The sequence below is a fragment of the Micrasema longulum genome, unplaced genomic scaffold, assembly GCF_059751315.1.
Source record: "Micrasema longulum isolate JH-2025_06_02 unplaced genomic scaffold, ASM5975131v1 h1tg001559l, whole genome shotgun sequence".
Lineage (NCBI taxonomy): Eukaryota > Metazoa > Arthropoda > Insecta > Trichoptera > Brachycentridae > Micrasema > Micrasema longulum.
In genome coordinates this window covers 1-202,741 of record NW_028278742.1, presented here as the reverse complement: position 1 = coordinate 202,741, position 202,741 = coordinate 1, and the positions used below count along the sequence as shown (strand labels likewise).

At 31.8% G+C, this 202,741-nt stretch overlaps 3 protein-coding genes across 4 annotated transcripts; all 3 read right to left on the bottom strand.

The window, feature by feature from the left end:
* Window positions 1–5,911: 5,911 nt before the first annotated feature.
* Window positions 5,912–147,017, bottom strand: LOC148274894 (serine/threonine-protein kinase SIK2-like). Of its 2 annotated transcripts, none has more exons than XM_088236470.1 (4): window positions 146,268–147,017; window positions 95,746–95,862; window positions 38,680–38,743; window positions 5,912–6,775 (listed from the first exon to the last, which is right to left on the bottom strand). In XM_088236470.1, exons 1-4 carry the CDS (start codon window positions 146,388–146,390, stop codon window positions 6,609–6,611), a joined length of 471 nt encoding a protein of 156 aa, XP_088092596.1. In that variant the 5' UTR covers window positions 146,391–147,017; the 3' UTR covers window positions 5,912–6,608. The 2 variants fall into 2 exon arrangements, 1 of the variants encoding a protein (XP_088092596.1); XR_015824173.1 differs by lacking the exon at window positions 5,912–6,775 and adding an exon at window positions 35,935–36,574 and having other exon boundaries at window positions 38,179–38,743; window positions 146,268–147,002.
* Window positions 147,018–149,200: 2,183 nt separating this feature from the next.
* LOC148274893 (N-alpha-acetyltransferase 30-like) lies at window positions 149,201–157,779 on the bottom strand. Its single transcript, XM_088236469.1, has 2 exons — window positions 156,651–157,779; window positions 149,201–151,816 (listed from the first exon to the last, which is right to left on the bottom strand). Exons 1-2 carry the CDS (start codon window positions 157,380–157,382, stop codon window positions 151,652–151,654), a joined length of 897 nt encoding a protein of 298 aa, XP_088092595.1. The 5' UTR covers window positions 157,383–157,779; the 3' UTR covers window positions 149,201–151,651.
* Window positions 157,780–158,930: 1,151 nt separating this feature from the next.
* LOC148274892 (uncharacterized) lies at window positions 158,931–165,622 on the bottom strand. Its single transcript, XM_088236471.1, has 4 exons — window positions 164,626–165,622; window positions 163,501–163,618; window positions 162,310–162,478; window positions 158,931–159,206 (listed from the first exon to the last, which is right to left on the bottom strand). Exons 1-4 carry the CDS (start codon window positions 165,115–165,117, stop codon window positions 159,101–159,103), a joined length of 885 nt encoding a protein of 294 aa, XP_088092597.1. The 5' UTR covers window positions 165,118–165,622; the 3' UTR covers window positions 158,931–159,100.
* Window positions 165,623–202,741: the final 37,119 nt, after the last annotated feature.

Sequence of the window (202,741 nt, the reverse complement as noted above, 5' to 3'; positions counted from 1 at the left end):
TGTAACGCGCGGATGTTTTTAGGACAAAGAGGGAAAAGTTATCTTCGACTGTCTATAAAGTAGAATGAAAATTAATGTACACAATGGTATATATTTGCACGAATTTTTTTAATATATTCATCGGTAACATGTAATTAAACATGTTATGGAAAAAAATATTTGCACATTCTATTTTTCACATAGGAAACTTAATTTTACTTTTATTGATTTAAAATTAAACACTTTGAAATTTTTACCACATAAGAGTTTAATATATTATAACACAACTAGTTTCAGGTATTCTGAATTACATCGTCAGGTGTAAATATAAACTAATATATTTTTAAATGATCTAGAAGATAAGTTATTAAATTCTAGTCATCCTCTTATAAAAGCATGTGTATAGCATATAAAAATGGTACAGATTTGTTGATGACATATTTTGTGTTTTCTTGGGAAATGATAGGCAGTTAGATTTCTTCCTTAACCATATTAATACACTTTACAAAAACATCAATAATAAATTGGTTTTTAGTATTTACCGAAAACCTACACACACGGACACTGTAATTCCTGCCAATTCCTTTCATCCAATTGCACATAAAATGGCCAGTTTTCACTCCTTGTTAAACAGATCAATTAATATTCCCTTTAGTAAAACCAATTATAATCGCGAATTGATTAGTAATAGCTAATAACAATGGATATGATTGTAAAAAAATGTTAAAGAATGAAAATAAAACTAAATTCATCGAAAAATACTTGTATTCTGCAAATAAAAATATAAAAACTGAAAATAAATCCCGGAAGCAAATTCTATTCACTGGTTCCATATCTTTAAATATTAGTAAATTCTTACCCCCCAATGTCCAACCCGCGTTCTATACAAACAACAATTTAGGGAAAATACTTGATAACTCCAAATGGAAATAGAACTTTTAGAAAAAAGCGGTGTGTATGAAATTACGTGTGGGGATTGCAACAGTAAATATATCGGCCAAACTGCTAGAAATTTGAAAATTAAAATTAACGGACACCGCCGTAGACTCTCTAGCACTAGTTTTTCTGAATTTGCAAACCATACTATTTATTTATTTATTTTACATAAACGGCATAAATTGCCTTTAACATATATTGAACATAAATATGAAAAAAAAATACATATTAAAAACATTAAAAAAATATAAAATTGCATAACTATAACAATAGTAACAAGTAGGTAAAATATTAACGAAATAAATACATAAATATGAAAAAAAAAATATGGAAAAACATTTTTAAATATAAAGAAAAGTTTAAGAATAATATTGCGACAAAAAAAAAGAAATCAGACTCGTTTTATAACTATCGAGTCCAGAACCAAATATATCAGCCTTTTCCTCGTACTGATTGCCATATCTATGGAGCCTAGGGATAGGATAGTGCATGTGATAGTTGGTTCTAGAACTTGCAGAATAAAAAGGAGATCTGTGGCGGGTATGTCGACCAGGTACACGGAAACACACCAACTCCAGCAAATCAGGACAGTCAATTAATGAATTGATCACCTTAAAAAGTAATATTAGGTCAGTTAGGATTCTTCTATCAGAAAGTCTTAAAAGATTTACTGAAGACAACAATTGATTATAATTAAATAAAGCACCTGGAATATGAAGTTTAAAATTAATATATTTATGGATACAAACCGTTCGTTTCATTACCATAAAATTGAACTACTACATTCTGTCACTAATAAAGGTATAATAATAAATAACTCAAAAAATATTGAAATACAAAAAATTTAAATTCTGAGAAAACTTGAATTAATTATATTAAATTCCAAAATTTATCACCCCTGCTATCAATATTCCCCATAATTAGGAGAACCCCACCCCCTCCACCCCCTCCACCCCACATAGCCTTGCCCCTTCCACCCAACCTTATACGTACCTAAATACTAATATGTGTATGTATTAAAGTTTAGTTTATATTTACACCTGATGATGGGTAATTCAGAATACCTGAAACTAGTTGTGTTATAATAAATTAAACTCTTATGTGGTAAAAATTACACAGTGTTTCATTTTAAACAAATTCAAAATGTTTTTCCACAAAGTAAATGCTGAAATTATGAATAGAATATATTATACTTTGTAGATAAAATAGAAGATAACTGTTCATTTCCCGCTGTAATCGGGGTCCTAGCTTGATTCGAGTGCCGTGTGACATCTAGGAATATGAATATTTTTTGTAGGCCTAGTAAATGAAAGAGAAACGAAGAAAGCTCTTCCAAAGTGTAACATTGAATTCCATACGCCTGGTTTAGATTCGTGAAGTTGAATAAATTTAATAACGGTTCCGTGATCAAAACATGGCGACGACGCGGAGCTAGCCATGGTCGTCCAGATTAACTGGAAATCTCTTTATCTTCGCAAGCCGGGTTCGTTAGGTGCGCGTGCAGCGAAAGTATACGCGCAGCCACAAGTACGGATTCGCACATTTGTACTCGGCTTGACGCGCGTGTGACAGGCTACTTACCGCTGGTCTAAACGGTATCATCAAACACCCGCAGAGGAAAATCACAATGGCTAATAATCGAGTTCGCCTTATCATGCACCACGAACGACCGATACGAACTGCTTGACCGTGGAGAAAAACATCACACGACTTGAATTAGTTCGCCAAACTAGTTCGACTGTAAAATTTATATTTGAAGCACCAACTTTGCGGTTATTTATTATAATTAAAATTAAAATAAAACAAGAGTGTTTTTTATCAATTATTTTATATTTTATTACCGTCGTCAGTCAAAAAAATAAAAGTGGTTGAAAAGAAATTTGTTTTATTTTACTTTGAATCAATTCGACTATTTCAATCATTTTAGAGCAGTAATTTGTCTGACCACGTGAACGTGAAATTGGGGATGAAACTCAGCCACAAGTCAATAAAGCAAAGATGCCAGAAGTAGTTCGCTCTCCTTCCCCTGTGATTCCAAACCAAAACACCTTATCCATAAGTAATCTCGTCAGTGTAATACATTTTTATGCTTATTCTAATAAAAAAAGTTTGAGAGTCAAAATACAGGTTTAAAAATGTTAAATAAATATATGTTGAAAAAAAACTGCTTTCTTGTGATTTGCCTTCAATTTCGGAGCCATTGTTTGGGATCAATGGGAAACTAGTTGTGGTAGAGTGGAGTTCGACCTCAAACCTCCTGATCCGGAGTCCACGACACTACTCACGAAACGATGATATACTTAACTTCTGTACTATCTCTATCTAACTCGGTATGTTCTACCGACATGTGATCTCGACATCATATGATCGAATCCAAACAATCAATGACCCCGAAAATTTAGTCCGCGTTCCTTACCTCATTCGAATTTAAAATAGTTCTGGTTTATATTTTAAATAGGCTTCTGTGATAAGAAAATGCCCACTTCAAAGCGACTATAAACTCCAACAAATCCCAATTCAAGCAAAAAATGCTCGTTTGAACACGGATTTTGATATGACTTTTGACAATTACGAATACGGTACGCTTAACGATCGTCTGTATTTATCTACCGAGCGATTACAAAGCCAGTTCCTTAAACGTCTCGATACTTACTCTCAAGAAGATAGTAAAACAGATAAAATATACAATAACTAAATTCTTATTTTATAGTGGCAACATTTTACGGCTAGATGCTCTTATATGTTAATAGCCAACATCTAGCCAGTCTAGCCACTGCATTTAGCCGTTCGTTTTTAAAACTGACAGTTATGTCAGAATTTAATTCGTCTTCTAAATTTACTTATTTCTCTCTCACATTTTTAATAGGCTTTTAAGAAAAAAGGGCCAACCTCAGAACGATTTAAAATTTAAATTAATCGTAATTTAAGGAAAAATTGCTCGGTGAAACAAATTTTTTGATACTTAATATGTGTATTATACCAGACTCATCGGTACAAACCGATGTACGCTCGAGAGAATTTATCTTCAACTATGACGTCACAATGAAGCTATGTCACTTTAGTGCGTAGATATGAGTACCGTGACGTACGCTGTCTCTTGTTACATATCATATCGGTGTTCCTGACCAAAACTTGAAGGTGGGGTGTCGGTAGTGTATCTTCGTAATCACTCGAGAGAATTTTTCAACTATACCGTCATTGTGAAGGTATGACGTCCTTAGCTTTCCACCATGATCGCGGCCCTGGTAGGCGGAAAACCCCACTACTCCCCGAATTCGTTTGATTGATCATTTATGCATGGGACGTACACGAATACAGGAATCTACGGGACGGTACGCGGCGCTTGCAAAGAAACTTTTAAGCTATTTATAGCTTTTTCTACTCTGTAGAATAGAAAAGACATTGATTTAAATATAACTGAAAAGAAAGTAAGATTGTAGTCCCTCAATAGTTCGCGGACGACGGATCAAAGAGCCGAAGTCCCAAAGTTTTCGAAGATTCCCATTTTTGAGAATAACAAGAAAAAAGAACTAAAATATTTTTTGTACCTTAGATTCTAAGGAAATACCTACCTCTGATACCCGTATTCAGAGACAATACTTAAGGTGAGGAAAGTACATTGTACATATTGTCTTCACCTTCGGGTAATTCTCTGCATATGAGATTAGAATGTACTTTCCTCACCTCAAGTATTGTCTCTGAATACGGGTATAAGGCTTAGATGATAAAACACAGCAGTCCACTCTTTGCCGTTTTAAAGTCAAAAAAGGCAGAAATTATCGCAATAAGCTATCTTATACGTGAATAAAAGTCCACTTTGTCATTAAATGCTTATTTTAATTGAAATAAAATCTAAAGTTCATTTTGTTTTATTGCGAAAAACACCAGTAGTCCCAGATATGCTAATTTGATGTATTGTAATTATCAAAATAATAATTATTTAACATTGATTCTTCTTTATAGATTGACATTATCTCTAAATGTTATTAAATATTTGTATGTAACCACTTACCGAGTTTTCTGTTTGCCGGTTTCGAGACGTACCCGTCTGTTCGTCAGAATACCAATTAAACCAGCATGCAAAACCCACTATACACCTTCACCATAGTTGTACAAAAATATAAACCCAAAATTCCATGCATTTTAATAAGCAACCCTTACATGCATTTTTTGTGTTTATTTATTTATTTTTCCATACATATATTAACATAAAATAAAATTAAACTATAACATGATTTGAAAAAAATGCCCACTAAGACTTTAGCGTCTGAGGGTGGGGCATTCCTTTTTTAATGATTTATAGCATATAAATATGGTATGACATAACCATGAAAAAAAAAAACAAACAAGATTAATTAATAAGGCGATGAAAATATTTTATGTCGTGGAAGAAATAGTTAGGGATAAAGAGACGGGCGTAGGTATAGGGTGACTATTACAATAGAACATCGTATAATGGGCTATATAGAAAGGTTATTTGATTATTGATTAAAGAAACATGAGGTTTTAAAGGTTTCCTAATGTGAAATATTTGCTTTATCCCCTCTGTCTCTTTTTTCAACTATTTTTTTTGAGCCAATCAACAGACTTAAGTAAGCCCTAATAGATTGGCATCAATGAGTTATACTTAATTTAAACATGATTAAAATCTACTGAAATTAACAAAGTGTATAATTAACAAAATGTTTGTATATAGCATAATCTAGGCGGAAATGAGAGAAAATACCGCTTGTATCTTAAATGCCTGCCCTTGCTGTAGGAACACATCGACAGAACCGTTTAGTGAGATTTTGTTCACTGTTCTGAGGATCCTTGGCAGAGGGGAAAAGAATCCGATGTTAGTTTTATAATTTCCCACAGCAAAGACAGGATTGGAACGCAAGTTACGGCGAGTTATTTTTCGGCGGTTATTTCTCCCACAACATAATATATTTTTTATAACCTAATCAGTGCATGAAAGGATTGCTTATTAAATGCATAGCATGTTGGTTTCATATTTTTGTAGAACAACCATGGTGAAGGTGTTCGGTGGGTTTTGGATGTTGGTTTAATTGGTGTCCTGACGAAGAGACGCGTACGTCTTGAAAGCGGTAAGAAAAGTCGCAAAGTGTTTACATACAAATATTCAATAACATATAATAAAATGTTCGACCACAAAGATAATGCTTGAAAAATTAATCATTGATATTATCGATTACCGGAAACACTGCTCGACCGGGTCAAAAATGTCTTTGTACGGGAAATGTGCGAAACCGAAGATAAAGTGCACTGAAGCAGATCCCGTAGAAGATTCTGGAGAGACAACATAACTAGAATGCGCTGAGATAGACTGGTGGCCATAGCAGACAAATAATTGCCTTCCGGACGGCGCGGCGCCCACCTGGAAAACCCCCTAAGAGATGGAAGGATAGGCCTCATCACGGGAGACTGAGTAGTCTAAGTAGAACAGATCATCTGATCTACAAGAAGACAAAGAAGAAGAAATCATCCCATTTAGTTCAAATGGTTATCATATTTTGAAAATTGCAATCACAAAATCTTATTTCTTGTGTCTAAATAAATCTCCCGTGGTTTATCCGTTAAGACACTGTTTTTTTTTTATTTTGTTTTTGGTACCATTGCTTTAATTTATTATTGTTGTCTTTTAATTCATAATTTACATCAAGGTCTAAATACCTCTTTCAACGTTCTTTTCACAGTTTGCAGACACTTATCAATATGATCGTAAATTGGACAGTACTAACCTTAAGATCTCTATGTACTATTCTTCTATCATGGCAGTATTCAACGGCAGATAAGATCTGCCAGAATTTCCGTCTAGCTGCTTGTTCCGCCATTCTTCCGTACCTCGCTATGTAATCTGAAACAAAAGATAACGAAATAGGTATTAAATAAACATAAGAAAAACTAAAGCAACAATATTTTGAGTATGTTCAAATGTACGTAGACAAGGCTGGATTTACTCTGTTCGAACCAACACTTAACCTAATCTTTACCTACCTACCCGTAGTTTCCATTTCCTAGCGCACTCCATGTAACAATAATTCTACGTGTTTGTGCCAGAATAAACATTATATTATCAGTACACAAATAACATTATATGAGTGAAGTGCGTTTTCTTTCATCAAGCGAGCTGTGCCAGCGTCTCACGACCGCCAGCTTCACCAGCCAGGTTCCAGCACTCATCAAGCCTCATCATCAGCAGGGTAGTGGACGCAACTTTCCTTCCCTAACAATACATTCCAACCACTAAATTTTCCTCCTCCTTGGACGAGGTATTATTCATACCTCGTCCACACCTCAACATGCTTCCTATGCAATCTTAACAACTCCCTAGGGCGTAGGGACTTGTTAAGATTAAAATTTATTGCAACAGAGAGAAAAAACATTTTTGAAAAGGTGAATTGGTTCAGCCTGATGAATCTCACCTACATAATAAAGCTTTTCCACAAAAGCCAACAGATGGAAGAGTTGAGGAAATGTGGATGTTCAAATATGGGAAGATGCAGCAAACTTCCGTCATCATCACGAAAGTACTTTTGAAACGACCCAAATTTTTACCGGACACGGAGCTATGAGGAGTTATCTGTATTGTTTTAAATTAAGGAATGATGACTATTGTCCATGCGATGATATTTTTTCACAGAATATCGAACATCTGTTATTTCAGTGCCCATTTTTCAGTTTGCAACGCCATAATCTTGAAGCAGAATGCAGGAAAGATAGAATATCCTTGACAGATATCCACACTGTAGTTAAAAGTAGTTATCACGCGCCATTGTTCTTGAATTTTGCAACGATGGTGATTGGACTCATAAAGTTAATAAACCAAAATCAGTGATCGAACATCCCATTTCCAAGACAAACAAAAATGATTTTTCCGAGTACCTTAGCCTTGTACATGACACGTAAGGCTACTAAATACAGGGGTCCGAATATATATAAATTTAAAAAATATATTAAAAAATGTGAAGAATGGTGAATGTTACAGTGTGTAAAGTGGCCACTTAAACCAGCCAATGACAGGTCATAAGCCCTATGAATGCCAAGACTTCCATATTCCCTTCTCGAAAATGTTTTCCCTCCCTATTGTAACAAATTTAAATATGTAATATATCTCACTGTCTTATGCGTTGACTGTACGTTATTTTAATTTGAATTAAATACTTATTTTGTTGGGTGAAGAAAAATACTTCTCAAACTGCGCTAGACTAGACTCGAGTTCTTCAAGAAGCGAAAAAGGTCGAACGGCAAACAAAAGTTGGCATCGAGTGTTTACTTTTCTCAACTGAAGAACGCCAACACATTTACAATTTGTTGAGTAAAACTTTTGATACATAATTAATGAAATCGCTTATTTATTCCTTAACGAAAAGGGTTTCGTGAAATGAAAATGGGAAAACATAATGATGAAGTAAATGAAAAAAACAAACGTTACGTTGATTTAGTAATGTTATTCTTATAGTTACAAATTCCCCGTATAACGTGTGATCGATCCCATTATTAAATTAATACAATTAATATCAGACCTAAAAATGCATAAAAATTATTACAATATTTGAGTTTGTCCAAATGTTCAAAGACAAAAGACTAGATTTCACCCCCTCGGAGGTCATTAAGATTAACAAATTACAACAGGGATGGAGAATACCTTAAATAAGGGAATATGGAAGTCAAGGCATTTACAGGGCTTATGATCTGTCATTGGCTGGTTTAAGTGGCCACTTTACACACTGTGTAACATTGAACAACACAATTGCACACAATTGAAAAATTGTTTTCAGGCGTTGCCTAGTATGTGAAATATTTCAGTCGGATGAATATCTTCACAACAATAAAGGTTTCAGCTCTTTAACTTCACTAAAATCAACAGATGGAAGAATTGAAGAAATATGGACGTTCAAACATAGGCAAAATGGTGAATGTTACACAGTGTGTAAAGTTGCCACTTAAACCAGCCAATGACAGGTCATAAACCCTGTAAATGCCTTGACTTCCATATTCCCTTCTTTAAGGTATTCTCCATCCCTGTTGTAATTGACACATAAATTACTCTATCAAAAGTTGCGAGATTTAAAAAAGTGTAGTACGTAATTTATTTTTTAATGGAATAAATATTGGCATAAAAACAGATGGAAAAGTACATTTTAAACACTTAATTTGGGTACTATTAAAAAAATTAATTAAAGTGATATAAATAGCAGTTTGAAAATTATTTCTGACCTTACTTAATGGTAGGTAATTCAAAGAGAACGAAAGGTCGTGAAAACAAAATTCTTAAAAATTGATAGGAATCGAAAGGCGTGGGTATTAACATTAATACAGGCTCACTTGAACAACAGTTATTGGGAACTTTTAAGCTCAAATAACGCGGATGGAAGAGTTTTCCATAAAGAAAACGATAAATCTTATAAGCTTTTCTTTTAGACATTTCTAAAATATATAAAAACTCCTGGCTTAAAATAAAAGACTTTTTATCCTACACATTTAGGTCATTTTATAATAAATATTCTAAGAAAAAACAACCATGACCAAAGCAACAGCGAGATATCTCCGGGCCCCGATTACATTGGGAAGTTAACAGAGTTATCTTCGTCTGTATATAAAGAAAAACCGATATTTGTGTACGAAAATGAGTAATTTGCATGAACATTTAAAGTATCTTCATCGGTAACCTATGATTGAACATGCATATTCTGCTTTTCATACAGAAAACTTCACTTTACTTTGTAGATAAAATTTAAGATAAATGTTAACTTCCGATTTTACCGGGTTTCGCGGAACATATGAGATAATCGGACTTCGAGGTGTGCAAAGGGCCTGAGCGAATTAAATTATTTGAAGTAAATTATGAATACAATATTTTCACATAGGTTATACGCGTATATCTAACTTTATAACATTAATATATTTAATGTATTAGCATATCTGCATGTGTATTTCAAAATTGGCAATTTCTGGTTCATTTCACTGTCGCTTTCGGCCAGCGATATACGGACAATTGACCAGCTTCAAAAACTAATTATATAATTTAAAAAATAGCATCGTAAGTGTTTAAAAAAACGGTTCAACATAACATGTAGTTGATTCCGTATATAAAAACTTTTGGGTAGTAATTTAGAAGTAAATTAGTCTAATGTGATAAAAAATGTATGAACCGATAGTACATTAACGTTATATTCTATTTAAAATCGAAATAGATTTAAAGGATTTCGAGGACTAAAAAAATTAACAAACACTCTACGTTAGTTTGGCTTAATGTTTCTGTTTACACTATATTTTTTTAACTAATATACATAATATTCGTAATTTTAAATTCACGACAAGTCATATTATTTTGATGAGCAAACATAAGAGTAAAACTGCAAAAGTGTAACTTTTTAGGAGAGTAAACAAACCATATTATGAACCTAATTATTTAGCTACTGAACTAATGTTTTAGGGTTCACAGATCATTTCATCTGTGTAATGACATTCGAGTAGTTTGTACAAATAACATAAATATTCAACATTTACAACTTGAACCATTAAAGATGGGTCAGAAATGAGTCACCTAATACTACTAGAACTTATACTATTTGTACCACTCGAATAATAGAAATAAGTCAACTTATATTAATAAGACTATCTTGTACTATTTGTGCCACTGAAAATATGGCACAAATGCGCATACACATTTTATTAAAACCATTTTTTTCATAAAAAGTTGTTTATTCATGTTTTAATTAGTCATTTAAGTGTGTTGTTAATACCATTGATGCAGGCACACACAAGGAACATTTTCTCAAATAAATCGCAAAATGAATGAAGATTTGTTGATAATAATGGTTTATTCACAAAAATTACAAATTCTTTATCTACTACATGCACAAAAAGCTAGCAACCCGCCTAGGAATAGCTGGAGCAACTTTTAACATGATGCGTATTGTCTGGCACTCTAGTCTATACTTGGACAAAACGAAATGCCGATTATTCAATTCTCGTATAATGCCAGTACTCCTATATGGGTGCGAATCTTGGCACCTTACCAAAGCTCACAACACCAAACTTCTGACTTTTTAAAGTAAGTGCTTGAAGAGAAAAATATGCATAAGGTGGTTCGATATTATAACAAACATTGAAGTCCGATAACGGACGCAGCAGCCTCCTATAACGAGCGTCTTGAGGATACAGCGGTGGACCTGGCTTGGACACGTGCTACGTAACCTAAACACAAGTAGCCCGTTCTTTAAACCTGCGGGCTCACGCCGCGCCGTCCAGAAGTCGATGACGATCTTTTGACTTTATTCGGTGGAACTAAGGGGCGCTGGATTGACGTGGAAGGAGACGAGAATGCTGGCTGGTGATAGGGTCTCCTGGAGGCAACTGGTGATGTCCACTATCTACACTTAGGAGCGGATGTAGAAAAGAAGAAAAAATGTTGATAACTCTCCTTTTTAAAAATATTATTGAACTCATCAATTTATGATCCTTTTTTGCATCTTTCCACTTAATTTAAAATACAAACAAAACAACCTAAAATAGTTTCCGCTTATGACGACAGCGTACCACGAGCTTTTATACATAAAATAGTTGTAAATAACTTATCATAGTTTCTGTTTACGTTTGAGAACCATGAAAATTTAGCCTTAATTACCATAGACAGCGCACTGAACAAATCAATGTTCCATAAATACTTTTATTTCGAGTTGAAGTGTTTGCGCAGCTTCGCTGCCTCAACTTTAATCAGATACGAGAGGTTATTTCCTTTATGCAAAGTGTCCCTAAACCAAAATACACCGAAATTGGGGCCTTAGGGGGAAAGGGAGCTCAAACAATCAATCATTTAACCGCTAGCACAGACGTCATCGTGACGTCAGGACCGAACTACCATTCTCGGCCCTACGTCACATACTTCTACCACGTGTGAGTCTTACTGTCTCTTGAAAAAGAATTACCACAAAAGAAATTTAAAATGGTTTTAGAGACATTGATTTCTCCGAAAATTAAATGTACGTAAATAATAATTTTAAATGTTTTCATGCGTTTTTTATCAAGCCAGTAAAAAAACGCTTATCAGATGTGGATGTTAGTATTTAGAAGTCTAGTCTCATGCGTTTAGTTTTGTTATTAATTTATCTCCTACATAAAATATGCATTTATAATTTATTGTGCATATGCTTAAAAATCGTAACCCTAATTTGAATACAATGTAAGTAATTTTCATTTTTATGTATTTGAGATGATGATTGAATATTTTTACCGTGCGAAAAAAGCATCTATTTGCCAATTGAAAGAAGAAATCGTTGATAATAACGAGTATCTCAAATAAGACGTATATGGTGGTCAGTAGTACAGCAGTTTACATTTGGTTGTACAAAACATTTAAAAATCACGTAGACCATAAAAACAAAACAAAAAAGATTTAAAAAATTAGTAAAGCTTTAAACAAAATTAGTGATATAAAATACAGTAAAACTCTATTTATCCGGATTGGATTAATAAGTGCCAGACGTTATCTTGATTTGGAGAATTCCGGATGATTGAATTAACCATTACATTAAGGAAATTGCAATGTTTTGAAAGAAAACGCAAAATTTACTCTAAGATCACTTTTTTTTTTGCTTTTGTGTGATTTGGAACAGTGATTTGGAATCACATTAAAAATTTACTTCAACATGTCTAGCAACGTTAATTATTTGATGAAAATTGTTACACATTTCTTTTATTTTTTATTTCCTGATAACAATCTGGATATTTGGCAATCCGGATGACTGAGTTCAGATAAACAGAGTTCTACTGCATATGTTTACTATTTTTTCCTCAGAGTAATAATGCTCTACCGCTATAGAGCCGCTAATACGGACACCACCATTCTAGGATTATCAATAACAAAGTCAGCTTCAGTTTGCAGCAAAACAATGAAACCAAAAATTTGCCACGCTTTTGTTTTATCCAATAGAGCGAAATAGCTTCTATATAATTGGGCCGCGCATTCATTACAATGTGATTTTTCACTGTATTTTTCCACTGGAATTAATTTAATTAATAAAACATTATGAAAAATGACCACAATTCAACGGTCAATAAATAAATAAATCGAGTTGAGTAATTGAAAATAAACAAAGAGAAAATATTATTGAAGCAACCGCAAAAATATTGAAAATTAACAAGACAATGTTTTTAAAGCACTTATTACTATGGTGAATTGTTTTGCGGTTTATAAAAATTAATAAATAATAGATATTATTTTGTCACAGAACATTATACGTAATATTTATTTAAAAAAATATTTTTAGACAAGAATATTTCTGACACTGAAGCGTAAGACTGATTACATTACCTTCTTATAAGATAAATTGATAGGAAATTGTTTGTTTGGTATACCAATTACCAATGCATTGCTTTCTGAGCCGTTAAGTGCGGAAATGGAACAATGAATGAATTAATTAATACAATTTAATAAATATATTTATACAACTTTTAGATTGATTTCTAAAGAAAACTTACATTCAAAGTACCTTCTTCATTTTTGAGTATTTTTTTATGAACAAATTGTATTTAAAATGGATGAAATGGGGTACAATATTAGACTCAAAATTAACTTTGAATGCAAACTTTCAGCAATGTTAAAAAAATAATCCTTCTAGGTGGATTGAGGAGTTAATTATATAGAAATACTGCAGAAGTCATACATAAAACTTTAATTATTCCACATAAAGATCTACGGTTTTATTTTTAGACAATGGCGGAAGTTTGAATAAATTAAAAGTACTTCAAAATAGAGCTATGATAATAGTGCTAAAGAAAGGTAGATTTAATAAAATAGAAAAAATGCGAGAAGAACTCAATTGGATACCAATAAAAAAAGAGACTGACATAATATGCTTGGCATATAATTTTTAAACAATCGAATGCCCAAATACTTCATTAATATGATAGTGTTTAACAAATACTCTTATAAATAATATATAACTAGAAAAAAGGATGAAATCCATAAATCAATTTATTCGGCGTTGGCGTTGATTTTATTATTTTTTTGCAGTTAAATGCATATTAGATATCTGCGAGTTACTATCCGATATCCGGCCGGATAGTAAATTTAGGCCGGATACCGGATAGGGAGGGACAGGATATACGTCTCATCTGTAAATCTGTAAAAAGTTTTACAGAAATCAAATATAAAAATAAATACGTAGTGTTTAAAACTGTCGTAACATTTTGGAATTTCTCTTAGTATATTAAGTCTCCTTTGTATATTCTTACATGTAAAAAAAATATTAAAATAGTATATCGTTAAGTGTCCTCGGCACGGATAACCCCAGTGAGTTCAAATTATTTCAATTATTATTTATAATGTAAAAAAGAAATATATATATATATTTTTTTTAATTGTCAATTATATGGTGAAAGATTTAATGAAACTTTGAAAAAAAGCAATATGAAGATATTAAAATACAAAATAATAAAAATAATAACGAATAGATAATTTTATGTATACCAACGTAGTGTCCTATGAGGTATTATGTGAGGGTAAATGTGTGGTAGTGATGATGAAACAATCTATTAAAATATTGATATTTTGAACATGAACCGCTTACGGAAGGGTTGAATATTTCACCCAAGAATATTGTAAGATTAAAATCTTAGTCAAAGGAATACCATAACAAAACATTATATCACTGAAGTTCGAACTATCAAAGTTTAACTAAGGGATACCCTTACTTGATAAGGGAACAAATACCTTGCTAATTCTCCAAAACACCAAAAGGGAGGGAAATTATTATGCTATAAAACTTATATCATAAATTTATGCGGAGAGTTGTTATTTAAATGCAATGTAAATATTTTGAAAGGAAGCTAAAATATAATATAGTTTTTTTCTGTTATTATCTCGCAGATGCCTCTCCAAATACTGTGAAAAAGACAACTGCACGTCGGACTGATTACGCCTAGTGAAATCGACAAAATCAAGGTCTCGTATTCCCGTTTTCCGAACCCCAAAACTGAACCGATTTTGTATTTTGTTTATGAGAAAAAGTATCATAATGAAATTATCTATGTCGATACTTTTTCCATTTTCCAACATTGATTATCATATTTGTATACAGTACGTCAGATTAAGCTGGGGGCTTTTTGGGTTTTTGGATGGCCCTAGTTTCCATAAGAAACAATTTATCAAAAAAACAAAAGGCTAAAGACATACATATGGTAAATATCCATATTGCGTAATAAAAACCCTACTGTAGTGCCATAATCCAGGGAGAAAATACGGGAATACGTTTGAATGAAAAAAAAAAAAAAAAAAAGACAGACCGCGTATATTGCCGAAGATACTGCAGTACATTACGAAAGCAACCAATACTATCATCATTATTTCTCAATCCGCACCCAGTGGTGCATAGGGCCAGCACACTCTGTTTTGGCACTTCAATCGAAGTTATTTTTTATTTTTTCGACCACTAAATACCATAAAATATTTACTGTGGTTCTACAAATGGTACTAAAAATTACAGGAGTAAATATAAAATTACGAGGAAGTAATATTTTCTTAGTGGTCGAATGATTCATTTAAAAAAAATACTACTTGATTATCGACGGGGAAAAATATGACAGAGTGGTGTGGCGCTCTATCTTCTCTGCCTACTCCTACAGAGAAATAATGTGGTGGATAATTGGTGTAATATTTTATTGAATCAATAACAATCATAGTTAACGTGACGCTTGCTTTTATAATTTTGCTTCATTAAATTTATGTTTTTTTTCAAATGCTTTTAACCATCTAAATAATTTTGCGACTGCATCACTAGCATCGCGAATTCAGGACCATAATTAATATTCTATACCTAGATACCATATTAAATACAAATTATTTTATGCAAATCTTAGCATCTGCCTCGCCTAAGATAAACCCGTTTGAAGAAAATATCAAATTCGCATAACATGTTGAATTTTATTACAATATTATAAAAAGTCATTAATATGCTTTGCTATGCTAATGAATATAATAGTGTATTTAAATCATACATTTTATTGCACGTTTTTTTTCCATTTACTTGACAATATATTCATTGCTACTAAAACGTCGCTGACATAATATGGTCTGCGCAATTTTTCGTTCTTATTGTCTTTTAAATTTATATTTACACTATTAAAAGCGTTCGAATGTTTAAAAAGCCTGTGTTAGTGTGTTAGCACTTGTCGGGGAGCTAAGTTAACATACAAATTTCGTTTGTACATATTTAATTTTAAAAAGGGTGTAAAGATATCAGATGGCTATATTTTAAATCAATGGCGGCTCCTGACCGAAAACATTGGTAGTGTATTTCTTTACATTTTGTCAACTTGTATATTATTAAGTTCAATAATATTATAATAATATGATAGGTCTGACGTAATAAAAAAGCAATAGTATGACAGCCCGCGCATCGGAACCAGAAACGCTAAATGCTCCCAACATAATACGCACGTTATAGGTAACAAAATTCGTACTAATATCATGTCATTACGCATGTTCAAAGTGGACATTACAAACAAACTTCAAATCGGCGCATGCGTTGGCAATGCTCGGAATATATATATTATCTTTCCCTCTAACGCACAATTCATCGGTATGAAGCATTGTCTGTCTCGCTCAAATGACGATTTTAGGAGATTTGATATATTTCTTACAAATTCAGGGTAAAGGATTGTGCAAAACAGAATATGCACTGGGACGATTGCGCATGCGTAGACAAGATGAGAAAATCGTCCGCTAGAGTCGATTTCGCTAGATCTTTTGGCGCTAGTATTGAATATTATGATGTTTACGTGTATAATATTGCAACGAATCCCTGTTTTTTTTCTACCTTCTTATAACATATTTTTACTATCAATTAAATTACTAATTTATTTACACAAATTTTTACTTGGTAGTCCACTGCACTTATGCACACACTAAGCAACCGCCTCTGATTTAAATGCTCTACTTAGCGTGCGTATGTAATCTAATCGAGTACGCCTCCTGCATTTGGTCTCCACAAAACATTATTCACAGAAAGATTTATAAAAATCCAATTGACATTTCTTTGGAGAGATGCAAATTCACTCACGTCTTCTTGTAAAACATATATTTTAAGTAGTCTGATTCTGGATATGGGAGTTCTTCACCATAATATTCTGGACCTCTTCTTCATACAAACGTATTACCATATTATCTCCCTGGATTATGTCACTAAATCAGTGTTTTTACACACTATGGATATTTACCGTTGCCATATCCCTATCTTTAATTTCTGTTGATAAAGTTTATTATGGGAAATAGGATCCAAAAACACTTAAAAGCGCCCAGATCTATCTACCGTCTTGAAACGTATAATATACAAATACGATAATTATTTTTAAAACAAAGAAAAACGTACCGACACAGAAAATTTCATTCTTTCTTTTAAAAAAAAAAACAGCAAAATTGGTTCAGCTTTGAGTTGCGGAAAAGGGGACAACAAAACGTTGATTTTGTCGGTTTTAGTTAAGCAAAATTAGTCCGTCGTGCAGTTGCCTATTTCGCACAATATCGGGGAGGCATTTGCGAGAGAGTGACAGAAAAAAAAAGTGAAAAAGGCTATTCGTGGAATTTCTCAGCCACGGCCTTTCCTCTAAATAATCCCGTACTATTCACACACCAAGCAGTTTATTCCATGTACCATCCGTTCGTACAAACTAAGCCCAGAACTCTCCACTTGTATGCTTTGCTCGAATAAGAATATGATTGTAAATTCAAAGTTTCATTGTATCGACCCTTTTGATTGTATTAAAATTACATTCAAAATGCGAGCTCTAAAATCATACTAAATGGTAATATTTCATTTTGATGAAATTATTTCAACTTGTGTATATTCGTTTCACACACACATTCACATATACAGACACACACACTTACCCTATATTTCTTTATGTTTACTGTGTATTTGAAAATATGTTATTAGTTTAATTTGATGTCTTTTTTCCTTTACACTATTTTATATTAATGTTGTTATCCTTAATTTATAAAATTAAAATTAAACATCCAGTCACGCACACACAAGCAAACTTTATTAAATATTAGAAATTTCTGTGTTTTTTAAAAAAATGTCCCACAGTCTACACACCGGCGATCGAAATCCGGGCAACGGCTAAAAAAAGCTTATCCGTAACTACGGTGCCGAAACAAGCCACATACAACTGTTGTGAACCTTTGTACACGAATATGAGGCACGTGTCACGTGCTGTTATCAGCTTTTACTTCGATCAAGTTTTAGTATTCTTCTCTGTTCCAAAATGGCGCCTAGACGTCTGGCGGGAAAATGAGATATTTTATGGCTAAAGGCGTAACCGGCCAACGTATTAGGTTAGGTGAGGTTAGGTTAGGTTAAGTGACTTCTAACAAAACACTTTAAAGATGTATACTAGTCAAATAAGTATCTACCTGATCTGAAATCTAAAATGTTTTAATCGTTTTGGCTTAGAAATATCTTGATTTAAACATTTTACAGTCCCTGGACTGGCGCCTGAAGCGTAAGATCAAACAATTACTTACCGATGAACCATTTGGTGAGGATAAGAGGATGATGATGGTGATGATGACCCATCCAGAAATAGTATAACAAGTATACATAATATACTGGTGGATTTTTATAAGCTGGCGCGTGCGCTATACTTACACATACGCATTGTGTAGTATCAGTGAATAAGCCCGTGGTATGCCATCGCACAGCATACGCATTATGAAAATAATATCTTTCTCTCTCACGCTCAGACGCGCTTATGAGCGTGGCATATACAACTATTGCTTTATTAGTTGCTAATGATATGGTAAGTAGGTGAAATGGTACAGACGGATGAATTTCACCTACATGATAAAGGTTTCGGCTCTTTGACTTCACAAAAGTTGAAGGAAGATTTGAGAAAATGTGGATGTTGAAACATGAGCAGAATAGTGAATGTTACACAGTGTGTAAAGTGGCGAATTAAACCAGCTAATCACAGGTCATAAGCCCTGACTGCCTAGACTTCCCTATTCCCTTCTCAAAAATGTTTTCCCTCTCTGTTACAACGAATTTGGATCTAAATTACTTCCTGGGGAGGAAATCTAGCCAGTCTGCAAACATTTGGATATACTCAAAACATTGTTGAATTAATTTCAACAGTTATATGAAGAAACGTACAAGAAACTGAACAAAAGAACATAAAACTATTTAGCAAAGACAAACAAGGGCAATAAAATATTCATAAACACGTTAAACGTATAAGACTTCGAGCTAAACCATGCCAATCCATCATCGGCCCACACCGTCAAAGTGGCAAAGAGATCTACAAAAAGCCGGAAGATCTATCTTAAAGAATTCCAAATTGTGAGACGAACTAACTAATCTACATACATATTCTGGATATTGAGGCATACAAACAGAAATTGCTCTCAGAAGATTAGATAAATTGATTTTAACTTCTGGTGGCACGGTTAGGAACATGAAAAATATAACAGAGATGGGACATCACTTAAAGCATTAAGTATTTTGAAAATGCATACAAGGTCCATCTCAGATCTAAGTTTCTTCAATGATGACAGATTAAGAGATTACTCAATATCTAAATAGGAATTATTGCTTCTTTGCGATCCGAGCAACGATGCCACATTTCTTAGAAACCGGTGCATTTTTTTAATAAACATATATATTTTATACAATGTATTCGTGATTTAATGTTAATTTTTCATTTGACTTTATTATTTGCTATGACATAGCTTTTTATGTACAATATAGTTATATTCACTTTTTCTCTTCCTTGAAATATTTATGAGCACTTTTGATTACTGGGGAATTCGACGCATAGATAGTGGTAAAATGACGTAAATTTTGAACTTCCGTTTATCACCTCTAAATTAATAATAACATGGCGAAGCGTATTTTTTTCATCGTGTCATGTCATGTCATGGGTGATTAGAGGTCGGATAAACGAAGTTCTACTGTCAACAATGTTTTGAGTGCATCCAAATGTTTTAAGACAGGCTGGATTTCCTCCCTAGGGAATTTATATCACTAAATTTGTTGCAACAGAAAGGGAAAACATTTTGAGAAGGTAATATGTAAGTCTAGGTATTTAGGGCTTATGACTTGTAATCGGCTGGTTTAAGAAGCCACTTTACACAATGTGTAACATTAACCATTTTGCCTATTTTTCAACATCTTTATTGCCTCAACACTTCCATCTGTTGACTTTTGTAAAGAAAAAGAGCTGAAACCTTTAACATGTGGGTGAAGTTCATCCGGCTGATCCAAAAGCCCTGTAAATGCCTAGACTAACATACTCCGTTCTCAAAATGATTTCCTTCTCTGTTGCTACTAATTTTGGGAGTTCGACTGTGTTTATTTTTGTATGCAATTCAACGAGTGGTTGAGATGACAACACTGAACAAAAACAGGATGAAACTTCTGTCCATAATAAACGATATCTGCTACAAATCAGATAGGCAATAATGAAATATTTTTTTTTAAACATTCTTAAAGTAGGTAATAAAGGTCTATGAAATGCTATCCAGTGAAAAAATGTATCGCTAATTATTAGTAGCATAAAGGATATTTTAAAATTAGTAATTATGAATTTCCGCAAAAACAGTCATTGTATTGGACACACGCCTCATACGTCGCGATTCATGTTCATTTGTTATTGATCATTGAAATTTGTTTAGAATATTTATTTGTTTATACATTAACGGTTTAAAGAACCATTTACACATTTTTTTTTTAAAGAAATAATCACAGCAGAAACGAATCACGAATTATTATCATGAATCTTGACGTCACAACAACATTGGTCTCGCGTTTTTCTAGCAACGTATTTTTATTTTAAAAAAAAATTACATTTATGTATGAAAACATTTCTTTACAATATGTATATTGATTTTAAAAATACAATTAATTATTCAAAATCCATTTCATATATTTTTATCGGTATTCGTAGTATGTGATATTTCGCTATTCTGTTAAATCGCGCGGTAGCGCGGAAATTATTCATTGGATAGAGAAACATGAGAACTGAGTTGTATTGGGACGTAATCTGAGATGCATTCTTCCCTAGAATCGCAAGCTGAATACAGAATAACCCGTAGTTGCCTTGCAAACCTATGGGGATATTATACCTAGATGCACGTTGTATGTCGCGGTCTATTCTTGAACCAAGTGAACAACATTTTTAGAAGTAGATCGGGTAAAATTATTTTTGTTATATATTATTATCATCGTTGGCCTCGTGGTGCTATGATCAGAACGTTTGCCTGCTAAGCAAAAGGTCTCGGGTTCCATTCCCATCACGGTTGATACGAAATATTTATTTAAAGGGGTGTTTTCACATTAGAATATTTCATTTATCGGGTTGTGGTCCCGTGGCTAGTGTCTCGGACTCACGGGCCAGAGGTCCGTGGTTCGAATTCCACTCTACCCCAACTTGATTCCATTTTCTCATAGTGAGTTATATACAACGCGTTAAAAACGGCCCTCAAAATTAAATATTTGGGTAAATCGTAAGAGCGCAAATATTTCTTTTGAAAAAAAAGTAGTCCCTGGACTGGTACCTGAAACGTAAGACCGATCACCTTAACTTCGTGTAATAAAATTACATGATCAAGATACTCTGTGATTGGTGTACTGATGCAGTGCCCTATGCACCATTAGGTACGGAAAGGTAATTTAAAAAAAAAGTTATAATTATAATTGATTTCAGCATTTAAAAAAAAAAATATTTTTCATTATTCCATGTTCGCTCCCTAGTTGGAGCAAACGGTATCCAAAAAGATCCTTCAAGCATCTCTTTCGGCTGCCAACTCATGTGCATCCTCCCAAGTCAGGTTCACGTCCCATTCTTCTGACACGAACTGCCGACGAACAGCCAGCAGTGGACGTCCAGAACGTCGAGAACCTGATGACTTGTAAAGTACGCAAGCTGAGGTTCTCAGGAGGCATCCGCAGAACATGACCAAGCCCACTTTATCGCCTTTGCTTGATGACAGTTGTCACCGGAGTTTGCTGCGTCTGTTCTCTTATAAATTCATTCCTTACAAAGTCAAACCACCGCACACCCAAGATTCTTCTGAGACACCTAATCTCAAAACTCAGAATTGTGCTGTTTTGGGCCCTAGTGAGGTGCCACTATTCGTATCCGTAGAAGAGAATAGGTGTTGGGCAGGCGTTATATAGGCGGCATTTGGTTTTCACCGGGTAAATATCCCATCTCAAATATCCGATGTAAATATCCGATAAAAACAATAATAAGTTATAAAACCAATGTGACCTCAATGGGGTTACCCATGCCAAGGTCACTTAACGATAAGGCTCCGGATCCGATTCCCGGTGAGAACACAAAAAAAAAAATGTTAAATATACATATAAAAATATATACTCCAAACAAAAGTTATACGCAGATTATGTATCTACGTCATAGCAATGTTATGCTGAGCATAATAAAGATTCTGACTAGTTTTTTCGTGACAGAAACAGTTTTATTTCGTTTTGTAAAACCGTTTCAGCAGCTGGTTGTACCAACATTTTTGCCCGGGCTGAAATGGGTGCGGGTGGCCAGCTATTTCAGGGAGGTCGAGTATTAAAAAAGTTGAAAAACACTGCTGTAAGGGATAGCGTGATACAGAAAAGGAAAGAAAATATAAATCACATTTGTTTCAAATTTATATGTCTACGCATTAATACTAATAATTATTGTTTCACACATAAATCTTTATTTTTTTCATATTTATTTTATTTAGTACTATAATAAACATAGTTTGATCTTTATATAAATAATTCCTCTGCACGTGTGATGTCGCCGAACTCCTCCTAAACAGCTTAACCGATTTACGTGCGGTTTTCAGAGAAATATAGATCTTTGCGCTGTTCGTAGATATTAAAATCTTCAATCTAATATGTAAAAGAGAAGTAAGGAGCATAAATGTGTTATTCATAGATCTACCGGGGTTGCATTCGAGGAGAATGCATTTACAATGCAAAAAAAATGGAAAGATGTTGTTTTTTTGTGTAAATTTTTTTTTGTTTTTGAATGTTTACAAACAGCATTTATTTTTTGTGGATCTCGATCAGATTCTTTTCTTAAATTCGTTAAAATTTCTACCCATTTATTTATTTTTGCTGGATTTTCGGTAACTATATTAAATATTTGAGTTCTTATGATTTACCCAAGTATTTTATTTTGAGGGCCATTTTCAAGGAGTTGTAAATAACTCACTATTAGAAAATAGGGATCGAGTTGGGGTAGAGTGGGATTCGAATCACGGACCTTTGGTCCGTGAGACACTAGTCACAGGACCACAACCCGATTAAATGTTTGACCACAAAGTTAGAGCCATAATTTTTTTTATAGTTTTTATTTTTACTATGTTTTCTGGTATACATTTACATGTGATTTATTTTGCTTCGTCTTGTACTATGTTTCTTGCGATGTATTTTGTTTTTATTACGTATTTACTCGGTTTTAAAACATGTTTTTTCTTTTTACTATGTTTCTTACTGCCGGCCTCGTAGTGTAATGGTCAATGCGTTTGCCTACCATGCAAGAGATCTCGGGTTCGATTCCCGACATGTTCAATATGAAATATTTATTTAAAAGGGTGTTCTCACACTAGAATATTTCATAGTCCTTGGACTGGTACCTGAAGCGTAAGACTGATCACCTTACTTTCATGCAATAAAATTTATCGAGATATGCTGCAATTGGTGTACCAATCCAGTGCCCTATGCACCATTCGATGCGGAAAGGGAATGATGATCATGATTTTTCTAAGTATGTATTTTCTTTTTACTATCTATTTTACAGGATTTTTAAATACTTTTTTTCCAATATTTTTTACTACATTTTTTAACAACATATTTTACTACTTTTTTCACTATGTCTTAAAACTATATTTTTATTCTGCTTAATTACATACATTTTTTACTGGCTTAGAATGGGGAAAATAACCCTTGTTAAATAAGTCAAAGCAACGTTGTATAAATGTATAATTTTATGTTTATAACACGATAACAATAGTAATAATAATAAATAAATATTAATAATACAATTTATTAATTCCCAGTCAAGTGAGTTATTATTACCTTAAATACGACCTCGCCGTTGTCAGAATGTGGCTTGTTATTTCCTTTACGGTCGAGACGAAAGTTCGCCACATTTATTTACATTACTCAAGAATGGAGGCTTTTGTGATGTATATGACATGTAATATTTCAGGGTCTGAAATATTCTGAAAACGTTAATACGTTACTTCTTCGGTTGGATAGAAAATGAAAAAAACGGCTTCACTTAACCAGAAAGTGTTATGGAGAAAATTTGAAAGGTGAAAAGGGTTTTCTTAGCGATAGAGTGAATATACCTATAATGTATTAACAAGCTTTTGTGTTCTAATATTAGCGCTTATTATTTTTTTAATTATTTATAGTAGCTTTTAGCGACTTTACTCACGTGATATTAGGGAGAAATTATTCAAGCAATTTATTAGTTGTGTCTTTTATCAATAAGAGTTTTCGTTTATCGTTGAGAGTACCTTGGTCTTACTATCGCTATGCAAGAAATACTAGGGTCAAAGCACCAGTAAATGACTACCCCCCAGTAAATGACCATTTGTGGATAAAACACAATATAATAAGAATTGCTACATGTGTCCAGTCAAACATGTGTACACTCTGGCGAGCGCCGTGGCGTAGTTGGTTAGACGGCCGACTGTGAAACTGGCGTCGCGGGTTCGATTCCCGCCAGTTGCAAGAAAAAAATCCAAGAAAGATGTTTTTCCTCAATTGGTCTGGGTGTTGTGGTGTATTTTTCATTACTTCCTTCCAAATCCTCTATACTACCTGCTGACAAGCCGCAAAATAGAGGCTTAGCGGGTTATTCCTTAAAAAAAAAAAAAAAACTTTTAACACTAGAAACTATGACAAAAGCAGTAGGCGGACACATCTTTTGGTAAGAAACAAATCTATCAGTTTTGAACTGTGAGTTGTCAAAAGGTAATGTGCGTCTCCCCGTTATTGTTTTGAGATTGATAGTGTTTTTGTAAGGAAAGGTGTGGTTAGTATTTTATTTGATGGTATTTCTTATGCAATTATTTGAATATATCCATATTCTAATGTGTTAGGGTGTTTTATAATTTTTTTATGTAACTAAATCTTAGTATTATTTTTACTGGGGTAGTGGTGGTCATTTACTTGTAATTCTGCTATTTTTTAGAGTAATATTAATTATAATTGTAATACTCGTATTTCAATAAAAAAATAAAAGTACTTAGAAATATTAATGTGTTTTTTGTTGTTTTCTTTTATTTTATACGCCTAAACAATGAAATGTATAACTTTAATGTGGATTTCACTACAAGCTGAACCGTAAACGGTCATTCATTGGTGCTTTGACCCTATGATCCGTTAGTTTACCGCGACGAAGCTTTGATATTCTGTTTACATATCCAAAATCCTACTGCAAAACCAAAACGAAAAGAAAACCGAACTTACCATGGATAAAGCAAGTCAATTATAGACATTTAAAGAATTCATTTCAAATTGATTCTTTTTGACGCATAAGTACTCGTTTTCAAATAATATTGATCATAGTTGATTTATCATATATTTTTTCATTGTACATTTTTTAGTTTGGGATGAAAAATAATTATCAAATTTTACTTCTCACCTCTCCGACTATCCCTGTGCAAAAAAATACAAGTCAATCGGTCGCGCCGATGAGACGTGAAGTAAACACAAACAAACACACTTTCGCATTAAAAATATTATTATGTATCTATCGTGTTCTTCCAGTAAGCCCTAATTGAAATTTATTTGAAATTTAATTGAAATTTAATCAAATTAAATTTATTTAAAATAAATTATCACTTAAAATAACTTTTTTAAACAATTTAGATATGTCTTCAAAGAAATGTATTGGATTTTCGACATTTTCAAATTGTTGTTGAATGCAATTTTAAAAACGAAGAAGTTAATGCATTTTACACCGGCGTAAGTGAAACGGATGAATCTAAATTTAGACAGTTTATAAGCTATGCAAATAACATTCATATTCTCTTTAAGACGAATTTCGTCATATCTCTTGAGATGTGCATATATTTTATTTTAATATTTGCTACAAAGCATGCACACAACGCAATGTGATTTGTAAATTTTTAATTAGTTTACTTTATTGATGGTGAACGCCAGTGTTCATGTGTGGTTTTGAAATAGGTTAATTTTAATTGAACATGGCCAATATTTAATTTGCAAAATTCAGCTCTTTGACTTCACAAACATCAACAGGTGAAAGAATTGAAGGAATATAGATGATTAAATATAGGCAGAATGGTGAATGTTACACAGTGTGTAAAGTGGCCACTTAAACCAGCCATTGACAGGTCATAAGCCCTGTAGATTCCTAGACTTCTATATTACCTTTTCTTAAATGTTCTTCATCTCTGTTGTAATATGTTAATATGAACAGCTCCCCAGGGAGTTTAATCCAGTCCTTGTCTACAAAAATTTGGACAAACTCAAAATATTGTTGATAAATTACCTGGTCCATGAAGAAGTATAGAAATTGAAAAAATAACATTTTCAGGCGTTGCCTAGTATGTAGGTGAAATAATTCAATTAGATGAATCTCACCCGCATAAATAAAGGTTTCAGCTCTTTAACTTCACAAATATCAACAGGTGAAATAATTTAAGGAATATAGATGTTCAAATATAGGCAGAATGGTGAATGTTACACAGTGTGTAAAGTGGCCACTTAAACCAGCCATTGACAGGTCATAAGCCCTGTAGATGCCTAGACTTCTATATTACTTTTTCTTAAATGTTCTGCATCTCTGTTGTAATATGTTAAAATACAGTTTGTTTGCAAAATATTAGTTTTCTTTTCCACCTCAAATAATGTTATATTAACGCATATCGCACATCCAATAAAATAGAGTCGTAACTCAAAAAAACATATTTCAGAGGGGATATTTATTGAGTTTGCAGATAATCGGTAGAATTCCATATTGAAATTAGCTAAGGTATCCAAAATAAAATACTTATACTGAATTAAATTCTACTTTAATTTTTTAAATATACAAGTGTTTAATGGGTAGCGTTTCGTCTTAATAGTTTTATAATGTCCTAATACGATGAAACGCGTCACACATTATACACTGTTGTATAGTAAAAAAAATAAAAGTAAAATCAAATCCAATAAAAGTTTTTTTATTTTGGATACCTTACCAAATTTCCAAGGGAGCCGAAAAATTCATTGACACGTCTTAAAACCGTGTATTTTGTTTTTCTTTTCATCCCATTAATTTTTTCTAAAGAAATGCTATAACATTTTTTAAAGAATATCTCGATTTGCAGAAAGAAAATACGATATTGTTTTGTCCCAGGACTCGACCGTTGTCCAAGTGCTAGCGATAATTCGAGGGACAAAAAACTGTCCCGAGATATCGCCACCGAGATACACGGGCAGCAGGCGCGTGCGGTGAATATTATCAGTAGGGGTGCGGCAGATACACACAGGTAAATATCAAATCAATATCAGTGTAGCATAAAATCACTTATAAATAAATGATACTATATAAGTTTTCTATAAGTACCTAAAACTCAAGATGATCTTGAATTCTGTCCAAATTTTAATAATACGCTATTGAAATATTTATGCTATTTGTTTTCAGAGTAGTTTTTTCTTTGCATCACACAAGTTGGATGCTCTTATCTCTGAGTATTGTAGAACAATATGACAACATTATGAACCTTAATGCGCGTGCGTAGAAATCCGATCATTTGTAAAAGGACTGGACTGAAAATGAAGAGTAGTATCCAGATTCCAGCGCATCTAAGGAATACTATCAAGCCGAGGTACCTTGATATTCAGTGCGTTAATATAAAAAATACGCATACGTAGGTAGGAACGAGAAAATATTAGAAATAATTTTAGATTTTTATAATTATTAATAAAAAAACAGATATTATTATTTTCAACTATTCAAGGTATGCGCCGCATCCACAGTACGTACGGGTGGAACGCGCCTGGCGGGCAGGCTATCTTCGTGAAACAATGATTACTGACATCACAGCGCGCGTCCGCATTGTCCTCGTGTGAACACGCACAGACGGAACCTTGTGACAATAGTGATTTGCTCAACGTGAACGTATCGCTGCCGTATATTTTTCTGCCGAAAATGGAGCCAAAAAAAAATATTTTTACTATGTAGTTCATTCTTTGACAATTCCAATACTCCTTAGCATAAAATCAAGAGTATTTATCGGAAACTCGCTTGTACTAAACACCATCAAGTATCGTGATTGCCACTGGGCGAATCGTCTATATTAGCGATTATGGGCAACTTACCATTATATTTGAATATCCATAATAATGTTTTACGGTTACTTTATTTACAGAAAAACAAAATAATAATTATTATTTCTTATTAATCGTTTCCATCGTTTGCAATTATCTCCAAATATTAATAAAACGCGCCCAGCAGTCAGCCATGGAACTAGCCGATGTGGCTGAAGTCATATATTGTCCAAGCATTCTGTCCCGCGCAGTCGAGGCTATTCACGGAGCTGGGACAAGACAATATTTCCATATCTATTGTATTGTCCATATGTAAACTGCCCTTTGGAATGTCATTCAGCTATCAAGATGGTAAATCGTAAAGCTAGAATGCTGTCAATTTTTTAGCATACGAGAGTTTTTTTCAATAATTTATTCTACGCACTTATATAAAAATATTTTTTTTAGATACGACCTTATTTTATTAGTTGTGCGGTATGGAGAAGCTCGCATTTTGATAAATGTCGGATTGAATATTTCATCACCAAATATCGCACGACGGACGCACCTGTCGCTTTTCATGACACGATAAATATTTTTGTGTTTATCACCTCCCCCCCCACCCCCTTCGACACACCATCTCTCCTGTGACGTCATCAACGCAAGAAACCTTCGTAGGTAGGAAGTCACATCAGCCAAATTAATCAATATTGGGCCTACGCCTAAAATATTAATTTGATTTAACATTAATACTTTGGGAAGTCTGTTAACTCTTAAAAGACTGTGGTTAATAATTCCTGTGCGGTAATGTAACATCGTGTTACCAATAGTAAAAGACGGAATATTTTAAAGTTACGACATTTACAAAAAAATTAAAAACATGGAGACATACTGCTTAATAATTTCTTTTCCATAACTAATGCGAATAAACATACAATTTAGCCCTGTTATGGCAAAATATATTAAAAATCACAAATACGCCGCTCATGTTACGAGCGTGCGTCCCCCATCATTGTCATCAACCGACTGAAGACTAAATTTTTTTTAGACGACACCCGTCGCAGAACAGCGTCTCTGTCTTCCTGGTTATGACTTATATCTTCGTGCTCGTATAAGGTATCTGAATAGATGTGTTGCTAAATTAGCGGACTCATTCTTTGCGTAGCATGGATAAATATTTTTCGTATTAACATTTAGCATAGTTATACAAATTATACTTTGCAAATCGGGTGTGAAAATGTCCATTTTAAGATTACAGAAAATACAAATTCATTATTCAAAAAAATGAGAGAGATATATCAAGTCGACTAGTGTGACATCACAGCCACACAAGAGTTAAACGAGTATTATTTATTTATTTATTTAGAAAACAGATAATACATAATTTCATATGCATAAAATTCACAAGGAGCTTTTGGAAAAACTCAGTAAGAGACAAGCATAACACAGAGTTAACTCGTATACGTATTTACACTTTAAACTATTATTTACAAAACCAAAAGAAGAAAAAAAGATACATTGTATATTAACAACTTAGAATGAATATACACGTCCTGTTTTATTTTGAAATTGGTACTCTAAATAGTACTTGCTGCAGTTAATTAAACTGTTTAAAATTTATGCATTTGTATAATTTGAATTATAAATGAAATTTGAGAACCTTAAATGTTATGTTAAATTTAATATAGGTAACTAAGCGGTGTTTATAAACATCACTCATTATCATGTTATAATATTTAAAAAAACATTTAATGATAATATTTCAATGCGAAAGCTTGAATCTTTTCCATTTCCTTATTTATATTTTCTTTACCAATCTTTTCCAATAATGATGTCAAAGAATACGTAATGTGTGCTATGCTGACGATGCCAGTCTGCCGATGGGTGAAGGAACTGCTGAAACAGTACACATTGACATAGGGTCCTCCAAAGATGGTTCCAGAACAGGTTTGAATATTTATAAATAAAATCGATTAAATTCACTGTCCATGCGTAACTACGAAGCTTCAAAATGTTTGTTTGTTTAAAAAGAAATATATATTAGTTATTTACATTCTAGAATGTATGTGCAAAACGAGCATATTTCTTGATATCTTGGCAGTATACAGTAGACCCTCAACTTTCGCACATAATTGGTTTCTGAAAATGTGTGTGAATGTTGAAAAGTTGAGGGATGTAAAAAACATCACCGAAAGTTGTATTTTGAAATATGTATTTATCAATAATTAATTTAAAATATTTATTAATTTACATTGAGTACAAGTACTTTCAGGTGGTTTCTTTATAAAATTGACAACAGTTAGTTGAATATCAGCCTTTTTTTCCTTTTCTTGATGAAGAGTTCTATAACACGCTGTCTTTCTCAATCGCCCCGCATTCTTAAGACATACATTCTCCATTGGGATCACATTCTTCCTTGATACTAAAAAATGTGTTGTCAATCCATGATGAAAAATATCTTTCCATGTCATCTATCACTATACCGTGTCTTTTGGAAACAATCTACGAAGAAATAATAAAAAATGTGTTGTCAATCCATGATGACAAAGATCTTTCCATGTCATCTATCACTATACCGTGTCTTTTGGAAACAATCTTCGAAGAAATAATAAAAAATGTGTCGTCAATCCATGATGACAAAGATCTCCATGTCATCTATCACTATACCGTGTCTTTTGGAAACAATCTTCGAAGAAATAATAAAAAATGTGTCGTCAATCCATGATGACAAAGATCTCCATGTCATCTATCACTATCCGTGTCTTTTGGAAACAATCTTCGAAGAAATAATAAAAAATGTGTCGTCAATCCATGATGACAAAGATCTCCATGTCATCTATCACTATCCGTGTCTTTTGGAAACAATCTTCGAAGAAATAATAAAAAATGTGTCGTCAATCCATGATGACAAAGATCTCCATGTCATCTATCACTATACCGTGTCTTTCGGAAACAATCTTAGAAGAAATAAAAAATAAATTGTGTTGTCAATACATGATGACAATAATTTTTCCATTTCATTTATCACTACACCTGTATTTTGTTTAATAAATTTTAAAGCAAATTTATGAAATTAAAAAAAAACTATTTTTTTGTCCAAGGACATCATAGTATATCAAATTAACTGAACTTTGAAGTTTATTCAACACATTTAAATATATAAAAAACTGATATTTTTTTTTAAAATGTGTAACATGGATGTTTTCTTTCATTAGTTTTATAGTATATTAATCAAGTTAATAAAAAAAAAATTCTGTGTGAACAAAAACATGAAAAATTTATGTAGTTTATTTTGTTTACTGAATTTTATAGTGTTAAAGAGTTCTTAGTTAAAAAATATTTGAATCAAAAAAATATATATTTTATGTTCTGAATTCTAAAATTCTCAAATAACACACATAAATTTAAACATATAAGGACACAGGCCAGTTGGGATTTGACCTTAAATAATGGAAATAATAATGGAAAGAATCTGGTGCTCTAACGAGAGTCAAATTGTCAAAATTTAAATGTCATTTCATGCGGAATTACGGATTGCAACCTAGCGGACAAAAATAGCGGACGCCATAAAAACTTTAAAATATTTAAATTTTTGACTTTAAATACAGTTCGTTGAAGCTTTTGCCTATGAATGTTCCATTTTCCAGACTTCAAGGCCCTCACTTTTGGATGTGTATTTCCTTAGAGTATATACATTATACTCTAAGTGTATTTCCGACACAGCACCGAAACGCATGTATTTTTTTAGCACAGTAAGAGAAGGGTTATATATTTATTTTTAATATTCGTTAATAGACTGTTAAACTACGCAAAAAAAAAATGTATCTCGTATTATCAGCACTATGATTTTTTAAAGTTTTGTATTTCTGAAAATAACTCCGCGTGTGACGTCAGATGTTCTCTTTCACTTATTCTCTGTCAGTGCTGCCGATTGGTCCTTTCATGGTAAGCAAACAGAATATCTTTCACAGCTCTATTATCACTGCTTGATTCATATGAACCAGTGACGTCGTTCAAAGAGGTTCGTTTTTATTAAAATATTTTTTAGTACTGCCGTACTATTTAAAGTTCTAATTTTTGCCACGCTTTTTGTATCCAATTTCCCGTAGGGCTGAAGTTCCTCATTAATGGGTGGTTTAACACTGACATAATTGTTACTTGCATTTTAGAATGTAATCATTACATCTAAATCTAAGGAAATTTTTTGAACACGTGTAAAAACAACATTAAATTTGAGTTAGTATGAATGTATTATTGTTTTATGTTTTTTCTTTATTTATCATATGTTTTTTTTTTTTCTCATAAACTCGTATTTAAAATTATATAAACTCCTATAAATAAACAACTAAAACAGAATAAGTCACTCTCCAAGCACAAGAGTTAGTCTCTTTTTTTGGAGAGTTACAGTGATAATATTCACTAGATGTATAAAAGTAGATATGTTTAGAATTTCACAAAAACATGTACTTTTTACGAAATTTATTAATAAAAATAAATCATCTAACACTCACGCTCCTTTTACTATACCTATGACATACATCATATAAAAAAGAAAAAGGTCCGGCAGTTTTTTAACGGAAAAATGGCAGGTTGATCAGCCCACATGAAAATATTTGCACTCGTATGTACCCTGAACGTGACGTGTACCGGCTGCTGCCGAGGGTGAGGGGGAAAGAGAGACGTCACGGCTTCCCTTCGGTATGTCTCGTGACGTCACTACTACAGGGTTGGGAGTTGGGGCTCGCTAAGTCTCGCGTTGGTGGGCGGCGGGGAAGGGTAGAAGGGGGAAAGGATCTTTGATTAAATGGATTCGTACAATATAAGGCCCAAAGGATTAATTTACGTATTATATTTCCGAGATTTGGGTATCTTTCGGTTTTCATTTAGTTACAAATAGTTTGATTTGCGTTCACAAATTGACTGGAGGCCAGAAGCGAGACTTCATCATTTAAAAAACCGTTTACGAGATTCGCTTGGTGATTCGATTAGTGTAGTGTTTAGCGTACTTAGCTACTGTGCAGGTTGTTACAGACACGCCTTTCTTACAATAATTAATAGGCACAGTAACAAAATTTACGCATCAGTCTGACCATCTTTAGGTACCGGCTAGGGTAGGGTTTCTTAATTCCGGGGTTTTTATGATTCCGGGACCCGGAAAAAAACGATATATCCGAGTTTCTAGGGAATCTACGAAAAATGCATTATTACCATTAAAAGAAGCGACGCGGACGAGCAAAAGGTCGTACGGATGGACAAAATTAAAAAATCAACGTTATGATAAACATATTCTTTTTGTCACTTCAAACACACAAAAACTCAAAAAAGTCTACGAAATCGTTTTTATTAAAATTAAAATAAAAAACACATTATTCATCATTTATAAAATGATCCCGATAAGTTTGTGTTAAAAACTCATTTGGGGACATGCAGATAACAAAATTTATTTACAGACGTTTTTACATTGCTAACTATAACATTATTTACAAAAGCAGAATAAAAATTCTGATACACTAGAAATTAAAAGGATAAGAAAAAATTTCAAGAAATTACAAAATAAACATAATGCAAGATGTGGAAATTAATTTAAAATGATATATATATTATACAATCTAAAGAAAAAAAAAAATATATATAAAAAGTTTAAAAAATACATGTATGTATATATACAAGCTGAACGAGTATGAGAGTGCAAATGTTTTAAAAATTACACGAATGAAAAAGTTTTTAAAATTGACAGTAAATATGTCGAAAAGCATCAAAAGCGAATTAAAATTTAATAAACATAATACAAGCTAAAAAGTATGAAAAAGCATAAAAATCATTTCAAAAGTATTAAAACGCCGTATCGGAAAGCCGACTTATAATATTTCAGTAGCCAAATATCCTGCCACTGGAAAAACTCTCACACCCTGTGGAAGTTAATTTCACAGATAATAGACTTTTGTAAAGCAACTCCAAATTCGGTGTTCATTTTTTTGAAGTCTCAAATAATTTTAAATTATTATTTAATTTTAATAAACTTCGCGTTTTTGGAACTTTCTTATGAGCTTTACTTATGGCTTCCTTTAATTCATTATCAAAAGTTTTGTTTTTGACATTTCAGCAAATTCCACTAAATTAATATCGTTTTCGGAACTGTCGGAATCGGATTCTGTCTGCAACGGAAATAACCGTAAGAATGGTGACTCCGCTTGGTTGATTGTGTCAGTTTTTGATGCGTCAATGTTTTTTACCGTAGGTCGGGAATACCGACTAAAATTTCCCGGGATCGGGATCGACAATTTTCTGGGGATCTCGAATGCGGAAAGAAACCCTACGGTAGACACATAACACATAACAAATATTTATTGAACATATAAGAGGTCTTCTATACATAAAATACTTACATTGATACAAAATGTAACATTTGTCAATTCCATTTTCATTGGTTAACCCTTAACGGATTAGGGTTAGTTCGGAATACTCCGTAAAGCTCAAAGGCTTAAGCGGAAATGGGAGCTTATTTCCTTAATTTCAGTAAACGTAAGTACTTCCTCCCGTCTAGAAAAACACTACCTTCAATATACTTCCTTTAGCGGAAATGAATATTTTATTGGGTATCAGAAAAAAACTACCGGGAAAATATTAGATTTCACTCCGGTTTTATTAAAGGTAAAAATATTATTTATTTTCTGAATGTTAAAATGAAGTAGATATATTCTAACATGAGCATCTGTAAATGTTTGTAGACAAGGCTGGATTCCATCTCGCAGGGAGTTATTAAGATTGACATTTGTTAGTCAGGATCCCCGTAGTTAGCCAACTACAAAAACTGAAGATGTTAGTTCCTCTCTCTACGCTAACATTAGTATAATTTAATTTTAATTTTTAATTTTAACTTTTAATTTAAACTTTTAACTTAATTTTAATTTAAACTTTTCATTTTAATTTTTACTTTTACTTTTAATTTTAAACATTTGATTTCAACTCTTTATTTATACTTACCTACATCTACTACCTGCATCGAATAATATATTGTTGGTTGTGATTTTTTACAATTAAATTGAAATGTTCATGGAAACAGAGAGAGAGGGAGGAAAGTAGAGTAGCTTTACAATGTCTTCTCCTTTTTATGTAATATTTTTATTTATACTTTTATAGAATTAAATTATTTTTCCCCTCTCCTCCTGCATTCATTAGTGTGAAATCTGTTATTGGTCTTACTTTTTTTAATTGTTCTTTTGTACCTTGTTTTATATAAAGACAGTATGATTTCATTAATAAATAAATAAATAACTGTCTCTGGCCGAATCCATAATAAAATACAAGATCACCGCCTGGGGACATTTTTGTGCAACAAACATTAAATATGTACAAAATGTTTAAAATGCACTTGTCAAATTGATTGCACCAACTTATGTATACAATCAGAGACATAATACTCTATTCATGTGTAAAAAAAAATATTTTAATGGTTAAAAGTGTAGCAAAATATTTTTCTAACAGATGTTTAGCTCAATGCATAAAAAAAATCAGCTGTACCAAAATGTTAAATAAATAAGGACAGCGTTCGTTAAATTATATTGTTTCAAAAATAATTGATATGCTGCCAAATTATTTAAAAACATGTCTTTATAAAAATAAAATTCTGTTTTTATTATGAAAGTAGTTAAAATACTGTTTCATTACTGATTTATTATTCATGTAAAACCTTTATTTAAGAAACTTAATACTTTTGCCTCTCGTTTATACTATTTTGATGTTTTTTTTTTAATCTTTTCTGTCTTTTATATTTTGTTGACATATTTTAGATATGAATTTTAACAGATGGGTTCAATTTTGTTTTGTAGATATAAATTAAAATTTTGGATTTCTTTTGTTTTAATTTTTTTTTTTTATCTTATTATGGTTACATTTATGTACACCACGATTTTTTTTCTCAAGTTGCAAACATATTCAAGTCCGTGTTTATTCTCAAACTGAATTGTACTAACAATATTTTGAATTTGTCCAAGTTTTTGTAGACAAGGACTGGATTCAACTCCCTGGGGAGCTGTTTATATTACATATTACAACAGAGATGAAGAACATTTCAGATAAGGTAATAAAGAAATCTAGGCACCTACAGGGCTTATGACCTGTCAATGGCTGGTTTAAGTGGCCATTTTACACACTGTGAAACATCCAAAATTCTGCCTATATTTCAGTTTCAGTTTCAGTGCTGCAGAGCAGCGTTTATTTTATAATTAAAAAATACATACAAGAATTTGTTACCCACTAAGTCTAAAGACTTTTCGGTGGAGCACATTTTTTTTGAACATCTCTATACCCTTAATTCTTTCATATGTTGATGTTTGTGAAGTTAAAGAGCTAAAACCTTTATTTATGCGGGTGATATTCATCTAATTGAATTATTTTACCTACATACTAGGTAACGCCTGAAAATATTAATTTTTCAATTTCTATACTTCTTCATGGACCGGGTGGATTTATCAACAATGTTTTAAATTTGTCCAAATTTTTGTAGACAAGGACTGAATGAACTGAAATAATTGTTTTATTTTTTTCTCTTTTTTTCTATCAAAAAATATTTTAAACCATGTTATTAGGTTTTGTTGAGTTTTCATTTCTTCTAAATACTACTTTTAATTTTTTGAAAGCATAAAAAAAACATATCCGTTGATTATTTTATGGGTACAATATTATGTCTGTACTCTTTTATTTAAATCTTAATTTAAACTAATGTCTGAGAACCCAATGACAAACAATGATTTAATATAACATTTATGCTGAAGGCACTAACTTTGTGGTTGTTCAACAAATTACTACAGGGATGGAGAATACCTTAAATAAGGGAATACGGATATTCCTTTATTTAAGGTATTCTCCATCCCTGTTGTAATTTGTTGATCTTAATGACTTCCGAGGGGGTGAAATCCAGTCTTTTGTCTACGAACATTTGGACAAAATCAAGTATTGTTTGTGGTTGTTAATTACAAAAAACGAATGTTCAAACATAGGCATAATGGTAAATGTTAGTATTTAACAGTATCTAGGGTCCCCCAGGTAGCATATTTTTTCAATATCTTTTGCGTCATCCAACCCCAAAATGTTAAGAATGTATGAACATTTAAAAAATATTTTTATGTAAATTTTTTTCAAATTTATCTTTACTTTTCTCCCATGCAAACAGTAAACATTACAATTCGTCACTGTACAGTTTAACAATCTTTGATATATCGGTCAGTTTGCACATGTGCTTTTTGCTATTAGGTCGCTTTTTTACAGCCATAACAAAAAAATATATTTCGCGCTTTACATTTCACATGCATTCCCCCTCCCAACTCCCCGCTGTACCCCTTCGCTTACGTGTAGTTAGAATTAAGATCAGTGCTGTTCAACGTGTCACAGTGAGGGTAGCGCGATATCATATGGCTTCCTCTCGCAACAGCATTTTATCATAAAATGTATGAATTTCGCTATGACCATGACCATTCTAACGACATTCTGATTGAATTTTTTAAAGTCGTATTTATAGCAGTTTAGCTGGGGTATTCCAGGGCCACGATTATAAAGGCTATCTTCATCGGTTCATACCGAGACGGTATATTTACTTTCTGTACTATCTCTATCTACCTCGGTATGTTCTACCGACTTGTCATATCGATATCATATGATCGAATCTAACCAATGAATGACCCCGGAAATTAAGTTCACGTTCATTACCTAATTAAAATTTTCAATAGTTCTTATTTATATTTTAAATAGGCTTCTGTGATAAAAATAAGCCACATAAAAGGGATTATAAACTTCAATAAATCCCAATTCAAACAGAAAATGATCGATTGAACATGATTTTTGTATGACTTTTGACAATCACCAAAACGGTATGCTTAACGATCGTCCTTAGCTTCCCATCATAATCGTTGCCTTGGTAGCCCCCTAACGAACTCCTTTTTCACGTTCAGGCTCGGAAAGGTTTAAGTTATCAAGAGAGATGAATAACATTTTAGAGAAGGTTATATAGAAGTCTAGGCATCTACAGGGCTAATGACCTGTCATTGACTGATTCTGTAAAATAACTTCTCTAAAATGTTCTTCATCTCTGATGTAATATGTTAATATTAACAGCTCTCCAGATAATTGAATCCAGTCAAATTCGGACAAACTCAAAATATTGTTGAAGTGATCACTTAAACCAGACAATGATAAGAGAGGTCATAAGCTCTACGAATGTCTAAAATTCCATATTCGCTTTTCAATATTTTCCTCCCCTGTTCCAATAAATGGCAATCTGGATAATAAAACACAAACGGATGAAAAAAGTTAAACAAAGAAATTTGATAAATTAAAAAAAATTAAACACAGTATTTAATCTGAATTATGGTCATGGGACAGTCATTAAAATAAACGGGTTAAGTATGGTATAAAAATCACAAGGAAAAATAAAAGTGAAAAGGGTTTGGACAAGGTTTAGAGAATAAGAAAATGAAACATTTCAACTTACCAAATATTTCTCCTTGACTCGCGTATTCTGATACGATGTAGATCATGTTTTTAGTTTCCATGACCTGTAAAAAATAAACATAAATTCATGAAATCATTATTTATCTAATAAATTACAAAAAAACGTAACACGTATTTTCATTCAAATGGCTAGTATTTTCACTCTTAAAGGAAAGATCAAGGTGAAATACTACAGGACCAAGGGAACAATAAAATTGCAATCGAAAGTTAACGGTTATCAATATTTATGTACAAAATGTGTATATTTGTACTAAAATTTAAGGTATCTTCGTTGGTAACCTGTAATTGAAAATGTTTAGAAAAATAATGCAAATTTATTTATTTTATTTGTTTAAACACTTTTTGTAAATATATATAGTTCACATACATATGCATAAGGGCGGGCAAATTGCCTTAAGACAATATCTTCGTACCTAACCAAACCGTTCAATTTAGGAAAATCAGTGGTATATGAACATTGTGTTGGTTTATAATTAATATCTGATATATTTAGTGTAGGGTATTGTTCCCATAGAACAAACCTTTTGAACTTTTTTAAAGATGGTGAATGGTAATTATATTTATTTATTCATGCATTTCAAATACAGTTTTTTGTTCACTTTGCCTAGCTGTGTGAAACAGTACTTATGATTTTCTTGTTGTTTTACTGTAGAATGTTTTATTATTTAAACTTTCTACTGAATATGCTGTATAGTTTTTAGCTTATTTTTTTTAATATAAATCTTATATAATTTTTGGTTTGATTTTTTTTTTATAAATCTTGTTTTTGAAAAAAAAGGAAAAAAATATTAAGCCAAATATGTTAATATTATAAGTGTTTGTAAAAGGCAGATTTGCCGTTTATGTTAATAAAATAAAAATAAAATAAAATATCATTAAAATATTGATAAACATTTATATATTTTAAGAAGCAAAAATTGACTAAATATCTACATTATACTATGAAGAGATAAGGTGGTAAAGGGGGAAGGAAAGAGCGAGGAAAAAGGAAAAATGACATATTTAGAAAGTGAGATTTCATACGTGATTTAAATACTAGTAAAAAAGAGTGCGGTATCTGACATAAGCGTTATCATATTCTATTTTTAAGACAGAAAACTTAATTTAACTTTATTTTTATTTTGTTTATTTCTTAAGTGAGCTTTAATTACAATAATTATTATGTAAACTTTTATTAACACTTACTTTAATTACATAACTTTTTTTTTATAAGAATGAAAGCCTTTTTTTGTAGTAACTGAGAGAAAAATGTTTTTATCTTAAAGTAAAAAATTGTTTTAAACTAATAGATTTAAATTCTAATTCTAAGCTAATAGATCGAATGGTAAAATTATTTATCAATGATCGCAACATGTTTAGGTCCTACGGGGTACGATTATGAATCGCCTCTATCCCCTAAAGAGTGATTCATTTGAAGTCGTGAAGAATAACCACACTGATGATTAAATATCCCACCTGCTGACAAGCCTCAAAATAGAGGCTTAGCATTGAAAAAAAAAGTCTAATAATGTGTACATTTTTGAACCTTTAAGCATAATGCAATTTCGGGATTCCATTTTTCTTTTATATGGCACCCAAGTAATATACTGATGAATTTTTTTTTGAAAGTTTTGGAATTCAACCATAAACAAGTACCTACTTAAATTCAATATTTTTTTAATATTGACAATTTTTAGTTTTGAAATTATTTAATCACAAACAAGTACCTAGGTACCTACTTATCAAAAAAAGTATTTTTCCAAGGCAAGCCAACGTTCGGGCAGGACAACGTCTGTCGGGTCAGCTAGTTACATATAAGTTACATACAATAATAACAAACCAAAAAGAGCAAAAAAAAAACAAATTTACTAATTAAATTTATGCCTTTTATTTCATTGCGTACTTAACTCAACACTTGTTTTCATGAGCTTGTAAGTTTTGAAAATAAAAACGCCTAATTTTGGGCGTTTTGAAGTGACTTATTTCAATAAGTATAATAAATTACAACAGGGATGGAGGATACCTTCAAGAAGGGAATATGGAACTCTAGGCATTTACAGGGCTTATGACCTGTCATTGGCTGGTTTAAGTGGACACATTATTTATTAATTAATTTATTTATTTATATACGGCATTTCTGCCATTTACATATGTGGTATAAAGAGTGCTTAAAAAAAAATATTAAAAAAAAAATCGAGTATGAAATATTAATATACTCGTACTGTACACATTATTAATTACTTAAAATACATATATATTTTAAAGAAATTATACAATAACAAAATACATTAATCAATCAAATTATAACTGTTCCAACCCAATCTTCTGAAGATGATTTGCTCTTTTTGATTAAAATATGTTGGTCATTTTATTTTTTAAGTTAGGCAGAGATAAACTAAATATATCAAAATGTGATGCATAATTATTCCCGGTATTCTGTAATCTAACAATAGGTGAGTTATATTGAGCTACCATTCGAGAATTTTGACAATAAAATATTGTAGATGTTCTGCTTAATCTAGGTGGTACATATAATGAAATCAATTTCAGTAGATCAGGGGTATCAAACATTGGTTTGATTATTTTATATAAAGTCGTAAGATCGGTCGATGTTCTTCGTTCTTGCAATTTACTTAATTTAAGAGAGTCTAAATTTTTGTTATAATTTAATTGATTAGTAGAAAAACCCTTCTTAAAATTAATATATCTAAGAAATTTATTCTGAATTCTCTCAATAGAATCTGAGAAAGTGATTTGATAAGGTGACCATATTGGAGAATTATAATCTAGTTGGCTTCTAACTAGAGATGTGTAAAGATATTTTACCAAAATATTTCCAATAAATATCAGAACTGGCGAAGAATTTTGTACATTAATTCATTTTCTAGTAATATAGCACAAATTTTACCTAACAATATTAGGCCAGCTTTTTATACTAATAATAACATAGGTAAAATATTAAAAAATTGTAAAGATAAGGATGATAAATTAAATCATTCGGAAATTTAAAAATTTGATTGTTTAAATTGCCCAAATTTCTATATTGGAAAAACTTCACGTAAATTTAAAGTTAGAATCAAAGAACATATAAGATGTCTGAGTAATAATAATTTTTCAGAATTCGCAAATCATCTTATATCCGAAAACCATGAATTTAATCAAGAAACGGGTGTAGAAATTTTGCATGTCAATAAAAATGGTTTTCGTTTAGATAATTTAGAACGATTAGAAATTAGTAAAGCATTAATCAAAAAATTCAAATAATAAATTTAACTTCGAGTCCTCTTTTAAAACTATTCCCGTTATGATTTATTTTATCTTCTTTCTCTCTCTTTCTTTAAATTTTCTGTCTCTTTCATACAATATTTTATTATATAAATAGCAACGCGTGTAATTATAAGTTAGTTAAATTCCTGACGATGAGTTAGTAACCTCGAAACCGGTAAAAGTGTAATTAAAAAAATTAAGTGGTTTATAGAAATTTATAAACAAATAAGTGTAAAATGTCATACCACAAAGTGAAAAATGTTTTTGATAACAATAATATATTTTAATGTGTTTATATTATTAAACTTTACACACAATGTAGTGTAACATTCACCATTTTTCCTATGTTCGAACGTCCATATTTCTTTAATTCTACCATTTGTTGATTTTAGTAAAGTTAAAGAGCTGAAACTTTATTGTTGTGAAGAGATTCGTTAATCTGTTAATTTTTCGGTAATTCGTTAATCTTAATGACTCCCGAGGAGGTGAAATAAAGTTTTTTGTCTACAAACTCGAATATTGTAAATAAGCATCAGTTTCGGTTACGGTTCGGTCGGTCACTACAACTAAGTACCTATTTAAAAGTTTGAAAGTCATTTAAATTGACTTAAAATACAGCGAAATCACAAAAAAAACTGTTTTGCTTATGAACAATAAAATTCGTTATAAAAACTTGGTGTATTCATATTAATCACAGAAAATTAGAATACAAAATACTCCTAAACTTTTAGCAACTTGCCAACATGTGGAAAGGATTTTAAATGTACACATTATAGGAAATTCTTCTAGCATTGAGAGCTGGGGTAAAATTTATGTGTTTTTTCAAACTTGTAAAGCGATGTAATAACATAAAGTAATATCCTTCTAGCTCGTCAAAGGGAAGAGGAACAATACAAAGTTAGACACTTTGGTAAGGTCGAGATAAGAAAGAACTGTTCGAAAGTTAGGCGGGATGAAAAATCGCGTCATAAAGTAATCAGAGGAAGAAAAAACTGTCACAAAAAGTAAACGGGGTGGAAAATACTTCGTCATGAAATTAGTCGTCTTGCAATCAATATTAAAAAAGTGTTTTCTTTACCGGCGTGATTGATTGCGCAAGTTTGTACAACATCATTTCAAGTTGAATGTATTACAATCATCCATAACTAATTTGAACAGTGACACAACACACAACACCCAGAAAGGAGGAGTTGTTTTGGACTATAAACTGACATACAACGAGCATATAGATAATACAGTAAATAAATCACTGAAGTTACTTGGCTTCATTAACAGAATATCCTCTGATTTAACAAATGTCCGTACGATCAAAACTCTATATTGCTCAACTGTTTACCCTCTTCTAGAATATGCCTCCGTGGTTTGGTCTCCATTCTATGCAAATCGCATAAATGACATTGAATCAGTCCAACATCGCTTGCTTCGAAAAGTAGCGTAGATGCTTGGACTAGAGAGAGGTAATTATTCTTATGCTGATATAGAGTCAATCTTAAATATTTCTAGTTTACAAAAACGTAGAACTAATATTGATTCCATATATGTGCTCGGCATATTAAATGGTATAATCGATGTTTCATCATAACTGGTAGAAGTAAAATTCCATATTTCGACTCGTAAGTTGAGAAACCATAAAGTACTGTTCATCAATCAGCATAGGACAAACTATGGCCTTAATTCTCCAATGTTTTTGTCGTATTGTTAACTTAAGACAAGATCTAGACTTTTTTGGTTTAAGTTTACAGAAATTTAAACGAGCATGAAATAGATAGTTCAGATCTTGTCTTGATATCCCTTATGTTTATCAATGTTTCTTTTCTTTTTTTAAATGTTTTTAAATATTCTTTTATTGTAATATTAAAACCTTATAAGTTGTATAAATGGATCCGTTAATAAATTAATAAAGCATAGAATGCAAAAAAACTATTTTAATAAACTACGCTTCATCCAAATTATTGGTGAATATTATTTTGCATAACTACGATTATTCACGTCTAACATGTTATCTCGCATAATTATATATGTTAATTTTCCATATCCTTTTTGGGGTTGTGGAATTGACTTCCTTAAGATAAACTCCATGAGGATTATAAAAAGGAACGGCGCAAGGACGCAACCTTGACGAACTCCTGTGGTGACCTCAAACCAAACTGTTAAAACATCGTTGATTCTGATTCGGCATTCGCTACTTGAGTGAAGGGCTTTGATAAGTTCGACTAGTTCTATAGGCACCCCATATGATTCTAGTATTTCCCAGAAGGTAGGAGTCGAGGAATATCCATCTCCTCCCAAAAATTCCGCGACCTAGAGAGTGCCGATGATACGGTTATAATTGACAATTCAGTCACGGGTCTTCAGGCCACTGTAGATAGCCTAAATAGGTACTCCGCATGCATGAGTTTTAAAATAAATATTTTTAAAAACCCGTATACTGTGTAAAAATGGCGTTATCTGCCGGTCTAAAAGTAATTATATTTTAGTTACATAAAACTTTTAAGTATATTTTTTAACAGAAATACCTTTAAAAAATAGTGTTTTTATCTATTTTTTTTATTTATTATTGCGCGATTAAAAAAAACATTCGTTTTAAAATGGCAAAATCGTATGATTTCCTAATTTTGCGTGCGTTTTACCAGACTATAGCCTTAAAAATATTTTTTATTTCTCTTTATAGTTCGACCAGAACTTATATGTTTGGTACAACACGGGGGGTCCTTTAGGGGGTCTTAGTACGTCCAACCACTTCACTATCAATTTTTATATTTGTGCACCGCAGCTATCGATAGGTTTTTTTGCAGTATTACTGCCTAAAATAATAAATTTTATGATCTTTAATCTACTTTCATCCTTGCCGAGAAAATATTCTGAAATTCAAATTGTCTGTGGGACGGATTAGAGTTTGAACTTGGTATGAAATTAGATCTATAACGGCGTTAACTAGGGACTCGTGGACCAACACACAATATTATACAAGCATATTTAATGGAGATTGGATCTCTTTACTGCAATTTTAATATAAATAACGATCAAGTAGTATTAATACGAATGTTATTGGGTTCAATGTATGCCTTCCGCATATAAATAGGCAATTACATGTCATGCCGTGGGATAAATTCGACGTTATTCTGCAATAATTTAAAGGACTATATACTTAAAATTAAATTCTAAATTAGTGGCATCAATGGTTTTGAAAAACGCATATTAATTTGATAAAACTTAGTCAGATTTTAAAAAAAAACTGTTTTGATATATTTTTATTTATAATAAGTTAATTAATTTTCAAACGACATTCTTCGCTAAAGTTTTTGTAGTAAAGGGACGACAATAAGGAAAACGAGGAGTGATTTATTTTACTGTCAGACTAAGCCTAATTCAAAGAGCGTTTAAACGAATTTTTACAATAAATATAAAGCATGGATATTAAATACACGATACACTATTTTCGTTTACTTATTTGTCTTTCCATTCAACTTAATAATAATTCAACTTAGCATAAGCGGGATTGTTTCCAAATAGCAATTTCCTACAACCAACCATAAAATAAACGTGTATTTTAGTTTCAATAATAAAAAAAAACAAATAGAAACTTACATATACCTATAAAGAACAACAACATAAACAAACCATCACACCGTTTCTCTATAAGGGTAGGCAGAGAGGATAGAACGCCACATAACTATGTCTTTGCATAAATACCTCGCTTCCTCCACATTCATACACATTCTCATGCACGCGCGCCGACTATGCCGACTTTTGACACGTCCATCTTCGAGAATTTGTTGGATTTTGTCATGCCATATCCTTCTCGGTCTTCCTCTATTTCTGCATCCATCAACATTCGCATCATAAATATTTTTAGCCGTTCTTTCGCTGTCCATTCGCTATACATGTCCAAACCAACGCAACGCAGAGTTCCTTTCTTGATTTTGTCGATAGTGCTTATCTCAGCCTTACATAATGTACGGATCTCGACAAGTGTGCATCTACCGTACATACCTATAAATATGCCTACATTTATGTAAATTATTCGATAAAAGTCTTTAATAGATAAGAGGAAATAAAATGAGATAAATCGGGGAGTGTTTTAGGAGAGATGAAAAGTTTAGCGTTTCTTCAGACGGATAGATGATTACCAACATTTACTTCTTTTAAATGTTTGGCAAAGAAATTTTAGAAATAAAAAATTTAAATTTGAATTTGAATTTACAAGCCTGGAAGCCATAATTAGTTGTTAAAGCGTGTTGATTAAGTAACATCATTTTATTATTTCTCAGCCAACAAGAGGAGACACGTATTAAAAGGAATTCGTTAGTGAATTGCAATAGCTTAGTTATCCAGATGCTAACTATGAATTGCTTGATAAGTTGGAACGATTGCAAAATGTTTGTTTGCGTTATATTTTTAATATTTGCAAATTCAACCACATCACCGAATATCGCACGCAACTACACTGGCTCAGTATCAGGCATAGAAGAAACATTCACAATTATATGACTTCTTCACAATATTTAAAAAAATCACACTTCGCCGGTTTATCTGAGAGAGCTCTTCCAACCTCTATCACAACAAGGACCATCTCTTTGTTCTAGTAGCGAAAGAACCCTTTTAAAACCCTTTCACCGCTCTAATTTAATTTAATCTTGCCTCCTCTTTCACAGTAGTAGCCGCTCGGTTAGGGAATTATCTACCCACTAATATTAGAGACGCCCGCGCCCGCTCCTTCTTTATTTACAGTTAAATCAAGATTGAAATGGCACTATCTAAATATTTGAATTGTTCCTTTCTCCTTCTTTCCTTCCCATCTCCTCTCCTCTCTTCATAGTATACAGTTAATTTTTGTTTTTAATTTTGTCTAAAATTATTAGATAAAGTATAATTCTTTAGAATATGTATTTGTAATTTTCTCAAACTAAAAGGTTTTTAATTTTTATTATTTTTTTGAAAATTTTATTCAGAAAACATACAGTACGGTTACATAGTTTTATATTTTACACAGTTAGACTTTGCGTTTTTGTTTTAGATTTAATATTTTATCAATTAAGTTCTCACTATATCCATTATTATTAGCAATCTGTTTTATTGTATTAAGTTTTTTAAAATTAGTATCATCAAGAGGAACGTTAATTAACCTATGTATCATTGAATGGAATGCGGAATGTTTATGGGCAATTGGATGATTTGAAGAATCATGAATAATTGTGTCTGTATATGTTTACGGTAAATAAAAAAACAAAAACTTATAAACAAATATTTATATTCGACCCCCACAGTAATTAAAGCAAACCCACGTAAACAATGGAGGCGGATTCTTTTTATAAATGACATTTTTTCAAAACAATTATCAAATTCCCTACCATCAAACATTAAACCGGCTTTCTACACAACTAATAATATAGGAACATTGTTAAAAAATCACAAAGACAAAGTCCATAAATATAATAAATCTGGAATATACCAATTAAATTGTAATGATTGCGATTCAATCTACATTGGAAAAACTAAAAGAAACTTTAATATTAGAGTAAAAGAACACTTAAGATGCTTAAATAATAATTATTTTTCTGAATTCGCAAATCATCTGATAGAAAATAATCATAACTTCAATAAAGACACTGGATTAAAAGTACTTCATGGTGAAAATAAAATATTAAAATTAGACAACTTAGAAATCTTAGAAATTAAAAAAGCGATTCATAATAAGAAAACAATCATTAACAACCAAATAAACAATATTTCTTTTAGTCCTCTCCTGTCTTACTTCTAAAATAATGATATCAGATTACCACCCGTGTAAGAGAAAAAAAAACACTTGATTTATTGGGTCCACGTGTAGTATTAAGTGAACATGATAGAAATAAAATAAAAAGGAATCAATTTATTAGTTACGTAAACCTTGACAAAGAAGCTCGTTTGCTTTGAAACCGGTCGGTGAAAAATAAAAATTAGTGGTTAAAAACAAAGTTGTTTTATTTTTTTTATTATAATGAATTACCACAAACTTAGTGCTTCAAATATAAACTTTATGTTAAAAAAAGTTATTTAAAAATTTGAAGTTAGTATGAAGAAATTTCCTTAAAGCAATATGCCCGCTTTTATATGTATATTTATCGTATATGTTTGTAAAGTGTAAAATAAATAAATAATAAATAAATAGCAAAAAAACAAATTTGAATTCTGATAATACGGGTCAAATATTAACATCAATATCTTGAAGTTATGATTTATTTAAGACGTGGAAAAGCATTTGGAAAATACGTATTAAGTACTATTTATCAGATAATTCGGCAGACTTATTTATCAGATAATTCGGCAACTCTTGCAAAGGCAGAAATGGTATCTTTTCTTAATACTAAAGCCATGAGAAAACAAATATTTCAACATAATAAAATAATGTCTGCACAAAAGTTAGATGATTATTATTGTACATACAATGGTTTAAGTTAAACAATAGGCACGTTTAAAAATGAATGCATTGCAAATATCCGTTCATCTATTGTTTAAATTTACAATTCTAGGTCACATCTTTTGCGTCATTTTTTTTTAAATAGCTATCTATCAAGTATTCCCCGGTTTTTTGTGAAACAATAGTTACTTTTAACACAAATCACCTCGTCCAGCTAACGTATGATTTATTAGAAAAAATCAAGGATAAATCAGTCAAGGCTTTCAAGGCGTCATTTTAATTCGATGCGAAATTCAACAGGAAAAAATGAAAACAGTAAATACACTCATAACATTTTACATATTGTCTATGTAAGTTCAATAAATAAATTGCTGAAATTACTTGGCTTCATTAACAGAATATCCTCTGATTTTACTAATGTCTGTACAATCAAAACTCTTTAATGCTCAACTGATCGCCCTCTTCTAGAATATGCCTCCGTGGTCTGGTCTCCATTCTATGTCAATCGCATAAACCGCATTGAATCAGTCCAACCTCGCTTGCTTCGAAAAGAAGCATGGATGCTTGGACTAGAGAGAGGTAATTTTTCTTATGCTGATATAGAGTCAATCTTAAATATTTCTAGTCTACAAATACGTAGAACTAATATTGACTCCATATATATGTTCGGCATACTAAATGGTATAATCGATCTTCCATCATTACTGGGACAAGTAAAATTCAATGTTCCAACTCGTAGGTTGAGAAACAATAGAGTACTGTTCATCGATCAGCATAGAACAAACTATGGCCTTAATTCTCCAATGACCCGTCTTTGTCGTATTGTTAACTCAAGGCAAGATCTGGACTTTTTTGGTTTTAGTTCACAACGATTTAAACGAGCATTAAATAAATAGTCTAGATCTAGTCTTGATGTCCCTTATGTTTGTCAATGCTTCTTTTCATTTTTTTAAATGTTTTGAACTATTCTTTTATGTTCTTGTTATATTTAAACCCTATAAATTGTATACATGGACAATCTCCGTCAATAAATAAATACCGAATATGAGTAAAAAAATTGATATTTCCCTGTTGTGACAATCTTTATCACCAAATCCATAACATTCAAAATTTCTTCAGGAAATGACTTCGCACAAAGCGCTTTTTGATGAATGATGCAATGGTAAACAAGTATCTCGTGAATAATTTTCGTCAACAATTTTATCGACTTTAATACGATGCTTCTCCAAGCATTTAATGGTAGCATTTGATATATCCTTGATAATCCAAAAAGCAATAGTTTAAGGAGTTCTTCTTTAGGACCCGTCGACGAAACAAATTGAACAAAAAGTAAAACTTGCGCCGAGTGAGCAGTACTGTGAAGGAAAAGAGCTGAAACCTTTATCATGTGGGTGAGATTCAGCCGGCTGAACCATTTTACCTAATGGGTAACGCTGAAAACAATGTTTGTACTTCTTATACCAGTTAGTTTAATCAACTATGTTTTCAGCATGTCCAAATGGTCGTAGACAGGCCGAACTTCCTCTATAGGGAGTTATTATGATCTTAATGTGTTGCAACAGGGAGGTTAGGTTGTGAAACCAGCCAATGACAGGTCAAGAGCCCTGTTGATGCCTAGACTTTTTTATTTATTAAACCATACAAACAAACTTATTTTGGGACAGAATAATATTTAAGTACGGTAATAATAATAATATAATATAGTAACAAGTAATAATATGTATATAAAACTGAAATAAGATACCAAGCAAATATATGATACAAAGAAATTTAAACAATCCATAATAAAAATAAAAATTAAATATTTACATATTGTAAGAAAGAAATATCCGAGGAAAAAGAAGAAATTAAAACTAAATTTCGCCTTCCACGAACCTCCTCAAGTAGTAATTTTTTAAATGAATACAGTCATTTTTTGACGTTCTATAGGACTCCGGTAGCCTGTTGTACTCACTACAAGCGAGGTACAGCAGAGACCTTAGACCATACCTTGTCGTGCGTGATCCAGGTACGTGGATATTTTGACTCTGTCGCGTATTATACTGATGGACGTCACGATTAAAGGTATAGCCAATATTAGTGAGAGAGTCTTTATTTACACCTTGAAGCACTGTTTTTGCAATCTCATAATACGCTATGACCAACAATGGGAGAATGTCAGTAAGTTTGTTAATGTCTTTGACATGCGTTTCCATTGGTAAACTGTATATGTTTCTTATAGCTCTATTTTGTATTACTTGTATTTCTGATATACACATTTTTGTGGCAAATCCCCAGGTGCACGACAAGTACACCATGTGAGAGTGTATCATTGAAAAGGACACTGCTCGGCGAAGTGAGATCGAAAGAATTCCCATAAACCTATGCATTATACCAGTGATTGAATAGATATTAGATTTTACATAATCAAAAACTTCCATACTTCCTTCTCAAAAATGTTATCCCTCATTGTTGCAACAAATTCAGATCTTCATAGGGAGCTCGTTTACAAGCATTTGAACATGCTCAAAATATTGTTGATTATACTATTTCTTGTATATGATTTATTATTATTGACTGAATTTTTTGTTGAATGAATTGACGAATGTAATTTTATCACGTTACATGAGTTGTTAAAAAAATTATCCAACCGGCATTAAACTTACCTAATATAATATGTTAGATTGTATTTGAAATACACTTGAATGCGTTGAAAGAAAAAAACACAAAGCACAATATTGTTTGATATGTAAATTATCAGACAAAACAAAGCAATTCTTGTCTCAAACTCGTCGTATATTAATTTTCTATTCATGTTTCAAAAAGTTTAGCAAACACGACAAATCAAATCAAGGATATGAATAAATATTACAATACAAGAGAAATTTTAGAGCGCGGAATTCAGCAACATACACGGTGTTTCTGGGCCATACCGCAAAACTACAAAAGGAACATTCACCATGGTAAAATTTATTTTTAAATTTTTTTCAAAACTCTTTTTTTATTGATTTAAAAATAGAGACAATCCTAAATGTCTCGGACTAGCGTCTCTTTCACAAACCCCTATCTCTACATTAACTGACCGCTTCCCTATTCTGCTTCCGTTGAGTATCGCTTCGTTGGTGGAATAAGTTTTTATTGATATTTTTATTATATTTTTAAAACAAAAAGGCTATTTACCAAAAAAAATCATTCGGATCACATCATAAAAATGTTCTTCTGAAGTTACGCGGTATGGCCCCAAAAATCGAGTGTATAACACTTCTTGTAATTGATGTGACAGCTTTTCTTACTAGAGTTACCAACTGTTACATTAATAATTCCGGGACATTTTTTTATTTTACAATATATACAGAGAATTTAAAAAAAAGGATAATTATATAGTTATGAAATACACACTGACAGTAAAAATTGTAAAAAAAAAATCCACAAAGGCACGGCCTGTTCGTGGATATACAAGAAATGTGTATGATTTTTTTGCTCCAATAATAAATAGACAGGTATGATATTTTTGTGTAATATAAGAAAGAGAAAATAAAATATTCTGTAAAAGATAAGAAGGTACTTTTTTATTTTTTAGTAATTAAAAAAGGAAAAAAAAAATATAAAAAAACATAAAAATATTGCTTATTATTAAAGGGCTACAAAATATATCATTGAAAAAAAGAGTTAATATCTTTAGTTTGAATCCAGGATAGAGCGTGTTTTCAAAAGAAGGAAAATTTAAAAAGTTTGGGATCAATGAAGTATTATCAGTAAAAAAGAAGAAAAAAAAATTGGGCATATAGAATATGCATGCCTATGTAAAATATATGTATGTATGTATGAAGTATGTATGTATGCTTTATATTTATATATACAATTGTATTTTTAAATTTAATGTAAACTGTATTTTTTTTTTCTTTTCTTCTCTTTTGGGCTATAACTGTTTTTTCTATTTCTTTAATATTGTTTTTATTTATAGGAAACATATTCGAAAACCATATTTGCCGCAACAAATCGGTTTCTTAGAACAGGCATTTGCCCATATAGGAACCGATTGCAACATTAGGCGTATTAATATTTCTGGCTTGCCGACCCTTCATATACTGAGCCTACTCCTAGTACCAGCAGAATTTGCCAGAGTGTTTTTGTGACATTTTTGTAACATTGTATGTATAAACTAATAAATGAATAAAAAATAAATAAAAATACATTTGACCTAAAAATCGGCACTGAATTGGTGCTCCGGTTGCAATATATCTTACGCTTTGGTGGCTGTGTAACAATAATAAAATCAATTGCCAACAAATAATGGTTATTTGGCAGAGTTCAAAATTTAATAATACAATTATAAAAATTATATTATAACAATATTTTAAATTTGATAATTATAGAAATTATATTATATCAATGACAAAATAGAAATTCTCGAAATCAATAGATTGAAAACTAAACCCGACGTAGAATTACTTAATGAACAGATAACACACGTGCATTCTCCATTACTATACCCATTGTAATATATTTTTACTAATGACTTTTTACCCTTTTTTTTTCAGAAATCATAATTGACAAAAATCACACTCCCGAAAGATGGGACACTAAAAACAAAAAAAATAATTTAAATATATATATTTGGACCCCTGTATTTAGTAGCCTTACGTGTCATGTGCAAGGCTAAGGTACTCGGAGAAAAATCGGTTTTGTTTATCTTGGAAAAGGGATGTTCGATCACTGATTTTGATTTACCTTTATGAGTCCAATCACCATTGTTGCAAAGTCCAAGAACAATGGCGCGTGATAACTACTTTTAACGGCAGTGTGGATATCTGTTAAAGATATCCCATCTTTCCTGCATTTTGCTTCAAGATTATGGCGTTGTTAACTGAAAAATGGGCACTGAAATAATAGATGTTCGATACTCTGTGAAGAAATATCATCGCATGGACAATAGTCATTTTTCCTTAATTTAAACCAATATAGGTAACTTCGCATGGCGCCGTGTCCGGTAAATCAACTCATTAGTTAACCCGAAAAAATGTATTGATTATCCTTAAGATAAAAATAATTTTATTAAATTTACTTTCATATAATTTTGAATTCTCTATTCTTACCTCTGTTTTCTATCAACACATTGAACTCCATAATAAAGATACCAGTCTCGAAGAAGTGAAAGCGATGAAACCGGTCACTGGATATTCATAATTTGTGGATTAAAGTATCACTCGTCTTTTATTTCTATAATAAAACGAACAGTTCGTTTTTTTTCTGACATTTGAAGATTGAACCCCGTATGGTTATTAATTGTACCCTAAGCACGGTAAATTTCGAAAAACATGTCTCCTTTGGAAACCGGATATCAGCTGCCGGTTGCAACCATAATCACCTACAATTGCCACAATAATTTCTTTAGAATATCTTGTACCCAACGGAACAAGACTCCATACTACATTTAATTTGCTAGTACCTAGGACTAACTCAAGGAAAAACGACTTTTTCTTTAGAGCATGTCATTATTATAATACTGTTCTCTCCGGTCACGCAGACATTTTTCATCTCTCCTATATGAAATACAGAAGATTCCTTATAGACAGTAAACCCGCTTAATTATGCGATGCCAGTAATTATTTATGTACTCGTATGTTCATTATTATATTTTGTACCTTTTACATGATTTTTATACAACTTTTTTTCATTTCTTATTCTTTAAATTTTAATTTATCTTGTTTCTATTTACTTTATTTTTATTACTGTTTATAAATATATGTATTTTTATTTTATTTGCAACTTCTGAGTGCCTAACATTTGTTAATGGTCAATTACTTTTATTTTGATACCGATAATGTACTTAATCAATATCTTACACCACCGTGGAAAATTTTTATTGACTGTTTTCACAATTTTCGTTTATATATATTCTTATTTTCTGTTTACAATGTATGCAAAAACTGTTGTTTTTTTCCTAAATAAAAATAAATAAATAACAAAACTAGGCTATAATTTGTTGACTATTCCAAACACGTGGTCACATAAACCTGTGGAGTTGTGAAGTAGATTTTTATAAATTTTTGAGAAACATCGCAACAATTAAATGCTCAAATTTTTATCAGGCGTTAGAAAATATTTTTCATATCTATTTTTATTTCCCGTAATACTGAACTTCCTCATTGACGATCGACGAAAATCAAGCGCAGTTCGCGACATTTGTCGCAGCTTGACGATCGTCATTCAATCTCGGGACAATCCCAATCCCGGCCAGCTCGAGACGATTGGCAACGCTTATCCGAACGGGAAGAAAATAAAGCGAAAATATTGTCTCGCGGGAAGAATTTCCCATATTACTTCTGCACAAAGGGCACAAATGTTCCGACATTTACAAACTAGACGTGTCTTCCGACAGGATAGTGGGGGCGGGTGGGAGAAAGAACACAGATGTAGATCCTGCAGGATATAAATTACGATCCTCGGAGAGGGCGGTATTACCTCAAATTGGCAGGCAGAAAAATGGCGTCGGATAAATAACATGGAGCGAACATCCTTACTAGGTGATGACTTAATAAAATCAACAAAAAATAAAAAATAATAAATTTACAATGATTTACATCATCGTTGCACATTAAATATGGGTCATGTGGCGATTTTCACAAAAATGAGTTAAATATACAGTTTTTTAATTTTTTGTCTCCACCTTCTAAGATATGAGCCATGCGATAATAAAAAAATGTTAACTGAGAGAGAAAATGAGCCATGTGAAAGCAATCAAAATTTTGCATTTAAATATGAGCCATGTGATCTTTCTTTACTTTGTTTCTGTATAAAAAAAAAACCTTTACACTAACTAAATCCAAATCAAGGCATTTGCAAGCTTGTAAATTTTTTTATATATTTTTTTATTTTATTTTATTAGGTAATTCAACAAAGATACATACTAAAAAAACATACAATTTAAAGCATTCGTCGAAATAATTTAACATGCATATATATCTTCAATTATAGAATTACACAAAATAGATTTATACGTTAAGTTGTAATACATATTTTTTAATATTCTTGTTTATACAGGATACAATGCAATAAAAAATAAGTTGTACGTGTGTACTTATTGAATAAGATTTATTCCTAAGAGATTATTCGCAAAAGCTATGAGAGTATCATGAAAAATGTCAATTTTATTGTTTCGGCAGTATATATTATATTCCCGACACATGCGGGCCATAGGTGTGTGGTATGTAGCATTATTTGAAAACAAAGGCAGTTTAAATATTTCCCGATGTCTGAGTGTTCTCAATCATGCATTTATTTGTATTTTATTTATTGTAAAAGACAAAGATCATCATCTTTTTTGTGATTTTAAGAATTTATCGAAATCATTAATGCAGGTTTTTTTTAAATGTGAATAATTTACAATTATTGTATTTAAATTAAAAACAGTGCCTGGTTCGGACTTTTCTCGTTTAAACACATGCCTTAGGTAAGACATCTCCAGGACTTTGATATCAGTCAGCAACTATCTATCGACTCTGGTTCTTAGGAGCGCATTTTCATTGCTGAAAATATCGGTTCATGGAAAGCGTAGCATTTTACGATACATCCACATTTATAATGCCTCTAGCCGGTACATCTTGAGGGTCCACGATTCAACTCTGTACAAGAGCACTGACCAAACATTACACTTAACCATTCTTAGCCGGATTATCAAATTAAGGTTATCATTACAGAAAACACTTCTCATTTTATTTCAGCTGCCTGCGCTGCCTCTATTCTGCATTTGATGTAACCTATCTTCAGAGATTGATATAACATTTTTTTGAAGAAAGGAATACGAAGTCCTCGACCGAATTCAGGTAAATAGTGCTCATAAAAGGTTGATTTTTATATTCGCGGAACGAAAAGATTTTTTTTCTTTTTCTACCTGTCACTCCTTTTTTTATTTTTAAGTATAAGCCGAAAACTACACTCAATTGTCTTTGGTCATTCGATTAAAATTAACCGAATACAAAGTTATTAGTAAATGTTATTATTATTTGTAAATAACCATGTACTGAATTTTCTATGTTCACCGGTTTCGAGAAGAACTCATCTCTTCGTCAGGATACCATTTAAACCAACATGTAAAACTCGCTATACACCTTCACGATGTTGTTACACAAAAATATAAAACCAACGCGACACCGACACAGATAGACACAATAAAGTCGGTAAGTGGTTGTTTACAAATATTTCATAACATTTAGTAAAATGTTTTACCACAAAGTTAATGATTCAAATACAAAGGAAATGTCGAATATTGAGTTCTGTGAAGTAATTCAATTCTCAATAAAACAAAACAAAAGTGTTCCAATATTTAACGTGAATTAGGAGAAGTTTATGGTGACACCTGTCCTGGTAAAATAATGGCGTATAAGTGAAACCGGTTATTTAAGCAAGTCACTCGAAGACGGTAAGCGGCTAGAAAGGCCAACTGACGTCACAACACATTAAATGGTCATGAAAGTGGAAGAGGCCGTCAGGAAAATGGTCGGATTATTTTTATGATTTTTTTTTAAATTAATAAATTTCATAAAACGTACATGTTTTAAAAAATTCTATACACATCTACTTTTACACATCTAGTAAATGTTATTACTGTAACTCTCAAAAAAAAGAGACTAACTTTTGTGCTCGGAGAGTGACTTACACTGTTGTAGTTGTTTATTTATAAGAATTTACATAATTTTAAATACGAGTACACGAAAAAAAAACATAGGATATATAAAAAAAAATCATAAAACAATAATACATTCATACTAATTAAAATTTAATGTAATTTTTACACGTGTTCAACAAATTTCTTTAGATTTATTTTAAATTTATTTATTGATATATTATTTTTAATAGTTTTGGGAAGATTATTATAATTTTTTACACCTTTTAAGACAAAGCTATTTTGACCATGACTTGTGTGGAATTTAGGAATTGAAATATTATGTTGGTATCTAACTGACTTATTCATCTCCAATTATTTTATTATTTCTTCTTCATAAATTTGAATAATATAATTTATTTTATAAAGAGTGTCTACTGTATGAACCTTAAATATGTTATATACTTTCCGTATTGAATGTTGAGGGTTTCTTTAGAATTACTTTAATAATTAATCTTTGAACTATTTTAAGAGGGTTAAATATATTGGCATATGAACTACCCCACCCTACAATACCATATTGTAACAAATATTGTACAATTGAGTAAATTATTGATTTTTTAAATATTACTTAATCTAATAAATATACATTTTCTAATTCGTTTAACTAGTTCACTAATATGGTATTTCTATTTTAAGTTTTGGTCTATGCATATTTTATTTTATTTTATTATATTTGGGATTTTTACAGCTATTACATAAACAAAATTAGTAGAAAAATATTAACAATACTTAAGTAAAAAAAAAACATCCACTGTAAATCTAATGACACATAATATATAAGAAAAGAGTTTACGTAATTGTATGTGTGTGACATTTGTATTCATGTGTATGTGAATGTGTGTATGCGTAAATGAATGAAGGAGAGGATGCGTGTGTGTGGGTGCGTGTGTGTGGGTGCGTGTGTGTGGGTGCATGTGTGTGGGTGCGTAAGTATAAAAAATAATTGTATAAAACTTGTAAATATATTAAAAATGGTACAAGAAAGAGCTTGGGAAAAAGTTTGAATCCACACCAAGATATTTAATTTTATCTGTTGTATCAAGTACTGAACATGTAAGATTGCAATTAGTTTTGTTGCAATTGCTTTGGTAAATAATTATTTTTACTACTGAATCTAAATTTGTTTTGTTGATAAAAAATTAAATGATTTTTGTCTTTTTTCTTAAAACTACAAGATGTTTAAAAAATGTCAACAATATCGGAAACAACAGCTTACAAGTCTAGTTATGCGAACAGTAAGGGCAAGATAAGTACCGAGAACGCTCTCACCCCATCTAATAACACAACACCGTATTGAGTGTTCTCTTTTGACGCGGTGTGGCATTAATCCAATCGATATAATCAACAGAACTGTCACTGGAGATGAAACTTGGGTTCATTCATATAATCCTGAATCAAAGCAGGAGTTTACGCAGTAGCAGGAAAAGGGTGGCCCAGCACAAAAGAAATATAGAGTCGTTTCATCTGCTTGGAAAGGTGATAGCGAAAATCTTTTGGGATTCAGAAAGAATAATATTGATCGATTACAAATATAAAGGCGTCACTGTAACATGTGTATAGTAAACTGATATGTTACGCCGTTCAAAGGATGAAATTAAACGTAAAAGAAGAGAAAAATTGGCAAAAGGTGTACTTTTACTTCACGGCAATGCACCGGTTCACAAGGCCAGAGTTGCGGTTAATCCCGTAATGTCATGTCGTTTTGAGGAAGTTGTTCACCCTCCATGTAGTCCAGATTTGGCACCCAGCGATTGCTAACTATTCCGATATTTTAAGAAAGAACTTCATGGATGGTATTTTGATACCGATAGTCACTCCAGGCAGCGGTAAATGGCCATTTTTCAAACAATGATAACAATTATTTTTACGAATGGCTAGAAAAATTCATTCAAAGATCTGATAAATGTATCGATGTTCGAGGAGAATATAACAAAAAATTAATACTTTATTTTAGTGGGCCATTCAGCAAATACAAAAATCAAGCCTATAATTATTTGTTTATGTTTTTAATAAATCCCGTTATTATTGAACAATTTAATAAAATCATGCTAGTAAACTGGAAAATTGTCCATGATTTGGCTAATGACGAAATAAACACTTAGCAAACTAAATTTATTTCAACAGAGAGGGAAAAAAAATTGAGAAGGGAATATGGAAGTCGAGGCATTTACAGGGCTTATGACCTGTCATTGGCTGGTTTAAGTGGCCACTTTACACACTGTGTAACATTCACCATTCTGCCTATGTCCGAACATCCACATTTCCTCAACTCTTCCATCTGTTGACCCTTGTGAAGTAAAAGAGCTGAAACCTTTTTCACGTGGGTGAGATTCATCCGGCTGAACCAAATCACCTACTAGGCAACGCCTGAAAACAATTTTATAATTTGTATACTTCTTCTTTTACCAGGTAGTAATTCAACAATGTTTGATTACCAAATGCTTGCAGACTGGCTGGATTTCCTCCCTAGGGAGTTGCTCATATTTAAATTTATTTCAACAGAAATAAATTTAAATTATTTAATTATTTATTATTTATTTTAATTTTATTTTAATTTATTTCTCTGGTTTAATAAAAATTTCTTTCACTAAATATGTTTTTTTTAAACATTGTATGCCATCATCTATAAACAAATTATTATTTTTTGTAATGACACTTCTATAGAGGCATAAAGTTTCATATAAATATATTATTTATTACGTATTTCATGGCTTAAACATACATTTAAAAACGTCAACAGATGAAATAATTGAAGTAATATAGATGTTCAAATATGGGCAAAATGGTGAGTGTTACACAGTGTGTAAAGTGGCCACTTAAACCAGCCATTGACAGGTCATAAGCCCTGTAGATGCCTAGACTTCCATATTACCTTCTCTTAAATGTTCTTCATCTCTGTTGTAATATGTTAACCTTTAAAAAAATTTCATTTCCATTTTAAGAAACGATTTTTTTTAAATGTTAATCTCGGGTCTACTTTTTGTGTTTATTTTTTGTCAACGTGGTAGTGTATTTATTATTTGTAACATTTATTGTAAAGAGAGAAAAAAAATTGAAATCAAAAAGTTTTTCATTTAGCTTAAAAAACTTACAAGTGGATTTATAAAACATATAGATACTTAGTAAATAATAATTTGGTACAAGTATAAATAAATACTTATCATAGAATCATGTATCATTAGCTTATGATTGAGTCTTTCAAATTATTTAAGATATGTTGGCACAGTGAATTTCATAAATTTAACGTCAACTGGTGTTAGTTGATTTCAAAAAATATATTTAGATTTTTTTCGGAATCATTTCGAAGGCCATCAAAGTCCGTAGACATCGCTTTAGTTAGTTTTTGACTAACAGATTAAAACACAAATCAGTAAAATTCAAGTTTTAAATTATTGTTTACAAAACAGACAATGACCACGACTTAAGACAAAATTCGTTAAAAAACCCCATAAACATTTTTTAATTTTTTTTTTCATTTAACTTTGATAAATAACGGCTTTCTCAGAACTCCTGTACACTTAACTACAAAAACAAACTAAAGCGATGCTCACTTAGTCTGTCTTTTTTAATAAAATTCCGATGGAGTAAAATCTAAATTTTTTCCAAGAAAAAATGGACATTTCCCTAAAAATATTGTTGCCAGGGGATCATTTAATTTTGTTTACGATAACTAGATGTTGACTGAGCGTGCTTAATTGAGTTGGTGAAATTGGGTTATTTTTAAAGGTTTCAGCTCTTAATATTTAATTTTATTTGACAACTCAATTACGCCTTTTAACCCTTAGCATCGTTTAACGAACGCTAATTTCCGATGTTCTTTTTACTGTTTTATTAAAATTGCGTAATTAAAACAAAGAGAAAATATTTTCATTTTAAGGAAAAGAAGCCCTAAAACGTAAAAGTTTGACATAAACGTTATTACTGCTTGATATTTACAAACTTCTGGGTTCTTAGCACTTCATGACGTCGATCTTCGTTTAGACAACATAGGTGTTACGACAATTTCCCCACTGGAAATAAAGTCGGTATTATAAAAACATTAAAAAATAATTTTATATTTGATAATTACTGGAAGGTTTGATGCTGAGTTTTTTGGTTGTAATTTTCGTTCATTTAAATAATTTATTTTGGATAATTTATATAGCGCCATTTTTGGGGAAATCACTTCAAGGGCGCTGTAAAATAAGCATCCCAACACGCCTTGCAGCTACATAACGCAAAGGCGGTTTGGATTCTAGTTCTCCATTTCCATTGATGTAATTTTAATAATTATATAAAAGCTAGATTACAATACGTCTTGCAGCTACAAAGCGGATGGACGTTTGGAAATTTAGCTCCCATTTACACTGCACAAATAAATTGTAAGAAGTGTTTTTAATTTATAAATAACCGTTTATAAATACAATCTAGATTACATGTCCTGCAGCCACAGAGCGTATGGGCGGTAAAAAACTAGACCCAATTTACAGTTGAAGTTAATTTTGATATAATATGAAAGCTAACATCACAAAAAGTCTTGCAGCGCTTCTTGTAAAGCTTCTTGTAACTACACCAGAAAATAATATTTTTACAGTTAGTTTACATAACTCCCTCTCTGTCCTTATCCGCACCAATGGTGCAAAGATACTCAACAGTCACTAAAGCTGCCCAAATTTGGATCCCATGTTTAAGCTCAAACAAGATGCTCGTCTTCGAGGCCTCAGTCTCAGGCTGGAGAAAACGAGATGGAATCTTAATCTACGGAAGCATTTCCTGAGCAAAAGGGTTGTTGATGGTTGGAATAAGCTGCCACAACAGCTGATCTCAATGTGTAGTCCAAATGGGTTAAAAAATGGACTAGATTTGTTTCGAAAAAGTTAAGGTGCGCCAACAGCTAACTTTCTTTCAAATAGATTTAAGCATATCAGCTTTAAGCTGCTGGCTTAAAATTAATATAATAATAATAATTGGTCACTAAATAGGTGCTCCAATCTCAGCGTACCTTGGTGATAAGTCTCACGCTTCAGGTGCCTGTCAAGGAACTATATTTTTTTTATTTTTTTTTAAATATGTATTTGGACCCCTGTATTTAGTAGCCTTACGTGTCATGTACAAGGCTTAGGTACTCGGAAAAAATCGTTTTTGCTTGTCTTGAAAATGGGATGTTCGATCACTGATTTTGGTTTATTACCTTCATGAGTCCAATCACCATTGTTGCAAAGTTCAAGAACAATGGCGCGTGATAACTATTTTTAACTACAGTGTGGATATCTGTTAAGTATATTCCATCTTTCCTGCATTCTGCTTCAAGATTATGGCGTTGCAAACTTAAAAATGGGCACTGAAATAACAGATGTTCGATACTCTGTGAAGAAATATCATCGCATGGACAATAGTCATCAGTCCTTAATTTAAACCTATGTATATAGATAACTTCTCAAAGCTCCGTGTCCGGTAAAAATTTGAGTCGTTTCGAAAGTACTTAGGTGATGATGACGGAAGTTTGCTGCATCAGCCAGTACTATAAAACATTGCAAGGATAACCATTTTGAAAATCAATATTCCAAGTTCACCCAGCCAGGAATCGAATCTAGGCAATCACTACACTACGAGGCGGACATATTATCATGTTATATCATAATTCCCTTTCCGCACCCAATGGTACATAGAGCACTGTATTAGTAAACCAATCGTAGCGTATCTTGATCATTTTTTTGTATCATGAAGGTAAGATGATCAATCTTACGCTACCAGTCCAGGGATTATGAAATATTCTAGTTTGAAAACACCCATCTAAATAATATTTCACATCAACCATGTCGGAAATCGAACCAGAGACCTCTTGCATGGTAAGCTAATGCGCTGACCAATACACCACGAGGCCGATAATTCTTAGTAAATATGAATGGATACGCATGTTAACTTTTGCTTATATTAATAATAATAGTATTTGGTTGATTTATGCAGCGTCAATTTTGTGAAAAATCACCTCCAGGGCTCTTTACAATATACATAAACTTAAATTCTAACTAAGCTATAGTTACATATTATATTTTGTGATTTTAAAATAAATTGAGGGTATGATAAATGAAAGAGTGAGATTTTAGTTGAGATCTGAACTGACTGGGACTGTCGATGATTCGCAAGTGTGAAGGCAATCGGTTCCAGACAGAAGGGCCGATCTTCGAACTTAGTATTTGGGAAGCACCGGAGCTCGACAAGTAATCCTCTGCCTGAATCAAATTCTGACCTAAGAGCAGATTTTCTTCGACATGTATTTTCCATAATAATCCTTATTTTAATGTATAATTGATCGAATTACTTCTGCAAAAGTAATTATTTTACTTCATTTAAATACTTATTTTTTATTTATTTTATTTTATTGAAATAAACGGCACTAAGTGCCTTTTACATGTAAGTTGCATATAATAAAATACATACATGTAAGTGAAATAAGTAAAATATAGTATTTAAAACAAATAATTACTAAACAATTATTAACAAATTAACGAGTCAAAAAAAAAAGATACACGGTTTAAAAATAATATTACTATTTAAAAAAATACTTAAAAAATCAAATATTTGGTAATAGAAATATTTTGAACCTGTAAAAAAAAGAGAAAAGAAAAAAGTAAAAAAGCAACACATATTAATAAAAAAATTAAAACAATTTTGAATAACACTAAACGAAGATTTTTCGTTTTTAAATTACATGTATTATTATTTAAAACAACTACTTAGGTAACTAATATAAATATACATATAAATACATACTGATAAAAAAAAATTGATAAGAGAAATATTTTGTACTTTTAAATAAAATCAAGAAAAGAAAAGAAAAAACATTAATAAAGAAATTCAAACAATTTTGAAGAATACTAAATGATATTTTCCTATTGCGATTTACTTTGGAGATTCATCATCATCATCATTCCATGTTCGCTCACTATTTGGAGCATAAAATGTCAAACAGCCTTCAGGCCTCTCCGTCAACTGCCAACTCCCATGCATCCGTGAAAAATGATAATCTCATTAATTAAAATCAAACATTATCTGTGGAAAGCGATCTTTAGGTCTGTTTTCAACCCTTTTTGAAACCTATTATTTTACTAGGCATTCAAAAATATACCTTTATCCTTTAAATAAATTTTAATGAAATTAGTTTATTTTATCTAAATCTAATCTAAAAAGAGCTTTGTACGAAGTATTTTTCAAATCTTTTAAGATCCGACATTTACAAAGAGACGTTTAAGGATTTTAAGGAAAACATTGAATTTAAAAACCTTTTAGGAGATACGAGGATTTTATCAAAAGATAAAATTCGAGAAAATAAGATTACATTTACAGATATTATAAACGTGTAATGTATTTTTCATTACATGACATATAAGGAAATAAGGAGGTAGGTATATAAATATAAATTCGCAAAGAAGTTCAGTGCTACGGGAAATGGGATACAAAAATGTTCTTTTACATAGGATAAAAATTAGACCATGTAATCGTAGGGCGAAATTTCTCGAAAATATATGAAAAAATAAATAAATATGAATTACGTCACAAGTTCATCAGAATCAACTAACGATAGAGTGTGATGATAGATTTCCAGTTTCCGGGAAGCCAAGTCAACAGTCAGGACAATTCACCGACTTCACCGGATCATTTCCAAACCTTTTAAAAAACCAAATACATAAAAAAAACTTTATACAACACTTTTGTACGCAGTAATTTGGAGTTAGCATCCGTTGTGTGTACCCCACAAAACATAACAAACATAGAAAGGATTGAAAATGTTCAACGAAAGTTTTTTAAATACCTAGATTATAAAAACAATAAAATACTTAGTACTTACAGCCAATCTGCCAAACAAATAGATGCACTGTATCTGAATTATGCTATTTACATAAATTATTAAATAATAAAGTAGACTCTTTTAATCTACTATCCAAAATTAATATCAATTTCGCGTGACAAGAAATAAGTATTTGTTCTGTATTTGTTAAGTATCTGCCAGTCCGTAGCACTAACTATGCACAACACTCTTTCCTCTATCGTTCTTGCTCTAACTATAATGCTATTTTTTCATCTAAAGATATATTTTAAATGCCCCTTAATTTATTTAAAAATAAATTAAGACTCCTTATTTCTGGCTGCGACACGATCCCACTTACTATTTAATGATGCTCACACTTATACACACCTGAACACTTACTCCTACACTAATACACATAAACACACATCTACACTTACTCTCATACAAATACACATAAACACGCCTTTTGTTGTAACACAATTTTGAAATATGTATGATTCTTATTTAGAAACATTGCTGGTCTGTCTTTAAACTGTATTTTTTTCATGTTACTTTATCATTGTCGACTGTTTGTTTCTTTAAAATAAATAAATAATTTAATCTTATGGAAGCTAGGAGTATCCAAAAATCTAAAAAAGCGCTGATTTTTATCTGCCGTTTCCAGACGTACGGTATACAAACATAATAAACTATTTTTTAAATTGTAAAGGCGCCCAGGCAGAAAATTTTGGGGTGCGGCAAACAGGACAACAAAACCTAAGTTTTGTCGATTTTAGTCAGGAATAATCATTCCGACGTGCAGTTGTCCTTTTCACACAATATCGGATCTGCGAGAAAGTGACAGAAAAACTATATTCGAATACCTATTTATCAAATTGATCTGAATTCGCATACTCTCTTAAATATTCGAATACAAAAAAGGAATGCCAAGGTCTGGTTACGATATAAAATAAATTTCGAAATGTTATTTATAGGAAAATTTCATTGCAATTTTCGGATTCAATAAACTGTCACAGATTATAACTTAACGCGTGATGCGAGGGCACATGATTATAGCGGATACATTTAAAAACTCAACTAAACGGTTCAACTATTTAAGTCTATAACATAAGAAAAAGGGTACACAAAATTTCAGAAATTTAAAGAACCATTGAAATGTTATTTTTCAAAGTAAAATTTTAAATAAACATACATTATAATGTTTCTACGTAACGGAAGGTAAGTACTCAACTTAGAAAAATTGGTAACATCTTAATTCCAAAATTAAAAACAACAACAGGACAACATATATATACCAGTGCCGTGATTAGATAACATATTACAACAGAGATGAAGAACATTTAAGAAAAGGTAAAATAGAAGCCAAGGCGTCTACAGGGCTTATGACCTGTCAATGGCACTTTACACACTGTGTAACATTTACGCATAAATAAAGGTTTCAGTTCTTTAACTTCACAAACATCAGAAGATGAAAGAATTGAAGGAATGATGTAATAACTTACATTTCCATATAAGTTATTAATTAAAAAAATACTTATTTATTTATTTAGTTCTATGTAACATAGTCTAATATATATTTACTACACAATATTTACATCTATACTTATTCTAACATTATTTATCACTATTATACACTTAGTATCCTAATTTATAATATTAACTGTTTCATATGTACATTTTCATTAATTATATTCACTATTTACACTATATACTACCTAATATTTTTCACATATTTACTTTTTACATTTAATTTTAAATGTATTTACATTAATTTCATTTTTTATACTTTCTGGCATTTCCTCAAATAATTGTATTCCCTTGTACATAAGGCAGGTCTGGGACATTGCTTTTGATTTCTTTTCCAGTCTTATATTTTTAGATCCTCTTGTTGCATAGTTATGAAAGAACTCATTATTTTTTAGTTTATTTTGAAAATATCTCGGAACTATTCCTTTAATAACTTTGTACACTTCCACTTATTTATTTTGACCAATTAGCGCTTCACCCTCTAATGGGCATCTTCAGACTGGACAATCCAGTATAATAATCAAAGTAATAACTTATTTGGAAATATAAGTTATTACATCATTACAATGGAATTCCATCAAGAATTGTCAAAAAATAATTTAAATGAAAGAATTGAAGGAAGATAGATGTTCAAATATGGGCAGAATGGTGAATGTTACACAGTGTATAAAGTGGCCTCTTAAACTAGCAATTGACAGGTCATAAGCCCTGTAGATGCCTAGACTTCTATATTGCCATCTCTTAAATGTTCTTCATCTCTGTTGTAATATGTTAATAAAACAGCTCCCCAGGGAGTTGAATCCAGTCCTTGTCTACAAAAATTTGGACAAACTCAAAATATTGTTCAAAGTTAATGCTTTAAATATCAATAGTAAAATATAATTTATGCAGAAATGTAACACTCTGTATGTAAGCTTTACATCTGTGTGAGTACTGTGATGGCCTCAACTTAGGCTGCGGGACCAACCGTTAGAACTCAATTAATTATGTTAGGTTTTTACTCCGCTGACCCAAAATAGTTTTATTTATGTTATTTTTTGACAATAAATAATGAATTTCTATTGTAACTAGGTAAAAAACATTTGTCTGCAAAAATTGGACAAACTCTGAGGCGACAACAAGGCGGCAACAACATCGCCGTTCTTTTCCGGAAAGAGTTGTTTCGCTATATTCCAGAATCCAGAGACACGCGGGCGACTGTCGGGTCAAGGCCGGCTCCCGACAGATGCACTAACCGCAGGATAACTAAACTCCTCAACTGGCCGTCCGAACGGAGCTCGGCCGGGCACTAAAATATCCGCTGCAGCATATGTCCGGTTGCCTCACGCCCCGGCTCAATGTGTTGATGGTTGAGTGGTGTTGATTTATAAGTATGGCTCTTTCATCTTTCCACTTCGTAAATCGTTTAAGCTCGGAAAATTACTTCGGCGAAACCGAAGAAATATGTATGCATAAATTAAATTTCATTGAAATAGAAGAATCTCTTAAGACGATGTGTGACGAGTAGTTTGATAAACACACAAACAAACAAACCATCACGCCGTCACTTCACTAAAATCAACAAATGGAAGATTGAAGAAATATGGATGTTCAAACATAGGCAAAATAGTGAATGTTGCACAGTGTGTAAAGTGGCCACTTAAACCAGCCAATGACAGGTCATAAGCCATGTAAATGCCTAGACTTCCATATTCCCTTATTTAAGGTATTCTCCATCCCTGTTGTAATTTGTAAATCTTAACGACTCCCGAGGGGGTGAAATCCAGTCTTTTGTCTACGAACATTTGGACAAACTCAAATATTGAAATGATGAAATGTTTTTAAAAACAAAAATTCAACACATAATATATCCATATTACATTTCCTTTTAATACCCTGTCATAGCTCTAATTTTCTTGCCTCCTCTTTCACAGTAGTAGCCGCTCGATTGTGGAATAATCTACCCACTAATGTTAGAGACACCCCTTCTTTATTTACATTTAAGTCAAGATTGAAATGTCACTATCTAAATATTTAAATTGTTCCTTTATCCTTCTTCTTTCCTTCCCATCCCCTCTCCTCTCTTCATAGTAAAGTGTTATTTTTTTTTTATACATATATTTATTTTTGTTAATCTTTGCTTTTAATTTTTGTATAAAATTGTAAGATTCAATGAGTCCAGGTAATTATAATTTTCTCAAACTGTACGGTTTGGATAGGTAGGAAGAAATTGCCTTAAGGCAATATGCCCGCCCTTATATGTAGGTATATATATTGTATATGTATATAAATTGTCAAATAAATACATATATTTTTTAAAACTTATAAAAATAATTATACAAATTAGATCATAATATTTGTCAGCCTCGTGAACTAACGATCAGCGCGTTTGCCTATAATGCAGGAGGCTTTAGGTTCGTCGAGTGCACGAGTGTATTATCACATTATGTACGTACAGGGTGAACGATGGTTTAACACGGTACCTAACATATGTTCAATAAAGGCCGCTCGTCACTCGTCACGACTTTCACCGTTTTATGATTTCAGTAGGAAGCGTCCTTTGGCAAGCTTCGGGAGAAATATTGGCAACGTCACGTTATTAGCGCGAATAGATTACACGCACCCGAGACGCAAACTGTTGTGAGGGAGACAAAACCTAGGCACCATTATTACCAGGAAAAGCGATTCACAATAACCTGACTTGAGTATAAACAATCAGTAATGTTCTTCTTGCGCTGAGTATGGAAGACACGTTTTTAGTGAAATCTAATACAAGTTATATAATTATAGTAGGTATGATACAATAATATAAAGGGTGCAAGATAAGGGCTCGAGACTCCAAAAATTTCGAGATTCTCGAGACATTTTTAATATCGAGATGTTAGTATCAAAATGTCGGGGCCAGCAGTGCGGTTTCAAACGCTCTCTAGGAGGTAGAGAACGCGTTGCTAGCACGTTATTTAGCTACGAATTCACCTGCTGATTTTTATTTATTTATTTATTTAATGCACAAAATACACAATTTTATCATAGAGCAAAGTCATATTTTATTATGTCCCAACCTGTTAGAAAATTCCGTGTTAAGTCTTCTATATATAAATCAAAACATTATTTAACATATTAAACAATATACAAAATAATATACAAAATAATAATATAAAAATATAACTAATAAAAATTTATAAAAATTTGCTAGCCGATTTGACCCTCAACTTATTTCTCAAGTTATTTTCAAGTTACTCTCAAGTTTTGTTAAGTCATAATAAAGGCATCAAATCTTGATGGTGGGGGGATCGGTAGTGTATCTTCGTAATCGCTCGAGAGCGTTTATCTTCAACAATGACGTCATAATGGAGCTATGTCACTTTAGTGCGTAGATATGTGTACCGTGACGTACGCTTTTCCTTGTTACAAATCGATGTACCTACCCAAATAATGAAGTTTAGGGGTCAGTAGTGTATCTTCGTAATCGCTCGAGAGAATTTATCTCCAATTATACCGTCATGGTGAAGGTATGACGTCCTTCGCCCCCATTTTAATCGCGACTCTGATGAGTTAAATGCAGGTTATGAAATATACTATTTTTTTATTAAAATAATAGCTCTCGCAGTACTTACTACATATTGAACATATCCTATCAAACATTTTTTTATCTTTTTTTGTGGACATTTCATGGTGGGTGAAATCAAACGACAAAATGTGACGACAAACCATTCACAATTGAAAACTGTAGTCCTGGTTTGAATTCGAGAATAGGTTGCGTGTTGTGTCTGCCAAACGCATGTCAACGGCGTGCTTTTGTTCCTGATCACAAAACACTGTCATACGTATTGAACCAATATTCAGATAAATCTTCAAAGGAATGCGCTCTACAAGCAACATTCCTCCCACGCTAAGGCGGGAAATATTATTAAAAATACGCAGCATTGTCTGACTTCTTTTAGACATAATACGTGCATAAACATCCGTGCGAACGTCTCATCGAGTGATTATGTATCAAACTTGCCATGTGGACAAACTATTTATAAATAGACACTTTATTTACGAGTTAACCTGGCGGAGAATAGAGCCAGGGCCAGGGACTTAAAATAAAATAAAAATGATACCCCAAATAGTGATAAGATCAACTCCACATTATTTAAGAAAACATTTACATTTTAAATCAGATTGGGGCATTACATTTGCGGAAGAAAAAAACATAAACGTACCTACATTCAAATTCAACGATTGTAACGTTGGCGTTGATATACTTCAGAGATTATATCAAAATGCGATTTCTAGGTGTTAAATGTCTATGAAAAACATTATGAAACATTTGTTCGTCCCCCAGCTAGAATACAGTTCTCCTATTTGGTCACCTTAATATAATGTTAGTATCAATATTAACAAATTATTACAACAAAGATGAAGAACCTTTTACAGAAGGTAATGTAGAAGTCTGGGCATCTACAGTCATTGGCCGGTTTAAGTGGGCACTTTACACACTGTATAACATTCACCATTCTGACCACATTTGATAAAGTGGTCACTTAAACCAGCCAATGACAGGTCCTACGCCCTGTAGATGCCTAGACTTCTATATTACCTTCTCTAAAATGTTCGTCATCTTTGTTGTAATTTGTTAATATATGGAGAAAAAGTTGAAAAAAAGGGAGGGAGGGGATGAAAGGAGGAGCGAGAGTGTAATAGGTACAGGGTGACCATTTCAATGAAACATCGTATAATGGGCTATATTGAAAGGTTTTTTATTATTGATCAAAGGAACATTTCCCTGCGGGAGCAATGCATAAAGATAGACTTCTGGTGGTTGCTTTATTTTTACCTAAAAACGCACTATAGTGATGACAGGAGAAATCACTTAAAGAGAAACGGTATTTTTTTCAAAGCTTTCCTGATGTGAAATATTTCCATATTATTTACATTTGACCCTTTATTATTTGTATGTAAGATGAGTTATCGTATGACAATAATAACTTTTTATTAATATTTAAAGCATTATCTTGTCGGCAAACATTTCACTAAATGTTATTAAATATTTGTATATAACCGCTTACCGACGTTTCTATGTCTACTCTCGAAACCGGTAGACATAGAAAAGTCAGTGAGTGGCTATATACAAATATTTAATAACATTTATTAAATAATAAATTTAGAGAACTGGGTCGTGGTCTCGTGGTCAATGTCGTGGACTCGCAAATTAATTCCCATTTTCAAATAGTAAGTTATTTAAAACTCTTTGAATATGGCCGATAAAATTTAAATATCACAAGAACGCAAATACGCATTTTATTTAAAAAAAATAATAATTACATGCTGATTTGAATTTAGGTACTTACGTTATGTTAAATGTTTGGTTCATTTTTTTCACTGGTACTTAAACAATAATTTTGTAATTTCAATACTTAAATTCGTGGCTTCTCGAGTCGTGTTATTTATAATCGATGAACAGGATAAGTTCAGGGAGGGTCGCTTGGTTGATACAAATTTAATGGTATTTACAGACTGTATTGCGGCTGCATTGGATGCAGGACGTCAGGTCGACTGTTCATATAATGACTGACAAAGCCTTTGACGCAGTCAATCATGATGTTGTGTTAAACAAGCTGAATGATATCGGTTGCTCGGATGGAATGCTAAAATAAATGGCTAGCTACCTTCAAAACTGAAAACAATACGTTTCACATGACTTGTTTGCATCAAATCTTTTAAGTACTTAGTCAGGTGTCCCCCAAGGATCCAACCTGTGTCCATTGCTGTTCTCTATTTTTATTGATGATATTAAAAGTGTTGAAGTCAATTTACGTTTTTTATTATTCGCGGATAAGTTTAAGCTACTTTTGAGGGTTAAAACTTTGAATGATTTTCGTACTCTCAAGGCGGATATTTAAACATATCTGAATGAGAAAGACGAAATAAATTATTGTTGAATATTTCAAAATACTCAGTTATATCTTTCACCAGGGCCCACAAAATGCCTTTTTTCCGCTACGGAATGAATGACCAGAATCTTATGCAGACTTCGAAGATTAAATATCTAGCCATTACTTTTGTGAGTTCCCTGACATTTCATGATCAGATAGAAACAGTTCGTAGTAGTTCATTAAAGGTGTTAGGATACGTTCTGCGTACTGCCGGGGTTTTTGGTAATACGCGAGGACTGAAAATTCTACGTCGGTGCGAAGTAGACTAGAGTGGCTTGATGATTTGGGGGCCGTGTGAGTTGAAGTACTATCTTATGGTGTAAAGAGTTCAGAAGAAATTTCTTCGGTTTTTTTACATGTGCGGATATTATCCGTGCGGATATTATCCGTGGTATGCTTGGTTACAAGACAAAAAAATAATGTGGTTTTAACTACGCATTTATTTAGATTGTTGCGCGGTATTATTGTCAACTCTGAAATTATGCGATGGATTTGCTTTTATGTTCCAGATAATTACTGTAAGACAGCGTCAAAAGAGACTGTTCCACTTTCAAACATACCAGCCAACCCGCCGATGATTATGCCTGTTGGAAGGGCTATCTATATGTTGAACAGTATTACTTCGTATATTGATATTTTACACGTCTCTGTGGGAGTTTTTAGTTAAAAGGTTCCCTTACTTTTTTAACACGTGCTCAAGATATTATGTATCTTCCTACGTGTTATTTTTACATAATTACAACTGCCTTCTTTTATTTCTATATGCATGAATGAAGATACTTTATTTTTTAATGTACATAGGTAATATGTATGAATTTATAAAATTTAAAATTAAAAAAACGAATGTGAAAACTACATTATAAAATGATAAATATTATCAAAATTATCATTTCTAAACGAAGGTATGTTTCGCGTCTTTTCGTTTTCAATAATCACAAATCGTTATCCTTCAGTCGAGGTAGTAAGAGAGACTCAGGGGCAATGAATTAACAAGAACTTCACAATAATTAGTGAAGCGTTCATTTGAAGTTGTTTGCTCTAGATAAAATATGAATTTTGATGTCACTGAAATAATCACGACTAGACATAACACTGAGAAAGTGCGGACTATTAATAATAATAATATGATAACGGAATCAGCATTGCGTTAGCATTATATTTATTATTACCTACAAACACACTTGCGTATACAATGTATAGTGCGTTCTTTACTACATGTCAAATTATAAATAACTCGGGAACAATTTTTAACACTTTTTTTTTCGGTTGGGCTAGATTTTTTAGCTGTTTTAAAGTTTAATTGGGACGCTGATTTCAAAACTGTAGTTAGTTTTTATTTATTACGGCATTATTTTCTCTACAGCTTATCTTAATGTGAATTTTTTGCCTTGTTCGTATTTTTATTTATTTTATATTTTTTTTGTTTTTTTTTACAATATACATAAAAAGTAAAACAGAGTTTAAAAAAAGGGATAATTTCATAGCAATTAAATACATATTAATAGTATAAATAGTAAACGAAAAATTCCACAAAGGCATGGCCTGTTCGTGGGAATACAAGAAAAGTTAATGAATTTTTGCTCCTATGATAAATAGACAGTTATAATATTTTTGTGTAACATAAGAAAGAGAAAATAAAATATTCTGTAAAGTGGTATTATGGTAATATTAAAAGATTAAATGGTATATTTTTTTTATAGTGATTAAAAAAGAAAATAAAAAACAATAAAAAAAAACAATATTAAAGGGCAACAAAATATATCATAGAAAAAAAGAGAGAGAAAGATATCTTTAGTTTGAATCCAGTTTGTTTATTATACATGTTTGCCGTTTGGTAACAACTTGAATGAATACAATTTCACTTACAGTGACTATAAATGGCACCCCACTCTCGACGGTAAAAAAAAGTGTTTTGAGTGTGACATTTAATAAAATTTGGAATGAATTAAACTGTGCCAAACTGCTATGACTAAAAAAAAGTTAATCATAATTACAAATGGAGTGCATAATGGCACTGTGAACAAAAAGCGGACTGTATAATGTAAAAAAGAATATCGTACAATTTTGTAGAAAGTTGGAGTATTTGAATAAAGGAAAGGAGCACGGAAATGGACCTACCTTTGATGCGATGAAAATTGTCTTCAATATTGGTGCACTGGATGATAAAAGTTCACTACGGTTATGATATTTAACGATTTATAATTAACAACTTGTGAAAGTCATTGTGAAATGACGCGCGACGATTCCAAGAATGCAATGTGTTGTAATGTCAAAATTTTACTTATTATGTTACAAATCCAAATGTTCGATCTTTATAAATCTTCTATCTTGATGTTAAGGTAGGTACCAGAAAAATGGGTCAAGAGTAGGATGGGAAAGAAAGGTAATCGGCCAGGAATAATATGGATAAATGCGGTAACATGCTAAACAGGCACTAATATCATATTTAACTATAACCATTTTTAATTTGTCAACATTCCCTTATACGAAATACGGCAGTCATAACATATTTATTATGTGTCAAAATTAACTAGTAAAAATATTTTTAAACAAATAATTGTAGTTATTGAATGTATGTGTATAATTAATTTGAGTTAATTGTTTTATATTGATATGGACAAAAATCGGGGTCGAAAAATTGTTTAAAAAATACTAAACAAGTATCTATGTTAAGTATTTTCAAATGGCATTTGAAATGTGGATGTGCAAGATAATGGTATGTATTTTTTTTAAAGAAATATTTACATTTATTTTTAGGGATCATTTTCAAAGAGTTGTAAATAACATACTATTAGAAAATGGCAATCAAGTTTGTGTAGAATGGGGTTCGAACCTCGGACCTCTGATCCATGAGTCCACAACTCTAGCTACGGGGCCACAGCCCAATTTATCTCATGGAATGATCGAGTGTCCAACCAAAGGGTACTTAATATAATGAAAAAACATTATTTACCACGTACAAATATAATAAGTTTACGTATAAATATATTGTTAATTTATCATATTATGTAATGCGGCTTTTGATGTTTGAATAAAGAAGTTCACTACTTTTAAGTTAAAAATTATAGTAATAAATTATAGTAATCATTTGCATTCTTAGTGTCGAACAATACAGACGACTCTGGCGAAGATATCGGCACAGTGTCTGCATTGTAAACGAGCAGAAAATAAGTCAAGAAAAGATTATGATACTCCCGAATGGCACAGTGAAGAAAGATAATATTATATTAACATATTGCAACGGAGATGAAGAACATATAAGAGAAGGTAATATAGAAGTTCAGGCATCTACAGGGCTTATGACCTGTCAATCGCTGGTTTAAGTGGCCACTTTACAAACTGTGTAACATTCACCATTCTGCCCATATTTGAACATCTATATTCCTTCAATTATTTCATCTGCTGATGTTTGTGAAGTTAAAGAGCTGAAACCTTTATTTATGCGGGTGAGATTGGTCTAATTGAATTATTTCACCTACATACTAGGCAACGCCTGAAAATGATATGTACATACAAACTTTTTTTTTTAAGTATTTCAAATACGCGTCCCTATTAATTTCACGACGAGTGAATATCAAATTAACTTTCTAGTAACTACAATATTCGTGTAATCACCTGTTTATGAGAAAATGTAATTTAATTGTATTTAATGGTGCGTATACCTGCGGTGTAATGTTGATTTAAAATTAACTTTGATGTTTATTTTGGATTTTATAAAGCACTGAATAATACAACATTATTTTGGTACGTGTATTTGTACATACACAAATCTGGATTTTCTCCCTGAATAATAGTTTATAACAGAATGTCACATGATGCTATAAAGAAAGGGTCAATTCTTTTTATAATCTGTACAAAGGTGAGATAATCAGTCTTACGCTTCAGGTGTCAGTCCAGGGACCATGAAATATTCCTGATTTTTAGATAGTGTTATGCAAAAACGCATTACGGCAAATCAACCACAAACTGAGATAATTGATGTTAACATCAGACGCACTTTGAAAAAACAAGATGAATTATTTAGTTAGGGTGTTAAGTTTAATACATAAAAAGTACTTAATAGAAGAAAAAAAGGTGATAGAAATGAAATATTTATCATTTTTTAGTATAAAAATTTAACAAAAAAGTGGAACAATACCTTATTGCAAGACACCTTAAAAACGATTATCTTTGTAATAACAATAACGCAAAATTGTTTTAAACAATGTTACTTTCCAAAAACAAAAGAAAAATAACGGAAATTCTTATTCATTATATTTTTTTAATGTAAAAATATCGATTGTATATATTTTATTGTGATGAAAAGTTTAAGTAAAAGAAATCAAATTGAAATTAAAGCTTCATGTTCTAAACCAGACGTAAAAAATGCCTTAGAATTTACTTTTAATATAAATTCTCAAATTACGAAAAAATTGTTGCCGTTTGTAATACACAAAACTTGTCGGCAATTTTGTCATAGAAAGCGTCTTTTGCGGGGTTAACACATTTTTGCAATATTGATATCATATTAGCCACATCTGTAGTTCAATCACAAATAACTATCGACGTGCTTAAAAACATGCTGACAGGCGCCGTGGCGCAGTTGGTTAGACGGCTATCTGTGAAACTGGCGTCGCGGGTTCGATTCCCGCCAGTTGCAAGAAAAAAAATCCAAGAAAGATTTTTTTCTCAATTGGTCTGGGTGTTGTGCTGTATTTTTCATTACCTTCTTCCATATCCCCTCTATCCCCACCTGCTTGCAAGCCTCAAAATAGAGGCTTAGCGGGTTATTCCGTTAAAAAAAAAAAAATGCTAAGCATTTGAGCGATCACAATGAACTATAATGAACATGCTTAAGTTATCGCAGTCATAAGTCAACGCGTGTGTAATCTCTAAGTCAACGCTCGTGTCGATTTGTTTTTTGTTTTCCTCGTAAATAAATACAGTTCATTGGCGAAAAATCGGCGTTTACTATACAATATATTGTATTTGCAAAATGGTAAGGAGTATTTAATACAAAAAAGTTCAAATTAAATTACAATTACTATGGCGACTGCTTTTCTTGACATTTGGCTTGTCAACCGCCGGCTCAATGCAATAAATAGCATGATAAATAATAAATAAATAAATGAAAATATCATTTTTTTTATATTTTCCACATTAACACCGGTGAAAATTAAATATGTGACTGCGCAGTGGGATTATACGTCGCGAAGTGTAAATATTTTGACATTTAATATTAGGTGTTCACGGATGTTCCATTGTGATCGCGAAAACGATAAACAACCACGGTGAGAAATTGTTATCACATCGCTTATTAGCACGTCGATAGTTATTTGTGATTTAGCCACTGGATCTTTATTCGCAAAAGCACGTTAGCATCTCAAGCAGTGTTACACCGCTTTAGTCCAGTATCGTAATTTTTGGTTAACACATCGAGGTATTACAGATAATTTGTAAGTTAAAACTCTTCGATCAATTTTTTCAAAGTAAAAATATATCTTTTCGATCATGATTTTAAAACCAACTCATTTTTTTCGATTTAGTTGCTTAACACATTTTTAGTAAACACGAGTTTATATTTTGATTACTGGTATCCATAAGTACGTCGCTATTTTTTTTGCTTATTTCAGTAGTCGACATTACATCTTATAGTTTGACAACTGGTCTCTGACTGAGTTCTTTATTTAGAAAAGAATTCCTGTCGTAATTTCAAATGATATTTAAGCCGAGTTTTTAATATATTTTAAGAAAATTTAACTAATTTGATAGAATAAACATACATTGTAAGATAATAACACAATGTGTTTCATGAACTGTTTCGATTCATTACAAATTTAAGACCCATAGTTCATTAAAAATGAAAGTAAAAAAAAAAATTAGATATTAGAGATAAAAAAAAAAACAAACCAATAAAATTTAAATAATCCCTTTAGTAAGTAGTTAGAGAATACAAAATATTATTTTTATCGACAGGAATTAATTCAGGTCTGAAAGGGTTAAAAAAAATCATATTACACATGCGAGGAATCGAATCCGAAAACATTTGACCACGAGGCGGACAAATGATTATATTTAACGTGTCATAATAATAATAAAAAACAAATACATTATAAGTATTTATTTTTTTTTGAAAAAAAAATATTGGCGTTCCTATAATTTATCCAAATATTTCAAATTTGGTGGCCATTTTTAAGCAGTTGTCAGCCAATGGAAATCAAGCTGGGGAAGAGCGGAATTCGAACCCCGGACCTTTGATCCGTGAGTCCGCAACACTAGTTACCCACGGGACCGAGTTAAGAAAATACGAACAGTAAAAATATAAATATAGGTAAATATTGGTAGGTATATCATTTTATTTTGTATTCATTACATTTTTGTTATTTTCTTTTCTTTCTTATTTTAATTGCATTTTTTAGATCTTAATTTTAATAGGTACATTCAATTATCGTATTATTTTTATTTTTTCTGTAGATATGAATCGAAATTTTTGATTAACTGCGTTTTATTTTTTATCTTGTTTTGACATTTACGAGCACACACATATTAATGTGTTCAATTTTTTTCTTATATTTAAAACATATTGTAGTAAATTGCTATTCTTTAATTTTAATTGTATTATTTTACTCTATTTTCTAACTTTTACAAAAAAAAATTCTTTAAACTATTTTTATCTGTTCATTATTTTAATTTATTTTATGTTTATTATTTCATATGTACACAGTATTATATCTGTACTTTTTTTATTTGATAATTAATTAAAACTAATGTCTGAGCACCCGATGACAAACTATTATTGAATATTTTATCGGGACAAAATATATTTTAATACTTTGTTTTCTTTATAATTTATTCACATTGTAATAATGTGTATATTTTATTGAATAAAAACTATGGAAAAAAAAATATTTTGTGGTCAGGTTGTTATAAGTCTGAGCCACACTGACGCATCTTTCATTATATTTCAGTAAAAACATCTTACATCACACGAGTTGTTTACATTAAATCATCGTAATACCCGGCAATGCTAGATTATAACGAAATATTCCATTTCAATATATTTTTTCTTATCAAAGCCACAACTACTATTGGCCAATCTACGGGTCAGTTTAACGTAGTCTTATGATATTCGCCTATGTTACAAATTATCGACTACTACACCCAGTAATTTTTTTGTTCGAAAATCGATATAATTATCCTTCTTATGCACCAACTATGCACAGAACTCTCCTCTGATTCGCTTAGCGCGTAATTATAATGTATTTTTCAATAACAAAGACATATTTAACTGCAGTTAACTCACTTTTAAAACAAAAATTTAAAAACTATTATATGAAAAAAATTAAGTTTCTTTATAAAAAAAATATATTTTTACATTATAAATTTAAGTTGTTTCTATTCACTCATATCAAACACACACTCACCCTATACCCTATCCATAAACCCACCCTCACACCACGTCCCGGGTTGGATTCCTGACAAGATCGACGTCAAACATTGGTTTTATAGTGGGTTTTCCACTGCAGAATTTCATAATCCCTGGACTGGCATCTGAAGCGTAAAACTGATCACTTACATTTATGTAACATATGATCAATATCTAATGCAGCGTCCTATGCACCATCGGATGCAAAAGGGGGTATAATAATGATATTGACTTTTTGAATAACTACAAAAATATCTTTATATATATCTGTAAAAAAACATACATAACATATTTTATTCACTCTTAAACGGAAACTGAATCAGAACACCGCGCACTGCCCTCATTCATAGCGTAAATCGATATTTTATATTTTTTATTGATGCGTTATATTTTTTGTTACATGATAGCAAAATCTTAGGCATAGAATTAAGAATATTCCAGAAGGAGCCTAGAATCATATTTGAATACATCGGACTGTGTCCGAAAAACCCCCTACTTTTCCCCACTTTCGCCGTGCGCATGTGTGAAGTTAATTTCTATTTCACCAACAATAATGATGGATGCAGAAATATTAAAGGAAGTGAAAGAGATAAAATATTTGGGGATTATAATATATTCTAGATTGACTTTTTCCCAGAATACAAGATATGTGACAAATAAGATAGCAAGGAAGGTTTCTCTTATGGGAAGAATCAGAAGATATATAACTGCAGATTCGTGCAGGATGATTTATAACTCCATAATTGTGCCTCATATAAATTATTGTGGTAGTATTTTGTTTTTGGCAACTGAAGGGGAAAAAAATAAACTTACTGTTCTGCAGAATAGGGCTATGAGAGTAATTTTGAAAAAAAATAAATACACCAGAAAAAAGTTGATGCTGAAACAAGCAAAAATTATGACAGTACGTCAACTAATATATTTTAATGTAATGTTTTTTTGTTCATAAAATGATTAATGGTTATACCTCAAAAGAGCTGACTCAAAAGGTTTTTTCTAATCAATGTGAACATGTATATAAAACAAGAAATAAACATGAAGTAAGACTACCAGGTAGGATAACAAGTACACAGAACTCATTGATGCACCGAGCTGTACAGTTATATTATAAGGAAATACCATTGGAAAAAAGAGAGCAAAAAAATATCATTTCATTTAAATGTCAATTAAAAAAACATGTGTTTAGCAGATAAATTTTAAAAAGTAATCTTATTCGTGTTAGCTTTATAGAAGTTTTCTTTTTAAGTGTACGTATATCGTTTGAAAAATGTTAATAATTAGGATATGTTTTAATAATAATTAGATATAAGTTAATATTAGGACATTCATTTATTATGTTTGTACTATTTAAAGACAAAATAAAAAAATAAAAAAAAGTCACCGCGTATTATTCTGTTATGTTATAATAATGTTGCCAAATCGTAAAAAATTTAATCATAACACAAAGGTTAGATGATAATAATAATAATCATGGGTTATTAACAAAAATAACAATTACTTTATCTACTACATACACAATTAGGTAATAGATTTCTCTGGATCGTGTCTAGTCTGCCTAACTAGGTATAACCTGTTTTAAGGCAGACATTTTTATGCAAAAATAAACAATAACATTACTACCTACTAGTTGATTTACTATACAGTTATACAATATTAATTTATACTTTATACATATATAATATCCGTAAAGTATCGGGCTGTTGGGTAGGGGGCGAACTCTTTAACATCCTCAGGTTTAACCAGTGGTCCCCCGAGTATGAGGCTCCTGGTCAGTTTACTTAGCGTAAACCGGAAATCTATTTTAACTCTCTTATCATCGGTTGATTCGGAAGAACTAGCAAACGTCATGCAAAGTATTTAGCTTTTATAAAAATCATTTAGGCTATTTTTTTTAATTTTTGCAATTTCCCGTAGGGCGAAACTTCCTCATTATTTTTTTAAAATACTGAATTCTGTGATATATCTTGCTAAAAAAATCGTAGAGATACGTGAGTGTTATCCAAATAAAGAGTAAAAACATATGGTGAAACTGCATTAATAACTCAAAAGAGCTAAATTTAGACTTACGACAATATGCTTCTGGGAGTGTGATAAAGTTATTTAAAATAAATAAATAAGGATATTGATTAGACGCCTACATTTCCACAATACTTTGTAGATTACATACAAATATTTCAATTAAATTTGTTTTAAAAATACGTAGGTAACATATTTATTTTAGGTGCTACCGATAAAAAAAAAGATAAAAGTGAAATTGTAATAAGAGCATAAGGTTCCAAGAGAGGAAACAATAATATGCTTGTTCATAGTATAATCTGCAGAGAAATACGTATTTTTGGTGATAAGATATGTTTATCACGCGTCTGTGTGTGTTAGTAATGAAAGGTTAATGATTTTGATACAATTCAAGAGTAGTAGTCGTGCAAATTTTGATATGATAAAGCACAAAATATTTTGAAATTAAATACATATTTTTTAAATACACATGTTGACATTAAATGGAATAACAGACGGCCAACTGTGGAACTGGCGTCGCGGGTTCGATTCCTATCAGTTGCGGGAAAAGAAACCAAGAAATATTTTCTCAATTGTACGTAGTTATGCAGATTTGGGTCGGGTTGTGGTCCCGTGGCTAGCGTTGCGGACTCGCGGATCATTTTATAATAGTGAATTATTTACAACTCTTGAAAATGGCCACCAAAATTTAAATATTTGGGTAAATCATAAGAGCGTTAATATTTATTTTTTCCTTAAAAAAAAAAAGAAAGCAGCCAGTCCATAATTTTGAAAAAATTAGATATTTATGTTATCGGGTGCAGTAAAGTCAATTCTATGTTCTGCTTGAAACAGCCAGACTGCTTTCATTAAAAAAACTGTATTAATCACCCTCTGAAAATGGTGTCGATCACAAAAAATGCATTTTTCAATTTGCAGACAACACAACACCCACAGCCCTAGGAAAATATTACTTATTTATTTTATTTTATTTATTAATTTTTGCACCACAACAGGCCATTGGGCCCAATTACAGTGGTGAATTACATCACAGAACACCCAGGGTTGAGAAAAATCACATTTTATTTTTTGTGTTCTCACCGGGAATAGAACCCGGAACCTTCCGTATGTGAGTCAAGCGTGTTGACCACTAAACCACGGAGGCTGCCAACGCTTGCGGTTCTTTAAAAATCATTAAAACTGGTCAAATACACAATTAGATTCTTGTTTGTAATATATATAAAAAACGAACGTATTCATTGTTTATCATTTGTTAAAGTCGAAAATATTCCAACTGTTGTGTAGATCTGATTATTCACTATTTTTACAAAGGTGCTATTAATAATAATCATAATAATAATGTTTGGATAATTTATATAGCGCCATTTTTGTGAAAATAACCTCAAGGGTACCACCTCAATTGCACTTTTCTATGACTGGCTGCTTTCAATATAACTACGTTCAATTGATCTGGATGTTAAGATATATTTTTTACATTTTTCCTCTAAAATAAAGGCTTAAATTTACCGTTGTTGATGCCTGTGGGGAGAATGATTGGTCTGTTAAACAGCCTACCGAGAGAGGTGGATCTTTTCCACGCTGGGATTACCAGCTTTAGACTCTTCGTCTCTGACTATTTATTTATTTATTTATATTACTGATTTCTTTATAAAAACGTTCGTAGATATTTTATATCTTCACATTTTTACATTTTAATTTCAGTAAAATGTAGTTGTACTTGTTTCATATAGTTTTTATGAACGAATTGTTGTACCCGTCGGCCTGTTCATTATAAAAAGCATTTTTGTAAATACTAACCATAAACGTACAGTGTAATTGGCAGTTGTGCTTTATTATACATTAAAGGAAATAAAAAATATACCTAGCTCTATTGGAGATTATTAGTTTTTTTAAATATGGAAAAATAATAAGTACGCCAACGTCGATAAATATTTCATTTAAATATCGGTAGCCAGGTGGAAGAAGGAACCATCTGTATTTTTTTAGGTTTTTTAGCTTTCAACAGTTTTAGTAAATATTTCAGTAAAGTTTTAGTAATATTTAAAATGATTAACAAAACATTAGAAAATATTGGTTTGTAGATTAAATCAAGGTCTCATTTCAGCTCTCCCGAAATTAAAAAAAAATACATATGGTTCTTTCTGCCATCTGACTGCTGTTATATTACTTCACAAAAAATAGGCAGATGGAAGAATTAAAGAAATGTGGACGATTAAACATAGGCAAAAAAGTTAATTTTACACTGTACCTATCCAAAATGATTAGTTAAACCTGTCGTTGGCAGGTTTAAATAATCATTTTAATTGGGTACTGTGTAAAATTAGTTTTTTTTGCCTAAAATTATGATCTACGTAAAAGCCTAGAATTTTCTCTTACAAATTACTTAATCTTTTGAGATGTGCGCCTGATTTATATTTGCATCTTTTTATTTGATTTCAAACACACACACTCACAACGCGTACAAAGTTTTCACCCGTTTAATGTGTAGGTGCATACGTTTATAATAATGTTTAATGTAATAAAAATTATGACTGTTTGTTCCTTAAATAAATAAAATAAACATTGGTATAGATACGTGTAATTATTTATATTCATTTTCGCTGTACAATACCGATCTGCATTATTAGTTATTTATGATGATTCGAAAAACCAAATGTATTTCATTTTATAATAATGTTTAATGTATTAAAAATTATGACTGTTCGTTCCTTAAATAAATAAAATAAACATTGGTATAGATACGTGTAATTATTTATATTCATTTTTGCTGTACAATACCGATCTGCATTATTAGTTATTTATGATGATTCGAAAAACCAAATGTATTTCATTTTATAATAATGTTTAATGTAATAAAAATTACGACTGTTTGTTCCTTAAATAAATAAAATAAACATTGGTATAGATACGTGTAATTATTTATATTCATTTTTGCTGTACAATACCGATCTGCATTATAAGTTATTTATGATGATTCGAAAAACCAAATGTATTTCATTTTATAATAATGTTTAATGTAATAAAAATTAAGATTGTTTGTTCTTTAAATAAATAATATAAACATTGGTATAGATACGTGTAATTATTTGTATTCATTTTTGCTGTAGAATGCCGATCTGCATTATTAGTTATTTATGATGATTCGAAAAACCAAATGTATTTTACTAATAAAGTTATTAGATGACTAGATGGCAATGAATAAGGCAAGTATGGTCACACTTAAATAAAAAATGTACTGTATTTACTGAGCGATAATAATAATACTCATATCGCCTTGACCGAAATAATTTAACTCGTTTCGTCTGATCGGAAATACCGTATGTTGGATACTCCTTCACGATAAATCATTATGGCGAGAGTTTAGACAAAAAGCCAAAGAGAGATTTATACATGTTTTCATCGAAAACAAAATGGTTTCATCGCTCGCGAAAATATGCCAGTTTAATCTTAAAATTTTCAAGGCTTTTATTTTGTTTGCTTCCTAGATAGAACACAATTCTAAAAGCTAAGATGACAATGTCTAAAACACAATACTTGGTGAAGGTCCAAAACAGCCAATCAGATCCATTCCAGCCGTACAACGGTCTAAGGCAAGGTGATGCACTGGCATGCCTGTTGTTTAATATTGCTCTAGAAAAATCCACAAGAGATGCAGGAGTAGAAACAAAAGGAACCATGTTTAGAAAGACCACCCAGATATTAGCCAATGCAGATGACCTCTACTTAATCTCCAGAATTATCCAGGAATTAAAAGATGATCTCTTAAAGCTAGAGATGGCTGCAAGTGACATGGGTCTGAAAATAAATACATGTAAAACTAAATATATGTTAGCAAGAAAGTCACAAATAAACTATGCACAGCAAGCAATTGACGTTGGGTACCACATAGACAATATTGTCAACTCCTTTAAATATTTAGGTTCTGAAAGGACCAATAATAACAATTATAGTACCGAGATTAGAGCGCGGCTATCGGCAGCAAACAAATGTTATTTTGACTTGACTTAAACTTCTAGGATCCAAACTGCTCACTAGAAAAACTAAGATCATTATTTACACAACTCTCCTCAGATCAACAGTCAGAAAAGATATGAAAATATGGTTTTAGTACTTGAAAGAAAAATATTAAGGAATATATTTGGTGCTGTCAACCAAAACGGAGTGTGGAGAAGACGGTTTTATCATAAATTAGAGGCACTATATGGCGAACCCAACATTGCACAATTCATTAAAAAAAGGAGATTACAATGGTTGGGTTATGTGTACATAATGAATGAAAATCGTACCCCAAAAATATTATTTATACCACTCCGTAAGGCAGACGAAGCAGACGCAAACCAAAATTATGATGGCTGGATAATGTGGAAAGTGACATAAGAGCAATTGGCCTGACGAACTGAAGAAGATCCACAGGGTGCAGGGAGGAATGAAGACAGATTCTGAAGGAGGCCAGGGCCCACAACGGGGTGTAGAGCCACTGATGATGAGATGGATCACAATATTGTGTCAAAACTGCTAACGAACTGTCTATCCAGGATCGTGAGAACCTGATGCCTTGTAAAGTAGGCGAGCGTAATTAAGGCTATTTTAAATAATCAGCAGTATATTTTATCCAAGACTCATTTCGTTAAACTTCAGTTTGCATGAAACTGCAGCGCAATCGTTCGTAGTATCGACGTACAAATAAAAATAAAGTAGCAACATCTCTACTATTTTTTTTATTGGAAGTCATTTTTTATGGTGATATCCTGAGGAATAATAATCTGAGTGATTTCCCTTGCCTTATCTGATGGGTTTTCTGAGAGGATTGTCTTCTCTTTGCAAGGTGGGTTCAGGTATTTGGCCATTCGCCCTGTCACTATCTGCATAGAAGCATATCTTGATTATTTTTGTTACACGAAGGTAAGATGATCAGTTTTACGCATCAGGTACCAGCCCAAGGACTATGAAAAATTCTAGTGTAAAAACACTCTTTTAAATAATTATTTCATTTCAACCATGTCGGGAATCAAACACGAGATCTTTTGGAGGCGCGATGCAGAGGCCTGAGTTAAGATCTATGCGACATCCCATCGGTGATAGGTAATAAAGAACTCACACGAGAGGTAGTATCATACATGATCAATATAGTGCAGGCAATTTGTAAAATAAACCAAAGTAGGGAACGAAATGCCGAACACTCCTCTAGTGGAGCGGAAGGCCTGTTGACTGCTGCCAACAGGCCGGCTTCTCTTGAAGAGTTTTAAGTAGTTTCTTCTCCACGTGAGCAAATGCTGATAAGTCCCTGGTCAGCCCACATTAATATATCCCTCCTGATCCTAATAGTTTAGATAAATTTTAAAATATTTAATTGCAAAAAAATCCACTTTTTTAAATATAAACCTTGTATATTATAAGCAAAGTAAATAATAAAGCAACTCCCATATAAAAAAATAGTTTTAAAAAATTAAAAAAAGACCTTTTGCATGGTAGACAAACGCGCTGACCATTACACTAAGAGGCCGACAGTGATCCAATACATTTACGATACATTTAGTAATACAGTGATACAGTCGTGTTAACACGAAACATTGCTGCGAAAAATCACTCGGAATAAATATTTTACATTTACCTGATGCACGCCAACCGCGCTAACCAATATGCCACAAGTTGGACATACAATACGTTTGTGAAAAAATACATATCAATAAATAAAAATTACTGAATAAAATATTTGTATATAACCACTTACCGACATTTATATGTCTACCGGTTTCGAGATGTACCCGTTAGTTTGTCAGGACACTAATAAAATCAAGATGCAAAACCCACTATACATCTTCACCATCGTTGTTGCACAAAAATATAAAACCAATACGAAATGCATTTTAATAAGCAACCCATACATGCACTGATTAGGTTATGAAAATATTTTATGATGTGGGAGAAATAGTTAAAAAAAGAGGGACGGGTACGTCTCGAAACCGGTAGACATAGAAAAGTCGGTAAGTAATTATATACAAATATTTAACAAGATTTAGTAAAATGTTTGACATCAAAGTTAATGTTAACATTTTACAACTGAGATGAAGAACATTTAAGAGAAGGTAATATAGAAGTCTAGGCATCTACAGGGCTTATGACCTGTCAATGGCTGGTTTAAGTGGCCACTTTACACACTGTGTAACATTCACCATTCTGCCTATATTTGAACATCTATATTCCTTCAATTCTTTCATCTGTTGATGTTTGTGAAGTTAAAGATGTTAATATAAACAGCTCCCCAGAGAGTTGAATCCAGTCTTTGTCTACAAAAATTTGGACAGACTCAAAATATTGTTGATAAATTACCTGGTCCATGAAGAAGTATAAAAATTGAAAAAATAATATTTTCAGGCGTTGCCTAGTATGTAGGTGAAATAATTCAATTAGATGAATCTCACCCGCATAAATAATGGTTTCAGCTCTTTAACTTCACAAACATCAACAGATGAAAGAATTGAAGGAATATAGATGTTCAAATATAGGCAGAATGGTGAATGTTACACAGTGAGTAAAGTGGCCACTTAAACCAGCCATTGACAGGTCATAAGCCATCTAGATGCCTAGGCTTCTATATTACCCTTTCTTAAATGTTCTTCATCTCTGTTGTAAAATGTTAATATAAACAGCTCCCCAGGGAGTTGAATCCAGTCCTTGTCTACAAAAATTTGGACAAACTCAAAATATTGTTCAAAGTTAATGCTTGAAATATCAACAGTAAAATATAATTTATGCAGAAATGTAACACTCTGTATGTAAGCTTTACATCTGTGTGAGTACTGTGATGGCCTCAACTTAGGCTGCGTGACCAACCGTTAGAACTCAATTAATTATGTTAGGTTTTTACTCCGCTGACCCAAAATAGCTTTATTTATGTTATTTTTTGACAATAAATAATGAATTTCCATTGTAACTAGGTAAAAACCATTTGTTTATATTTTCATATAAGATTTGCAAATTTATCTTTTAACACATATCTCCACGCTGGATTGTGTCACATAACTTATATGAAAATATAAGTTATTACGTAATCAGAATACTCAGATTAAAATATTGTTATTACGTGGAAAACTTTCTTCCTTTGTGCAATTACTGAACGAAATTCAAGTTTTACAACCTCCATTTTGTATTCTACGTACCTATTTGAATATTACGCATTTCTTTATCAACCATCTACCGAAGAATTATAATTGTCTAGAATCTGCGTACGCGCATCAAACTGAAGCCGACTAAACTACTCATAAATTAGTAGTTTAACGTTTTGGCCATTAGTTACTCCGCAAACGTAGCTTGGTACGCAACTACCGACTTAAATTCAATTATGCTGTGCTGTGCCGTTTGTAAGTGTCAAAATATTGTTGAGATTAAAAGGCAATACGGTAGGATCACATTTCACGTGTAAGTAGCGAGTTCACAAATAATATTATTTAAGAATTCGATTATTTTATCGTCTGTCAGATTGCTAAATAAAACAAGGAAGACATTTTGTTAGTATCGCCAGGGTGGTCGATTTTTTACCCGGCTTTCTTTTTTTTTTTTTTTGTTCTTATGATTTACCCAAATATTTAATTTTGAGGGCCATTTTCAACGGGTTGTAAATAACTCACTATTAGAAAATGAGAATCAAGTTGGGGTAGAGTAGGATTCGAACCACGGACCTTTGGTCCGTGAGTCCGAGACACTAGCCACAGGACCACAACCCGATTCATTCATTAAAACCTTAGTATGATAGTAAACGGTATTAATTTACTTATTTTCTAAATGAGTATGTAATTTTTTTTTACGTTTGCCTCATAAAAGTACCTTTTTTTTATAGTCCAGTCAGCAACATTTTTTGTGGTAAAACATAACATAACAATTCCTCAAAATTTTCTTTTATGTTATAATAGTATTTTTTGTAGTCTGGTAACGTTACGTGGCCACTTTACGCATGCGCGCAGGCGGGATGTCAGATTTTTGGACACAGTAGTATGCACACATAATTCTACGCGCCTTCTGGCATATATTATAGTTTTATGCCCTCTACTGGCCTCTGCATTACATTATTTAGATTCAGTTTTGATATTTTTCCATCCGTAATTTATTTTGCGTTATTTGATATTTTTACGTCTGTACATTAGAGTGGGCGGATGATGTGCGAAGAGTTTTTTTTTTTAGATATCAAAGTGCAACGGGTCTAAAAAGTTGCATTTTGGATCACATTGAACATGAAAATATTTTTTTTAAATATTCCATACTACTTTTGGCCTTCAACCGAGGTTTGAAGTTTATCACTGTCTGAAAATTTTGTTAATTATCTAATTAATAAAATAATTTTATTGTTAGTAAATATATAAAGTAATCACATTAAAAATTCGAACACGTTTTAAAACTACCGTAATAAAAAAAGATTACTCTCCGCGGAACTGATTCCGTTGAGCGCCTGGCTAATATTGACGAAAACAATGGCTCATTAAAACAATGCTACCCATTTATTACAATTCGAAGTGCAACTCACGCCCTTAGATGCTTATTGAATAAGGTTTAATGCACAATATAAAATTTAATTGGAATGATTTTCTTACTGAAATGCGAAATGACAGCCGGTTTACCGCAAAAAATCGTATTTTTCGAAAACTTCAAGCTCTGGTTGAAAGCCAAAAGTAGTATCGAATATTTTTTTAAATATTTTTTGCATTCCGAGTAATCCAAAAGGCAATTTTTTAGACCCCTTTCATTTCAAAATTCGGAAAAAAAAAATACCGCCTACCCTAAAGTACATAGATATATGTTTTATGCAAATAACCTTTGGGGTACTTGTGCCTTTACAAATATTTGTAAAGAAGTACCTTCAATACTAAGATTAAAAAAATAATATTATACAAATATGTCTAGGAAAGTTTTTGCAATTTCGTTGGGTAAGTAGAATACTATCACAATGTCAACATTCGTGATAATTACATGCTGAAATATATTATTATGTTTTATTGAATTTTACTGTTTGAGAAGAAACGCATAAAATACATGGCATACGGCTTTCATGAAGTTAGATAACATTCACATATGTACATAAATAACTACCGAAATATAAATTATACCAATGACGGGTCATAAGCCCTGGAAATGCCTAGACTTCCATATTGCTCTTTCAAAAATGTTTTCTGTCTATGTTGCAACAAAATTATTTAATTTTGTTAATATTTTCTCAAAATGTTTAGGTAATTCCACATTCATTAGGAATTTAAGTTCTGTTTGAGGCGTCTTTGGGTTTCAAATCACGAATACAAAATACACGAAACTTAATTAAAATATAGTTTTCAAACGCAAGATTTTAATGTACAAATATTTTTAGAAAGGAGGTTCATAAAATTTACGCTTTAAGAACTTTAATAATTTTAATTAAACCGACTTGATTTTAAATAGTTTTATCGCCTTACACGTGGTGTATTCAAAAGTGTAGATTATAACAGGTAGGTAATTATAAACGTGTAAAGAACGTCCTAATTATGACAACAAACAAAAAATTAGAATAAAAAATAATAGCGGTAAATCAACACCTTTACATTTTTTTTAAATACATCATTTACACTACTTATTCACTAACTTTCAATGAATTTAAAGTCGGTGTACGTGTAAAGCCTTAATTATCAAAAAGGAAAAAAATTAAGTATGTAAAAATAATAATAATAATTGGATAATAATATATGAAAAGAACAACATTAAGAATCCAGCAAAGAAATAACATTAAATACTTTAATGAAAAAATGCATATTTGTAATAATAATTAGAATATTATCTATAAAATTTAATAAAATTTATTTCTAATGAGAGGGAAAACATTTTTGAGAAGGGAATATAAAGGTCTAGGCATTTACAGGGCTTATGATCTGTCATTGGCTGGTTTAAGTGGCCACTTTACACACTCCAGTCAGTCCAGAGGAAATCCAGCCAGTCTGCAAGCATTAGGACATAATCGAAAATTGTTGTATAAAGTATAAGTTAAATTACATAGTGAATTATATCAAATTATGAGCATCAAATTGAACGGGTTGATTTATAATCCCAACATTTTGGAGAGCTTAATATTATTTCGACCCTGGAAAAGAAAAAGTTACCAAGAGACTTTAGCAACATTGAAGAGCCAATTAAAGTTTTTTTTTTTTTTTTTTTAATTTTAAAATAATAGAGAAATAATTGCTAGCTATCTAAGAACAGGGTATACTCGTATGTACAATAAAGAGATAGTTAGCAATAAAATTTTGATTTCCCTATTGTAAGAATGAACTTGTACTTTCAGTTTCGGCCAGTAAAACGAGTTTTGGCCGCAGTCACGGTTTCGGCCAAAAATTGGCGGGTGGGAATGTGCATCTTACAGCTCGTGACTCGGCCGCGTGACCTGTGACCTTTAATTTGTTTCGCCTTTCGGTCGGTGAGTGTTGTTAGTGTTCACGATGTCAGTCAGTCAGTAATCGTGCATCAAAAAACGGCGAAAAAATCAGTTATTGTATTACCATTTTCAAACATAAAAAATAAAAAAACTAGACTGATTTGGTGATTTGTTGAACATTTGTTGAAATTACTTTAAAGTTCATAATTTTGATTGAATATAGCGTACATTGAAGAACTGTTACACACGAGTATAAATTATATGCATAACATAACAATGAACCATAATGCGCTAAAAATAAACAAATTTACTCATCAAATTTATGCCTTTTGTTTCATTGTGTATTTTATTTAACACTTATTTTATTGAACTCGTAAGGTTTAGCAATAAAACGCTCTGGGCGTTTTAAAGTAACTTTTAACTTACGAGCAGTGTTCAGAAAATAAGGGATTTTTTTTTAATTTCGTGGGTTTGGAGAGTCCGATTGTCAAATTAAAAAATAAACTATGTTGGTATACATGCTTTTGAAGTATGCTAAAATTTTCAGCTGTATTCATTGCTTACTTTGTCTGTGGCAGCCACTTAGGTAAGACCTGTTTTTATGAGCTCGGCGATTTTCGTTTGTTTTATAAAAATGGATCAAAGAATTTGTATGAAATTTTGTGTAAAAAATTAAATGATGTGTTACAAGGTGTAAAATGTTAACAAAGGGTGAGTCTGCCATGAGTAAAACACGAGTTTACGAGTGGTATAAGCGTTTTCAAGATGGCCGTGAAGACGTTGAATATGACTAACGGCCCGGACGCCCCAGCACATCAACAACCGATGAAAACGTGGAAAAAGTTAATGAAATGGTTGTGAACGATCGCCGAATCACAATCAGAAAAGTCGCTGATGATGTTGGCATATCGATTGGCTCATGCCATGAAATTCTTTCGAATGTTTTGGGTATGAAACGCGTGGCAGCTAAATCTGTTCCAATTTTGAATTTCGAACAAAAACAGCGGCGAATGTAAGTTGCTCAGGTGTCACTAAATGAAGTCAACGACGATGCAGAATAACTAAAACGTGTTATAACAGGTGACGGAACATGGGTTTACGGATATGACGTCGAAACTGAGGCTCAATCCCAGTGGAGGGATTCTGGATCGCCAAGATAAAAATCGCCGAGCACGCCGAACACGTCCAACCTTAGCGGCTGCCATAGATAAAGTTAACAATGAATACAGCTGGATTGTAGCATACTTTAGGGGAATGTATACCAACTATTATTCTTTTAATTGACAATCGGGACGTCGAAACCCGCGAAATTTAAAAATTTCCGTTATTTTCTGAACAAACCTCGTATTCAAATAAATTTATGTTTCGGCCGAATTAGAACAGAAGTTGAAAATCGGTTTTAGTATAGGTTTCGGCTAAAAATCTTGTTTCGGTCGATCCTTAATACTCAACTAAAATAAACACCGATTTTGTCCGCACTGAATCAGAAAATGTAGTGCTCTATGCACTCTCTATGCGCTATGCAACATTGGGTATGAAACCGGGAATAATTATGGTGACGAAATGATCTTTTTCTCATGCCATATTGCTTCCCAAGAATTCTTTGTAAAATATTTTCGTAATTATTAGAACGAAATATTTGTGAATGTACCAAATGTCGCTGTGTTATTAAAAATGGCGTTTCGCGATGTTTCAACATGCAGAAAAGCAAGAATTACTCTTGCTGGAACAATGGGGCATTGTGCCAGCAGTCGCAGAAAAATCTGTGTAAATTCTCGCATCGTGGTGACAAAAGACACCATTTTTGTTTACAAATATGTACCTATCCGGATTTTTGGGTTTTAAAAAATGAAAAATGACATTCGGAATACAAAATTTTGTTTTCCGACGAAAATAAAAATTGAGGCCGTATTACATGGTTAACTCTTGTGTGCCTGTGGTGCAAACATAAGATACAACACTTGATATTATCTCGTATTTAATAATTTAAATGACGAAGTTGTATTTTTTGTAATCTACACACCGGATTTGGGAAGTAAAATTTGTAAAAATATGCTGGATTTTAATGCGAAAAATATTTATCCTTGCCCTGCAAAAAATAATTGAACGTAGAAAGCAGAAGCTCTAAAAAAGTGAAACTGAGATAAAAGCACGTTTGTGAAAAGAGGGCATAATCAAATCTTCACAGTTGGAATGTTTCTGACTTTGACGATCGATAAATAATGCGTAGTAATAATCTTGATACTCCTGTTCTGGTTTCTGAGTTGGCCCTTAACGTACCTGGCTACCGCACCCGTCACACGAATCTATCTCTTTTCCATGTACCCACAGTTCGCACCAACTATGCACAGAACTCTCCTCTGATTAGCTTGACGCGTAATTATAATTTATTTTTCAATAACATAGACATATTTAACTGCAGTAAACTCACTTTTAAAACAGAAATTAAAAAACTATTATTTGAAAAAAAATATGTTTCGATATAAAAAAATAAAATATTTTTACATTATAAATTCAAATTGTTTCTATTCACTCATATCAAATACATACTTACCCTGTCCCTAAACCTACCCTCACACCCATATACAATCACACACATATTCACATACCTACCAAAACCACACTCCACTTTTTTACACACGCAACCTCACACAAAAAAAAACTCGCACACATGCACTTCTATGAATTATATCTAACTGAACTGGATTTTTATAATTGTATTTATGTGGAAAACTGATTTGGCTTTATTTTATGTTTTTTTATAATGTTGTGTATATTTTTTTGTATTGCTGTTGTTTTTCTTAATAAACAAAAAAAAATACATTAGTTTTTTTTTCTTTTTACTAAAAACAAGAATTTTATTACGTATTTACCAGTTTTAATGATTTTTAAGTACCGTAAGGTTTTTCTAGTGCTGTGGGTGTTTTCTGCAAATTGAGAAATGACGTTTTTGTGATCAGTACTATTTTCAGAAGGTGATTACTACAGTTTTTATGTATGAAAGCGGCCAGGTTGGTTTTAACAGAACATAGAATTGACCCTACTGCAGCCAATAAAGCCAATATCTATTTTTTTCAAAATTGTGAACTGGCTGCTTTCTGCATAACTACGTTCAATTATACGAATGAAAGTGATGCCAATACGACAATAACACTGTTTTACCGCATAACAAAGAGCAAAGAAGACAGAAACGCTGTTCTGTGACCGGTGTTTGTGTGAAAAAGATAAAAACAAAAGAAGAAACTCGTTCAATCAGACGGTTTTTGGCAGCAAGCGGGAGTGCACGCTAGTTATATAACAGGCGTATTTATTATTTAAAATTTATTTTGCACTAACAGGCCTAAAATATATTATAATGTTTATACATTATGAAAATGTAATTATTTAACAGTATTTTACTGTTTTTTTTTTTTGAATTTCTGAACTTCGGAATATTCTATCTTTTGCTTGAGGTAACACGATGTTACATCACCGCGTGTAAAGGTTGTTTTAAGAACAGCCTTTTGAGAGGTAGGGAAAATGAACAAAAAATTAGTCATAAATCTAAACGGCGTTATTATTTGTCGTTGAATCATCAATTTGGCCATATACGTAGCCGCATGAAATAGAGAAAATACACTAATTAACCACTGTCTACCCCCGCGAAAAGATTCAGAATAGCACCCTAGAAAACAAAACTTGGGGAACGTTAATATGATCAATTATTTTATAAATGAAATACTTTCTTACCTGATAAAGCTTGATGATGTGAGGATGATCCAGCCTCTTCATTATGTCTACTTCTCTGTACACCTTTTGTAGATTTCCTGCGTCCAGTTGTGATTTGTCAATGATCTTAATTGCTACCTGAAAACAATGAAACGAGACATACTGTTTAAAAAGCATTGTCGACGGTCGAACTGCTCGTAAAATGGATAGTGGCAGTTAGCAATCAAGTTATCTGAATATTTGTATTTTTTATTATTAATAAAACATAATACACGAACAAGATATTATACTTCCGAGGCTTGTATTCTGAACAGAATTGCGCGCAAAGAGATCGTTCTGTAAGCGTGAATTTAGTGCGTAAATACGGGTTGAAAATGCGTTTCCTACGCGCGCTTTTGCGTTTAGAATACCACCTTAGGAGTTATATCAGTTAAGTTAATTAATGATTGACTCCTAAAACCTTGGCATTAATCCCCCACACCTTCACAGTGGGAAACTACGAATTTGAAGTGATCAAGTCCTTTACGTACCTAGGTTCCACAGCCATCAGTAACAACAGTACACAGAAAGAAATCAGAGGGAGAATAATGGCTACCAATAGTTGCTAATAACGCGCTTCAAAAACAATTACTATTAAACTAGTAATACTGTACAAAACTCTGATTAAACCAATCCTGACTTATGCTTCCGAAACCTGAGTTATGACAGAGAATATTAAAAGAACCATTGCAGCTTTCGAAAGAAGAATCCTTAGAGCTATCTAAAGCCCTGTGTGAAGAAACAACCGTTGGCGTCGTCGCTACAATGGAGAGCTATACGATATCTACCGAGCGCCCGATGTAATCAACTCCATTAAGGTAGGACGCTCGACGCGGGCTGGACATATAATTAGAATGGACGACGAAAACCCCATAAAACGCCTAACTCTCTTTGTGCCACAAGAAAGAAGAAGACTAGGAAGGCCCAAAATGCGATGGATGGACTGCATCAGCGCAGATATGACAATGTTGGAAGTGAGGAACTGGAGAGGAAGGGCAGCAGACCGGCAAGAGTGGAGGAGACTCCTGGATTTTAATTTAATCTGGCTGAATCATTTCACCCACTAGGCAATGCCTAAAATTACTTTTCATACTACTACCACCACACCATTTTACATCAGGGGTAGGCAGAGAGGATGGACCGCCACAAGCGTCTATCCTGACACACATTTCTAGCTTCTTTCACATTCATATATCTTATACGTGCACTTCGGTTGTATCTATTTTTGACGTGACCAGACTTAAGATTTTAGTTAATCTGGTCATGCCACATTTTTCTTGGTCGTCCTCGTCCTACGTCACCGTTCATTCTCGCCATTCTTTCGTCGTCCATTAGTTCTACATGACTAATCCATCTTCGCGACCCTTTCTTAATCTCATCAATCACACCTGTGTCAGATTACTTCTTCCTATACCAGTTTATCATTTATTTTCCGTACATAATGGTGCATAGGGCACTAAATTGGTAGACCAATTACAGCGTTTTGTCATCATTTTTGTTACATGAAGGTAAGATGATCAGTCTTGCGGTTGTGCCATTTCAGGGACTATGAAATATTCTAGTGTAAAAACATATTTTGAAATAAACATTTTGTGTCGACCATTTCGAGAATTGAACCCGAAACCTCTTGCATGGTAGGCAAAAGCGCTGACCACTACACCGCGAGGCCGACACTGCCAGTTAATCAACATAATCAATAACTCCCCAGGGAGGATATTAAGCCTGTCTGCTAACATTTGGACATACTCAAAACATTATCAACTTGATATTTTTTAAATAATTTCACAGCCGTTCAAATGCACACGGAGTTTTTCTGGGTTATTATTCCAGATTTGGCAAGGCACAATATCAAAGAAGAATTCAATTCGCAAATACAACTATGTTTAATTGTTTGAATTACGAGTATGTATTCAATGAAATCAAATTTTCAATGAAAGTGAAAGTAATGACACACTTGTGCGCCATGTTTAATATTTATTACATGTAAAAAATCACGTCCGCCTTGTCTCGCAAAAATACAAAACGGTAACATGTCATTTAAAATGGCGATATTCTAAAAACAAAAGTAAGCAAGTACTTGTAAACAAATGCTTCAGCTGTGCCATTCATATGCCAAGTTAATTAACCGTGTCTGCTATGTTATGTATTATTCATACGGTCAAAGTATGAACGTCGGTGAAAATGGGCCGCCATTTTGGAAAAAAAACTGTCGGTTCAGTGGGCGGGAAACGCGTTCCAAATTCGAACAATGAACCTTTTCCACCTGTACACAACACGTAGTATATATTAAGGCACCATGATTCCTTCTTTGAAACAGCTTGCCTAGAGAAGCGAATAATAATTATAAACAGAAATGTTTTATTTTCCTAGGAAGCAACAGTTCAACACGTGTACAATAATATTTAAGTGATAGATTAAGAAACCTAAGAATGACATAAACAAAGACCTAACTATGTTGACTAAATGGACAAACACAAACTTACTTACACTTAATGAAAAAAAATGCAATATTATCCATTTTGAAACTAGAAAAAAATGTCATAAAGTAGATGCTTACATAAATAATGAACGACTTACTGAAATTGAACATGTTAAATACTTAGGACTAACAATAGACAGACAATTAACATGGACAATTCATATCAACAATTTAATTAGCAAAGTGGCGACATTATCGAGTCTTTTTTAAAAATCAAAAATTTTATTCCAAAAACGGAAAAAATTCTAATGTATGAAGCCTATGTAAAAACTCAAATATGTTATACGCAACTATTATGGGGAGCAGGATATCAAAATGACATAAACAGACTACAAAGACAACAAAATAAAATTTTAAAGTTAGTATATGACCTTCCCTATTTAACTGCAACTAGAGAACTTTTTAAACAAACTAAGCAATTAAATATAACTGAACTCTTTCAACTAGAATCATTAAAATTTATCCATAAATTAGCCACTAATGTAATTGTAGACGAAGAACTAAAACTAGTAAAAAATTGTAGTCAACATGGACATAATACGAGAATATCAGACAAATGCCATATACAACTTTCTAAAACAAGACAAGGACAATCAAGACTAATGAACCAGGGACTGAAATTATACAATAAACTACCAGACAAAACTAAACAAAAGACTCAGACAAACTTTACAAACAGAGTATAAATGAAAAATGTATATATTATTTTATGTAAAATGAATGTTATAATCCGTAATGGTTTATAAATAAATTTTCAAATAAAAAAAAATAAAATAAAAAAAAACGAAACTAAAAATACATGAGTTTGTTGGTTTGTCCGTAACACCTCCAAAATGAAAAAAAAAATTGGGCACGTCTTTTTAGATGCAATTTTCAGTTAATCAGTCGTAATGTGAAGCCAAAATTTTCAAGATCTTCTTCGGTATAAAATATAACTTTTTAACGTTAAGTCGTAGCGACTTAAGTATTTCAAAATTTTCCCCGATTCTATGTAAGTCTTGAAATTTAACAAAAACGTGTATACAAATTACGGGATAATACAAATCAAATTAAATTTTAAATCGTCTGAGCAAGGTCCGGAGAAAAATTCAACAGCAAGAAATTTATGGACGTTTTACGTGATAATTAATTTTAAATTTTTTCACAAATTAATTAAGATAAATGTTTTTATTACGAAGAGCTCGTCACGTAAAAAATACTATTTTTAGATAAATAATTATTAGAAGGTGAAATACAAAGTAAGTAAACAAATCTTTTTAAACATCACCCGAAATAAAACATTAAATTTATAAATAGGAATAAAATTAACCTTTACTTCTTCAAAAATAATTTTCAAATTCAATCTACATATATTTATCCGTTCAGTTCTCAATTTTAATCAATCATCAGGCTAAAAATAATTTATAAGCTTTTGGATACAAATTGTATGTATTTATGAAATGTAAATGACAGAATTGCCGATATTTACGATGCGATAAAGGAACCTCATAAAAGCTACTACAGTTTTTTTTTATAAAAGTACGTGGCAAGTTTACTATACAAATTTCTACCGACAAACCATGGTGTATATTCGTTCAACATGTCACTTATTCAGCAGTTCAATATTTAATTCTTAATATCAAAAATATTTTTCACTTTAAAGTACGATTATTATTGACATTAAAAAAAAAATTGTATTTAGAGTTCCGTCGACCGGTTTTGAGATTACTACCTAAGCCTTAGTGCCAAGATTTACACTAACTTAGAAAACTGCTCTCTTGTAAAACTAAGAATTTTGAGTTGTCACTATTATTCCTGGGCTGCGACATAGCAGGTACAGATAAAATATAACCATGATATCTATTAATTAAATTGCATAAAAAACAAACCGAAATTTCACAAAAAACGCCGTAAATGTGCTGAAGTGAACAGTCTTGCAATTAGTTGTAGAAAATGAAACTGTACAATGACTCAGTAAGTAAAAGAAGAAGTATAAAAATTGGAAAATTGTTTTCAGGCGTTGCCTAGTAGGTGACTTGGTTCAGCCGGATGAATCTCACCAACGTGATAAAGGTTTCAGCTTTTCTACTTCACAAAATTCAACAGATGGAAGAGTTAAAGAACGTTGTTAACAGCGTTGTTAAATGTTGATGAGAACTTTCCTCTATTCGCAGCTGACAGAGGGTGCCCCAGGACTCTATAACAGCTGCGGGTGGATGGTGGGCTTAAGGATCTCCCCTCAGATGGAAGAGTTGAGGATATGCGGATGTTCAAAAATGGGCAGAATGGTGAATGTTACACAGTGTGTAAAGTGGCCACTTAAACCAGCCGATGACAGGTCGTAAGCCCTGTAAATACCTAGACGTTCACATTCCCTTCTCAAAAATGTTTTCCCTCTCTGTTGAAATAAATTTAAACATTTCAATTATAATCAACCAGAGAACGTAAAAACAAAAATAATTTATTTTAAAAATAAATGTTATTCTTAAATGTAAAGAGGTTCACAAAAGTTCATAAAAAAAAAAAAAAGAGAAAAGGTTAACAAATAAATAAAATACTACATAAAATATTTACACTGTTTGTATCTCCATTCTTTCATAAATAAAAAATATGTATAAAATAAAGCACCAAGCGACAGGAATGTATCCTACACAAAACATTTGTGTAATTACATACTTATATTTAAACACAGTCATGCAAAATTGATATTAACATTACAATTAAATCATTTTTTAGCTGGCAGGAAAAATGCATTATGCAAACTCGTGTGTGTACTTAGAACAATTGATTATTGCAATAAAAATGGTACTCGGATTAAGTTTTAAAGTAGAAAATGGGACAGATATGTGAGTTGACGTCATTTGAAACAAACCAATAATCTGAGACAAAAGAAATGGCCGGATTGTACACATTGGGTGATTTATACCTGCCAGTACAATATTGTCAATACTATTTATTAGTTTTGAATATGTCTTACATCTATAATTATAAATTATAATCATTTGAATACGTCAATTCGCACCGCTTTCAAAGAAATCTATCTGCCGATTTCAACGATTTACGTCACTATGTATTTATTTAGCGATTATTGGTACAGTTATACATTTTTGAGTAAAACAGCTATTTCAGTTCACACAAGGCATCTTAAAAATACACAAATGTGTGATATTTTTAGTGGAATAATATTATTACGTAGATGTGCCAACCGAATAACTGTAATGTTAAAAAAAAGTATAATTTTGAATGTTATGTTTTCTTAGCGAAACTTGACAAGGATTACAATGATACGATAAAAAATTCCGCCGTATATCGGTGATGTAAGTCCGCATTTTTCATAAGAAAATACTATTTTTTTTAAACACTGTATACATATAAGGGCGGGCATATTACCCTTAGGCAATTTCTTCCTACCTAACCAAACAGTTTAGTTTGAGAAAATTATAAGTACGTGGATATATTCTAGGTATTATTAATACAGAATCTTTTAATTTTATACAAAATTTGAACGAAAAAATAAACTAAAAATCTACACTATTCTATGAAGAGAGAAGAAGGGGCGGGAAGGAAAAAAATATATTTAAGTAAAAAATGGTCGGAAATATAATTGGTTTAGTGTAAATTCGAATGAATGTTATGAATTGACTCGCAAAATGAATAATATAAGTATCAACATTTAAAAAAAAAACTGAAGTTGGTTACAAAGTACCGTAAACCGACGAAGTAAATAAAAAAATTACGTATTTTTCAATTTTCGGTAGACAACTTATATCGATAAACGCCGATAAAACTATAAACATGATTTATCGCGATCGAAGACTTGTCGAAAAATGAAAAACATTATATTTTAAAGATATTTTTAAAGGTTATATTCGTTCACTTTTATTTTAATTTTTTGAAAGGGCGATAAGTTATACATTTATAGAAATTTTCCAGGCCGTCATTGAGAGCGTCGAGAGTTTTAAATACCTGGAAGTATATGTATATGAAATGACTGCTATCAGATAGAGCTGAGAGTGAGGCTTGGATTAACAGATAACAGTACGAAGGCTGTCTGAATATCAGATGCTTATTTAGTCAAATCAAATGCTACCCATACATTGCCTACATATCTCCCATTCCTCTCCCCGAATCGCAGAACCTCACTACGGCCCAAAACAGCGGAATAATGAATTTTGAGAATTGGCGTCTCAGAAAAACGCTGGGTGCGCGGTGGTTTGACTTTGCAAGGAATGTTACGGCTGGATGAGCCATGTATTACAAACGCCTCCCTCAGCCTCAATCACGCTTGCTTAGTTTACAAAGCATCGGAGTCTTGCGGTCCTCGGGTTGTCGGCAGTTCACGTCTGAACTATAGAACGCGGACCTGACTTCGCGGACCTGACTTCTGATTTCCACTTGGGGAGTGGTCATGAAATAAGTTAATTTATAATTTAAGAAAATTTGACATGGTGATTGGTACTTAAAAAAAAGTCCACAATATAGGAAATACGCAAAATTCTCTATACAGGCAGAATTGCTATTTAAAACTAATAAAAAATACTTTAAAAACGAACTTGCATTTTAATGTACCTGTTCGGCTTTCCGATTATTATGCAGTTCTTGGAGGATCCTAAACAACTCGTTTCTGCCTTGTAATTTATTGGAATCTAATCCCTGATTGGTGTACGATAAAGTGATACTTTTCATACTTCGAAATTTCACTAAAAAATATCAAAAAACGTAATCCCATAAAACAACTAGACAACCAACAGCGTCAGCGCGTTTGCCTACCATGCAAGAGGTCTCGGGTTAGATTCCCGACATGGTTGACATATATATGTATATTTTTAATATGTTTTTACTGTAGAATATTTCGTAGTTCCTGGACTGGTACCTGGGCCCCGATTACAATGGGAAGTTTACAGGATTATCTTCGACTGTCTATAAAGAAAACCGATATTTGTGTACAAAAATGAGTATATTTGCATGAACATTCTATCATAGTATCTCCATCGGTAACCTATAATTGAGCATGTTCAAAAGAAAAAAATGTACGCATATTCTGCTTTTTATACATAAAACTAAATTTTACTTTGTATATAAAATTTAATATAAATGTTAACTTACCATTGTAATCTGGACCCCAAGCGTAAGACTGATCATCTTACCTTCAAGTAACTAAAATGATCAAGACACACTGCGATTGGTTTTGCCAATGCAGCGCCCTATGCACCATTAGGTGCGGAAAGGGAATGATGATGATGACAAACAATTTTTATTGCTTTAAAAAACGCAAATTGATTTTTTTTTAAACTGATTTGCTAAAGTAAACCTGAGTTAGTGTTAGTCTGAAAAGTCTCCTATAACGAGCCATGTCGAGGGTGCATCATTGAACCTGGCTTGGACACGTGCTACGGGTGCCCCAGAACAACCTTAACCCAAGTTACCTCTTCTTCATGCCTGCGGGAAGAAGTCTCGGAAGGCCGTCGACGACGACCTTTCGGATTTATTCGGCGCAACTAAGGAACGCGGTATAGACTTGGGAAAAGTCGAGAGTGCTGACTGGCTATAGGATCTCCCGAAGGCGTCTGGTGATGTCCACATGCTCCGAAAAAGAAGAAGAAACCTACACATTAATTATTTCTCGCAGAACGACAATTATTTGCTATAAGACGGAGTTTGAATGTGTGCGATTATTGTCTTTCATTACAATACCGAGTTCCGTACTCGGCTCGGTGTATGCTGACAGACGTTGTGTTGGTATTGACTGTCGGTACATGGAAAGTATTCGTGCTACATATAATTTCGTAATGACGCATGCGCTTCGCATACTAATCTCAACTATTTTTACAGCCGTCTTGCGTCAGTAATCCACTTCCTACCAGAGGTCAGTATCAGTCAGTATTCGATATAGCATTATATATTTACCGTGGGTGCAAATAACAAAGCCCCTTAGCATCATTATCTACGTCTTTCCGCCGATAAAACTGTACCGAAAATAAGGAAGTTTAGTGTCTTTATTTGTTTGTTAATAGACTATTAAATTACAACAAAAAAAATATTTACAATTTTTATATATCGTATTATCAGCGCTATGATTTTTAAAGTTTTGTATTTCTGAAATAACTCCGCGTGTGACGTCAGAGGATTTTTTCTGTCTGCCAACCAGATTGGTTCGTTTAAGGTAAGAACACCGAGAACATTTTGGTCTTGATAAATTGGAATTTAGAAGACAGATTTTAGACTTGATATATCTTTATAAAATAATTCATTGTAGTGTTGATTCTACATTTTGTTTAGACCAGTGGTCTTCAAACTCAATAAGAATGTGAGCTACTTTCAGAAGTTGAATTTGTCTGGTCAGCTACCTATACAAATTACCTCTATATAGTTTCTTATCATCGGCCCTTATAGTAACATACATAATATTTTTAAATTAGTTTAAATAAATAAGAACACCAGATTAACAATAAAACATAAAATGCGTACTTTTAATATTTATTAATAAGTAAAATAATAATTGAAAATACGTATGATTAAAAATCAACAAAAAAATAAAATTAAAAATTAAGAGTAAAATATTTAAGGTTCATACAGTAGACACTATTTATAAAATGAATTCTATTATACAAATGTATAAAGAAGAAAAAATAAAAGAATTTGAGATGAATAAGTCACTCAGATACCAACATAATATTAGAATTCCTAAATTCCATACAAGTCATGGTCAAAATAGCTTTGTCTTCAAAGGTGTAAAAAATAATAATAATCTTCCCAATGAACTAAAAACTATTAAAAATAATATTTCAATAAATAAATTTAAAGTTAATCTAAAGAAGTTTTTTGAACACGTGTAAAAACAACATTAAATTTTAATTAGTATGATTGTATAATTGTTTTATGTTTTTTCTTTATATATCTTATGTTTTTATTTTTCTTTTTCATGTAATCGTATTAAAAATTATATAAACTCTTATAAATAAACAACTAAAACAGTGTAAGTCACTCTCCAAGCACAAGAGTAAGTCTCTTTTTTTGGAGAGTTACAGTGATAACATTTACTAGATGTGTAAAAGTAGATATGTTAAGATTTTTACAAAAAAATTACTTTTTATAAAATTAATTAATAAAAAATAAAAATTGTGAACAGAATGGAATTCACTTTCCTCCACGTTTTTTTCAATACTCGGAGAGTACCTTGTAACTCCCATCCGAATGCAATTATCAAGATGTAAATCTGTGAGTCTGTTTCTATATTTACTTTTAACAACCTTCATATCGAAAACGTTGACAACAACCTTTTAAGCATTTCGTTGAAATTTAGAACATTATTGATTTATTTTCGAAGTTCAATAATAAAACTTACTAGGCAAATTTAATATCCTACGCGAGCCACCGAAAAGGCCTAGGCGAGCTACCGCTAGCTCATGAGCTACTGTAGGGGCGATCACTGGTTTAGAGAATGTACCCCTGAATGTCCCCAGTCGGCGACTAAGATCGTACACAACATTTTATCTTCCAACCTTCAATAATAATATGGCGCACATTAATGCATCATCACGTATGTTAAGATTGTTTAATAATGTAGAACGGCACCTTTCTTCTCAATTTCCCCTTAGCATTGCTAAACGCTGTATAAAACAAAATACGCAGCAGCATTGGGAGGATCATCACCGATCTACAGGTAATATCACTAAAATGTTTTCCTCAACGCTGGCTGATGCAGCAAACTTCTGTCATCATAACCAAAGTACTTTCGAAACGACTCAAATTTTTACCGGACATGGAGCCATGAAAAGTTATCTATATACATAGGTTTAAATTAAGGACTGATGACTATTGTCCATGCGATGATATTTCTTCACAGAGCATCGAACATTTGTTATTTCAGTACCCATTTTTCAGTTTACAACGCCATAATCTTGAAGCAGAATGCAGGAAAGATGGAATATCCTTAACAGATATCCACACTGTAGTTAAAAGAAGTTATCACGCGCCATTGTTCTTGAACTTTGCAACAATGGTGATTGGACTCATAAAGGTAATAAACCAAAATCAGTGATCGAACATCCCATTTTCAAGACAAACAAAAACGATTTTTTCCGAGTACCTTAGCCTTGTACACGTAAGGCTACTAAATACAGGAGTCCAAATATATATATATATATAAATTAATGTCAAAAGTAACGCTGATATTGATATATTTATAATTATAATTATAGGAAAACTGTAACGCAATTTATAAAATCAAATAGTCACTTATGTTAGTTAGGTAAAATAATTTGTAATAACCTGTTAGTAATAATTTATTGTAATTACTTTTATAACAATCATAGAAATCAATTAGGCTAGACAATTAAAAAAAATATCTATTATAAACCTTTTTTCTTTATTTGTGCATGCTGTGTTCACATATAATTGATGAACAACATCTAAAATAACAATTTGTGATTATTATACCAATGGCATAATATGTATTGTTTATTGTTTGCGAACCAAAATAAATAAAATAAAATAAACCGGATATCCTTCACACCTCTCATATCATTGGTTGGTTCATATGAACCAACGAAGTCGTTTAAAGAAGTGCGTTTTTATTCAAATATTTATAATTTTTTTCGTACATTTTCAAGAAACTTTGCAGTTAGTACAATTTAATGCTCTAGTTTTTACCGAGCGCAAGATAATATTTTCTTTATCAAATTTCCCGTAGGGCTAAAGTTCCTCATTCGACAGTTTTACATTACGAAATACGAGCAAATTCGTTTACGAACAATGGAACCATCTTTGATAAGAAATTATTAATTTCATATGTTTGTATGAAGAAACGTCAGGCCGCGTTTCTTTTTAAGAAAGAAGACCTACATATTGCCAGATCATCATCGAAAGATGCCGATACTTACTAACATAAAGACTGATGTCAAAATATAAATACACCTATGGACAAAAAAAAGTTCGCACTTACCCCGCTATACGTAATTCCCAGTTTACCTGACTATATTTGTTAGAAACAATTTTATTATTTAACAATTGCTTTTGTTTATTGTTAAGGAATATATTGGCTACACATTTAAAGTCATTACATTTTTAAAAGCTTTATCAGTCTTTTATAAACTACGTCTGAAGAAACATCGCTACGAAAATATGGAGAGTTCGTGTCAAATGTCTATCGCGGTAAAATCGAAAATTATTCACAGGAAAATATGTCGAATTGTAAAATTTCTCGTAGAATCGTTTTCTCGGAGTGTTTTGTGAGAAAGTTTTTTAAAGAAATTTGTGAAACCGGCTCTCTGGAGCGAAAAAAGGGAAGTGGTCGGCAGCGCAAGACAACTCCTAGAGAAGATCGGCTGGTTGCCGAGCTTATCAACCAAAATCGTTTTCTTACTGCTGCAGAAATACACGGAGAAATCCAGTCTACGTGCCAAACCACGTTCTCGGTGAGGACAGTTTCCAAGAGATTATTGGAGCAGGCGTTCCAAGCAAGAAGTCCCACAAAAAAACTCCTTTTAACGGAGAAAATGAAGAAGGCTCGTCTAGATTGGGCCAAAATGCACCAAAATTGGACAATAGACGATTGGCAACAAGTCATTTTTTCCTATGAATCTAAATTTAATGTGTTTGGTCCAGATGGCAAGACGATAGTCCGGCGAAAACCTGGCGAAAGATTTCACCCTAAATGTATTACCCGAACAGTAAAGCATTCACCCTATGTCATGATATGAGGGTGCATGACCGCTCATGGTTTGGGTCTACTACAGATAGTCCAAGGCACTATGAATGCCATACAATACAAAACTATTTTGGAAAATCATTTGTTTCCTACAGTTGAAGACATTACACAATTTAGTTCAAATCCTATATTCCAAGTTGATTCTGCGCCTTGCCATCGAGCTCGATCTGTGAGTATATAACTTTATTTTAAAAATTGAAATTGTTGTAACTTGGTTTGTAATATTATATCTTTCTTACAGGTAACTGAATTCAAAGAGTATTTTGGAGTTACATCACTGAGTTGGCCTGGAAACAGTCCGGACCTTAACCCAATAGAAAATTTATGGGCAATAATAAAACAAAACAAAAAATTGCGAAGAAACGGGCTAAAAATACCCAGGAATTGATTAAAATCATTAACCATGTTTGGGAACATGAAATATCATTAGATATTATAAATAATTTATATTTGTCGATGTCAAACATATTTTTTTAGTGATTAAGAGCAAAGGCGATATTACAAAATATTAAAATACTATCGAACCCGAAAAATTACTTTTATTTTTATATTCTTTTGTTTAAAATATCGGTCTGTTTACCCTTCACACAAATCTATTAACCAAATGTAATTATTTGCGATTGCCAATAAAGACACAGTGCCATAAATCAATTATGTCGGGTACAAGAACAATGATAACGGAGCTGCTACCTGGAAAAAACCCTATTTATAAATTTATATTAAGCTTTTATTTTTATATTTTACTTGGAAACATTACTTAGTCATCAAATCTACAAAAATATATATTTAAAAAAATTCAAGCAATTGAGAATATTTATTATTTTAAATTAAGAATTTTATTACAAGTGCGAACTTTTTTTTTGTCCATGGGTGTACGTACATAGGTAATAAACTCATTTTTTAAGGCATCGCCAAAAACTTGTTTCTGTTTAAATGACAAATTATTTTACCAGTTTATCAAGTAGTCCAAAATTATTTTTTGAAGCAAAAAAAACACGTTATACAATAATTTCGATTTACAATAAGAATTTTTGTTTTGAACATGACCCAAGCAGAATAAAAGTTAAAAAATAAATGTAGATACTAAAAATGAACCGTCAGAAAGTACTTTCGTTGAGCTATAATATATTTTGATGTCGGAGACGTCATGGAACGTGAAGCTCAATTTGATTAAACAATTATTTATTTATATTTAAAGCGTTTTCTTTGTGGTCAAACATTTTACTAAATGTTATTAAATATTTGGATAAAACCACTTACTGACTTTTCTATTTTATTATATAAATAAAACACGAGTGATACTTTAATCCACAAATTTGGAATATCCAGTGACCGGTTTCATCGCTTTCGCGACATCTTCGAGACTGGTATCTTTATTAAAAAGTTAAATGTATTTATACAGAACAGAGGTGAGGATACATAATTCAAAGTTATATGTAAGTAAATTAAATAAAGTTATTTTTATCTTAAGGATCATTATCGACAAATTTTCTATGGGTTATTCATTAGTTAACCCATAGAAAATTTGTCGATAATGATCCTTAAGATAAAAATCACTTTATTTAATTTACTTACATATAACTTTGAATTATGTATCCTCACCTCTGTTCTGTATAAATACATTTAACTTTTTAATAAAGATACCAGTCTCGAAGATGTCGCGAAAGCGATGAAACCGGTCACTGGATATTCCAAATTTGTGGATTAAAGTATCACTCGTGTTTTATTTATATAATAAATTACAATGAACTTCTATCAAGAATTTTCACTTACAAACTTAAATGACTTTTCTATGTCTACCAGTTTCGAGCGCAACAAATAAGGTGAAGGTGTATAGTGGGTTTCGCTTGTTAGTTTAATTGGTATCCTGACGAAGAGACGAGTACGTCTCGAAACCGGTAGACATAGAAAAATTGGCAAGTGGTTAAATACAAATATTTAATAACATTTTGAACAATAATTCGTTTAATTAATCGGACAACAAATGAAGATGTTTCGTAAAAACTTTCCAACAGTTAGTTCCGCATACAGCTGACTTTCCCCGCTTCTCGATTTTGGCAGTCAAAATATTTTTTTTATTTCTTAAAGTCTGATTTAATTCAAAAGTTATGAGTATAGATGCTTCAAAAAAACTTCCACGCTCCTCAAAACATATACGTCAAAGCAAGTATATTGAATCATTTTGACAAAAAAAAAAAAATTACAATCGAACCCAACACTATAATCATGTATGCTATATTTTACAATTTGCTATATTTATACTTAACTAGAGCACCAAAGTACTTTATTACCGCTTTATTAATATTTAATTATTACAAATATTTTTATAAATCTCATTAGTGGCTGTGTATCAGTGACAATGCATCGAAGTTTGACAGAGATTGTGTTTTAAAAGCTTGGTCTGTATTTTGTTGAAATATAATATCTACATACTTTCTTTTCTTTATTTAAATTTAAAATTTATGTTGAAAAGGGTACCTAATTCTTTTATTATTTAACGAGTTTTTAAATAAAAATAATGCCAGTTTCACTCATACTCCGCATTGCACAAGATCTTAATTTTAATAGGTACTTTTATTTATTTATTGTTTTTCTGTAGATATGAATTGAAATTTTCGATTTATTTTGTTTTATTTTTTATCTTGTTTTGATTACATTTTTGAGCACACACTTTTTAAATATATTTAAGTAAATGGCTATGCTTTAATTTAAATTGTACTATTTTGCTCTTTTTTCCTATTTTATATGTTTATTATTTTATATGTATACAGTATTATGTCTGTGCTCTTTTATTTGATTCTTAATTAAAACTTATATCTAAGCACCCGATGACAAACTATTATTTAATAGTTTATCAAGACAGAATATACTTTTTTTTAAATACTTTGTGTTTTTTTTTATAATGTATTAATATTGTAATAATATGTGTATTTTGAATAAAGACTCTATTAAAAAAATATATGATACATCAATCGTTTTTAAAAAAAGGATCTTTTTTTATGTGTTAAACGTTTTTTTAAAAAAGGACCCATTTTTTATGTGTTAATGCTTGTTTTTTTTTGAAAAAATCATTTTGTTTCACATTTACTGTAAAAAAAATGTCGGCCTCGTGGTGCAATAGTCAGCGCGTTTGCCTACCATGCGAGAGGTCTCGGGTTCGATTCCTGGCATGGTTGATATGAAATATATATTGAAAAGGGTGTTTTTACACCAGAATACTTTATAGTCCGTGGACTGGTACTTGAAGCGTAAGACTGATCAGCTTACCTTCATGTAACAAAAATAATCCAGGTACGCCGCGTTTAGTGTACTAATGCAGTGCCCTATGAACCATTAGGTTTGGAAAGGGAATGATGATGATGATTTTTAAAAAATATTCGCGTAGTGTAGGGTTAATAAGTAATAAGTAAGCAGATCTAGATTGTCTAATTATTGTACCCCTTGTCGGGCAAGAAATTAAAAATAAATATAAATTAACTAAGTGTATAATTTCCAATAAGGCAAAATAAATTATTTAAAATACATATATATCGTAGTAGGGTCTTGATAATTAAATATGTGTACTCTCGTCCTTTGGAACTTACGAACAAAGGATAATTCATTTAATTTTCTTTCGTTTAAGTACATAATATCCACGTTTCATAATTGGATAGTTTTGTTCTTCCAATTACAACCCATTGCGGAGGGTAAAATTGGTTTTTGCGAAATGCGAGAGTTTAATCGTTAATAACGAATTTAATTAAGTAAGAACGTTCATTTACAGAGTATAGGTATTACGATAACACGATAAATAAATGTATAAAAGTGACTTAATACATATTTGATGAATCGATACCCGAATTGTATAGTTTGGCCCAGGCGCGTGCGGTGAATATTATCAGTAGGGATGCTGACAAAAAATAATCATGCACATACTTTTAGTAGGCATGATAGCAGATACACATGTGTAAATATCTCATTAAAATCAGTATAGCATAAAATCACTGACATCAAAATGATGCAATATAAGTTTTCTATGAGTACCTAAAACTCAAGATGTTCTTGAGTTCAGTCAAAATTTCAATTATACGCTATTGAAATATTCATGCTATATTTTTTTTATTTATTTATAAATCATATAACACAAAGTATTTTACAAGTATAATACGTTGAATTACATTCCCAGGAGTTACAACAACTCAATTCGGGACACAAATAATATTAACATTTAGAAAATAACACATACTGAGAACAACAAAGAAACAAAGCAAGTTTAGCACCTTTATAACTAAATATAGCACAACAATATATGCGCCTAAAACCTTTTCTTACACAAGCAGAATAAATATATATATAAAAATGTTTTTAAGAATAAAAAAAATAAGTGAATCTACTAAGGGAGATAAGGTCATTAACATCACATACCATGCAGATGATGCTGCCATAGTGATGATGAGAACATATCCATCTCAGTTAGTAAACATCTGGATGGCTAAGAAATGTAAATTATTTAAATGTGTGTTATTTGAGTAAATTTTTTCTTTTCATCACACAAGTTGGATGCTCTTATCTCTGAGTTTTGCAGAACATTATGAGCCCTAATGCGCGTGCGTGGAAATCCAATCATTCGTAATAGGACTGGACTCTAAATGAAGAGTAGTATCTAGATTGTACCGTATCTAACAAATACTATTAAGTCCAAGATACCTTGATATTCAGAACGTTAGAATAAGATAATTACAGGAATAATTCTAGATTGTTTTTTCATATTAATAATTTTTAATAAAAAAAGGATGCGCCGCATCCACAGTATGTATGGCCGGAACGCGCCTGGTTTGGCCTATTATTAAACCTTTTACCGGTGTCATTACAGTGGCTAATATTAGACAACCAAGTTCACCGTACACTTTACTCCCTAGTACAGAATTTAATAAAATAAAGGAATTTGGAAAGGAATTTTATTGTGTTTACCGTGGGCTCACAAGAAAAAATATAGGGAGATAATAAAAATTAACGCGGAAGAAAAATGTTTCAAAAAAAGTATAAAACCGTACCAATTATTTTGTTAAGCTGCAGAAATATGCCACTGTACGAAAATTTCCATTTACATACATAAATGATTCTCGTACCAAAAATTCGGGCTTTAAATTAAGCTAAATAAATCATAAATTCAATTTTGGGTGTGAATATTATTGGTAAAATTTATTGTACAAATAAAAACGAGTGGTACGGGACACAAAAATATTTGATCACTATAATACAATTTTGAATTCTTTATCCTTTTGCTGAATTTAATAAAGATGTCTCGAAGACGTCGCGAAAGCGATGAAATCAGTCATCAACAGCATGATAAATTAAAAACAAAAATAATCTACCAACCGCTGTTTTCATGTACATAGTTATCGTTAAAAAAGTGTCAATGGCATTATTATCACTGCATCCAATATCTAATCCTGATACACAAAGCCGAATCATCCATCATCTACAGCCCGTCAGGGGCCCTAACCTCCTCCAGAATATGTCACTTTTCACGTCATCCAGCCATCTTATTTTGGTATGCCTCTGCTTCGTCTGCCTTCCGGAGTGGTATTAAGAAATTTACTGGGGGTGTGATCATCATTCACATGGCCGTGGCCCGACCATTGTAATCTCCTTATTTTTAAGAATCGTTTAATGATTGGGTTCGCGGTACAGTGTCTCTAATTCATGATTAAATTGTCTCCTGGACACTCCATTTTTGTTTACATTGATTAATTTGAATAGCAATGAAACCATTGGGTTATTCCAAAATTAAGGAATTAATCATCACTCGTCATTTATATATTTTACAGAAACAAACAGTCGACAATAATATAATAACATAAAAAGGATAACATATACGAGTATATAGCTAATAAATAATACTAGTTATAAAATAACAAGATTGAAGAGGGAATTCCAAACTCACATCGATCATCCAAATCAAACACAAGTTAAGATTAATTTTCAAATGTAGCAAGTATAGAAAAATACACTCAAGATTTTTATTTGTAGAAATGATTTTTCTAATTTGTTGTACGTGTACACTTGAAATAAATGCAAATATCAATAGCTATCTGCGAATGAATGTATTTGTTCCAAGTGGAATTATCATTTTCATTCCACATCATCGGACTTCGTTTTTTATAAACTCATTCACTGTTCATTCTGTAAGACTACTTGAACTACATTCTGTAAGACTACATTCTGTAAGACTACATTCTGTAAGACTACATTCTGTAAGACTTCTTGAACTACATTCTGTAAGACTACTTGAACTACATTCTGTAAGACTACTTGAACGATTTACCACGAAATGTAACGAATGTACCTTCATATGTTGTTTTCAAAAACTGTCTGAAGTGTCGCTAGCTTTACTTAGACCCTTAACCATTTTTCAGTCATCTCTAACTCCATGCTTTATCTTCTGCATCTTTATTGACGTATAATATATCGGTAGTAGGATGAGTCATAGTGGATTCATGAGCTACCTGAATCGCTTTAAGCTCCCCGAGATCGACAGCTGCCCATGCGACGATGAAACTCTTCAAGATGTCCCTCACCTGTTGATGCATTGCCCCCTTTTCAGCTTTCAAAGACAACAGCTAGAGGCGCAATGCAGAAGCCTGGGTTTTAATTGGGAAGAACAGATAAAAACAGTTTGCAATAAGCTAAGAGTTTGCCTACTTAACATGTACCATTTAAAACCATACATACCATACCCAGTGCTGAGACTAGTTTACTTGGGGCTAGTTGACCCAATTATTCAATCTGGATTAAGAATATGGGGACTAAGTTTTAAATCTTATACGGATAGTCTTGAACTTACAGGTACAAATTTTAAAAATTATCGTTCCTGTAAAAATAAAGAATGAGGCAAAAGACAACGATAAAATATTATTTGATTTTGTTAACGTTTTGCCAATAAACAAACAGTGTCAGTATAAGATAATGACAGATCATTTCCTCGATTGCAATTTTAAATCCAAAATAAACCACCAGATCATGACCCGACAAGTATCGGCACAGCAGCTGATGGTACCACGACAGAAAAACTACTATGGTGACAGAACAATGGGTAGTGTAGTACCAAAACTGTACAATTTAATACCAGCCAAAAATCGTGAAAAAAAAAACCTAATTTCATTAAAAAAAATAGTCAAAAAATTATTAAACAGCAAGTGAAACTTAAGTGTATAAATATATTTTATTCTTCAATTATTATTAAACTATGTACTTACAATTTTTTTTTTAAATGTAATGTAACCCGCAGACAAGCTTCGGCTTTGCGGGAGCAAAAATACAATTATGAATGTTACTTATTTGTTAAAATGAATAAAGAAAAATTTTAAAAAAAAGTTATTATAAGATCTTAACGACATCCCATCGGTGATAGGAAATAAATAACTCACACGAGAGGTAGTATCATACATGGTCAATATAGCGCAGGCAATTGGTAAAATAAACCAAAGTGGGGAACAAAATGCCGAACACTCTTCTAGTGGATCGGAAGGCCTGTTGACTACTGTAACAGGCCAGCTTCTCCTGAAGAATGGTTTCCTCTCCACAGCAAATGCTGAGAAGTTCCTGATTAGTCCACTCTAGAATATCCTTCCTAAGGTGCTATTCTGAACCTTTGTATGTAAATACACGAGATAATACGGCCACGAGAGCGTTTGGAATACCAGCCGTGATTCCAAAAACTTAGCTAAAATTTAAAGTAATTTTATTGCAAAAAAATCCTGTTTTTTTTATATAAACCTTGTAAGCAAGGTAAAAAATAATGCAACTCCCATTTAAAAAACAAAAAAAGTAGGATGTCAAATAGGTATATCCGACATTTTCTAAACTGTACAAGACATGCAAATAATTCACAGATAATTAAGAAGAAGCTCTACACAGATATGTACATCCTTTTGTCATATAAAACAGCATCAGATTTTATGTTTTGTGTAAACATGTCTGTTTTGGAAAAAGTGACAGATATACCCTTTTGTCATCCACTACCAATGTGTAGAGTGAAAGAGATAATGCATCAAATTGCATCCTTTATCATGATATAAGTTAATCAGTGTCACAGACAGTAAACAAACAATTGTCTACATCCAAATTTGTTGCAACAGAGAGGGAAAACATTAAAAAAAAGAGAATATATAAGTCTAGGCATTTACAGGGCTTATGACCTGTCATTGGCTGGTTTAAGTGAACACTTGACACGCTGTATAACATTCACCATTCTGCCTATGTTTAAACATCCACATATCCTCAACTCTTCCATCTGTTGTTCCCAAAAAAACAGAGGCATTGAGGGGATCCTGAGGGGTGGGGACGACGTGTTGGCCTCTGTTCATACGTCCTCCTCCCCCCTCCTTAATCTGCATAGAGTTTGTATTCCTTAGGAATATTTATAATGACTTTCATGTATGCGCAACTGACAATAACAGCTGCGGGTCGATGGTGGGCTTAAGGATCTCCCCTCAATGCTGTTCCAATGTTACATAGAGCAAAAAGTGGCCACTTAAACTAAATATTCTGTATTAAAAAAATACAAAATTTTAAAAGTATTAATAAATGAATGAATGACAGGTCATAAGCCCTGGAAATGCCTAGACTTCCATATTCTCTTCTCAAAAATGTTTTCCCTCTCTGTTCCAACAAATTTGGATCCGAGTGGCTTCCTGTAAAGGAGATCCAGCCTGTCTGCAAACATTTAGACATACTCAAAACATTGTTGAATTATTTGTAGTTTGGAATAAAAAAAACTTTAAAAGCGTTTAAAAGTTTTTTTTTGTGGATAAATAAACAAATCTACTGTTATATGTTTGTTTGCTAACACGTGGAGCCGCAGAAAAGGTGAGTTTAGTTAGTTTGAATGGTGCGAATCGACAATAAATTGTGCGATTTAAAAAAAAAAAAGTTATTTGTAGCTATGTTTATATTTGCATATATTTTTCTGCTGAACTAATTGAATAAATAAATAAAAGAATATTTCTCTTCTACGTCAATAGCAGACATCGTGCACTGTTATGTTATATTGACAAGTGGGTGCACAGTGCTTGTCCGCGTTGATTCTGATTGGTGACAGCAACTAACTGTCAACTGGTATGACGCACTGTGGTCACGTGACGGGTGTGGATTCGACAGATGAGAGGTGACCACGTAGCGGTACTTAAATGAACTATTAAATTTTTAATTAATAAAGAATGAAGAAACATCTCCTTTCTCTTCCTTAATCTCTCCTCCTTTCCTTTTTCCTCTTTCCTTTTTTTTCCTTTTTCCCATTGAGTAATAGTTTTGATTTAAGGTAATTTATAAACAAATACGTTTATTTCTATTTTTATATATTTTTAACTTTTTAATCTTTTTTTTTCTATTGAATATGTTCAGTAACTTGAATTATAAAAATAAAACTTTTATTTTATTGGTTGGTTGGAAGAAATTGCCATTTGGCAATAAGCCCGCCAATGTACAAATAACATTATGTGCAAAAAGTTAAATAAATAAAATAATAAATTAAAAAGGGACCTCAACAGAGACGAAGAACATTTAAGAGAAAGTTATATATAAGTTTAGCCATCTACAGGGCTTATGACATCTCATTGGCTGCTTAAGTACACGCTGTGTAACATTCACTATTCTGCCGCAGGCAGGCGCCGTGGCGCAGTTGGTTAGACGGCTAACTGTGCAGCTAGCGTCGCGGGTTCGATTCCCGCAGTTGCAGGAAAAAAATACAAGAAAGATTTTTTTCTCAATTGGTCTGGGTGTTGTGGTGTATTTTTAATTACCTCCTTCCATATCCCCTCTATCCCACCTGCTGACAAGCCTCAAAATAGAGGCTTAGCGGGTTATTCCTCTATAATTTAAAAAAAAATATATATATATTCAATTCTTTCATCTGTTGATGTTTGTGAAGTTAAAGAGCTGAAACCTTTTTTTATGCGGGTGAGATTAATCTAATTGAATTATTTCACCTACATACTAGGCAACGCCCAAAAATTTTACTTTTTTTAATTTCTATACTCCTTCATGGACCGGGTGGATTTATAAACAATATGTTGAGTTTGTCCAAATTTTCGTAAACAAGGACTGGATTCAACTCCCTGGGGAGCTGTTAATATTAACATATTACAACAGAGATGAAGAATCATAGAGATGATAAATCCACCTGGTCCATGAAGAAGTATAGTATAATAATAATAAAAATATTTATTTTAAATTGTGTTTTTACACTAAAATAATTCATAGTCACTGGACTGGTGTCTAAAGCGTAAGATTGATCGTCTTGCCTTCAAGAAACAAAAATGATAAAGATACACTGCAATTGGTGTACCGATGCAATGCCCTATGCACCATTAACTGCGGAAAGGGAATGATGATAAATCTTAACATTTTCGAGAGCATAAAATTTATGCACCAAGCAACTACTTATTAGGCAACACAAACCATTTGCTCTTCCTGAATGCAGGAATAATTAAACGTTAATGATGCCTGTGGGGAGAATGATTGGTCTGTTGAACAGCCTACCCAGAGAGGCAAATCTTTTCCATGTTAGAATTACCAGTTAAAGACTCTTCCACTCACGATTGCGTTTTTAAAAACGTGTCGTTTAAAAAAGCGTTTACAAGATGATGGTAAAAAATAGTCAATTGCGCTTTTTTAAAGTGGTAAATCACAGCACAGAACACCCAGAGTTGAGTAAATTCACATTTAATTATTGTGTTCTCTTCGGCAATCGAACCCGAAACCTTCTTTGGGCGATTCAAGCTTCTTAACACTACATCACGGAGGACGCCATTTTTCGTGATATGGCGAAATTCAGATTATTGAAACAATTTAGATTTTATTTGGCATACATAAGTTCACTGTACATAATTTGAGACATGAGTCAACTCGATAGGATTAAAAGTCTTGTGTAGATATGGGACGAGCAATTAGTTGACACAGACACTAGTTGACAGAGTATATCACCACAAATACAGGATCAGAAACATAAAAAAAAATGTTTTTAAAACATATATATGGCACATCAATATGGTAATCAGTAAACTCAAACATTCGGAAAATCATCAAGGAGTTTCCTATTCAAATCCCTCCCACTAAGGAAAATCCAGTCCTTGACTCCTTTCTTGAAAATAGTTTTTGTCCTTGAGAGCTTATCTGCTCTTTATTGAACACTCTCGGTAGCAAAAGTCGTACGGGTTTTGGGTATGACATAATACATGCTTTGGGAAAACCTCGTACAGACATTTTGCTGAGACCTCCTCTTATTGTTCGACCAGAAGTGTGTAAGTGCTTCTTTTAGGTGCAGTTGTCTCATATCCAGCACCTTCATGTATTGGAACTAAAGTTCTGAGGGGTATATTGGAGGGCGCCTTAATTAGGCTAAGAAAAACGTGTTTCAGCTCATCGAAAACCCAAAAAGCACCATAAAAAGATACTTTCGAAACAATAAGCAGCTTTTTTAATGATAAAATACATTCGTTTATAGTAATTATGACAATGATGTTTCATTCGATTTCATTAGAGAGGCAAACTGTTATCAAAAAGAGCAAATCGATAGATTGATTAGATTAGTAGTATCATCCGGTTGAAGAGTTAAACGAGAGTAACATTTATTTAAGTATACATACAACGTATTTAATAAAATAACAGTATTTTTTGTATCCACTATCATCAGTCCTTTCAACATACCCAATGGTACATAGAACACTGCATTGGATGAGATTATGGCAAATAATACAAAAATTGGAGTAGTATGTTCAAGTTATAAGAATAGTGGGGTAACTTTAATTAGGGTGGACGACTATCATTCATCAGACTCTTGCCTAACCTTAAAAAACAAAGCATCAAGAAAAATAATAGCATAAATTGGTTCAAGTGGTCTACTTCGCCATTCATTTCATTGCGGCATCAGAAAATATCTTTATGACCATTTTTATTGATTCCTGGTACTCCAATGGCAGCGTATCAGCAATAATCAGTCCGGGGAGTATGAAATATTGTACTGAAAACCACCAATTATTAATTGAAAAATATGTAACCTGGGAATTGATTCTCCAATGCCTTAAGGCATGACAGCCAAACGTGTCAACTAGTGAACTTCTGAATGCGCTTGTCTCTCCTCAATCACCATTTTAGACTTGTTTTAATGAAATCGTTTAGGGTTCATCCATAGAACTATGTTTTTCATACTGTCCGGAGTCCGGATATGCGTAGTTTATATTTATTACGAATTTATCAATAGCAAAAAATGTAGCTATTATTAAAAATGATTATAACAAGATAATAGATACACGCAAACAATCAAGTGTCTTGTAAGAGCAATATTAAACTTGTTACACATAAATAAATAAAATCCCGTAAAATATGTTTTACTTCAGATAAATAAATGCGGCCTCCGTGGAGTTATGGTTAAGACGCTTGACTCACGCATGGAAGGTTTCGGATTCGATTCTCGATGAGAACACAAAAAATACATATGTTTTTCTCAAGCAAGGGTGTTCTATGTTGTAATCCACCACTGTAATAGGACGTGATGGCCTGTTGTGGTGTAAAACAAATAATAATATTTTTAAAATGTAAAATCCAATATTTCAAGAAAAAGTAAGTAAGCGAACCAGAACCCAGGACGAGTGTTTTCGAGTCAAGGGATACTCTCAGGTAAAAATCCGGAAAAAGGAAATTGATTCAAGATAGCCTGTCTCGTAGTATAATGGTTGGCGTTCGGTGTGACGTCTTTCAAAGTAGTTCGTTTTTAATAAAATATTTCTTTCGCACATTTTCAAGAAACTTTGCCGTGTAATTTTAGTACCTACTCAAATTTTGCCACGCGCAGGAAATCATTTTTTGTATCCTATTTCCCATAGGGCCGAAGTTCCTCATTGAAAAAAAAAATCTTTTTTGGATATCTTTCTTGCTAATGGCAGAAATTGAACCAGCGACGCCAGTTTTACAGTTAGCCGTCTAGCCATTTGTTTTGAAATTCAATATATTTTATAACTTTAAAGTTTATTTTTGTCTTTTTTTTTTTTCAAAGAAATATTTGCGTTTTTATGATTTACCCAAATATTTCATTCTGAGGACCATTTTCAACGAGTTGTAAATAACTCACTATTAAAAAATGGAATCGAGTTGGGGTAGAGTGGGATTCGAACCACGGACCTTTGGTTCGTAAGTCTGAGACACTAGCCAAAGGACCACAACCCGTTCATATACAAATAACATTGTCGCGGGCAACACCAACAGCCGTGTGGTTGGCAGGTTCAAACCCTGCTTTGGCCCGCAACGCGTAGTCCGCTGCAACATCAGCCTGGACGAGTCTACTAAACACCGCACATCGAAAGAATACTGTACATTTCATCTGGACAGTTCGTGTTGCCTGGTCGCCAGATTTCCACCAGTGCTCGCTTTTGTAAATTCCTTCTGTACGAAATAATAGGATGTAACCCGTGTGTGACTACTTAGTTAATAACTTCAATTTTAATCCATATTTTTCATTTAATCTCAAATCAGCTCACGCGCCCCCATTCTATAACATAACTTACTTACTGTGAAATTAAACAAATTATGCAAAGGGATGCTGGGATTAAAAACCGATAATTATTTCACAGTAAAAGAAAATATGGTCACCAGAATGATTTCCCAAAATGTCAATAATCGGTCACCACGTCATTACGTGCACAAATGATTCCCGCTCCACATTAAAAGTACTTACTGACTTCAATCATCGTTAATTAATTGCTTAGGTGGGTCCTCATAAAGATTGGTCCATCTTCATAACGTTTTCGGATTTATTAAAAAATTGCTCTTATGATTATGTTGTTCGCCTCGTATCGTAGAAGCACTTAATACACCTACATTTACCAACATGGTCCAGACACATATAATTTTTTCAGAAATAAATAAGGAATTCTCGGTATGCATAGGGCTTATGACCCATTGGCTGGTTTTGGTAAAAACTTTACACACTGGATAAAATTGAACATTCTGCCTGTGTATTTCATAATTAATTCTTTCTTTTCTTTCTTTTTGATTTCCAAAAACAGTCAACAAAAAAAAAACAGATGAATACAGGTCAAGACTGCCAAACCGCGACCAGTTTGTTAATGCCTGTGGGGATAATGAGTGGTCTGTTAAACAGCCTACCCAGATAGGTGGATCTTTTCCATGCTGGGATTACCAGCTTTAGACTCTATCTCTCTAACTATGTTTCATAATGTGTATTTGTGACTTATTCGTTCTTGTTTACTACTGTTTTTATGGCCTACAAATATGTTGGACCTTAATAATCTATTGTGCTTTTTTATAAACATGTTTTTGTAATTACCGAATAATGTAATTTATGTACATTGTAATTGGCAGTAGTGCTGTATTGTACATTAAAATAAATAAATAGATATGCAAAGCATATTGCCTTAAGGCAATTTCTTCCTACCTACCTAAACCGATCAATTTGAGAAAATCAGTGGTATATGAACATATTGTAGGTATCTGTACTAATATCATAAATGCGAATATTTTTCCCTCAATTGCACGCGAACAAAAGGAGGTGTCGAAATTGTTTACTTTTGTCAACTTGACATTCCATTTTGAAGGCTTGTAATTAAATGAAATAACATATGTGACGTAAAAGCAAACACAGTATCTTGTAGTGCAGAAAATTTTCTTTTGAATGACATATATTTTAATCTTTACCATTTTATTTGTGCTCATTTTAAAATTAAATCAATTTAATTAATACTTTACGATGAACTTAAACACTACGATGAATTCCCTTCTATTTAGCTGTCTTTCAATAAATATTTAAACGGTTCTAGGCTAAATACGTCAATACATTTTTATATATTATACCCATACATCGAGTCATACAAAAAATACGTACTTTATTTATTTGGCGGCCTCCGTGGTGTAATGGTTAAGACACTTGACTCAAGCACGGAAGGTTCCGGGTTCGATTTCCAGCAAGAACCAAATAATTAAATGTGATTTTTCTCAAGCCTAGGTGTTCTGTGTTCACCACTGTGATCGGGTCTCCTGGCCTGTAGTGGTGCAAAAAAAAGCTGTCACTTGAAATTTGAAAAGGTAAGTACTGTACACCATTAAATGCCGATAGTAGTAAAAGGAAGATTCAGCTGATTGGAAAAAGCCTAAATCTAGGGCTTAAATCTCACATTCCAGCGAAGAGACCTTTTCAAAAGATTTTCTTTCCGCATTCCACTTGTCCTGTTCAAATATCGAAGGAAAACAAATAATGAGAAAAAAAGGTTAAGGGTGCTTATTCCCGACAGGATAAACAACTAGGACCTTACGAAAGAGAACGGGAAACTCGTTATACAATACTATGAGAGTATAATACCAACCGTGCGTCGATCGTGACGTCAGCAGAAAATCTCACTAGACACGCAATCATTTGATGGGTGACTGATTTTCAGTGTCAATAGAAACCGCTTTTTAGTAGGTCGAACCCGATTCTGTATCAGATCAGTCAATTTATTGATAACGAGTCTTTGTTAAACAACACGACGGAATTTTTAATAAGTATTTAACAATACGTAATTAATATACATAATATTCTAGGCATATTAATTAAAGAAAGTTGCCATACCTACTCCAAACTCCAATAGTTACAAAGATACAGAATTTTTATTTTTTATTTTGCGAATCTTACAATAATCAAACTTATAGAAAATGGAGGAAATTTATAAGTTTTTCAGTATTTAAAAAAATATTTTTTTTTTTATAAAGAAGAAAAAATAATGAAAAATATTTGAAAATAACGTAATTATTATTCTTACAATAAAAAATAAATCTATAAAAAAGAGATTTAAAATAGGTATATTTTATTAAATAATAGTAATGTTTTGAATTCACGCTTTTTTCACTAACCTATTTATTTTTAAACAAAAGCTACCCTCACACAGATAATAATATATCCAAAATAAAAAATGACTGGGTAGGTTTTTTTTTAAAATTCAAATAAAAAATGTATAGGATAAAATAATGATATTTTTCATTCCAGTAAAATGACTAATAGTGTATAGCCAATTTTACCATAATATAACAGAATAAAAACAACATATTTTAGCTTCACAAAACGATGTAGAATCTGAAATTCTATTTCTTATTCTTAGAGGTGTGGGTCAGTGCTATACAAGCTCCTGACGTCACTGCGACCTGTGAAGATCTATTGTGACAGGTCGCTGTGAATAATTCTCGCCCTCCAAGCCCAGGACTATAAAGAGCCTGGCTACTGTGTAGAAGGCGAGATTTTCCATTTTGCTAAATCTCCCCCTCCAAGCCCAGATCCGTAAAGTATCGGGCTATTAGGTAGGGGGCGAGCTCTTCAACATCCTCAGGTTTAACCAGTGATCTTCCGAGGATGAGGCTCCTTTTACGATGTAAAACATCACATTCACATATGTGTATAGGTGTTTCCTCATCTGCACTGCAGAACCCACATCTAGAAGTTTCGGAAAGGTTCATTCTAGCAAGGTGTTTGTTCGATCTGCAGTGCCCTGGGCAGGCTCTAGTGATAACCCTCACTTGATGAGGCTGAGCATTATTAGGTCAAAAGCAAAACATTGTATGATTCGTATCTGTTCAGATACTTTTTTTTTTATTGAAATAAATCTTAAAAAAAGAAGCATAAAATTAAATAATAATCGTTGGTACATAATAAATAATAACGTTTCTACCCCTCTAATGGAGTTTTACATTTCTTTTTATACATACGAGTATATTATCTTATTTATGTATATATTAATCTTACTATGTTGGATGAAATGTGTTGGAAGCATGTTTTCTACAAATTACTTTCTATAAAATACCTTTAAAGATACAATACTTAATAATAACTTAATAACTCAAGACAAAATCTGGACTTTTTTGGTTTAAGTTTACAACGGTTTAAACGAGCACTAAATAAATAGTCCAGATCTTGTCTTGATGTCCCTTATGTTTGTCAATGCTTCTTTTCTTTTTTTAAAAATGTTTTTAACTATTCTTTTATTGTAATATTAAAACCCTATAATTGTATAAATGGACAATGTCCGTTAAGAAATATTTTTTTTTAAAAAGGATAATTTAATGGCCCAGATAGGGCTTGCAATCCAGCAGCTGATTTTCGATCTCAATATTTGCAGGATCGAAGTTTATCAATATTGCGGAAACCTGGTATTTGCGTGATACGGTGGGTACAAAGCAGAGCTGAAATAATTCGTGTTTGGTGCTGAATTATTTATTCGGTTAATAAGAGGTATAGGAGCTAGTGAAACTGTAATATTGTGTTGAAAGATATAATATGACAGTTGACAGCTGCATTCTGTGAAAAAACTCTTTTATTTCCTTTCGAGGTATACTTTCGGGTGACACGCTGAATATTTTATCGGCACTCGAGGCTTCGTAGCTACCTTTTGTAAATAAATCAGTGGTGCGGTCATATTTTTCGTGCGTCACTGTGAAATACTTCGTCGCAAATAAACGCCCAATTCCGCCGCCAACATCGATCTGATTTTTTCTAATTTGTGATCCCGCAAATCCCGTGAGATCCCGCACGCGCAATTTCGCTCCGAGCGAGATCAGAAAATCACCCGAGATCCCGGTACAGCGGGAAATGTAAACACATTGAATTTTTCAAAGAGAAAACTTAATATTACTTTGTAAATAAAATTTAAGATAAATTTTAACTTTCCATTAGAATACGTACCCAGGTACGTATAAAAGTAATCTTAATTCCAGTTAACATTCATGTGGGAAGTAATGTTGATATCAAAATGATCCAGGGTCTACAGTACTCGATAGTTAAGCGAATTGTACCTGCAGAGATTAACGAACAAAGTAATAATGATCTCCTGTACAAAACAATCAAAACTCTGCCTGTTCGAGGACTACTGTGGCTTTGCATCATTTTGGAACAATTGAATAGTAATACACTCAAGTTTCCTCCCAAACATAACCATAATACACGCTTCACGTCTAATGATGGCTTGGTAGTACCAAAAGTATGTAATAAGTATGGAAATAGAACTCTCAAATATTTAGTACCTAGAATTTTTAATTTATTACCAAAAGAACTTAAATTTAACTCACATTGTAACAAGAGCAAAATAAGAGAGTGGCTACTCGATCAAAAGTTTATATATGAATAGTAGCTTAGATGTAAATATTTTAATTTTTCATATATTTTCTTGTATTTAAAAAATAAATTTATATTTTATTATTTGTATAAACATGTTTATTCTGATCTTTCCGGCTGTTAATTTTTATCTATTATTCATTGTTTTTATAAATGTAAATAATATTATTAAGTTAGTGTAAATATAATCTTCACCAACAAGCTACAGAAAGTGGCTTGGTGGGATTTTAGTTTTAGTAAAAATATCACAAGTGATTTTTTTTAAATTGTAAAAATGTATAATTATACTAATAAAATAAAATTTTAAAAAAATAATTAAAATAAAATAGAAATACACGTTTTTACCTAAATAAAAACGAAAATTTGAAAAAAACAATCGACTTCTTTTTAAACGGCCTGTAAAAAATTATATTTTTAGAACAAAAATTACTATCGGAAGACGTTATGGTGATTGATTGAATGATTAGATTTATTAAATTTATTATATATTGCTTATTACTCTCACTGAATTACAACTTAACTGATTGGTACGATTACATCAGAACTAAGAACATCTAATGAACGTCATCTACATTGAAATATAAAAAATCTAAATCGATATATCAAAGCTTTTTTCGGCGCATTATCAAATATTATTTTAATACCGCCAATCAGGAAAATTACAATGTTATTATTAAAGCACATAAAAAAAATGGAGTTAGTTTTTCCACTGACATTTCTTGGTGGAACTGCATTTTAATTATAATAATGAAGATACGTATTTAGTTTTATTCAACTTTTATTTATAATTTTTACCAGTGACCGGGTTTCATCGTGACCGATCTGACGACGTCGGTCACGACGAAACCCGGTCACTGGTAAAAATTATAAATAAAAGTTGAATAAAACTAAATACGTATTTTTATTGTTATAACCTAAAGATAACTTAACGTGTAACAGTAAATACTTGACTTATGCGTAAATACTTGGCATGTCGACTGTTTGTTTCAGTAAAATAAATAGCATTTTCAACAATAGAATTTATGTGAGACGCAAACAGCAATTTACTATCAAGAATAACTCCCAAGTCTATGATCGGATGTGGAAAGAAAGAGAAGAAGAAATGTTAATATGTTTCTCTTTTGGGTGATACCGTGTGTGTTGGATTTGTTCCGAAGTTTCGGCTACCATTGCAGGAGCCATCTTCAGGGTAAACTGAGTGTTTTGTAGAAAAAAGTGTGTGTTTAAGTACTAGTAATTTGTACCGTGTCGCAGTCGGCAGTGGGCACATTTCTATTCATTTTTGTAGTATGTAGTGATGTTGAGTTTAATTTAAGCCCGTCGTCTTTGTTTATGTTACTTTGTACTTAAACATACACTTTTTCCTACAAAACACTCAGTTTACCCTAAAGATGGCTATTGCAATTGTAGCCAAAACGTCGGAACAAATCCAACACGGTATCACCCAAAAAACAAACATATTGATAACAGTGACCGTAAAAACCTTCGCACCCATAGAAGAAATGTTTAGAATTAACCATTAGTTTTTTATTGCAAATTCATATATTTTTAGTAAACAAGACATTTATTATTTAAAAATATTTTTGCACTCTTTCAAGGACTGTAACGTGTATTAAATTCAAATTTATTTCAACGGAGAGGGAAAAAGTTTTCGAGAAGAAATTTGGAAGTCTAGGCATTTACAGGGCTTATGACCTGTCATTGGCTGGTTTAAGTGGCCACCTTACACACTGTGTAACATTCACCATTCTGCCCATGTTTGAACATCCACATTTCCTCATCTCTTTCATCTGTTGACTTTTGTGAAGTGAAGTGAAGTGAAGTGAAGTGAAGTGAAGTGTGAAAACTTTTTCCCTCTCTGTTGAAATAAATTTAAATATGAACAACTCCCTAGGGAGGAAATCCAGCCAGTCTGCAAGCATTTGGACATAATCAAACATTGTTGAATTACTACCTGGTAAAAGAAGAAGTATAAAAATTGGAAAATTGTTTCCAGGCGTTGCCTAGTAGGTGATTTGGTTCAGCCGGATGAATCTCACCCACGTGATAAAGGTTTCAGCTCTTTCACTTCACAAAAGTCAACAGATGGAAGAGTTGAGGAAATGTGGATGTTCAAACATGGGCAGAATGGTGAATGTTACACAGTGTGTAAGGTGGCCACTTAAACCAGTCAATGACAGGTCATAAGCCCTGTAAATGCCTAGACTTCCAAATTTCTTCTCGAAAACTTTTTCCCTCTCTGTTGAAATAAATTTAAATATGAACAACTCCCTAGGGAGGAAATCCAGCCAGTCTGCAAGCATTTGGACATAATCAAACATTGTTGTATTAAATTCATTCAAAGCGCCAAATAAAATATGTATAAGGACTAATTTTTATTTCTTAACATTATTGGAAAGCACGTAGAAAGAGGAACTTCAGCCCTACGGTTAAAATCCCCTAAAATTAGAGCATTCAATTGTACGTCAAAGTTTCTTGAAAATATACGAAAAAAATATTTTAATAAAAACGAACTACTTTGAATGACGTCAATATGAAAAGATCAAATAATAAGAGAGTTGTAAAAAAATTCCGATTTACTTGTCGGCAACGAACCATCGGCAAAACTGACTGAGAAGAAGCGGAAGAGAACTTGAGACGTCACACGCGGAGTAATTTCAGAAATACAAAATTAATACGATAGGTAAATATTTTTTTTTATGGCTTAGTTTTATAGTATTTCGACAAAAAAAATCTATAAAAAAAATTAACTTCTTTCTTTTTACAGATGAAAAATTAATTCGTTAATGCTAAATAAATTATTTGCAATATCTGTTTACAGGTTTTTTAAACATCAAGTGAAGTTTAAATGGAGACAGTTTTGTTGAATGTTGAATGTGGAAGGTTTCCAAATTTCGGAATTATTAATAATGATCGATATACAGGGTGTTCTTAAAACCCTGTCACATCCGAAACCACGATGATCAGTATGAGCAAGAAGACATATTGGCACATTGAAATAAATTTTTAGAACGACTAAAATCTTAAAAAATAAAAGCTAAATAAAAAACGAATAATTGCTTATTTCTGCAGGGGAGAAACGAGGAGGGGGGAGTCTAAGACACCGTCAACCGCACGCCGCACCCTCCTCGCTTCTCCCCTGCAGAAGTAAGCGACCATTTGTTTTTCTTAAAAAAATTATTCGTTCTAAATATTTTTTTAAATATGCAAATATGTCTTCTTGCCCATACTGATCATCATGGTTTCGGATGTGACAGGGTTTAAAGAACACCCTGTACAAATGATAAAGATATTTCATATAATCAAGCAGGGCCAACGAAGCATTATTTTATCATTGTGTTTTTGATGTGCTTATAGAATAAAGTACAATAAAAGGTATAATTAAATGGTCATACTTAAACATATGTGAATATAACAATACCGGCTGGTAGATTCGATTATTTCCGGTAATTGATTCGCCATTAAACAGCAAATCCGTAACGCCTTCCTGCTCGTTTCGACATAATTTTAAAAACCCAATTTTTAATCAGAAAATGCCCTTCGATTTATTTGTTCAGCATTGAGTATCAACTACTCGAACAAAACTGCCAAAAACGACCGCGTCTATTCATAAATCATTTTCATTCATCTTTTTTAATAACGTTAAGAGTAAAAAAAAATTGGCGACCCTCTTTAATTGGTTATCGTCAGTGATCTTAACGGCGACGTATTGAATTTTCTTACTACTAAGATAGATAAATACCTAGATGTAAACTTGTTATACCATAAAACTCTTTAATTTTAATTTTTTACCTGTCATAAAATCACTTTGGACGAATTAATTCGAGAAATAAAGTGCAAGATAAGAGTGGGCACAAGGGAGTGTCGTGTCAGCAGCAGATCTATTTAAGATTCATACAGCATGCTGAAAATAAAATTTGAATTATCATCACATTGACGTCTTCAGGAAACGGAGAAAAGAATAATTTTCAGAGCTGGCAAGGGAAACTATGTACATAATTGTTGGTCGACATTCACATTCTACCTCGATAGCGAAACAACGCCGCTTTTTCAACCAATGTTTTTTTGTAATAAATAAAACCGTAATTTTGTGATAAAAACGCCATACTCCGAATTATTCTAGCTGCTTGCGTTAAAAAGTAATAACGGTTTTAAGTAGATAATATACCACCAGACACCTGTTTGTATAATGAAATATCTCAAGACCCAAGCGGGGGAGGGGTAAGGAGCAGGGGCGAGCTCTCCCGATTATTTGCAGCTTACCATATTTTTCTGACATCGAAAGTAATGTTTTATATTACATTATTATTAGGAAAAAATATATCACAAATAAAGTAATAATAATAATACATTGCATTTCTTGGGTTTATCAATTTACATCATATTCCATACAGCGAGCAAGCTACACTTCTATCGGCCAAAATTATTACTACCGGATTACAGAAGCTTGCGTAGCCAAAGGTAAAACATGAATTTAATTACGTCTCCAAACTCCAAATTTCAGATATACATTAGAAAATTTTAACTTACGATTACAGTAAAATCTTGCAGCTTTCTTAAATGCAATTTAGTATTTCAACACTTTTTTATAAGGGCTATTATTCTTTATGATAAAACTGCTTCTGATAGTATTACACACCCGTTATAATGTGAAAAGGAGATAACGAATATGTGTACGAGTATATAACATAGAAGTTAGATTAGGATAATACTTAAGTCCTGTTCGGTGGTTTATAAGATAATTTGTTGTAAAATACATAATATTACGAATTGACATTTTAATCTTTAGTATCAGTATTAATACTTTAGTGAGCTTTTAAAAACAAAGATTCGCTAAACAAGAATAAAATATACATAAATTATATAATGTTTTTAACGGACGATGACAGTTCAATTATAGGTATCTTCAGTATCCATTTAAACTTTAAAAATAATGTTTGAGTTATGATAGAAAAGTTACTAGTAAATTAAAATTGAATAGTGTGAAGAGTAAATAATGCATAAAGAATAGTAAACTTACACCGTTTTGTGAATATTAAAGTGATATAAAAATCGATGAAAGAATGATTCTAAAAAGATAATTATTAGTGAACTATCGTTTTCGGTGAGGAATACTTTTAGTCTGACGATGTCGGTCACGATGAAACCCGGTCACTGGTAAAAAAATATAAATAAAAGTGGAATAAAACTATATACGTATTTTTATTATTATAATTAAATTCTTGTTACATTATAAGTAAGGTACATAATACTTCAACTCCCATATAAAACAATTAGACTGTACGCGTACGTCATGAGAAAATTTGCCACAATAAAGGAAATATCAAAAATCATGTTTTGATTATGAAAAATGACGTAGTTATCTATTTGCAATTCAGTTTCGGATCTTAAATTCAAATATTGATCAAATCACTTACAATTATAACAAACGCTAATATCCAAAGGATCGCGCTATTGGACGATGCGTTTGTTATTTTAGCAATAAAATTAGTCAAGCTATTTGGAGAAGATGCATTCTCAGACTGATAAACGGTTGTATGTGCACAGAATAGTGAAGCCCGTATTTTATGGATCAGAATTCTAAACAAAAAATCTGGTATCTAATTTGTGATCAACAATATGTTGAGCATACCCAAATGTTTCTTGATAAAGCAAGATCTCATTTCGTATAAAGTTAAAAATATTTAAATTTATTACAACCGAGAATGAAAAATTTAGATTTAGAATTTTAATTAGAAAAAATATGGAGGTCTAGGCATGTAAAGGGTTTATTCATTTTATTTATTCATTTTATTTTTATGAAGGATTTCTACAGCTATTACACAATAATGAATACAAAGATAGTGTAACATGTTTACAGTACTAAAGCCTATTTTAAAAATCCACTGTTATGTGATAATACATAAAATTATACATGATTGGCCGCTACACAGTTTGTACAGTGGGTACTTAAACAAGTCAGCGACTGTTCATAAGCCCTATAAATGCCCAGAATTAAATAGTCCCTTCTCTAGTATGTTATTAATCAAGGGGATAAAATCAAATCCATGTCATAAATTATTTGGATAAACCCACAATGTTGGTATGCGAACACGCCAACCACTAGGTACCTACACCACGAGATGGAATTATCCCTACCCAATTTCCTTTTTCAGGATTATTACCAAGGAATATAAATCGGGATAAAAACACTCGTCCAGGAATCACAAACAGAACTGTATTCTTCGTCCGCTCGGATACAGAAAAAATAAAATGAAATAAAAAATGATCCCAAGGAATCGATTAACTGATAATTAAAAAAATGAAAAACAATTCAAAATCTGGATGAAGTACGGGTATATCACAAGAGAAAAATTTTAAAAAAAAATTAGTAACATATAAAATAATTTGAAAAAAAAGCTATACAATCCTGAAAACAGGCAAATACACCAGAATGAATACATAAATCCAAAACTCGAATGAATGAATTCAATCTATTTGTTCCTCATTATTTTCTTAGACAAAGGCAACACGGGTTGTTTTACCTACCACGATGCAGAACCAACCTGCCAATGGCTAGGTAAAGTAATCGTGTTATTCAATCGTATCGCCTCGGATATCGATATATTTCATGACAGTGGGATTTCCGAATTGTAATATGTAAGTTCATTTATATAACTTTTTTTTCTAGTTGATCAAACAGTTATGGATATTTTGTAATGTATTGAGAATAAATTGGATACTCTGTTAATGTTCTCAATGTCAATACAAAATAAATAAATGAAGACGGGTCTTGAATTAAATTTGTTTCCATTATTTTTCATTAAGTGCTATTAAACTTTCTAAGAAAATATTTTCTATTCTTAGTACAATACGAGGGTTGCGTTTTATATTTCAAAATTTGGCAACACTGGTGTTGCTATCTGGGAACTGACACCTCTATCGTAGACTTTGATATTTTAGAAGCTATATTTATTCAGAAAGTTTTTGTGCACGGTCGCTATTTTTAATTGTTAGAGTTATTTCAAAATTTTATATCAGTGCAAAAATGGAATTAAAACGTGAACATGTTCGTGAAAAAATTTGATGCTGTGCATCAACTGATGATGGAAGATTGTCATTTGACTTACCGTGAGATTCAGGCATTCTTGGGCATTAGTTGGACCAGCATTCATTCAATATTACATGAACATTTGGGCATCAAAAAGATTTGTTCACGTTACATTCCACATATTTTGATAATCGCTCAAAAACAGGCTCGTGTCAAATGGTCGAAAGAAATTCTCATAAAATATGATCACGGTACTTCAAAACAGGTCTAAAACATCGTGACAGGTAACGAATCTTAAATATATTCGTATGAGCCTGAAACGAAACAGCAGTCAACGGTACGGGTGTTTCAAGATGAGCGAAATCCAACAAGAGTTGTTCGCGGACGAAGCACTTCGAAACAAATGGTCGCCTGTTTTTTCGGAAAAACTGGACATGTCGTAACCGTACCTTGGGTGCAACGTAAAACGGACGATTCTGAATGGTACACAACCATTTGTTTGCCAGAAGTCTTCGCAGAAATAAGAAAAACCAAGCGCCAACGAAAGATCATTCTCCACCACGACAATTCGAGCTTTAATTCATCGGCACTAACAATTGAATATTTAACCGGTCAAAACATCGACATAATGACTCATCCACCGTATAGTCCTGATTTGTCACCGAATAACGTAGTTAACGTTTTTCGGCACCCGAAGAACCGGTTGATGCGATCAAAATGCACGTTGCAAAAGTGATTCGAAAATTGGTTTAAATTAATGCAAAAGTGCATTAATCATCGCCACCGTGGAGAATATTTTGAAAAACAATAAAGCCATTTTCGATAGTAAATATTATTTTTTTATTATAATTCCGAAATATTAAAGATCATCCTCGTACTCGTAAATAGTCATTTTTTAAACGAAAAATATACATTTTTTGTTGTTGAATTTTCCGCCTCAAGTAAAACAGGCTCAACACTTTGAATGCATAAAATTTTCAAGTTATAAGGACAAACTGACGTCTGAGAATGTGTAAGGACACTAATGCACCATTAAACGAATGATATTGAAAATAATAATTGCAACTGCAGCCAGATATCTAAGGAAAATTAGCACAAACGAGTTTATTTTAGGCATAAAATGTAAGACAAAGTAGCGTTCACACGAGGTCAGGATAGTATTGTCTTGTCCCAGCATCGGACCTATTGTCCGAAAAGATTTCCTAGATACAGACTGGCAGACTATCTCATCAGGACAATGGATTACCCCACCATCGCGCGCGACAACGTTGTTCTCGTGTAATAGCGCACGCTCGGGACATTAAGTGATTCTAATTAAAAATATTAAACTAATTTTTCATAGATGGCGCTTTTATAATTTTTTATTGAAAAATGCCAGTTTTACGATTTTTTTTAATGGAAAACAAAACTTGGTTTATGGAAACTTTACACTATACAGGATGTTCTTTAAGCCCTATCACATCCGAAACAACGATGATCAGTATGAGCAAGTAGACATATTTATTTGCAGTAATTACCCCACGATATTATTGTATTTTTCGTTATAATTTATGTTAAAATGGACTCTGTTTATAAATTCATTAAAATAAAAATAAACTAAAAACACCGTTAATTTATAATTTCAGTAAATTTAGTTTTGTTCAACTGTTAAAGCAGTTTTTTAATTGAGCGAAATTCCCAACCACAAATCAATGGCAAATAACAGCTGATTTTTCGAAATAAATTTTACCGCATAGTAAAATACTGAATTAAGCTATTGTTTTAGTAACACCTAAGCCGCCAGTCAGGTTGACTGGATATTTAACAAACGGGCATACAAGAGTGTGTGAATTGGCCGAAGATCACACGGCTTCAGTCGATTGACGTCACTAGCCGCGTATGACGTCACCGATTTGTTACTTTTATCTATTCAATTTACCGTCCGGTTTTTCAACGTCATCCTTGAAGTAAAAACAAACGAGATGCTGATAATATGGAAAAAAAAGTAATTTTATAATGAGGCGTTATAAAATTACATAATAGTAATAGGGCATTATATTTTAGTTACATAAAACTTATAGGTATATTTTTAAACAGAAATACCTTTAAAAATAATTGTTTTTATTTAATTTATGTTTTTTTATTATTTTATTATTGCGCGATTAAAATAAAACATTCGTTTTAAAATGGCAAAATCGCATGATTTCCTCATTTTGCGTGCGTTTTACCAGACTACAGCATTAATATTTTAAAGCAGTAAATAAGTTTTTTATCTTACCAGTTAATATGTCAATATGTGTTTCCCATCTGAGATTTTGGTCAATCGTAATACCCAGATACCGAATTGTTTCGGCATGGCCCACTGATTCACATTTGCATTTACTGTTGGAACTTTATTTAATAATAATAGTTTAAGAGTTACATACATCACGTCTTCCAGCTACAGAGCGTACGGATGGAATTCTAGACCCTATATTTATGAAATAATTTTATTATCGACGACATTTACACGCAAGATTAACAAAAATCTTCCAGCTACAAAGTGCAAAATTATTAGAGAGAAAGTATATCAAGTGTTAATGATAAAAAGTAAACAAAAAACAATTAAATAATGAAAGCACTTTGACATATTATTGTTAGCAAGATAAGAAAATAATAATTTCTCTATCAGCATCCAGTGGTGTATAAGGCAATGCATCGGCACTCCAATGATAAAGTTCAGTGCTACGGGAAATTGGATATAAAAAATGTTTTCTTACACGCGGTAAAAATTAGAGCATTTAATCGTACGGCGAATTTTCTCGAAAATTAGTGAAAAAATCAATAAAAATGAACTACCTCACAAGTTTACTCGGATGAAACAATGATAGAGTATTGTGATAATTTTCCTGTTTTTGGGAAGCAAACTCGCCAATCGAAAGAATTCTCTGATGAAAAACTTGTGACGTCACGTGCGGAGTAATTTCAAAATCACAACATTTTAAAAAACCATAGCGCTGATAATACGATAGACGAAAAAATATATATTTTTTTTTAATTTTGGCCTATTGGATATTGTATCGAACTCCCTCACTGCAGCGTTTCTAGAAAAAAATGTTACTGTTAAAGGTAAGATAATCAGTCTTAGGGACTAGGTCCTCAACACAAAGACAACTTGAACAAATACAAACTAATACCACTTTCGGACAAAGGGATTTCGAGTATTATGCAATTAAAATATATAACCTACTTCCACTGTCCATTAAAATAATTAGTAACGAGAAAATGTACAAAAAGGCTATAAAAAATGGAAAGTGGAACTGGGTAGTAAAACATGGATTGTCTCATTTACCCAAACCAATATTGAATCAACTGCTCCACAAATATATAGTTTCTGTTATGTTTTTGTTATTTTATGGTACGTTTTATAATATAAATAACATAGGTGTACAAACATTAAATATAAACATAAATACGTAGTGTTAAAACTGTCTGAACATGTTGTTAATTATCTTTGTTTATTAAATCTTCTTTGTTTATTCTCACGTGTAAAGATTTTTTTAAAAAGTATATTGTTAAGTGTCCTCGGCACGGGTAACCCCAGTGAGGTCACATTATCTTTATTATTAATCTTTGTTTATAATGGAGAAAAAAATAAATAAATAAGAAATTGCTAAGGGATTGCAAAATACTGATGTGGAAAATCACCTTTCTAAATAAATATTTTATCCTATGCCGGGAATCAAAACTGTGGTAGGCAAACGCGCTAACAATCATACTACAGGGCAATCGTGTCTATTGATGACGTTTAATCATTTTGTAAAACAACATTTATTTAGCAATCAATGTAAACAGCTGGCAATGACAAATGGATTTTTTTTTTTTAAAATACAATTCAAATAAGAGTTTCCAATGTTATGATTGTGTTCAAATAAGTAAATAATAATATGTTTCTCGACGAAGACTCGAAACATAAGACGCTCCTCCTAAAAAGTAAACGGACAAATTGTAAACAAACTGCTATCTGTTAAAGGAAAATAAACAAGCACTCGATTGAAAAGCGTGCCTTGAAGTACCTACCTGTCGATGTGTTAGCGTAGACATTAGAGATAAGAGCCGATAGCCACAAATGAAAATTCGCGCGGAAAAACTTGGTAAGCGCGTTCGAAATTCGAAGTACAAACAGAACAAAATGTAAACAGTAAACAAAATAAATCGACATTGAAAAGTTAGCGCCTCACACCAAATAATATTAAATGTTATAGATAGAGCAAATGAATAATACAACTTCACGAGTGCAACAGACAGGATTTGAAAATAAAAAGCCACGAGCAATCACTGAGGTATATTTAAATAGAGATGACGTTTTATATAACGCGAATTTGAAATCGCGTTCTAAAAATTATCGAACAACTTTGCCGCGCAAAACGCGTAGTAGAGTAAAAAGGACCAACTGTTTATGTCGCCTATTCTGAATTCAAAGTTGTACGTCGCGCCCTGTCGCATTGCCTCACATTTGCATAGCGTTTACAAGGAAAACACTGTTTCTCATCAAATACAAGATAAGCTCCGGAACCTATGTTAAACGGAACGTAAGTCAGGTACTTGATGCCGAATCTAGTGATAGAGATAGCACGTTTTTTTCAAGCAAGTCGGCAGGGATAATCAAACCAGTGAAGTAGAAAGAAGGGTATGTCTCACTTGGGTAGCATTTGGTAAATTATATTCCACATTTCGAAGTTCCATTCCGATCTCCCGAAAGACAAAGGTATTGAACCGATGTGTCCTACTCGCTCAAACGGCGCGGAGACTATGGCTGACCAAACAGTCGTCTCATAAATTGCAAGTTGCACAGAGGAGTATAGAACGCGTTATGCTTAGAATAAAATCAAGAGATAGAAAGAGAAACTATTGGGTTAGCAGCCAAACCAAAATATGTGATAGGGATGAAAGGATCGGTTGGTTGAAGTGAAAATGCGCAGGTCATGTCACTCGAATGTCTGATGATAGATGGACAAAGCGCGTTCTCAAGTAGAGACCAAGAAATGCGAGGTCCCGAGGATACCTACCAATGAGGTGGTCGGATGATATTCGAATGTTTGCAGGTAGACAATGGATGAGAACGGCGCAGAACCGGGAGGAGTGGAGGACAGGGGGATATATTCTGCAGAGAACCAAATTGGGTTGAGTCGCGTTGTGCCATTTGACATTCATCTTGTATTTCTACTTCTTTATATTTTTCAACTAAAGCTGCTACACCCCAAGAGTCCTGCAAGAAAGAGCTACGTCCCAAACGTTGAGATCTAACAATCCCTCCATCTTTTAGGCGGTCTTCCAGAAAGACGATGACCAGCTGCAATGTAAGTGATTCTGGAGTTCTCCAGTATCTTTTTGCTCTGCTCGATCGCACAACATCATCAGCTTCAGGTCCGTCTTATTTTCCCATTGCGGATTCGATCTCTAAGCGTTCGCCTTGTGATTGCCCAAAGTTTTCAATAATCGTGCGTCGTTATTTTAAACTTCTGTATTCTTAATTCCGCCCGGAAACGAGGATATTAAATATATTCGGCTCTGCAATAAGTGGAAAAGCGTTTTTGTTTTATATCTTTTTTTAGATAAGTACACGAGACAAAATAAAAACACCAACAGTTAACAAAATAAATCTGCATGGAAAGGTTATCGCCGTACTTGTGAACACGTGTGATTGGTTATTTAATTATTTAACAGTCGTACGAAAGACCTTTAACTGAGAAGCCGATAAACTTTTAAAATTATACCTAAAAACTAAGTACGGAAAAATACTTCATTGGATCAATGAGTAAAGGTGAGTCAAAAACACATTTGATCAAATTCTCACATTTTTCAAGCGCCCTTATTGAATTCTTATTCACACAAAAAAAAATCCGATCTAAAATAAACTGCATGTAATCACATTTCATATATGTAAAAATACAAACTGGTACATATTTCGTCGTGATCGTAGAACAACGACAGATGTGCGAAAAATGCGACACCGACTTTCTTTTATATTTGATCATGAAAAGGTTTTATATTCCGGGTTTGAAAAAATAAAATAAATATGTGTAACCAACCCAAGTGTCAAAGAATATGCTCTTACACATATAGGCAGTTTTTACACCATATCAAAAATCCACCCGGCCCGATAAAGTAACATAGGATGGATTGACTTTTATCGTTTTGCATCCAGGCACCACAAGATATCTTGATAATGTCACTGGTCCATATTTTTGGTCGTGTTCCGACACTCCTTTATTTGCCCAAGACCTCTTTTTTAACATTCGCGGTACCCATCTGGCGTCCCAATGTCTAGCCATGTCCTGCCAGTTTCCACTTTAGTTTTGCCACACGGTTCATGACAACAGCAACTATGGTTCTTCGTCTAATCTCTTCTTTTCTTATTATATCTCGAAGACTCACCCCAGTTTTCAATTTTTGGACACTCTTTACTGTGAGGGTTGTCGTTTCTAGTTCACAAGTTCTTCTCGATAATATGCACGTGTTTTAGAAAACGTGTTTTAATTTGCCGAAGGCAGCCCGACCCAATCCTTTTCTTCAGGGCAACTCTGATTTTATGACCAATTTCCATTATTTTTTCCATTAATTACATTAATAATTATCAGTAACAATCTACATACTACTTATGCAATCTACATACACATTTATATGTGTACTTAGAAGGAATCGTGTTTAAAGTCTCGTTGACAAAATGCGTCAGATAATAAATGCTTTGAAAATTTAATATCAAAGGCAATTAATTAAATGTCGTTTGTGATCACTTAAAATTCCTTATGTTTTTGTATTTTTCTTGTGAACTTATTGTTAATAAGAATGATTATTCAACCAGTCGTAAGAATATGACGTCATTGGTCTGTGCACATGCGTAAGTACTTAATTGTAACAAAAAATATTTATTTACAAAAGATTTATGCTTATTTTTACACACGTATAATAAATATTTTTAACCAATAAAATTCCCAAAAAAACACACAGATAGAGGAGACGGAAATCATCAAAAAATACATAAACCAAAAAAAAGGATTCAAAATTATGATGAACACAGTTTTTTTCATTTTATACATATTTTTTAATGCTATGTGCTTTTTTAACGACGGGAAAATACATTTTTAGTAAGCTGTGGAAAATGACTGATTGTTTTGTATGAAGTATGATTATTAGTAGTGGTAAAAAATGTCATCTTAATTCAATGTCGACCTTTTCAGGAATAAAAACCCGAATTCGAAAAAATATTATAACTAGTTTGTCTGTGTCTGGATACTACCAATATTTATTTCGATGTTAATAGATATGGAATTGACGTTTAAATTAATAAAAATTTAAAAAAAGTAAATGGGTACACAAAAAAATACATTTGCATCATAAACTTTTTCTTTCAGAGATGCAAGTATTACTTACTGAAAAAACGGTAGGAACGATGTTAATGTACTGCAGGACGTTGCTCTTGTGTCTTGCAGAATATGATGTATTATATTCAACATAAAACGATGACTTGGATCATCGGTCGTTGATCTATGTTTCAGATGAAATCATTGCACGTGTGTGTGTGATCGATCAATGGACTATGAACGCCACTAATGTTTTAATTAGACAATTAGTGAAACACTGCTGGAAATTAAGAATGTGAGAGTATTTTTTTTTCATTTAAATTTTTCATTGATAAACTCTTACGGGTTGCATACATTTAACAAAATATTTTTACTTTTAAAATTCACATTCTACTGTTAATAATAATATTTTTAACATCTTTGTAAAGGTTGTCCGATTCTTTTGCTTAGTTTTGTCTGGTAGTTTATTGTATAATTTTAGTCCATGGTTTATTAGTCTCGACTGTCCTTGTCTCGTTTTAGAAGGTTGGATATTATATTTTTCTGATATTCTCGTATTGTGTCCATGTTAAGTACATTTTTTTTCAAGTTTTAGTTCTTTGTCTACAATTACATCAGTGGCTAATTTATTAATACATTTTAAGAATTCTAGTTTAAAGAGTTCAGTTACATTTGATTGCTTAGTTTGTTTAAAAAGTTTTTTAGTTGCTGTTAGATAGGGTAGGTCATATACTAACTTTAATATTTTATTTTGCCGTCTTTGTAGTCTGTTTATATCATTTTAATTTCCTGTTCCTCGTAGTAGTTGCATATAACATATTTTAGTTTTTACATTGTTGGGCATTGCTTGACCTGCCGAATCGAGTTGGATTAAAATTAATATTAATAAGTCAGAATGTAGGTTTCAAATGTTCACAATATGAATACAAGTAATACCAAGGGTGATATTCCAAGCGGTCTCGCAGTCGTAAAAAATACTTTTATCTCGCGAATTTCGTATTTGATTTCGCGAGATAAAAGTGTTTTCTACGGCCGCGAGAATGGTTCAGAATAGCACCGCAGGTGAGCAAAAAAAATAGGACGCATGACGTTGGAAAATTCTAATCAGATAAAACTCAAATCAATTTAAGTATCTACCTTACAGGTACTCGTATTATAAAAAAATAGTACAGTTTAACTAGAAAATGAATTCACTTATTGAAGACTTTTGACGTAAAATGGAGAAATACAAATAGGTCATTTTTTCATGGACGCGACAAGGACAAATCAATAACAAACAGAGGAAAGTTTAATAGAAAATATGCGGGTAAATCAGTAATAGCCTTACTCATAAACTTGGTATTAAGTTACGCCGAGGCATAGTGGTAGAAAACGAATGGGAATATCATCCACATTATAACGGTAGAATAAGGATGGATTTCCTATCCTGATTCTACATCCTACCTATGTCTAGGCGTAACTTTATACCAGGTTTATAAGTAAGGCCCTAAGTTGTTCCCTAAATAGTAATTTAGTTGAGAAAACGAACTGTACATAACGTCTACAAATTGTAAATAAGGTCGTCGGCCTCGTGGTGTATTGGTTAGCGCGTGTGCCTACCATGCGAGTGGTCTCGGGATCGATTCCTGACATGGTTGACATGAAATATTTATTTGAAAATGGTGTTTTTACACTAGAATATTTCATAGTCCCTGGAACGGCACCTGAACCGTAAGATTGAGTATCTTACTTTCATGTAATAAAAAATGATCAAGATACGCTGCTGATTGGTCAATTGATTTATCAGAAATCTATCACAATTCTCTTATCATTGGTCGATTCAGAAGAACTATTGACGTCATGCAAAACATTTCGTTTTTATTAGAATCAACTTAATTCTTTTTTTCATACATTTTCAAGAACTTTAGCCGTTCAATTTAATGCTCTAATTTTTACCGCGCGCAAGAATACGTTTTTTATATCCGATTTCCCGTAGGGCTGAACTTCCTTATAGGGCTGAACTTCCTTATTCCTGTCGTCTTTCAAAATAGTATTTTGGATAATTAAAAAAAATATTTTTCCAAAATTAAACTTAATTAATTTTGGATTAATGAACATGAATTTTAGTTGATTTATTAGTCAGCTACAGAGCCAGTGATCATTAAAATTGAACGTAAAAAAAGATTTTGAATACATCATCATCATTCCCATTCCGCACCTAATGGTGCATAGGACACCGCTTTGCTACATCAATCGCAGTGTATCTTAATCATTTTTGTTACATGAAGGCAAGATGATTAGTCTTACGCTTCAGGTACCATCCTAGGTAATATTTAATATTCTAGTGTTAAAACACCATTTTCAATAAATATTACATATTAACCATGTCGGGAATCCAACCCGAGACCTCTTGCATGGCAGGCAAACGCGCTGACCATTACACCACGAAGCCGAGCTTATTTAGTAAATATACATACAAAATACAAAACTTATTTTTTATATTGACAGAGCTTTTATTTTATATTCAGGTGTGAAAAAGTTCAAACAAATGAACATATGTATTTAGATCATAACATTTTTATAAGCTCGTGTAATTACTAATACGAAGAAATAATGAGAGGAATGGTAGACTGTCTATTTTATTGTGAGAAAAATGGATTGATCTTGCATTGTATCCCCGAAACGTGTTATTTGTAAGTGCCTATCTTAATACGCACCTGATCACGTTATCGTCAGATAATTAAAGCCAGGTGATCATATCTACCTTTAGCTTATTATTTGACGTAAGTTACTACTGGGTGACACAATAGATCAATATAATTCATACATAGATGAAAAATAAATTGCACAAAAAAATTGAGTTCCTGTTTTATTTTTAAATTTATTATGAGTCAAATTGGCCCACACATAATTATTTTTTACCGTCTCCATGCAGTTATACTATGATTTATCGCTTTTTTATTTTTTGTATTCCCAGTTTATGTTTATTTAATTTAATTTAATTTTATTTCACTGGAAAGCCAACAGACGTTCATAAATTTATAGGATACAATTATACCATAAATATATATCATAAAGTCCAATTAGAGGCTTTCACACAATATTGTTATAGTAAATGTTGTCACATAAAAATTATACATAACATAAAATAACTAATCATACAAAACTTATAATATTACTAGAAATGTAAATGTAATACATATGTATTATTCAAAATATATCTACTTTCGAATATTGGTCACACAGTTGCACATTATAATATATAATACAACTATACTTGACCATACAGTGTACATTTATAATGTGCCTACATACTATTTCGCACATTAAAAAAAATATGTTTTTACAGATTTTTATCGATGGTGCAAAAATTGTTCGCTTCCATGCAGTTGCTCCCCGGTCAAATAGCGATAGCTGAATTTAAACGATATGTGAGAAAAATATGGATCAGGCCACCAAGAAAACGGACTAGGAAGGTGTTCAAGAGCATTTCGGGAGAGCTGCAATATATCAACGCAATATGCAATGATGGAGTCTCGCAGGTTGAAATAAAAGAGTCAACAATGAAAGGTTCCTGGAAACAATTATGTCCATTAATGATGAGTGATTTTTTTAAATTCTGAAGAAACTTTGGAAACACACAGACGAAAAGTAAGTAAACAAACAAACAGATGTATTGACAAACAATGACATAAACAAAAACCTAACTATGTTGACTAAATGGACAAAAACACAAACTTACTTGCACTTAATGAAAAAAAAAGCAATATTGTAGATTTTGAATCTAGAAAAAAATGTCATAAAGTAGATGCTTACATAAATAATGAATGACTGACTGAAATTAAACATGTTTAATACTCGGGACTAACGATAAACAGACAATTGACATGGACAATTCATATCAACTATAAATTGTTGATAATTAAAATTAGAAAAGTGGCGACATTATCCAGTATGACATAAACAGACTACAAAGAAAGTAAAATAAAATATTAAAGACCTACCCTATCTAACTGCAACTAAATAACTTTTTAAACAAACTAAGCAATTAAATGTAACTGAACTCTTTAAACTAGAATCCTTTAAATGTATTCATAAATTAGCCACTGATGTAATTGTAGACAAAGAATTAAAACTTGAAAAAAATTGTACTAAACATGGACACAATACGAGAATATCAGAAAAATATAATATCCAACCTTCTAAAACGAGACAAGGACAGTCGAGACTAATAAACCATGGACTAAAATTATACAATAAACTACCAGACAAAACTAAGCAAAAGAATCGGACAACCTTTACAAAGATGTTAAAAATATTATCATTAACAGTAGAATGTGAATTTCAAAAGTAAAAATATTTTGTTAAATGTATGTAACCCGTAAGGGTTTATCAATGAAATTTTAAAGTAAAACAAAGAGATTAGTAATAATACACGAATGTTCCAATATTAACTTATGTGTAATTATCATCAAAATATATGCTTATCGAAAAAAAATAGAAATTCCCTTTTTTTAGTAATAAAGTACTTACCTACTTATATGGAGGTATTAGTGTGTATACTCATATAACTTATCATAGTATTTGAGATAATATTTGGTACGTTTATGGTGGAGCAAAAAACATACAAACAATTCAAATAAAACATTAAAAAAAACACATTTACGATATCTTTATATTATGTAACATGTTTTTTTGTTAATGTCAATTAAAAAGAAGATATGAAGGACACAGGATATAAAGGATGGATGTCAATTTTTGTGTTTTAAGCTAATAATGGCATCTGACGGCAGTTCACGTGATCTACATTTCTGTTTAATAAAATTTGAGAGAAAGGCTCTACATTCCAAGATAATTGAACGAAAAAATGCATACAGGGGATAAAGAATGGATGTCAGTTAAATACTGGAAATAAAGCGATAATTATATATTAATGAAAACCATTTTAGATCATATAAAACAGTATACGCCATTTACATTAAGTAGGTTATTTTTAATTTATAAGCGTATTACCCTTCCAAGATGTTTGAAAACTTAAAAACGTTATAACTTAAAACATGCATTTTCGACATTCATCCATTATTTCATGTACCCTTCAAATGAGATATGTCTTTTAAAAACACATCTGTTTTAAAGGAATCTTGATTTGCGATTAGAAAATTTTTTTTTTGCTTCAAAAAACATTGGTAATAAATACTTAAGCTCTTTAGAAACCTGAATATAAATAAAAAGCAGAATCTGGTTAATTTTTTTGTGCATTGAATTATTTACGTAAAAAGCGTAAATACTCAAGTTAAAAATAAATTTTAATTATTTAGTTATGAATATAAAAACAGAATTTTATTGAAACATTACATACAAATTTAAAAGTACGCAACAGATTTCGGAGTACAATCCGTTTATAGGTCAATATACAAATATTGTGTTAAATAAAAAGGACTTTATTAACTTTCAGGCATTCATAAGAATTTTATGACATTCACAAATAGCTTTCAACGTATTATTTTTTTAATAATAGCAGGTGCTAAAGCGAGTCTAAAAAATTAAAAAACGGTGGATTGAAAAAACCGGGATAAATCTTATTTAAAATAACCGATGTGAAAATAAATTATTTGAGCGGTTTAAAAAAGTACATGAAAATAACGTTCTGAAATCGAGCGGTTTGTGATAAAAATATAAAATCATATCTTTTCCCTGAGTATTTTTCTAAAACATGTTTAATCTTTTAATGGAAATATTTTGTATTGAACAATCATTACAATATAACGCAATATTAATGTGCTCTAAAGGAAAAATTCAGGAAAAACGGCGTTCCTGAAATCTTCACGGACATTGTATTTATTAAAAAAATTAGGTAGTGTTAATAGGAAACTCACCTCAGTCTTGGTAATTCGATGTCGGGCTAATTTAACCACAGCAAAGTTACCCTTGCCTATGGTCTTCTCGATATCGTAGAATCCAACACGGATTGGATTATTGACCCGCTCTCGTTCCGCCATCGTTAAATTACTATTCCAATATTATGTTTACATTCACAATTCACACATCGAGGGGTCAGTCGTAATGTCTAATCACTGCCGGCATAAATTAATTAGCGTAATCATATTTACACAACATTGACACTTTACACTATACAGTCGAAATATTACTTCCTAATCGGTACAAAACAACACGGCTCCAACTTGAAACAACGGATTTATCGCTATAGGCCTATAACACTTAAACGTTTTAATGACTAAATAATATATTGCGTAAATTCGATGTACTTCCTAAATTTATTACTAAGCGTCCTTACGATAAATACGAATAAATTAGACGAGTTCCCCTATACAAATAACAGGTGAAAATTCATAGAATTGACGAACAGCTCCAGCGTTTCTTTTACCACGGGAAGGACGAGTGATCTATTTGAGAAATTGCATATTATGAGGACTCCCGTCTCGCTAGCGGCATTTCGCTCCGTCATATTTCTTCGGGATATTTACGGACGGAAGACTACGATAGACATCGCCATTTCCAGGAGTGATGGACACATTCTTATTCACGGAAAATTACGCGGCGAATGGCCGAGTCGCGCTCCGTGCCCGCCTCGTGAAAATGCTCAACTGACTGACAATCTGACGTCTGAGTCTGACAGCTGAAAATGAATATTGGAATAACCTGCGCGAAGCTCCGACTGGTCCGAGCGCGAAACCGAAGCTGTTTGTTATGAACCGATGATTACCGAATTGCGAATTTTCAGCTCGGTCTACGGGGAACACATTTTAATTCCCACGTAAAAATTAATTTCAGGAGAGTTGAGACAATAATATAACTGTTTATTAAGAATGCTAAACAGTCCACCAGATAATCAATGAATTATTTTAGCTAAATTCTACTCTACTTTAAAACAGAGAGCCATTTAATTCTAATAATTTATGCATTAACCGATTTTTGAAAAATCAATGATAAAATAATCCTAATAATATTTTAAAATCAATGCTTTTAGATTATTTTTAATAATAATTGCTACACGTTTTGCCAATAAAAATGATTACGTTCGGGTGTTTTGAATTTTATTATTAATTCATGAAGGACTTCGGCTAGTTTAACCTTTTGAACAGTAATTTATTCACCGTAGTTTACAATTTGCACTAAACAATTGTTCGTCACGGATCAATAATAATCACCATTATAATTATTCGGAAAAACTAAAAGTTACCTAACTACCTGCTAAAAACATTATTTTTCAGTTTCTCTTTAATCCAACAATCATCAAAATGGTTTTAAAGACTTCAAATTAAATAAATACTTTTGATAGTACTGTAATACGTTAATCGACAATATTAAAGTTAATGTATTGTGTAAACCTAACCTCCCGGCCAGCGCCATTTCATGCATTGCACTATTAGAGCAAGCTGTTGCGATTTGTTATTTATAGATGGCAGTCATGTCAAATGAGTTTTTTTTGAAGTTAAGTTATTTTAGTTTAGCATCATACTACTAGATGTCACTTAAATCATTTTTCATTTAAAATCACTTTTATTAAAAAACAAAACGCCTCAACAGGGAAAATTTATTTCTTATATTATCTATTTAAAAATGTCAACTTTGTCGATTCGGCGATATTACGTAAGTATAATAAGTAAGACTTGCGATTGTCTTTGTCTTTCTGTTTTAAAATCCCTGAAATAAAGTGTTAACATAAACTGTGTCCGTTTTTTTTCCTAATTTAAAAATGAGCACCAAAAGTTGAAAAAAAATGCTGTCATTCGAAAGAAAATTTTCTGCTCTACAAGATATTGTAGTTGCTTTTACACTGTTTACATTATTTTATTTGATTACAACCCTTTAAACTGTTGTCAAGTAGATGAAAGTGAGCATTTTCGACACCTCCTTCTGTTCGTGTTCAACCGAGGAAATAAAGCTGCCAAAACTGCTAGATTTATTGACGCAGAGTATGGTGAAGATGCTATGAATTATTGACTCATTTGTAGTGAAATAATGAAGGAGAATACATTATTGACTAGTTATGTATATTTTTGTTTGTTGTGTCTTCTTGTTCTCTTAAGTTGGAGAAAAACGGACAAAACTTATGTTAACACTTAATAGTTAAACACGTGTGTTGAATTTGTCTGCTTAATTTCAAATAAGACAGGTATTTTCTTTTTTAAATGAAAGATGTTGTTTGTGTTTTCATATACAGGCGCCGTGGCGCAGTTGGTTAGACGGCTAACTGTGAAACTGGCGTCGCGGGTTCAATTCCCACCAGTTGCGAGAAAGAAATCCAAGAAAGATTTTTTTCTCAATCGGTCTGGGTGTTGTGTATTTTTTATAGCTTCCTTCAGTATCCTCTCTTTCCTACCTGCTGACAAGCCTCTGAAATAGAGGCTTAGCCGGTTATTTCTATAAAAATATTTAAAAAATACATTTTGTGGTGTAGAAAAAGCTGCATCCAATTAATTAAGATAATATTTTGGTAGTTTGTAGCACTAAATTTGAAGTTCATTCTTATATTTTAAAGGTATAAATAAAATGACTTTCTTTTATGAAACACTTTTTTACTGTCACAACAGACTAGTTTCGGCAACTACACGCTGCCCTCTTCGGGTTTATATAATAACTGTAGTTGCCGAAATGTAGTACAACGTGTAGTTGCCGGAACTAGTCAGTTGTGACAATAAAAAAAAGGGTTCATAAAACAAAGTAATTTTATTTATACCTTTAAAATTAAGATAATATTTGGATATCATCTTTATAAAAAAAGCCTTGGTTTTAAGGAATCGTAACTTAGACTACAAAAGGTGTATTATGAAATAAAATAGTCAAATGCAGTTTTACCATTTGTAATTCTGACGTTTAGATCTTACATGTCTCAGTACAGGTTCTGGTTTATGCTACAATCTTTGGTAATAATTTTATTAAAGAAAAAATGACAGATTAATAGTGTTACCAAACATAAAACAACTTACAGATGAATTTACTAAAAATTAAACAAAGGTGTTAACAAAATAGTGTATTCTATAAACAAAATTTACGAAAATTGTTTTTGTAAAACAATAAAAAATGAACGGTCAAAGAAATTCGTACCGGCTATTTCCTAATATAATGACTCGGGATATACTTTATGAAATATTAACATTTATTATTTACAAAATGGTGAATGGGTTTTAAAAACAAAACCTAAAACAATTCAATCATTTTTTCTAGAATGATAATTTTACAAAGGGAACTTCAGACACAACTGACATTGGACAAATTGCACACTGAAATAAATTTACATTAGGTGTATGCATAACTTATATGCAGTTATGCCATCAGGTCTTTATAATTTGATATAGAATAGATTATCACACAAAATGAAGATGGAAACGTTTATTGTACACATAATTATTTTACAATTACGTAAAATAGACAAGTTATGCAAATAATATTATCATCACTTCATGTTAAATCACAGAGTCCTTCAAATCTAATATAATTCATTATTATCAGTACTTAAACTATACAAATTCACACACCAGGAAATTAAACTTTACATTTTTTCTCTCTTTATAAACAATGTTTCAATTTTTTATACCCGATTCGAACCCTCGCAAAGCTAGAATGTTTTGCTTATAAGCTTAAAAAGCAAATTTTCAGTGGATATTCATAACTGTTCCCAATATAATGCAATTAATTTAGCAAAACGAAATTAATATTTATGTTTTCCTACATTACCCAGATAAAATAATTTTGAAATTAAAACCCGTGGTATACACATCGAACTGATTTATATAATTCATTTCTAGTATAGACATGTATATACCTAAATTTGAAAAAGTGGCCAAAACACGCTAAATAAGTATTTTATACATACATACATGTATACAAAATTTCAATGTACAATGTTTATATCTGACTTGACACAACTTTTCGCATTGAAAAATGTATATTATAATATAGATGGAAAATGACAATCAACGATTGATTGCCCAAATAAAAATTGTTGAAATCATTAACATACAGAGCGAGGGAAATGTTTACGGGGGCAATAATAAATACAGAAGCACAGTAAGGAAATTCATTGTATAGGGAGTCACAAAAGGAGGTGTACGATTCGAATTGTGAGTCATTTTTTTTTCTGTCAAATTTAGAAATGTCGTATTTAACAAATGATATCTAGAGACATGGAAAATTAATGGACTGTGTGTTTTCGAAAAACACACAGTCCGATGAAAACGTTTGTTTTTTGAGGCCAGCTTAACGATTATGGTAAATGGTGAATGCTATCATGTCATAATCACTTTTAATGCACAAATTGTGTTGTATGGATGGCAATGATATATGGTTTCAACAAGATGGTGCCACCTGTCACACAGCGAATGAAAAAATTGCTCTAGTGCGATCTAAATTCATAGGCCGGATTGTCTCTTGAAATAGAGATATTAATTAGCCGCCGAAACCTTGCGATCTGATACCGCCGGACTTTTTTTTTGGGTCTTGTTGATATCAAAAGTCTATGCCAATAAGCCAGCAACAATACCAGACTGAAAAAACGAGATGTTGGCGAGATAGAGCCCCATTTATGTCTAAATGTAAGAAAATTTTAACAAATGGGTGGTGTCATACCAGAGAAGCTGAGGAGGGCATCTGAGCGATATTGTGTTCCATTCATAATTGCCATGTCTATACTTTATTGAGTTTTAGTGAAAAAACAAATCGTACACCTCTTATTGCCACTGATTGTGAACAGAGATTTTTTACTTTATCTTGCAGGTATTTCAGATGCATGGCTATTAATATAAGAATTTTTAAATAAATAAAATGTCAACAAAATTTCTGTATTCCTTAAAAAAGATGTTGAATCAACAATTCCGAAACCTCACCAAGGGCATTCGAGGAAATTGAGTACTTACTGGAAGGAGAACTGAGAAACCTATGTATTAAAGTTATCTTATTCATTAATTTATCGTGCAAACTACACTGAAGTTCCTTACTGTAACAAAGACAAGTATAAATGTATAGTAAAACAACTATGAGTACCCTGGTTGACATTCAATGATGGTGGACTCAGACTAATGTTCCACCGGGAAGATTATAAGGGAAGTCAGTGTAACAGCATATTAGACAACAATTTGCAATAGCCAACAATCAAGCTCACACATTAATAGTCAAGTTTTCTAAATGGCTTTATACGCCCTTTTCCGAACTGTTCCTATCATTTTTATGCGGTAACCGTTCAAATGTGGGAATCTAAAGCCTTATTGATAGAATCCTCCCATAGAAGAGAGCTAAATTTTCACCTTAACCAGAGCTTCAGTCGTAGGGCATCAACTCCATTTAAATAATAACGAAACAACCGTTTATCCCTAACAAATCCCAAATTCTCATACAGTCTTAATGCTGGCTTGTTCGTGATTTCTGTTTCTAAGACCACTTCATCGGCCTCGTCGACAACCATCATCTGAAAAAGGAAATAAAAAACATTATTTTTAGCACTACAACAACAATTTAAACATTACGTTTTATTCTTAATTATATCTTTTAAGGTTCATCATACACATTCAGCTTATGAACTAATAAAAATGTGACTTTTTGGTGGATACTATAGTTGGATCAGTTAGAAGGAACATATCTTTTGCAGTGATAAGCCTAGTACATAATAAAAAAAAACAGAGCTTTTAGTGGTTCCAAACCAATTTAACGCTATTTTAGATACTTACGGGTCAGATATCGGAAACATCACTTCGCGTCATTCCGACAGAAACAAAATTTCTGATAATTGAAATGTTAATTCTGTACAAATAGTTAGGTAAATATCTAAGGTGTGTAGTGATTGAAATCGTAAATTAATTTATTTTTAAATCCCATAATTAATAAATGCAGGAACTTATGAAAAAACTCACAAAAATGCCTTTTCTGTCGTACTTCGTGATGTTACAGACATTTTATTAAAATATCCTTTCATAATCCCAGATAAAGTAAATTTTGAAATTCTATAAATGTATTAAAACCACGTCAAAAAGTAATCAAATTTTCACTGTAATTCAATAAAACTTATTTTGAAACACCAGAGCCGCTTGTCTTGGTACAAAATTATACGGCAAATTTTGACTTACAGCGGGCCATGGTGTTTTTAAATAATTCCATCAATACATTAATTTATTTGTCAGTTCGGAGACAAACTTTGACCTAGACACACTTCAGTTGTAATTTTTTTTTAAATGTATAAGGTGAGATGTAGGACTGAGCAAGTACATAAAATGTAATGTATTTATTTTAGAGAGTTGTACTAATAAAATTTGAACACCTAATTATACCTTAATTAATAACAAATAAGTAAATAAACAAAAAACAAATACTTATTTTACTTATTGATATTGACATACTCAAATTAATGACCGTTTCTTACTGAAACAATAAACTTAATAAAAGCACAGTACCGTTCTTTAAAATTTGAATGTAGGTAAAACACATTTAAAAAACATAACTTATTCATTTATTTAAAAAGAGATTTTCAGAATTAAATTAACTTAAATTAATCAAGTAGGTACACTGGAACCTCGTTTTACACGGTTTAAACATTCAAAAAAAAAATGGTACATTAATTTAACATGCATAATAGTAACATAAAATTTTTCTCTTGTTTGAAAGAAGAAAGAAAGGAGGCTGATCTGGGGTTCCTCCGTGTGGATCCGCCGGCGAAAGGATTTATAAGACCGAGTAAACAAAAAACTTTTTCTCTTATTTTTTTATTATTTCATTATTATTGTAATATTTCTTTTTTTTTTCGTGAGGAATGATGCCGAGTGGCTTTTTAAAGGTACGCTTTTTTTCTTTCTTTTTTTGACATTTTATTTGGTAATGCATAGAAAACTATAATTGGCCTATAATTTTGGTCTATTTGTAAATATTGTATTTTTTTGTTATAATGGGTGTTGTTTTATTTTAATAAATTGATAAATAATCATATTTTTAGTTATTTGAATGCCCTACATCGCTCCTTTGCCTCTTGGTGTATAATAGAATATAATAAAATGAAGGTACAATAAATGGTATACAATTTAATATTTTTTTAGAATCCCTAATTGATTTAGGAAACCCATAAAGATTTTTTTTTTATACATTTTTAAACGTTTTTTTTTTCGTTTAAGATGTTTAAAAATTGGTAGTATTACTACTACTAGTTCCAAAATTTAAAATATCAAAAAATCGGTAGAGTTGGCAACGCTGGTGGAACGTATCCCCCGTGTAAAAAGAGGTTCCAGTGTATACACGTGTAAAATACACATACAATCTTTACTCAGTGAAAACCAAATGCTGCCTATATAACACCTGTAAAACAACTATTATCTACTACAGATTAGAAAATTATAGACCAATAAGTTTACTCTCCCATTTTGATTAACTATTGACACATTGATATATCCCCTAACATTAAAATTTTACTTCTACCAACCGGTCAAACAAGCCGGCTTCCACAATGGTTTCGGAACTATGGATCATATCAAAGCCATGCGTCTGCTCATAGACAATACTACAGAATACAATACAAATATACATCTCGCTTTTATTGATGACCGCAAAGCATTTGATTCTGTAGAAACACAGGCTATACCGAAAGCACTGGAAAACACAAGGATTGATTGACGATGCAATTAGACTAACTGAATATATCTACGATAATGCTACCATGGGTGTGAAGATGGATGATCTCAAAACAGATAAAATAAAAATAGAAAAAGGTGTTCAAGGTGACACAATTTCTCCGACTAGCCCTGGAAGATATCTTTAAAACAATCAATAGGTAAAATAAGGGCATAAAAATAACTGGTACATATGTGAATCATCTTCGCTTTGCAGATGACATAATAATAATTAGCCAAGATGTACATGAACTCGAAGGAACGATTAAAGACCTCCCACGATGCATCCTTAGACTAGGAAATGAATATGGGGAAAACAAAAATTCTGGCCATGAAACTATATCCCTCACTGTCAGAAGCCTACAAAAGTTTAAGTGTGTTCAGCAAGCAATGGAAAGACAGAGTCAGGCGTCAGTCTTCTTGATAGAATTAAAAATGGGGAAATTAGACGCCGAATAAAGGCCAGTGACATCGTAGAAAGAACAGCAAAACTAAAATGACAATGCGCGGGGCACGTGGCAAGACGGGACAGTGTAAGATGGTCGCCAAAAATCTTAAATGTAGGCTGTGGAACAGCAAAAGAGGCGTAGGAAGACCACAAAAAGGTGGACAGACAATATTGTCCAGTTTGCAGATCGTAGATGGCAGCAAATAGCCCAAGGCAGAAAATATTGAAGAATTTAGAAGAGGCCTATGTCCACCAGAGGAACGAATGTGGTAAGCAGTAAGTAAGTACCCTAAAGATAGCTTCTGTAAAGGTAGCTGAAACTTCGGAACGAATTCAACCTACACGGGATCACCCAAAAAAGATGATACATATTTATATTAGTGACCATAAAAATCTTCACACCTATTTGATGTTGCCTTGAAATTATTTTTGTTCAGTTATATTTTGACATGCTATTTATTGTTTTCTTTTATATCTGCGTGTGTTTTAGCAGGCTGAATGATGATCAAAGTGCTGGTCTGATAAGTATGTAATTACATAACAAATTATTGCCGATTCGCTGCGATTAGAGCACCAATCAATGAAAAGCCTTAGGCAACATTACATAATTTATTTAACTTCTTGTACATAATCTTGGAGTAATACGCCACAGGCTAATAGACCCACCCATGTGGACAAAAACCATTTTGTGATTATCAACTACGAAGTTAGCTGCAGTTTATAGCAATACATTGGGCCATATGTAGGTACTCAGGTCGAAAATTGCAAGCGCAATTAAACAAAAACTAAAAACCAAACCAAAAATTTGGAATGCTTTTGTTCTATGCAACAGAGCTAAAGAGCTTCTCTAAAAAGGAGCGCATTGTTACTTTAAGTACATAATATTTATTATACATTGGCGGGCTTATTGTCAAATAGCAATTTCCTTCAACAAACCGATAAAATAAAAGTGCTATTTATATAATTTAAATTACTAAAAGTATTCAAGAGAAAATCAAAAAATTAAACTAAATATAAACAAAAATAGCAATATTTTAATGTAAATTAATTAAAATCAACACTATAGTATTCAATGGGAAAGGGGAATAAAGAGAGGAAAGGAGGAGAGATTAAGCAAGAGAAAGGAGATGTGTTTTACTTAAATTGCTCATTTAAAAAGTTAAAATTAAATTGATTTATTTATAGAATTACTTTGTAAAGTGCCTTTGAGGGCGCTAAGAAAATGGCGCAATACAAGTTATCCATAATAATAATGTTTCCTCATAGGATTGCACGGTTGAGCCGCATGGTCACTATATGAGTTAGAGAAGAAGGAGGAATTGTGGATGGGAATCGAAAGGGAGCTTTGAGAATAAAAATAAAGAAATAAATCATGAACTATCGGGCATAATTTTTTTTCACAGAGGTAAATAGAAGCGTTAGGACTATGAAGTACAGTGAACAGAAGTGAGAGGGAGTGCTAGTCTCTCCATTGTCTAATTTTTAGTCATTTCAATCGCCTACAATAATCAGATATGTAGTCATATTTCCTAACACCAAAAATATACCAAATGAATGTATTCTGAAGTCATTCAACTTTATCAAGTAGTTCGCAGCTTAATTCAGTTATCGAAATATCAATGTAATCTGGAATGGGTGAGCATTTAGTACTAACGGGTAAGATTTTTTGTGACCTTTTAGTAAAGACTGAAAAATATTTTGCGTCTGAATTCATTAGTATGAATTTGCAAACATACATGTTCATCCATTAGTACTCATAGATTTTTTACAGATTTTCTGTATTGGATACAGGTAACACTGATATTAAGAGAGAGTCAGTCATATATATAATTTACATTTTAGATGGATTTATAAGTAAACCGTACTTCTATATATATATATGTGTATAGGGGAATGATGATCATATCGCCTCTTTGCAAGAACGTGTTATATTTTATAGGAAGTACACTTTTACATTTTTTAACATTAAAAAAAGTATAAAACCTGAACTAATGTTTATTTTACTATGGATCTTAATTGAAGATAAAATAATGAATTGAAGATCCATAGTAAAAACACTTCCTGTAAAACTGCATTTTTCGAGATAACACATTGTTCTTGCAAAGAGGAGATATTTAGTTTAGAAAATCTAAACAGGAATGATCTTCGGGTATGGATACGGATAAGTATCCATCTTGTGATTGTAAATGACTAAATTTACTAACCGATATAGCTTGCTTGACGAGATGAGATCCTATTTTTCTTTTCCTGTATTTTTCATCCACAGCGAGCATGGCGATATAACCTCTCTTCACCTTCTTTAGGTGCAGATCCAGTTTACATACTATGGCACCGATACATCGCTTATTGTGCATGGCGAGAAAACACAACTTGGGCCAGTTGTGAATGAAATACCTATATGTGTATATGGAGTAGGGTTCTGACAGGTCCTTTTGTATCAGCCTCATGATCTCAGCCATTTGCAGTTCTGACCTATAGGATTCAAATTCTATCGCATCGGGAGATGTGCAACTTTCGTCTTTACACTCGGGACACAAGACGGTGGAGGGAGTTTCTTTGTCGTCAGTTTTGGGTGGGTCTTCGACGGTTTCTGATATTTTCAATTCGCCTAAACGATCCGCCAACTTATCACTTAAACTGTCTTCACTCACGAGACGCTCGCATTTAGTTACACATTCAAGTTCACCATTTTTACTAATATTTTGATCTTCACTAATTCCATGATCACCTGACACGCCGTTCGTCAGACCGTTATTCGGATGTAAACTTACCACGTCCTTGAAATCTTTAATCAAACCGCCAGTTTCCGCGTTGCTAGCCGTTTTATTTACATTTTCGATGGATTCTTTGGTCTTTTTAGACTTTTTCTTGGCGGTCATTCCTTTCTTCACCTTTTGATCCGTTTTAGCTTCATCATTATTAGTGATATGCTCCATTACTAGAAATTTTAATTACCCGAGGTACGGGTAAAATATTTACTACAAAATTGTAGGTTGCTACATACACTTTACTAATATTTTTTTCACTATCTAGACCTGCATCGGGTACTCGATTTGCCATCAGGTTGCGAATGAGCGGACATCTTGTTTTCTTAGAGTGATTGTCAAATCAATCATTTGTCATTTGCACTGATGTCGATTTTTAAATAATCTCTCACAAGATATTAGTTTTGTATATTTAAACTGAACGGGTGTATTTTAAAAATTAAAAATACGATTTCAATAAAGCTATCTAAATTTTTGGAACTTAACCATATTCACATTCTGACAAAAGTATATTGTAATTTTGTATGAAATATTGTTGCCATATCGAGGCCATACGTTACCGATATTCTGATTTTTGTCTCGTGATATTTCGTTTTCTTTTTTACTTAGTTGAGGTACCTACCAAGACACTACGCATTACAAAAAATAAAGGTAATTTGCTCGTAAGGTATAGATAAAAGACTTTTTTATGATACACAGAAAGCACCAAAACATATGATTACTCACTGCATACATTTTTGTACTACCAGGTTAATGTTTTTTTTAAAGAACGAAATACGAATTTTTTATTTATTCAAAATAAAACACTTTGAATTTTTTACCACGAGTTTAATATAATAACACTACTAGTTACAAATATTTTAAATGACCCATCATCCGGAGCAAAGATATACTAAACCCAAATGTACAAATTAGTACTTAGATTCTTATAAGCTCAGTTGGAAATATTTCTTTATTTAGAATAATTTAATTATGATTTTTTGGAATACTCTCATATAAGTATATATATGTATTTTTAAAAATGATCTCAAGTGAAAAAAACATATTTGCACTGTCAAAAGCACGAATGCAGTGCCATTTTTAATATCTCTTTAAAGCTAGGTTGACACAAGGACAATACAATAAATAGGGCAATATTATCTTGTCCCAGCTCCGTAAACAGCCTCGACTGCGCAGGACAAGACATTGGGACAATACGAAATTTCGGCCATAGTTCACACGTGAACGCTGCAAAAATAAATAAACGATGACGTTCGTTATGGAGTGGTTCATGATAAATATTATTTCTTTTATACCAAGACGTACTGGAATTATTAGAGGACGAGCTATGTCAATAATAGTAATTTAAAAAATCAGCTGATATTTCCGGTAGAAAAAAATGCGCGGAAGCGATACGCACGCGCCGAGTTGGTTGTTATGATCCTACAGTTCTGCCCGTGCGCGTTTACACGAGGACAATGCAACCGTGTGCAGTGGAGGGAGTAATTATTGTCCTATGGGATTTGTGACAATACCGCGGAACATTGTCCTGTCCCGATGTTCACATGTGGATAATAGGTTGGATGCTGGGACAGGAGAATATTGAATTGTCCTTGTGTGAACGCCATTGAAGTCAATGGTATTCGAAATCAAAATTTAAAATTTTTAATTATTTGCTATACTAAAACTCCACTTTATTAAAAATAATAAGGTTTTTCGGGACAATAAATTATCACAACATTTTTGCAATCATTTATATTTATTTCCGTAGGTAATAATAATTATATGCTTAACAATATTATGCAGGAATGTCAACATGTTATTTTTAAGATTTACGATATTAAGATGTGCCTTTTATACGGTATATTTACATGTAGATACTAATTTAAAAATAAACATTTGTGGGTATTTTAACACTTGTATCTCGCTTCACAATTATTTCCTGCCGCCCCCCAAGAAGCTGCTTCTTTGGCCTCCTCTACAATATTCTCATATTTTTCGTCGTAAGGCACAATTCTGAAAAAAAATAATGTATTACAACAGAGATAGAGAACATTATTGAAAAGGCAATGTGGAAGTCTGGGCATTTACGGGGCTTTTAAAATATTTATATTTTATTTTTGAAGACAAAACAGTCATAGTTATAAACAATACATACAGAATAACAACAAATAATAAGACCAATTACGGGCTTCATATAGGAACAAAAATACAAAAAACAAAACGTTTCGTTCGCTTGGGGTGAAAGAAAGAAATAAATAGTTAGTAAATATAAAACAATGAAAAAAGAAATAAAATTTAATATAAATGTACACATACAGCATACATACATAAACATACACACACACATCCATATTTACATATATATGGTGTGATAATTTATAGAACGCCATTGTGAAAATCACCTCAAGGGCGCGGTACAATAAATAAATATCCCATCACGTCTTGCAGCTACAAAGCGCATGGACGGTTGGGATTCTAGTTTGTCGTTTCCAACTAAGATCAATTTGAATTATAACAGTTATGAGCTTGATTACAGCGCGTCTTACAGCTACAGAGCGCATTGATGGTAAGAAATTTATCCTCCACTTAAACATTTTTAAAAATTGACAAAGAAATTTAGTGCATTAAAAAAATATTACAATGATAATAATAATAATAAAAAGGAATAAGATTACAACACGTCTTGCAGCTACCAAGCGCATGGACGGTTGGAATTCTAGCCCCCGTTTGAACAGGATGCCTCGCTCTACAGAGAATTTAAACTACCACGGCCAAACATCATTATACTTATTTAGGACGGAAGCTTTTCAATAATTTAGCACAAAATCTACGTCAAGAAATAAATTACGGAAAATTTAAAGATAAATTTAAGAAAAGCTTCCTGACATAATTAACATTAACTGTATTCTGAAAATGAAAATCTATGTATAATATGTGCCTGTGTATATCAATTTATAAGTTTTGTGTTTTTATTTTATTTTATTATTTTATTAGTGTTAAATTTTTAAAATTTTCAAAATTGTTTAATTTTTTATTTATTGTTTTATTTTGTTTTGCATTTTTTGTTTCTTTTTTATAAAATTTTGTAAACTTGCCAAACACAAGAGACAGACTCTTTTTTGGCAAGTTCAACCTTAAGTGTTCTATTTTTTAAGGTATGTATTGATTTTTTTATGCTAATAAAGGTTTTGATTTTTTAAAAAAAGGAAGCCAGATAACCAATCGCCGTGCTACAAAGCGCATGGACGAGTGGAATTCTAGTAACTGAAAATATTATCAATAATTTTACAAAAAATAAACGTAAACAATGAGCATAATAGAAAATTTGTCAAGTGTTCATGTCAAGAAGTAAGCAATAAAATACTAAACAAATTAAGCACAGTTTCAACATTATGGTTACAACAAAATAAATATGAAAAAACATATAATATATTACATACATACATATACACACATGAACATGTATATATATATATATATGTTCATGTGTGTATACACAAACAAAATATAATTCAATGGAGCGAGCAAAACAAATTATTCTTCAATGTCTCCAAATGTTTTGTAAAGGCATACACAAGAGCATCCAAAATATATACTATCGTTATTTAATGGACGGAGTGAGGCTTGAAAGGGCTTCAACGTCCAGAGATCTCGGGGTGTTGTGTGACGCTCAGTTATCTTTTGATCTTCAGATGGTTAATCTATGTAATGTCTTCCTTAAAATGCTTGGTTTTGTTCTTAGAAATGCCAAGATCTTTTCTAACACTCAGATTATGAGGACATTGTAAAATTCCTTGGTAAGGAGTCGTTTGGAGTTAAGTTCCATTATTTGGTGGCCACATGAGGCTCGATACTCTTTGATGGTGGAGAGAGTGCAGAATAAATTTCTGCGCTATCTGTACCTAAAATAGTGTGGATATTATCCTTGGCTCTTCCCAACCGACTTTTTACTGGGGATGATAGGCTATCAGTTCATTATGGAGGAGAAGAGACGTTCATTTTGGTGTTCACTTTTTCCAAGTGATTGGTGGTCGCATACATAACTCAGAAATTCTGACGGATGTATGTCTGTTCGTACTTGATAACTATCTTCGACAAAGACAGCATCGATTGTTTTACCTACCACGATGCAGAACTAACCTGCCAATGGTTATGCCGGTTGGTAGAGCAATCTTGCTACTTAATCGCATCACCTTGGGTGTCGACATATTTCCCTTAGGAAAGCACTTTCTAACTTTTAATTTTTCTTTTTACATTTTGTTATATTATTTTAATAACATAACTATCTACCAAAATTTATGATCTATTATTTTATTAAGAATGAATTGGATTTTCTTTCCGCAATGTTCTAAATATCTGAATAAAATAAAATAAATAAATAAATAAAATAAATGATATTGAAATCAGGATCGATTTTCAAGGACGTTTTTCTATTACTTCGGTCCATTTTTGTCTCATGTGCATAATACTTTTCGAAAATCTGAGTAAAAATCTACACGAATTCATTATTACCTTAATTGTGACTTGAAAAACAGATGTCCGTCTTTGATACTGCAGTACTCAACAGGGAAATATCACATACTACGAATGTCGATAAAAATATATTAAATGGATTTAGAATCTTGAATTGTATTTTAAAAATCGATATGGATATCGTAAAGAAATGTTTTCACACATAAATGCAAAAAATAAATTTAAATAAAAAAAGTTCGTAGAAAAACGCGACGTGTTTGGCCTTGGCAGTTGTGACGTCAAGATTCGTGATAATGTTCTAAGACAAATTTCAATGGCCAGGAACAAATAACCCTAAATCGTGACGTTTTAGGGGCGTGGCCAATGGAATGTTCGTTTTTGCGGGAATTCAAAATTACAAATTTAAAATTATTTTTTATGCTAATAATAATTGTCAATTTTTTTTAATTTACAGGACAGTATTTCATGGACCTTTATTACTTTTTTTAAATGTTAAAAACGTGATATTTCCTTATTGTGAGTTGCAATCATAGGCACCGGCTTCTTGATCCCGGCGTAGAACAGTGCATGATATCTCGGGTACAGTTATTGGGAACATTCAAATTGAATACAATATACATAAAAAAATAATTTTTAATATTACCCTTTCATCACTTTAGCTGTAGTGAGGGCAATATCAGCTCCTCCAAGGTACCGTTTGGCCAAAAGAGGATTAAGGCAAGAAGCCCTTGCGAGACACCCTGGTCCCCCATGAAGGTAGCTGGTCCAGAGGTCCAACTCGGCACCACTAATCCACTGCGAGTTGGCATCACCTACAAAAGTTATCATGAAAATAAGTATATAAAGGGTTTATACCACTGGCGTATGATAAATTTACAGGTTATCCCTATACCTACTAGCAGCATGCAAGATAAAACAAATATTACGTCAATTATTCACGAATGAGATATACATACAGTAGAACTCCAATTATGCGAATCAATTGGGACCGGATCCCATTCGGATAATCAAAAATTAAGATATTTAGTTTTGTTTTTCGAAAAAAAGGGTAATTACGGTATGGTTGTTGAAAATGAGAGAAAAAAACTATTTTTAAAGAAAAAGAGCTTTTGATTAATAAAATGAAAAGGCAACACTTTTACATGTTAAGCGTAGTTACAAGTGCTGTACATTAATACGTACAGTATGAAATGAATATAATCAAAACGAACAGTGGAGGAAGGGAGGACAATTCGCGGAGGGAAGGACAATAGCGCGCGTAGACAGAAAAAATATTATGCAAATCGGAGAACGTTTTCGACTTAATTATTTATTTCTGAAATTCTGAAAGTGATTCGGATAATCAATGACTCGGGTAGTCAGAGTTCGGCTAATTGTTGTTTTACCGCATTTCCTTATTTCATATTTATTTATGTTCAACTCATTGCCATAGATACGGAACTAGCTGGCAGCTGTCATTGCTATTATTTATGTACTTTTGTAAAATGTATGTACTTAAAGTTATTATGTTTCTTTATAATTTGTTTTTACATTTTAACTTATTATATATTCTTATCTATTCACTTATATCAAACACACCTGTATCACTTATATCAATCGCGACCTCACCTTTTAAAACCAAACCCCACTCCCATAACCACTCACCCTCACACAAATAATTATTTTTAGTACTTTTTATGTTTTCTTTTTCCAACTTAACTGGCTTTTAAAATTGTATTTCTCTGGAACACTTTACTAGCTTTATTTTACGATTTCATATTATGTTCTATATTTATTGTAATGCCGTTGTTTTCCCTAAAAAAATAAACACATATTTAATTATTTAATTTCTCACTTTCTAAGCTCCTGCCATATCCATGAGAGTAAGCACCAGCTCCGAACATTCCCGCAGCCAGGATTAATGCCTTAAGCACCACGAGAATGACTAAGTTTGTGAGGTTAAGGCTAAGAACCTGGAATAAAAAAATGTAGGGCTTATAAATTCTATATTTGTAAGAAAGTTTAAAGTATCTTCGTCGGTAACCTGCAACTGAACATGTTTAAAAAAATTGAATTGTAAGCATATTCTATTTTTCATACAGAAAACTTAATTTTACTTTGTAGACAAAATTGAGGATACATTTTATCTTCCCATTAGAATACGGGCCCAAGGCCCGTATTACATCTGATCATGTTACACAGTGTGTAAAGTGGCCACTTTAACCAATTAAATGACAGGGCTTATGCCCTGTAAATGTCTATACTATATTTAATTTAAATTATTTATTGACAAGATGCCCATTAGAGGGTGAAAGCGCTAATTGGTCAAGCAAATAAGTGGAAGTGTACCAAGTATTTTTAAATTTAATAACTTATATGTAAATATAAGTAATTACATCATGATGTCTAGACTATATATTCTTGTATTAAATGTTCTTCATCTATGTTGTAATATAAACAACATACATATATTAATGTATGCCTACAACATATATATATGTTGTAGGCAAACATTAATAAAATATGTACATATATACGTAGTGTTTAAAACTGTCTAAACATTTTGTTAATTATCTCTGTATTAAGTTTTCTTTGTATATTCTCACATCTTAAAAAAAACAACGTAAATTGTTAGGTGTCCTCGGCACGGGTAACCCAGTGAGGTCACATTATTTTCATTATTAATCATTGTTTAAATAGCAAAAAAAAATAGTCAACAAATATGAATGGTTCATTTTTATTAATTTTTTTATACATTTCAGAAATTTCGAAATGCAGTAATTTTTTTGTCGCGTGCAAGAAAAAAAATTTTTTCGTGTTAAATTTCCCGTAGAGCTGAACTTCCTCCAAAATTGAAGTCAAATGCAGTAAAAATGTAATAATGTCTACAATTGACAAAATTAATAAACCAAATAGCATTGGTTCACATACAAACCTGCCAAATGCACTGCGCAGAACTTTTTTCAGATTGTACACCCACCTGACTCGATGCTCCTGTAGATCTAGAAATAACTTCTCTTGCGATGTCTGCTAACATTTGTCCTCCTCTACCGCTGAAGAAATTTCCAGCAGTTTCCATAAATCCTCCAGTGGATCTACCCGATTGCGAATCCGTAGTATTAACTTCCGCGATCTCGTTATTTTCCGCACTATGGTAACCCTGCGAATTTCCCGCCTGATTCGTGTAGTTGTCAAACGCGTTTGAATAAGATTCCATTTGCGCTTTGGTGTATTCCGAAATATCTATTTCGTGATGCTTCGAACGCTCCGAATTCCCATCCGAAGATTGAGATATTTTTTGGTATTCTTTTTCTGGATAGCGATTCGGTTGGTTGAAAGGTTTGGAATATTGAATAGCTTTCTTGGCGTAATGTGGAGATGAATACGCGCCAGGATGTTGGGCGTAACAATAAACATTGCCCGGAATTATACACGAGATCGCAACGATAAATAAAACGCGGCGGACGTACATTTCGATTCAAATCACCCCACTGAAAAAACAAAAAACTTGCACTTAATCACACTTATTCAACGGTATGAAGTGTTGTTCTCGGGATACTAGCCCAGACGAGACTACAGAATAATGTGTATTTTGAAGGAAGTCTTTTTAGGATTATTACAGGAGCTGATTCTTCGAAAAATAAAACTTGGCGTCCGTCTAAAATATACCCTGAACAAAATGTATTCAAATTACGTTATTGTGCACTTTCTAGAAGGCTGCGAATGCTTTTGGGTTGGATTTTAAGTGCTTTTATGATTGTGAAAGATAAGGGATGGGCTTAATTGAGGAAAGGGCCTTTTTTAGCCGGCGGTGAACGTTCACAAAGGAAATGCGATTACAGAATGGCCTCGAACATACCTGAGGCATTACTTATATGTTCGTAAGACAATCGTCATTGCATCAAGCAAAGCGTGAAATTTGTCGCATGCACGGTGAAGCAATGTTTTGTGTTTTGTTTGCAGTATCACATTATCTCAATTTCAGTAAATATTGAGAGTTACCCCCATAAAACATGATCAATTCTATTCACTTTCATTGTTGGTCCGTGAATTCTCAAATTAACCAAATTGGTATTTCTCTGAATATAATATTAACTGATTACATCTATTCTGCAATTCTATTAAAATTATTTGCATTTTGGACGATTTTTATAACTTACCGATATTATAAAAAATGAAATGGAAAAATATGAAAAACACAAACGAACAAACAAACCATCACGCTTTTCCCCATAGGAGTAGGCAGAGAGGATAGAACACCATAACACCTCGCTTCCTCTAGATTCATACATCGTTGTGTGGAGCCCACAAAGAATAACAAACATAGAAAGGATTGAAAATGTTCAACGAAATTTTTTTAAAGACCTAGAAAAAAAAATAGTAAAAAGTTTTGTACTTACAGCCAGTAGTCTGCCAAACAAAATGGATTTTTTACCCTTGAAAATAGACGCACTGTATCTGAGTTATGCTATTTACATAAATTATTAAATAATAAAGTAGACTCTTTTAACCTACTCTCCAAAATTAATCTTAATGTCCCCTTTCGCGTGACTAGAAATAAGTATTTATTACATCTGCCAGTCTGTAGCACTAACTATGAACAACACTCTTTCCTCTATCGTTCTTGCTCTATAATGTTTTTTTTCATCTATTGATATATTTTACATGCCCTTTAATTTATTTAAAAATAAATTAAGGCTTACTATTTCTGGCTGCGATACAATCCCACTTACTATTTAATGATGCACACTCCTGAACACTTACTTCCACACTTCCACACTAATACACATAAACACACATCTACACTTACTCTCATACAAATACACATAAACACATCCTTTTGTTGTAACATAATTTAATAATATGTATGATTTTTATTTAGAAACTTTTCTGGTCTGTCATTAAAATGTATTTAAAAAAAATGTCTTTATTTCATTATCGACTGTTTGTTTCTTTAAAATAAATAAATAAATCTTCTCATGCACGCACGCCGATTATTCCTACTCTTGACATGTCCATCTTCAAGTATTTGACAGACTTGATCGTGCCATGTCTTTCTCGGTCTTCCTCGTTTTGTACATCATACAGCCATTCAATATGATAAGGGAAATTTACATTAGTGTTATTTTCTATCAATGATTTATTTAAGCGCTTGACGATCCAACCATAATAGAAAACGAAAGTTAATTAGATAGATTTTCTGGATAGATGCATTGGCGTTGGTAAGGAAACCGTGAGCCAAATAATCAGACCCCGAAAACGTTTTTTACTATAATTTATTTTATTTTTTTGTTTTGGAAAAAGAACGATTGGCGTTTTTATGATTTACCGAAATATTTCATTTTGAGGGCCATTTTCAACGAGTTGCAAATAACTCACAAATAGAAAATGGGAATTTAGTTGGGTCAGAGTGGGGTTCGAACCACAAACCTTTGATCGAGATACTAGCCACAAGATCACAACCCGATTAAAATAACTTCTTCTAATTTTAAGATTGTTTTAATACAACCTATACGAAAAAATGTATTTCTGTTCTCCACTGCAATACATAAATATATGCATACATCCCCGTATATTTTCTACTGATATGTGATGATTTTTTTTTCTCTTCTCAATTCATTTTTATTTTTTGCTCCTCTCTTTGTGTAAAATGCATTTCTGTCTTCATATTTAAAAATGCACTTTAATACTAATTTGTAAAGATGATATTTTTAGTATTTTTCTTTTAGTTCTAAAAATTGTTTATATATTTTGTGATACTTCTTTGTAAAATACGTGTCTGTCTTTATTTTTATATATGTTTGTAAAAGCCTAAAAGACATTTAAATAAATAAATAAATAAAATATACGGCACACAGTACCTACCTTTTATTCCACAAAAATACATAGCATGTAGAAATATATGTACCCATATGTGTCGATTATCTAGAAGACAAACGTGCTGAGAGAAAAAATAAATATATGTACTCATATGTGTCGATTATCTAGAAGACAAACGTGCTGAGAGAAAAATAAATATATGTACCCATATGTGTCGATTATCTAGAAGACAAGCTTGCTGAGAGCAAAAATAAATACATGTACTCATATGTGTCGATTATCTAGAAGACAAACGTGCTAAGAGCGATAAAAATGAGTTTGAACATTTTAACGCCAAATGCATTAACTTTTAGTAGGCTGTGATACAAAACTCATTCCTACGCGGTGATGTAACACCGTGTTGCCCCAAGAAAGGCAGAATATTCTGAAATCCAAATATTTGAAGAAAAAAACATAGAGACACGCTGTTCAATAATTCCTTTTCCATTATTTAGAAAAAAATATCATAATATTTAGGTTTGTTTTACAAATAAATAAAAAATAAAAAATACGCCGGTCATTTGACTAGTGTGCACTCTAGCCTATCTCGACTTATTGAACGAATGTCTTCTTTTGTCTTGTCTCTTTCACACAAACACCGGCCACAGAACTGCAACTCTGTCTTCTTTGTTATAAGTCCTATTCTCACCCTCTTTCTTATACAGCAAAGCAGATTTATTGTGGTAATGGCACCATCTTCATTCGTATAATTATTCTTTGCATAGGAAGGATAAACATTTTTTGTATTAAAATTTAGCATATTTATACTTTTTTTTTTTTTTTTTAGAGTCTTTATTCAATAAAATATACATATTATTACATTATAATACATTATAAAGAAAACAAAGTATTAAGATATATTTTGTCCCGATAAACTATTCAATAATAGTTTGTCATCGGGTGCTCAGACATTAGTTTTAATTAATAATCAAATAAGAAGAGTACAGACATAATACTGTATACGTATAAAATAATAAACATAAAAATAGTTTAAAGATTTTTTTTTTTTTTTTAAGTAAGAAAATAGAGTAAAATAATACAATTAAAATTAAAGAATAGTAATTCACTTAAATATATTTTAAATATAAGAAAAAAAAATAATAGACACATATATAAATAGTGTGTGCTCATAAATGTAATCAAAACAAGATAAAAAAATAAATTAAACAAGGTAAAGTAAATCTAGAATTTCAATTCATATCTACAGAAAAAAAAAAAAATTAGTAAGAAAATTAAATTAATAAATTAATTAAATAAATTAAAAGTACATATTAAAATTAAGATCTAACATTTTACATTTGTAAATGAAATAAGAAAGTAAGAAAGTAATAAAAGAAAAGAAAAGGTTAACCCAAGAAAATAACAAAAATGTAATTAATGAGGGATAAAATTATTTTTTTTTTTTCAAAAAATGTATATATGTAAAAAAATAATAATAAGTAAAAAATATTAAAAAATTTAAAAAATGTATTACATAAATATTACATAAATAATAAATCAATATAGGAACGTTTTATCTACTAACCACTTACGTAATAGAAACTTAATTTTATTTTTACTATGACATGTTTTCATGTCAAGTGGCAACAAATTAAATACTTTTGGAACAATATAATCCAACGTACGTTGTCCATATTTATTTTTAAATTTTGGTACTACTAGGCCATCAACAGATGTAAATCTTGTTAGATAGCTGTGTTCTAATTTATTTTTATATATCGAGCTGAACATCTGTTGGATAACAATTTTGCTCCATAAAATACCCTTAACTGGTAAAACATTTAATTTATCATACATAAATGGAGTATTATTCCTCTGATTGTATACATAATTGGGTGCAATCAATTTGACAAGTGCATTTTGAACATTTTGTACATATTTAATGTTTGTTGAACAAGAATGTCCCCAAGCAGTGATCCCGTATCTTATTATAGATTCTCCCAGAGACAAATATACTAATCTTAGTGTGGAGAGAGGAACTAAAAACTTTAATTTGTGTAGTTGATTTTACTTTCCAAATACGATGTGGAAATGTTCATTTTAAGATTACAAAAAATACGACTTTTTCATCTAAATAAATAAGAGAGATATTTCAAGTCTTGTATCCTATGTAGACTCGTGTTACATCATAGCTACGCAATACTGAAGTAAATGCAGTTATTAAAAAAAAAACCTATTTACCCAGAATCCTCAGGGCCCGTATTACAATAAAAAGTGCAAAGTGGCCACTCAAACCATATGAGAGCTCATAAGCCTTGCAAATGTTTAGACTTTTATATTTACTTCTCTAAAATGTTTATTTCTTTATTAATTTTATTAGGTAAACAAACAGTATGTACACAAATATTGACAATTTTTTTGTATATTAGTGTAAGAAACTAATGCACACACCAAAAAAATTGTTTACACTTTATACAATAATTTAAAAATAAGTTCCATATAATAAATGTAAAAGAAACGAAATGATTTTTTTTTATATAATAATAAAGTTAAATATCTGCTTCTCTCAAAATTTCTATAATTTTTGACCTAAATTTACACACATTGTCACAAAACATATCAGCCTCGGTAAATATATTGTTATATTGGTCACATATTCTAGGTATTGTAGATTGTTTAATATAGTTTGTTGACGCGTTTTCTGTGTAACACAGAAAATTTTGTCTTGTCGGTCTAGATGGAGAATCAATTTTTTTATTTATTAATTTGAATAAAAATAACTGGTCTAACATTATTTTTCGATTTTTAAGTGAGTTTATTCTATGGTACTGCATACTTTCAGCATGGTTAGAGAAGTTAATGTTTAACCGGTAGTCGACCTGCTTGAAAAAAAATGTTGGACCCTTTCTAGTCTATTAATACTTAAATTATTAAAATGTTATTTTACTCTGTTGTAGTGATAAATATATTAATTTTCGAATGAAGAAATTCAGCCCTACAGGAAATTGGATACAAAAAGGTTTTCTTACGCGCGGTAAAAAATATATCATTAAATTAAAAAGCAAAGTTTTTTGAAAATGTACGAAAAAAATATTTAAAATATTTTGATAAAAAGGAACTACTTTGAAAGACGTCACTGGTTTTTATGAATAAATCAATGATAAGAGAGTTGTGGAAGATTTCCGGTTTACTTACCGTCAACGGATCAATCCGCAGAACTGACCAAGAAGAAGCGGAAGAAAACTTGAGACGTCACATGCGTAGTAATTTCAGAAATACAAAACTTTTAAAATTATAGCGCTGATAATATGATACATAAAAATAAATAAAATAAAAATTGGCCTGGTTTAATAGTCTTTTAACAAAACAAAGTATTTTAAAAAACACTAAACTTCTTCATTGTGTAGTGGTCCCGAGGAAGAGTTGTGGGGTCACGAATCAAAGGTGCAAGGTTCAAATAGCAGTCGTGTTCATCGGTCCTTATTTTTGCGGGACCTTGCTTGTATCTACTAGAGCCCTCCTAATTTAACTTTAATGTTTTAAGAATAAATCTCTTCAGAATATATACGCCTTTCGTTACAGCCATCATCTACAGAAATAAGTATAAGGAACCCTAACATAGGCATTAAGCTTCAATTTTTTTTGAGAAGGTAATACGGAAGCCTAGGCATTAACAAGACTTACAACCTAAATTTATTGCAACATAGAGAAAAAACGTCTACAAACATTTGGACATGCTTAAAATTAGAGGTGAAATGAATATTCGGCGGCCTCCGAGGTGTAGTGGTCAAGAAAAAAAAGAAATTAGATTTTTTCATGCCTGGAAGTTCTGGGTTGTAATTTACTACTGTAAATGGGCCTCCTGGCCTGTTGTGGTGCAAAAAAGCTATTTGGTATCCAATCTAATTTTACACTACGCTATTATACTATAGGTATCCGGCTGGATACCGGATAATAGTGTATACTTATTTTTAAAATTACTTTAATTGTCATTATTAAAACAATTTTTTTTTTGAGACAAAAGAATTTTATTGTATTTAATATACTTATGTTTTGTACCTTTTAAAGAAATATATTTAAATTATTTTCCTTTTTAAATCTTGTTTGCACACATTGTTTGATTATTTTTATATCTAAATATGTTTTTTTATTACAAAACTCCTGTGTTATGTATATAGTATTTATGTAAAATAATACTTTTTATTTAATTTTTAAGTTCTTCACAATATATTGAAATGTTTATATTATTTTTAATATGTATCTTTTTAAGGTAAAAGGCACTGAGGACCGTGTATATTAATAAATAAATAAATATCCAGTGGATAATTAGTATTTATTTTTAAAAAATGCAAAAATTTCACGAAATCAACGCCAGTAAATTTATTTGTCGACATCGACCGTGTTTGGGAAAAAGAAAGTAACCCTCATTATTTAAAAAATTGACATTTTTGCATCAAAACGTTTGTAAATGTTTATTTATTTATTTAACACTTTACGTACATACACAATTTATATACATATAAGGGCGGGCATATTGCCTTAAGGCAATTTCTTCCTACTTACCCAAACCGTTCGGTTTGAGAAACTCAAAAGTACATAGACATATTCTGTCATTATGCAGAATCTTATAATTTAAAACAAAATTTTAAGTCAAAATATACTAAAAATTTACACTTTAATATGAAGAGTGGAGAGGGGATGGAAAGGAAAGAAGGAGATAGGAACAACTCAAACATTTATATAGGGATATTTAAATCTTGATTTAAATGTAAATAAAGAAGGGGTGGGCGCCTCTAATATATGTGGGTAGATTATGCCACAATCGAGCAGCTACTACTGTAAAAGAGGTGGCAAGAAAATGAATAAATAAATTAGCGGTGAAAGGGTATTAAAAGGGTTCAGACTGTTCAGTACACACTCGAGAAAAATAATTTAAATCGTAAATAAAAAAAAATATCATTAAAAAAAAAAAACATATTCTACTTGCATTTAAAAAAGAGACCATGTATAGTAAAATTGTGTATTGTGTGTATTGAATAAATAATCAAACGGCCTAGCCATTAAGAATGCCGGCATTTAATGAACAGCCTAGTCGCTCTTCACCTTTTAAAAATATTTATAACCTCACCGTCTTATGAAAAAAAAAATTATGGCATATTATGTAATTGATTCAATTGGACCTATCCGCATAATATATTGCGTTGAATATTACATAAGTTAAGAATTTCACGACATCTTTAAAATTAAGCAGTTGTCATTTTTCAACACAATACGTGTGGTGTACGTTCTTACTGACAGTAAACAATAGAGACTCTTCTAGGAAGTAAACAGTTTTTATTTCATTGTTTTAATATTAAACCATCCACGGCAAGTCGCGGAAGGATAAATTATGCCATGATTTCCGGTGAGATGGTCTGTCGTACAAAATATTATTGCAATAACACTCACTCTTGGATCTGACGGTGCGTAATGCAAACATAACATCATTATTAACATTATTTATTTATTTATAACTAGCTCTTAAATTGCTTTGATGCAGTGTTGCACGCGCAATGTGGCAGATTCGATTTGCTGATGGCTCAACCATTTATTTTATTGGCACCCAATCAGGAACTTCGAAATTAGATTTGAAAAAAGGTTTTCTTGGAAAAATTGGAGCTTTAAATTGTTAGGCAAAGTTTCTTGACAAAATTTAAAAAAAAAAAGAAAAATTACAAGTGAGAATAAACAAAGAAGACAATACAGAGATAATTAACAAAATCATCAGACAGTTTAATGCACTACGTATTTATGTTTATATTTTATTTATTTATTTTATTTTCTTTTATTTAAGAAACATACAGTACAGTTACATTGTTTTATGTTTTACACAGTTAGACTTAACTCTTATGGACCAGTGAAGTTTCCATATTATATAATCATTATATGTAAGGTTATTGATTAAAGTACAAAAAAGAGAAGGAAAATAAACATAAATAGAAGTTGTTTAAAGAATAAAATTAAAGTAAAGAAATTAAGAAAATTTGTAAAAGTAATTAAAAGTTATGAATTAAAATAAAGAATGAAAAACATGCTTAGATTTAAAATTAAATAAAATAATAACATTTTTTTAAAAAGGAAAAACATAAATATACACATACATATTTTAAGGGATTCAAAGAAACGATGTGTTACGAATTTATGTTTACCTATATTATTTATATTTAAAAAGCGCACAACAAAAGTACGAAAATATAACACAAACTATAGATTTGTTGAGCAGTTGATTCAATATTGGTTTGGGCAAATGAGACAATCCATTTTACTTTTACTCAGGTCTATTATCCATTTTTCATAGCATTTTTGAACATTCTCTCGTTACTAATTGTTTTAATGGACAGTGGAAGTAGGTTGTCGATTTTAATTGCATAATACTCAAAATTCCTTGTCCAAAAATAGTGTTAGTTTGTATTTGTTTACGTTGTCTTTGTGTTGAGGATCTAGTGATCATATTATTTGTATGTGCTGCATTGTTGGGGTTATGTCTTTCGTTTGAGTGAGAATAGTTTTCGAATCTGTAAGCGAGTATTGTTTTAGCGTAAGCTTTGGTGTCATAAGTTGTGATTTATGAAATACTTCTTCAGTAGATGTCTGTATCGGGACTCTAAAAAATGTTTTAATAAATAATTTTTGTGCAATACATACACTATTTACAACTGTGTCACTCGCACTACCCCATCCGATTATATCAAATTACAACTTTACCCGTACAGATGTTAAAACCTATCATAAGTAAGTCCACTGTAATTTTGTTAAATGTAAAATAAACATTTAATTTTATTTTATTTACTTATTTCAAGAAAACAACACACATTACAATAAATACAATACGTTTACAAATAAACCAAAATTATGGGCCAATTATAGTTTTCTCTTTATATTCAATATGGAAAGTCTATATAAAATATTTAAGGTTCATACAGTAGACACTCTTTATTAAGTATATTATTTTATACCAATTTATAATGAAGAAAAAACCAAAGAATTTGAGATGAATAAGTCACTCAGATACCAACATAATATTAAAATTCCTAAATTCCATACAAGTCATGGTCGAAAAAACTTCGTCTTCAAAGATGTAAAAAATTATAATAATCTTCCCAATGAACTGAAACTTATTAGAAATAATATATCAAAAATAAATTTTGAATAAATTAAAGTAAATCTAAAGAAATTTTTTTAACACGTGTAAAAACAACATTAAATTTTAATAAGTATGAATGTATTATTGTTTTATGTTTTTTCTTTACATATCCTATGTTTTTATTTTTCTTTTTCATGTACTCGTATTTAAAATTATTTAAACTCCTTCAAATAAACAACTAAAACATTGTAAGTCACTCTTCAAGCACAAAAGTTAGTCTCTTTTTTTGGATAGTTACAGTGATAACATTTACTAGATGTGTAAAAGTACATATGTTTAGAATTCTACAAAAATATGTACTTTTTATGAAATTTATTAATAAAAAACATAAATTTAGAAAATTATATTTAATACTTGATATACAGATTGCAAAATTGATCCTTAATTAACAGATAAAAGTAAGAACATTAAATACGAATTACATTAATAAATATAAAATAGTAAGGTACATAATATTGACCTGTGATTCTTAATTAACATATAAAAGCATCCTTATCCGCAATAAATGGTGCATAGAGTTTATTAATCACATCATATTTCGATTATTTTTTCATACATGAAGCAAATAATATTAATAACAGGTGCCAGTCCAAGAACTATAAATGTCGCAGTACAAAATATTTACACAACCTGTTTCACAAAAATAACTTTTAAGCAAAACCTTGGCAGTATTTCTAAATCAAATTATTTTGAATATGTCTAACATTTAACAGAAACGAATAAAAATCTGTTATCCCGTGGTAGTGTTGCAGATACTAAATGGGAGGTCCTGGGCTCAGACTTAAATTATGAATTTTCTTTAGGTATTTATGATCCAAAAGCCTGAAATAAAATAAAAACAAGAAATATTAGCGTTTTTACGATTTACCCAAATACAAGTTGTAAATAGCTGACTATTATTATTTTATTTATTTCGAATACAAACAGATGTACTGGTTAAATGAATATTAAAAAAAAAAAACTTTATAAAATGTATACATAGTAGGGCTTGCCATCCAATTATATGTATTCACTAAATAATACTGTAATAAAGCGACGACGGCTTGAAGTTTTAACTATATAAATAATAAATATACTATATATTAAAATAAGATAAATATGGACAAAACAAGGAGATAGTGGAAAGAAAAAGAAGGAAATTGATAAGGAGTGGTAAAGGATAATTGAAGGAAAGTGAGAGTGGAAAATTGCATTTGATTTAATGGTTAAATGAATTATGAATGAAGAGCATGAATCAAGCCTATTAATTCTCTTCTGTACATATTGTATGGAGTGTTAAATATATCAAGACTATTAATTTTTTTGTTAAATGTTTCACATATACGAGGGATCGTAGAATGTTTCCGATGATTAATTTTAAATTTACGAATATAGAAAATATCAGAGAGTCTAGTTGGCCTGGAGGGGACACGGTAAGCAAGTAGATTAATGAGTTCCGGGGAATCGAATTTATTATTGACAATTTTATAAAGCAGGATCTGATCAAACATATCTCTTCTGTGTGCTAATGAATCAAGGTTATAAAATTTTAATGAAGCTAAATAATTTGGAAAATGCAAATGAAATTTGTATTCTAGTTTTTTCAGGATTTTTTTTGAACACTCTCGATTCTATTAATATTTAATTTATAAATAGGAGACCAGATAGCAGTGCAATATTCAAGATGGGGGCGTACGTATGTTATGTAAAGCAATATAAATGAACCTAAGTTTTTAAAAGATTTACACAGCCGCATGATAAATCCAGTCATTTTGTATGCCTTGTTAATTATAGTTTCTATATGACTATTGTAATTTAAGTTTGAGTCCAAAATAATTCCCAAGTCCCGTATTTCGTTTACTTCTCTAATTTTATTTTCATTTATCATATAGTCATATTTTATTTTATTTTTATTACAAGTGAAATGTCATGTTGGTGTAGAGTAAAGTTCTAACATCGGACCTCTGATCGGCGAGTCTGCAACACTAGCCTCGGGACTACAACCTGATTCTAATATATATTTTTGGTTCTAAAGTTTGGTTCGTCCTTTTATTAGTACAAATTTAGAACCTTTTTTACTTATATTGGATGGTGAATTACATGGTTTTTGATTTTATACTTTCCAAATATTTTTAAAAGATTTATTGTACAATTTTTTTTATAAAAAGCTAAAACAAAGTATTATGGCAATTTAAACACAACATTTTTTTATCGAAGATATTCTTCGATTCGGTACAACCAATAATATCAAATATTCATACCTTTTATCCAACAGTTGATGAAACGTGATTTTTTTATCATTTGAGCATAAAATGATGTATGACTTACCTGATTGTACCACAGATGTCGCTAAAATATATATTTCACGACGTGCGATGCTGGAAAAAAACCTTTTTTGTACCCACATGATTTTTTAAAATCAAGTATAGGGAAATATCACATAATACAAATATCAATAAGAATATATGCAATTCATTTTTTTTTAAATATTGTATTATCAATATCAATAAGGATATTATAGAGAAATATTTTCAGCCATAACATTAAAAATTCAGTCAGATAAATCTCTTCACATTAATAAAGGTTTCAGCTCTTTAACTTCACTAAAATCAACAGACGGAAGAATTGAAGAAATATGGATGTTCAAACATATGCAAAATGGTTAATGTTACACAGTGTGTAAAGTGGCCACTTAAACCAGCCAATGACCCGTCAGAAGCCTTGTAGATGCCTAGACTTCTATATCACTTTCTCTAAAATGTTCTTCATCTCTGTTGTATTATATTGACACTTTTATTTGTACAAGTATTATGTCATTTCTAAGCAAAATGCCCGCAGGGCGTAAATAAACGAAATGTGTAAATAAAATTAATTGGACAGGACAGTGTTAAATTTATTTGCGGTTGTACCGAAATCAATCCGTCATCAGAACTAATATTTATATCGGACATTCCACCTAGTACAGTAAAAAGAAATATTCACATCAGGGTGACTGCCATTGTACTTTTTTCCTTTTATTGACAAAAACCATCACGCCGTTTCCCCGTCAAGGTAGTAAGAGAAGATAGAACGCCACATCACTCTACCCTTGCATACAGATCTCGCTTCCTCTACATACATACACCGTCTTATGCACGCGCGTCGATTATTCTGACTTTTAACATGTCCATCTTCAAGTATTTGTTGCATGTCTTTCTCGGTCTTCCTCTTTTTCTGTATCCATCAAAATTCGCATTGTGGATATTTTTAGCCGTTCTTTCGCTGTTCATTCGCCCTACATGTCCAAACCAACGCAAAGCTCCTTTCTTGATTTTGTCGATAGTGGTTATATCAGCCTTACATAATGTATGGATCTCAACATTTGTGCATCTATCGTACATAGTGTTACCACACATTCGCATAAGAGATCACATTTCGACGGCATTCAGCCTACATTCATCCCTGTTTTTCCAAGTCCATACTTCGCTCCCATACATCGCGATCGGGACCAGGACTCCATTTTGTACTGCTAATTTTGCCTCTTGCGACAAACATTTATTTGCCAAGGTTGATTTAAGTGCACATTTCCCTCTATTCCCGGCACTCACCCTCCTTTCAATATGTTTCTCAGTCATTCCATCCCTAGTGAACATACTTCTATTATTTTATACTCTAAATTCATCAATTTATACTAAATTCATGTGTGCGTCCAGGCGGTTTAATTTTCATCAATTACTTTCATGCGAAGTCCATTCCATTGCTTCACATCTCCGTTTGTAGGGAAGTCCTTCCTGGGGTAGAATGAGAAAGACGCCGTGTTTAATTGTTTAAATGTGCTAATTATCATCTCTTTATTTATTTATTTTATTTGACACTTTACATACATATACAATATATATACATATAAGGGCGGGCATATTGCCTTAAGGCAATTTCTTCCTACCTACCCAAACCGTTCAGTTTGACAAAATTATAAATACATGGACATATTGAATCTTACAATTTTATACAAAAATTAAAAACAAAGATTAACAAAATAAAAATATATGAAAAACAATTTAAAAAATTAACACCATACTATGAAGAGAGGAGAGGGGATTGGAAGGAAAGAAGAAGGATAAAGGAACAATTTAAATATTTAGATAGTGACATACACGGGCGGATATAGAATACACTTGTTTGTGTGAAAAAGAACCCTGGGTGAGTATTTTCGACTTGACGGCAGTAGATATGTGGTTCTAAGATAAAAGTTGTCCCTGCTTAGTGAAAATTGTTACCGTAGGCTACTGCGTCTACTATCTTATTTCTACATTTATCGTAATATTTTAGTTGTTCCTTTCTCCTTCATCTTTCCTTCTCATCTCCTCTTCTTTCTTTATAGTCAAATGTTAATTTAAAAAAAGTTTATTTTTGTTTTTAATTTGGTATAAAATTATAAGATTCAGTATAATACCTTCCATGTATATGTCCATGTATTTGTAATTTTCTCAAACTGAACGGTTTGGGTTGGTAAGAAGAAATTGCCTTAAGGCAATAAGCCCACCCTTAAATATATACACGGTTTTTCAGGGCCAGACCGCGAAACTTCAGAGGAAAATTCCTAATGACAATCTTTGAAAAAACCTAATATTTTATTCCAAAAATTCTTATTTTTTTGTTGTAATCTGAAAATGAAGTGAATCTTTAAATTTTCGGACTAGCATCCCTTCCGCAAACCCCTACCCTTTACCTACAAATCTTTTTTTTTGAGAAAAAGGTATTTGACCAACGAAGCGATACGCACTAGACGCGGACTAGGGAAGCGGCTGGGTAGGAGAGGGTAAAGGGTTTGTAAAGAGAATGCTAGTCCGAGGAATTAAGGATTTACTCCATTTTGAGATTATGAAAAAAAAGAGTTTTCTACAATAAATTAATTATTAGGATTTTTTAAAAGCTTACTATGAGGAATGTTCCTCTGAAAAAACCGTGTTTATGTATATAAAGTGTTAAAAATAAATAAATGAATAAGCAGTACAATAATATAATACATGAAAGCTTTTAGTAATACCAATACAAATAATTACAATTTTGCCATTATTATTTCTTGAATTGGGGTAATTAATTACAATTACTTTGATATTTTTGCCATTTAATGGGCAAAATTTAAAATACACTTATTTCGTTATTCTTTGTGTACGGATAGAAAAATATTTAAGAACATTTATTTCTGAAAAATAACCTCAAAAATGAAAGTTTTGTGTGCCACTATTATCGCTTAGGCACGAAAAATACATGTTTTGAAAGATGTTTGTGGGAATAAAAATTAATAAATTGATTTTTTTTATAAATAAAACATTTAATATTTTTAAACACGTTTACTAAAAAATAACAGTTATATTTTTTATAAAAGTAACGAAATGTATTTACAAGGATTGCATTTTTATAAAATAAATAAATATAATTTTTAACAGTTTTTAATGGAATTAAACATGCATTATTCTAATACAATGTTTCAGATATCAATGTGGTTAAATGAGATTTAAAAATGCAGTACAATTAAATAAAAACATTAAGTTGGTTTCAGTTTACATGGAATATTTTTTCATTTCCTAAAAATAAGGATTATTATTTCTTTAATTGATTCATTATTTATTAACCACTACCTTGAACATTCAACATTTAAGAACAAAATATAAACCTTAACAGAACATAAATAAATACCTAGTAACATAATTCAAATAACCAAAATCTTAACATAAAATAAATATTAAATTAATGTACAACATGGCTTCCTGCATCTAGTTGTATGGAATTCAAAGTAAAAAAAAATATTCGCTAGCATACTTAAATTAAGAAAAAACTGATTGTTTAAATATAATTATATATTTTTCCAGTTAATTATTTTAAAACTTTGGAAGATTCGGCGTCAAAAAGGAACAGGGAGCATATTTGAATTATTTTTAGTCAAATTGTTTTCAATTACTATATTAGGTGTATCACCTTATATGTTAAATATTGAAAAATGTGGTTAAGAAAACATTAAATTTAAAAAAAGAAATGCAAATGTATTTCCACTTTCAAAAAATTACTTTTAAATTATTCGTGAGTATTTTTCATTTTACTTACATAGCGGGATTTTTGTGGCTGTACTGTGCAATTTCAGGAGAAAAAATACTATAAAAAAACTATAAAAAAATGTAAATATAATATTGCTTATTTCGAATGTATCCTATACTGTGTACGTTTTCAATATCTTTGCATAAATAATAATTTATTACATAGTAATATTATAAAGTTATTATGTTTTAGATATAATCGTAATTTAACGTTTTTATCAACTGGTTTGTATGGGTATAAAATCAAAATATAAAAGAAAAAAAAAAGTTAAGCTGAACTTCTGGTTTTTATATCAAAAGACTAACACATTACATAAATATTTGCAATTTAAATTAAACCACTTTAAAAATATAGCTATGAGATTACGACTGAATATAACGAGAACGGACGTACCGACGATATTTGTGCACGAGCTCATTAATAAATTAATATCTAAAAAATAAATTAAATTCTTCAAAACAAACTCATAATAAATAATAATCATATGTTAATATTCAAGTTATAACGAATTAATAAATTCTCTGCCATATCATTTGATTAGAAAATACAAATCCATACTCAAAAGTTATATCTTTATTTAGAGAAAAAAATGAATGGAAAAAAAGTTGCATATTACCCTTAGAGTATAAGATGTATTTACTCTAAGATATTACCTAATTTACTATAAAGTTTTGTGACGTAAAATAAGACAAGTAGCACGAATTTTGTAAATAATTTTTACTCTATGCACATTTTGTATTAATTAATTATACTTTAAATTTAATTTAAAATAAGGTGGATTCATATTACGAAAAGCAAGTATCTCCAAATATCTTTAGGCAAACACTAGAATTAACTCTCGAAGGAGTTCAGACGGATGTTCATACAGAGACTGAGAAATTCTATAAAAAAGGGAAAAAAAATTAGGAAATTACTGAGAGGTTACAACTCGTAAATGTATAATTTTAATATTTCCTTATTGAGGATTTCTCCACTGTTGAAATATTTGTCATTCAAGTACCATAATATGAAATTATTCACTTTTAATTTTTCATCACTCTTATGATTTTATGAAAATCCCCTAGGTTTTAATAGTTTAAAAATATAACTTTGAGTTCAGTGCCTAAATTTGATGTGGCTTAGTAATTTATTGAATATAATATTTTACAGTCTGGCAACTCTAGAGAATTCGATTTTGGCGCCAGCTGTCATGTTTGGCTACATTTGAATTCAGAACAATCGTGTCTTCTTATTGCCGCCATAACATCTGACAGGTGGGCAGATACTGAACTGGCGACCGAAGGGTGAACCCTGAAAATAAGGAAAAACCACTCATTAATAATATTGTCATAATAATAAACGCTTGCAACACCCCCCTAACTGTCGGATATACAGATATTGTGACTTTCAAAAATAATATCAAGGCTTTTAAAAAAAATTGTCACCCTTTTCATAATTTTGTAAGATAATATCAAGAATGAGAATTGGACATTGTCTCGTTGCCTCGCATTTATCGAGAATAGGTGTCTTTACTTCGGCAATGTGTCTTTGTGAAAATGACGATGAGACATTAGATCATCTGTTTTTTGACTGTCCCCTCTACGAAAGAAGCGAATTCCTTCAAAATATATGTGAAGAATATAATACGTTCACTCTTAACGTAAAATTTTTACTAGCCCAGAATGATTTGGATACTTATTTACTTCTGACTAAATTCTTAAGGACAAATAATAAAAATATTTGAATTTGTTAAATATTATTTGCATAATTTAATTAATAAGTCTAATTGAATGTCCCTCTTTACTTTTGGCCCAAAATTTCATTTTATGTTTACGTTTACTTTATACAGTAATAATATTTTATTGTCACATAACTCTTTCATACTGATTTTAACTACCTCACATTATATTATATTTTTTCGTGAGTATGGGTTTTTTTTTGTCGTTCACTGAAGCGTATATTCTTTAAATTTCTTATTCTTGTTTTTAAGAGCCAAAATCACTCGCAAACGAGTGGAGGCGTATAAAAAAAAAAATAAAAAAAAATACGATAAACAAATGTGATAAATAATTTTGAAACACGAAAAAGCTACCGACGCAGAAAACTTTATTCTGATACTCTTTTTAAAAAAAAACCCAAATCGGTTCAGCTTTGGGGTGCGAAAAACGGGACAACCGAACGTCGATTTTGTCGATTTTCTCAGTCAGAATCAGTCCAGAGTGCAGTTGTCTTTTCCGCATAGTATCGGGGAGGCATTTGCGAGAGAGTGACTGAAAAATAATGTTCTAATTCACATTCATCAAAACTGTTTGGGATCGCATTTGCTCTTAAACCAGCCAATAATCGGTCAGAAGCACTGTAAAGCACTGCTCTTGCCAATTAATGCTAAGCAAACATTAGTCCAGAGCTTACTTCTTCCATTCCTTGACTATGGAGCTGAATGTTATCCAGATGCTAACTCTGAATTACTTGATAAGTTGGAACGATTGCCGATGCTTATAAACGTTGTATCTTTAATCTTCACGAATTCCACCAAATAACCGAATATCGCATGCAACTACACTGGCTCAGTATCAGGCATAGAAGAAACATTAACATTCTATAACTTTTTCACAATATTTTAAATAATCACACTTCGCCTGTTTATCTGAAAGAGCTTTTCCAACCTCCATCACAACATGGATTATCTATTTGTTATAGTAACGAGAGAACTCTTTTTAATACCCTTTCACCGCTCTAATTTTCTTGCCTCCTCTATCATAGTGGTAGCTGCTCGGTTGTGGAATAATCTACCCACTAATGTTCGAGACGCCCCTTCTTTATTTACATTTAAATCAAGATTGAAATGTCACTACATAAATATTTGAGTTGTTCCTTTATCCTTCATATTTCCTTCCCCTCTCCTCTTCTCTCTTCATAGTAAAGTGTTAATTTTTTTAGTTAACTTTTGTTTTTAATACTGTATAAAATTATAAAATAAAGTACAATTTCTTAGAATATGTCCATGTTTATGTAATTTTCTCAAACTGAACGGTTTTGGTAGGTAGGAAGAAATATGCCAGCCCTTATTTGTATATTTATTGTATATGTATATAAAGTGTAAAATAAATCATTAAACAAATAAAGGTTCCATTTTCTTTTCTCAAAAATTTGTATATTAAAATCAAACGCTGATTTGAGTGTAATTAAAACCGTTTATTTTTTTTTAAACACAAATACATAAAAATCGCAATACTAGACATCCAAACTAGACATCCATTCGCTCATTTAAGGTATTCTCCATCCCTGTTGTAATTTGTTAATGTTAATGACTCCCGAGGGGGTTAAATCCAGTCTTTTGTCTACGAACATTTGGACAAACTCAAATATTGTAACCAGTAAATAAATAAAAACATTCATAAAAAAATCTCAATAATGTTTTCCCTTTCTGTTGCAGTTGATTTTAAACACGATAACTCGCTAGGGGGTGGAATATAGCCAGTCTACAAACATTTGGACAGACTCAACATGTTGTTGACAACACCCGCTACACATTTTTATTTATTTGCGTGAAATATATCACCGCCAACACACCCATAAACTGGTTTAGTAATAAATCGTGTGACATATTTATGATCTTGAAGCATTCGGCACCATCTTTGAAGTGGAAATACGTTCAGCTATGGACATTTTTATGGTTAGCGTACAACGGTGTCTTTCAACCTGTGGGTCGCGACCCCTAGGGAGGGGGTGGAGGGGGACCCTATATTGGGGGGTCGTGGTCGTAAGCAAGGTAAAAGTGAAAAGCGGGGTCTTAGGTCCCACACTACTATAAACATACAATAATTTCATTTGAGATGTGCCTGTTTATTTTTCAGCAATTTGTTGCATAGAATCGCTTTTAACATGCAAATAACAAGATTTTTAAATAATTCGAGTCTATTTATCTTATTTTTTTATGCTTAATTGAATAATTTTTCAGGGGAGTGTTTAAACTGAATATTACGGTTTTACAGTTATTTTTATGTCTTTAAATAATACCAAATCACGAATATATTTTAAGTTCGTTGCATAGAAAAAATAAATTTTATAAATATTGTATGTATGTTCAAATATTAAATAAGATATAATTGTGACATTTGGTGTTTTTAGACAATATTTGGACTTTGTGATTTTTAGTTTGTACGAAACAATCATTAGTATTATCATATTACAACAGAGATAAAGAACATTTTAGAGAAGGTAATATAGAAGTCTAGGTATCCACAGGGCTTATGACCTGTCAATTTCTGGTTAAACTGGCCACTTTACACACTGTGTTACATTCACCATTCTGACCATATTTGAACGTTTGCATTCCTTCAATTCTTTCATCTGTTGATGTTTTTGAAGTATGATAATCATTAGTATGAATAGTTGGAAAAAAATAGTAGTTTTACAAAAACATATAAAGGTTTCGAACTCTCCATATCTAAATTTGTAAGAATATTAAGTGAACACTGCTAAAACCCCATATAAAAAAAATATCCAGAACGCGTTTGAACGGTCAAATAACGAGTGATTGTGGGGCTACATAGAGGTAAAAATGCTGTTTAAAGTTTTTTTTTTTATTCATACGAATTTATGTAGGCAATTGCTGATTTCACAAAATCATCGTATTTTTAAAAGCGAATTTAAGGTAGCAACGATTTTTAAAGAAATATTAAGAAAACAACGATTGTATGGACGCATAGATATAATAATAAAATCCAATAAAATCGTTTTGGAAAATTTTAGACATTTTGCGTTTTCAGAACGAGGTCTTCAATTTCAAAGCTTCCCATGCAAAAAACGTCAATTTTATGCCAATCAATTTCATACTAAGCATGTCGTCATCGTCAACAGCAAGACAAATAAATTTATAAACTTGGTGGCTGCAAACGGCCGGCTGCGCCGGCTACTACCTTGTGTTTGGTTGAATTATACTTAAATTTGATTTTTATTTTATTTTTTTATTTATAAATCATATAACAAAAAGTGTTTTACAAGTATAATACGTTGAGTTACATTCTCAGAATTTACAACAACTCAATTCGGGACATAAATAATATTAACATTAAAAAAAATAACACTTATTGAGAACAACAAACAAACAAAGCAAGTTTAGCACCTTTATAACTAAATATAGCACAACAATATTTACGCCAAATACCTTTTCTTACATAAGCAGAATAAATATATAAAAAAACACTTTTAGGAATTTAAAAAAAAATTACCCTACTAAGGGAGATAAGGTCATTAACATCACATGCCATGCAGATGATGCAGCCATAGTGATGATGGGAATATATCCATATCAGTAAGTAAACATCTGGATTCCTAAGAAATGTCGTATAGTACAACGAACACATGATTATTGGACACATAATTCGGATATACAAAACGTGTGTCAGACCGATCATGGTGTATAGAGACGAGGATAAATAGAGAGTAAATAAAAAATACGAAAAACCAAGTAGAGAAACTAAATAGAAAAACTAAATGGAAAAACCAAATAACTGCTCTGAACGTCAGAGATAAAAGTAAAGGCAATTGCAGGAAAACCCGAAAGAGGCAGAATCCAAATTTGGCCTAAAAAGAAAGAAAAAACAATACGGCTTCGTTGAAAAATTATGTTCTACTCGTAAAATGGTCGGGTATCAAAAAATATTGAAAAACACTGGTGTACAGTGTACACTGTACAGTACTTGTTAGCATCACAAGAAGTTCCGGCAATTATTAAGCGAAAGTTCAATGCTAATTTTACAGCAAAGTGACGGTTCGCATTAATTGCTAATTACTTAAAAATAACGACAACTTTGCGTTGAGCTCTCCACAAAACTACGATTTACCTAATGATTTTCACGTTTTTTTTAAAACAATTATTTTTTAATAAATAGGTGTAAGCAACAATTACTATAATAACGGTATTATTATCTTTTCTGTGCGACACCGGATGAATTTTCGCAATTTTTAGAATGGTTGAAAATACGCATATTTTAACGAGACGTTTCGCGTCATATAAACGGGACGCCAACGGAGAGCTGTTTTGCATGTCTTGTTATTGTTATTTATAAATTGATTTGTCGGCCTTGTGGTGTAATGGTCAGCGTGTTTGCCTACCATTCAAAAAGTATTCAGTTTGATTCTCGACCTGGTTGATAAGAAATATTTATTTAAAAGGGTGTATTTATCCTAGAATATTTCATCCCTGGACTGGTACCTGCAGCGTAAGACTGATCATCTTTCCTTCACGTTATAAAAATGATCAAGATACCATGCGATTAGTGTACCAATGCAGTGCCCTATGCACCATTAGGTGCGGAAATGGAATGATGATGATGATAAATTGATAGTTTTATCATTAGAATCGTAAAAATCCGCTTTATATATTTTATTTATTTTCAACGTTATTCCCGATTTGTGAAAATACCCTATTTTTCAAGGCACCAGCAAATACTATTAAATAAAAAAAATATAACGAGTATTATGTTATTTTATAAACATGATTATATACGACATTTTCAGTGTCCGGGTAGATGAAGAATACAGTTATGAGTGTAAAACAGAACCAGAATGAATCTTTCCGACGCGATAACCTTTTTCAGGTAAAATTTCTGAAAAAAGGAATCAAGTGGGTGTAAGTCGACATCGTAGTGCAGTGGTTGGCGCATTGATTCATCATGCTTGAGGTCCCGAGTTTGATTTTTTGGTAGTATTGAAGAGAAATACCTGTTTTTAAGGTAGTTTAACACCAACAGTAAAACAAAAAAAGAACAAAATTCAAACAGAAGGTTAAGAAGAAATATGTGTAAAACAACTTGTATTTGAAATATATACACTCCCATATTCCCTTCTCAAAAATGTTTTCCCTTTGTTGCAACAAATTAAGATCTGAAGAACTCTCTAGGGAGGAAATCCAGCCTGTCTGCAAACATTTGAACATACTCAAAATATCGTTGAATCAACTATCTGGTAAAAGGAGAAGTATAAAAATTGGAAAATTGTTTTCAGGCGTTGCCTAGTAGGTGAATAAGTTCAGCCGAATGATTCTCACCTACATGATAAAGGTTTCAGCTCTTTTACTTCACAAAAGTCAACATATAGAAGAGTTGAAGAAATGTGGATGTTTAAACACAGGCAGAATGGTGAAGGTTGCACAGTGTGTAAAAAGGTTATGAAAACCAGCCAATGGTAGATCATAAGCCCCGTAAATGCCTAGACTTCCATATTCTCTTCTTAAAAAGGTTTTCTTTCTCTGTTGCAACAAATTCTGATCAAAATATATGTACATTGTTATTATTTGAGCAGACATAAAATTATGTTGATGAGGGCCTTATTTTAAATTTCAAAATAATAAAAAGAAATTGATATGATGATACGATTTACAATATTTAATAGTAAATAAACAATAACATGATAAACTTAAATCAACAACAATATTGCTGTACCTACCAGTAAAGTGTAGTTATCGACTATCAACGTATCGATATTAACTCAAACGTCTCGGTTGACAGCGTTCAGCCAATAATATAAACATGCGTGTGCGCACGCGCTTAAATGCAATTTTAAAACATCAATAATTTATTTAATAAGTCTCTTCTTTCATGGTTAAAGAGTTTGTCCGTCAGTCAATGGGCATTCCAGTCCAATGTTTTTAAAGTTTACTTTCTACCGCCATTTCGACCGTCGATAATGGGGTGTATAAACAGTTTCACTTTTCTTTTTTCAAATAATTTAAATAATTAAATTATGATTTATTTATTAAATACTTCAAAATAATACTTTATATAATTTAACTAACAATGTATTCCTCACTGGGAAAATTCGTGACGAGGAATACATTTTACAATTTTAGTTTAGAGTGATTTATTTATTTTATCTAGGATTTTTACAGCTATAACATAAACAAAATAAGTAGAAATATATTAATAATACTAGAGCCAATTGAAAAAATCCACCTGTAAATCTAATGACCCATAAGAAAATAGTTTACGTAATTGTACATGTGTGACGTTTGTATTCATTTGTATGTAAATGTGTGTATGCGTGAATGAATGAGGGAGAGGGTGCATGTGCGTGTTGGAATAAATAAGGGAGAAGGTGTGTGTGTGTGGGTGCGTAAGTATAAAAAATATTGTTTAAAACTTGTAATTATACTAAAAATGGTACAAGAAAGAGCTTGTTAAAAAGTTGATTAATAAAATATATTCTGATCTGACCCGGTGGCGTTTGGTTCAGCCGTTTCTAACGGACTTGCTTTTAACCATCTAACACGTTGAACGATAAGTTATTTTAATTCGTTCAACGAACGGTCTAGGCATTCAGTTTAATGCCGGAATTTAATGAACAGCCCAGTCGCTCCGTTGAGTGGCTGATTTAACTATTTGGCGACGACACATATACATCAACTCGACTGGTCAACTCGAAGCAGGTCAGGGATGGAACATATAGATCAACCCACGTAGATTGGAAAGATACCTACAATGCATTTGTAATTAAGCTTTAGCTTTGGGTTTATATATTAAAAGTGTTGCTATCAAACTTTGTTTCTAATCGATTAAACAGCGATAAAATTAATTTCAGACAAACCTAAAGCACTTGTTGTGTCTGGTTAAATTGTTTTAATGGCTCGAGAGTAATATTGTTAACTTTAGTAATTAAATACCAGTTTATTGAGCTCTACGGGCGTTTGTCTTCAAGAAATTTTGGCTTTCTTTCGGAATTGGAGGAACACACGTTTAGCCAGATATTTGAGCAAGTTAAACGTAATTACATGTTAGAAACATCGTCCATTACCCACCATTTATCTGACATCGATGATCGATTTATACCTGATGGCGACTATAATTAACTACAGCAGATTTTCTCTGAACATCTAGAGGTCAGTAAAGCAACACTACCGGTCTAAGATAACGGAGTCGTAATCAATACTGTAACTACAATCGATATTCCAAATCATACAATGTTGTTCATTGTTTCAATTTCGTGTTTTTATATCTCTTTTTCGAATCAATTTTACAATTATATTTACGTGATTTCTCTCGAGTATTTTACTGTGCGTTTAATATATATTCGACGCAATATTATATTTTTATACCATGTTCTTAAATGAATACATGCGCAAGCCTGTTGGACTGCTGAGCCGTTAACCATCCATTCTTTAATACTTCACCAATCATCAGCACAGCATAATTTAACAAAAGATTGTGGAAGTAAAGAACTTTTCATCGATTGCCGAATATGAAAAAACATTATCATTAATTCACATACATTTTTTTAAGTCTTCAAGTGCACAGAATAAGTACAATAAGGAAATATCACATACTACGAATTCTGAAAAATGAAAAATGGATTTAGAACAATTAATTGTATTTTTAAAATCAATATGGATAATGTGGAGAAATTAAATTAAAAAAAAAGGAATTTACCAAAAATACGATGCAAGAAAAATGATACGAGTTTGGCCTTGGTTGTTGTGACGTCAAGATTCGTGATATTGTTCTGAACAAATATCAATGGCCAGGAATAAATAAACATGAATCGTGGCAAACACCAACAGCCGTGAGGTTGGCAGGTCCGAACTCTGCTTTGGCCCGCAACGCGTCGTCCGCTGCAACGTCAGCCCGGACGAGGCTACTAAACACCGTACATCGAAAGGACTCGACACATTTCATCTTGTCAGTTCGTTCGGCTGGCCACCAGCTCTCCGCCAGTGGTCGCTATTGTAAATTCTTTCTCTACGAAATAATAAGATGTAACCCGTGTGTAACTACTTAACAAATAACTTCAATTGTAATCCATCTTTCTCATTTAACCCCAAATCGACTCACGCCCACCCAGCCAATAATGCAACTAATAATTAACAAAAAAAATTTTTTTTACGGAACAATATTTCATAGAACTTTATAACTTTAAAAATGTTTTTTTTTTAATTTCCCTATTCAGAATGGTAGGCAAACGCTTCAACCACTATTACAATAAGGCGGAGGCTCGTCTTCATTTAATTTCTTTTTTCAGGTATTATTTTGAGTTTGTTCAAATGTTTGTACACAAAAACTGGATTTCACCCAGGCAAGTTGTTAAGACTAACATATTACAACGGCGGAGGAGAACATTAAAAGAGGAATATGGAAGTTTGGCATTTACAAACAGAAATATGGTTATTCAAGCATGTGACGTTACAGTTTGTAAAGTGGCGACTTAAACCGACTAATGGCTGATCATAAACTGTGTAAATGCATAGACTACCCCTGTTCTTTAAAATGTTACCGATCTCTATTTTGACAAATTAGTCCTTTTTCAGAATTCAAAAACACTCGTTTAGGATTCTAGTTGGGTTTCTTCATCTACCTGGACTCAAAATAACATACATTACAGTCCTGTGGTCACTTTCACATCACGAAATATTTTTACTGTAGTGAAAGCCATACATTATTTACCAATTATAAAGGGAGACGTAATATATTAAATCAGAAAATCATCCGATAAATCTGGAGCGTTTTCGGATTAATTTTACTAATTGAAACACGGAAGTAAGTGGTCCGTCATATTTTTTACTATTGTGATCATGGTCCATGAGTTTCAAATATCTGGGAGTAAAAATCAAAAGTCATAACACTGAAGTCTGAGAACAGGTCAACAAAGCACCAACTGTGAAAAATTGTTTCATAATCCGATATTTAGGATCAATCTGCCTAAGGTTATGCCTGTTGGAAGTGCTACCGCTATGCTGAACATCATCGCTCTGGATATTGATCTGTTCTATGTATCCGAAGGGGTTTTCCGGAGCAGGATTCTCCTACCACTTTGACATGAGTCTATTTCGTGTATTTTTTTCTTCTTTTTTATAATATGCACGTATTGAATATATGTTTGTAATGTATATGTTATATTTCAAATAAATTAATTGAATTGAAAAAAATAAAATTAATTGAATTGAATTGAATAACAAATCATCACAATCGATCTGATTATAGAGGAATGTACGCATAATTCAGATATTATTTTGTTTTCATGATGTAAAATTCATAGTATGTTTGTTTTATTTTGTTTATTATTTCTTTTTATTATTATTATTATTATTATTTGGACCACAACAGTCCAGAAGGCCCAATTGCAGTGGTGATAATAGCACAGAACATCCAGGCTTCAGAAAAATCCCATTCAATTTTCGTGTTCTCACCGGGAATCGAATACAGAACCTTCCGTGCGGTAGTCAAGCGTCTTCACCGCTACACCACGGAGGCCACCTGACTGAATGATGACTCATGATTCGGCATTATTAGTTAATTAATTGAATCAATATTATAAATTAACTCTAAAACTTGATTGTTTCTCCAAATCTTCAGATTATATCTCTTTTACTTTTGTTTTAGTTACTTAAATAAAATGAAATTATTCGCGAAATATTAGCGATGAATTGTAATTATAAATTATAAGGTTTTACTCATATCTCGCTGCCATCTTTAAACAAAAGGTGCGGTCTTTACGGAGCACATTTCCGTCCGCCATTAGCGAAATTGTCGGAACAGGGCCGCAATTAACCAACATGGAGAACCATATTTGGCAACTGTAAATAATTCAAAAGCCATCAGTAAGTACTAAAAGGCACGATATTATTATTAAAGATACAGGTATTTAGGAAGTAAACTGATACATTACTTCTGTGAAAGTTCAAATAATATTTTTTGTAAAAATGTAGCCAACATTCAAAAAAATATTTTAATCCAATGTAATCATTACTATTATTTCCCTGGTCATCAGCATAGTGGTGCATAGAGCACCGTGTTTGAACTATAATTGCATCGTATTTTGTTAATTTTTGTATCATGAAAGGAAAAATGATCTGTTTAACGCTTTTGGCACCAGTGCAAGAACCAGGATCAATGAAATTTGGCGAGGTAGAAACACTATTAAAATCAATATTTCACGTTCACCCTGACAGGAATCGAACATAGGACATCAAACATGGTAGGCGAAAGCGGCAAGCATTACTTTACTAAGTAGACATATCTCCACTTCATACTCATTATTCACTTTTTATGGATTAACCAAATACAAATACAGATAAAATAAATAAAACAAATTTGTATTTAACCGCTACTTTTTTCCCCAGCGACCGAATACAAAGCAAACAAGCTTCTTCGTCAAGGTTTACGTAAAAAAAAAACATCGGTTTTGAACAAAGTTGTTTTATTTATTTTATTATAATAAATAACCACAAAGTTAGTGCTTCAAATATAAAATGTATACTAAAATATTACAACAGAGATGAAGAACATTTAAGAGAAGGTAATATGGAAGCCTAGGCATCTACAGGGCTTATGACCTGTCAATGGCTGGTTTAAGTGGCCACTTTACACACTGTGTAACATTCACCATTCTGCCTATAGTTGAACATCCATATTCCTTCAATTCTTTCATCTGTTGATGTTTGTGAAGTTAAAGAGCTGAAACATTTATTTATGCGGGTGAGATTCATCGAATTGAATTATTTCACCTATTTCGCCAAGTTGGCCCGCAGTACGGGGATACATAATTATATTAAAAGATCTTCTCACTATAAAACTTACATATGTTCAGGGATAGAGAGCAACGGAGAGGAGGATGCGGACAAAGACAATTTATTACCTATGGCAGTTTTGATAAATTTAATATTTTTGGTAAATATATCTATTTCTAGACTTCCGCGTTTTATTCTCTAAAATGTTTTCCATCTCTGTTGTAATATGTAAATCTTTATTCATTAGGACAAACTTAAAATATTGTTGAATTTGAATATACTGATTTCATTTTATTTATTTGTATGTATGGTAGTGTTTGATGTATGGGAGCAAAGTATGGACTTGGAAAAATAGGGACAAAAGTAGGCTGAATGCCATCGAAATGCGATCTCTCAGGCGAATGTGTGGTTAAACTATTTACCATAGATGCACAAATGTTGAGATCCGTACATAACGTAAGCCTGAGATAAGCACTATCGACAAAATTAAGACAGAAGCTCTGCGTTGGTTTGGACATGTAGAGCGTATGGATAGCGAAAGAACCGCTAAAAATATGTACGATGCGAATGTAGATGGATGCATAAATAGAGGAAGACATGTTAAAAGTCGGAATAATCGGCGCGCGTGCATGAGAAGATATATGAATGCAGAGGAAGCGAGATCTGTGTGCAAAGATAGAGTGATGTGGCGTTCTATCCTTTCTGCCTACCCTTACGGGGAAACGGCGTGATGGTTTGAGGTACTATGATATGATTTACATGAACTATCTAAATTTGTTGCAACCGATAGGAAAAACAATTTGAGAAAGGAATGTGGAATTCTAGGCATTTACAGGGCTTATGACCTATAATTGGTTAGTTTTAGTGGCCACATTACGGAATTGTGAATGTTACACACTGCCTTAACATCCACATTTCCTCAACTCTTCCATCTGTTGACTTTTGTTAAGTAAAAGAGCTGAAACCTTTATTGATGTAAGTGAGATTTATCTGGATGAATTATTTCACCAGATCTCAATAATTCTCTAGGGAGGAAATCCAGGCTGTTCACAAGTATTTGGACATACTCAAAATATTGTATCTCTTATAGATATGAAAACTTTATTGACTACTCAAAATTTAAAAAAATAGGGAGAAAATAAAATCAAGAAGCCATATTTTTTTATTTTCTTTTTTTAATTTTTTTTTTGCACCACAACAGGCCAGGAGGCCCAATTACAGTGGTGAATTACATCACAGACACCCAGGCTTAAGAAAAATCACATTTAATTTTTTTTTGTGTTCTCACCGGGAATCGAACCCGGAACCTTCCGTCTGTGAGTCAAGCGTCTTGACCACTACACCACGGAGGCCGCCAATATTATTAATTTTATTAAAGTATGCCATTAATTTTTAAACACTAAGTAACATGAATCTCTAATCCACAGTAATTAATAAGGGTGTATTGCCAATGAGCTTTATTTAATCGTATTTATAGGAGAAAAAAAAGGAATTTCCCGTTATTTAATTATATAAAATTGCATTTTTTACTTTCCAACTAACGATCATTTAATATAGTCTAATATTCAATTTTTATCGCCGTCGGAAAAGTTCGTTACGCATTGGAATTCAGCAACAGGACATAAATTCAACCGGATATTGAAAAAGCTCTTCGCGACGAGACGATGACGCAACATCCGAAATTTCTTTTTTAATTTCCTTATTGGGGACAAAGTTTGGAAGATTCGCAACCAGTTCCTTGCAGATTGTTAATGAGCTCGTGTTCCAATGGAGACTGCTACTACTGGCGTTGGTATGCGGTCAGTATGCCGAAGTGTTTCTCAAAACATATTTTTACGTCGTTTTCTGTAATTATTTCATTCATGGAAAGTTGTTTTGATTACAATGTAAAAGTGGACTCGAGTTGCCGAAGGTTTTGCTGCATTTTTAAAGAGTTAAAAATTCGTTAAACATCAGTAACACGTTTCTTAGATTTCCGACGTATTACAAAAATATTTTTTCTGTAATAAATTTACAAAAAAACACACCAGTTTGACATAAACTACTTGACTAAAATTGAGACCTAAAAATTGTGCACAAAATAACACTGGGAAACACACAAGACGACGACATAATATTAGTCAAAAATGCTGACATACATAAATATAACACCAGACAACAAAAAAACTATCATATTGAAAAAGCAAAGACAAACACAGGACAGTCAAAAATACTACATAATGGACTTAAACACTACAACGACCTACCTCACTACTTGAAAACTTTTAATGGAGACAAATTTAAAATCAATCTGAAAAAGCACATGATGACTGAACTAACTAGACTAGACGAGACATAAAATGACTAGACAATATTAAATTTCTAATGTAACCCTAACGGGTTTTTTAAAATTGTAAATTAATAAAAAAAAATTAAAAAAACTTTTTTTTTTATTTATCGAACGAGGGTTTATTATGTAATTTTTGAAACGTCTGGCCTTGTGGTGTATTGGTCAACGCATTTGCCTACCACGCATTTGCTTACCGGTTTCGGGTTCGATTCCCTACATGGTTAACGTGAAATATTTATTTAAAAAGGATTTTTTACACAATAATATTTTATAGTCCCTGGACTGGTACCTGAAGCGTAAGACTGATCATCTTACCTTTATGTTACAAAAATGATCAAGATACAATGCAATTGGTGTACTAGTGCCCTATGCAACATTAGGTGCGGAAAGTGAATGATGATGATGATGACGATTTTCATACTTTGGAGCTTTGAATTGAAAAAAATATTTTTTAATAATGCTTTCGGTTACCTAAGTCTTCATTTTATAAAATATCATAATCTCTTTTATTTTGTGCGTAATCGTTAAAAGCTAAAGTGTATATACGTCTGTAAATTAATATTGTTATATGCTTGTCCTATTAATGAGTCTTTTCTAAAACTCATAAATGGGACGAATGTTATATAAAATGAAGTATAATGTTTTTCTTAAATACGTCATTTAAAAAACCTATATAAATAGTTTTCTTACAGTAAAGTAGGCGTATGCTAAAACTGCATGCTAGATCTGTAATTTTGGTCCAGCCAAGGAGCTCAGATAATCAATTTAATCAAAAATATATTATACTATTGACGTTTTTTTAAATTTAATTATAGTGAAATGTCTTCAACACTGTTAGGTGCGAATAAGAATGAAAAAATTTTACAAAACATATTTTTGATAAGGAAAGGAACGAATAAAGTAACAATAACGGGTAGTAATCTGGATATTAGTTTTCAGTACCGAAAAAACGTTTTCAGCAAAGATTTCAGCAACGATTTCAACGAACAGTGAGGAGTGAAAACTGTTACTATTTCAATACTGCTCACCAAATATTTAAACATGCATTTAAATATTAATTAATATTCAAACATACGACCATCATACAAAAAAAATATCGTTAATTCTAAAGATACAAATTTAAAAACAAGTCTAAAAAAATAAACATTTTCGGAGATTTCTTAGTAAAATAAATAAAATATTCATTTTCAAATGAAGGAATAGAATGAAAAAATAATGAAATCCTATAAACCAGCCATTGACAGGTCATAATCCATGTATATGCCTAGACTTCTATATTACCTTCTCTTAAATGTTCTTCACCTCTGTTGTAAAGAGTTGAATCCAGTTCTTGTCTACAAAAATTTGGTCAAAATCAAAATATTGTTGATAAATCCACCTGGTCCATAAAGAAGTATAGAAATTGAAAAAATGACATTTTCAGGCGTTGCCAAGTATGTAGGTGAAATAATTCAATCAGATGAATCTCACATTCATGCATAAATAAAAGTTTCAGCCCTTTAACTTTTCAAACATCAACAGATGAAAGAATTGAAGGAATATAGATGTTCAAATTTCTTACTAGATGTCAAAAATAAAATATAAAAAATAAGGAATAATTTTAAAAATATATATTTATAGATGACAACCATGAAGTTCGGCATAAATAAATTGTCGTAAAGTGATAACGAGAGGATGAAAGGCGAGTATCTGGCGCCTCCAAACCAGAACCAAGAAGCTAAGGGAAGGTAACCCCGACAAAAAAAAAATGTCAAAGAAGGCAACGGGAAACCACTCTGGTCATCTTTTCCCAGGAATCACTTTGGTGAGTACATCCAACAAGTGGTTTTCCTGCTCTCGTAGTAGCATAGGACCAAAATGCTTTCGCTGTAGTGATCGCCAACGTCGGGGGAACTTAGTTTTCAATGTCCTGGATGAACATATAAAGTTCTCCAAAACGAATGCCACTTTTGGGAGAAATAAAAAAGTTTAGATTTTGTCTAAGGGAAGAGACCATAGCAAGAGACTGCTGCGAGATATTGTATAGATTTATAAACCATTAAGCGTATCATCTTGATGTTAACTGATATAAATGTTAATGTAATAATTTTTATTTTTATAACTGTTTGATAATATGCATAGTTCAAATTTTCATTTCATTGTATCCCAACTCAACACGGGGCTCTCGACCTCATAGAATTAGTGATATGTTATAATTTTTTGTAATATATGTATTTGTACAAATAAATAAATCTATGGGTTTGACACAGGAACGACAATATAAAAAAAATATAACGTATAGTTTTCTAGGAGTAAGAAAAAATGTGATGGGATAACAGGGATTTTTTATGGAAAGAAACAGCATAACAAAACTTAGACATATTCATATTATACATAAATTTGTATGAAAATCAACGAGTGTTTTTTTAAAATTTCATTATAACTGTACCCCAAAGCTGAAATGCTGGAAGTCACATTTGGTGAATTGTTCAGGAGAGCGGTTTGAAGTTGTAAAACTGTTTCAAATGTGTCTCTCGACCTAAAACCACAAATTATTGCTTTTTTTGGATTTATAGGATTTTGATAAGAATATGTAAGAAAAAAACATTTAAAATATCGACCATCAAATATTTATGAGTTTTCAGTTTTTTTTTCTTACCGCCCGGCCAGCACTCTTATTCCTCTTCGGACTGAGTTACAAAAAAATTTGTAGAATATTGAATTAAAAACAATGTAATTATACAACTTTCTTTAGGCAAAAACATTTAAATTAATTATTTATGAAACTAAAGGTAAATATAAATTTAATAACATGATATAAATAGCGATAAAACAGTCATTGCATGTAAACGGTATGTGAAAATAAGCAAAGTAAATAAATGAAATCAACGGCAAAAGAAATGACATAGTAGTTAAGTATGGTTGATTCTGACAGTAACACCTTAATCTTGTGCAAAATCCCTCGCTGCGTCAGAGGTAGTGATTTTATACCAGCAAATCGTTGAATTTTGTTAAAAGCATGAGTATTATTACTGCACTACCGGTGTTTTACAACAAGCTATTTCAGTAGTGGTATACCGGACGATTCTAATGTTTTAGGCATTAATATAATCTGAATACATGAACAAAATGACATTCATAACTCAATTTTCCAAAAAATGTGACTTCCAGCCTTTCAGCTTGAAGTTACAGATATTTTTTAAGAAAAAAATTAAATCGGGTTTACAAAATGCGTCAGCATTCAAAAATCGCCATTTGATGCTTATGATTATGGTCGTTAGTAATTGATATGATTTACTTACAAGAAATCTAATTACGTAAATACTCAACATGATTTTTTCTAAATCGATTTTATCAATAATATATTCAGTTGCAAGCGTTCATTTTTTATTTAGTAGCAATTATTTTTGCTTCATATTTTCCCCTGATCAAATGTAAGTGTATATTAGATTCGAGTTCGATTATAGTCATCTCAGATAATTACTAGTTATTTGAAGCAAGTAATGGAGTATCCGTTGTTCGTATCTTGCATCGCTTTCGATTTCATACTAGTATTTCAACCGTAATTATAAGAATTACGACAAGTTTTGCAGTTCTACGAGTTTGGACTGGTCACACCGTGAAATCAGTATCAAATTGAATCTTGATAGTGAAAACTGTTGATAAAAATATCTAACAACTTTTTATGCATCTTAAACTAATAAACATCATCATTTTATTTTTTTCGATTTTTTTTCTCAATATTTCAATTATTTTTTTTTCAAATTTTTTTTTTCAATTAATTCACATTTTTACACTTTTAGCATTTATTTTTTTTTATTTTTACCAAATCTAAAATCTCACCAAGCCACATTCTGTAGCTTGTTGGTGGATATTTACATTAATACTACCACTAATACTACCATCACGCAATTTCCTCATAAGGGGTAGGCAGATAGAATGGACCGCCACACATGTCTATCCTGGCAAATATTCCTAGCTTCTTCCTCCTTCATACATCTTGTCATACATGCCCTTCGGTTCTGTCTGTTTGTGACAAGACCAGACCTAAGATTTTAGTTTATCTGATCATGCCACGTCTTCCTTGGTCGTCCTGGTCTCACGTTACCGTTCAATTTCGTCATATTTACTTGTTTTACAATTTTTTCGTCGTCCATTCGTTCTACATGACCAAACCATCTCAGAAACCTTTTCTTGATCTTTTCAATTATACTTGACTCAGATTTACACTCTCGCCTGATTTCATCCTTCGTAAACCTGTCATACATTGATTTCCCATACATTCATCTAAGAGATCGCATTTCAACCACGTGCACCGGCTTTCATCCTTATAACACTTTAACAACCTACATATCGCCACATATATATTATTCATAACAAAAACATCATTAAAAAATACATGGCATATCAACAATACAATAAATCGTATTTATTCGTATTCTTGGGCTAGCGAATTCAAATTAATTCTTATTTTCTCCATCGTTTGTCAAACATATTTACAAAGAATATTCAAAAGAAACGATGCTTAAAAAAAAACCTTTTGACGTGACCGAACTTGAGATTTTGGTTTATTATGCGCCATATATACTTGTTAATATTAATAATAGCTTATATAATACTATCTGAATTTATAAAAATAATGAACAATGATTTACATATATAATGAACAGCCAAAAAGATCAGTGATATACATGAGGGTACCAGAAGCAAACTAAGAAATCTCCATTGAAAGAGTTATTGAGATATTTGCGAAAAACTTTGAAAAAAGAATTGTGAGCTTTCTAATTATGCTTCACTAACTCAATGGATAATGCTAAGTTTGCGATGTCAAGTAGTAAAATTGAAATCTGTATTTTGCAAGATTTAGAGACGGTTTTTAATTACGCAATTATTTAGAAGGTTTTTATGCATAGTTTATTTTGACGTCAATAACTAATTTTCCGTTTTGGGTGGAGATTTCTAGGTTTGCATATAATACCCTCACATGTTTATACAAATAACATGTATAGATTATTTTGAAATACAAGAAAATGTATGAATATTTTAAATATTTACACATATCATAGCAGATATGAACTGACTAACTCTTCACATAATACGGCCAGGTAAAAAGAGCTACTGTGGACCACGTAGAAGGAACAAATAAGATACAGGTGTTTTCACTAAATATATCCTAAAAACTGTAATAAAACTAGAAAAATTCCTTAGAAAAATAATGTTTTTTTAATCAAAAAAATATACACTCCTTTAATATAGATATACACCATGTTGTATCGCAATAAAAGATACTAAAAGATTCCAGAAATATTGTCAATATCACATTTATTTTAACTCATACGAAGACGCTTCCTAAATAATAATAATATTTGGCTGATTTGTAAAGCGCGGTTTCTTTGTAAAAATAACTTCAAAGGTGTTTTATAATTTTATGCATAAACTTACATTCTAACTCGCTTACATTACATATTATATTTTCTGATTTTAAAATTGAGCGTGATAAACTAGAGAAGCGAGATTTCAGTTGAGATTTGAACAGACTGCGACTGTCGACGATTCGCAAGTTTGAAAGCAATTGATTCCAGGAAAAAGGTCTGATCTCCGAACGAAGTGTTTGGGCAGCGCCGGATTCCAACATGTTTTCCATTGACTGAATCAAATACTGACCTAAGAGTATTATTTCCTTGACATGTATTTTCCCTAATACTGAGGTCCGATTGTTTCAGTCGTCCCTAATTTAACATAGAAATATGTCTGACCTGTCTTTTCGGCTCAAAATTTTACACAATTTTATCGGTAGTCCCTATCTCTTAAAGGGCATGTCAATAAATTGTCCCGTTTAATTAACACGACCGGTTCATTTTTTATTTATTTATTTAATTTTGTGCATAATGCTACTTGTACATTGGCGGGCTTATTGCCAAATGGCAATTTCTTCCAACCAACCAATAAAATAAAAGTTTTATTTTTATAGTTCAAGTTACAGAATATATTCAATAGAAAAAAAATATTAAAAAGCTAAAGATATTTAAAAATAGAAATAAACGTATGTGTTTATAAACTATTACTCAATGGGAAAAAGGAAAAAAGAGGAAAGAGGAAAGGAGGAGAGATTAAGGAAGAGAAGATATGTTTCTTCAGACGTGATTTAAACAGATATAATGTAGTAACATCTTTGATGGTGTATGGGAGATGATTCCACAGTCGAGCCGCATGGACACTATATGAGTTAGAGAAGAAAGAGGAATTGTGGATGGGTATTAAGAGAGTGCCTTGAGAATTAGAACGAAGAGGTAAACCATGAACTGATAAGCGTTGAATTTTTTCACGCAGATATATAGGAGCGTTAGGACTATGAAGTACATTGAACAGAAGTGAGAGGGAGTGATAGTATCTCCTAATTTTTCAATAATCCATGGCAAAAAGAGTATTTATTTACTATTTTTGCATTAGATACAGTATTAATTATCACCCTACATCTAATAAATTCCGAATCCACCCTTTCTTCCTTCCTATTTAAAAAAATATTCTAATCGGTGCACGTTGGTATAAGATTATAACAGCACGTGTTCATTAGGACGTTGGTTTTATATTTTTATGCAACTACTTTAGTGGGTTAACTTGTTAGTTTAATATTAAAAATAAAAGAAATTGACACTCTATATAGATTTATTTGTTTTTAATATTGTTAATTCCCTTTCGTGCTGCTGCAGACATCCTAATCAGTCTTCTGAACACATTTTGTGGGCTTGTCCCTTTCCCTCTATGATTACCGAACGAAGCTTCTCGCTACTATCCGTGGCCCTGTTATAAGTCCTGTCGGATATACAGATTTGGTGGCTTCCAAAAAGAATGTCAAGGCTTTTAAAAAGTTTTGTAATAAGTTCGGCGAATTGATCATGTCCAGTCAGTTTAATCACAGTCAGTGAAGATTTCACTTCCCTCTTTTCTCAATCCAATCGAGTGCATACAAATAAATATTAAATATCTCAAAAACAAAATATATGAATATTGGGAGAAAAAATATTCCCCAGGGAAACTTAAAAATTAATAAATAAATTATAATATAAATTCTGTGGATGAAATAAAGTATCTCGGAGTTTACTTGGAGATATTTGAATTTCAAAAGACATTCTCAATATGTAACAAACATTTTTTTTTCATAAATGGGAAGATTAGGAAATGTAAAAGATATTAAGAGTAGTGTTCTAATATGTAAAACAATCATATGTCCACACATAAATTACTGTTCTTCCTTTATTTTTATGTAATTA

Coding starts and splice junctions, on each gene's coding strand:
- LOC148274892 (XM_088236471.1), bottom strand. CDS start 165,117: ATGTACGTCCGCCGCGTTTTATTTATCGTTGCGATCTCGTGTATAATT. Junction 163,619..164,625: donor CTACAGGAGCATCGAGTCAG/GTGGGTGTACAA, acceptor TTTTTATTCCAG/GTTCTTAGCCTTAACCTCAC. Junction 162,479..163,500: donor ATATGGCAGGAGCTTAGAAA/GTGAGAAATTAA, acceptor TAACTTTTGTAG/GTGATGCCAACTCGCAGTGG.
- LOC148274893 (XM_088236469.1), bottom strand. CDS start 157,382: ATGGAGCATATCACTAATAATGATGAAGCTAAAACGGATCAAAAGGTG. Junction 151,817..156,650: donor TCGTCAAGCAAGCTATATCG/GTTAGTAAATTT, acceptor TTCCTTTTTCAG/ATGATGGTTGTCGACGAGGC.
- LOC148274894 (XM_088236470.1), bottom strand. CDS start 146,390: ATGGCGGAACGAGAGCGGGTCAATAATCCAATCCGTGTTGGATTCTAC. Junction 95,863..146,267: donor ATCGAATTACCAAGACTGAG/GTGAGTTTCCTA, acceptor CATTGTTTTCAG/GTAGCAATTAAGATCATTGA. Junction 6,776..38,679: donor GAGTCAAGGAGAAATATTTG/GTAAGTTGAAAT, acceptor CTTTTGTTTCAG/ATTACATAGCGAGGTACGGA.